General features: G+C 39.4%; 3 protein-coding genes and 1 long non-coding RNA gene across 7 annotated transcripts; 2 read left to right on the top strand and 2 right to left on the bottom strand.

Moving 5' to 3' along the window:
- Positions 1-279: 279 nt before the first annotated feature.
- On the bottom strand, positions 280-50,691 carry LOC114013728 (uncharacterized). The gene is made up of 3 exons (XR_003556874.2): positions 50,281-50,691; positions 26,801-26,906; positions 280-2,049 (listed from the first exon to the last, which is right to left on the bottom strand). It is a non-coding gene; the product is annotated as an uncharacterized LOC114013728 (long non-coding RNA).
- A 246-nt stretch (positions 50,692-50,937) lies between these two features.
- Positions 50,938-139,913, top strand: PPP2R5C (protein phosphatase 2 regulatory subunit B'gamma). Of its 4 annotated transcripts, XM_055796397.1 has the most exons (16): positions 50,938-51,069; positions 52,673-52,738; positions 67,907-68,066; positions 106,204-106,403; positions 114,793-114,903; positions 115,505-115,597; positions 115,694-115,824; positions 118,173-118,232; positions 121,130-121,238; positions 123,397-123,450; positions 126,000-126,170; positions 127,260-127,387; positions 128,928-129,029; positions 131,228-131,300; positions 133,612-133,728; positions 136,970-139,913. In XM_055796397.1, the coding sequence occupies exons 1-16, from the start codon at positions 51,043-51,045 to the stop codon at positions 137,099-137,101; spliced, it is 1,734 nt and encodes a 577-aa protein (XP_055652372.1). In that variant the 5' UTR covers positions 50,938-51,042; the 3' UTR covers positions 137,102-139,913. The 4 variants fall into 4 exon arrangements, with proteins under 4 accessions (XP_055652372.1, XP_027650515.1, XP_055652386.1 ...); XM_055796411.1 differs by lacking the exons at positions 50,938-51,069; positions 52,673-52,738 and adding an exon at positions 55,404-55,422; XM_027794714.2 differs by lacking the exons at positions 50,938-51,069; positions 67,907-68,066 and having other exon boundaries at positions 52,717-52,738.
- Positions 139,914-144,488: 4,575 nt separating this feature from the next.
- On the top strand, positions 144,489-190,574 carry DYNC1H1 (dynein cytoplasmic 1 heavy chain 1). The gene is made up of 78 exons (XM_055795344.1): positions 144,489-144,841; positions 147,470-147,557; positions 148,118-148,291; positions 148,511-148,766; positions 149,662-149,848; positions 150,027-150,298; positions 150,436-150,663; positions 151,146-152,222; positions 152,510-152,689; positions 153,302-153,451; positions 153,703-153,849; positions 153,997-154,137; positions 154,278-154,454; positions 154,563-154,673; positions 154,756-154,875; positions 155,092-155,331; positions 155,849-156,004; positions 156,367-156,480; positions 156,888-156,998; positions 157,079-157,288; positions 157,688-157,834; positions 158,057-158,223; positions 158,901-159,074; positions 159,823-159,988; positions 160,071-160,259; positions 160,344-160,538; positions 161,835-162,117; positions 162,394-162,494; positions 164,026-164,185; positions 164,477-164,720; positions 164,902-165,085; positions 165,562-165,774; positions 165,955-166,193; positions 166,302-166,458; positions 166,856-167,083; positions 167,385-167,615; positions 167,744-167,884; positions 168,140-168,373; positions 168,956-169,162; positions 169,254-169,375; positions 169,757-169,922; positions 170,148-170,311; positions 170,603-170,732; positions 171,513-171,646; positions 171,912-172,026; positions 172,152-172,313; positions 172,390-172,604; positions 172,691-172,895; positions 173,035-173,208; positions 173,309-173,428; positions 173,582-173,702; positions 174,320-174,515; positions 175,165-175,282; positions 176,171-176,386; positions 176,939-177,151; positions 177,323-177,450; positions 177,872-178,025; positions 178,819-178,965; positions 179,047-179,197; positions 179,403-179,656; positions 179,828-179,962; positions 180,054-180,148; positions 180,241-180,415; positions 181,826-181,901; positions 183,339-183,499; positions 183,771-183,882; positions 183,960-184,020; positions 184,405-184,528; positions 184,862-184,975; positions 185,252-185,422; positions 185,632-185,849; positions 186,033-186,136; positions 186,542-186,753; positions 187,612-187,765; positions 188,566-188,708; positions 189,098-189,266; positions 189,615-189,742; positions 190,190-190,574. The coding sequence occupies exons 1-78, from the start codon at positions 144,568-144,570 to the stop codon at positions 190,316-190,318; spliced, it is 13,959 nt and encodes a 4,652-aa protein (XP_055651319.1). The 5' UTR covers positions 144,489-144,567; the 3' UTR covers positions 190,319-190,574.
- A 15,444-nt stretch (positions 190,575-206,018) lies between these two features.
- HSP90AA1 (heat shock protein 90 alpha family class A member 1) lies at positions 206,019-213,892 on the bottom strand. Its single transcript, XM_005242960.4, has 11 exons — positions 213,735-213,892; positions 212,035-212,193; positions 211,569-211,935; positions 210,915-211,048; positions 210,160-210,468; positions 209,321-209,486; positions 208,847-209,037; positions 208,565-208,712; positions 207,578-207,846; positions 206,938-207,271; positions 206,019-206,767 (listed from the first exon to the last, which is right to left on the bottom strand). Exons 2-11 carry the CDS (start codon positions 212,191-212,193, stop codon positions 206,658-206,660), a joined length of 2,187 nt encoding a protein of 728 aa, XP_005243017.1. The 5' UTR covers positions 213,735-213,892; the 3' UTR covers positions 206,019-206,657.
- Between the last annotated feature and the right edge of the window lie 18,278 nt (positions 213,893-232,170).

Consider the following 232,170-nt stretch of genomic DNA (forward strand, 5'->3'; position numbering starts at 1 on the left):
TGAGAGCAAATTAGTTGCACTAATCCTGTAACGGATAAATATTTCTCAATTCACTGCTTTGGGAAACAACAGAATTGGTAGATCATAAGCCCAGGAAAGCTGGACAAATTTTTTGTCAAAGGTTTTATCCACCCAAGTGTCAGTTCAGCCTGGCTAAAATCCATGTGCCATCCACCTGAAAACTGCAAAATTATTCCAACAAGAATTCATTAAAACATAAAAACATTAAAAGCAAAACCTAAAAAAATCTATATTCATATTTTCATAATAGACCACCTTTTTAATTTGTTTCATTTCTAAATATAACTAGATTTGATTTTCCAGAAAAAATACATAAAACAAAAAATGAAAAGTTTCATTTTCCCTTTTGGCCAACTCAAAAATCTATGTTTTCCTGTTATACAAGTGAAATGAAATATACATCATTCAAATTCCCTGCTCTGTAGTCCTTCTTCCTGTTCACGAATCGTTCATGAACTGGTTATGACCTGTTAATCTATTCTTTATCCACACACTTCATCGATCAAATTACATGAACAAATTTCAGCCAAGAACATATCAACTAATTGTTCACTTAGGGTATTTATGTAACTGTGATATATGACCATCACCTGTATGAATGGTGTCATATTTGGTCCCCTGCTGGATATATGATTTACTTTTTTTTTCAGAGAGGAATTGCCAAATATAAAGTCATGACATAGATGTGAATTTTCAGATGAATACTCATTAAATGTTTAAAAGATATACAAATCTAGACAGCAGTATTATCCACCTTTAAGCCATCAACGTATTTTCAGTGCTTTGAACCAATGTTTTATTTAATCATATGCACAAACTATAGAAATAGTTTATAGGAGGCACTAGATAATAAGAATGCTCTTAAAAAGTAATAATTAAAAAAAGCCTATATTTCTGTATTTAGGCTTCCAGTATAAACAATATATTTTTCCCCTGTAACTAATCATGAAAATTCAGTCACACCTCGGCTGCCAGATAGTTAGGACACTCACCTAAAGGAGAAGGTTCTGGTACAAGCCCAACCCATGCTCATGGATCTGAACCTGAAATTTCCATATCCCTGCCAATGTCACAGCCTGTGAAATACACAAACCACTTCCTTGGAACTTTAGGGGAACAGGTATGGATCAGCACTTGTGGGGGATGGTGAGAGAAAGACTGCTCACTCTTCTAGCAAAGGTACTTATTTAGTACATAAAACAGGTAGGTTACAGTATCAAGCAAAATATTGGGTCCATGCCATGTGAGGCTACTATTTAATTCCAGGTAGTTAATTCTCCTTTTAGTTTTTGACCAGAAAGACTTTTCTGACTTGAGAAACCTTCTTAGCCAATATATTCCCTTATAAAATTGCTCAATTTACCAGAAATTTACTCCTCCACCCCAAAAAAAGTTTGACTTGAAAGTTTCAGGCCAGGTCTAGGATGCAACTTTTGGAGTCACATATAACTGCCTTCACTGTCTGATTGGTTGACCTGTTTACAGATCTTCCCCTGCTGTGCATATGACCAAGCATTTTGTAGGCAGGCATGCTGGCCAATAAAATCTCAAAAAGCAATGAAACATTCCCATCAGTGCAAGCAACGGTTCTCAGTATAAATAATTGTCTTGTCATCTCTCCCCAGGCTCATTCTCTTTCCTTTCTTTCTCGCTCGCCTGCATTTCCTCAGAGATGTTCTTTCTCTGTCAACATAGCCTCGTGTTACTTCTCTGCAGCTCTGCTGCCCTCCGTTCTAAAATCTGGCATTACAGTGAAACTTCCAAGAATTCCATTCTCTGAAGCATTATGAGTCACACTGTAGTCTTCAGCAATATTTTTAAAACACCAATGTTTTTTTAATCACTCTTGAGACCCACAGAAGAAAGTAAGGATATTATCTTGCTAACTTACAGTCGTGGTTGTTTTTTCTATTGCCACCCACACTCTCTCATCTTTCTCCAGATACTCTGCTCCAGTCTTTCAATAACGCAGGCATATGGTATTCAAGTATGCCAGAGTCTGACTTCAAGTTTTAGTCATTTTTCTTCCTGTAAAAAGGATGGAGGGACATTAAGCTTATGACCGTTTGAGAGCTTTCTTTACGTAAGAGTTTTATTAGGGTTTATACTTTAATAAATGAAGTATATACTATACCATAAAACTAACAGATACATCAGGTCTGAGCTGTAATTCATCGTATCTGCATACTAGCAATGCCATGTGTCTGGCATGTTGGAGGCAGCACAGAATTCACTGGTGCAAACAGTGAACATAGGAAGGAGAGAATTCCTGCCTGCTCCTTGCAGTCACTTCCAAAAAAGTCTTTTAACAGAGGAGCTGGTTATCTTTAGTAGCTGTAGCTCTAAATACTGTCCCTGATAATAAAAATATAAATCTTTATTCTACTATTTGAAAAGCTTTCCATTTTAACAAGAAAAAAAGAAACATTAGTAAGCTATGGTGAAGTTATCACTTCATTTTCATTGTATGTTTCAATGCTTTCTCCTTTTTCTTGTGCATAACGGATGAGGCAGCTTGTATTACAAAAGAATTATTTGCAGCTTAGGACAGAAGTTCCACAAATTGCTGTTATCTGCTCTGCAGATGCTCATGTGACACTCCGAATAAATATACCTGAAGGTAAGCACATAACACTGGACAACAGGCGTTCAGTAAAGAAGATTCCTTAAGACCACAGTTATCTGAGCTTCTGTAGAGATCAGCTTCTTGCATGAAGCATTCAAGGATGACTGGCTGCCCCATGATAGTCTTTAAAAAAAGCTGCCAGGAAATAAGAGGATGAGGAGACCTAGATTTCAAATTACCAGCTGATCATATGAGGAAAGTACATTCTTGGGTCTCAAAAGCTACTGAAAAATGGTCAGTGAGCTTGTCTGTGCAAGAGATGGTTGAGAGAACTGTGAAAATAAACACATCATTGAGAAATGGAGGTAGGATGAGTGAGATTTGCTTAAGAAAAGGCGAGAAGAGTGTTAAGTGAAATAGAAAAGAATCTATATTAAATAGTATTAATGCAGTAAGCCAGGAAGCTATGAGTGATCAGGACTCCTGAAGAATCAAAGTTAGGTGAGGGATTTTATACACACACATGCACATGTTTATTTGTCTACATAAAATAAACCACAATCATACTGAAACTGCGTATTTTACATCCAGCTCATACAGGGCTTTTCTGTCACATGGCCTCATACCCAGGAATGTGGAAAAGCGATAAACTTGCCTTCACAAAAGTAGGATTTTGTTCCTACTTTATGTATCTTTAAGAAATCTTGGCCATTTTTTTAACTTGATTGTACCAGTCCTAAGCTTTTGAAGGATGCTATAACTACCAGGCCAAGCTGTTTAAAAATTGCTTTACTCACTGTGTGTTTTTTAAGGTTAAAAAGAAAAATACCATTTTCTAGGAAACAGGGGCAAAATATTCACACAGTTGCCTAATGTTAAGATTTTCAATCCATATTTAGTCTCCCTAGTGTCAGTAAAATTGTTATACCTCAGTGACAGATATCCACAAATCTCACTGAATGGCTATGAGATACAACCCGGCTAAAGATCAAACTATCTATAAACGCATTACCATTATAGATGCAGGAGCCTACTTAAATACAGACATCCAGTTTTGAACATTTGTCATAAGACTATAGCAGTGATGGGCTAAGATCTTCGGTAACTGCTGATGTCATTGATCAGCTGCAGAGATTTCAATTTTTCACTGAAGCTATCATTACCAAAAAAGCACCTCTTTAAGCCCCTTCTGTTTCAGTCTTTTGCACTACTTCTAAGAAAAAGAATATCATCATCTCCTCCGAACCTCCATCACTGTGATTTCATGCCTCGGACAGAACAGGATGCAACGCACACTACAAACAACCTCTGGTCTGGGCAGCACACGTCAGGCTTAGCAAAGAGAACGTCATCAGTCAAAGATCAATAGCTAAAATTTCCAGATTACTCTGAATCATTCTCCTGAGTGGCCTTTGTACTACCTCTTACTGGCTTTTCAGGAATAATTAGAAACAGGTGGCAGTTGCACTATTTCTGTAAGTTTAAAGCAAGCTGAAAATCAGAATTGAGTTGCTACATTTTCAACAGCAGAAAATGTCAACAGCACAGGCAATTTTCATCTGAATTCACACACGCTTTTTGCAGTGCTTCACAGAAAGAAAATCCAATTGACACAACAGCGAAATCCAGCATGTACAAAGTATGAAGCTCTGAAAATTAAGACTACTGTAAAATTTAGAAACACAGGATCCTGATGTGAATGTGTGTCTCTAAAACAGACTCTTCTATTACAGATCTTAGATTTGTATATGCCAGACATGGCTGAATGAAAGCCAAAGCCTAGATTAATCCACTTCCTATAAAAGTTGCCTAAATATGTATCTGAAAATGAAAACACAAAAAAATATTTATCAGAGAGCTCATAAAGAAAATAATACTTAATCAGTCACAAGTCAGTAACCAGTTAGCACACGTTCAGGAACTGACTCACCTTGAAGGATTTTTTGTTTTGTTTTTCTCTTGCACGAAATATACTTTCAGAATTCATTTTTTCTTTATAACCATTCTTTAATGAACTCCACAATGTTAACTATTTACTTACAAAAATAAGTGTTATTTTGTTCACTCTTACCTTCTTTTTCTATAAAGTGTCCCCTCAACATCATTTATGAAAAAAAGCAAAGTAATATGTCGGGTATTTAAAGGGTAAGCATCCAAATAATTTAGAAGAAAAAGACTACATATTTTAAGAAACCTATCCTAGCACAGCAATAAGATGGGAGTTACAGCTGTGGCACAGATTTTAACTGAGGAAGAATCAATGCAGATTTGCAGATGGAAGTCACGCCTCAAAAAATGTATTAGCCTTGTCTAAAGGTGGGTAAAGATGACCTGGTAACTGCAGTGTTGCAAATCTATACTTGGATACTTGGGTGCATACGACTTGGATTTCCATAAAGCTTTGGGAAAATTGACAGGTCTTTAAAAGAGTGAAGCTACCATGGCACAAGAGGAACAGTCCTCTTGTGCATTATTAGCTTTTTCCAAGTTTGGAAAGACTAACAGCCAGTTGTCAGAAGGGAGGAAGGTTACTTGCAAGGCATTACAAGGTCTCTGCTGGAATCTGTGATGTTCACCATACTTGTGAGTAATCTCAAATACAGAGTAAATAGAAACTTTATACATCCTGCTGATGATATGGAATTACTCAGGACAGTCAAAACTAAAGCTGTTTGAGGAAAGGTATAGAAGCAACTCACAGTACCAAATGAGTAGCTGGTAAGGTGACAGATGAAATTAAATGCCACTTCTAAGTTTGGAAAAAAGATGTGTACACATTTTTGCACATAATGGCTGCCTGATGCAACTCTGGGCAACAAAGTCTACAGAGAGTTTAATGATTTAATGAAACAATTTCTTTTAATTAATTCACACCAGTGATTCAGAGTATTCCTGATAGTGCCTTTTAATTTCATTAAAAGTTGGTGGCATTTAGACTACCACAGTATTTTTTATAATTCCATTTGGGGATTGGTCTTCTCTGTCTTTACAAGTGTTTAATAAACACAAAATATTTCTCCTAACACTCTATGAGGTCAATACACTATATAACTCTCCTCTCACAAGGGATGGAAACCGAGGTATTTCAGTTAAATGATTTGCACAAAGTGCTAAAAATGTGTTGAGCAACTCTCTGCTAGAAAACTGTCATTTCCATTGAATCTTTTCCTAAAAGAAATGAAATTTAATTTAAGCTTTTCTTGACAAAGTGGAAAACTTTGTCAAGTAGATATATTTCAACCAGACGTTTCTGGAAAAGAAAGGTTCCAATTTTCACATTACAATTTTAGCCAAACACTACAATCAAATGACCCAAAGATGTATTAATTTGAATCTTTTTTCCTGAAGATGTTCAACAATTTCTCTTTTTGTTCCCACTTGGGATGATTTTCTTTTACAAAGCCTCTATTTTTTTGAGAAAGAGAAATGAAAGAGTTCATTCCCTTACTAGATCTGTTTATCCATTACATGCCATGAGTTGACAACACCACAAGAACTACCTCTGAGGAATTTTTACATCTTCTGCATAGAAACATCTGTCTAGTAGCATCTCTTCATAGATTAAACTTTCTGGGTACAGAGTAGGTCCCTGATGATTAACATTCCCTGAACCATCCTGTGAGAGGTTTGTATGCATGCAGGGAATACCAAAACAAAATGGAAGTGTCCTGCCCCAGACTGAAACTGCCCCTAGGCTTAAACTAAAGATTATTCTGGAAGATAAGGAAAAATACTGCAAAAAATTACCTAATTGTAATAGAGGAGTTGATATAAATTTTAAAGTCTGTGATAGCAACAGCACTGAACTATGATCTGAAATGATAGGCTTCACCTGCTTAGTCAATCTGTAACACTACATAAAGCCCAACTAAGGCTCTATGCGTATTAATACATTGCATTAGGTAACTGCTTGTGCCTTTTTAGATTTCTTCAGCTGCTGGTCTTTACCCTTGCAGACTTTCTGTTAAGTATGAAATCAAAATGTGTTAAAATAACCCCATGCACCAATAAATGCTGGGAGACGACCAACTGGAAAGCGGTTCTGCAGAAAAGAACCTGGAATCCTGGTGGACACCAAGCTGAACATAAGCCAGTGATATGCCCTTGCTTTGAAGAAGCCCAAAGTCATCCTGAGCTACATTAGGAGGAATGTTGTGAGTAGGTTGAGGAATGTGATCCTTCCCCTCTACTCAGCACTGGTAAAGCCACACCTGGAGCACTGTGTCCAGTTCCAGGCTCCCCAGTACAAGCGAGATGCACAACTATTGGTAAAAGTCCAGCAAAGGGCCACTGAAATGACTGACTAAAGTACTTCACATGAGGAAAAGCTGAGAGAGCTCGGACTGTGTAGCCTGGAGAAGGGGTATGTCCTTAGTGTATATAAATACCTGAAGGGATGGTGTACAGAAGATGGAGCCAGACTCTTTTCAGTGGTGCCCAGTGACAGGACAAAAACCATGGGGGTTTCCATCTGAACATCAGGAAACACTTCTCAGTGTGAGAGTACCAGAGCACTGGTACAGGTTGCCCAGGGAGCTTGTGGAGTGTCCATCTGTGGAGATATTTAAAAGCCCTCTGGACTTGGTCCTGGGCAACCAGCTCCAGTGGCCCTGCTTGAGCAGGGGGGTTGGACCTCCAGAGGTCCCCTCCAACCCCAAGCATTCTGTGATGTGCGATTCTGTGAAATATTACTCAAATTGATACAAGATTAAGGAGAGAGAATGAAAGAATAGAGGAATAATAATAATAATAATAAAGAAAATAGTCTTTAACAAGAAAACTAAGGAAAAGATGCCTGAGCAACTAGAGCAGCAGAATCTTTCTGGTACATTTATTTATAACAAGTACTTAATAAAACAGCTAGGAAAAAATATAAACCAGAAGGAGGGCATATGCATCCCCAGATCACAAAGGAATTAGCTAGTTAATTTATGAGCCACAGACAATTAAATTGGTATGCCAGAAGGAGCAGGTACTGAGAAATGGAAAGGGAAATATGGATTAACACTTTTCCTATGGAAGTCCAGGGAATTCTAGCACTTACTTTCCAGTATCTCTTTCTTCTCCTTCCAGAAAAATAATTGAATAAATGCTATTATAAAAAAATGTATGAACACAGAGAGGGGCCAAGAGCATAACTGCTAGGACGGAAGGTACCTCTGGAGTTCAACTACTCCAGCTTCTGCCTCAAAGTAGGGTCAGCGGTGAGATTTGACCAACTTATCATATGCAGTTTGGTCTTGAAAACCTTCAAGGACTGCACAACTTCTCTGAGCAATCTGTTCCAGTGTTTGACCGCCTTCACTATAAAAAAAAGCTCTTCCTTACACCCAGTCTGAACTTGTCTTGTTTCAGCTTCTGCCTGTTATCTCTTGTTCTCCCACCACACAACATGGTGAATAGCCTGGTTCCATTCTCTTGGTGACCTCCTACTACAAAGGTGCCCAAAAGCCATTATCTTCTTCACATTGAACAAGCCTCAGCTTCTCCTACTACAGCAAATCCTTCATCGCCCAATCATCTTGGTGGCCCTCTGCTAAACACACTCCAGTTTTAAATTTAGATGATGAATCCTCACTTCAGAGATACTCATACTCTAGTGGTGAATAGCCCTTACAGGTACCAACTTGGTTGAATAGTTGGAATCCTTCATCTTAGTGAACTGGTATATAAAAGACACAATTTGAAAAGATCTCCCTATTCAGGAATGACTATAAAGCTTTTCTTAACTTTTATTGAGACCAAAGTCCCACTTAAACAATTAAATTTAAAAATCTACTTGCATTTCTTAAGAGGGATAGACTCAAGCACATGTTAAAGTGCTTTTCTGAATCTAACCTGTAACTGGACTTTATGCCTGATTACAGTGCCTTTCAAAACTTTACCCACAAATTATTCATATTTTCCTAAACACTGACAAAACCTTATGAACTGCAAAGTAATTAAAAGACAAAAGGTAATGGAAGAACATATATCAAGTCTGGAAAGAGGTGGTAGCAGACACAACAGAGTTCATTCAGTATTACTTAAGATTTCCATAAGCTATCCATGGTGATAGATAAACAGCACTTATATTTGTAAATTATACTGTACCATTATGAATGGTAGTGAAAAGAGTGAAATACAATGCAAAGGAGTTTGAAAATATCATGTCATGGAAGCCAATACTGCTTGCCTTGCTTATACATAATTCCCATTAAAACAGTAAGGTGTGCAGAATTTGGCTCCTGGATATAGGAAATAAAGGAACAAATCCAAAGCCTGCTGAAGTCAATAGGAGACATTCTTCTGACCTCAATGGGCTTTGGATATCACCCAAAATGAGATTCATTCTGGAAAAACGCAAGCTGAAGGAAATAATCATTCAAAAAGTATCTGGGAGAGAGATGTTTGGAAAACCTGGAAATCAAAGAATACCTAGGAGACTTTGTGTAACAGATGATACATGACAAGAGCTTATGAACGCTGTTACAAGATTGCAGCTTTTCTAAAAGCTTATTAGTCTAGAAATTAAAACAGAAAGTAGAAAGAGAAGAAAACAACCCATTCCATCCAGTTAGGGAGCAGAAGTCACAGGGATATCATATCACAGTGCAGGCAGGTTGTTTGTATGGAATTTACAATGTGACAAGCATCAAGTAAAAACACAACACTAAAGGTAATCATTCTGTTTGAGAAAACACTAATTTCTCAGCTCTTCTCCCAGATACAAGTCTGCTAGTATCTGCCAAGATGAAATGCACAAATGGTTTGCATATAGAAACTTATGGTCAGATTTCAATACGAGGCAAGTGTTACATTTGTGATTTGGTCCCCTTCTCATTTTAGTGGTGAAGGTCAGCAGGGCCTTTTAAGATTCCATCTTTCCCTCTCTACAGGAATATCTTGTGCTAAACCAAGGATTTCCTTCTTCCTCTTTAGTGGAAGGATGCTCACTTTCATTCTCCTATATACCTTGCTGCTGTCAGATGGAGAAAATTTCTAAGAATATACATATACCTCAGTAAAATGAAGGTCTGATCTTATTCTCAAGATCAAATGGAGTCAGCATGCATGCTATAAATTCTCAAGCTACCTATCCTCAGCAGTTATTTCCCTACAACCTTATTGCGGAGAGCTGGATAAGGACATCCGTAAGCACGTGCTATGTATCAGGAGAACAACATAAACAAATGATAAAGGTAGTTTCCCCCCATCTAGGCTTCTGCCCACAAACTGTCTCCATTTATGCAGTGAAAGAAGCCAAGAATGGTTTGCATAAAGAATAGACTGATTGTACTGAAAAGCTATGGCAGCCTAATCCACCTACTGCAGTTCAGAACGACTTGGTCCTTCTCTGTTTTCACTCCTGTTGCTGCTGAGGAGAGGAAAACTTTATTTCTCACCAAAAAAAAAAAAAACCCAAAACACCCAACCCCCTAAAACCCCAAACTCCAACACCAGCCAGGTGGCTCAACAAATAAGATTCAGCAGGCTTTGCAATTTCCTGTTTCATTGGTCCAGACCACCTCTATATATTTTTTGCTTGTAAGACATAGATAAGAAAAGGGAGAAGACAAGCAGACATCCCTGAATAAATGTCTTGGAATATATAATTGTAATATGATTACAATAAAAATAATAAAGCTCTACTTCATTGTAGAATGTCTTTAGGTTTGTACACAGTAGATTATGTGCTATTTAGTACCTTTATTTCTGTTAAAATCTTTCTATTCTTAGACTTTAAAACAAGAATAATTATTTTTTTTGGAATTCTACAGCTGACCCTTCACAGAAAATGTTGGAAAACATTTTATTTCAAAACATTCATGCTTATGCTTCATATATTTTTTGGACCACTTCACATTAAAAGTTCATTGGCTTTTGCTAGAAAATCATGCCCCAACATGACCGTAATTCTTTCAGTGGGCTCAATCCTGTGAAATCCTGAGCACTAACTTCTACTGACAAATTCTTAGGTTTTCTCTGGATCTGATCTTTTGTGACATCACAAAAATGTCAGTGGAATGAAGTCACAAATAAAGGATTAATTCACATGGGTAGGAAGAAAAAGGAGCACATGGATTTTAAAACATGAAGATTGTAAAGAAATTCCTCAACAATACAAATGGGAAAAGAGAAATTATGGATAACATGACACACGAGAACATTTCTCAGTAGTCTGCTTTGCAAAATCTTTTTATAAAACTTCAGGAGGTTTTCTTAGAAAGTAGACCCCTATGCATATACTCTAAATTCTCCTTGATTTTATAACACTGATATTGGAAAAATCACATCTCTTGCCTGAGAGCTCTAGTTTCAATTAATGATGTTAAGCATTTTTTTTCAGATACACAGAGAGTGACAGGATTATAGACCACCGAATTGTTGGTATTTTAAGAATCTGACAGGCTCAGCACCATGTGCCATTCTAGCCTCTCTGTGTATCCTTTGTGGTTAAAACTCTTAAGCACTTTAAATTCTTTTGGTCGGTATTTTTTTCCTTTTAGGGCAGACAACTAGAAGCACATTCCAAGTAACCATTTATGGTGTACAGAAAATTATAAGATACTAAAATCACCTCTTTGAAGGTGTTTCCAGGCTTTGGATAGTAAAACAAATATTTATAAAAAAACCCAAAGTTGTTGTTTTAAATCTAGAATATAATTATCTATGTTCCAATTCAAATGAAAGACAGTAACAGCACAAAGACACAGCAAAATAATATATGTCAAAGCCTAGAGCCTTTACTTGGACAAATTCCCCGTCAAGCTTTGGTGGCATCTTTGCCTGATGAAATATGGCTGAGCCAGACCTGAAATAAGCAAAAATTTAACAAACCACACTAGTTGAATCAGCTATGAAGCAACAAATTAAATATTAAATTTTTTTTGTCTGAAAAATAATGACAATTTTGTGAATTATCAATACAAAAGTAGAGGTCCACTAAAGCAGGAGTCCTCAGACTCATTTATCCAGATACAATAGAGGACCAAAAAGATGTTTGAAGAAGCAGATGACTTTCCAGAATGTTTGATACAGATTGGAAGAAATATGCGAACAAATTTTTCAAATCATCAAGCTCTGGCAAACAAAACTGACTGTAGCTTTGCATAACTCCATTTACAAATGGCTCAGTCCTCTCACGTTTCTTCTTTTCCAGTGAATAAGACAAAACTGTGGACTGGTCCTGTGCAGGAGCAATATCTTGGTGCTGGGGAAGAAGTCAGCATTCCTGTGCTGCAACAAGGGAATGGGCCAGCAAGCAGGTTCCTTGGAGACCAACATCTCATTAAGAACTGGTGGACATGTAGCCCAGCAAACTGTCCCACTCCACAGTCCACTGCACTAGGAAGCAGGGGACGAGAGTTGCTGTCAGCCACCTGCAGCTGGTATATCAGGTCATGGAGTAGGAGAAAGATTCTGGCACTGTGCTAGAAAAGTATGTAAGACATGTCCCTATCTGTGGGGGTGCATCGATGCAGGAGCCAAATCTATGAGTCTCACACTCAGTGCACAAAAACTTAACAGCTCAGATGGATGGGTAAATTCTGTATCAGTGTTGCATGGGATGAAAGCTTTGCAGTTCTGCAGAGGAATCTGGTTCTGCTCTGTACCATCTGTGCACCAATTGTGTGGATTGTTTGTTGAGCTTTGTTTGTTTGTTATTTTTCATTCGGGAAAGACATAGAAGTCAGTAAAAAGAATGCACTTCAGGTCAGTTTAACTCCTGAGCTATTCTTCTTTGCCCTCGGCACTGTTGATTATAGGTTCACATTTCTTACAAGAGTTAAAAAGAAGATTCATACCTAAATACTATGTTCTGCAATTTATTTAGTTTCAAAGATGACAATTTAATTTCAAAGTTTGTTCACATTACTGAGGGAAGTGGAGAAAATCTGAAAATACAAAACCCATAAGATTCAAGGTCTGATGTTAGATCCTTGCAGCTGACAGTGTGTTTGTATGTGCATGTAAGACACACACAATCTGTTTGAAACCTAATGACCATGTGATGGTAAATACCTGGCAGATCCAGACCTTGAAGTAGATGCTCCCATTAGGTTTATGCTAATACTGCTAAGACCATGTGTTTGTTTGCATGTATTCTTACAATATGCGTACAAATTAGACTGAACAGTTCTTAGCAACAAGTAAAAGCAACAAAAAGTTTATACATACATTAAACATTTCTATAAATATGTGCATTCTATGCACATCTAATAAACACATTTCAGACAATTTAAAATCTTCATGTCCACAGGCCCTCTAAAAATGCTGTGGCACACACAGGGAGAAATCTGAGGCCACTAAAAATTAGGTGAGCCTTGCTTAATCAGGGCTCTTCAGACTACAGAAACCCAGAGAGGCACCCAAGAGAACCCTCGAGAAAAACTAAGACTATAATGACATCAAGGTGGAAAAAAGGCATTGCTCCTATCTGCTTCTTCAGAAGCTTCCCTTGACTTACAGGGAACACAGCACCTTATGCTCTCAGTCAACAAAAAGCAGCAGTGGAAGAGATCGACTAAGAATTGCATAAACATTGGTAAATGTCTTACAGGAATGTTTTTTAAAATCTTGATGTTCTTTTTTGGCTTCTGGGGTTTTGGCAGGAACTCCAGTCTCTAGGCCCATTTCTGTGTACACACTTTAATGATGGGCTTGATTAAGAGACAGTAATTCCCTGGAGGTTTAGCTATCTTATTGACACGTAAATGAGTACAATGCCAAAATCAAATGGTTATGTCCCAAACCAATGGGAAATCACAGATGCAAAGCCATGATGGATTCTTCATTTTTCAGGCTTCATGTATTTCTACTGTTTTCCACTGTATATAAGCTTTATAATCTCACCAACACCCAACCTGGCCTTGCAAGAGCCTACCTTCTGCCAAACAACAAGCAGTAGCAAAAATGTCAGCCTACATCTGCCCATGAGGGAATTACATAGGGGTCCAGTTATATTCGTCCCAGTAACTCTGCCTGCCAAGTGAGCCAGTGTCCCTCAAATGAGGATTTAAAGAAGAACACAGATGCTGGCTCTGGGATAAGCTAAGACAGACTGCTAAGGAAAATACTAGACAATGAACTGCATTACAGGCTAGTTCAGGAGTCAACCCCAAAGGAAAATAAGGCAATGATTTTATAAAAATGAACTTGCTGTTCTCCAAACTTCTCTTACACGGACTCCAAATTTCCAGTCAGGTCAATATAATTTGCAGGCACATAAGACATATATATATCTCAGGACAGAACTTTATATTTAAGGCTCACCTTATCTCGATGAAGTACAACCATTTCTGGGATGACACTTGGAACTGTTTAATAGTGATAGGGCATAAAATGAAGCTAGCCAGCAAAGCCGAATGTGGGCAAAGCAGCCTGCTTAGCACTTATAAAAAGTACTTGGGAATCATTACTGATCACAAATTCTGTATCTCTTTAAGATTTCTTAAAGACACCAAAAAATATATTCAGGCATAGAACCAAAGCATCCTCTATACTAAACCAATGGCACTGAATTGAGACTAATTGACCATTTTCGCCTTCCTCTCCCTGGCAGGCTCAAGGAGAAGAACCCTCTCCTACGGCTCTGCATTCCCAAGACAATTCAGTCTCCTGAAGCCTTTTCTCTTGCAGGAGAAAGTGGAGATGCTCCACAGCCTGCAGCGCTACCATATATTCTTTCACTGGAATAAGAAATGTTTCCAGATCAACAACTTAAGAAGCCAATGGAGCATCTGTGTGCCAACATTAAAGTCTCTTTTCATCTGTGAGAATTCCACGCTTTCTAAAAGCCTTGCCTTCTCATAGGAAGATGGCCAAAATCTCACAAAGATAAGAGTTTATAGCAGAAATCTAAAAGTTTTGATCACTACTTACTTTATTTCTGCTTTTGAATATATCTCACTCTACATGTGTACGTTATTCTGTATGTTTTAATTTATACTTTATTATTTTCTTTGGTTTGACTTCCATTTGATTTTCAGTTCATTATGAAATTGTGAATATTTTATTTTTCATCCTTTTTTAATGTTGTGGTTGTTCTCATTAGTATTTAGTGACTTTCCCCTTCACTTGTTCTTTTGTGTTTCCTTAAGGCAACAAGCCACTCCTGTGGTGCTGCATGGGGATGGGAGAAGTTGCCAGCAATTCAGGTTTGTAAAATGCAGCTCTAGGTGGTATTTCGACATTCTACATACAGTGGTACATTTTGTCCAAAGAGGTAATTGTGAGGTCTTAATTTGCCTCAATTACTTATATATATTATACGCATAGATATTTCTCACATAACAAGATAATATAGCAAGTACTTATGCATATTATACAAGTGAATATGAGTACATACATAAAATTTTCCAATATTCCAAGTAGCACAACAAATTCTTAAACAGCTTGGTACTTGCAAACACTATTACATGAAAAGAACAAAATGTAGTTGTCAGTCAATTAAAACCATTCATGTACAAGGAACGTATTTTTGGTTTATTGATTTTTTTTACTTAATTCTTAAAAGATTTTTAGGCTATGATATCTAGTATTTCTCACGTAATAATAACATTTTCATTAAATCTATATGAAATCTGATCATTCATTTGCTGCATTAGAAACCTAACAGTGTAATAATCTTAAAGAACCACAGTGACATGAACTAGATACAGAAAGCCCTCACAGTCCATTATTATGACAAACTAGAAAACCCCAAACCCAAATACTGAAACTGAGAAATATAAATTTTGTTGGTTTTAGAGTAAGTGTGATGCAAACCCCACTGACACCTTTTGGAAAACAAATGAGCTTCACAACTTTCACAGAAGGTCATCAAACTGAGAATCTAGTACAGCAGAGAAAAAAGCTGAAAAACAATATAAATTGTGTAACAGTTACTGATGGTTCAATGAATCTTTGAATATTGTGTTCAACTCATCTTCAAAAGATGTTTAGCTGAAAGAGAAAAGTGTCAAACACAGGTAATGAAAATGTGGTTAAAGGCACAATATGACCCTATTATAAGAAGAGACTGAAATGAGTAAGTGTTAATAAGACCCAGGCAACAGATAATCAAATTTTGGCAGTAAGTGCCAAGAACGGTTATGTCTGCAGTGTTGTTTCACAGCAAAGAAACACAAAGGAAGCCTCGTGTTTCTGATCACTACTGCAAATGTAACAAAGAAAGAAAATCTAGCGGAAAAGGACCTTGGGATATTGGTCGATATCAGCTCAATGTGCCCAGGTGGCCAAAAAAGGTAAGTGGCATCCTGGCTTGTATCAGAAACAGTGTGGCCAGCAGGACAAGGTAATGGATCATCCCCCTACAGTTGGCACTGGTGAGGCCGCACCTGGAATCCCAACTTCAGTTTTGGGCCCCTCGCTACAAGAAAGACACTGAGGGGCTGGAGCATGTCCAGGGAAGGGCAACAAAGCTGGTGAAGGGTCTGGAGCACAGGTCTTACAAGAAGGAGCTGAGGGAACTGGGCTTGTTTAGCCTGGAGAACAGGAGGCTGAGAGAGGACTTTATCACTCTCTACAGCTGCCTGAAAGGAGGTTGTAGTGAGATGGGTGTCATTCTCCTCTCCCAAGTAACAACCAATAGGACAATATGAAATGGCCTCAAGTTGCTCCAAGTCAGGCTTAGATTGGATATTAGGAAAAATTTCTTCATCAAAAGAGTTATCAAGCTCTGGCACAGGCTGCTGAGGGAAGTGTTGAGTCACCAACCTGGAGGTATTTAAAAGACGTGTAGATGTGGTGCTTTAGGACATGGTTTAGTGGTGGGCTTGGCAGTGCTGGTTTAATGGTTGGACTTGATCCTAAAGGCCTTTTCCAAACTAAACGATTCTATGATTCTATGAAAATGGAGGGGCTCAGTCATAGCCTTCAACAGCCTGACAAAGTAAACAAGAAGGCGTTTGATTTTCAGCCAATAAAGACAAAGTGAAAAATGAAAGTGGGAAAGCTCTGGGTAGAGCTTTTTTTGGGTAGAGGAAGACAGACAGATGTGCATGATATTGCATAATATCTTATTGCTTTAGAACAATAAATATGATTGGAGAAAATTGAAGTATTTTTGAAAAAACTAAAAAATTAGAAAGTATTAGTCCTTCAGACGTGCTGAAGATGTTTAGACAAGGTACAGAGAATTTTGGAACAATGGAAATTCAATTGGAAAAGTACACTTTACATTATCAATGCCGTTTCCTCTGGAACCTGAACTCAACTATGGGATTAACTTTCCAAATCCATTACTGGACTACCTAGGATAGACTCTCCAAGAAGAGGCTACCAGAGACCCCCGATGGTTGAGAAAGTCAGCAAGACAGAGATATGAAATATTTCTGGAATTAAGCCCTTGCACTTGCTGTGCCAAGAACAGGATTTAAAACAGCAAAATAATAAATTCTGCATGTGTTTTATCACATTTCACAAGATCTTAATTCATTTTTGCCACAGATGTTTGGGAAAAGTCATTGCACTTTCCACTATGGCCATCACACAGCTTCCTCAAATCAGTTTCAAAGTTAGCCCTCACACTGCTTCTGCATATGCATCAATGATCTGTGTTTCCTCCAACTCTGGAAGTGGATATGGCAGTCACATCGCTACATACAAATTATACTTGTCCTGAAATCGGAAGTTAAGGCAACCAGCAGCGGTTTGATGCTGGAAAGACAGCTTTTCTAAAATAATCGCCATTTAAGGGCCATTCAGAGGCAGAAGTCAACAGTCCCTAGCCCAACAAGACTGCACCAAACTGTACAATAGGAAAGACACACAGACCTTTCACATTCAGCCTACTGCTATCTGTCTGTTTGTCCTTCTCATTCTAGATTTCCTGCCTGCTTTTTTCCCCTTAAGCAGGTATTTAATGATGTCTTTGATATCCATTACTAGTAGAAAGGTGGCAATATGATTGTTTATTGTTAAAAGCTAGCAGCAATCATTTTCCATTGTTTCAGAAAAACTATGGGCTGTAGGTAATTGTGTTATTAAATTATTGATACACTGTTTGACACCATGACAGATCATTGACTGCAAATACTCTCAGACTTTTTGTCTCCCAGGCAAGGATGAAACTTAACACGTTACTTCATGTCCAAATTGAAAGGTAGAAAACTAAAAGATGCAGACTGAATGGAGAACTACTGCAAGGCTCTCTTACGTTCTCCACAGTGTTCAGTATCATATCAATTAAAACATGCTTATCAAGATATTTTCTGTATCTTTTCACTAAGTGGATGTAACCGTATGCTCTATGAGATGACCTAAGAAAGCAGGACCTCCTAAATAATAAGGAAAGCCAAACTGAAGGAGTTATGGAAAGAAATCACTTAAATAAGCAATATTCACCACTTAAGAATCTAGAGAAAGGACTAGAAATGGTGACCATCCGAAGTCCTACAACTGTACAGGAAAAAGCAGTTCAAAATAATTTTAGAAAGATTTTACAGTGACATGTATTTATCTTTCACATACTGATCATAGTGACAAACAAGCGTAAGACAAGAAACAAAGCCAATTTTAAGAAAAAAAATATAATCATTTTGCTATTCAAGCCATGGATCTGGTAACAGATGGAAACTGAACATCTTTAAGACTGTTCTTACCATAATGACTACTTGGAGAATTTACTAACTACAATTATAGCCACAATTAGCACTTTTTAAGGACATACATGCATAAAGCACTGAGACAGATCTAACACCAAAAAACCCACCACCAACAACAACAACAAAAAACAAAGAAAGGTTTTCTGGTGCTTACCAGTTGGCTTATCAGACTTCACAACTGGAATCTGATTTGTCTTTTTCACCACTTCCCCAGATTACCCCAGGGTCCTGGCTTCCAGAAAATGGATTTGTCTTTGTGATTTTTAGTGACACCTGCAGTTCTCTAAGAAAAATGCAGTGAGAAGGGTTTTTTCCCATGGTGCAACGCCAGTATAATGCCCTCTATCTCATCTATCCGCCACTAATGAGACACTGGGCATAACTAAAAGGCACAAAATGAGATTTTTCCAGTGGCTGTTGGATCAGCCCACTGGGGGCCATTCCCAGGTAGCATACCTGGGACTTAGACCAACTCAGAGCGCTCTTTTACTATCAGAGAACAGAACTTTCTTCCCTTTACCTTATGGCAGCCCCCCAATACATCCCAGTTGCAGCTCAAGGTCTACCTCTTCATCGGCACAGGTGATACCTCCTAAGTACAGGCTTTTTTCTAGCCTGCAATACCAGAGACAGAATACTAGCACTATTTAGCTACTCACTTACCAATACACTGTGCAAATCATGATGTCACTTGTTATAGCTCTTTCTCATAGAATTTCATACTATGTCATTAGTAGACATATATTTTAGCGATTGTTAAACATCATCTGGAGAAGAGTTATTGATCCACAAAGTAGCGACTGGATGCCTCTTAAAAAGAACTTCTGACATCAACAGGTTGTAATGGCGTTGCTACCTATAATAAACAATTATTGTTTATTTAAAGAGCTTCTCAGAAACTGTGAGAAGGCTCATTGCTATTTATCCCAATGCATGGAAGTTAGCCTGCAGCTGGAATGGAAATAGGGACTAACATTTCCAATGAACAAAACCTCCAACTTTTAGCCAAATTTTAATTGAAGCTACATAGCAAATAAAACCTTTTGGGTTTTATTATTTTCTAGGGAAAACCAAACTCTGAAAACAAAACAGTATCAATGAATTTTGGATTATTTTTATACCACAAGTCTAAATGCCCTGGTTTCAGAAATGATATATAAAAAAGTATTTAGAAAGCCTTGAGCAAATAAAGAAAAGCCAAACTTTTTTTCTGAAAATACTGAGGTGAATATTGATGTATTTTTCCAATGTGAAGATATTTACCTGTTAGCAATCTGATATTCCCAACTCCATCTTCTCGTGAGCATAGACTAATTCTTAAAATTAATCATTATGATTTTCATTCCACAGTTTTAAACTGAGTACCAGTATGTTCTGAAGGCTTTATTGCCTCTTAGAATTTCACATTCCCAATTAATCATTAAACAATCACTTTTCATTATGTACACTGTTTCCCCCTTGGAGTGATGTTTATTTTTAATAGACAATGGTCCGATAAATATTCTGGAATAGATAAACTGTTTATCACTACAACTCATAGACTTGTCTAGTAATGAAGAAATACTGCTATTCTGTAATTCAGTAAAAGGAAAAGATAAGGCACCCAAACATGCAATTATTGTCCTTTTTGTTTACAAGACACACATACTAAAATTTATTCAGCAAAGCGGTCTGGAATCAATAATTCTTCTGAGGATTAGACTTCTAGGGAAGTGTTGTACAGAAGCCTCTTCCGTAATTCATACTGACACCTTACTAAATCCTAGCTAAATACTCTGGATCAAGACCATAGTTGCAGCATTCAATAAACAAGGATTGTCTGGAAACAACACCCTTACAATATTTAGATTCCCAGAAAATAAAAAAACTAGTGAGTTTAAAGTTTGCATAAAGCTTGAGACCATGGTGAAATCAAAATGCAAGTCAGTGGATATGCAGCAAAGTTGTGGAGGCTTAGATGGGAACTTACATGCATGTCTTAGCACTGCCTAGGGCAGAGACATTATACAGAGATCCCATTACGTTTAAAAGACAAGATCATGTGCCTTGAAGAAGGGTTTTCTGAGGGTTAATGGTAGTGTCATCATACAGAATACTGCCATTAGGCACTACCATCTATCTCTTTCAGTAATAAATTAACTCTGATAAAAGACCATCTTTTCATTCCGAAATACTGGTTGACTTCCTCTCTCGAGTACTTGTACTGCTAGATGTGTCCAAGCCAGAATGCCTAGCTCACCACCTGTTTCAACAATCTCCTTCCATAGGCAGATACTCCACCAGAAAACTGAATACGGAATGTAGAAAATAGAGGGATCCCATATCTATTGCATGGTCCCTGACTGGGATTAAACATAAATCAGGGACCTAAAACACATTATCAAGGCTTACAATCTTCAAAGACTGTGGAGGCACAGACCATCTAACATTAGTAATTAGTAAAACACTGTTCCCTTTGCAACAGAAGACTCATGGCAAACAGAACTGGTCTAAGAATTCTTAAGACACTGCAGCAGAATTTAATTCTGGAAATAAAAATTAAGGAATGATTAGAACGCAAATTTTCAATGAGTATCGCATGTCTTAAAGGCAGTGCTCTGTAGCTATGAAAACCACCACTGTTGAACAGGTAATGCAATAGAATGGGAACTTACATCTGCCACATGAACAGTCTGGAGTGATGTGATGTGTGAGAACCCACCTGGCCTCCATTAAAAAGAGAAAAGTATAAAAGTAAAAAGTATAAAAAGTATAAAAGAGAAAAGAGTAAAACAAGAACACAGAGAAACAACCTGTCGAGCTGTTTGAATCTATGTCTAGAAAACCAAACCAAATAGTTCAGCAACTAGCACTGCAATGATGTTGAGAAATAAGCAAGCCCACTTAGACTGATGAGAAAGGGGGTTGATCCCTGTTAGCCAGTTCAAGAAGCAGACACCTTTGGAGTAAAACACATACATACCACTGCGTACTGACATTGATAGTTTAGACTCTCTGGCATGAGCTCTTCTTTTAATGATCAGACAAAAACGTATTTTCTCACCATTCCTTCTAGCAGAATAGTTTAGATCCCTGAGTAGCAAACAAATGACACTCCTCCTGCCAGGGATAGCTGAAGAGATTTTAAACATCAAGGAGGAGATTTCAGGAAGTTGGACCATGCAGGCAGGACAATGTCAATAGTGCTGATGGTAGCCAGTGTAGCCTTAACAGTCTAAAAGATGCAAGAAGCAAAGCCACCAGGTCAGAAACAGTCAGGAAGCAGTAGTGAATGAGCCAACATGGATACAATCCTACTGTGCTCTGTGGATGTTGCCAAAGCTGATACAGCTCCCCAGCAGATTGATGCTGTAGGATAGAAGCACTGTGTGAACATCCAGCATTCTCTCCATAGACTTTACAGAGTAAATCACTAGGACATGCAACATCCCTGGTGCTACGGTGAACACATCACCCATACGATTAGCCTATGTACCTACCCGAATGGCCCAAGAAATTTTGGCTCTGGTGGCACGCTCAGGGGAAAATGAAAAAGCAAAAGCCTTCTTCATTAATCTGAGAAGAAAACTTTGGAGTCTAGCTGCTTTTTGCACAGTGTTTGCATTTTGAACAACCAGCAAATAGAATGCCCCTGAGAAACTTGGCCCTAATTGAGAAAATCAAGGTATCCTGCATATAGGCTTGACCATGGGACATAACCTTCACATGTTCTGCACAACTGAAATGAGGCTTTGGACTAAATCCTCAATGCAGGAGAAGTAAAAGACAACATATTAACTGCAAAACATCTGCAAAGCATTCCCTTTCAATAAAAGAAATTCCTTATATGCCATATGCTGTGTAGCAAGGAAAGGAGCAACAGCGCATCTCCACTAATATTGCAAAGACAAAACTTTGTATCTTGAATGCCTGGGCCATAGCAAACCCATTGCAACAGCAAACATAGACCTATTTCAAAAACTTGTGGTTCAGGGACAGGTATTGGTTAAGACCAGAAGGCATATCTAGGACTTAGCTTTTTAGCTTTTTTTCCCCAGCAACAATAACCTTTGAGGTAAAGAGTACAGCCTCTAAAAGGTTGATCAGGCAGTAAATGGAAACAGCAGTGCTAAATATGAGAGGCATTTTGGGGGAGCCTCTTTCTCCAAATAAGTAAAGATTTAAGTCTGCAGGTGCCAGACTTAGAGGGGAGAACAGAAAACAGGAGACTGTTCCTCATCAAAGAGATTATTGGATAATAGGGAAATACCAGGAGAAAAGCATAAACTACTGCAGCTGATTCCTTTCCCCACAAGGTAAACTGCATGTCTGTTCTTTCTGTAAGCCACAACCAACATGCCATGCCTAAAATATTATATATTATAAAATAAAATTATAAATTCATATTATTTATAATTATATATTTATTATAAAATTATATATTTATTATAAAATAAAATTCAAAGGAATGACACACATTTCTCTCTGGCTGCACATTAATATCGTCCTTAAAACTGTGCAATGTCAGTATATATTAGGAATTCAGCACTTAAATAGTACTGAAAATATAAATAGTGCCAGAGTTCTTATCTCTGTACTCGATCACACAAAGCCCACCCCAGATAACTTTTTATCTTTCAGTGTGTCCAGCTGCACATTGGGATTCAAGGTCCTGCTCCTTATAACCAAGCTTAATGCAGAAACTCTTATTAATTTCAATAATGCAGGATCTAATCCTACATGTAACACTAGCAAGAGACTGTCATATTTTCAGGCAGATCTTTAGTCAAAAGATCATTTGCTTAAGGACAATATTTTTGCAAAAATCCTGTGTGAACATAATAAAGGGGTTAAGCAGAAAGATATTAAATCAAAACACTTATCAGTTCTTCCTGCTTGTATCCCTATTCATATCATAACACCTCAAAAAATAGTGAATTACTTAAACAGTTGCAGCTGGTACAAAATGCATTTGGAATAACCATGAAGTTCTACAGTTTCATCAGCAGCATGCTTTGATTTAAACAAAGGATAGCTCAAATTCTATTCATCTCTTCCTTCCTCAGATAAGTGCTTTCTACCTTTTGTGAAAACAATTAGCAACATGACAAAGTAGGAAATTAAACAGTTTGGGATTTAACAAAGGATTGGAAAAAGCATAAACTGCATTTGATCTGACAAAAAAAGTAGAATGATCAACTGACTGAGCGTCTACATGAAGTTAAAAGTTTGATGAACACTAATTGGCTTAATTACTTCAATTAAGACTAACAGCACATGGAGAGAATAGGAGGAAGTATTATTGGTGATAAAAATTAGTCAGGACAGTAAAATCTAAAACTTACTGCTAGCATTTGCGGCACTGAGCAACAGGAAATAAAATTCATTAACTACAAAGACAGTATCTCTGACTCTGGAATTTCCTGAACTACAAACTGCTGGAGCTGACGAGAATATTCTAACAAAGTAACAATACATGATTGCCCTGTTCTAATGTTCTTTTTTCAACAGCATTTTATTTTATCTAGTGCTGGAGAGAGGAAACGGGCCTACAGTAACCTTTGGTCAAACCTAATATAATTATTCTAATGTTCTTAAAATGGATGATGGGTGCATAAAATCAATAAAGGCAGCATAAAACATAAGGGGAAAACAGGTAAAAAGATTATATCAACTATTATCATAATGAGAGGTGGTCTTGGAGTCATTACGGATGATTCTTTGAAAACAGCAGTACAATATGCAAGAGGATTCAAAACAGCAAGCAACATAAACTACTAGGAAAGAGACAGAAATAATTCTGAGACAATATAAACCTACCATGTTCCCAACATCTACAAAGTATGCAGTTCTGACATTCCATCTCAGAAAAAAACCTACCCTATAAAACTATAATTTTAGTTTCTAAAAAACTACAGCTTCTATGAAACTATAGGAGTTTCAAAGAGAAAAAGAAGTATGGAACAGCTTCACAAAAGAGAAACAAAACACACCAAGATGCCTCACTTAAACAAAAAACACCCAGAAGACTGAAAGCAAAAGATGACTAATGCCGATGTTGAGATGATTAACACCATTAATGAAATTAAGACAGGCAACAGAGAATAATAATCTGTTATTTTTTAGTCTGCAAATGATAAGCCTCACCAAACAAAATTCTCACATAGCAGGTGAGAGGTGGCAATATTAAGTTAGATGGACCTTTGGCCTCATTTTATGTGGCCGATCTTACATTCTAAATTACATGAAGTAAATATGGTCAAGAACTTATATGTAAATATTCATATCAAAATAATATAAATACAGTGGATGTTCACTATTCTTATAATTATTTTTATCCATTTTATGGAAAGAGCTACTAAAAGTTGAAGCATATTAGCAGTTAGAGTTCAGCAAAAGACCAGCCACAGCAGTTTCCTGTAAAATTCTTACACCTTCTTTTGAAAGCACAAATGTATTGGCAATTTTCAGAAACAGGATACAGAACCAGATGGAATTCTTATATTCAGATGAACATGAAGTGCAAGTCTTTGAAGTTCTGATTTTTCAAGATTTCTGAATAATTTTCATTTCACAGAGCCACATATTCCAGGTAATACATTTATGAGGTCTTGTTTATTTTTCTGTATTGTCCATGTTTCTCAAATCTATTTCCCAGGAATATTTCTTTTAAAATGTACTACTTGTCATGTCCCAATACCCAAGCATACCCATGTTTTATTTTTTTTTTAAATTCCAGAAAGACTTAGGCACACTGAGTAAACAGATTTAATAAGCTGAACTCAATCGTGACTTCTCCAGTTACATTTTTTGGCAGAAAATGCCTTTCTGAGTTTCTATTTCAGTAAGATTCACTTAATACAACCAAAGCTGAGTAGGCTTTGATCCACAATTACAAAGTTAAAATATATGGAGAAAGAATAATGCTGGGAAAATGCTCTCTTGGCAAATAAAAGTTGGAGGAGATTAATCCCACCAATTTCCCACCTTTAATGAGTTCAAATCTTGCCATCGTTAATAATACTGAAATAGTTATTAACATTTATTTAAATATAATTAGAGAAGGTCTTTGGACCTGCCAGTAGGATAGGAAGCTATTGGAACTTTTATCACATGAGCAAGATCAAAACCAAAGCAGCTATACTCTTTTTTTTCTTTTGCATTAAGTAACTTCATAGCCCAAGCATCTGACTATCGTCTTGACTTAAAGTACCTGGCTATAACCCAAAGACAGGTTCAAGTAAGGTTCTTTGATTCCACACACATGCACATACACACATTCTTTCAACCCACCCTCCTTGCATGCAGAAATCAACAGGAGTTAAAGGCAGCCAGCGCCACAAAACATGTTCAGCACTTTGCAGGATGTGGCCCTTTATCCTTATTTGCCCCCATGTACTTGCTTAGTTCTCTTTTTGACAGTTCTACTAATAATGTTCCTCTGCAACAAAAAATACTGTCCAAAAACCACGGACGCCTACTATCATCTTTCCTTGAAGTGTTATACAGTCTATATCCCCAAGTTACTAAATGTAGTTTCTACATTCTATATCATCAATTTTCAAAATTAAGATAATTCTGAAAAATAGGACAATAAAATTTTCACTAAAATGTGCACGATTGGAAACTTATTCAGTAAATAAAGTCTTAATTTTTCCTTGAGATATTATTCTATTGTAGTCTGTAAGATCTCTACTTAAAATGTGGAGCAGAGTTTACCCTTGTCATCCAGCTCCCCTGACTTTGTTCAGACTGGAAAACTGTCCAAACTGAAAACTTTCTGCCTGTATTTTTAGATTCCCATTCAACACAAATGACAGCATTAGATCGATGGGAAAACAGGAATGATATACAGCTAGATCTTGTTCTGACACTTAGGATGCATGTCTATATCCAGAAGTCCACGGATACCATAGTAGAACACAACAGTTTACATACAGCGGTTCTATAAATTTAGTGGTAATGAGGACTTAGAAAATTCATGATCCTTCTGGACTTCATTTATGGATCATCAAATAAACTATTAAAATTTACTGAAAATCGGCCATTAGTGCCTGAAAGCTGCATTCCTAAATGCATGTTTAGATTCCAAAATAAAAGTAACTTGAACTTTTTGGAAGACAGTCAGCAATTTGTTTGATTGTGAGTCTATAAGGATGTTTAGGAACCACATTTTAGCACCTAGGCTTGAAAATATTAGTTCAAATATTTTGGAGTTTATATTCTTTAGAGATCATACTGCATTTAACTATCTAAACATTTAGCTTATTATTTCCTTAAAATGTCTGTTATTAAAGTAGTAATCAATAAATTTCCCATACAGTTTTAGAGTGAGTCGGGGTGGAAGATTATCCAATTGGAATCTGTATTGTGGAAACAGCAGTGCAGAAGTATTTTTCATTACTGGCTTGTTAACCAGAAAATTCCTAATTCCAAGGAGCCAAGTAAAAGGAAGAAAAAGTCTTCCTCATTTTCAAAGACATAGGCTGTTTAAAACTTTTGATTTTTTTACTGTTTACATGAGTATAATCACTTTGTGTTTTGTTTCCAAGTAAATGAAATAGGTATTGAGATTTCACATCTTTCTACAAGTCCATTAGCGGCTACGGAAAGAAAGCAGTCAACGAGACAGGTAAGAACACACCTACTGTATTATTTGCCACTCAGGTTAACACATCCCCACTTCTTTAACAGATCTTCCATGCAGTGTTTGACAGTCACATCTCCTTTGCAGGCCTCTGGTTAGTCATCTATAAAAGAGATATAATATTCTTGTCAGAATATTCAGGTGTTTATTAATATTTGTTAAGTGCTTACACATTCTTAGATTATTGGCACTAAATAAATAAAAAATACTGCATATAACTTGCAGACACCTTATTTAACAAGTTTCATGAGGTAGTTTGTTAGCTGTCATGGTTTAACCCCAAATAGATTTTCAGTGAGAAAATTAAAACATTACCCACATATCAACATAGAAATGGAACATTTTAACAAGCCCATACTATTGGTATTTGCACTATAACCTATAACTAGTGCTTCATTAGTATTAATGCATTCATAAATCAGGATGTATTTTTATATTAACTTGTCAGAAAAAGTTATAATGTGTGCACCAAATTATACTTTACAGAAGTGGGATGATACTACAGTATTCCAGTACATTGTATTAAATGCACTCTAGAATAGGAACTAAAATAGATGAGTTGCAATATCCTGTATAAGCACTACCTTCCCAAAAATTTCTCTTTTGTACTACAACAACATTTTCTATTTTTAAGTACATTTTAAGACCTAGAATTCTACAATCTGTTTAAAAAGACTTAAAAGACAGATACTATTTATGATCATTATAGATCTTTGGAACTAACAATACCTTTGAGGCAAACAGTAAGCCTAAATGGTCTAATGGTTCTTTTTAATCAACAAATTAATGTTCTTATCCTACGTAGGAACTGCATTTTAACATACTCCACAGCTCATTCCTTCCAATAAATCAGTGATACGAATCCTAAAAATGCTGAGCACTCTCTTCTCAAATTTTATATTGTTGCACTATTTCTGATCTCAAAACATGCTACTGATCCAACTCAATAAAAAAGCACTTTTTAATATACACCACACAAAAAAAGAGTCGCATATCTGTCAACCAGATTTACAGCATTTAAATAGAACCAGTTTCCAAACAAAAGGCTATTTTCATACTCAAACACAAAAAAAAATATCTGAAAGCAATCACAAGAAAATAAAAATAAAATTACTTAGATCTGGAACAAAACCCATAGTGTACATAAGTCATAGGAACACATACCCAGAATACATAAGGTTATTAGGTGGCTCGATTTTAAAAGCAGATATTATATAATCCATAGAACTTCCCTCACTCTTGATGCCACTCAGTTTTCAGAATTCTTCTTGTGACATGAAATAAATTTTTGTGTTTCAGTGAAATCAGTAAGGAATTCAAGCAATGAAGAGACAATTGAGAGGTAAAAACCACCCTATGCATTTACATAATCTTCAAATTATATTAAACTGATTAAAACTAATAAAATTTTTAAGCAGTTAAATAAATATTAAGGGAAGTTAAAATATCAATATTCACAGGAAAAACAGATGTTGTAACTAATAATCCAAAAAACACCCAATTCTTCATTTGCTGACTAGTTGTATGTATTCAAAATTCACAAAGATAAAACAAGGAAAGAAAGGGTAACGAAAGCACAGTAAGGACCAGAGCTTGGACTGCTTATTCAGGTGTTTTATTCTGCTGATGAAACTGAATGGAACAGATATTCCATTCTTACAGTTACTGTAAGACACTTTGGGGGTCACATTTTGTGGTCCAGTCTTCTCTTGCTACATTGCTTGAACATCAAAAAAAGACTGGATACTTCTCTCTAGATAGAATTCCTTGATCACAAAAATCACTCCCATCTGTCTGGGGTCTAATATAACCAATTCCTACAGTCTAAGTTAGTAACTAGATGATCTTTAAGGTCCCTTCCAACTCAAACCATTCTATAATTCTATAAACTGGGAAGCAAGCACAGAACATGGACAAAACAATTCCAGCTGGTGGACTGCCTTATGTGGATCGTAACTAGAGTGAGGAGTTCGAGTGGTACCCTTTCTGTAATGTTGCAAGGGCTGGTGTAAAATTGAATTTAGAATCTGAAAGTTCTAAGTATCTCCGTACTGGTCCTTTGCTACAAGAATTACTGCATTATTACATGTTGTGAATCATGGTTTTAATGGTTTTATCATGCAATTCTTACACAGGCAGTGATTACAAATACATTTGGTTATTTACAGTATTAAAACCCAGATGCCTAAAATCCTCCCCTTGGTCCCTACCCAGGCATCCCCTACTATATTGCTGATTCACAATTCCAATGTTGTTTTTGTGCAACTCTCACATGCATTAGTAAATAAAAGTAAATCATGCTGTTTCTGTAAGTAACAGGAGAACTGTTCTACAAATCTCAGTGTTTTGGGGGAATTACTTGATAAATCTGTTAATGCTAATGAGAATTCTGCAAGAATGGCCACATCAGGAACTAGTCAGGAATATGGAAAAAGCAGAGTACTGTGACTAATATTGTTAATGCTTCTTTACACAAGATTACGGAGTCACATTCTCAAATCCTGAGGGGAATTTGGCTTAGTAGCTCACCCTCTGATACTTTTAAAGAACAGAATTTAAGGTGCTAAAAACATTTATTTGGCAAGAAAATTGTCTAAGACACTTCTGAGGGTAAAATAATTTCACAGTGGGTGGGTCTAGGCATAGGAAACACTTTGGAAGGTAATGAAGAAACTGAGGAGTGTTGTGATTAACAGACAGAATGACATTAGTGCCATGTTCTTAATTCCTTAAAAGAAATACGGTTAGTAATAAACTCACTGCATGATACGTTTCTCAAAGTACATACTTAACTTATTTCTTTTGAGTAGCAAATTCCTTAGAAAAGTGATGTTATAAACAATAGACAATTAATGAAACAATGGTTAGATTGTAGAATCCTGTGGGGTTTTTTTAAATCTCATTAAAAAATACTAGTAGCAATGAGTTTGTTCTAACTAATTTAATTAAACAAGCAAACACATACCATATAAGATTATTACTTAGTTAAATATTTTTGAAAGTACAACATTTGACTAACATTGCTAATTCCTCTATACACGTTTATATTCTCAAGCCGTAAAGAAGAATGTAGAATTTAATTATTGTTTTTTGAAGATATGTCAATGAAGAATAGGTATTCTGTCCTGAAGAGAACAGGGACTGACGTAATTACTCAGAAAATTTAACAATTAATATTATGTTACACTATTATAAAACTACAGCACTATTTGGTTTACTCAAAATGCGTATTATTCTTAATACGTATTATTCTTAAAGCACTTAGTCTTGTCACACTCTGTTACAGGTATTTTTTGTAGCACTCTTTCCCAGGAGAGAGCTGCTTAAAAGCAGTAAAAGGCACTCACTGGAAAAGCTGTGTGACTCCTCTCCCTGATAGTATTTTTGTTACACAATATTTTGACCAAAACATTTCTAACTCTTTTAATTTGGGGGGTAAAGGGGTAGGGGGGGGGGGGTGGGGGGGGGAGGGCTGAGGGTGTATTTATTAGAGAAAGCCAGGAAAGGAATGTGGACCTAGAAATCATGTCACTTGCAACTTGAAGAAACAACTCCCCCCTCATTTCTAAAGGTTCTCAATTTAAAACATAAAGCATGAAATTTAATAGCAAATGGCTCCAAGAGCCAGATTATGAATGATTTTCTTTTTTCATGATTGTGAGTACTTACTCTTACATAGACCCAATTAAATGTATTTAATTAAATAAAAAATTAGATATTTTTTTTATTTAAGTGGCCATGTTCTGTTCTTCTGTTCTACTTGGTAACAAACTAGTGGATTTGTCATTTCATACTACTGACAATATGCAATATTATTAAAAAAACGAAAAATAGGGACATAGCTTCTTTTTCAGTATCACCAGTCGACTTCTCTTTTCCTGATACAAGGTTTGAAAACTTTTCACCAGAATATATCAGCCTGTACTGTATGTCTGTGTTGAATCCAAGGAGGAGCTATCCCTTTCACAAGTCAAATTCTAATTTATATTATATGTAGGGACATATTGCAAAGTGAAAATATTTTGTGGTATTTTTTCCTTGCAAATTACATGAACGTGTACATTGAAAACAGTTTCATTTTAAAAAATCATAGCAAATGGATCAATATGAAAAATATACCATCATATAAAATACAGTATTTAGTTATAAAATTTCTTCTCTCTAGCTTTTCTTAGTACACAAATTTTATTCTAACTTTGTATTATAGGAAATCACAAGGTTCTCTTATTCCAGAAAGGTTAATCAGCTGACAAGGAGTTTAACTCATCAGAGGATTCTGCTCTATATATTCTACACTATAAAGACTACTTTATAGCTATACTTCACTGTACTTTACTTTTTAAAATTTTTAAGGCTCTTATGCATCCTATTCAACTCAAATATTTTCTCAGCACATGCTTGTATGATCTGTCTGTTCAATTTATATTAAAAAGTAATTCTTAATACCTTCCAGGTATTTAGCTCGGACAGTAATACCCGTTAAGAGCGAGCTGATACTGCAAGTTTTGCATCAAATCAAACATGACAGTAACTGAAATCAGTGAAGACAGATTTTCAGATTTGTTGTCATAGCTCTGACACATCCAGTTGGTCTGCTTTCTCTAACTTAAGATGTCAGGGCCCTTTTTAAGAGTGATTGCTTCCAGATGTATGGGATAGTGTCAGCAGGGAGAAAGAGAAGGCATACTTCCCACCGGCATAAGTGAAATTGTAGTGAAAAAGCAGCCTCCACATATCAAAGTCAATCTCTTCAATATATTTGTTTCTTCTGCCCCCTGTTACATACTGAATTTTTCTTTCTTATGTTTTCAGTCAACTACCAGAAAAAGAGAGACGTTTTGCCTGTGCCATTTTTTAGCCAATGCAATAGCCTTATTCAGGGCAAGAAGACACCCTTATTCACGCTGAAGAACACCTGCCCTAGTGAACTGCATTCACTGGCCATTCAAACCTCGGTAACAAACACTGCCAATAAAATTGCCAGATGGTGTTTTCCATAGTTAGCCAATATGCAATGTAAACTTCTAGCTATATTAACATATAATTGATTCAAGAAGCACCGTGCTATGATCTGCCATTTTTTGTCGATAGCGATGTGAACTGGAGTTAAACTCATGAATCAGAAGCAAACATCCATAACTTAGAAGCCCCTGCATAACATCTTCCAAGTGTAATAACATCTAAACTCTTCACATGACATTTTTAAAATAACACAGCTCATTGCATACTTACATCTGACCCTTAGGGGGGCACTGCTTATACTACTAATAGTTTTTATTGACACTTTAAAAATAGCTGTTGTCTTATTCAAGAGAATTGTTTCTTGACTAATTATCGTTCTTTGGCTACAATTACGTTGTTGCAAATTTCATGTTTTCACATTGCAGTTTTCCACCACAGTTTATATCATTATAGCAAACCCTGCTCGAGGGGATTGTGGAACAAAGACCACAAGACAATGGCTTTTCACTGTGCACATCAACTGTCCAGATCAAGTATCTCTTTTGGTCCAAGCGCAGACCTCAGAGGAAAAAAAATGTAACACAAGTATTTTGCAGTATAAATCGAATGTTAGGAAAAAGAATACTGCATTTTTATGGTTTTACTTTTGATTTTGGTTTTTAAGGACAATTCACATGAAAATTAAGAAAATATTTACCTTGAATTCTTGTACAGATATCAGAAAAATAACTTCGCACAAAAGCAACAAATGTACTTGTGAATTAAAATAAGTTTAAAAATTAAAATTAATTTTATTAATCTATGGTATGTACCAACATCAATATAACCTCTTGTCCTGGTTTCAGCTGGGATAAGGTTAATTTTCTTCTTAGTAGCTGGTGCAGTGCTGTGTTTTGGATTTAGTGTGAGAACAACGTTGATGGCACAATGATGGGTTTGGCTGTTGCTGGGTAGTGTTTGTACTAATTTAAAGACTTTTTCGTTTTCCAGGCCCTGCCAGTGAGAAGGCTGGAAGGGCACGAGCAATTGGGAGGGGACACAGCCAGGGCAGCTGATGTGAACTAGCCAAAGGGATATTCCATACCATATGGTATCATGCTCAGCATATAAGCTGGGGAAAGAAGAAGGAAGGGAGAGAGGATATTCGGTGTTATGGCATTTGTCTTCCCACGTAACCGTTACGTGTGATGGAGCCCAGCTTTCCTGGAGATGGCTGAATACCTGCCTGACCATGGGAAGTGGTGAATGAATTCCTTGCTTTGCTTTGCTTGCGTGAGCAGCTTTTGCTTTACCTATTAAACCATCCTTATCTCAACCCACCAGTTCTCTCACTTTCACTCTTCCAATCTTCTCCCCCATCCCACTGAGGGGGGAGCGAGCAAGCAGCTGCGTAGTGCTTGGTTGCTGGCCAGGGTTAAACCATGTCACTTCTTTAGTATCCACTGGCTGTATTTTTGGTGCATTAAGTGGTAACGTTCAAAAGGTGCAATCCCATTTCCTAAAACATACTTGCTAACTGTCTGGGTATGAAGAAGGGAAATGAAAGCATTGTTAAGCTAGCTATGCAGTCCTCTAACTGCACCTGACACATGTGAGCTGGCTGTATGCCAAATGGTCTTTGAAGGTAAAATCAGAACAATAGAGCATCAACACGTTCATTCTCATCTGTTCTGCTCATCACTTGCAGAAATCACTCCATACAAAAAGCTAAAGATGTGTCTTTAACTGGGTCTTCTGTTTCCTGCTTCCACTTTACCTTGGATTTATATGGGGCATGCATGAATGGGAAGCATCATAACCTCTTTATTCCCAAAACACATCATGAAATATTTAGTTAGAATTTTTCCAAAACATGTCAGAATATTAAAAGAACAAACAAACAAACAAAAAACCAAAACCAAAAGAACACCAAAACAGATGAGCCTCACAGGATTTTTTACACAGGTGGTTAAATTTTCAAACTTCCAAAGCAGGAAGTTTTTTAGAGGACGAGTGAGAAACCATGTAATTTTTTGTAACATCTGTCTTCACAGTAAGCAAATACACCTTCAATGTAGACTAGCCTTTTTAGTGGATAAGTTTGAAAAACTGATGTATTGAAATGTCAGAGTTTATTTTCTTACACAAAATCTTGCCTTTCCTTATTTTCTCTTAAGCTATAAACTGGATTTTTAAAATTTCAAACTGAAAAAAGACATGAAGGATATTTTATGTGCTTGTGGATACCAGTGTCTAGAAACACTGTCACCATAAGGGTTAGATTTTAATGCCAGAGTTCAATAGTAGGCTAAAAACCAATTAGTGATCCTACCATGTTAAACGACATACCTATGAAAAACCTACCATATACAGATATAAAACTACATGTACAGAATACAGCTACATATGTTTGACAGTCTGGAAAATCACAAGAAATCATATATATATTCTGTTTTATAGTCACATAAAATATACATAGTGCAGCTGATGCTGGTGGGTGAAGCTTATATTATCACAACATTGTATGCAGCATTTGGTTAATTATTCCTTGTTATGTTATGTAAAACAAAACTGAATTTAGAAATAATAACGTGGCCAACATACCTTCTTTTCAACACACATTGACCAATTCACACTGATGTAGGTTGAGACTTGTGTTAACACATACTGCCACTAGAGGGCAGTGTTGTCATATTACTGTGCACCCACATTAAGTACATGAAATTACTGTAAAGTTCAAGTTCCTTATTTTCTAAAGCGAGGGGGGGGAAAGGGAAAAAAAGGAAGAAGAAAAAAAGAAAAAGAACATTTGTAGCTCAGTTAAGGATTTTTTTCCTGACAAACTCTGAAGCCTTTCTAAAATTAAAAATTAGAGATAAAAATCACATGGCATAATTGCTTATTAGCTTGTATTTAGTAACTATTTAATACGCTATTTGTTTTCAAGCAAGCAAAATGAATTTAACTCAGGCAGAGTGTGCTACCCGGGAATCTCTTGGAAGGAGACAGCCCTTGTGCAGTGGTCTGACACGCAGCAGATAACTGAATTTTATTGTAGTTGTGCTGGAAACATGATTTATTTCTGAGATGTCTGTGAAATGTGATGCAGATCATGGCAACCTAAGCTGGTCTACTTGTTGCTACATCTCTGCTCTCTCATCCTGCATTCTCCCTTGCTCTGTACTGATCCTTTCAGCACATGCTTTAGTGAATTTTCTGGCATTTTAGCTCTCTAAACTGACTCGCTGTGATCAAACAGGTAGCGCTCAGAACAGACAAAGTGCAAGAATACACTGCCCTGGCAATGTGTAGCACCAAAGCTGTTTCAAATAAAACTGTTTTGTAATCAGAGTCTAGAAAAAGTGCTTCTCTGTTTAAAAAATCCATAAATTTCTGCTGTAGTTAATATAGTTAATTAATAAACAGATGGAAACAATTCATTTTTTATTTAATTTAAAATGTATTACAGAAATATCGACTCCAAAAGCAGATATAGATCCTTCTGACAGGTGTCATATATTAAAAAGGGCTCTTGAAGAAGCCTACCTCTCAGAAGATGCAACATACGTCTGCATGAAATGTCTGTGGGATTCTGTGCTGTTCAAAGTGTCTTTGTTTTGATTGGTTTAGAAAGTTCCCACTTTGTTGCAGTATTAAAATAATTTCATTTGCTCGATGCAAAGTGAGGCTATTGGCGAGGATTAGAGGTATCAGACTTGAAAACTGACTGACAGTCTACTGAGGACTAGGAACCAGATCAGGCCAAGCTCAGGTATACTCACTTATGGCAAATGGCAATAACAGGGAATACGAAATTTACTCCTGTAATACGTTGCTTACACCTTCACTTGGACAAAGCAGAGATAAACCAGATGAAGCCTTCAATTAAAACATGCAGACCAAACTTAGAAAAAAAACTTGCAGAAGTTTGAGGACTATGCTGTGTCAAATAAAAAGTCATAGCAAGTTGCTGTCATCAGGAATAAGAAAGGAGGAGAAACTGTCCCAGCCATCCCCTGCAGCTCTGCCTGATGCAATACAGCTGTAAATTTCTCCATGTTCAGAGTAAGAATTCTAATTTCTAGAAAAAAATAAAAATCTAAATTTAGTCTGGTGATGATGTGGGCATTCATTTTCAATAGAAGGGCAGAACATATTTTACACACTTGTTTTCAGCAACTGACATCTACAGTGGATCACAGTCAATTCATTTAGACCTATGCTTGACACACTGAACATTATACTGTTCAGAACTAGAGGGCATTTTTCCTTAATGTCTATTATGTGTTCACCATACATGTTTATATTACTAACATGACAATAATTAGCGTGTGTACTTACTCGGTTATTTTGTTTTGCTTTCATTTAAAAAGTCAATAGGTTTAGCAATTGTCAGTATTCATAGAAAAGCTCCAGAAGAAAAGAAGAAAACTAAAAGTGGCTTAGAAAATGAGACCTACGAGAGAGATGAATAATCTGAAAGAGTACAGGACTTGATAATTCTTTTGATACACGAAAGGTAGTTACTAAAAGATGATCATCTACTGCTCAATGTATCCACTAGAAGAAGGACTGGAAGAAGCACAGGAGATACTAATTAAATCTTACAATGAGAAGAATTAGAACATACATTATAGTAATTCTTCAGTGGATGAGAAGCCAAGCTACAGACCTACTAGGAAGACTGTAAAACCTTCTTTACCAAAGGTTTTTCCAGTAAATTTAAATGTGCTTGTCAGATTATTTAGGAAAGAAAAATAAATATGACAAGAGCTATAGGTTATCCTGGATTATCTCTTCATGCATACTTCACCTTTCCCTATATATTTATAATCCTTTTATGATCCTAAACTGGTGCGAGACAAAAATCTCTACTCATTTACAATCTTACTAAAATCAGTAAAAACTGGGAAAATGGTATTGCATCAAACAGGTTCACTTGTGTTATTAGTAATAATAATATGACATTTTTAGGAAAAGGGATCTGAACTAGGTATATACAAAAGCTATCAATAATTAAGAAAAAATCTGTCACCTTTCTCGGATTTTTCTTCTAGTTACAAACAGATACACTTAGCACACTTCCCCTATGCTTTGGTGCACAGATCACCACGTAAATGATCCATGTGTAAATAATTCTCTTATCTCTCCTTAACTATCAGTTCATCAATAACATCAGGCAACACTCAACCTTGGGAACTCTCGTAACAATTTCTGAAAATTTGTTCACAGCACTGAAAGCAGTCACTAGAAAAAATAACTAGTAGTTACTAAAAAAAAAGATCAAATTCTCCAGCTTTGCCACACCACAACTGAAGCATTACATGAGTCTTCCAAATACAGTGATTTAAATTCAGTTGGGTTTATAACTGTCTTAAACTTCATTAGGTCACCTTATTTTAAAATGAAGTGAATCTGAGTAATTTTGAACCCAGCAAATTCCAACAACATTGTACAGGGATTTTTCCTTGTGAACTCCTTCTTTATGCCTTAGGTTTGCGGAGATAAAATCACCTTACTGTCATTGTTTTTGTAAAAGCATCTTACTCTTGTTTTAGTAGATTTTTGCAGCATGTTAAGAATAGTTTACTGTTTGCAGATGATATTTAAGCAATAAAATTCTGCATATGATCTCTACACACTAAAGAAATCCATAAAATCTATCAGATCTTCTATACTATGAATTGTTTCATTCAGATAAGGCTTTTTTTTCCTATGACTGTTGAAACTTGTTCTAAGTTGTATTTCTCATTTTCTTACAAATTTCATTTTCTTTGAAACCTTTATATGCAATTAAATAGCTGTTGTAATATCAGAACATGTGCCCTGGATGGTACAATTAAATCACTGTTATTATTATTACTGCATAATATTATTATATCTGCACTAACAAGATACTTGGCTGAAGGCATAATTGTACAGGCACGTTCAGTTTTGGTTTTAAATGTACATTATTAAGCAACTGTGAATAGATAACTATTGGCAGATGATCTTTACAGAAATGGCCAACAGCTTTCATAAAAAGAAGTAAAAATACATTGTCAACAGAGACATTAAACTCTGATCTATGAAATATTTTAATTAGCATTGAGGCTTTTTTTTTCCTTTTTTTTCTTTCTGTCTTTTTTTTTGTGTGAGGAGACCTGAAACTGATTTCAGGTTCTGAAGCACGACTACCCACATATTAACCAGGTGTATGAGTTGAATTTTTCTTACAATTTAATCAGCAAGTTGAAGAGGTATTAAGAAAAGCAAGAATGCAAATTATTTTGTCCTGTATTTCACCTTTCAGTCTCACCTTTGTGATACTGCTATGAAACGTACTCCAATTGCCAGCAACTATGGAGGACCTGGATTTTTAATGTCAGGGCTGCAACTAGCTTTCCTAATTCAGACACTCTTCACATAACGTAAGGAATAAAACCAAGAACGTTTCATATCCTAGCTTATTCCCCACCTCATCCATAATACAAAGGGCATGTCTGAGACTGAGATTGGCTTCAGGATTTACTTAAACCACTAAGTCAGTCAGGATAGTGTAAAAAACCTTTCTGAATGAGCTAGTTCTGTTGGTAAAAGTGCTACAGTAGATGTAGCAATACTGATACTGATAAAAATGAGACACAGTTTGACTCGCTTGGAGATTTACAATAAATATCACTACAAAAAAATCCCCTCCTAAACCAGTTTAAGATCCATCTGTACCTGTTTATCGGTACAAACTCTTTAAAGTTTCTTACAGAAGGATGAATACTAGAACATACAAGGCCTTGATGCTGGTCCTGGTCCTGAAGGTCAGAAAAAAAAGAAAAAAAAAAAAAAAAAAAGAGCAGTCACACCATCAGGGAGGCCAGTCTGCAGCAAATCCTTAGAGATTCTGTAATTCATACTGTCAGCTACCTATCAGGTTGGTTGCCATAGCTATAGCTCCTCGGTCCCTGCGTACTGCAGTAATACAATCTTGAAGCCACAAAGGCATGAAAACTGTGGAGATCTGTACCAGAGATAAACAGCCAAGCCTTTGGGTGTTTTGGCCAGCCATACTATCTTATATTTAAAAAAAAAATTAAAACCATAAATTAAAAAGAACTTTTATTTTGCAAATGCCTTGGATCAAGGACTGCATGCCATTTTCTCCCAGGTTCATAATTATTTTCCCAGTGTATACAAACTTCCCATTCTAAGGAAAAAAAAAAGATCAGTACTTCGAAAGAGTGAGACTTTCAGAGACAGTAAGAACTTAACAGTAAAAACTGTCTTGTTTTGTCTGCAGGCTTTAATTCAGACCACTTTTCAGGACATATTGTTCAGTAATTTAAAAAAACCCCAAACATCTCCCCTAAATGATAAGACTGTAAATTATGGGTTTGAATGGCTTAAGTTCTAATGCAATAATTTTACTGTGCCTGGTGGAACTGTTAATCAAAAATGTTAAAACACTGTCCAAACCAAACAAAATTCTCTAAATATTTTTGGCCATTTTTCTGGCATTGACATTTCCACTGATATTGATAGAGCTGCACCAATTTATAGCAGCATTCAGCTCCCCTAAACCCAAAACAGTATCTCACTCATTTCATAGTATTAAGTGATTTATATTATCAGCTACATTAGTGTCATTGTGTTAGTTGTAATAAATTATGATAGAAGCTACTTTTTTTGCTCAAACTCCCTCTTTTGTAATAGTATTTTGAAGCAGTGATACAATATATTAATGTAGTATAGATTCTTAAGCATGCAACCTCATACCTATGGATCAATTTGAATGTCACATCACACATTTTACTTCTTTTTATTCCCTAAACCAGAAAATACCAAGCAATTTGCCATGGCTACTAAGGAGATGTTAGAGCTCAGAAGCTAGATAATGTTGAGATAGCTCATGCTGGAAGAACTAATAGCAACATAAAAGCCAGAGCACAATCAATGAATACATTATTAACGATGTTTTCTTCTCAAATCAGCAGATGGACACTGAAAGGCTCAAGTGACTGGTAATGGGATACACTGCTTTTCATCTGAAAGCATCTCTCCAGATCTGCCTCATGGTGATCGTAACTATTTGACAGGTATTCAATAGCCAATATGTAATAACAGGTTTAGTCTAGCTTTTCTTGTGCAATCTGGTTAACAAAGTTGGCATGCTGTTTTCAAACTCAGAATTGAGTAGGCCAGAAGACTTGGTTATCCTTTCATGTCTAAAGGTTCAGCCCTTCAAAACAAGTTTGAAACCCAGATGCAAGTGGGACAATGGATTTACTACCCATATTACATTTGTTCAGTGGTTGGTTTCCATCGGTGTCTATTAGGTATTTTTATAATGACTAAATTAACTTTTAAACAAAAAAAACCCAACAAAAACCAAAAAACAAAGAGAAGAGAATCAACCTGAGATGAAAGGAAAAAACAATGTAACGAGACAGACTATTGCTTTCACAAAGCTCGGCATGAAGGACGTGTTCACGCAAGAAACAAGAATTTTCAGTAGTGATACAAAGTATCTGTATTGTCAAAAAAGCATTAATAAATTGATAAAAATCAAGTGATTGTAACTCCCTTTTGCAGGGAGCCTAGAGAAGGCTGGCAGCTACTTTTTGCAATAAAACTTGCCATGTTCAGTGGTCTCCATGAGAATTTAATTTATTATAGGGTTTTTTCATGTTTACTGAACAGAATCACACTTACGTTTTCATGGAACCCAACTGAAATTAGTAGGGTTTCAAACCAGACCCAAAGGCTGCCTATATCACCTGGAATCTGACAGAAAAATTGGTCATAATATAGAAGCATTTTTCCTTTCAAAAGAAAAAAACTATCAGGGTATATTTGGACAAAGCCTAGCAATACTCATCTGAGAAATAATTAATCAGTTGTTTTCAAACATAAGGTCAGCATCATATGAAAGTGTTTTTAATGAGATTTTTTTGGAAAATGTATTAGGCATGAAAGGGAATGTATGTGGAAAAGAGCTGAAGACATTTAGCTCTAGGTCATTGAGCTGTTGAATCAGAATTGTTATAAATACAACTATCTTATTTCCTTGGTATCCATGGACATTATCTTCAAGTCTAACTTCTCTCAGCTCAGTGAAGAACATGCAGACAGATCTTAAAGACAGGATTCAACCCTTTAGGTTAGATATGGCTGAACATGTAACAAATCTCTATCATTTTATACCTATACAATCCCATTACAATCATACTTCAATAGAATGACTGGAACTTTGTATTTAATATTTGTAATCACTGTTCTTAGAATCACAGCCAAGATTGCCTCCCTCTTTATTCTAGGCATTGTAGAGACAAATTGCAGTGAAGATAGACAAGAGATATAAAAGATATGAAAAAGAAACAGAAACACAGAGACTAACTTGCCAAAATCACACTGCAAATCAGTGGTCAAATTAAGAATAGAATCCAGATCTTCCAAACTCCTGTCCTTTGCTGAGTTCACACAGTGTTCCCCTGGGCTTTTTCTAAGATATTTTTGTTAGCCATCAGTGTTTATCAGTAGCAATTAATGTTAGACTATAAAAAGACCTTTTAAACACAAAGCAAACAAACTTACCACTTCTCAAAAATCTACTTCCTCTGTAACATTTACAGAACAACCAAAAAGTTGGCTCAGAGACTCTTGAATGTACCTGCTGTACCACACATATTCAAGGTTTACTCAAGCCAACAACAGCCTGTTAGGTAGCTGTATACAGCATACCAGCTTCTGCAGCAAACAGCACGCAGGAACGCAATGGTCAACATCATAAATGATCAACCTCAAATGACACTAGGACCCAGATACAGCTGAGCAGCCTGGAAATGTACAGTCAAAGCTTGAATGACTACTGAGCCTTTGCATCTCATAAGTAATGTATACATAGTGAATCTTCTTTTTAATCATACAGCTTTTGATCATTTTCCTCTCATTCTGGCTTCAAGCCTACAACTTACACATTTAGCTGATCTAGCATTTAATTGAATAATACTATTTATGAAGCATACTGTTAGGGAAGTATATAGCAAAACCAGACCTTTCTGTGAAAAGGACATTTCCTTACCAGCATTTCACATACAATGCCATGATACTTCAGTCCAGAGTTAAAACCTCTGGCTGGTTCCATAATACAAGTAAATTAAAAAAAAAATAATCAAAACCAAACACCAGTCTTAAAAGATTAGCTATTAGCTCATCTCGTTTGTAACATTTTAGATAAATATTAAAATGCCTTAAGATATTTAGCAGAACTAAACTTCAAATTTAACTTAGTAAAGTAAGTTGCAAAAATCCACTTAACTTGGGGTGAGGAGTAGGATTTCTACATAAATATATGTAAAGAATCTTTTATTTATATATCTTGCATAGAAGCATTGAATGGTTTGCATGGGAAGGGACATTTAAAGTTCACCTAGTCCCCCTGCATTACGCAGGGACATTTTCAACTAGATCAGGTTGCTCAGAGCCCCTTCCAACCTGACCTTGAATGTTTCCAGGGATGGGGAAATACATACCTTGTCTCATTTATTTACATACTTTATTTACCTTATTATCGTTATCCTCTTTACATATATGAAAGAGGCCTTAAAGTGCCATGGAGATTATGGACAGGCAGTTGCCAATCTGCTTCTTTTATATGCTAATAACAGAGATTTTCCATTTCAATGTATAATGAAAAGCAGTTAACTTTAGATCAAATGTCTGCTAATTTTTTCTCTGAAACAAAAATAAAGGAGTCCAGGAAGTAATCTGGGCATTTATTCTATAGATTAAACAACACAAGATAGGCAAAAGGCTGCCCACAAAATTATCTTGGCACCCCCTGTGAAAGGAAGGGAAAAACAGCTCTCACAATTGATTCCTTAATCAATGTTACATGTATATGGAATATTTCTCTAAACAGCCAAGAAAAGTATGAACAGAGAGTCTTCTGATAAAATTGGAAAGAAACACGTAGGATAGCAATAAAAGCAAAAGCAGAGGCATACAGCATGCTGAAGACACGAACCGTTTTGTGGAAATTAAAATCTGTAAGAACAGCTGTGAGTAATCAGCTCTGCTCACGTCAATAAATGGCATTTTCATGGATAGGAAAAAACTGTGGACAGCAGAAGAAGAGCATAAAGTTAAAAAAACCCTGAACCTCTTTTCGAAAGGAATGTATCAAGTATAACAATTATGCATCATGCTTCTGCGGAAGGCATGCAGGCAAAAAATCTGTGTCAAAGGCCTTGGGTTTTGACTTCCTAGTAATTGTCTTCCCATGTTATTTTCTCTCAGTACTTTTATTCACCTGCCTGGTGTTCAAAAAAAATCCTAATATGCCTAAGAAATGATATAATGAAATGATACACAACTCATACCTATGCAGAATTTTTTAAATAAATACTGAATGCAAGATGCAGACAAAGTTAACTTTGGGGCAAAGTCTGTACAGGCATACCAGACAGTTAGTACACAGCATGATATAAATACAGATGGAAGAGAAATCTGTAGTTAAGTTTGCCTAACACTTCCTATTATAAGGTTCTAGTTTGAAATGCTTATAAACTTTGCCAATGTTTAATTGCTCAGTCTAAATTCTTTTGGGGTATCTGTTTTTTTTAAAACCTTCAGTAAAAATGGAGCTGACACCTTCTAAAATGTGACTAAACAAAAATATTCTGGTTTGCTGAAGTTGACAAATTCTTATGACTCTTATGTTGAAAAACTCAACCTAGAATGATGGCCTCGGGATTTTTGCCATCCAGTAGAATCTACAGCTGAATTACAGACCAAGGCTCCCAAGATAACACATAAGGAGATTCTGAGTGCATCTATACCATCAGTTTGAATCATCACCTGTTTTGCTCCAAAGCCCTCTTCATTAGCATTCACTCTGTCTGCGCATGCTTGATTATTCCTTTGAAGCAAAATAACAAGGCTTCCTCTCAGACAAAACCTAGAAGCCATTCAGTAGCTAGATAAAGCTAGATAGCTCTAGGAAATGGTTTGAGTACAAAGTCTCCCTCCACTTGGTCCAATCCTCCAACATCATCCTTGCAAGCCTTTTACCTAGCATGCCCCTGTAACATGCCTCTCTGGTAACATGTCATAGCAGCAGATAAAAGAAGCAGATAAAAAAAACAATGCTTGCATCATACTGCTTATCTTGGACAAACAAAAAAAGGGTATTCATTACTAAAGAATTGTTTAAAATTGTTCAGATGTCTCCTGTGCAAAGATAGACTTCAAGGTGGCAGAGCAAGTCAGTGTGGCAGAGGATTCCAGACTATCACAGCTCTTGAAGAAAGGGGAACCCTGACTGCAGGAAACACCCTGACCACCGAAAGAGACGTGGTAGGGCAGCTTGATGCTGAGGGATTGCAGTAGAGTCCCAGGCAACGATAACTAAAACCAAACTTTATCCATCTTAAGGTACACAGTAAGAACCGGCACGATCACTGGGTGAGCACAGCAGAGGAGTGGTATTTGTGCTGCGTATGTACAAGGCTGAGGAAAGGCCTGCAGAAGACTATGAGGTCGCTCTGAACACCGCACAGTATAGACGCAGGCAGGCAGCCCTCGGGCGAGCATGTCAAAAGCTGTGTTGATGGAAGCTACTCCTTACGTTCTGACCAGGAAGCAGGGATTGCTCCTGAAGCAGATCAGAAATCCAGTGGATGCATCATCTGAGAAGGTGGCCACTTCCTAGCATACTCGGAAGCAGATCCTCACGCATCTACAAACTTATGGTACTTGCAGGGTTAAGTCCTGAGTATGCCTTCCGAGTATGTCTTTCAACTCTTCCCACACTGAGATAAAAATACATAGCTATATTAGCTATGACAAATCCTAAAAAAGGCAGAAAAAAGTATGAAGTGTTGAAAGAGAAAATCTTGTATGGCATCAACAGGAGGTACAGTTAATTGGATCTCTTCATTCGTTCTATAAATACCAACTTAAGTAAGATAAAAATGAAAATGTAGGAGACTTAGCTGCAGTCACCTTTTTGTTACTAGTCTCACTCATCTGATACAAAATTAATCTTCCCTTTGGTATCATGTGGGAAGAAGGAATGGTAGTATGTGAATAGGAACATTGCACTTAATGCAGCAAAAACTGTAATCAACAAAGACTGCTAAAAATTGCACCAAAACACACCGTAATAACACTCAAATTGGATACAAAAGAGAGGTGAACAATCAAAAATAAACTTGTCCCTTATACCCTCTGAATACTGGGCACATCCAATACATTTTAAACAGATTATAATATTATATTTTAAAGTCTCTCTCATTGTAAATACGAAAAGTAAGCCCACAAAAAACAGTGGAAACATAAAAACAGACATCCTAATTTCACATATGTTACCAGCAGAGTTGCACCTCTTTGAGTTTATTTTCCTGGAAAGATTCAACTATATGACATGCAGGAAAATCTTGCTTTTTTGATCTTTTTATTTGTTTCACTGAGGCAGAAGAAGATCAAGTGATTTGCACAAAATGTTTTAATGTTATTATTTTTGTAATTCCCATCTCTATGGAATTTGGGTACCAGCACACAAGTGCATTTTGATAGGAACTGGCATTCCAGATAAAACAAATGGCTCATCTGGCTTAATAGCCTGTCTTTTACTTTGACCATCATTTGAATTCCTACGTGTAGGTCATTTTAATACTTAATAAGCACTGTGCAAACTCTGGCCACAAACATGTAAAATGTTTTAGCTATCATTAGATGTTATTAGATATTTTTGTTATATATTATTTGTCCAGAACATTATTGAATATCAGTAATGATGCCTGTTATGGTTTAACTCCAGTAGGCAGCTAAGAACCACACAGCTGCTCACTCACCCCCAGTGGGATAGTGGAGAGAACTGAAAAGGTAAAACTGTGAAATTTCATAGGTTCAGATAATGACAGTTTAATAATAATTTAAAAAAAAACAAACCATCAAACAATGCCCAGCCAGTCCCCAAGCAATGGCAGCCCTCACCACCCTCGCCACCCCTCTATCCAGTTTTATTGCTGAGCATGACATCACGTGGTATGGAATACCCCTTTGGTCCATTGGGGTCAGCTGTCCCAGATATCTCCCATCTCAGCTTCTTGTGCACCCCCAACCTACTTGCTGACGGGTTAGCGTGAGGAGCAGAAAATGCCTTGAGGTTGTGTAAACACTGCTCAACAATAACTAAGACATCCTTGTTATTAACATTGTTTTCATCACAAATCCAAAACATAGCTAGCCCCATACAAGCTACTATGAGGAAATGTAACTCTATCCCAGTCAAAACCAGTACAACGCCTCAGTAACATTGTGTGAGTTCTCCATGCTCATCATTTCTGTTTTTCATGCTCATTTTGAAATTAAGCTGGCCCAAACCGAAATCCAGAATCAATGTGCTAATGAATATGGACAGTAGCTACTGACAACATCTAATACTGGGCCAGTTACCAGTCATATGTGAAAACATTTCCAACTGGTCCAGGGGCTCCATTTAAGCTCTGGCTTGAGCACCCAAACCTGGCCTGCTTTGTCAGAGTTATATCTGTATCCAGCCCAGTCTCCTTCCAGCATGACTTCCTGACTGAGCTTCGTAAATGGTCCTCAGGCATACATGGGAGGTAGTCTTGTCTCTAGCTCTGGTCTCCTGGATGAACCTTACACCTATGTTATAAGTAGTCCTCTCTTTGGGCTTGTCTCCTGTAAGCCTGGACTTGCATTATGGATAGTCTTGTCTCTATTCTGGTCTTCGGCCCTGTCTCCTGTTGTTCCTGATTGGACTTCTTGGACGGACCCCTGACTTGTTATCCTGCCTTGTCTCAGACTCGTGACTATCACCATGCTGACCCCACTGGGATGGCACCCTGCCCAGAAAGGCCCTGCCTTTGCTGCAGCCACTCTCCACTCCCAGTTCTTTCTCTCTTATGGAGCAGCTCCACTCTTGCTGCTCCCCAATAGAAGACTCATAAGTAAGCTGACATCTGGCTTTGCCGATAAGCCTGTAGGAGCTTACTGAAAAGGGGACGTAACATGAGCTTTCAGTACTTACCTGAAGGAAGGAGAGTCCTGAATTTTTAACAGAAGTGAAAACTCCTAAAAACATTTTCTATAATGCTATAATTGCCTAAATAACTGATGTTATTCGCTAAATTAAAAATAAAATCTTATCAATTTTTTAAACTTAAGAGGCAAGAAAGAATGAAAAGGTTGAAGAACAGACAAAAATGAAACATCTGTATTTCAATGCAATGCTTTCACATAGTCACTGAAAATTCTTAAAGCTGAGATTTAGATACTACAGCTAGAAGGTATCCAATACTGACACTACTACATGTATGTATGATTGTGGTTCTGAACGCGTACCTCTGGGTCTGTGTTAAGTGATGCCAATAATCACCATTTGTAACTTTGTGGTCACACACAGGGCTGAAATATCATGTTGTTTACATGCACGTAAGTTCTAAAATTTGACATGTTACTCATCACTTCAAAAGAGTCTGAATTAAATACAGTTTTGAATAAAATTTTTTGTAACCTTTACAACACAGCAGATCATGACAGCAGGGTGTCCAGCACGCAGGGATATTAAAAGAACTGAGGAAAATTAAAGCCTTACAATTTAGCTTGAGAACAGCCCAAGAATTCTTTAATGTAATTCAGGATAGGCAGAATAAATCCATGGTAGCGGAGAAGGTCTCTGAAAGATGTTTAAGGTTTTTTGTGAAGTTGAATATACTGGCTTTGCAGCTTTTGATGCTAGGTTGCATAGAAGCAGAGTCTATTGCAGGGGCTGATGAAGCAGTTTATTCCCTCAGTTTCTTCAGACATAATCCGGCAGTTTCACTAATCCTGACAGGAAAGTTACCTTAACTAGTAGTTTGGCATGCACAAGCATGGGAAAAATTCTTAAATCTCAACCCATCTATTCCAGTCTCTTTACTGCCAGTGGTGCTTCAGTTTTCAGTTCTCTCTTTACATCTGACACAAGAGTGCCAGAAAACAGAAGAGATCTGCTTCAGTCAATAAAAAGTGTTTTGAGAAACAGCCTGCCAATGTTTGACAATTATGTATGATGATGACAGTTCACTGGCTTCTCAAACCTTGTCCACAAGCACAGTTGCACAGCTTCACTTGAGCCAAGTTAACAGCTTGCTAGCAAAAGGTCTCATTGTCTTCCCTGCTCAGTTAGCTTTCTGCTATTTTCACAAGTTAAACAAGCATATCACCTAATTAAACTAGAGAGAGTGCATGGAAAGCAGTAAAATCATACAGCTGGGGATGGAAGACGTTATCCCTATCACAGTGACTGTGATCTATTCAATAAATTCAGGCCAGAGTGTGACTGCTCAACCACTGTTTAAAGGGATTTAAAAAAAAGAGAAAAAAAAGAATATTCAATACAGCTGGAAAGGACTAACTGTAAATATTCCCTTTTCAGTGGCACAGTGGACATGTGGCCCAGTTTCAAGCTATTAAATATTATCCAAGCGTTTTACACAAGACTTGAAATTATTTGGTGATCCAACTTTTGCAAGTTTAGACAATTTAATCAATACAGTAAAAACCCGCAAATTGGTAGCTATGCTACATGCATTAGTTTTTGCTATTTTAATTACAGAGATAGCCTAATCAGCCTGAATCTGTTCTGGTTTTTGAAATCATCTAGTTTGCATGAGACATGTTCATATGTTAATGCAAATATTAATATAGTCCTATTCATGCTCATATTACATCACCTTATTTACATAATCCTACTCTGTAGCAGTATAATTAGGCTCTCAGTGACATACCACTGTAGCAAAAATAAGATTTCGTCTTAGCACCGCATGAAGATGGAAGTCAGTTGTCTTATTCTCATATTTTGTGAAGACACTAGAGTATACAGATGGAACTATTTTTCTTGCAAATCACCTCCACCCACTGATTATTTCATATAATACAGCAGGCCTTGAGAAACACAATTGCTTTCTGTTACTGGTGAATAAGACTCCCCAGCAAGTGAGGTGAGGGGGAGTCAAGTTTTCGCAAGAGTTTCTACATCTGTGGTCACAAAGAAAACCTCCTAAATGTTAACTGAGTCAGTGCCATCTTTTGAATGTGTATTCGGTCTGACATATTGATTCAATGTTTCCCAACCAACAGCAAAATAAGGACAGACAATTTTCACTGCTGCTATTCAGATGTACTTGGGTAACGATGCTGACAGAGTTTTTCCATTATTTGGAAAAACTACGAGCACTAGCAAGCACAAAGGAGGCCAAGAGCCAATGAGAAACTCATTAAGCTGCTTAAACTGATCTAAATCTAGGCTGTTGAGGTCACATCCCGCCCCCGCCACATATTTCCACCCCCTTCCTTCAGCCAATGCTAGTGTTTACAGAAGCAGGTGGTGGTGCGCCAGTTCAAGGGAAAAAAAAAAACCCACCAAACAACACATCACTTTGGGTGGAGAGTTTTCAACCTGATCAATTCTGTGAACTGGTTTATGGAGCTGCACAGTATCAGCACCAGTGCAGAGGAGGGAGATAGGAGCATAACGGCTGGGAATTAAAAGTAGTTTAAGTTTCTATGAAACCGAAACGTACCAAAGAACTGGAAGCCCTCATTTAGCCTCAGCTGTACAAACCCCTTCATACACAGATCAAACTCCAGACTACAGATGGAAGTGACTTCTTTGCCTTACTGTCTCTTATATTGTTCAAAATCTGTATTTTTCTGTTGGTCAGAAGTCTCGTTTATTAGTAGTAACTCATTCATGACTGGCTCAGAAGCACGATGGTGATAACTGTACTTTGTTTCTAAATCCTCAAACCAGAGAAGATTAGGGAAAGGATAAGAGACAGACATAATTTGTTTTCTAGCACTTAAGAAGCAGGAAAGCAAGAGGACTAAAGCAAGAGGAAGCAGCTCTCCATAGTCAGTAGTCTTCTTTGCAGTGCCTGGAAAAGGGAAAGTTTCTGTCATTTCACCACAGCAAAAGCAAAGTGTTCAAATATAATGGATGTAAGCTGATGTTAGATACCATCACATGAGACACAAGTGGTTATTAGAAATCCCAGTTCCTAAAAATGAGAGCACAGCTGCCTGCTCATGCTGGTTTTGATAAACTTGGATAAGGAAGTAAGATCAGTTTCACTTTTATGCTCGTATTTTTCAGGCTGGAATTTTTTCTGTCCTTTAGTAGCACAGCACAATTATGACTTGAAAAGAATGTCCAACTTAAATTTTAAATGCTTTATGTCTTGGCATTATTATAATTATTAGTATCCCCGTGCTTTTTCCTCAGCTAACAGCAATTTGGGGCTTAATCTGGCCATGTTTGTAAATTTTCCAGGAGAAGTATATGCACCTTACTCCTTTTCCCCCTCAAGAGGATTGTTCCGATTTTTGCATTCTGGCTTTGAAAGATTAAAAAGCGATTTGTTTGGGAAAAAAAATAACCTCTGCTATAGGTGGGCATTGTGAAAAAAAGCGCACCTGCACCCAGGCTTTTAAAAATAAACAAGGAATAAAGATACTGCTATAAAACCAGGCTGCAACTACGCAAAGCTCACCTTTTCCTTATCCATATACTGCAAGCATATATTGAAGTCCTCAAACTGATGATGGCCACACCGGATTTGTACGAGAGGGCCAGCATGCTTCAGCTATGCCCTTGCACGGGTTTATTTTTTTTCTTCCTTAAAACACTTGCCGCTCTCCAGCGACCGTCTCCCGGACCCCGCCCGGCGGTCCAACCTTTCCCTGCATCCCCAGCGGCGGAGCCCGTCCCCTTCACTCGGGAGCGGGCTCCGGGAGGCAGCTCAGGCTCGGGGGACTGCAGGGGCGGCCGCTTCCTACGGGGCGCCACGCGGCTGAGGGAGATGCCGCCGGAGGCCCGGCGCGCTGTAGGGATCTCCACGCGCCCCGCCGCTTGCCCTCAGCGAGGCGGCGGGCTCGGGCTGCGGGGGCGGAACAGCTCAGCCCGCCAGGCCCACCTCGAGGCGTGGCTGGCGCCGCGGGGCCCGCCCCACAGCCCGGGCGGAGCGGGAGGAGCCCCGAGCCGAGCCGGGCCGGGCCGCGCCGGGCCGGGCCCCACCGACGGCCGCCGCCGCTTGGCAGCGTCGGAGGCGGGAACCCGCCGCGCGCCCCGCCTACGAGGTGACGCTACGAGAACTGCGGTTCACGTGACACGGGCGGCCAATGGGGCGGCAGCGGTTGCATGACGTCGGGGTGGGGGGAGGGCTGAGGCCGTTGCCGCGGACGGGAGAGCGGCAGTTGGGGGCGGGCGCAGCGCCGAGCGGGGCCGCCGGGGGTTGCGCCTCCGCGGCGCGGCCATGCCGAATAAAAACAAGAAGGAGAAAGTGAGTCGGTGGGGTGGGTGCGGGGGGGGTCGGGCCCCGCGGGGAGGCTGTGGGGTGCGGGCCCTGCGGGGAGGAGGGGCTTGGGGTAGAGCGCGGGGGGCGGCAGCGGCGAGCGGAGCACGGGGGTGGCGGAGCGCTCCCCGCCGCTGGTGAGAGCTGGGCGAGAGACAGTTCCCTCCCCTTGTTGCTGCGTGCCGGCCCCCCGCCTTCCCCCGGGAGCGGGGCGCTGGGGAAGGGGCAGCTCCCGGTGTGGCCTAGTCCGGGGGTGCCGTGGGGGCGGGGGGCGGTCCTGGTATCGTCTCGCCGAGCCTCGGGGGCCGCCCTGCCGAAGCGGCGACGCGGAGCCCGCGGCGGGCGGGCACGGAGTTGGGGGCAGCCGGTGGGGGGAGGCCGCGGTTTCGGGGTGCGGGGGTGTGCTGGTGGGAGGGGATGGGGCGCGTTGCCTCTGCCGTGCCTGGCGGGAGGGTGAGGGGTGTGTGGGGGGGTGTCTTGCTCGGGGGGCGTGTTTTTTATGGCGGCAGGGCTGTGGGGTGCTAGCCCCCGCAGCTGCCTGCCCTGTCCCCGTCCCGGGACGGTCCACCGTTGCGTGGCAGCGGCTGCCTTGGGATTTGTGCCTGGGGGATCGCCACAGGCGCTGGGGGAGCGCTCGTCGCCACCCCAAACCTTTTCACCCCCTTTTCCCCGCAGCGGGGGAGGATTCCGCTCTGGCCCCGCTTTGCGTCAGTTTTTCCCGGCGCTGCCGGGAGCGGTTTACCTGGCAGCCGCGCGGGGGGCTTGCACAAGTGGCAGTCGCAGAAAACTTCTGAATTCAACAGCAAGTTACCTGGGGTGGCTTTGTGTTGTGTGACAGGCCGTTAGCCCTGTGACTGGAAGTCAGGAACGGTGAGGTATACGGTCTGCCTCGTCCGGACCTTTTTTTTTTTATTTTTTTTAGCAACTTCTTGTCTTGTCAACATCGTTTTAAAAAATGAGATGTAGGGAGGTTGGGTGTTGTGGTCTGTGAGGGATTGTTTGTTTTAACTTTTCCTCAATATCCTTGCTACCTTTGATACTAAAACACTGAGACTTTTCTGAGAATATCGAATTGTAACATGCAATGAGTGAAGGCTACAATAACTGGGAGGGAGAAATTTGAGTTGCGTGCCTGAGTCTAATACTGGATCTTTTAGCCCTTAGAACAGAAAAAATAATGAAGTGTAGAATAGGTGCTGCACTGATCCTAGTTTCAGACCTAAAACAAATGTAAATATTCCTGAAGCTAAAAACCAGAGACAGTAAGGGTGAGTTCTTAGACATGGTTCGGATCACTTGCATTCTTTGTCTGCTGCCAGCTTACCTACATGAAAACTTATCTTTATGTGCTTTATGGGTGAATTTTGATGCATAAATAAAATTCTAGAAACTTTCTGCAGATAAAAACAGTTTAAAACAGTGTTGTAGAGACTGTTAGTTCGGTATTAAGATCTTCCAATAAAACAGTATCGGTTTTTTGTATCATCAAATTTAATATTCTTAGCGTCTGAAAACCCCTAATTTCTTGACATGAAAAATCTATCTAGATGTCCTTTTCAAAATAACTGAGACTGCGAACTTTTTTTTTAAGGAACCTGCAAAATCAGTCAAGAGTGGGAAAAGTGGCAAAGATGGGCAAGATAACCAAGAGCATGAGGTAAATATTACTAAAATATGCAGCCTTTTCCAGGCAAATCTGTCATCACATCTGAAGAGTGATTTTAAGTGTTTCTAGGTTGTTAAAATTTTGACATGACAGGTGGCTTTGCGGGAAAGTGGTTGTGGAACTACTGCCCTGCTATTTGACAAAAAGTGGTTTTAAGACTGAAGAGAAAATGCTTGCTACAGCCTTAAATACTCATCTGTTTCCTTTTTGGTTATAAGGCATACATTGATCTTATTTTCTAGTCTTGTTGTGAGGGATTTTGGGGCTTGTCTTTTAGTTGCTCATTGCAGTTTTCGTCATTCTTTGTAATTGCCAGAGCTCTCCTCTCTCAAACTGTTGATGCTGGTATGTCAGTTAAGCGTTGGTAGCCTGTTATACTGTCAGGAGACCTTAGGCTTAATCAAAGGCCGCCAGTTGTTTTGCTGGCTGATTTCTTTTTACAGGTATACAATGGAGTGTTCCATTTTTGAGTGATTAATCTGTTGTTGATGCTGGTTTTTGTTTTTTCCTTTTACATTACTCTCTGTTTTGCCCACCAGCAAGGTGCACTGACTTGAAAGGAGTTGATTAAACCATTAATCACTCCACTTCCCACATTAATTCAGAAACTCAATTAATAATTTGCTTCATTTGGGAAACCACTGTTTAGGTGGATTGTAAAATTTCCTTTAAAGTTTTCATACCAGTCTGAGTGTAAAATGCTGCACTGAAAAGCTTAGTATTTCAGTCTTGGTAATGAAAGATAATGTTTGAGAACAAAATAGTCACCCAGCTTTACCATTTTCCTTCCCTGAAATGACTGTTGGGGGCAGGTGGGTGGGAATATTTAGCGTAGTCTTTCTGATGCACTTCAGTGAGTTCTCATTTATTTGTTTTGCAGAAAGATGTACACTCTCTCAGAAATTAGTAAGTTTATTAAACTACCTGTAGAAGTATTTTGGCAAATTCAGATAAGAGTGCGATTTGAGTTTTGGTGGAGGGAACCTAGCTACTAGGAAAGCTCATAGAAAGAAAGAAATGTATCAGTGTAGGTGTTTATAATGGTGTAAATAGATGTACTTTATTGTGATACATCCTGTCTTTACAGTAATCGCTGTGATGCTAAACAGAGTATTACTACTCGGCTATAATTTTATTTCCTGTGCAATTGCAAGGCTCGTCACTATCAGCATCTTTGCTGTACGTTTATTGACTGCTTATTTTCTCAGGCTTCTGAATGACTAGTTGCTGAGGCCAGAACTGATTTTCTTATTCCTCCTCAGTACTTCAGGATAGAGTGTAAAGCCCCTGTAGTTAATTAGTGGAGAGCTTAAATCTTAACTGAAAATGTGTATGCAGTTTTGTTATCTCTTTCTGTGTTTGCTGAGCTAGCCTTTTTTTTTTGAACTTAAAATGTGAGCGATGAATCTCAGTAGAAGAACATGTTGTAGTGTTTGTGCATTTCTTTTTCGATTGTCCTTCCAGGTAGAATTTCCAATGAAAAGTACAGTTTACTTACCAGTGATACTTAAATCATATGTGAGTAGGGACAGAATGGGGAAGGGATTGGAAATGTGACTGGTACATATATGCCTGCCATTCCCAGTGGGCATTATTTAGTCTCCATACAATTTTGAGCACCTCGGTGCTTGACTCATTAACTTAATTAATTGAGTAATTGCACACAAATAGTAGTGTAGGCTTGCATTTTAGTGTGGCTGGCTGTAATCATGATGTATGTTAGCTGGTGCTTATGTGAGCAGAAAGGCTATTTCTTAAATAGTGAAGATCAGTAAGTGTAGAATAATTCTGGAACACACTGTTAATATGTTTTTAGGATATTTTTTTTCCTTTGAAGGTTTTCCTCATCTTTCCTTGTACATGTATGTTAACATGGCTTTTTAAAAAAAATCTTCTACACTATGAGTAGATTTGGAAATATGCTGGTTCTTTTCTTTTTTTTTTCCCCTCAAAATGCATGTAATGCATATGCATTTAATGCAAATGGCAGCTTGTAAAGACTAGAAGGTGTCTGCTATTCAAAGAACAGGGACAACACAAGCAGCATCATCCCACAAATACTTTATTTATAGACACTTTTATAGCACTTAACTAAATTCATGATACCTTGGACTTCTATAGATAAAGTACAACAGATCTTAATATTTACAAAAATGAACAAGTGTTTTCCTGTCTTGTAGTCAGGGAAATGAGATTTCAGTTAAGTGAAGCTGTACAGCAAGTTTGAAAAGGGATTGAATGATTTTCAGTATGCAGAGTCAGGACGCCTGTGCTGAAAGGGGGTGAAAATGACTTAAGCTGATGCCTGTCTCTGTTTGAAAATTGCAGGAGTAGCCTATAAGCATGTACAGAATTACTAAATAGTATCTGCAGTACACAGATGACCTAGTGAAGTAAATGTATCATAATTCAAAAATCAAAGAATCCCATTGTAGTTGTGTTTGAAAGCAAGCTCCATTGTGCCTGTTTTCCTGTCTCCAGCATTCCCACCAAGCAGATGTTTAAGGGGAAGAATACAAGATGATAATTGTTACCTGTGCCTTGGTTACTTGATACTATACCAAAAGAACTGTGCAATGTATGAAGCAACAAGGACCTCTTATTTGCTGCATGGTCAGTAGCTGATACTCAAGAAGAGGGATTCAGAAACAGTAGATGTATGGTCTTCCATCCTGGTATGCTTTTTTTTTTATAAACCAGTGTGTAGCTTAGAAGGTTGCTTTGCTGAAGTGTTGTCTAAAATTGTTTTTGTATTATTAATTATTTGACTTTTTTATACTGTAATGTTTAGATTTTTTTTCCCCAAGCCCTGCTTAATCTCTAGGTGAGAGGACTTCAATTACTTTCATTGTCCTCTGTTTCAATGTTCTGATAGAGGTACCAGAAGTGCACATATGTATGAGGTGAAGACACCTTGTCATTCTGAACCCTAATGCAATTATTCCAGTTTCCAGTTGCATGTATTTTTTGCTTCCTAAACAACTAAGAGCTAATATGATTAATATTAGATAGTTCCCATCTAACTTTAGTTTGTAACCTGTTAGTAAGCATTAACGCATTGGACTAAATAGTTGCCAGAACAGTTGAATCTATTCCTTTAAGTATAACCTCCTACTTCACTAATTAGTCCAGGATTCTAGTGTCTTCAGTTTGTGAACGAAGGCTTATCTATTGTGTGTTGTCCTTCCTCTGTGTAGGAGTAGTATCTTTACTCTGGTAAAATACTTGGGGGTGGTGGGGGTCGATGATTACTGGTGCCCAAAACCTTTACACATAACAAAATAAGATGTCCAGGTGTGGGGATTGCCTATGCCAACACTTGGAAACTTGGGGACATACTCCCTGTGACCTGGCTTTGGTAATTTTGCAGAAGTTACTTGCCTCCTCACAGATAAGCTTTGTTATAGGGTTCTGTTTTGTCACAGAGGTCTGGAGGTCTCGTTTGGAATTAAGGCAGTAGTAACACGGTCAGTCTAATTTCTTTAGAAAGAGGTAGCTTGGTAACAGTTAATGATTGTTGAGAAACATTACCTTTATCTCTAGCAAAAACCTAACACTTCTAAAAATTAAAGTACAGTATTTTAATAGTAGTTTTCAAGTCAGTCACAGGGAAGGAAGTTAAAATTCTAACCCTATATACTCTCATTTCTGTATGTTTTCCCTGTGGGGAAGGTATGTGCTAAAACTTCTACTTTTCACCGGTCTCTGAAATGGTCTAGGAGCCCTTGGACAATTAATTCACTGTTGTGGTTCACCTGGGGGTTGGAAGGGTCAGAAGTAGCTGCCTTCATGCGACGGAGTAGTTGTTGGTGACTGGAAGTGATAGCATCCTCTAGGTCTAGCTGGACTGGTTTAAGAAGGCATGAAACTTCTAAATCTAAATTCTATTCGTTTTGAATCTAGATGCTGAGTAGTCTGTAGATGGGAAAGACTACTTCTGTTATTTAAGAAAGTAATGGCTTCGTGAGTTTCAACAAATAAGAACAGAAATCATAACTCTTTCTTCAAGTTGTTCTGCCATGCAGAATAGCAAATGAAAGACTAATGTGGGTTGAAGAGTGTGTGTGTTTTTGTCTGTTATCTCACTGTTTCCATGTGATGCCCTGGTTGATTCTTTCTACTTTAAAGGTGTGGGCTTTTTAATGCAGACAAATCAAAATGTAACAAAATGCAAACTGCATTAGCCAGTTTTCTTGCTGTGCAAGAAACTGCTTGATTTATTGGTAGCACGTGTTGCTAAGTTGGACTAGAATCACTGTTGAAACCAATTTTTTTAAAAATCTTAAGATTTGTTAAGCCCTGACCCATGCTTCTGTCCTGCAGCCATCGCTTTTCAGTAGGTTTATTAAACACTGGTAAGAGCTTCCAGTGCAGCAATTTTGTCAGGCTTTGTTTGCTTTTAACTTCTGTAATTTCCTATTTCCAGTTTTTATTGACATCTTGCCTTTTTGTTTTAGGGAATTGGAATTTCCTTCTGCATCCAAAGCAAATACACCTTAACACTGAATAGGGAAAGAGGTTACCTTAACACTGCTTTTCTTCCCTGCTTTGTGAAGCCTTTTTTATTTCAAAGTTGATTTCTTAAGCTGTTCAGCATAGTGTTGATATTTTTTTGGGCATGGTAATGAAGTTACAGAAATCTCTTTAATAGACTCTTTTAAATGCTTCAGCAAAAGTAGGGATTTTCATCTCTGTGGAAGAACCTTGAGAGTTGGCTATCCAGTTTTCTGTGATCACCTTTCCAGTATTAGTTAGCACATTAGGCTCAGTATTCTCATTACTACTTCGATTCCTGGTTACATATGCACGTATGACCAACATGCTCCTTAAAAATCATAAATTAAATGGGTAGTATAAGTGATGTTGATGGATTTGTGTGGGTTTCCTTTAAGAGATCATATGTAGAAGTATCCTAATGTTAAAACTAGGCATAGACAAAATCGAGTATTTTTTGTGTTAACAGGCTCCTGTAATCAGTAGCAAGTTATTTAGAAAGTTGACTCCATATTTTCTATGTACTGTTACTTATTTTTCTCATGTTCCCTTTTTGCGTCTTTTTTAAAATCACAATGCTGTTTAAGGTGCTATACCAAGTTATTGGTAACTCTGCAAAACAAATGTACCTGATCTGGTTTTGAAGGTGGTGTGTGGAGGTTGTTACACAGTGTCTAGCTTGTGACTAGATTTTTCAGCTTCACAATATTTAAAGTTATACTCAAAAGGCTTAGCACAGGTAAGTATTACTTGGACAACTCCTTAGGGACTATAGCAGAGGAGGGGAGAACACCTTTCCAAAAGTTCCGGGGTTGTTTTCCCCAGCTTGTTCACATGCATTAGGATTAGAACTGCCCCTAAATTATTTCTGGAAAAACCTTCTTGCTACAGAACATTCTTACAGTCAGCTGAGATTATCCTGTTTTAATTGTTTAGCATGCTAATTTGTACCTGCATGTGATTCAGTGTATATGTGTTTATTGTCACTTGTATAAAGCAGCTGCCATTTAAGCTCTTCTTTTCCGTTATTATTGTTTGACAGGCAATCTCTTTCACTTGGTGGCACAGCATTTTTTAATGCATTGAGTTCAGCATCTTTGAGGTTATAAGATTCTTTTGTGTTTGTTGTTCTTCATAGAAGCAGATGTCTTTTACAAAGTTATGTTTTAGCATAGCTCAGATTTCTCTCTTAATTGACACCTCAAGTTAGGTATTAATTTATTTATAAAACAGTGTTTTAAGGGTTTTGGTAGTACTCCCTACCATACTGTCAGTTTGTTGCCAGTTATATAGCCATCGAGATCAGGAATGGCTGATATCCTGCAATAAAGCATCCCCAAACTCCCAAGTTTTCAGTGGGCCAGACCAATAAGCTATGTTTGTCTGGTGTATACGGTGCAAAACAAACCTAGCTGTACCCCAGCTGTTTCTTCAGTATGTGTTCAGTAATATGTTCCAGCTAGACTGACAGCTGGAGTAGCCAGTCTTTTTCATGAGTCACCCCCATGCATTAGATAAAATTGGTTTGGAAATAGGTGGGTTTTCATTTGGAAGAAGAGATACTAGTGTTATGAAAGAGGTTTGAAATCCTGAACTACTAGTCCTCTCAAGTTTGAATTGCAGAAGGGCTATAAATGGATAGTGCTGGACCTTGTGTTTTCTGAGGCTTTCTAGGGCTACTAGTTTGGGATTTTACTTACAGCATTAGCGAAGCAGGACTTTAAACCAAAACTATATATAAAATCAGAATGGATTTTCTCTTGTATCAGCTGTGTAAATAGTCTGTGGGCTTTGGTTTTGGGTTTTTTGTTTGTCATTAAACCGGTGTACCAACTTTTCTAAAAAATATAATTGAAAAACTAATTTTTGTTCATGGCTTCCAATTTTCATTTTCTTTCCTAGAAAGATTTTTTAATGGGTTGACAGAACCACCAGAAAATGCTTAAGTGTAGCAAGTGAATATACCCTTAGTACTAAGTAAGGTGCTCTTTGCTGACTAGAAAGATGTACTGTGTGTTACTCGTAAAGCAGCTATGCAGAGTTGCTTTTTTTGCTTTTAACTTCTGTAACTTATTTCCAATTTTTGACATCTTGCCTGTCTTTGTTTTTGGGGAATTAGAATTTCTTTCTGCATCTGAAGCAAATATACCTTAATACGGAATAGTGAAAGATGTTACTTTAACAGTGCTTGTTATGTAATTTTAATATTATGCCTTTAAAGCTAATAGAATTGCTTAAAGAAGTCTACCAAACACTGCTATATACAAGTATTTTGCTACCTAAAAGGAGATGCTTCTGAAAACAGGATCCTGTGCCCTCCTAGCTCTTACAGGAGGCTGACAACTACTGGTATAACACGTGTGAGGACTTTGGTTTGTCAGTTTTTTCCGGTACTTGCTATCATCTGCTTCTAATCATGCTTTTAAATTCTGAATCCTTTTAGAATGGAAATGCAGCAATGAAAGCAAAGGCTGTTCTAATCCAAAGGAGCAAAGTGGCCCACAAAAATTGGTGTCAGCAGATGGGAAAGGATGTCTTCAGTTTACATCCTTTGTTTCAAATTGTTTCTCTTAAGTGTTTTGGGTTTTTTTTGTAAGAGTTATGCCTACAGCTCCTTAAACTTTGAGAGGACTCAGGTGTTCATTAATGTGTGTGTAATACAGAATTATTAATATAGTTATCCCATAGAGAATACAAACAGAAAAACTAGGTAGCTGTTGAATCCCACCCATATGTTTGCAGACTTTACAAACATTAAATCTTGGGGGCAGGGTTCCCCTCAATTTCATTTGAAGCTAGAATAAATTTGTAGTTCTACAGGTGGGTTGGTAGGCTTTGCTTTTTTTTTTCCTGGATTACCTGCACCTCAACAGGCTTTGGGGTACAACTTTAAAAAGTAAAATAAAAAAAAAGGAAAAAATCTTGCCCTGTTCTTGAATATACTTCTTAAAAGACGGCTACCAAGTGTTACCATTTGCTACACCTTTATAGTGCCTATAATTTAACATGGTTCCTCATCACTGCTCAGTTTAGCAGTCTAAAGTATTGAAAAGTAAACTTTCTAGTGGCATGTAAAATAAAAGCATAATAAGAGCCAAAGATGAAATGATTTGGTATAGCACTAAAGAAGTGGTCAAGGTTGTTATATGACTGAAATGCCTCGGAACCTTGTCATGGTCTGTAACTGTCTCATATAGCATCTAATACAAATACCAAATCGGTGGGCAGGGGATGGAGCAAAAAAAATTCAATATGAGTATGTGAAGTGAGAAACTATTAGGAGTGGATCAGGGAGCACAAGAATACAAACATCATTGGTAGAGCTACATGTACAGTAGCCTTAGCTTCTCGTAGCTTTATATAATTAAAATGTACAGTAGAGTGGGGCTTAAAGCAAATGAGTTTGTATGTGTTTTCCTTCAAATGTGGGAACCTTATATATATATGTGTGTGTGTGTATATATAGGGTGTGTAGAAGATTGAGAAGTAAAAAGATGCACAAAAGTAGTTTTTGTTGTTTTTTTTTTTAAAGTAAAAGGGTGGTTCAGGTTGATCAGAGAGAAATTGCAAAGGAAAATAAAGAACTGAAGTAATTTAAGCCAGGCCATCATTTATTCAGATTCTCTGTCTCTGTATTTATATAAATGTCTTGAAATAATACTTAGAACATTACCTCATTTTAGTCATACTTCATTAGCTAACTGATGGTTGCAGGTAACAAAACAAAGTACCAGGTGCTCACTGATGGTGTTCCAGCAAATGCAAAACATGATGCACTTATGAAAACACTTATGGTCTGAGCCTGGGGACCCTTGTCTCCTTTGCCAGTACTCTACAGCCTCAGGCTGCAGATCTGATATGTCACTGAGAGGAATCAAATGTCTATTTGTTCCTGGAGTAAACTAGTTAAAAATAAGTTTTACAAGGAGCAAATGGAAACGAAGCCTTATGCTGCTGATATTTAACTATAAATGTAAAATTACAGTGCAAGAATATCAAGGATGCAGTAAACTGAGTCGAGACATCTTTGGCAGTTGTCAGGGTTGGTTTGATGTGTTGCAAGTCAAGTGTGTTGCACAAAGCTGTGATGATACAATTCTTTAGAAGATAAAATTTGAGCCCTGTGTGTAAGCAGCTAACAGGAAATACAGGCAATGCTTTGTGCTGTGAAAAATAAAAGCCAGCAAGAAAGGTGGGAGAGCTTCTAGCAAGGTGTAGATCAGTCTTCTAAAATGGTCTATGACTGTGTACCTTGCCATGGGCACCCCTCCACAGTGAAGAGGGACAGATGACCTTTGCTGCTCATAGGGAACTTTCCAGTCACTGATGCAATTCAACAAACTGTTTTCTCTGACAAAACACAAATGGAACTCCGTAGTCAGACATCAAGAATAGCCAGCAGTAGCATTGATGTATGTAAATGCAAAACCACAGTTGCTAAACAAGTACTGCAACACAAATCAGTGAGTGCTAATTACAGTATGCTAAAACATATAAACGTTGTCTTCACCACCCTATCAAAAAGTTAATCTTTTTGTTTATCATTATAACAACATGGATCCTCAAAGCTTTAGGATGCAGCTCTTGCTGTCTTAGCAAATAAAAACATCGTAAGTTATGCTGAGACTACCACTGGACTATCCAACTGTATCTCAACCACTGAGACAATCTAATGATAATAAACATATCTGCTAGAAAGGCAGCTGCAAAGATAATTCTACCAGACCAATCAGGGTATAACTCTGGCAAATGATTTTGCTGAGGAGAAACAATAGAAATCTAAACTGCAGTCTGTGAGAAACCAACCAAAACTTTCAGCACCATAAGCTGCATCTCCAGAGACTCCTCCATATGTTTTCTGTCCAGACAAGATTGTGGTGGTGAAACTAGTGAACAATAAAGGCACAGCAGCAAGAATCTGCAACAGAGTAAAAACCTCAGAAAGTTTGCCATCCAAAATGGTACCCAGCAAGCATGTTGCTTCCCTGCTTTTTTTAACTCAGTTGTTTATGGATCGATGCCCCTTTTTACATGTTCAGATGATTAAGAATCCATATATAGTTTACACAGAGTCTGCAGATTGAAAATACTGGCATTAAAGATCGTAGCTAGTTGTTCCATAGCAACTATGTACCGGCGATTGGTCACTACTTGCATGAGCTAGAACTACTGCAGACTGTCTGGATAGCTCTGTTGGGCCATATTTTTAATACCATAATAAGAGTTTATCCTGATGATGTCCTGTTGGAAGGCATGTTGGACTGGTGGTGTTAACAACACAGTGTTGAAATGAGCTGACAAGTATTGCTCTCCTGGTAGCATGCTCTCTTGAACACTGCCTTGGTCCCAAGCTGCTAATCTAACACTACCAGCCCACCATCTGCAGGTATGCTGTGGATATATTTACCACATTGATGGCTACTGGGACACATGCCAGGTATGATCTGTCCCAGTTCCCACCCCCAAACCAGTAAATTAAGATCTGCAAAGGAGAGAACTGTGTGGCAGAGTTCAAGATTCCTGGAGTGTTCAGAGATTTTCATGCTACTTTGAAGTTCCTGCAGAGGGAAAAAACCTGCATGGAAGGCTCTTAACTGTTCTCCACCCATCTGGACTCCTTGATCTTTGATTTCAGTTCTCAAAAGATTAAATTAAGTTCAACTTCTCAGCCTAATTACATTGATTATGTATTAGGCCTCAACCTCTTAGCCAAATTATTTTGATTACATACTGGGCCCTCATATGGTTTTGAAAAAGAAGTTGTAAATGGCCCTTTCATGTTTTTTCGTGTTCTTTGTTTAGTTTCAGTAAGTTATTTCAGTTTCATTGTAAGTATATTTTAGATACAGTCCAGAATGCTTTCGTAGCCCGTTCTGAGGCTGCCTTGGCAAGAAATGAGCTCTTCTGAGTGCTATAGATCAGATCTGTTTAGCTTCATGAAAAATATGTCTGTGGATGCTACTTACTGTACCAAAAGGAAATGAAAGGATTAATTCTTCATTAATATAAGCATTCTTCCTCTTTTCTCAGATTCAGACTAATTATTCTCATAAAGTGTTCTGTGCTTTTCACTCTGTATACCTGCATTTCACAGGGAGTGTTAATCATATGTTAATTGGTACAAGTTTCACCTATCGAGATTTTGTAGTCTAGAATTTTTATCAAGGTTCTGGCTGGAGTGTGGCTTGCTGCTGCCATCCTGGGGTGGTGTACACACCGATACAAACTTGAATTCAGTGGTGATACTCAGTAGAGGGAAGAAAATAGCAGATTAGTGTGAGACTCATCTGTGTCAGGGAACGCCACATGGGTGCTGCTTGGCACTGTGTTTTCTTCAGGCAGAGGATCTCTCTGCTTTGTGCTTAGGAGATGGTCTGATTTTTGTCACTAGTAAGACACCCAGGGTTTTTAAGTCTTGAATGACAGATGCATCCAGGTGCTTTTGTTGTCATCTTCAAATCCTCACCCTGCTCTGACCAGTTTATCTTATAAAGCAGTATGAAAACTTGCAGCATTGTTATAGGCTTGGCTTGGCTAGGCTCTAGATTTTGTGGAGCAAAGGCTTTGTGTGCTTTGCTCTAATTCAGTTATTAGGGAGTATGCCTTAAAAGGTGAGGTCAGACAGAGTTCTTCTGGTTGCCAATTCTTGGTCAAGGAAGCTTGAATGCCAGTTTTTTGAGGGACTGTCAGAAAGGGAAGAACAGGGTGGACGCTCCTTCCAGATCCCAGTGTTCTCTCTGTCTTATGTCTTAGATGGCTGGCTGAAAGTAAAAGTTACGTAGGCTGATGACGGTCAGTTTAATTGGCTGTAACTGTGGATGTGTTTGGTCTACTCCTGTCTTTCCCTTGTCACAAACTTAGTGTTGTGCTCAGATTGATACTTGCCTGTGTACGAGTCAGGGGGATGAAGGATCCAACTTTGCTCAAAACAGTGATGTTAAGACAAGGAATGCTCCATATCCTGCTTGATGTAGGAGGACTCGAGGGAAGAAGGGATGCAAGGATTATGTGTCTTGAACTGTCATGACTAGCAAGAAACTTCCTTCTTTCTTCCCTGTTTTTCTTGAATTAATTTTAAGCTTATTCAAGGAAAATAAGCTCTATTTTTTCAATTGTTAAAAGCAGAAGCTAAAGTTGGAATCACACGGTTCCCAATAGTCTTAGATGTTCATAAAAGTATGTAAAGCTCTAGCTTTTAAAAATCAAATTGATCAAAAATCCTGAGTGTTGTGCTTTAATTATGATCTGAAGAAATACATTCCAATCTGACATTTTTTCAGAGTAATTTGTATGCATTTTTAGGGCTTTATCAGCACTTTTGGAATTGAATGTACCTGAGTATATAAACATTTGGGTAGGTCAAAACTGTTTTCCAGAACAATGGGAAGGATAGATATTCCCATTTTAGTTGTAGGAGGAGAATTGATAAATTGTATCTGTAGTTTGATTGTTCTGGTGTCAGATAAGTTGAATTGTTCACCGATGTAGCAGAACGTCCATCAGTTATTCTCAGGAGTTGTAGTTTCTGACAATGTTTGATTTGTCACTCGGAAGAAGCAGCCAAGCTTGGCTCTTTGATCTGAATTAATGAGCACTGTACCTTCATACAAAGTTAAATCTGTTAACTTGAAGTCTTTAGCAAATGAATACATGGAATTGTTAGACTGTATTTTTCTTTTTAGAGGGGTGGTTAAAATTGCTGAGCTGTGTGGTTCAAGTTGACTTAACTCATTTTCTCCAGGTGCCCTTCTATCCAGTGGCTGGTTGTCTGCGAGCTCTGGAGGCCAGTTCTCTTGTGGTAGCATCATAGTGCCACTTGCAGAGGTCATTGGGTACAGCTGTCTAGCACAGCATTCAGATAATAATGAACTGGAAACTGTTTTGGCAGCTTTCAGGTATGTGCTGCCTGAGTGACTGGAGCATGACTGAAAAGCAGGGATGATAATGGTTGATGGTAGAAAGGAGGAGGAAATACATTGGATAAATTGGCTGGTGATTCAGTGCTAGAATTGCACTGGAGTCATTGCTGCTGGATGGGAGGTTGCCATAGCAACAAAAAATGCTTGCTTTCAACATTTCTAATTAGAAATGTGACCCATCCTCTTAAATAACCACTTTTGGCTAATTTTAGAATTTATCTGCGATTTAGAATACTTGGCTCCCTGAGGTCTGTGTTACCTTAGGATATGTAGTGTGCGCATGTGTGCAGGCACATGCGAGCACTTGTTAATTCGAAACTGAGAATTTGTTTGGGAATAGAGGAAACAGGAAAGCAGTTTTTCCTGTTCCAAGTAATGAACAAAAAACAGGTGGCAGTGGAAGATAGCCAGTTCAGAAAAACACCATTAGGCTGAAGCTCAGTATTTAAAGTACAGAATCTTGTGCAGTAATAGTGTTTGTAATGATCTTAATTAGCTTTTATTGTTTAATGCATAGTAAGTCATTGCTTCCTAATTTTTAGTGCTGTTTTCTTTCTGCTTAGTCTATTCATATTTTTATTTTGAAAATTGTTTGCTTGTTTTTTAACTCAAATTAATGGATAGTGTTTACCTTGCAGATAACTGTATTTCAGCAAAAAGATTGTTAAGCATTTAGTGTTTGGGATTAAAAAGTGAAATAGTCTGAAAAATGCAATGTAATAGTTATTACTTGTACATAAATGCTTTTAATTTGCCTGATGTATGCTATTTTTACTGAAACAAGTTCTAGACTATTTTGGTAACTTAAGACTTCCAGTGTTCAGTGTGTTTTCTCTCCTTCTATAAGGCTGTAAGGGATTTTGCTATTGTAATATTTAATTTATAACATGGTCATGTTAAATGTCTTTAATGAAAATTAAATGTTGCTTTCAGTCATACCTTTGATATATTATACACACAGTACTTAATATAACACAATTGTTAATCTGTTCTTGAACCATATAAATTTTTCTCCTAGTTATGTTACTAGAACATAATTTGAGTAAAATTACTGTCTTAGACTCTAGAAGTAGATAAATTTATGTACGGTAACATCTCTGTGTGCTGAATGTGTATACTCCCAGACCATGCAGAAATTGTTGATGAATAAGCTATTCTGGAAACTTTTTTGGAACATGGGGAAAAGTGGTTTCTGTTATTTTAGCCATATCCCTATGAAAATGCCATTGATATTATTTCATGCAGGAATGAACGCTGCTTTCATATCTGCTGTAATTAACAAAATTCTAACTAAATCCATTCAAACTGCCAAAGTAGCAGCATTGCCACTTGATTTCCTTTGTGAATCCCATTCCCTTCTTTTTCCTATTTGTTATCAAGTGGGCGCTTTCAAATTGGAGACTATAGTCTTTCTTGAAAAGTGCCAAGGTGTATTTTCAGATGTGTGTTCTTTAGTGTAAAATAGTTTGCAAATTTGAAAGGCTTCTACAGCAAATTAAGGTCCTGTAAAATGAATTGCAGTACTTGCAGTAAGATTTCCTGCTCAGCTGTTCCTGTATTTTTAGTGTAGGTCACTCCTAGATGTTTTATCGTTCTCATAAAGAATGTAGTGAAATTATTCATATTTAAAAAGTTAACCATTGCCTACTTTAAACCTGCTTTTCCTACTTCAAAAAAGGAATGAGAAAGGCAGCATCACAAGTTCTGACAGGCTTCTGTTAATGATGCATTTTACTCAGCTTGAGAGCAGAGAGCACTGTCAAGTATAGTCTGGGAAATAACAGCAACTGGAAACCTATAGGTGGGAACTGTTTGTCTGGTTTTGTGTTACAAAGTTTATGTACAGTGCCAATCAAATAAGGATTATTGCAGTAAAAGCAACTTGCTCTGAGTAGGCAGTGCACTGCGACAAGTCTTGATGGTGCACAGATCTTTTTGATGCACGGTGCAATTGCTCACCTCCCTCTGACCGATGCCCAGCCAGCCCCTGTGCAGGGATCAGTGGGCCCTGGCCGATTCCTTCCAGTTTAGATACGGAGCATGAAGGTTTATGGTGTGGAATACTCCTTTGGCTAGTTCAGGTCAGCTGCCCCCTCCCAATTTCTTGTGCCCCTCCATCCCTTCTCACTGGCAAGGCCTGAGAAACTGAGAAGTCTTTGACTTAGTATAAACATTACCTAGCAACAACTAAATGAAGAAAATTAACTCTATCCCAGCTGGATCAGATGATGTTTTAGAAGCTGCTGAAGCTACTACAGTAATAAGACTTGCTTCTTTAACTTTGTATCGAAGCCTGAATGCCCTAGCTAAGCTCAGGGCTCCAGCAGCGAGGCACAGTACAAATAGGTCGTGAAAGGTTTATCCTTTGTAAATAGACAAGGTTGGTGATCCCTTTGAAGCTGAAGTTAGACAGCCCAGATACCTTGGAGACCTACACTTCTCAGGAAAAAGGTGAGAGTAGCTAAGGAACTACATTATTTCAAAACTTCTTTTCATTTGGCTGGTAACTTCAAATAAATGGGCTAGTGCATGTAACAGGGTGATCTATTCCCATCTATGAGGGCTGTCGTACAGCAATAAACACGGGAAAGATGAACAGAAGAATAGATAACTATGCATTCAGAGGATGACTAATAGAGTAATTTGTTTAAAAGCTTATTTTGCTTCATTTCTGTAACAAAAATAATTTCTTAGAAGATTTTCTAAGTTAAGCTGCAATTAACTGCTGTAATTTCTTTTTAAACAGGTGTCAAACAAAAAATCAAATAGCACTCCTCCTCCAGCACAACTATCTAAAATAAAAGTACCAGCACCACAGACAGTACTGAAGAAGGAAAAGCGGCAGAGTTCTTCAAAGTTTAATGTTAGCAATAACAGGGAGCTTCAAAAACTGCCAGCTTTAAAAGGTATGTCTTTCTAAATCAGAATGCTCTTGGGGGGATCATGGGCATGAGACAGAGAAACATCTTAACTATCATACTACTTGCATCTGTACAGCATGCATTATATATCAAGTATACACGTGTGCAAACTTGCGCATACTTGCATGCTTGAACACACTGGATTTTTATTATTTCTTTTCTTTCAGTCCCTATATATGGACTTGCAGTGTGTTGCCTTCTTGGCCATCAGTATAAGAAATATCTATGTCTCTTCAGCCCGGATTTTTTTTATGTGAAAGTATGTTCACTCATCTCACATAAAAGCAGAATATTTGGGCACTCTATGCAAAATATTAGTCATCTGTCCTCAGTGCAGCATGCTCAGACTGTATTTTGTTTGTACTAAAATCGCTTGGCATTCTGAGAAGACATGGTCTATTGCTATTTACTGGTCTTGTTTTCCTGAGCATGGGTCAAGCGGAGTGGCATCTTTTTAGTGAATATGAATATTTCCTTTGTCAATTTTAAGGCTTTGATCTTTTAGAATTGTATTTACAGCCAACTGTGATGAAAAGATGATAATATATGTGTGTTCTCTTACTAACACAGCTTTTATCATCTTTATTTTAGCTACTGTCTGTTGTGTAATACGTACTTGTGTAAGTGTGCTTATGGTAGCTTGTAGTAGTGTTAGGGTAGAATTTACCATGTGTGGTCAGATGTACTGATCAGTTGCTGATTAGTTGCTTATGAGTAACTGATTTGCTCTGAAGGTTTATTTAAAAAAAAAAGCTGTTTTGAAGTGTGATGCATACTGCTTTCTAATGTTCAAAGGTGGCAGTGAAAGCCTAACAGGTTGCTGAAATATCGAGTAGTATTGCTGTAGGCAATGTGAAAATGTCAAGGAATAAGACTTTTTTTCCTCTAGTCAGTGTTTTCTTGATATACTGCATCAGTATTTTTTGAAAATAAAAAACTGAGCTTCTCAGCCAATTTTAACTATACTGCTTTTCATACAAGTCAAATTAGACTGCAATGTTCTTCTCTTCAGAGGTACCATTTAAGAAAATATTGTCTATCATGTTCGTATAGAAGTCTATATACAAGGTGCTGCTTAAAGTTTAGTGTATTTCAATCTTTTTTACTAAATTTGGAACTAAGACTATGTAGCACCACAGATTACTCATAAATATGTCCTATCTTTTAAACTGACATAGTAGGTTCATGCACAAGCTGTCACGTCCAGGGTCTGACATAAGCAAATGACACTGAATTAAAGTAGTGATTATTCTTTTTTATAAAGTCATGCATACAGCATCATTTAACCTTTTGTTTAAAGACTCCGCTACAAAGAAAAACATTTGTTACTTGGTTTAGAACCTTTGCTTTGTCCTGTTTTAAATACTGTGTTTCTGGTAGTGCCTGGGATTGTCAGCTCAGGGAGACTAGAACTGAGCATGCAGTTAAAAGCAGAGTGAATGGTGAGCTGGAAATGACAAAAATTCTTGCAGGTGGGACAAGGGGAAAGTAATCAGTCTTACAGTGGATTCTCTTTCCACCTTGGCTCCATTTCAGTTTGAACTAGTAGGCCAGTGAAGGGCAGGAGAGAGCCTGCTTGGACTTGGCAGGGTGTGTGTGTGTGGTGGTGTGGTATACAAAAAAAAAAAAAGGTTGAGTCTTAAAAACTGTATAAGCTATGTTCTGAGTGCATTTTAGCATTTTTGATGCAACACACCTAGATGTGCAGAAATGGTAGAAGTATTGTGCGTATGCATTATACTTGCTTTTCAGTCTGTGGTCACACCCCCACTCTCAAGTGAAACAAAAGAAAAGATCTTGAGCTTATCTCTGGTGGATGTCTGATGGTGTACCTGTGTCCCCAGGCTGTCGAGGACCAAACTTTGTTATGAAACACTAGTGCAATTGCTGATTTAGTGATGAGTAGTAATTACTGTCTTCATGAATAAAGCTATGTCCAGTCTCATGGATTATAGCAGGTGTCTGTATAATTGCTGTGCTCACTCCACAAGCTCAGTCATGATTTAATTCCTACTTATTAGGGTTGATGAGGATGCTATTGGCCAGTACTCCTAATGTGTACGTAGATATGTGACTTGATATGTGTTCAGTGGGTCAAGTGAAGCTGGGAAACTTAATTTTTTGACAGGTTTAAGTGTGTTTTGTAATGTCTGTGTCTGGACAGGAGTTAAATGGACTGGCAGGCTATAATTTAAAGGACTGAGTTTAAGGCAGCTTTAGCTTCCATGAAGAGATGGGAAGAATGTAGTACTCTTTCAGGTTAGCTGTGTTTAATCCGCTCTCAAACTCAAACCAGTTACTTGTAACAGGTGGCTGTATTTCTGTGGCTACAGTACCTGGGAAACCTTTCTACTATCTGTAGTAGACCAAGAGATGTGCATTTTCTTCATAAATGTTGGATTGACTACTGCATACTGTGATACTTTTACCTGAGATTGTATTTTAAGCAGAGCATGTAGAATGGGGTTGTTCTTGCATACTTTAAGGTCTGTGAGAGCTTGTAACTGGTAAACTCTAAATGGCCTGCAGTATTGTGGAGATAACCACCTTCCTTCTGTGCCATGGGGCTGGAGCTGAGGTCAGTGGATCACTTGAAATAGTGGGAAGGGAAAGGAGGAGCTGCCAAAGTGCGTTTTCATCAAGGCTTCTTATTTAGGAAATACTTTTTGGTCTTCAAGCATGTTGTGAACTTTCTCTTGGGCATTGCACAGAAGTGCTGACAATAGGCTTCTGGAAATACCAGCCTATTTGCCCTGGTGACTGGTATTAGTGTGGTATGATTTATATTCATTGGAGCAGTTTGATTAGCATTGTACACCCTTAGTTTATTTGGGAAATGGAGAAGCAGGATAGCTCAGAACTCAAAAAAAAAAAAAAAAAAAAAAAAGAATGAGTTAAGAGGCTCTAAGAATAGAGGTGAACATCGAAAAGAAGTCTCTGATATAATTGGCTTGTGGAGCACTGAGATCTATGTATTAGTAAAGCTGCAAACCAGCAAAGCTCTCTGCAGCGCAGTGCGGTGCAGCCTGATACAGTTTGGGTACAATAGGTAGCTTGTCTGCCCACAGATAACCCAGAAGTATCTCTGGAGAAGCACCTTCAGAACTGTGTCAAACATTTTGAAAAGATCTTGCCTATTTTCACAGAAAAAAAAAATTCTATGCCAACAAACTTGTGTTGTGTTAATTTCTGCTTATCCAGTTCTCCCTGTTAGTTAACACTTGCAGTACAGTACTTCAGTTACAGAAAGCTGATGGTTTTTTCCTTCCCAGTTGTTTATTGGGAAAAAATTACTTATTTGCCTTAAAGTATGTTTTGCTCTATTATGATTTGAAAACTTGCAGATTAATGCTTTGGTTATCTATATCAAATATAAATGACAAAGGGTTTTTCAGCCTTCAGAAACATATGAATTTCTTCATTCTTCCTTTCTGAAGAAAACAGTTTGTAATGTTGAGATGTCTTGAAATTATTTAAAAATTTAAGAATGTGTTCTGTTTGAAAGTGTCCAATATGAATATTTATTAAACTGTACAAAAAGTATTGTATCCAAGCTTATATGTACCTGACCATTGACACACTGAAGTATTTTGTGTCTATACAACCACCCCCTTCCACTTAATGCAGGAAGCTTGAATTCCTTGTAACGTTATAGATAGATTTTTTTCATGGTTAATCAGCGAATAATTCCACAGTGTCAATGATTTAGTTGTGTGCTGATATTTATTTCTGGTGATGCTAATGGGTGATCTTTAGTTCTTGAGTCTAGGTTACTTCTATGAACTTCTGACACCCAAATACATTACATACTGGAAAAAGCTCTAGAGCCTGAATGTGATATATATGTGCTACTCATCTAGTCGCATTTGTTCAGTTTTGAGAGGAAACTTTTGAGAGTGTAATGATATGTTATGAATTGCATGCTTGTTGCTTGTGTGCTTGACAGCTGCAGTAATACATTTTTCACTTCGGTTTCTATGGAGTTAGTATACAAAGACTGTCATACAGATCGAATTTCTAAAATTTGAAACAAAAAAAATCACTTGGGTTTAATGCTGACGGAAAGGAAGGATATATATATATTCTCTTACTATTTTGGGGGTATTTGCATTTATTTCTGTATCTAGCTGCGTTTTTTTACCCTTCTCTTACATGCATATTAAAAAAACTTGACAACACAAACATTTGTAAATTCAATAAGCTTAGCTTGCTATCTAAACCATTAGGAGATCAGACTTGATGTTTTCTGAATTTTGCCTGCAATGTTTAAGTTATTTTTAATTAAAAAATAAAACTCTGGTTTTCTTCTCTGATTTTACTGAGACTATAGTTGTCCCTTACCATGTGAGAATAGTGGGTGTCAGCATCTTCAGAATAAGGTTGCTACAGTGATGGACTTGCTGAGTAATTGACCAAGATCAAAAAGAAAAAAAGAAACAAAAAAAATAGAACAGCCAGCAGTGTGGCATTTCATAACTGGTTAACTAGTAACCCAAACATTAATGTGTTTTGCTTCTATTCAGGACTATTAATACAGAAAAGTGAAAGAGGCTTACTGATTCAAAGATGTGCATGTTATTAAAAATGAGAATTTATATTACTAAGAATTTATCATTTTAGTAATACTTCCATTACAGGTTGATGGTTTGTTTTTTTCCTATGGTACAATCTTGCTAAGTATGTATTTCTAAGATGCTCCCTTGTCCATTCTGTACACTTAGTTTATATGCTACAAGGGATTTTTAAGAGTACAAACAGGTGAGTGTACTTGGATTTGTACACAATATTTTGCAAAGATAATGCAGATTTCGGTAAACTGTGTAAACATGCAGCATTTGGAGAAAACAGTTGTAGAAGATGGTGAGATTTTTAAGGATGTGGTCTGAATCCCTCCAGTATGTAAGAATGTTGCACTGAGAATTCTTTACAATATGCAGATGCTCTGACTGGGATAAAAGGTGTTGTGCACTGGCAAATATAATTGTCACAAATATTACTTTAACCTGCAAGTAATACTCATTAAAAGATAACTTTCTCTGTCAATCGGAGAATAACAAATTTGAAAAAATAAAAAGTCAGTTCTCCTTAATATTCTGAAGTGTTGCAAAATTTCCCAATGAACATTAGTCATGCATATGTAAATTTGAGCATGATTCAAAAATATGCCTTTTGGCAGCATTTCTGTATGATTTTTAAAGCTGGATAGAGTCCTTTTTATAGTCTTAAAGAGGATTCCTATCATGACAAGTGTCATGGTTTTGTTCATGGATTTGGGAATGGGTTTTGGGGTTGGTTTTTTTTTTTTTTAGATAAGTGAACATTGTTTTATATAATCTTAAAGTGGTGATTGAAATTCAGCTTTTATTTTCAGGTATGGTTTCAAATCTATTTACAGAGTTACTGTTTACCTCTTGGAGTTGGACTTTTGATCTTGAAAATGCGGATACAATCTTCTTCCAAAGTTACGTATCAAGATAGGAAGAAATGAGCTACATTGACAGATCTGGATATACAAACTCTTAATGCTGAGAAGTGTAGGATATGGAATACAGTGCTGTTCTCTTAATGTAGAATAACTGCATGTGATATCATTAAACGGATTCTGGTATTTAGTTGTTGAAGATCTTGCTGTGCATGTTGATCAGTCCTGGTTTTGACCTTCTGGTAGAGATGTCTGTTTCTGACATAGCATGATTTCAACATTAAAAATACTATCAGTCATATCTATTTAAAAAAAAAAAAGTCGGGGGGGGGAAGGAATAATGAACACGGCAAGGCATAAGGGTGCTGTTTTTCTGAGCACATTTCATGCAGACCGCATGGTTTCTTATTTCTTGTCTCTTTTTTTGGTTTGTTTCCCCACACACACCCCCAAGCAGAGACTTTAGAGCTATGCCAAATTCTGAGTCTGTTCTGTGCAAGAGAACGTCAGGGTAGTGTCTCAACTTGTCTGTCTGTGATACAGGACTCTGATAGGAAGGCAAGCGTTATTAAAGCTTTCCTAATGTTTTTAAGTCATAAATGGCTGTCTAGGAGATAGCTCTGTTTTTGTAGTCTGTACAATGTTAAAGTCTGATGAATCAAGATTGCAGAAGAGGTGATTCTTTAAGATTCTGATACTTAAACAACTGAACCAAATTTTCATTGATAAAACTGTTGTAACCGTGAGGAAGGAAGAGAAAGTGAGAATTTCTCAAGAGATCAGAAATGTATGGTGGTTGTGTGTTTCAGCTGTAGAGTACAGATAAGTAAGCAAAATTGGTATAAAGACAAATTAAGAGGCAATCAAGTATTGTTCTCTGTGCTGCAGAGAAATTTAGCAATCTATACTGTTAAATTTCCACAAATTCATTATTAGGGTAAGGTCAAACTTAAGCAGAGTTACCTGTTCATTTAAAACTATTGTCTGTTTTCATGATCCAAAAGGCACTGACTGGATATATGCAATATAATTGAATTTATGAGAATCATAGCAATAATGGACTATGGGGTTTTGAGGAGCACTTTTCTTAGGAGCTGTTGAGACTGGAGGTCTCAATACTTAATGTCACTTTCATCACAGAAACCTACTGGTGCCAGTTGCAAATTAGGTAGAGAACAAAGGTGTGGTACTTTGGCCTTTCCAGTTGAATGATGCTTCTTGTGTGTGTGCCTGGCAATTAAGGAGTTTTGTCCAGCTGCAAGGTGGTAGCACCACTGTTTAGCTACAAGTATTTTATGCAAAGTAAGATGGCAGATTAAACAAGATAATGCTAATAGAAAAGATAATTTGCCCTAATACGTAATGCATTTAAAAGGCAAAACACTGGGGCAAAGCAAATTCATTCTCCTGCAAAACAGCAAGGAATACAGTTTTGTGAAACAGATGATGCTCTTCTGCCTTGTACACACACTAGATTAGCACTCAGCATACTGAGTTAGTTCATCGTTCTGGTCCTCGCTGTGTTCATGCCTTTGTATTATTTTTGGCAGCTCAATATTGTATTGAATTTATTGAAACAAAAAGTCCATAATGGAAAATACTGCAGAAGCTCACTCTTTCCTCTGTCAGGGTGGGTATGGTTAGGTGTCAGTGATTATATGTATTGTATCATGTGAAAGAACTGTAGAGACTTCTTGTCATGTTAATTTAGTAACTTTGTCTTTGAACTTCTGTCTTAAAAACATGACCATAGTGTTGCATAAACAAACTTTCCTGGGTTTTTTGTATTTTCTTCTAAATGCTTAGAAGAATTACTAAAATGTGTGGTAAGCATATACATTTCTTAAAGCACAAACTGACAATTGATTGGTGTTCATACAGGAAAATATGATCTATCAAATGAGTAAATATTTCATTATTTAATGATTATGAAATCATTAATTTAAAAAACATTTAGCAATTATCCAGTCTGAATTACTACATTACAGTTTAAAGATTAAGAAACATGATAGTAAGTGTGTAACTACCAAAAAAAGATTATAGAGGAGAATACATTGCTTGTGTGTGATTTTTATTTTTTTTTGTTGTTGTTGTTTTGCAGGTTTTTGTTAGCTAGCTTTACATGAAATCATAGGCTTGGATTAATGAGCTATTTTTCATTTCAACTGCCCTATCAAACACCTACTCATTAGTCAGCAGCTGAAAGTGTTAGAAGAATGCTCTACATCTGTCACTGGCAGCATTTCCTACCAAACTTGTTTCTACTGAAGCTTGGATAGAATCCATAAAAATAGGATTCAAAATGTAGTATTGTCTTTTTTTCTAGAGTCTAACCTGTCTCTGAATTCAGAGTTTAGATCTCTCTTGAAACATCTTTTATTATGCCCTTATTTACAAAAAGAACATTTTGTTCCATTGCACAGGTCTTCATTATAATCAGACCCAGACATTTTTGCTGCTACACTGAACTTTTCCCTTCGTAAGACCTCTACTGATCAAACATTGAATGCAATATTTATACATGTAAATATAAGTCAGTGTTTGCTGGATAACTAGCATGCTCTCAAGGTTTCACTCAAACATAATGTTTTTAAGCTTTGTTTATTGAAAATGGCATGTGTGATCTACCTAATAAGGCTGCAGAAAGGAGTGAGTTTGTTGGCATATGTGTTAGCTTTTATACTGCACTTGATTAAAATAGTGTGCCAATACCTGAAAAGAGGTTCTGCAGTCTGGCCTGGGAAATAAGTTTTTGTACTAGATGCAGTTCTTAAAATATATGGCTTTCTGAACTCAACAGACATCTACTGATTTCCCTCCCCATCCCCCACTTACAAAACCTTTTGGGTGTACAATATTGGCTGAAGGAAAACTTGGCACTGTTGTCTGTGTGCTACAGTGACCATGCAAATATTAGGAAATTCAGATACAGACTGTGGTGGGTTGAACTTGGCTGGATGTCAGGTACCCACCCAGCTGCTCTATCACTGCTTTCCTCAGCAGAACAGTGAGGGGAGAAAGTAAAATGAAAAAACCCACTTGTGGGTCGAGATAAAGGTAGTTTGATAAAGCAATATCAAAGGTTGCATGCATGGAAGCAATGGAAAACAAAAGATGTTATTCTCTACTTCCTGTTAGCAGGCCAGTTCCTGGGAAGCAGGGCTTCAGTATGTGTAGCGGTTGCTCTGGAATACAAACATCATTAATAACAAATGTCCCCTGCCCCTTCCTCCCCCTTTCTCTTGGCTTTTATAGCTTAGCAGATGTCATATGGTATGGAATATCCCTTTGGTCACTTAAGGTCAGCTGTCCAGGCTATGTCCACCATGAAGGGGTTTTGTTTGGGCAGGACCAGGACAGTTAGCAGATCCTCTGGTATTAACTAGCCAAGTGGCTTCTGCTAAATTACTATCCCAGTGCTTCCATGCCCCATTGCCTAACGCTCTCAACATAGTCTTTAACAGTTTGTTACACCTCTCAATCTTTCCAGGGGGTTGTGGGTGATGGGGAATGTGATACATTCATTCAATGCCATGTTTCATTGCTGAGGAGTTTATAAGATTATTTCTGATGAGTCCCATTGTCCGATTCAATTTGATCTGGGGTACCATGTTGCCACAAAATTTGTCTTTCAAGGCTTAAGATGTGTTCCAGGCAGTGGCGTGGCTTACAGGGTATGTTTGTAGCCACCCAATAGCTGCTTCCACCATGGTGAGTATATAGCACTTGCCTTGGCGTGTTCGTGGCAGTGGTCCAATATAGTCAATTTGCCAGGCCTCACCGTATCAAAAAACCAGCCACCGCCCTCTGTTCCAGGGAGATTCCACTTGTGTGGCTGGCTTGATTGCAGCACATTTCACATTCATGAGTGACCCGTGTGATGGTGTTCATGGTCAGGTCCACCCTTTGATCATGAACACATCTGTATGTAGCATCTCTCCCTAGAAGTCCCAATGTTTTGTGGGCCTGTCAAGCTACAAATAGCTGTTTGTTTTAATGTTCTTCAGTGGCACAGCTTTTGGGCATATGAGCATCTACATGATATATCTTTAGAGCCGCGTCTTTTACCTGGGCAGGGATTTCTTGCCACAGCGCATCAGCCCAGATAGGTTTACCCCTGCACTGCCAGTTGGTGGTCTGCCATTATTGTAGCCATCCTCATAGGGCATTAACCAGGGGTCAGTACAGAGATGGAGTACTAGCCACTTTTCTCATCCAGCAATCTCTAGGCCTAGTTGGATGGCTTCCACTTCTGCAAACTGACTTGACTCCTCTTCTCCTTCAGTGGCCTCAGTGACTTGTCATGTGGGACTGTACAGAGCACCTTTCCACTTCCAATGGTTTCCTACCCCATGACAGGATCCATCAGTAAACAAAGTATAATGCCTTTCATTGTCTGATAACTCATTATATGGTGGTGCCTCTTGGGCTTCAGCCACCCCCTCAGGCAATGCTCCAAAATCTCTGCTTTCTGACCAGTCCATGATCTCTTCCAAGATTCCTGGGCAGCTGGATTTCCCCAGTCAAGCTTGTTGAATGATAATGCCACCCACTTACTCCATGTAACGCTGGTTGCGTGATGTGTAGAGGGGATGTTTCCTTTGAACATCCAGTGTAACACAGGCAATCGTGGTGCCAAAAGGAGCTGTGCTTCTGTACCAACAACTTCTGAAGTGGCTCCAACCCCCTCATATGCTGCTAGTATCTCTTTTTTTGGTTGGGGTGTAGTGGGCTTCTGATCCTCAGTACCCCCAGCTCCAAACCCTAATGTCAACCTCAGGTTTCTCCTGATGTTTTCTGCCAGAGGCTCCAGGTAAGACCATGCTCCCCAGATGCAGTGTAGAGTACATTTTGCACAGCTGGTCCTGTCACCTGGGAGGTGATTTCAGTTCTACATCTGGGAGAGTGTTCGTTACTGCCTTGTGTCTCTACAGCCACTATGCTGACAGCCTTCTTGGGTGACCCCTTCTTTAACAGCTGTCTTCCCTCTCAGTTCTCCTAAGTGGGCTTCCAGCTTAAAGGTGGGTTCACCATCCCATTTCCTCATGTCCTCGCCCTGGACATGCAGGAAGAACTGGAGTGCACCACACAGCATGTGCCTGGGGCTGCCTGCCTTTCCCTCTGGGCCAGGAGAGGACTGATTTCTTGGAGTGTCCCTGACAGCCAAGGTGCTGACCAGTAGGGATGAGGAAGTACAGAGATTTTCTTCAGAGTTTTGGAGCCAAGAAGACACTTTCTCCACAGTTGGTTTATCTGTATTCGGGCAATACATCACTGCCAAGCTGTTAGAATATGGTATTGGGACACTTTGAATCACCGTCCTCCACATGGCTCTTGCATGCAGAACATCCTCTGGATCTTTGGAGAGTGTTCTTGTCCACTGTTTCTTTTTCACTACTGGGGCAATTACTGTAGTTGTTGTCTGTGTCCCTATCTCAGCCACGGTGTCCTCAGATGCAGTTTGGGTCCCTGCTGAGGCTGAGAGTTCTGAGTACTGAGGACGCAGGGCTTCAGTATGGTAGCAGTTGCTCCGGAAAACAAACGTCATAAATAACAAATGCCCGCTCTTCCTCCTCCTCTCTCTTAGCTTTTATAGCTGAGCACATGTCATATGGTGTGGAACATCCCTTGGGCGACTGTGGGTCGGCTGTCGTGACTATGTCCCCTCCCAAGATCTGGCCCACCCCCACCCAGCCTACCGGTGAGGGGGGAATGTTGGAGAGACAGCCTTGGTGCTGTGTGAGCACTGCTCAGCAGTAGCCAGAACACTGGTGTGTTGTCACCACCTTTCTAGCTACCAAGCACAGCACTAGCAGGGTTGCTATGGGGCTCTGCCAGACCCAATACAGAGACCATTTCAGTCACAGGCAGGTATTTGCCAATTCTACATTTAATCATTTTTTCCTGTACTGAAAGGGGAGTAAATATTATCAATTTCTCAGCTTGGAAGGTAGAATGCTATCTTTTGCCATGCTTCAGTCATAGGAATTCTTTAAGGAAGCCAAATGATAGTCCATACCAGTTTCATTCATCCAGGTGAGGATTTTTTTCTCACCTGTGTATTTTTTTTGATAGCTAGATGTTAACATAGTGCTTATTGCCTCTGTGTCCTTGAATTTTCTCTTGGCTGTCCTTTGAAATTGAGTTGGAACTTTGTAGGAGAAGTCCAGTATCCTTCCTGTTGCTGTGATTTCTCCTCCAAATGTGTAGCATCCAGTGTCTTTTCTCCCCTAAAACAAAGTTACTGTCTTTGAGTAACTCGCTGTTCAGGGTTGTGAAGAGACCCTTGTTTTCTGTAGCCTGACATTGTTTATGAGAATGGTGCTTGGACTATAATTGGAGGTGCAAAATTGCATTGGTCCTAGCAGGAAAAGCAAATAGTGTTTTATTCCCGTACCTTTTTTGGGCAGCTGTCTGGTAAACCAGATAATAGACTCAGCATAGCTCAAACTCATCCTTTTCCCTTCTTATTTTAACTCCGCTCAGTTTCCTAATCTGGTTCAACCGTGCAGCTGCACAAGCCCTCATACAGCGATTTCAGATGGTTGCACCTCAGAGAGGTTGAGAGGTGTGCCTCAGAAGAGGTGGGATTGCAGCAGTAGCTCATACAGACTTAGCTTACCTTAGGCTGCTGTGGAACACAATAAGTTAACGGAAAACCAGTCTGACAGTAAAGTAAGTGGCTTTCTGTTGGATTACTGAACTAAACCAACTGAGCTGTGGGTCTGATGACCACTGAAGCAGATGAGAGCAAAATAAAGTAGGAGGGGACTGTAGGAAGGGAACTGAAGCAGCCTGTAACTAGGCTGGTTTAGGTTGCTGAGGGATAGCAACTTCAGCAGCTGTGGAATTATGCCTTTAGTTACCTTTAGAGTTGAGACTAAATAGCTCCCTCCTCCCGCAATCCAAAAATGAAAACTCCTCATAAAGTCTGAGAGGTAACTAACTTGATCCAAGGTGTCTTCATGGAAACAGAAGTTCATCCAGTTTTAATTACCATATGTTGTTGATTCTGTTGCTATCAGAATAGCAGCTACTTCAGAATGGAAATAAAGGCAGACTTTGGGCAGGGAAATTTGTTGTTGGGGTGCTGCAGTGTGTTGGTTGTTTTTTAAATGACAACCAAATGGATTGATGTTTTGAAAGACATACTACACAGCCTCCCAGTATAAAGAGAATTCACTAGCTATAGTGCTTGATCCTAAATGTAACACATTTCATTATATCCTAAGAACTTTATAGGATTTTCCTTCATTCCCATCATCAGGAAGTTAGAAATTATTACCAGGGTTCATCAGGAAACCTGTAATAGCTACAGCTTTGCTATACTGTCAATACATTTTTTTCATTTATTTAATTCTAAAAAATGGGTAGCCAAAGTTAGTATGTTTTTTGATTCTCTTGCAACAGAAGCATCTTCATAAATTTGTTCAAGTAAAGTCTTCCTCCCCTCCTCCCATTGATATTCATTATCTCCGTTCCACTTGCACTAATATTCTTTCCTTCCCCATTAGTAAGTCAATTCCTAACTCAGTTTTCTTTGCGCTGCCCCCCTCCCCCCCAAGTTGCTCAAAATAATTCACTTTAAGTAAATATTTTCCTTTGGTGGCAAATCAAGTATCTTAAGGCTAAAACAAAGGAAGGGTATACAAACCTCCTGATCAGAATGTATGTCTCAATCTGTATGACTGGCGAGAAGATACCAGATTTGATTAATGAGCTAAAGGTCTTACAAAGATTGATTTCTTCAGTTCCGCTAGTATCCTGTCAAAAGCACACCAGAAATATACTGAATTAAACCACTTTCATGGTAGTTTACCAAGTAGTGGCCTCAGATCTAACAGTCCTGCAAAGAGGAAGAAATGTGAACAGGGTAATGTCTATCTTGCAAGAGAAAACTTTACGTGAATGTGACTTAGTGTTCTGCCAATACTACCGCTAGTGCTGCAAATAGCACGTTTACTCTCTTTAGGTAAGAACAGTGTAGGGGGGGTTGACTCTTAAGCCATGACCTAAAATTTGCTAATGAACCTCCAGCTATTCAAGTCATGCTTATGTATAAAATAGGAAATGGCACTGTAACTAAAGTGATGCTCCTTTTTTTGTTCTGTTGTGTTCCAGTACAGTATTTAAGTTGTATGCCATTGGACCAGCAGTCTGCATAGCCATTTTAATCTTTCAGGGAGTTTCAAAGAGACAGCAGCAGTTGACCATAAAAGCAAAGGCACAAGGAGAGACAGAGCAGCTGCCTCTTAAAGATGTGGTTACCAAATAAACTACAATTTTAAACCTAACTTGTGCCACTTCATACTGCATCTTATAACTATAGAACAGCCTAATTGTAATTTAAATGGGGAAAAGAAACAGATTTTGCTTACAAAATTCTGCATATGAAAATATTGCAAGAAAAGTCTCAGTTCTTTAGTTTTCTCCTTAATTGATCAAGATATTGTAGAAAACTTTGAGGTCAGTTTTGGTTTTGTTTTTTAATCCAGTTTTGTTAAAGGCATATCTCTATGCTAGCTTTTTGTTTTATAAGACCAAAACTCCATACTAACTTAAAGACTTTTTTTGGGAGTACACCTCTGTTTTTGCCTGGACTGGAAGAACAAATTTCTTTAACTTTTTTCCTAAGACTACAGAGGTTCAAAAAGGCATCAGAAGCTGATGTAATCCATTTTGATGTTCTCAAAAGCAGGATCCAGCTACATTTGTATCATTCATGATGTTTGGCCATTTTTTAAATTACTAGAAAGTCTGCAGTCTCCTACTTAGTTTCACTATGCTTATTGTGAGAGGATTTGATTGAGTATCTAACCTGATCTTCCTTGATGTAGGAGGAATTTCCTGGGCGTAGTGAATGTAGAAAAACTAATGCACTCCATCTCCATAATCATGCTTTAAAAGACTTGGTCAGTTTAGGCCTTTCTAGCAAAAAAACCAACAAAACCCACCCCAACCAAACCAACCAACCAAAGAAAAGCCACCAACAACCCACACCATACCAAACAGAGCAGCTGTATTTTTTAAACTAAGTAATGTTTTCTAGATTGGTCATCATTGCACTTTCTCGCCAGGTTTACATCCTTCTTCAACTGTGACATCCAGGAGGCACTACTTCAAGTTAGGCCTTGTGAATCAGTAAATCCAATTGATTTTATCATGTGCCTTACGGGTAATATTCTTCTTTTTTTATATTCCAGTTAGTCTTTTTCCTTCTTCAAATTCAGTAATATTTAGTACAGCTCTAACTCACTTTTGATAGTGTAGTATTTTATGTAGTGGCATATAATTTTTCCAACCAGGTATGCATATCCCCTGTAATTTTTGTTCCACGTTTTCATTGCCTTATGTAACTTACCTAATTGAAAAGTCTCTTCCTCTTTTTTTGATTTACTCCTCCTTTGGAAAGATCTAAGTTAAGATAGCATTGTAAAACAAGTAATTAAATATTTAAAGGTGACATACAAGTGCAAATAGCATTTGGGGAAAAGCACAGATTTGGAGATAGTGGAAATATAACGTTGCTTGTTTCTTAGAGCATCGTTCCCGGAGTTGCAGTCCCTGGGAGACAAAACAGTCCTTCAAACAGCCTGTTGTAAAAACAGACACGCAGGTCTCAGGTGATGAGGAAGAGGTTGCTTGCAGTTTTGTTCCAAATACCTGAAGTAATTTAACTAAAAAGAGTATAGAAATTGTTGTAAATACCTTAAGTAATTTAACTAAAGTTTAGAAATGGTTGTACTCTGAATTTCTGGGGTTATGCAGCAAAATTTTTTTCAGATGCCTATATATTGGTTCTTAGTGCTGCAGTATCTTAGTTTTTAATAATTAAAAAAAAGTTATTTGTAATTACTAGAAATTTCTAGAAAGGAAACTCAGAGTTCTGCATTATCCAAGTTTTACAGCAATCAAGGTAAACTTGAGATAGGTATGTTTCTGGAATGAAAGAAATACTTGGGATGAGCATGAAACATGAGGGTTTTCATCTCCTGAGTGTCCTATGTCTATATTTTTATTCATAATGTGTTAGCAACCAGTCATAAAACAGCTCATGGGAATGCTTATGAGGTTTTATGTTTATAAATCACTAAGAATAATAGTAATTAAAGGACCTGTACCTTACTATGAACTACCTTTCATTACAGCTCTTGAAAGCTGAAGTTGTGGCTGTTGCCCTCAGTGCTGTGGGGGCTAAGTCCCGGTGGGTATTCCTGGCAGCCTTAGGGAAGGAGGGAGTAAAGAGTGAGTAGTAAGTGCTGGAAGGAGGCAGGAGCAGAATGCGTGCGCTCCTGCGAGCAGGTGCGTACTGGATATTGGGGGGGGGGCGGTACTAGAGCAGCGGTGAGGATCATCCTGGTTTGAAGCAAACAAACAGGCGCAACAGCCCAGTCACCTGCGGAGGCTGCGGCTGCTGCTTCCCCGCTGCGCCGGGCCGGGGGCGCGGGGGGGGGGCGCGGGCGCGGTGACAGCCCGCAGCAGCCCCCGCTCATTTGCGGCCTCCTCGGTGTCATTTGAAGTTGCTGCCGTTAGCCAATGGGGCGCCTCCCCGCCCGCTGACATCACAGACCAGCCAGTTCCCTCCAGCTGCAGAGCGCTTCAGTTTCTGTCTTTTTTTAAACTAAAATGGAGGCCGGTCCCTTGCCTTAAGGCACACACCGCCGTGCCTGCCGGAGCCTAGATGTTGACATGTAACAGAGCCGGCAGCAGGATGGTGGTTGACGCAGCCAATTCCAACGGGCCGTTCCAGCCCGTGGCCCTTTTGCATATTAGAGGTGAGTTATTGTGCGTGCGGGAGCGCGGCGCGACCCTGCGACCCGCTCGGAAATGGCCATTGTGGGGCCGGGGCCGGTGGGGCCCGGCCGCGGCGGGGGGCAAACCCGCTCCTGTTCATTGCGTTCGGGGAAGGCTGAAGGATCCGTCGGGGCGTTTGCGTACACAGTTAAAAGCAGGTTTTGCTGCTTTCAGCCGTAACTCTCCCATCCCCCTTTCAAGCTGTGCTGATGTCAAAGGATGTGAAGTCACTACCCAGAAAGGTATTGAGTGGGGGGGAGGGAAGAGCCAAGTTATCACTGTACAGTTTATATAGAATAAGGGCAAACGGTTGGTGCGCTTCAAAGCCTTTTTTTGTGCGAATCGTTCAGATAGAGCTCCTTCCAAACCCGCTGCAGCGCGTAAAATAATTGCAAGTGTTGTTGGGGGAGGAAGGGGGGGGGGGGGAAGAGACGTGACATTTATTGTGAAAATATCCTTTATGTATTCAGAAAGCATTTCCTAGCAGAGATGCGGTTCGGCTTTAACAAGCAAGCTCTTATGTGCCTGTCGCTTTGTGCAGTTCTGAATGTTTAAATTTCTTCACAGAATGCATTCTTTCGGGTTGATAGAATTAGTGCATTGAAAATCCACGTTTTATATAATTCATTGGAAAAATACATGTTGGTATGACACTTTTGCATAATACTAAGCGTCTATCTCCTGTATTTTTGCAGTTTGTAAGATTTTGAATTGCTGTATGGGGGTTTTGTGTATATTTTTGGCTAGCTGTTAACCAACAAAAGCTTTTTCGAGGGTTTTTTTTGCATCTATTTAAGGTGGTTTTGGTTTAGAACTTCTTACAAGAGCAGAACATACATCAGATGGGATCAGCACACCTTGAACAATGGCATTTATATGCAAGAAACACAGCTGATACTGTTCTTAAGTACCTTTGCTTCTCAGTTTTCACTGGTATAGGCTACATGTTAGTAGTGAAAAGAGTATATTTTTTTATTAATATTCCATACACTGAAACAAATTTTGCTTTGGAAGTTAAAAAAAAAAAAACCCCAACTGTTAAGAAGCTTGCTGCCTTAAGCAGTAGCACTGGTCTTCATCACGAAAGAAATCACGATTTCTCTTTACCTTTTAAAAGAGCCATATCCTTCTCTGTCTGAAGTGGGACTGGATGTATTCTAGAAGACTCTAATTTTGGTCTGGGGGGGGGGGAATGCAGTAACATTCCCTTGAGTTAGAATAAGGGACTGTGCTTGTTGTCAAGGGAATATAAATGCATCTGCCTGACCTGTAGACAGGCCTTTGCTTTTCACTCCAGAGAAATTACCTTAATTCTCTGATAGGTGCAGCCTTTTGGAAGGGGAGAAGCACCATCTTTTCAAGGTGCACATTAGGAAAACAAACCAAGGTTGAATCAGAATGATGAAATGTAATGATGAGCCTTAATAATCCTTTGTCTCAATACAATAAAAAGGTTTTTGTGAATTTATTATCCCTGTTGTTGCTCCAATCAAATACATAATTGTGGAAACAACAGATTTTAAGAAATTGTTCTGATATTGACTTTCCTTCAGTTTCCTTGAATTTGACTTGAATTCTTGGTGCACTGGATAGTACAGTAGAGGTTAAGGAGTTTTGTGGTTTGTTTTGGTTTGGGGGTTGGGAGTATTTTGTTTGTGTGGGTTTTTTCTGGTTTGTTTGTGGTGGTGGTTTTTTTTTTTTAATGGATGATGGGGGTGGACTTTCTTGTAAGCAGTTAAGGAATAACTGGGGAGATTGCTTTGCATTTTTCAGGTGGTAGGAAGTAAGATATGACCCTGGTGTTGTAGCCCAAGGGAGTTTCTTGACACTGGGAGATGAAAGGCATCTCTTCTATACATACATACATACATACACACAGAAGTTGCATTGGTTTTTTTGTGTGTACCTTATCTCACTAGCTGCTCTGATGCTACCAGTGCTGATCCTCCTCTAAAATAAAGCCTGTCCAGAACAATACATCCAAAATTAATAACAGTAAAAATTAACTGTTAACTTTGAAGCCTAATGACACATTTTTACTGTTTGTCTCAAAATCCATGCTGTTTTTACAGTTGTCCTTTTACATCATTTGTTGCAGTATAGGATTAACTTTATAGAAGTACGCCTCTTTGCAGCTGTAAGAGCTAAAACTTCAATGTCAATGTCAAAAGCAGGGGAGTGGGGGCACAAGCCCCTCAGTTGTTTCTGGTAGATCTAGTTTGTTGTAATAAAGAAGATACTGCTTTATCACCAATTTCATATAATCTTTAATGTAAAATTTTGAGATGGTGTATTGTATTTTATTTTACCCTTATATTGTAGCTACCATATTTTACCTTAATCTTATTTTTAAAAAATATCTGTGAAGCCTTGTGGACTGCACTATCAGGATTGTGAAAATAAAAATTACAGTCTTCCTTTTAAAGTTCATTCTAAAGCACTTTCTGTACCTAGATCATATGGAGCATGTAATATTTGCAGAATAAAAAAGAGAACTTCTGATCTGGCATGGGACGGGAGCTTGCGCCCCTTCCTTTTGCCCCTCCAAGAACTGCAGACAGCTCTTATTGTCTGGGCTACTTGCAGCTTTGCCAAAACAACATAGTTAGAAAAATAGATGCAGATGGTTTTTAAAAATGATGTTATGAGTCTTATGAATAGGAGATTAGGGTGTCAGAATTTTATTGACTGCTGTTGCTGACGCTGGTATCTGCACCATCACCTATAAGGAGGAGCAGTATTTATCAGTAAGGGATAAGGTGGTGTCAGGGCCACAAATACCCTGTTCTCCAGCAGTTCATTTGGCTGACAGTACTCAAGGTCATCATGGATATGGTCCACCCATGTAATCTTGAGTCAGACTGCTGTGGAAACAGCTGTGAGAAGTCTTATCAGGGTTTCCCTTTTGCTCAGGAGTTGTCTTTAAGCTCAGGCTCTAGCTTGGCCTTGACCATTGCCTCAGCTGGGTTGCAACTATGTGGTTGTGCAGCCGCGTATCTCGCTGATGTGGATCCTGATGTTTTGACTACCTGGCTTGGTGTGCCTCTTCACTGTAGAATTGTTCAGCAGCCACTGGACTGTTGACTGACCCTGATCACAGAGAGTACACCTGTTCTCCGTTCATTTGTTCAGGTACTGTGAGACTATGCCCTTTGTCACAACTGCTGGCAGTTGTTCAAGACCAATGTGTAGAAATCAGGTCTGCAGAAGATGACTTTGGACCCGTTGCTGGAAAATACCAAGCACCAAAAGATCATAATCCGCACTGAATGCAAGTGGCATGGAGCCATTGCTCTATGTTATTTGCTTATGCTGAAAGCACTGCCTCAGTCAGAGTGTTTGGCCTGCTGGGGTGATGAGCCCTTGGTCATTCCACCTGCAACAGGCTTTCCAGGCGATCTGAGTTATGCTGCCGCTGCATTTGACCTTTTTCTAGAATACGAAGATGGTACATAATGGTCAGTTGAACTGCTTGTCACTGGTTATGGTGAACTGAAAACTTACCTTGTATTGGAATGATCCAAAGCTTCCAAGAAAACTACAATTTCAGTTTGAGCAGCTGGTATGGTCATGGAGTAACTAATGTGGTTTATGATCCTTGATAGAGACTTGAGCTTGTAGCTGACTGTGGAATAAATGACGTGGCCAAAGCGACTGGTCGTGGGATATCTGCATGGAGAGCTCCTTTTAGGATCTGCATGCATAGACAGGTCACTAACTGTGAAGATGACATTAGGACAGCACAGACAAGAGGATTATTAGTTATTAAGAATTTAACATTTTTATAAAAAGGAGGAAGCAGAGCTGGATGGTGTTTTCAAGATACATCTTTCTCCTTATGGAGTCCTTCTGGCAGCAAACCCCCTAGGGTGATGGAAGTGCACTCAAGTCCCTGACAGGAGGATCCATGTAGATGAGGCCTGGGGGAAAGCACTGGGATCTTTTGATTTCGATCTCAGCACTTCAAGCAAAGAAAGCAGCTGTAAGAGCACCCTGGATTAGGACAAATAGTAAACATCGGTCACTAGACTTGGGTTACCAGTTCATATTTACTGTTTTGAGTTGTCTTGTTGAAAACTGTAGTACAGAGAGCCATTAGCGGCAGAAAATCAATGTAATTAACTCCGTAGGCAGATTATAGATGTTTATTCGGGGGGGGGGGGGGGGCGGGGGCGGGGAACGGGACAGGCAGACGTTTTTCATCAGGAATACAGTTCAATGCTATAAGAAATATCTCTTAATGCTGTCTTACCAGTACATACCAGTAGTCCCAAATACTAGTGTTTTTATGAACTCAAGGCGCAGATATTTGAACAAAATATAGGTAAAACTTTGCTCTGATCTACTGATGCAGAATTAGCAGAATATAGAAGTTACTTTATTGCTGACTGGCTGGGGACTGGTAATGCCTGTTCATGCTTTTCAAAAATTATTTTCAAGATGTTTTGCAAGACATACTGAAAGTTGTGTGGGGAAGGAGGGTGAGAACACCCTGATACTGCATTAACTCAAACTGATGCTTCCTGTGGGCCATAACCTCTTTGAAATGCCTCATTGTCCACCCTCCTCCTCTGCCTTCCAGAGCAGCAATTTTTTTTTGACAGATTGGACTTTGTCATTATTTAAGTTCCTTTATGTGAAATATGCTTTGACTTTTTTCAAAGATGCGAATGATGTTAGCTTTGTCCATTCTTTCTATGTGTTCCTCGTATGTATTAATCTTAAGTGAGGGGATTGTGGAAGGTAGTTCATATTCAGTCTTCACATAGGCCTTTTCTACGGGGCTAAAAATACCACTGGTCATGTTTTTGTGATGTAATATCTGACAATAGATAGAAATTTGCATACTTGTTGAAGCATGCTGAAAGATCATTGTTCTGTTGGGTTGGGTACTAACGCAGCATCAAGCACCTGTCTGTGGTGTTTCCCCTGAGCTCAGGCCACATTTGATCTGGAGCAGAAAGGTTTGCCTGACCACCGTTGTACTGGGTCTGGCAGAGCCCCATAGCAACCCTGCTAGTGCTGTGCTTGGTAGCTAGAAAGGTGGTGGGTGACAACACACCAGTGTTCTGGCTACTGCTGAGCAGTGCTCACACAGCACCAAGGCTGTCTCTCCAACATTCCCCCCTCACCGGTAGGCTGGGTGGGGGGTGGGCCAGATCTTGGGAGGGGACATAGTCACGACAGCCGACCCACAGTCGCCCAAGGGATGTTCCACACCATATGACATGTGCTCAGCTATAAAAGCTAAGAGAGAGGAGGAGGAAGAGCGGGCATTTGTTATTTATGACGTTTGTTTTCCAGAGCAACTGCTACCATACTGAAGCCCTGCGTCCCAGGAAGTGGCCAAACGTTGCCTGCTGCTGGGAAGAGGAGAAAAACATCTTTTGATTTCCATTGCTTCCATGCACATGACTTTTGTTATTACTTTATTAAACTGCCTTTATCTTGACCCACAAGTGGGGTTTTTTTCATTGTATTTTCTTCCCTTCCTGTTCTGCCGAGGCAGGGAGTGATAGAGCAGCTTGGTGGGTACCTGGTATCTAGCCAAGGTCAATCCACCACAACCATGAACTACTGTCAGGCTCTTAAAGCAGCCAAGTGATATCTAGCTATTGCAAGATGCTTTTCCACTTACTTTTATATTTTCATACTTTACTATGAAAGGTCAAGGCCCTTTTGACAATGTGTAAACATAGGAAACAACTTTTAAGTGAGCTGCATATTGTGTTTAAATCTGAAGTACGCAATTTATTTCTTAAAGGAGAAAAGTTCTTTTTTGTTTTAGAAAGAACCCAGCATGTGTTTCTTTTTTCTTGAAGCATAGTTGACCTGAAGATACTTTTGTCTAACCATACTTAAAATCAAGAAGGCTGTTGCTTTGGAGGAATTGTTTCGAAGCTACAATAAAAAACACCAACAAAATTATCCATTTTGTAATTAAATGGGAAGCAGAGGCCAAACCCTCACGCTTCAGAAGGAAGCAGAACAGTAGCCATTAATCTCATGATGTAGAAAAGGAGGCTGAAAGAGCTGAGTTTGCTTGGCCTGAGGAGGAGAAGGCTAAGGGGATAGCTTGTCCTCAACTAGTTGGTGGGAGGATATAGAGAACAGGCTTCTCAGAGGTCCACAGTGATTGTGTGAGAAAAAAACAATACAAGTTACAATACAGTAGATTGCAACTGTATACAAGGAGGAGAACATTTCACTATAGGAGTGGTTAAACACTGAACAAGATTCCAAAAGGGCCTGTGAAATCTCTGTGCTTGGAGAAACTTTAAACTTGACTGGACAATGCCATGAGCAGCTGGGTTTGTTTAGCTCACCCTGCATTGAGTGGGGGGTTAGACTAGCAGAAATGGTCTCTTGTTGGTGAAATAGGAAAAAAAATAGTTTTCTGTGGTTCTGTAATTTTGTTGCATGTTGGACCAAAAAGTGACTGGCTTTACCGTCACTTAAAATACTACAATATCGATGTTAACATAGCCTTTTAAATTCAAACAGCAATACTCTTATTGTAAACTATCCCACCACTACCCCCCCCCCCCCCCCCCTTTTTTTTTTTTCCTGCTTTGGTCATTAAGGCAGACTTCTTAATACGTTTGGTGCTAGCATGCCTATTAGGAGTTACTTACTTGAGTTAACTCTCAGTTTATGGTGGTATGGTGTTTTAAATGATTTTTACGTGGTTTTGCGAACAGTTAAAGATGAACAACTGGAACTGCATGCAAGATTAAAAAAACGGCACACTAAAAGGGTGTTTCGTTCATTTCTTAATAATCTGTTAGGAGTCAGCAGTAGTATAAAAAGATTGTGGCATGTTTTTTTATAGAACATCTGCAACTCTAGAATAAGCTAGAACTTATGAATGTACAGTCAGGTATTTCACCCACATTTCTTGACGTTTACGAGCTTTTGTAAAAAATCTAATATGTTGAATTTATTTGCTCAGTATCATATTTTAACAAGCTTTAAACAGACAATGAATACAGCATTAACAAACCTTACTGTTCCTTTTCTGTGGTGTTTATAACATAAATTGTTCAATGGTATAATTTCTACCACAGAGCCTTACAACATGTTTCTGGTAATCTTCCTGCATTATAAAGACATAATGTTAAAAGTCAAGAATCCAGAGATAATTGCCATTTTTCAACTTTCTAATACTTTCCAAGAACCTGATAAATATAAAGCATAATATCCCTTACACGTGCTCAGTTTGCCTTTTTGGGGGTATTAATGTTTTTTGTCATCTGAAGCTGGCCTATACTGATTATGAAAGCATACTTAAAAATCTCAAAGTCACCTTTCATGTTACTGTGTTTTTGCTGTCAGTGTGTACTGCAGTAGGAAATTAGTCATCCTTCTGTTTTCTGTGTAATGATAATTTTCACCTTCACACACCTCTTGCATTTTACACGTAAGTGGGTATTTTGAAGGATTATGACCTTAACTGGTCTGAGCATGTATGTTTATTTAAATATTAATTTCCTTTAATATATTTACATTCAGTAAACATTTAAGGTATAGAGACTCTGTTGTGAGAAGTGAGTAAAATCTTCCTAGGAAGAAAGTTGTATGGAATACACCTCTTAATCATTTTCTTCAGAGGTGCTTCCATGACAGAGATAAATTGTGCTAGTTCTTTTTCAGTGAATTTAAATTAAAAAAATTACAGTAACTTGTAAAATTACATGTTTGTTTTTACTTTTGTGGAAATATTCCAGTGCAAAAGACCTTCCAACGTTTTTTTTACCCCTGCTAATCCAATAAATGGGATTTCCCATGGCCAGCACATATCATCTGTCCTGCTTGTGGGTCGTAGTTGTTGTTGGCTTTGGATCAAATGGATAAACCTCAGCTAGAGATTTAAAGGAGATAAAAATGCTTGTTCTTCCCTTTTCTCCCATATGAGCCAATTATAATTTGATAATCTGAAGAGGTGAGAACCCGCTGCATGTTTGGGCTGATACCTGTGCCTTCTACGAAGCTACTCAGACACTGTTGGTACTCAACCTGACTCCTGGAGCTCATAGTTATCAATCTTGCCAAAAGTTTCCTGTATCCTCATAGCAAGTTCTCGGTCACTGATGCTCATGAATATCACTTAACCAGTTGTACACCGGATCATTAGCTTTGAAAGTCACCCACTGTTCCTCCCAAGTATTGCCTCAAAAAGGAGAAACAGGACCATCTTCCTCAAGAACAAGTAGCAGTTCTATTCTTAATGAACCTAGGCCCCTCATATCTATAGGATTATGAAGTCTTTACTGAAGAGTTTCATCAATTAGTATTAGATAGTCCTCTGACAATTCAGATGATTGATACTGGTACAGGTGTGTTATTGTATTGGCTGTTGTATAGTTTTGCTAGATTTTTTGGAAGGGCATCCAGGCATAGCCACAGTACATAGCTACACACACAGACTGATGGTTTTTTACTGGTATATACTGAAGCAACTCAAGGGGAGTGTGTTCTAATACTTAGAGCAGATTTGAAGTAGGTTGCTTAGTTGTCGCTCCTGCTGCGTTTAACATGGTAACACGTTCATTAACTCTTCACTTACTGTGCATCACTTTATGTTGGAGGATGTACTTTACCTTGTTGCTGCTTTTACTCTGTTCTGTCATTCCTCTTACTTCATTTTATTGAGTTGTTTTTACTTTTGTATAGATCCTTTGCCCATGTGAAAAGTGTATGTATAACTTCTGCTGGAAACAATTAGGGTGTTAAGTGTTCACACTGCACTTGAAATCTCTCAAGGGTATGACTGTAAAAATATCTCCGGAGGGGACTTTCTGTTGAGCTGAAAATTCCATGAAATTATAGGAAGGTAGTCAGCTGGAATTTTTAAGTTACATTTACTGACTTTATGGTGTAATTTGCATGCTCTTTCAAGGAAGCAAAATTATATCGGTGTAAATCATCTGGTTTGTGATTAATCTCAAAATATTTTTTAGCAACAAAATTCAGCATATCTGTTTTGGAGGAAAATTTCTATTTCTTTTCAAAGCTTTTAATAATTAACTGAAACTTCTGTAGAGTCAGCTAATTCTCTCCATATGCTGTCAAATACTGTTAGCTACTGAAACTGCATTGTAAACCACACAGATCAAGTGAGCACCAGCAATATTTAATAGATACGGGAATATTTGCATCACATACAGAGATGTTCCTCTGATGGAGGTGGTTTTATGTTCTAATCTTTTTGCCGGAGGTGAACACCCTATACCAGTGAAAGTACAGTCTTGTCAGCGTAGCAGAGCTGGTGCTTGGCTTCTGCCCGAATTCTTGTCTCTCATGACTAAAGTGAGTTAAATGATGCTCTGAGTGCATGATATTTTAAAGCCACATCCGCACCTCTTTTAACTAATTCCACTTAATACACCTACAAATCATGCAGTACCATTTCTACTATAACTTGCCATGTAAGTTTTCTTTTTCAAAATGCAGTTAAAATTAGGGGTGGGTTCTGACTCTGGATTATTAGCCATCGTGGAAGTTTTATGTCAACTTCTATAATTGTTCTTACTACTGGTAATGATCTGTATTTTGTGAAGTAAATATTTTCTTGAAGTTACACAAAGAAAAAGTGATACATGAAATGTAAAGAAGTAAAAAATTATTCATTTGGGACTTTTCTAGTTGTAGCAGTCTACTAATTTGAAAACACTTTTTGAGGAGTTTTATGGAAGGTTTCTAATTTGCATTTTTGGATCAAAGCTACCAGCTGTGTGACTTCACACAGCCTCTGGAACCAAATTCTCATATTGCTTTTGTATTCAAAGTGAAAGCATAATAATGTCAGTGATGTTTCAAAGGTGTCCTATGTTTACTCAAGCCATGTTGGAGAGGGAACTTGAACAAAATTGATCAAAGCCTGAAATCCCATTGTTTACAGAAAAAGTATATAGTCTGTTCTTTGGGTGTAGTAAATTTTCCTTCAAAAATATTTTCCAAACTATTTACTAGTCTTAACATTAGAATCTTTCTTCTTACCTATTCCCAGAATATTTTTATATCTTTTCTCATTACATCTAACCTTCTATATAAAGTATCTTAAAAGCCAAATATTTATGCACAGGGGTTTTTTGAGGACTGTTTGTTAAAGCTATATCCATGCTGTAAAAACTGTGTTGTTCTTGTCCCTGTAGGAAATTAAGATCTTACTGACCTTTGAATCAGAACAAACACATCCTCCATAAAGTGAAATTTTGAGCATGTACTTCACTGTAACTTTTCTCACTCCCTCTTACTTGGAAATCCAATATTCATTAATGTAGCTTAAGGGATAAAGAATAATAAAGCTTATTTTTAAATGGAGGAAATTAAAATAAATTGCTTTCATTACACCTCTTCTGTGTAAAAATAAAATTGTAAATAAAATAATATTTTGGGAAATATGCTGGCAGTGAGATGTCTAAACCTGTCCAGGGGTTCTGGACACATGAAGTAGTGGGTCAGTCTGAGATTCATAGCTAATAGTGCCAAGCAACTTGTTTGTGCCCTGTAAATTTACAGATTTGTTGGAAGTTCCAGTCTAATTCTACATAACTAAATTCTCCAGTCTTTCTGCAGTGTGAAAGGGCTGGAAATTTGGTGCAAATTCTCAGCAGAATGTCAGCTTTTCTGGCAGATAAGAAATAGGCTCTGTTAGACACCCTTGTTAATGGGTACAGTTCTTACTAGAATTCATTTGTGAGACTGAAGATTAGTTTGACCAGAGACTGAAGACATCTGTTTTGAGGAAATGTACATGTTTTCAGACAAATATGATATGAGGAAAACAATGTGGGATTGTACAGGAGTGATTTTTGAGTTAAATGGGAAGTGATTAAGCATTTCATTCCTGTTTTATCTTTGATCTTTGTGAAATATGATTATGTTGAAAGCACAGATTTTGGTACATTTTGAAACAGGCATAGTTGGCTTTCAGCAAGGAAAGCTTTGACTCAAATATATTAGAAAGGTAATTTTTATTCCGTATCAGGGAATTGCTGTTCATTGCTGTTAGCATTTTAAGTAATTGTTGTCAGCATTTGACATGGCCAGCATTGGCTGCTAAGGGAAGTTACTGAGCTAGCTCTAAAATGTTTCTTCTTTCTGAAACATTGTTGCTGTTGTGCTTGACCATTTCTTTTATCTGTGTGGCATCACACCAGGCGTGTAAATTTCACAGGCATACAGGGGACTAGTTAAATACTGCTTATGCTAAAAAATGAGGATGACTATGCACTGCATTGGAAAGTAGGGTTTTTCAGGGAATACAAAAAATACTCCAACTCCAACCCCACCCCCAGAAAACAAGCAAGCAAAGAAAAAAACCCAAACCACAGGGGATGGGACTTACTGTCTGTTTAAAATTTATTAAGAAATTGCTCTCAAAAAAACACAAAAAAGTCATGTTGGTATTTGGTGATACTTTTGCATATCTTATAATGGAAGTTTTAATGCTGTGTGGGGATTTGGGATGACTTTAATTGTTGATCAGTTTTTCAGGACCTTAGTTTGCATCTCAGCTCAGTTAACCTATGCTGTTAAAGCTGTTCCTTTTGAACAGACTTTTCAGAAGGCTTACCCTATTCCCCATCTTATTTCTAATTTTGAAGAGTGGAGAATATAGTAAGCTGATTCAGTGTTGTCACCAAGGAAAAGTTATGGAAGTTTTTGTTAATTTAAAAATACATGTTAGCTTCAGGCAAGCTGGAAAGTGCATGCAGTTGTGCTTCTTACTTAACCAGAGTTCTTGCATGAGGGCTGGGCTTTTGGTTTCGGTTGCATTAGGGTGTGAAATGTGTAAGTTTGACTGTAGAAAACCATGGGGGAGCTTTTCTTCATGCGTTCTAATCTATTGTGTCATCTCGTTCTAAGCCAACACGTGACCCCGCATTCTTCAATGAATTCTTGTGATATCTGTTAATAATTATACAAAATGTCATAATTAAATTCACCTATTCTGTCATTCAGAAGCATCCGCTAGAAAGCAAGCAGTAAGCCCCAGGGTTTAGCGTACGTACAGGGAGTGAGGAGATGAGGAAGCAGGCTGATACGCTCTGGGGAAGTAACCAAGTTATTCTGGCAGTTGATTGTTCCTTGAGTTATATTTATTGTAGGTGTGTGACAGGTAACATTGATTGGCAAATTACATAGATTCCTGAGCAGTGTCTGAGTCAAATTACAGGCTGGTGCGTGGAGTTTGGGTATATTTCAGGAAATGGCACTTCTGCTTACAGCAGATGGTTAGGCTGGGTTAGCTGATACTTCGACCAAGCGTCCAGAGTGGCAGTTTATTCAGTGGGCCATGAGTTTCATCAGTTTACTTAATAGAAATCTTCTGCATTACACCATGCACTTGAATTATGTTCTGTAATGTAACTGAAGTCTGGTCTTACCACAGTAGTGCTTAATTTTTTTAGAGGCTGTTATATATATTTAAAAACAATTTTAAAGTTTTCAAGTGCAATTGAAGATGTTGTATAATAAGTTTGGGGTTATGCCATGAGAATGGTTTCAAGTACACTATAACAGCTAGAAAATTGAGGATTTTTCTCATAGGTTTCTAGTAAGTGCTTCATGTTTTAAAATGAGCTTTTCTGTCATATTAACTGTTAGTATGCCAGAAAGCACTACTGAGAGTAGTTTGTTTGGTTTCTCTCTTCCCTTGTTAAGACAGTTTTTTCTTCCATTGTCTATTTGATTATCCTCCCTGTCATTTTTCTCCCTAATTTTCAGGTGGGATTTTTATTTCATTAGCTTAAGCCCATTTCAGCTTGTTTCACTTGTCATTTCCTGTATGAGCATTTCTGTTTTCCTCTTTATGGTACATTGCCTTTAAAGTATTTATACAGTTATCACTTACTCTTCACTTTCTATTTTTAAACATTTTAATATAGTCTAAACCCCCTTACTTAAATATTATTACAAATATGTTCTCAAGGTTTTTTAAAATTCCATATGGCTTCTAAGAAAATAGTTGACTTCTAGTAAAACTCTTCATAAAGCAGGAGCTTAGGTGCCAGTGTGGTGTCAGTCCACTTGTGAAAAATCATTAGATAATTAAATGCACAGATTTTTCACTGTTGATCTACTTTCACCATCATCAGATTTAAGATCTCTACCTGGAAAAGATATTATTGGAAGTAATTTTGGTGCTTCAGGTTGTTCGGTGTGTAAAAATTATGTCAAATAGTATAAAATGACGGTAGTCTTTTTTTCCTACTTCATTACCAGTCAGTCCTTAAAATCTCCCATCTTAAATCTTTGACAGTTTAATGTCATTACTTAGTTTCTCTATCCTCAAAACCACCGTGTAATCTCGTAGTTAGGAGATAGCTGCCACTGGCAATAGCCTTCAGCACTGGGTTCCCCAAGGACTGCAGCTTTCAGAGGGGATTAGTGTGGTGAAGCACCTGTTTTGACCTTCACTTCAGGGCTGACAAAACATGTGCTTCTCATTTTTCAGGCTCTCAAGCTGTGTTTTTGGGGGATGGTGTCTATTTTGCCCGCACCACCACCCCCCCCCCCCCCAGTTTAATTTGTCTGATAATGGCTTGTTTGATTCTAACAGCCCTTATTTTAACATTAAATGGAAGAATTATTGCTTTAAGTCTCATAATCCAATGAAAAGCTGCTCATATGAAAATTTAGGCAAGAGATTTCTTTATGTAGAAACTGAAAATGTTTAATATTGTGTACCTTTCTACTTAATTTCTACCTGCCTCTCCCCTCTCCCCCTTCTGTATCATGATTAAGATTGATTTCATATATAAGCTGTCATAAGTGAAATAACTTGTTTATCTTGTTTAGGGCTTTATGCAGACTGCAGATCAGCGTAGAAGCAATATCAGTGCTATTGCTTTATTGAAAATGCAAAGGTTGAATGTTCACTAGTAACCAGGGTTTGTTTGCTGGAAATAAGACTTCTTTAAATAAGACCACTGTAGTAATTGAATGTCTAAAAATTTGAACTACTTGAAAATGAAAAAAATACAGCTTGCTTTTGAATTTTAGGTAGAAAATGTGCCATGTGTGATTTTAGCATCGTTATTTTCTACCAATGTATGGGAAAGTAGTTCTCATATTTTGGGTGCCTGTTTTTTTAGGTGCATTACTGAATGTGAAACAGCGGGAGTTTGGAAAAGTGCAGTTTTCTCCAAATGCAGGGAAATGAAAAGCAGCTTTTATTTCCAATAACAACTTTGTTATCTGAAGAACAGCCAAAAGGTATTCCTGGCAGCAGCTCAGTTCCTTGAAAGCAGAGGAGTGGATATAGCCTGTAATGACAGCTGATTCTCATTTTCCCCTCTCCTGAATACCTGGACTGCTACTGAGCATCATGGTGCTGCACAAAAGCAGCTGATGCAGACAGGGTCACACTTTCATTCTGCTGTACAAGTACTGTTTGAGATGGGGAGCTTCCCCTACACATACAGCCACCATGCTTAGCTCAGCTTCTCACTGGCCTTGAACAAGACAACTTGACTATGATAATAGCTGATAGGAATAGCGAGTGTGTTCTGAAGTTCAGAGGAGCTATAAAATATTTTTAACAAATCGAGAGTTGATTGGGAATAGTGAGCTTTGTTGTTGTAGCTCAGACTGAAAGTCTGTCTAATCTTTACTGTCCTGTTTCTGACAGGACAGGAAATGTGTTAAGTATTTTTTTTTTAAAAAAAAAAAGGCTATTGAGAACTTCTCTGTAGGAGTGTTTACAGGTATAATACATGGTAATTAGAGAAGGATCTTATAACCTAGAGCTCATTCTTTTATTTTTATGTTGCTTACATGTGCATCCCTTTATCTTCAATAGTGAGATAAAGAGCAGAAGTTTGTTCTTGTTCTGTGCCACTTAAAATGTTTATATATCATGCTCTCTTGAGTCTAATACAAGCACTCTGTTTTTCCATGAGTGTTCCTGTGGCTTTGGTCGCTGTGGTCATTTTTCTTGTTTAAGTGCTTCTGTTGGCAAAGAAATGCTTCTACAGGATAAATGATGTTCCAAATAAAACAATATAAACAGCAGCATGTTTTATGTACTTGCTAGTCCACGGTATGCATACAACAACATCATGCCTGCTTTGAGGTATCTGCAGCCAAACTCCCACTCCCAGGGTTTCTAGTTACAGTATAAAATATTGCATGTTGTATGTAGTTATAGTACTTCCTTCTATTCCTCAGGCTTATTTTTAACTGCTGCTAGAAATAATAGCTTTAATTAAACTTTTCCATGTGTGAATTGGAAGGTGGTTTTTTTCCCTGTGACACTGCCCTATTTCCAATATCATGTATTAGGATAGAATACTGTTAACTGGGGGAGTGGCATATCTAATGTTAATTATTATCATCATGATTTCAATAAAATCAGTGAAAATTCTGTTTCTCAAGTAATAGAAATGCAATAAAAATTAAGTTCTGTAACCCAGAAAAATATTCCTTGCTTTGGATTAGGATAGTAATGTAACAATTTCAAAATAAGGTAAATATTTTAAAGGGAATTTTATCAAATGCTAGATGGGATTTTGTAATATTCTTTCTAGTTTTCTGTGACTGTTTTATGTCCCCCTCTTTTTAGGGACTTGATCACTAGTTCTGGAAAAAGTGCTAATTCTGGTAAATGCATGTTTCAACAGATTATGTCCTTTTTCCCCATGCCTTGCAATCCCTCTACCTTCATGTCTGACAATTTCCATTTCTCTCACTCAAGATCTTGAACTCTGCTCATTCTTTGAAAAACTGCTGCCATGGTACTGTCACCTGAAATGTCTAAGAAAGCATTGCAAGATACTGAACTCCCATTGTTCAAGTACAAGTATATAGTGCAAATTACAAAGCTTCACTAAAGCTCTAATGCTGCTTGCTTCTCTGATGGACACCAAATTTGAAATACACCAATACTTGCTTTTGCCAGCAGCAGAATGGAATGTGTTAACAATATGCTTGATGGTATGTTCTGGGTAGCACCCTAGTTAACAGTTCAATGTTGGTTTTCCTTTCTATTTATCATTAAAAACCCTAGCTCTTCAGTAGGTCTGCAGACACATTTTATAAGCTGTATCATCTGCTTGCAAGCAGAAATTGCTGTACACGCTTGGACATCTGCTCTTACACCCGTGTCCTACAGAAGCAGTTACTTTTAGCACGTGGGTTTTAGTTAGTCTTTTTTTCTATGACATTTGTTTTGCACATGCTTTTCCTTTGTGGGGTGGTCTGTGTATTCTTTGACTTAAGCCTCCGTGTGTCTTTCTGTATGGAAAAATCTAGCTGCCCGTTTAAAAGGAGAGGAACTTTTTACTGAGGTGTGTGTACATAGTCTCATTGGTAGCTATGGGTATCTGGTAGTTTTAAAGAAAAAAGCTGTTTTTCTTGTGAAATGGGAAGCTATCAGGTGAGCAAAACTGGAACCCCTGAGCCTTTACATATGAGCAAGAAAGTGCTCACAGAACTGAGATGAATTTTATCTTCTGTATGTATTTTCTGCAAATTATCAACCATATTTCTTGTTTTCTGTTTTCAAAATGATGTGATGTAATGAGTTCTACTGACCACAAATCGCGTTTTGTGGTAGAAATTATATCAACTTCTTCCTGTCAGAACAGGACCTAAAAACTTTACACTTCAAGCTCTGTTTCAGTTCCAGTCTACTAGAAAACAGCTGTTTTGTGTGACATCTTTGGGTCACCTACTTACCCTGCCTTGCCTTTTGTCCTCCATTCAGCAACTATTGAATTACATTGTTGTCATAGAAAAATGAGCTTCTGTAGAAAAGATGGGGGATGGATCAATCATCAATGCCCAGTGGTGACCAATTACACTACAAAACTAAAAATCTAACTTTTAGATTTGAAGGAACATAAAAAATGTTATCTGGAGAACAGCAAGTTCTCTACAGTCCTACAAGGCAAAAATATACATGTATCATACCGTATTGAGTGTATGTTTAGGCACTTAAAAACTGAACTTCAGTGTTCTCTAGTTTATTTTTACTTTTTCTACTTCTCATCATCTTAAACCAGGCAAGATTTGTTTTAATATGAAGACGGGAAAAATCTTGATTTGTTAGAATATAGCTATGTTTTAATTCGTTAGCTATGCTGTACCTTAACAAAAATACGGTGGTTGCTCAGCGTGCTGTAGTCTGTTTGTAGCTCCTGGGTGCAGAATGAAGCCACATCCTGGCTGAGAAGCAAGCAAGGATGGAGGGAGGGCAGTTGCCACTGCAGACTGTTCATTTGCAGTGAGTCATTTACCTTTAACTTGCAGTAAGAACAGCTGAGGACAAACCTGAAGCTTCCAAGGAGCTCGTTTTCATACAAAGTTGAAAAAACTTTAGCTTTTACAACTAACCATCTGTGTTCTGCTGAGGCAGCTGGTAGCTGAGTACCTGGTCTTTCCCCGGTTGTTTCAAACTGAGATATGGACTGAAAGTGCTGCCTTTGACAGTGTGAGATACTCATATAGTTAATTTAGGAGTAAAAGCACAGATGGTATAAATTATACAGTGGAAAGAAACATACCCCATACTCATCAGCAAGCTTATGTGGTAAGGCCACAGTCAAAGATGATGATGAAGATTTTAAAATTAATAGCTACTTCTGTATCGGTACTGTTAAAATAGAAGGGGTAAAGCTTGCATCTCTGTAGGCCGTTCACTTAAGTTGATCTAACAGTTATACTGGGATTGGAAGGAAAAAAACTGAACAAGACGAAAAGCTAATCCCTCAGGCCCAGAGGCTTACCTTGTTCTCATGGTACCTCATTTCTTTTGATACTTTTTCTAGTGTATTTTTCTATCTTACAAAAAGGACAGTAGGATAAATAATGCAGAATTAGGCATAAAACAATGTTTGTGTAAATCTGTGTCAGAAATAGCTGGACATTCAATCCAAATGTAAGACTGAAATTCTCTGTGATTCTGAAAAACTGTGCTCCTGTTCCAGTAGAAGACCAGAAATAGTACTCGTTTGAAGTATGGCTACTGGTAGGGATAAGTGTTTGGACTGAATAAAGAATCTTAAAAAGTAGCACTATTATAATCTTAGGAACAGATTCTGTGAAAATGATGTAAATAGTGGCTAGCAAATAGGGGTGTGTGGTGGGGTGGTGCATGGGTTTTGTGTTTTGATATGATCGGAGAGGTTGCTTGGTTTGGTTTAAAAAAAAATAAATAAATTGCTCGATGACAGCTCTGACTGTCAGTTTGTGAATAATTGTAAGGAGTAGCTTCTGAATAACCGTGGCCTTCCCATGGTCACTGGGGAATGGAGCACCGGAGCTGCTCAATGATGGAAACTTTTACCTAACGGCACTCTCTTCAGATATGCCAGTTAACTTCAGCAATTTGGAAGTAAGGGATTATCGCTTCATTGAAGCGGAAGGTGATGCAGTTGCCATGCAGTTAACTAAAAGAACGTAACCAGACGGTCCTTGGCATGTGGCTGAAGATCAGTGTGACTTCTTGGGGCATCTTGGAGTTACTCTGCAGGTGTGCATGTGTTCCCGGCACAAAAGTTACAGTCTACTCAAGTCAGCTTCTTAGCCACCTTCTGTCATACTGAAATCATCCTTTCAAACCTTAAAAGTAGGGATGATCTTGATTTGATGGCAAGTACTCCAGACAAGTACCACAAGAGGTACTTTTTTTTTTTGAGGTCCGAACACTTGAAAGCTGTTGATGAACACTCCTAAAGGGGAGAAAAAAGCCAAACAGAGAAAACACGAAGTTCCTTAGAAATAGTGAGGTTCTCAGTCTGTATAAAGAGCATCTCTGCTAGAATAACAAGGATGACTGAGGTACTTAAAATAGTTAAGCCACTTGAGAATAAATGGTGAGGGAGGTGGCTTGCCTTGTTGAGGGTGTTTCTTGACCCTCTTAGTTGTCAGTCTTTAACTTCCGAGATTAGTAGTGATTACAGGTTTAATGCTTCCTCTCCTTTCAGGTTAATGTACTGCAAATCGCTGTAATTGTTTGTCCATTACCTGTACGATTATAGTTTCTATTTAGGCTTTGGATTTTGTGGAGTATACCTTCATAGCACGGTATCCCTAAGTGAAATTGTGTTGTTACACTTGAGGTTGAACCACTTTTGTTTTTACAGTTAATTGGGAAAAGTTATCACTCCAACCACTACGTACATCTGAGACTTTTTACATTCAGGTGATAGATTTGGCTGGCTTTCAGTATACAAACTACTGGGTTAAATATTATTTTTCCGGAAGAAATTATTCATTGCTATAGTTTTTAATCCAAATAGACAAAAGTATGCAGTTCAGATAAAAAATCTGTGCAGCTTAAAGTACCTTCAATTTATTTACCACACTGAGCGAGTTATTTTGGTTTCTTTGCCAGAAGGTTGTTGTTCTGTTTAGGGACACATGTCTGAGCACCTTCTTTCTAGTTTTCAAAGTCTTCACTATCCTAGGTGTCTTGGTGACACTGAAGTCTGTAACTAGTTATGGGTTTTTTCATGTATGCTACATTGTTATTCTGTATGTTCTTCAGAGCTATTATTTTACAGGATTTTTTTCTGGGATTAACCTTTAAAGCAATTCAATGTACGTAACTTAAAACTGCTGCTATTTTCTTTATTTTTTAACCAAATATGTCCTCTAGGTTTATTATAACAAAAGTACTTTTGAAAACAACTTATCTTGGGGAGGGAGGAGCTACTGCAGCTTTTGTTATCTCAAGGAGAAGTTTGTCAAGCACTTAAAGGAGAAAAACTTACTGTATTTAACTAATCAACTGGATTGCAGATATTTGTTAGTGATTCAGTTTTGAGATTGTACATGCATATGTTAGGCTGTGTATGCTTGTATTCAGTAGTACCACCTGAAATACTTTGATGGTGGCACTTGCTGCTTGTGTTTAAGAAAATGTTAGCATTTTATGATACTCTGAGGAAAAAGAGAAGTCATCAACTGGAATAAGTGGGAGTAAACTGCGGAACTATTTACAAATGCAGTCTAGCCTTATTCTTTTTTAACATGCTATTAATATCCTAGCAGTTCATACCTATTGTAAAAAAAGTCATTATGCAGAAATATAAAATGTGTTATGGTGTTAATTAATGTAAATTAACATAGACTTTCTGTGGTGTGTCCACATTTCTTGTCTTAAGCTTAGTGCTGTAATCCATGGCTATTTTAATTGGATGCGCATTTTTGCTGCCAAAATATGGTACTGCTTTCTTTACCTCTGGGCAGTTACTTTCGTATTTCCTAAGTATAGAAAGTTAAAGTCCTGATCCTGCAAGTTCTTGCTGTGTTGTATAATGATCTGTAATTTCACATACATTAGTCATCTTAACTGCTCATGGGGTTACTAAAGCAAAAAACAAAGCACATGTGGAATTTTGTGACATTGAGGCTAAAGCTTTGTAGAATTAAAAAGGTGTAACTGTTGAAATGTTAGCCATAGGAGGTATTTTAATTTGTCAACATATGACTGTTTATAAACAGCAGTCTAGTGTTAGTCTTTCTTAACTGTAATGTGAAGTTAAACTTCTGCCTCTATATTTGGACTTGGTGATTTAGGCTTACTTTAGTTTCAAATTATAATTGGGTTTATGTTGATGTGAGTATATTTATAATTTTTTGAAGGTTCATTATTTTGAAAAATACTGATGGCAAAAGTAATGCTGGCTTACTGATTCTGTGTATGAAGTTTCAACTGTGCAGTGTTAATTTTGCTTTACATAAAAGTGCTAAATAATTACAGAGGATCAGTAGGGAGGATTAAGGTGTAAAGCGCAGGAAAACTGGGAGGTAAAGACTTTTTCGTTTATAACCCTAGGTGTCCTTGTCAAACAATAAAAATACCACTGCACGGAGACCATGTGAGGCGAGGCAGCCTTTGTCTCAAAACGTTAAGTGCCTATATAACAATGATACAGGCCGTGAATTACAGAGTGTTACCGAAAGAGTACAAATATTATTCTCTCTCTCTCTCTCTCTCTTTTTTTCACAATTCTTAGTGAAGATGAGGGAGTCTGGTCTCAGGATATCTGAAGTCTGTGAAATATTTTTGGTAGATACCACTGAGGAGAGAAATCAAAATAGTTTCTTAACAGCTACATTTGAGTGATGATTCAACAATGAGTAAATATCAAACCAAGTATTTGCTTCATTTGTATTAAAGTAAATTTTTTTTCATACCTATCTTGGTGAATAAGCATGATCTTTTCTAGAAGCCCAGTGCTGTTTAATTTTGAAGTGCTGGCCACAGCTAACCGAACAGGCTTCTGCAAGTGCTTAAATAAATTGATAATGCAAGTCTAATTCTTGTACACATGAAACAAGCATTCAAAATAGTGTTACAAATTGACTAAATAGGTGAAGATATTAAGTGCATAGTCTTCAGTTTCTTTAAATATTTCTTGTGTCGATGAAGTCTGAAAAAAAATCTTGTGTACTTTTTCTGTGCCTAGATGTGCTTACTGCAACCTGTTGCGTTGTGTTGTAGGAGGCGCTTGATATAAGAATGGAAGGACTTTGTGAGGTGGCAGCTCAAAGATTTAAAAAGTCACTGTGGCTTAAATCTAATGCTGAAACTGAACATCCACCCATTTATCTCTAATATTAAAAACGGAGTATTTCTGCAAATGTGGTATAATATTATTTACATAAACTGAGCTGTTTGGGGAATTCCTTGAGACATTTTTTCAAGTATCTATTTCAGGCAACAGCAGGTATGCATCACTGTTGTAATGGTGTTAAATCATCCTGTTATGTACAGTGTATTTAACAGGGGTTCATACTCTGGACCATTTTATTCCTGAAAGTTTGAAGATACAGAAAGTTTGCTTGTAGTCTGAAACACTGCTGTGCCTGTGTCCCTGGAAGTAAAAATGTGGAGAAGAGTAAAGTCCGCTACAATGTAACTTATAACCAATTATTTTCACTTTTCAGATGTTCCTCCTGCTGATCAAGAAAAACTTTTTATCCAGAAGTTACGACAATGTTGTGTACTTTTTGACTTTGTTTCTGATCCACTAAGTGACCTAAAGTGGAAGGAAGTAAAACGCGCAGCTTTAAGTGAAATGGTAGAATATATCACACACAATCGCAATGTGATTACAGAGCCTATTTACCCTGAAGTAGTACATATGGTAAGTGACCTAAAAATGAGAACTATTTGGATGTATTTTTTTAATTCCCAGTTGCTTCTTCAGCTGTATCAGTTTATCTTCAGAAATCTTACTGAAATCTTCAATAAAAGATCAACTACGTTTGCACATCTGCAAAATGGTAATATAACAGTGCTTTTAAATCCCATTGCCAGTGTTGTTTCCTTTGTAAGAAAGAAACTACGCACATATATGAAGCAGAAGTAAATTGTGGTTTAAGTTGATGAAAATGAAATCTTGTATTAAAAAAAAAGGACTGCTTTTTTTCCCCCACAAATATTTTTTGGGATAGGTGTTTATAAAAGTAGGGAGGAAAGTTAGATGCATCTGGCTGTTAAGGAAACTATGTAGATGGCAAAACGGAACATTTGAAAAAAATGTAGAAGATTAGAATTAAGGATCATCTGTGCAAGCTTGACACTTAATCTTGTATAATCCTGTTCAGTACCAGCAATTTATTATATTCTGTATTCAGAGATGAAAATGAGACTCAGACTATCTGGTACGCAGGATGGCAGGTGATGGTTCTGCTGGAACAAGTTATACGAACTGTTCAGAACTGCATTTCCTCCCCTTCTCGCTATCCAGATCCTAGCTGGCTAGACCTACTTTATTTTTCTGTCATGCTTAAGTCCACTCCAGAGGAGGAGGCCATGAAAGTACAGGAGAGTCTTTCAGCTCTTGTGGTAACTAGACACCAGTCAGTTGCCTGGAAGGTAGCATTTGGGTTGGGGTCTGTAGCTGTTGTCTGCGACACACTGAGAACAGAAAGCACCTTTTGAAATTCTCCGACTACTAATCTGTCCTGGTTTCGGCTGGGATAGAGATAACTTTCTTCTTAGTAGCTGGTACAAGGCTGTGTTTTGTATTTAGTTTGAGAATAATGTTGATAACACACTGATGTTCCAGTTGGTTTAGCTTTAAATCAGGACTTCTCAAGTTTCCCATGCCATGCTGGTGATCAGGTACACAAGAAACTGGGGAGGAGCACAGCCAGGACAGCTGACCCAAACTAGCCAAAGGGATGTTCCATACCATCGGATGTCATGCTTGGTATCTAAACTGGGGGAGCTGGCCGGGGCCTGCCGATCACTGCTCGGGGACTGGCTGGGGGTCGGTCAGCAGGGGGTGAGCAGTTGTATTGTGCATCACTTGTTGGTTTTTTTTTTCCTTTGGGTTTTATTCCTATCTCCCTTTCTCTCCTTTTTATTATTATTATTATTATTGTTATTTTTTATTTTATTTCAGTTATTAAATTGTTTTTATCTCATCCCTTGAGTTCTACCTTTTTCCCCAATTCTCCTCCCCATCCCGCTGCAGGTGACAGGGAGGGGAGGGAGTGAGCGGCTGTGTGGTGCTTGGTTGCCATCTGGGGTCAAACTGCGACATAAGTTTATAATAAACTCTTGACCATGTGTGACACAATGGTTTTTCCTGAGATTTTTTAGCTTGGGGTGAATTTTCAGGAGGATGACAAAACAGTGCATCTCTAACAGAAACATGACTTTAGTCAGATTTTTGAGGTCCGCAATCAGAGACTTTGAAGCTTCTTCAAAGATTTTAAGGATTTACGGTATGAAAGATGTTGCTTATTCTGATGACTGCTTGTTACCTAAATCAGCCATAAGTGTTTACTGATACAGAAGTTACTTTCATGAGAACTTCTGAGCATATGAGGATTACATATAACTCTAGAAGTCAAAGATGTACGCGAAGCATTGAGGGTGGTTAATGAGGAGATGTGGGATCATGGCTTTTCCCATGTCTTGAGAGTTTATTTATGTCTGTGTTTTGCTAATTGATTACTTTGTTTTGGGATACTTGACAGTGATGAAAGGGAGCTTATAAAAGAGAATAAGCTTGCTGAGATGTTATTTAGGCAAAATGGAGTTCATGGTGATTTCTTGAACATCTATGTCAGACATTATTGTTTGCTCCATGTAAGAAGGCTTAATTGCCCATAATTTCATAATTTTTGCATTATGTGCCTGTGTTATCTTCCTTCATCAAACAGTTATGGCCAGAATACATTTGGCTGAAGTGAATATATATTTTCTTTGCTTTCAGATGCAACTGGTGGTGATAAAGTCTGCACTTCAGTCAGTTTAATAAATCTTGGTGCAGAATTTGGCTGCTATATTAATGGCCAGTGTTGCCGGGAGCACAGAGCATCTGTTTGATAATTCTTTCAGTGAGTTTGAAGTGCTTTTTATGTGCAAGTTTCGAAAGAGCACACAGTTTCCTTGCACGGGACTTGCACAGCACTGCAATAGACAGTGTCAGTAAAAGCACCTGGACTAGTATTTTGAGGTTAAATTCAGTTAGCACCTTTTTTAGGCTGCTTTTATAGAACAATTTTCTTTTGGTCTTCACTTCTGAAACTACTGTATTTCTCCTGCAGTAGTATTTTCAGCTTCTTTCATGCAGGCATGTATGTGTAGTTTGAGGTGTATTTCTGCTAAGTTCTAGCAGTAGATTTGAGTTGATTGTGTGGATTTTAAGGAAGATAAATCTAATGCCTTGGTAGTTTAAGTTTTTTCCAAGAGACGTTCACATGTTGTGTGCTGCTACTACCACTGAATTATATTAATAAGGAATAGTGATTTCAGTAAAACTATGAGAGTGATCAAGAAATATTCAGATTTGAGAGTGGTTCTTGGACTGGAAAGCTTGTGGAGTTGGTAGTTGGCATAGGAATTAGGACTTTATGGTGCCATTCTGTTCATCTTAATTTGAAGGTTATTTATTTATGAGTATATATGTATATACATGCATATCTGTGTGTGTGTATGTTTCTCTAATTTTTGTTTCAGTTTGTTACCATATTATTTAGGGGAATGAATTTCAGAAGTTATGTCTTTAATAATAATAAATTGTCTCTCTGACAAGAGAAGCATCTACTTTACTGCCTTGTTCTTCTTTATTCTTTATAATTTCAGTGCTTCTGTCTTGTCCATCCACCCTACCTTCACTCTTCTCTGTTTTGCTTCAAGGGTCCTGGGCTAATATATAGTAAGGTCTTGTCTTTAAGCTATATATTCATGTAGTGGCTTAGTTCAATTATTTAATGTTAAGCATAAGTGTCATTTTCAAAAGATAGGAGAGAAATTAAATTTCTAAAATGGATTTAATATTGTTCTCCAGAATGGATGCAAGAGTTTCTTCCCTTTCTTCTTCAAAGAGCCAACTGACATGTTCTTCAAGTTCTTTTTACATTTCTAAGCAAAGATGTGGTGGGAAAGGAAATGTTGTTATTAAACACTTGAATAACAAGTTCCATTTCTCAGGTACAGTATAGTAAGGTTGTATTGATTAGCTTTAGAGCAGGAGTTTGCCTCTTCTCAAAACTATGATGTGTAGTCAGATATCTGAGCAGATCTTGTAAATGATAAATTTAGGGTTTTTTTGTTAAAATCTGTTAGATTCTTATTTAGAATACAATACATGCATTTTTTTTTTTTTAAACTTGGCTTTTGATGAAAACAGATTTGTGAGAATGTTCTGTTGTGCACTAGTTTGTCAGAAGCACAGACAGTTAGGATGTTTGTTTTGTAGAACTTTGTGAGAATCGCTAGCTATGTAGAATACAGACCCAGATTAATGCTGCTTTCTACCTCAGGGAAGGATGGGCAATATCTGGATTGTGTCTCTTTTAAGAGGGACTGTGAAAGTGAACATTAATGCAGATACTCACTTCCCCAGCTAGCCAGCCAGAGGGTGTTGGGGGGGACTGAGTAGGCTAGGGCAGTACTGGATGTGGAGGTCCAGGGTTGTAGTGTTCTGAGAAAGGAGGAGATCAAAAGCATGTATAAATATGGCTTGGTTATTTCTGTAGCTCCCAGAATAATTTCCTTAGTGGTGGTGGTGATGATGAAGTACTTGTGAATGGTAACTTAACATTTTTGTGAAGAGCATAGGCTAATACTAGTTTTAAAAATTGATAATTTATAGGAACAGTTCTGATTCTATTCAGCAACTGAAGCAGTTTTCACTGCAACTTTTCATGCATTATGAAAATTAAATTACATCCTCAGTTATACCCATTGGAGGTTGAATATTTTTTTTGTGGGGTTTGCAGATGTGGATTTTTTCTTTGTTGTTTAAGTCTGATCTTTGGCCTAGAGTAAGAGAACGTTACTGTGAATAGAAGTGTAGTACTTGTGGCTTTATTTAGCTATTAAGATGGCTTTATTCACATGAATATTGAAGGCACAGACTTCTGGATTATATAGCCTGTCACTCAGAGCTGTTCTTACTTCACTCAGGCTGCTCACCAGAAGGGAGGAGAAAATGTGTAATGGTATCTCTGATGCTTACTTGCTTGAAAGTGTTCTCCGGTGTTATACAAAATGGGCCGCTAGAAAAATGGGGTGCAAAACTATACAGCAAACACACCTGTGAAGCAATAAAAATGCAGGTTGATTGACTTCCCTTTTTTCCCCATCCTCCTAAGTTATGTCCTTTGGAGTCACCTATTGTTAGTGCTGATAGCAGAGGGAGAATTTCGGCACACTAGCCCAGTTCTCGTAAAGGCTCAAATTTCATAAATTGAGGGGGACTTGGGTTTTGTTGCGGGGCAGGAAGAGCTGAGCGGAGGTGTGTAAGTTACGCTGTGTTTATTTAGTACTTCTGTGGGAAATGGGCCTTAGAGGAAATTAGGCTTTGCAGATTGTTTTGTCTGTTTGGTCAGAAGACTGAGAAGTTAGGAAAAAGATTAGCCATTGGGCAGAAGGGCGAAGGTCTCACTGGTATTAATTCATTGTAAATTTTCCTGAATCTCGGTGACTTGAGAGTGTAAAGTTCGTGCCTTCACTGAAAGAGAAGCTTGATTTGAGCAGGTTTTTATGTTGGTCAAGGATATGAAACAGAAAACAGATCAAATCAGGTTTCATTGGTTCCATTGCTAGTTGGAACAAGTTATTCTGATTTTGGGGTTTAACTCTTTCCATCTAATATTCTCAAAATAAAAATTGTAAAACATTGTACCTAACGCCTTACATGACCTGGCTTTTCTTCTTTGTAGTGAGACCCTGAGACTTTTTCACTTATAAAAAGTTGATTGTTCTTCCATTTGCTTAACAACTCTAGCTTAAGCCTAGTCTTCCTGGGTTTCTTTTCTTGGAAGACGACTGATCATTGTAAATTTTCACAGTATTTTTGTAAACAAAGGTTGGAGGTGGTTAGTAGCTCCATGTCAGTGCTTTTAAAAAGGGGAACATAAAGATATCTCAGCTTTACTTCTAATTCTCTGAAATAGTGATTACTCTGATATGCCAGTCTTGGTCTGGATCAGTCCTACGTCTCAGTTGCTGAAATGAAGGAGTATTATAAAGAAAAATAGAGCATCAGGATGACTTTTCCTTCATGGGAATATGATGTAAGTCTTGCAGTTTTGTCTGATGCAGTTTGATACTGCCTCCCACTGTCCGCTCTGCCATCTGTCAGATGTGAGATGGCAGGACCGCACATACATATGCTGCTTAGCCTTGCCAGTTAATAGGTAATTCACAGCAGTATTTTAAATTGTGAATGGAGGTGTTAATGAGAAAACATCAGTATGTGAAGAGGGGAACATGGCATTGTGTTGCTTTTCCCAGAATCCCACCAAAGATGGTAGAATGCATTCCTCCACAAAGTAGCTTTAAACCAAGACAATCTTTCAGAGCTTTTGAGTAATCTTCATGTGATCAACAAGAAAGCTTTGATGCTATTAAAAAAATAAACCATACAAAACCAAAACCAACCAAAAAAAAATCCCAAACCCAAATGAACTAAACAGGTGAAAAAAAGCCTCAGTAAAACATGAGAAAAGAATAAAAATATGTATGGCACGTGATGGAATTTGAACACAATAAAGACTGAAATTGTGGCATAAAGAATAGATTTTAAATGTGATATTGGAGTAGACCTTGCATTCTGAATAGCTACAGTATAAGTAAATGCAAACTTATAGGGTTTATTGTACACTTGTTGAAAGTAGGAATTTCCAGCTGTTGAAATAAGTAAAATGTTCTTTTGCATCCTCAAATAGGACATTCAGTTCAGTGCAGGTTCTGGTGGAGTAATCTTTTTTTCTTTTCTTTTTTTACCTAGCTGGTCCTGGAGATGCCCTGTACTGGCATGTTTGTTGAGCCAAGTATTGGCTTTCTTAAAAAGGCTCTATAAATGTTTCTCCTGCTCCTAGTGGTGTAGCCTTTTGCAAAGAATTTTCTTTTTCTTGGCAAATCAGCTGCTCTGCCCTGTAGTCTCTTACTTTGCCAGACTTAGGAAATGTATTCTAATTTTTTTCCCCTAAATACTTGCAAAAAGATGCCTCCAATCTGTTACAGCAATAAAGCGTCAATAACAGTGTATACATTAACTCTTGGTACTTGTGGTACATATTTAGGATGGAATGAATGTATGTATTTCTTACACTGAAGTTGCATGCAGGCAGCTGCAGCTGATTTGATAAGTCAGTTTTGTTCAGGATGTAGCTCTCCATTCAGCGTGAGCATCATTCTCATTGTGAGCAAACATTTACCAAAATTTACTTTAAGATAGCTTAGTATTCTTATAAAGCACAATATAGTATGTGTATTTGAAAGCAGAATTTACTTTAGTATTCTAGGAGGGAATAGACTCAAAGAAAATTCCTTTTTGAAGCCTAATATACTCACGGTCGTTATGAAGGGTTAGGACAGTACACTGCTGTGGTTTTATTTTGGCAGTCTTCTCGTCATTTTTGCAATGCGTTCAAGATGCTGAGAGACCGAGGCATTTATCTCAAAGGATCATTTTGAAGTAGTGGAGGCAGTTTGGGACCATATACTAATTTGAATTGATTCTTTTTGTTTGGTTTTGGTTTTATTCTGTACAAAAATAAGTTAAAGCTGCTTGGTACTGGTTTGATAATGAGTAAGCAACAAAACAGAACAAGAAAGTCTCTATTGGGTGCACTTACGTGGCTAAATAGATTATGGTTTTCTACTTAGCAATTTGGTTGTCTCCTACCAATGTCTGTTTATGTAATACTCAAGATTACAATTGGAATTGAGGAATTAGTCTCTCTTCAGTACTGACAGCCATAGCTGTATCGCGTATACAGATAAAGGCTTTCTCAGATTTTCTTACTGGTGTGCACAGAAACATCCCTCCAACTTGCTCTGTAAAGTTTTGATCGTTAACTCCTCAGGGTTTGAGAACAACAGTTTGAATCACTAGCTGCTGTTCCTTTCTTACATAAAAAGCCAGCTGGATTTGCTAGCTGTCATAACAGGTGGAAAATTTAGGATACTGCATACTTTTTAGATCTTTGCACCATTTTAGGTAAGATTACTCTTGAGAATGTGTGCTAAATTTATCCCAAAAATCATTAAGGTTGTCTTTTTTGGCCAACTTTTTACTTTGCATTTGTGATTATATTCGTTGTGTAAATTGATATAAATGTCATTATTTCTGATTTTATTTTTTTAAAAAAAAAAAGCTGCATGCATTTCGTGATGAGGCGGTTTTGCCTAGAACAGGACCTCATACAAAAGGTTTCTGTCCCTGGCACAAGTAATGTTTTTTTTCTTTGTTAGGGACTTCGAAACTCTCCTCACATTAAAGGGGTTTGTGAAGAGTAGTCTTTGGTTCATACATAGTATGAATGTGCATCTCGATAAGCACTTGGAAACGCAAAAATAACTTATCTGTCTATATAGCAACAACTTGAAAAGCAATTAATCTTTGTAGTCTGCTCCACTTTTGTGAGGATGCTAAACAATCTTCAGGGAGTTGCGAATTCAGGTGAAGTGAAAGATTAAAACATTAGGATGTGCACTTCTCCCCCCTTCAGTGCTCCTGTGAAGTCAGGTAGATGGACATGGTTTAAGAGAAACACCACTGAGGGCAGCAGGGGAGGAATCTGTTTTTGAAGCGTTTCTGTGTGTGTATACCCATGGTGTGAAATGAAACTGTAACATTTTACAGAGAAGAACAGCTGTGGGTAATCTTTGTTTTACATCTCTGCTTCTGATTTCCACTTTTGCAGGTTGTTGCAGGGCCTTGTAAAGTGTATATATAAAAAATGTTTGTGTAAACATTTCATATACATTTGCTTGGGCTTTTAAAATGTATGTGTAAAGACATTGGACCAATATCCTCATAGAACATGTCCTGACGGTAGGTTTGTGCTTTAAAGAGTACTGCATGGAAAAGTGTTCTCCAAGTTAGAAATCTTTAAAGAGGAATGGATGTACCACATGGTTTAAAATGCTGTGTTATATAGCTTGTATTTTTGCAAATATTAAAATAGTTCATGTAAAGAATTCACAGTCAAAACCATCTTTGAAGTCTTTTTTTGATCATGGACTTGTTTCAGAGTTCTTAAAGGCACATGTGATTTCAGTTTGCAGTTAATATGTTTCGAACATTACCACCATCTTCCAATCCAACGGGAGCAGAATTTGATCCAGAGGAAGATGAACCAACCTTAGAAGCTGCATGGCCTCACCTACAGGTATTTAATAAAGGCTAGGACATCATAGTCTAACAGAACTTTGACACTGAAGTCTTTGTTCATTGACTCAAAATTGTTTAGGTTATGTATTTATCTCAAGTCAAGTACATATCTCTACTGTATTTTAAATACATTTATTGAATTCAAACTGATAACACTCCTTTTAAAAATTTGGTTTCGTAGAAGTTAAAGGCTCATTGTTCCTTGCAATACAGGTGTAACTGCTGCAATTTTAAATGTGCTTCCATTTGTCACTGTGAATGCTTTGAGGTGACTCAGGCACAGCCCTAGCTTTCACAGGTACCATGACAGAGACCAGAGAATTTTCAAAACTCGTACTTCTGGGCATGATGAATATTAGATTACTGTATGTCATTTGAGTAAAATCTAGTGATGGAGCTCAGCAGAATTTCAGTGGTTTAAAGAACCTTAAGTTATTGTACTTTGTCAAGAGAGCAAGAGCAAAGCTTTTACTGTGTGGTATATAAATAAAAACATAGTGCAGTTCTGAGCAACTAATTGGTACTTTTGGTAATGTGCTGCTGATAAAATGGTTCCTTGTTTAAAAGACTAATACTATTTTTTGTTGTGTTTTTTTCAGCTTGTTTATGAATTTTTCTTAAGGTTTTTAGAATCTCCAGATTTTCAACCTAATATAGCCAAGAAATACATTGATCAGAAGTTTGTATTACAGGTGAGGTAAAACAGAATTTTTAACTTAAAGCTCTAAATTATTTTTACTGTGCATTAGATTCAAGTAAAGTACATCTCATCTTTTCCCTCTTTGCAGCTTTTAGAGCTCTTTGACAGTGAAGATCCTCGTGAAAGAGACTTTCTTAAAACAACTCTTCACAGAATATATGGGAAATTCTTGGGCCTAAGAGCTTACATCCGGAAACAAATCAATAATATATTTTATAGGTATGGTGCATGTGGTCAGGTATACAACTAAAAATACTCCAAGAGACTGCTAGTAATTTTTTAAATTCTTAGTAAACTTATACCAAATATTGCCACATCTAACAATATTTAATACCTGTCTGAGAAATTTAAATTAGGGTAGTCTTGCACACAGCATAAATAGGCAGCTGAAATTTGAGTTAGTATGTGATTCAGTGAGTGGTTTGGTATCTTTGTGAGGCCTTTTTTCTTACTGAATAATACTATTTGTATTACAGCATGACTTAAAATGTAGTTCTTCATAATGCAGAAGTTGGGCTCAAATCAAATGACTGAGAGATCTGGAATTTGCTTGAAGGAAGGTATTTCCTTCCTTTCCTCAGAACTGAGATTTAAAGCTCATGAAATACTCTTTTAACTACAGTAGAATGTACTATGGTATTTTCCCTGATACAGAACTAAGATGAGAAATTAATCCATCATATTACCAAAGGTCTTGAAGTGGTTTTTTACTGCTATTATGTCAAAGGTGAATGCAAGATTATGGTGCCTTTTTTTTTTCTTCAGTATTTTAGTTTTGGTATGCTTCTCTTTTCTACAAATAATTATGTTTTGTATCAGTTTTACACTCCTTCCATCGTGCTTCCCTTTTTCTCTACCACTGTGGTTTTCATCCTAGAATTGATGTATGATGCTACCCCTTTAAGAAAGTAGCAAAACACTGCCACGTACACTGTGCCATCTCATGAATGGCACCCAGCAGTACCAGCTGTAGAGGGAGCTTATCTTCCTTGTCTGTGCTAATGAGTAAGCCTTTAGAAGAGATACAGAGGGGCTACTTTAAAAAAATATGTAAGCCTTCACTGCCTTACAGACAGCTTGCTCTTGACGTAGGAAAAATACAGGTCTATCTTTCAAACAAAGATGTAATTTGTTTTCCCCACGCATAGATTGATTAATTCCAAAATGCATAATTTTGTAAACTACCTGAAACGGATGATACAACAACATCAGAGTGTATTGTAATGCACTTCTGAACAGTGTTTTTATTTGCCACTTTTTGCACTTTTGTTCTGGTGCAGTGCTTTTGAAAAACTAAGAAATGTATATGGGGCATTATATGATTTGGACTGTAGAGGCTACCTTTCTCTACCAAGTTGTAGGGGGAAGAAAATTAATCAGAAAACCTGACTTAGCTGTATAATATTTAGGAGCTAACAGTTTAGTTTACATTTTGATGTGAAATTTTTAGTGTTCCTGCAATACAGAGCACCAGGGAGGAAAGTTGTTTCAACTTCTGTCTTGAATTAGTGGATAGTGCATTATAAGCTCTTACAGTATGTGTAGAATTTTTCAAAATACTTCCTTTTCTTATACTTCTACTTGCAAGTCATCACTTTGTTACTGTGCTTACCTAATAAATTTGTGGTTTTGTCTTTTAGTTGCTGACCAGAATTGCATTAATTCTGTCCTAATAGTGCATTAATCTTACTTTTCCTAATGTAAAATACATATTTTTTGAATTATCAAACCTTTGTGTTTCTGTTAATTCAGTCCAAAGCTTTTTCTATCATTATCTTTAGTTTTACTTGGAATTGTCCTGAAATATATGGAAAGGGTCTTTAAAGGAGAAAAAAAAAAGTCACATCAAATATTCTGGATTAAAAGTAGCTGTTTATATGTCTGCCCCTGACAGAATCTTGAATAAAAAATATTTTTTTAATGGGTGGAATTATTTTCTCCTAAGTGTCAATTTTTATAACTATTCACAAAATACCTGAAGTTTTGCATAAGAATGTTCTCAATAACTTTACACTCAGGCAATTAGGAAGAAGGGTGGAAAGGTGATTGCCTAGTAAATTAAATTGCTCTATCAAAAGAAAATTCAGGAAGATTTGTCTTCCTCTGTTTATTACAGAGCCTTTTGTATGCACAGAAGTCTGTAATGCCAGAGAGATTTTTCGATCCATGAGTAGTAACTGAACACCTTGTGCTTGCATGTGCTGTAGAAGGTTTAGTCATGACATTTAATTATGCCAGATGCTCTTGCATTATTTTAATATTTAAAGTGTTGTTTGCTCTATTCAGCTTTGCATTATTAAAATGACATGGAATATAAGTATTGGAAAAAGCTCGAGTGCATGCTGCTTTGTTAACTGTGGGAGGAAAGAGCAAGCATGAAGGTTGAAAGCAACTTGATGTGCTATTGATTTATGTTTCTACAACATTTCTTTTCCACTATGTATTGTTTTCTTTTTACTGAGTGACCAAAACCTGGGAGGTCAAGGCTACCTGTAATGTTATATGGGGATCTTGGTGTTAGATTTGTACCTCTCTTCAGCAGTAACTGAGTAACACTTTTTATTTAGGTTTATTTATGAAACAGAACATCACAATGGCATAGCAGAATTACTGGAAATACTGGGAAGGTAAGCTATAGGTTTTGTTTAATTAAACTTGCTTAGTCTTCAGAGTACACTTAAAAAAATAGAGTTGGGGATTACAGATTGCTTTGAAACGTGATTAAAATAACTCCGTGTCATGTCAAAGCTGTAATGAAGAGAGTAAGTTTTGTTTAAGATTGTAGAAACACAGTGAAAACTTGAACCTTGTGGCAGGATTTTGGGATGTGCCAATTTTTTAATTCTTATTTTTAAAGTCTTATTTTCTACCTTAGGGTTCTCGTATTTCATATCAGTTAAAAAGTAAGTACAGATAACATGAGTTGAAGTTTTAAGTTTATTAAAAAATTCTTCTAACATCACGAAATGCATAGCAAGTATAAAGAAAGGAAGCACAGGTTATGAAACTTCAGAAACCTTTTGTTAATCCCATTATTTTGCAAACTTCAGTGATGCATCTGAAAGCCTTTGAAACTAAAATTTTACAATTTAAAGCTGGTAGCCTCATTAAAACTAGAGTAGTCTTTTTATATTCTGATTTCTCTAATCCATGTGCAAGCTTTGGGATTTTTATACATTAATACACTTTAAAAGCTAAGTTAGGTTTACTTTATGGTGTTTCCATATCTTTGCACGTAAAAATACCAGGTCAGTGAGAGCAGGTTGCTTAGGCTTGTCTGTGGTCAGGCTTTGGATATCTCCAAGGATGGAGACCCCACAATGTCTCTGGGCAACGAGTTTCCACATTGACCACACTCACAATAGAAGGGTTTTTTTCTTATGTTTGAATGAAGTTTCCTGTGTTGCAATTTGTGCCCGTTGCTTCTTGCCCTTTGACTGGGCACCACTGAGAAGAGTCTGACTCTCTTCTTCATGCCAGTTCTTCAGGTATTTGTCCACATGGGTAAGATCCCCCTGAACCTTCTCCAGGCTAAACAGCTTTCTCAGCCTTTCTTTGTACGTCAGATGCTCCAGCCCTTTCTTTATCTTCCTGGCACTTTGCTGGACTCCCTCCAGTGTGTCCACATCCTTCTTGTCCTGGGGAGCCCAGAACTGGACCCAGCACTCCACATGTGTCTCACCAGGGCTGAGCAGAGGTGAAGCATCGCCTCCCTCAACCTACTGACAACACTGTTCCTAATTCAGCCCGGAATAGTGTTGAAACTGGAAAAATGTTTTAAAATTTTCTAGATCTACGTGTCTGTCCAGAACAGTTCTTTAATTTTCAATGAAATGTTCAATTATGAAAGGAGTTACATATCCATTATAACTTCAACATACTATAATCAAGCAATACTCATCAAGATATACTGAAGACTGCATAAAGCTTAGATACTAGAATACCAAGCTAAATCTACAAAACTGTTACTTAAAGTCACCGGCTCTTTCATTCTTGGTTTTCTTAGATTAGCTTTAAGTGTACAAATATAAAAGATAAGTTTGGGTTTTTTTTCCCTCAGGCTTCCAAATCAAAATTTCCAGTAGCTAAATGAGGCTTCCAAACTGTAACTGTTCTGTATTGGTTGTTCTTCCAGTCCATTAAGGAGTTTCACACGGCATGCTGTTGACAGAGAGCTTCTTAGGAGTAACAGTTTTCAGTTGGGTTCCTGGATTTTGACTTGTCAGAAGTAAAGAGGAATGGAATTTCCTGCTAAAGTACTGGATTTCATTCTTTTCCTTTTCTAAATGCTGTACAGCACTGTACATATGAACACTTACAGTAGGAACTACTAATGAGGTTACGTTTTTTTTCTGACAAACATCTCTTGACAGGATTGCAGAATTTTTTCCCACTCAATCAAGGCCAAACTTGCCCTATAATTCTGCTCCTTTTTGTGCTTAACCCTTAAAACATCTTGGAGAAACTTTTTGGGTTTTTTGAATGAAATTAAAAGATATCTGTTGAGCATGTGGAAGTTGTGGAAAGAACACTATAGAAATGTTAATGTAGAAATGGGGATTTGATATTATGCACCGAAAGACTTAACGAGGAATAGCCTCATATCCTCAAAATACTTCTACAGTCATTACTAATAGAAATTATTTTAAGCATATTTTAGCAAGGGTGAACAAGTGTTATTTAGTAAGCTTAAATTCTGGGTCATCATCTGATTTCTGAGCTCTGAAATATATGAAACTTTGAACTTTTTAATGTGTATGGGGTTTTTTAAGGTAGGTTTGTTAGGTTCCTTTTGCCTGGGTACCTTCTGTTCTTGTGGGTGAAGAGAAAAACATTAGAATAAATAAAACAGGATTTAAAATAGTAAGTAGGCAGTTGGGTTCTGGAAGTTTTAACTGATGTTAATGCTAGCAAAGTGAGGGAATGCAAACTGCTGTTCTAGTAGTGTGTTCTTAGGTAAAGGTGCTGTTGACCCAGTACTGAGCCACATGTGCACTCACCTGTAACTGGGATGTCATGTGCTGGAGTGCTGTTTTGTTACATGCTAGGGTCTTGCAGAAATAGTAACATTGTAGTAAAAGGCATGTTTTCACTTGTCTGCTGTGCTGGATTTCTCTCTTCCACATCCAGTCTTTGGTTCGTTCTTTAATACCATGAAGAAACTGGGAGAAGCATGTATTAAAAGCTCTGAGGACAGTGAATAGTTCATAGTGAATGGAATCCGAAGTGTCGGTATAGTCATATATGTTGCTTGAAAGAAGAACTTAGGACCAGCGAAAGATTTGGGTGAGGGATGGGCTGAGGTTGATTTGACTATTTTGTTAATTTTTAATCTTTAGAGAACTGGATCAAAAATTAAATAGTCTCTGGTGCATCCTTAATTTGTAAATTTTTGTGTTGAATCATGTTCTCCAGGAGATTGGGGAAAAAAACAGTGCTGAAAATAAAGATTTTGGTATATCCTATACAGTTGTGCAGATTTTGTATAATTACGGGTTTTTCTTTTTAAATCTTTCCATGGCAGCATAATTAATGGATTTGCCTTACCATTAAAAGAAGAGCACAAAATATTCCTATTGAAGGTTTTGTTACCATTGCACAAAGTGAAATCACTCAGTGTCTACCATCCACAGGTAGGTTTTGTTTGGTACTTTTCATACTAGTGTTAAAGGAAGTTTGTCTTGAGAGGTCAAAGGGACTCTGGTTGCTCCGATGTGGGTTCTGTTATAAGCTTCATTTCCCCTGCTAACTGACATTGGGGAAACTGCTTAATATATGTGCGTATAATGCTTCATTTGTTGAGGGGGGAAAAATAATTTGAAAATAAATGTGTGTGTGCATAAATAAATATTTTTTTAAAGCACTCTGTATTGTTTATAGATGAAACATGTGAAGTAGTTTGTTAATGTGAGACTTCATGATATTTATCCGCACAAAGCATTTTTTGTTTATCTTGTTCTTGTCTGTAATGTTTAGATACACAAAAATTGCAGAAAATTATGGTCTTAATGAATGTTGTCTATAAACAGTTTTTCTAAACTACATGGAGAATATCAGCTGAATTCAGTTTCTTAAAACTGTTGATGTTTTGAAAGGAATTGAGCATTTACTAGGACATCATTATTCAATTCAGTAGATCTTTTTTAGAGTATGGTACTTTTAAACCAGCTGTATCTTTTCTCTGCTGACTTTAGTTGCATTCAGAATTCCTAGAGGAGTGGGAAATAATGCAATATTGGAGAAAATACAGTATTATTGTGATGTGCTGAAATTTTCTCTGAGGTTGTTACACAGCTTTGCTTTTTAATTTGTAAGTTTTTCTACGTAAGTTCAAGTACTCCCAGATTTTCAGTAGCATTTCTTCAAATAATAACAACTTGTGTTAAGAGCACCATTTGTATAATTACAGTTCTCTACCACTGTACCAGCTACTAGGAAGAATATCAGCTCTATCCCACCTGAAATGAGGACAGATGCTTATAAGCATTTGATTTGGATCTTGCCTGCTGGGACTCATAACAGTTCCTGTTGAAGCTGTAGGCTAGAGTTGCTCCCATTTCAGAAGATTTATTTTTTTTTCTAATGTTATAAACATAATCAGATTGTGGCTAATCAGACCTTTCTTATAATCTCAATTAGTGCAGACATCTGTGATTGCCACCTTTTGATTGCCACCTTTTCTTCCTACCTACCTGAGACAGGTTGCTCTATTTCCTTAATTCACAAACTAATTCTCCAAAACCTTTAGGTGATTTACATTCCTCATTACTATCAGTAAAAAGAAGATCGTGACATAGGGATGCCTCTCATGTCCTGCTGAATAAAATAGGAAAGCACTTCAAGTGAACTTAGTGTGTGAAACAGCAGAGTAAAACCACAACAATTCAGATTGAAGCAGTGGCAGATATTCAGAAGGATTTGCTGCCAAATCTAGATATACATGAAGAAAGCTAGTTTCTATATTCAATTCAAATTTGCTTTAGAACAGTGAAGAACACTAGGTGTAAGTCTGTGTACATTCCTCAGATTACCTGGGGACATTTTTGGTAGCAATCATCAAAAACAAGAGAGGAATTGGGCTCATCAGCTGAACTTCCCTAAATGGAGAGACATCGGAAAAATAGTTAAACAGGTCATGAGGTGTGCAGTGATCCTCCCACTTTAGGACTATGGGCCTGTCGAGTGGAGGGAATGTAATAGTTCATGTTTTAGACAGACTGTCTCATTCTCAGAAATGGTAAATACCGTAATTCAGCCTCGGCTTGCGTCAGCTTTGCACGGATGCGCTTAGGTATCCTGAGTTCTCATATATAGAAAATCCTAAGACTTAAAACTGTTGGATGCATTCATAACTAACTTAGGTTATGAAACAGAAAATACTTATTAAATCAGCATGGGACACCAAAATGTTAATGTTTATTTTTTGTTTATATGATGTTAATATGATTTGTTTATAATGATGTTAAAATTATTTTTAATTCTGTATTTGAAAAGATGAAGTATGCTGAAATGCAAAGTACTAGGTCTAAAAATAAAACATCAAATTATGTGTTTGTCTATATTATAACCCAGAAAAAGGTGGGGACAGACTTGCAAAGGTTGGAAAAAATTGGTAAAGCGTATTTACCCTTTTGTTGTTTTAAATTGTCTGCCATATAATTTTTGTACAATCACAGAAAAACTGTTGTGTTTTTATTTGAATTAAGTAATGTTCTCCACTTGTGCTAGTGATTTCAAAGTGTGTTCAGTTTCACAGTGAGCATTAATAAAAATCTTTTTCTTTTACTGTAGCTGGCATACTGTGTAGTTCAGTTTTTAGAAAAGGACAGCACGCTTACAGAACCAGTAAGTTTATTGTGTTATTATTATGTGTTTTGGAATATTAATATCCCTTTCATCTGTAGACTGTTTAAGGAGGTTTTGGGAACAAAGTATTTATATATAATTGTTAGGAAGAGTCAAATGTTTAACCATTTTGATGTATCAAATTCAGTTTATCCAAGAGTTTTTGGAATGTCCAAAATTAATTAAAACGTTAAGAATATACCTCTTACAGACAGACCAGAGCTTATTCTGCTTATTTTGTTCTGCCTGACTGGATATGAGATGGTTGATCCAGAAGCAGTTTAGTCAGAAATTAGCTTGCCTGAACTGTGCTCTGTTCAGAGACTGATCTTATGATGGAACACAGATTTCTGGCAGACAGAGCTACCTACTGATGCAAGGCTTTTGAGTCAGATCCTGTTCTTGTCTACCAAGTTTGGACCACAGACAAAACCAGACCTTGATCTGGCTGCACATAATTGTACAGATGAATGCTTTTAATTATCCTCAATAGTATATAGCGGTTTGCCTCATTACACCCAATATTAAGTAGGTAAAAACTAATATGTTTAATCACTAAGTAAATTGCTACTAACAAAAGTGCACATTATTAGATTATAACTGTTTGTGTTGTAAAATGGAAACTGGAATTCTTGGAAATGGAAAGAAAGTAAGTATGCAGCTGAGCAAGAACTCTCTTCCACTTGGAGCTTTTAATACTTGTTAAAATATCAAATCTCAGACGTTCTGTCATTTGTGCTATATGAGATCTTGAAATCTTAGCTTTCTTTCAGACATCAGCTATGTCACATATTTCCTAGTACAAATCTGAACTAATATGCATCCAGCTCTGCTTCCCTTTTTGATCCCAAATTAGTACATGATTACAACATTCTTTAAAAACTTAGCACATGCATCACTGAAGTACTATGTTCCCCTTCAAAAATTCTGGTCATTGCAAAATAAAATGCTTTGTTTCCCCTTATAATTGTCATATGAGACTTTCTGACATCTTATTAAAAAAATCTGTGTAAATCTCCCAAGGCTTCATTGAGGACACAGTGTCGTCTTTCATGATTAAATAATACATACATGAAAGATGCACTGATTTCTTACTGCATTGTCTTGTCAACATGCAATATTAAATATTGCATATACTTTTTAAAGATAAAAAGCTGGACTTCTGAAATGGAGGACATTTTTATAGAAAACAAAAAGACTGCTTTTTTTCATATATGAGAGAGAAAAATTATTCTCTGAGAGAAAGGCTAGTGGTCTGTTTTAACTTAAACTACACAAAAAGACAAATACAAACTTTTATCTTAAAGAGTTTTTTCAGGGAGTCTGTACTGTTTTGTCGTTGGTTTTTTGTTTTGTTTTTTCTCCAGTTCTTAATCTAAGATTAGACAGACGCTGTCATATTTTTGGTTTTTATGTGGCTTTTGAATCTTTAATGATGAAAAAAAGCATTTATAAATTTATATGTTCAAGGTTGTATTCATTTCTCATCAAAAATACCTACATTTAAGATTGAATGCTATGGTAGTAATTTTTAAGTATTTAACATGTTTTAAATGTCATGAAGGAAAATGTCTTCCTATTTGAATACTGTTTGGCACCAAATTGCCACAGATGGAAAACAGTTTTTATATTTTTTTTTTTAAAAAATCTTACACTGTGGTTTTAAAACTGACATCTTTGGGGAAAAAATCATCATCCTTTCATAACAAAAACATTTGTGTCTACTCGCATTTTCCTTAAATCAGAATTGCTAACAGCACAAGAGTTGTTACTCCTTCAATATAACATTGTGCATTTTTGAAGATTCTTGAATAAATTATGATATAATTGGTAACTCCACTAATAAATATAATGTCTGGATATATTTAACTGCTAGACTAGTATCACTTTTCAGAGTTAAATTCTTCAACTTATATATTCAGTAGATGAGATTTTCATGGATCCCACCCCCAACCCCACCTCTGCCCCCCCATCTTTCGAGCATTCATGGTTTGCTAGGCAAAAACTGCTTCAGCAAGCGAGGTAAATGATAATCATGAATAAAGTTAAGGCTGTGAAAATAGTAATACAGTCAATTAAATAAAACTCACTGTTTAAGAGCAGCATGCTTAGAATAGTTGGTTACCTGTCAATTTGAGTATTTAGAGCAAATTTCTTTTTTAAATATGATATAAAATTTCTTGAGCTTTGGAGTATGCCTCCAAGAAATTAGAGATTGAAAGCTGTGACCACTGAAGTAGCAGATAGTATAGTAGGAAATTTGCACTTTGATCATGTTAAGTTAGATGTCAGGTTACTTTCTGTAGTCTTCTGATTGTTATTTTTGAATATGTCTTTTACGTGTATGACTTTGTTTTCTGAAGAAGTGTTTTTAGACCTACTAGCAGTTATTTCTGTGACAATGAACCATATCTGATCACTGCTGTCACATGGGAAAAGAAATCTGAGTTTTGTGTTCTGTTTAAAATACCAGAGTTCTTAATGACTTACAATTTAATGCAAAGTAAAGTCAAATTATCATGAAGATTATGTTCACTTTGTCTCTACAGGTTGTAATGGCACTGCTGAAATACTGGCCAAAGACTCACAGTCCAAAAGAAGTCATGTTTTTAAATGAACTAGAAGAAATTTTAGATGTTATTGAACCATCTGAATTTGTAAAAGTTATGGAGCCTCTTTTCAGACAGCTAGCCAAATGCGTGTCCAGTCCACACTTTCAGGTCTGTACTTACTGAATGTACGCTAATACGAGGATTTTTATAAAGCAGACTTGTTAATGTTAAAGACATGCTATTACTCACCATGATGAATTGTATTTGTTGCACAAAAAAAAGTCCTCAATTCTGTGTCAAATGTTAGGGAACCAAATGTTAGCTTTATTGTTTCTTTTAAGAATGCTGTACATGTATCCGTATTGGGTGATTGACTTCAGCGTTATGCTTAACATAAAAGCTTAAAAGCTTCCTGTTCTCAGAAGTACCTGAACTCTTTTGGTACGTAATGTTTCCATTCACTGATTGTAACAGAGTTCTACAAATACTCTTTTCTTTGGGAGAACGTTTTGCTTGAATTTCAGCGTTGATAGGTTACAGTTTGAATCATGTCCCTATCAAAGAAAAATTTTTCCATATCTCTCTCAGTCAGCTCCATGACTGCCATTTGCACTAGAAAAATTCCAAACCTAGAGCTGAAACTTTTCTTACCTTACTGATGAGGCCACACCTTGAATACTGTGTTCAGTTTTGAGCCCCTCTGTACAAGAGGGACACAGAGGTGCTGGAGCGTGTCCAGGGAAGGGCAACGAGGCTGGTGAAAGGCCCAGAGCACAAGTCCTGTGAGGAGCAGCTGAGGAACTGGGGGTGTTTAGCCTGGAGAGGAGGAGGCTCAGGGGGGACCTTATTGCTCTCTGCAACTACGTGGAAGGAGGTAGTAGACAGGTGAGGTTTGGTTCCTTCTCCCAAGTAACAAGCAATAGAACAAGAGGAAACAGTGTGAAGTTGGGTCAGGGGGAATTTAGATGGAATATCAGCAAACATTTCTTCACTGAAAGGGTGGTCAAGCACTGACACAGGCTATCCAGGGAAGTGCTGGAATCACTGTTCATGGAAATGTTTAAAAGACATGTAGATACAATGCTTAGGGAAATGGTTTAGTGATGGACTTGACAGTGCTGGGGTAATGGTTGGACTTGATGTAAGGGTCTTTTCCAACCTAAGTGATTCTATGATTCTGTATTTGACAAACATTTCAATTATTTGCTCTTTAAGAGATTTTCTGAATAAGTGTTTTCTTTTTTCATGTCATCTTAGGTTGCAGAGCGAGCATTATACTACTGGAATAATGAATATATTATGAGTTTAATTAGTGATAATGCAGCAAAGATTTTACCCATCATGTTTCCATCCTTGTACCGGAATTCAAAGACGCATTGGAACAAGTAAGAAACGCTTCTACAAATAAAATTCTGCTACTTCACTTACGTCTAGTTTTAGGCTTAAAAGTGGCTCACATCTTTGATTGCTAGTTACAACAATTTGTTGAGCTGTTTATTCTGTGACATTAAAGTTGCTGGGTAAGGAGTGTCAAAATTTGTAGGAAATACTAAGAATTGAAGGAGATAGTTGTTCCTTTTTTCATTAAACAAGCAGCAGTGTTTTAGTGCATCTAATCCATGATTTTTTATTAATATGAAGCAAATTTGGCATTTATCGTAGTTCAGATACTTCTAAAGACTTAACTTTGATTTCTGATCTTTAACCTCTTTGCTGATTTCCTTTTCTTCTACATTCTAGTGAATATGCTGTAGATGAGGTCATTTTTTTCCTTTCCGTTTTTCCTCCCATTTATTGTTTTCTCTTCTTTCTCCATTGACTGTTTTCACTTTTTTTTCCCCCAATAACTTAGTACTTATGCATGGAAACAGTCCTGGTCAGCTCCTTTCTGTGGCTGTTCCATTGTAAAGTGCCTCTTTGTTTGAGCAGTTGTGCAACTGCTGGGAAAGTGAAAGTATCAACAGTCTAGCACTGGCCATGAATTGAGGACTGATGGGTTGCCCAAGCATGAGTAATCAATCTGCCACTAAACACAGGAAAAGAAATGGAGGTTAAAGTGATTGGTTACTGTCACTGGGTGTAAACAGTAACAAATAATGTACTCAGTAATAAAATTCTGTTTCAGTGGTGCAATTGTACATAGTAAATGTGGATTGCTGTTGGTGGTTTTGTCTGGCTTTCAAGGCCATGCATTCATTTTATTCTGAGTAGAAGTCATGCTACCCAGTACAGCTGCACTCTTACTTGTAACTCACACGTACGATACGAAGTAATTGTATAACTGATTGCATATTGGATTTAATGATCAGCAATAGATTATAGTCTGGAACTGTAAATTATTTTGTAAAAGTTCTTCATAAAGCAGATTAATTTTTCTTTAACTTTTCTGATGCTTTCCACTTCACTTTTCTAACACTTTTCTAGAGTCCTGGCATAATTGTGTTGAAGTGAGTGTTGTTGCTGTGTGGCAGTTTTCAGAATGAATGGTCTTTCCTAGGCTCCTTTTAATCACTAACTATTTTTTTTTTTTTTCCTGAATCTGTCAGTTGCCAGTAAGGTACTTATCTCAAGATCTTCAATGTCATCTTGCATTTTCTCTAGTAACCCTAGTTTGGTTAGTGTCAGCTACTAAATTTCAAAACTAGTCCTGTATTGATACACATTAAAAATGAAGTTCAAACATCAAAAGTGTAAGTGACAAGTAGTACTATAGAATAAAAAAACTGCATTCAAATTTGGTAATTTTAGTACTTGTATTAGCCCTTTTGAGGGTAAACTGAAACTTCCACTAAATAGTTTTGTTTCCACTTATTCTGAAATGATGTAATTTTCCAGTTATGTAGGCTATTGGCTACTGTTGACCAGAAAAAAATAGATTTCAAAGTTTAAAGTACTCTGAGTTTCAACCAGAAGTTTTACTTATAGGACAATACATGGCTTGATATACAATGCTCTGAAACTCTTCATGGAGATGAACCAAAAACTGTTCGATGACTGCACACAGCAATTTAAAGCAGAAAAACTGAAGTAAGTTTTCATGTCAGTGTGTCTGTCTGTTCTTGAATAATTTGTTCAGAGTGCTTTAGCTCTGAAAAACTACTGTGTCTTTAGTGGGAAGTTGCCCATTGGATTATAGTACAGCAGTCTCAAAATCAAATTGGTGAAACTTCTTGTTATATATGAACTGTAAAATCTCAAGAATAGGATGCTTTATGTAGTTTTTGACCTAATACTACAGAGGGTCACCAGCTTCCTAAAAATTAATTTTTTTCAGAGGGACACTGCTGATCGTGGAGGCCAGTATAAAAGATTCGCTAAACAGTTTAGTTTACATCCTGTTTATTTTAGCATGCTTTGTTTACCCAGTGTTATTTTCTTTCATGTTGTCACTTAGTTCTTCCCAAAACTTTCCCAGTATTTTTCAGCATTGCATTATGTGTTAGCACATATGCGTGTTTTTCTAAAAATTACCAAAAATAAAGTTGTTACTTGATTGTAATACAGGGGCATTTGTACTTCATTTGTTGGAAGAATCCCGCTGAGTTTAGTATATTCTTGCATAGGCCGGTGAACACAGCAGGGATTTGGAATTTTTCTGAATTCCAGATTTTTCTGGTTTGTTCCCAAAAACGCAGATCATAGTCACTTATATTCTGTTCCTCTATTTTTTATAATACTATCATTTTATAGTGTTAAAATATTTTTATAAATAAAATTTTTTGAATATTCATATTCTAAATATACTAAAGGGAGATTGAGAAGTCAAAAGTATTAATGACTTGGCTCTCATTTTACGGGCTGGCGAGCATAATTAGAAAGTGGGTACTGAAAATAACCTGGATCTGAATTTAGTTTTAATTTCAAAGTGAACAGGGATTCCTTCAAGTAGTGGTTCAAATTACACACCTGTTTTGAACCAGCATACTGGAAGTAGTACACATTCTTAATGTAGATGAATTTGTACAAGTTTTGAAGTTCCTTAATATAGTTTAAGTAGAAATGATCTTGTAGTATAATGAATTTTAAATATGTGTGTTCATAGATAACAAAATGTGAACATTGGCTTTTTAAAAAAAGACTATGTAAATTTGTTTTGCCTCATAGCAAATAAGTAGAATCCCTTTTAAATGGGAAAGCAACCTTTTCTTCTGTATTTTGGGGTTAGGGGGGTGGGCAGCGGCATTTTGAGTGTGAACTAAGGCAGGCAGGGTGCTGAGTGACATAATAAGAAAACAACAAAAAAAAAAATCCACCACCACACAAGAACTTAAAAGGGGCTGGTTAGAGTTCTTCATTTAATAGAGAGTTGGAGGAAAATTGTGTATTGCTTGAATATAACTTTTTTTTTTTACATTTGAATCATCTGCTCTTTGCAGTGAAGCCTGACAGCTTTTTTAGCACTTTTAAGCTCAAAGCCCTTTGAAATTCTACCACCTTTCAAAGACAGCTGTTCACTCTAGTCTCTACATTAAGTTATTTATCTGTTAGAAAGGAAGGAGAAAACCCCTCGACTTTAACATTTTGTATACATTAGACATAAAGAAACAAACCTTTCCTACTTAAATTTAAAAAAAAAAAAAACAACCCCCAAAGAAACCCCGAAAAAAACCCCAACCAAAACAAACCAGACCAAACCATCCTGTGTAATCCCTCTTGGCTTGTGACTCCCTTGAATGAGTGTGTGTTTATTGGTACTTCCCCATTGGTGTCCAATTCAAAATGTCTCTGGGCTCTTTACTTTAAACTTTACCCAAAGCCATTGGACAGGCAGTAAGAATCTAAGTATCTCTGCCCTTTTTCTATGGTCAGATACTAGTTTCTTATATTTCAATATAGAATTCAAATATTGTAAAGTGAAAACACAAACACATTTTCAACATAGATCAAGACTTCTTTGTTTTAATTTTAATCCTTTTAATAATGTACAGTATTAAAGATAAACTGGTATCAGCTAGTTTGTTGCTTTCATGAGAAAACATGGGTTTTTTCCCTTTTAATGTTGCTTTGTGATCATGGGATATTGATATGATGCAAATTATCCTGTCAACAGTAAGTGATATTTTGGGCAGTAGGCTGAAAGCCATAGCTAAATAATTTATTCTGTTGAATTCTTACCAGAAGAATATATTCATGTTTTTAAAAAGTATACAAGTTGTGATGCAAGATTCACCAAGTTGCTTTTGCCATTTTTGCTTCTAAGTGGTGGGTTTGGTTTTTTTTTCCAGAGAGAAGCTAAAATCGAAGGAACGGGAAGAAGCATGGGTTAAAATAGAAAATCTAGCCAAATCAAATCCCCAGGTATTTAGAAAAGATTAACATGTTCCTGTTTAAATACTTTAGTTTTGTTAAGTGTAAGTGGGGAAAACAGGTCTGACTGATCATGGAAATAAAGCAATTTCACTAATTGTATTATGAAAGACATGCAATAAAAGTACTTTTAAAATTTGTAACCTTTCTCTTGTGCAAGTAATTATTTTTTAAAAGAAGGTTTTCTGAAAAGTATGATATGAAGTACTTTTTCCTTTTCTTACAATAGGAGATATACTCTATTGCGGTTTGAAAAGTTATTGTGCAAAATTACGGAAAATACAGAGATGCCATAATTGGTTTATCTTGAAAAGCTGTTTTGCAAACAATATATTACAAAAGAGATCGTTCTGTAAACTATTGAGTTATGACTGGTTAGTTTTCCTCTGTGTCAAATGGATTAAAGTAATCTTGTATGTTCTTGTCTGCTGCATTTATTCTCATACTTGCATTGGTCCAGTCTTCCGGTGAACCTGCACCTCAGGTTCTTACTAAAAAGGAAAACATCCTGTCAGGCATTACTTGATGTAACTGAAATTTTGATAAAGAAACAAAGGTCCTTTAGACTATTCATTGTATTTTGAAATTATGGGAGGAGGGGATGGTTTGGCTTGGGCTCCCACCCCCTATTTAATTTGCTTGGCAAATGCTGCCCATTTTCCTTTCTCTCAATTATACTGATTGCTGCTACGGGGGAAAAAAAACCCCAAGCGTTTCAATTGCTTTGCAGCCAGAATTTTACTATACTGCAGCAAGAAACTTTCTATACTGTAACTTTCCAACATCATCTAGCTGAGTTTAAAGTGTTGGAAGAGGGAGTAATGGTACTCTGTAAACAGAAGTGGAACACTTTATGATCTCAGTGCTCTTTTAAAACAGAAAGTATGGGGTCATCTTTTCTAAGGAGGAGGAATTTTTTTTCTCTTTGGTGGCATTTGTTAGGGAACATTTAGTCAACTACTCAAAATTTGTTAAAGAAAATGGCAATCGACAACAGGTCAGTTTAATTGAAAAAGAATCATTCATACAAGCAGCAATGGACTTTCAGTGACAAAACATTCCTCTGATTAGATAAGCCATACAAAAAAAAGCCTTGCTTGAAGAGCACTTGATATACACGGTCATTTGCTATCACAAAGTGGTGAACTATTGCGTGGCTGGCTAAATAAGAGGATTGAGTTGTAGCAGTAAAAAACAGTTCTACAGTGTAAATTTACCCTTTTCTTCCCAAGTAATTTTTTGTAACTGCTTATGTTCTCTGAAACTGGTTAACACAATGTGTATGCAGTATGTTCTGCATAGTATGCTTGAAGAGAGCTAGTAATTGGAAGCAATTTAAAATAATTTGAACGCTGAGTGCTTCACTTAATTGATATAAGGATATAAATGCTTATAGCACTCTTTATAATGGATTTTCAAGGTGGGTTTTTTTTTTCCCCTGGAATTTCTATTAACTTTTAATTTGTCTAATAACTGACAATTCTTGTTGTTCAAAGCTGTTCCTGACTCTGCATGACACAGAAATCCATTTTAAGATTTTGGATCATTATAATTACATTCATTAGATCTTTTCTGTCACTTTTTTCTATTTTGTCTCATCTGCATTAAGTTACTGGTACACTCAGATACTAAATTATAAGGAAAAATGGATGAAAAAGTGTGTGTTTATTTGTAAATGAATTTTGATTTCAAGACCACGTACACCTCATCTGAATTAAAATAGAATTCAAAATAGAGATTGCTGTACAGTAAGCTTTAGAGACTACACGGCTGTTTTTACAAGATCATTTTTTTTAATTTCTGAAAGACTTTTATAGCTGTTTTACTTTCTCAAGACAGAAAAGTGTAATATTTTGGTTTTAAAATACTCTAAATGTACATTAACCATATTTGGCCTTTTAACAGTATATATTCTCTTGCAACACAAAATTACACCAGAAAGTAAAATTACTGTGTTTCAGTTGCTACACTGTTCACAAATTATGACACAATGTATTGATAAGGTTTCAGATAAATGAGTGCCATAGTAGACATTCAGTACTGGCAAAATCTGAATATTTTAAAATTCAGTCTCAGATAATCAAAGCATATTTTATGTATTCTGACTGTATTTTTCAAAAGGACGTTTCTTACAAGTGAAATTTGAGTTCCATTTTTAAATGTATTAATTGGTGCCTGGAAGCATAAGGTATTTGAAGCTAAGCTCAAATGATTAATCATACCATTCAAATGCTCAAATACACGCTTAATATTTAGGTATTACTACTACGAATGATTATTTTAACACTTTGCGTTTTATTAGTACCCAACGTACAGTGACACGAGTTTGCTGAACAGTCCTGTTGCAATGGAAACAGATGGGCCTTTAATTGAAGATTTGCAGATGTTGAAAAAGACAGTGAAAGAAGAGGCTTGTCAGGTAAAGCCATATGAAGAGTAAAAGGAAAAAAAAAAGTAATTCATAATTTAGAGTACTTTAAATGACTTAATCATAGACATAAACTTGGGTTGTATTTTCAGCCCTGTAACCCTGTATCACAGAGTAATAAACTTAATTAGAGCTGCTACTTTTAAGTGGTACTTTAGCAGCCAGGAATAAAGTGTTATATTTCTGGTGTCTTCTCTTTTGAAATTTATTCTATAGAAACTAATTTTCTTTTCACTTGGAAATAGCTTTTTTTGTCACAGTGGGAACAATGAACATTCTTTAAGGACAGTTAAAAATATGGCTATTATCTACCACATCATGTTCTATTCTCTATATAACAGTTTAGGTTTTTTCATAAGGAAAACTTGTATAAAATATAGTCAAAGTCTAGTAATGACATTTTTGTTTGCTTGTTATTCAGAGCCTTCTTAGTGGCTAAAGCTACTATTTTTTGAAAAAAATGTGTAAAGTGTGCATTTGTCTTGCCCACTCAAGAGTCTTCTTCCTCAGTCTACCCTCTGTCACAGTCCACTACCTGCTACAGGGCAAGGAGTCTTAAGGTCATTCCAGTCTTTTCATCTTTAGCTAATGCTTTGTAATTTTCAGGTGTTTTTTAATTTAACTTCAGTTAAGTGAAACTAGCATCCTGACATTCAAAGTTGAGATTTAAACTTGGAGCTCATGGAAGATGGAGAGGTGCCAGAGAGCACTGCAGTATCACTAAGATGTCTGGTAGCAATATCAATAATATGAATATCTCTAAATCCAGCAATGTTTAAGACCAGAGAAATTATCTGGAGCTGGAAAAACTGGTTGAGATCAAAGATAGTCAGTTAATTTGAACCAATGTATCAGACAAGAAATTTGATAAAAATAAGCATAAGGTCAACCTAACCTACATTACTTTCTTAAAATTCCAGGGTCATCATTCTGCAAGATTATATTTTATTTATTACTTGTTCTATGGCATTTTGGATGAAGGTCGAAATCAAAAGAAATTCTGGAATGCCACCAAGATATGCTCAGTGATTGCTGTTTTTTAAACACTTATCTCTGGAATGGAACCCTGTGCATTACACACAAATCTTGGTGGCTGAATTACACCCTGTCCAGGGCAATGAATGAGGGTAGCGTTCCCCTGAACGGGAATGCTAGTTAGAGCTGGTCAGTGAGGAGTACTGGGTTTATTGAAGTTTCTAAACCTCTGCCTTTCTTCAAACTTTGGGTTACTTAGCCAGGCCCAGGTAAATGGGGAGAGTTGCCTCCTTTCACTAGCTCCAGAACCTAGAACCAGTTCCTAGTGGATAAAGGTACAAGATAATTGATACTTGATACATATGAGATAATTAGCAAAAAAGCATACTGCTTAATCTTAAAGTTGTGTTGATGGTAGCGTCCATCTTTTACTATGCTATTTTCTAGCACATAACCATTTTCTCAAGACTTAGGAGACTTTGGTTCACTCTCCATCCTGGCCAGAGAGAAATAAAACTAATACCTCCCAACTCTGAGTGCTCTAACATCAGTTCCAGAAGAAGAGCAGCCGAAGTATGACTATATACTAGTATTCGGGGCAGGCAGTTAAGAAAAAAGTTCCCAGTCCAAGCTGCTGCAAGTGTTTGGGGATTTCAGCCAGTATTACACAGTGCAAACAGTAACGGCAACCCAAACTAAAACCAAGGAGCCTACCGAGGTCTGACCTTCTTTTCTACAAAGAATTCAAGAGCTATGGTGTTGGGGCTATATATAGCTTATTTGATAGTGTTCCAGCTGGAAAACGAGTGCATCGCACTCCTATGGATTAACTTAATTTCTGCCACCCCTCCCCAGTTTTTAGATAGGGGTGGGGATTAAAAAATTGTGCTAATGGAAAATAAACAAATTGTAAACTAAATAAAATCCTGCAACTTGTGTTGGAACTGTTCAAGCATTCCTTAGCTATCTCTCCCAAGTGCATGCTTTCCCACTTTTCCTTGCTAAAAAAGTATGCAAGAAGTAAGTGAGATTATTAGAAGGATTATAAGGCTGTTTTTCGAAGACAGAGATCCTGTCCTAGCAGAGCTTATAGATTGGTTTGAAGCAGGAATTCTTATTAGAAAAACATAGAGAAATCTGTGAGAAGTATAAAGCTTGCAAGGGGATTGATAAATCTGGGTCACAAGGCAGGAAAAGGATTGATTGATTACGTATTAAGGTATTGCAGAAGGAAAGCCAGGTAGCATTCTTGCATCAGTCTTTGAGTGGATGCTGGAGAGACAGTTATATATCCCTTGCTAAGTACCATCGAAAATTGATGGTAAAAGAAGAGGTCTTACAGTTAGCGGTTTGGGGGGAAAAAAAAAAAAAAGCCAAATCAAAAGGACAGCTTATTTTCTTTTTAAATAAAACTTCAGAAGTGAACTATGTCAAGTTATCTATAGTTTCAGTGAAAACTCTGGTTTATCCCAGAGGTTAGCAATGTAGCAGGGTGTTCATACTGGAGAGGTGGTGGAATGACTGAGGAAAGTAGACCAGGAATTTTTTTCTGTACCAGACTATGTCAGTGATTATAGTGAATAGTCTTTGCTACAATAAAATTTGACGACCATAACTTGCTAACTTTTTGAACATGCTAGTAAATCAATGGCTAAGTAAAAGCCAATGAATTTTTCTAAGGACTTTTTTATAGAAGAACATGAATAAACATAATTAATCTAACAGGCAAATTACAGTAGGTGAGACAGACATGGGAACTATATAAAAACACCCTTATGTAGTTAGTTCAGAGGTATTTTGATAGGAATACAGTCTTTTTTTGAGAGGGCATTGATAAAAATAACAGCAGAACCTTAAATTTTCAGGTATGTGACTCATGCAGGTAATTAGAAGCACAGAGAAACTTTAAAATCATTTCTCTTGCATGTAGAGGCATACAAAATGAAAAATAAGTGAGAAGATAGAAGATAATTTTATTTTTAAAAATCGTATCAAGTGATAATCATGATAGTAATGTCATGATTGCCAATAGGTTAGAATTTCTTAGTTGTTTCTAATTTTTCCTCTTAGCAAAAAAAATGGTTTCCAGACTTGAACTGGGTAGCTGGTGGGTTAAAAAGAGGAGAAATTTATAAACTTTTTCCCCATAGGTTTTTAATTTATTTTCCCATAAGTGAACATAGTGATGTGCAAGAAGTATTTTTAAATAATTGTTTATTAATTAATATTTTTGGCCAACTTTGTTCTATTATTTCAGGCACAGAAAGATCAGAAAAAAGATCGTCCTCTTGTGCGACGCAAGTCAGAACTGCCTCAGGATATCTATACCATGAAAGCCTTGGAATCACATTGCAGAGCTGATGAATTAATATCACATGACGGGCAATAAACTATTGCAGTGAAATATTATTTTGGAGGAACAGTTTTTTGGTGGGTTTTTTGTTTGGTTTTTTTTTCTGGACTCAGTTCTACAGTAGAACTTACTTTTTTGTGCCATACCAATCAGTTACCACAAAGTCAAAGCTTTCTTCAACCCAGTTCTGTAGGCAATAACTTAATAGAGTATGCAGCTCAAGATCAGTAGTTCAAACAATGGTAAATTACCTAATTCCATATGCAGAATATTGGGTTGACTATAATCAAGTGGACACAATTTCCTGGAGGTGTTATCATAGTACCAGCTGGCTGATAACATGCAGGTTTCATAGTCATATTTGAGAAAAGCATTTTGTGAACTCTTTCCATCTAAATAAATGAGTGACCAATAGTTGGTACTAATGATAAATGTGTGTTTTCAAAAGTAAAAGTATTTAAAATTTAAATATTAAACTTTTTCTAAGATTTCTCAACTTTACAGTTGTTTCCACATTATTGCTCTCTTGTAATATACCAGCAGTTTTGAAAATACAGTTATTCTTTCGTATTACAAAACATGGCTTACAACCTGGTAACTTTCATGACAATCCTTAATCATCATTCCTTTCTAAGAATTCTGTAAATTTATTTCTCCTTTACTTAGGATAAAGATACATGTCTATATATACCATGTCCTAATACTTTATGTATATTTAAAGCCATATTTTCCAGTCTTTAGTGTATAATACAGCACCAGTATTCCAGATACAAACTGGTAGAAGAATTTTTCCTAAAATAAAAATTTGTTTACTATGACTGGGAATAGACTGAATATAAAACTTCATTTTCAGTTTTTTCAAGTCAGTAAAATAATCTTTCACTGTTTTCTCCCTTATCTGAGCTTTTAATACTCAGCATTTTTCTTGGGCTCTAGGAGTTCAATATTCTGTGGCAGATAATATGCGTGATTTCAGTTGCATCAGTTTTTATCTGAGAAATGAACATAACCTTTCAGGAAAGACAACATCACAAGCTTATTAAAATAGGAAAAAGAACAGATCCTTGAATTCCATTCTGCTTCTTTTGAAATGAGTCTAAGAGCTGAGGAGATAGTGACCATAATTTTACCGTGAAAATATTTTTTGTTGTTGTTGTAAAGAGCACATGTGCTGCAAATACACCTCACAAGTGAACTGAAAATGCATCTGAGTTGCTGAATATCTTCAAATGCTGCTATATATTCCACAAGATTACTTGCATGTAATGAGCTTTTTGTTGTAGATGGAAAAGCACGGGAGGAAAATCTCTTTTCAAATATAGTGCTTTGTCTTCAATATTTGATTTCTCTCAGGGTGGCCAGTATTTTGACTTACTTATCCTGCTTACAAGCTGTTTGAAATGTGTTCTGCTATTCTAAATGGGTGATTAGTTTCTTTCGTCTCTGGCAGTAACATGATATAACTTAATGTTTAATGTCTTGATGCATAAAAGAGATAAAAATGTGGCTTCTTTAAAAATAGTTTTGTTTTACTTTTTAAGGAAGTAAAACGCCTCCTGCATCCATTAAAAAAAAAAAAAATGGCGCAAAGCAGACATTCGTAGTAACCTTGTGCAGATGTAGTGCCTGCTGTTTGTTGGTTGCATTTAACATTCAATTTCTGATACTGTTACGTTGTCTGTTGGAAGAAAATTGTGGGTGGTGAATATTGGCTTACAACAACTAAATTTAAAGACCAACCCAACCTTTAAGTGGAATGTCCACTGTGTCTGAAAACATTTCCTGTAAAACTTGAAAAAGAATATGCTTTACCATTAGGATAAACTATATTAAAACAGTTTAAAGATGCCTTCTCCTTTTGAGGGAAAAAGGGTGCTTTTTTAATTGTGTAAAGCAATGTCTATGTATTTTGATATACCATTGTTTGAACTTCCATCTTTAGCTGGTAGATTATCAGTTACCTTTGATTTTGGGTGTTCAGTATGTTTGTGCAAGAGGTTGCTGAAAGGAATTATGTTACCCAAGGAAAAAAAAGAACTGTATATCAATGTTTGATTGATTGTGTGATGCTCAACGTATAAGAACATCTTTCCCTGTCTAGATTTTATTTCTGTTCTTTATTGAAGATAAACATTCACCAAAAAGGGAAATATTGCAGTATTTTTTAAAGGCTTAAAGTTCACCATAAAGTCATCTTTGAAGTTTTGGGCAACTGAACATTTGCTTAGGCAATATTCCAAAATCTTTCACCACTAATGGTTTAGCATGTTTATTGTCAATATTTATATACTACTTATAATCCTGTACTAAACCATTCTAAAACTAATACATCCAAAATAAAAAGAAAAATTGAAGAATTTTGGTGACTGTTGTTCTTCATAAAGTTCTGTCTGACACCTTCCCCTGTTTTCCAAAATTACACCTGTATATCAGGAATGTCAAAAGTAATATTACAAGTGTCTTTTTAGTGTGGCTTTAGTATGGCTTCATTTTAATATTGTACATACATTGTACCTTGTTTTATGGTAATAAGTAATAAAAATGTAGACTTCATATTTTGTACAGAATTGTCCTATGTACAGAATAAAAAGTTCCTAGAAACAGCAAAAATAGGTAAGTGGCACAATTATTTTTCATTAGACAATATCTGTAACATTATGCGTTAGTGGAATGTTAAGTTCAAATGTACCTACATATTTTTTAACATTTTGTAATTCAATTTTTTGTTCTGGCATTGTTTCTGAAGAACTTCATACACCTGCCATTTAATATGCTTTTATCTAATTTTAAGACTTTAGGGAAAAAAAATGGTGTATTATATGGACAAATAAAGAACATGTGAATTTTACTTGCTCATCATGAAACTAAATTTAGCACAGGGCATTTGGGGGTGTGTTCAGATTGCCATTGTTGGCAGAATCCTCTGTACAAATTACAATAATACCATAAATTTCACAAAAGCAAAAAAAAATAGAAAGGCCATTAGTAAAAAAAGCAGGAATAATGGATATTCAGTAAAAAAGCAGAACACTTTTAGAACAAGTGTCAGTACTGAAAGGAATCTGATAAATCTCCAATCTACAAATATGAAAGGCGCACCTTTCATACCATAATATTTTCCCCTGTAACACTTCTATATTGTCAGGCTTCAAGCAAAGTAGCCATAAAATCAAGGATTATAGTGTGGTAGGTGATGGTATGCGGTCAGGTGGCAAGGGTGTAGGAAAAAAGTCTTCAGTAGGAATTGTCAGCCTTCTGGAATCCATTAAAGTCTTCAAACAGACTGAGGAAATTAACTCACATAAAGCTGAGTTTCAGTAAGTGGTGGGTTTTGGGGGGGGGGGCGGGGGTGATGGGGGGGGGGTTGGAGTGCTGTTGTAAGCCTGTGGTCAGTATCTGACTACTGATGAGTTAGAAATGTAAGATTTGAGGTATAAATCAAGCCTTTGCATGCTGAAAGAAATAGTTTTCTACATGAGCTCAGAAGTAAACTCGTCACATGAGCTCCTAAGCTGAATTGTGAATCAAAAAGTAGATATTGGAACAACTGAGGGTTCAGTCATACAGTTTACAAAATCGGGGTCAAATGCCTCTCAAAATACGATGATTTAAAGTACTGACAGTAGTGATATTTTTCTACATAATCCCTTGCAGAGTTGCAAGCGTGTTCAGGAAGTGAACTTTAATCCTTTCTTTTTAAGGTTATTAAGCTCAGGAGCTTTGACCAGCAACTTTTTTTGGCATTGCTTGCTTGATTTGGCTTTTTCTAAGTGGAAAGGAAAGTGCTAGTGTAGCACAAGTATGCTTGTGTTTGGAAGTTTGTTGGTGTGCTGTACGGAAACTACTTTAGTACAAGTGTACGTAAAGGGGAGAGCTATGATTCCAGGTTATTCCGAGCATTGTTCTGGATGCCATTATGGACCACCCACCTAAAAGTGGAGCATTTCTGCTCCTTGAGTCTTGTCCTTACTGTGCACAACAATTGTGGAGACTCTGACTGCATGTAGCTAATTAAGAAATTGCCATTCTAATTACTATATCACCATCTCTCTGGATTATGGTTTCTTTTATATGGTGAGACTTGGCTTGGGCTGTCTTTACCTTATGAAACAAAACTTTGATGTAGTTAAAAATTTTGTATGAAAAATTTCCCAAGGGAAGATCTACGGTGGAGCTAAAGAAGATAATACATTATTCCTTCCTCACATAATTGAAGAGCAGCATGACTGCAGCTGGCTTTCTCAGAACCCAGTCATACTGGGACTGCATTCGCTCCCGCACAGGTGGAGGACTGCACACACAAAACATGAAGTTTCATAAGCATCAGCCCTGTGGTGTTGAGAGAGGGCCTCCACTGTTCTGAGAAGGGTATTCACAATTGCCCCAAGCTATTTTAGGCTTTTTTGTGATCCAAAGGACCACAGTAAGGGGGTTCATGCAAGTGTAAAACCCTTGCCATAGTAATTTCTCTAGTACTCTGGCTGCAGAATTAGAGATGCAAGAGGATTAAAGATGGGAAAACAAGTGATTTGCTCTGATTTTTGCTTGTTTGGGTTATTTGCTTTGGTTTTGGTCTCAAATACTTGCAAATCACTGTTAAATATAGGAAAAAGACAATCTTTGTTTCTGTTTGTTTTTTAATGAAGTTGTTTCTTTTATAACTTATGCAAAAGGTTTTCTGTCTACATATGTTGTATGGCATTTGCCAGGAGCAAATCTTTTCTGTCTTGACAAGTGCTAGTTCTTACTCTGATTCGCTGAAGTACTCATTTTTAGTTAAATTATAGGGGAAATGTGTCATACTGGCAATCTTGTCTTTTGGATGGCTGATTTCAGTGGCTTCTCACATACTTATGAGAAGGGCCAGGTCCTCTGTGTATCCAAAAAAAGGACATTCATAGTTAACTAGAGGTAGATCAAGGCAAATGATTTTTCACCATGATTGAGCAAGCTAAAGCCTTTTCTCTCCGTAGTCTTCAACTGAACATGAGAACTGCAAAAAGCTAGTCTGTCTTGTCTTTGCTTTGATTTCCTTTAACTTAATTTACATCTTCCCCTCCCTTTGGCTCAGTAGGTGAGGTGGAAGTGGTTAAAGGAATACAGTGTCTTATCTCCATTGGCTTTTAGTTGCAGGTAGCCTAGCATTTAAACATCAGAATCCTAGACGTACTCTTTATACCATAGTGTATTGTTGCACATGGAATATTTCTGTTTTTAAAACCTACAGTAACATGAGACTTGGGGGGTTTGTGACCTTACTTTCTCTGCAATTCAGCAGCAGTGGTATAGAAATAATTACTTGAATTCATATTTGCTCTCTCTCCTGCTTTCTTCTCCTTACTTTCCTTGCTCATAGTTTTTTTCCTGGCAGCCATTTTACAGTAATAAATGCTGTATCTTGCTTTGTAAGCTACGCAGATTCTGTGACACTTTGGTGCAGCAGATGACAGCTGTTTAGAAGAATGATCATGCTAGCACATGGAACCACAGCTTGAGCTAATCTCCTAAGAGAATCTGAGTTACACTCAAGGCATATCTAGGTTGCTTAAGAGCATTATCAGTGCTTTTAATGAGCATCCTGAGGGCTAGGGTGTTCATTTAACCTGTGGGGTTTGGGGTGCTTGGCCTATACAGACACACTGCATGGATGTAAGTAGATAATTCTCCCTCCATTGGAAAGCAGTCGGGCAGGACCAGGTATGGGGTAGCCTTTGTGGAATTCAGACAGCCTAGCAAAGGTAGCGCTTTTGGTTTTTTCATATGAAATGTAATCCTAAAATACAATTTGCGTGTAGAAGAATGATAGTGTGTGAGCAAACTACACTTCGGGGAAAAAATAGGTGAGGGTTGTATTAAACACTGCCTCAGTAACTATATTCTGTATGTATAATAGAGGAGTATCTACCACTATTTTTCTTCATTAAAAAAAAATAATTTGCCTTTCCAACAAGGCTAGGATGGGAGTGAAATGGTTTTGATCAGTTTTCTATGAACAATCTTGATCAGTTCTGGTGCTTGTGGTTGAAACCTGGTTGCTGAACAGACAAGGTTTGAGATTTGTATTACTTAAGAAATCAGTGTGTTTTTTTCAAAGTTAAACCAGACTCCTAAACCCCTTAGGAACCTGCTTAAGCATAAGCATGCTTTTTTCCTAGTAGAAACAGGGGCTGGGCTATATGGCTGGGCTTTCTGGATTCCTGGTATCGTAGCTGGACAAACACACTTCAGTGCCAAGTTACGTGTGCGTAGTGGCTTACAGGTCAGGGCTTCCTTGTCAGGCAGGGTGTCCTACCCCAGCATCCTCGTGTCTTGTGCAGCGCATCTCTGAACAGACCCTGGGCCTGAGGGTCTCTGTGCGTTTGCCTGCGTATCCATCTGAGGAAACGGATGTGGGGTTCAGAGGCAGTTCTGTATGGTTCGGTTGCTTGTTTCTATTTTTAGGGAGACAACTCCTTTTCCACCTTCATATGAACAAAAACTGGAGTTTTCAGTCTGTGGGTCACCTTAGCAGCAGCAGGGTACTTCTTGGGAGTCAGTGGAGTTGCTCTGGAACTTCCCTGCCGCCTCCCCTCTCCCAGAAACATCCAAATACCAGCCAGGACCAGGGGGAGGGAGGGGACCAGCGTGGCCAAGGGGGAACGGAGTCGCCATCTCGGCAGCAGTGAGCTAAACCGAGAGCTGAGATCAAACGCATACACTGGGATATAGCAGGCACATATGTGGCATCTATGAAAGATCTAAAGATTTTTTAAAAAGAAAGATTTTGAAGGAAAAATCTGCTGCTCGGCACTGTGCTTTCAGTCCCTTCTGTGTGCTTTATGTCCTAGGCTTTTGGGAAACGGTCTCACAGAAGACTGGGATTAATGGTTCGGGTGCTGGATTCATCGAAGTAAACAGGGGCGCGAGCGGGATGAGCTGGGTGTACACAGGGTGTACAAAGCACTCACGGCAAAAGGGGGGGGGGGGCGGTTGCCCTTCCCGGAGAAGCTGTGTCATCAGCCCCTGATGGTGATGAGGGAGCAGGCCTGCTGCTTTCTTTCTGAAGGGCAAAATGTCATTTGTGCTACCTGTTCTTATGGCTTCTGGCTTTATTTTTCACACGGAATACGCATTTTTCTTCTTTGGACGAGTGAGGCCCTGCAGTGGCAGGACAGGCCTCGCCTGGGCTGTGCTGCCAGGCCGCAGGGGGCAGCGACGCGGGGGCGGTTTGTCCCTCTCTCTCCCTGCTCAGCCCCCAGGAGCTCAGCCGCCGCGCTCGCCTCCCGCCAGCGATCGCAGGAACAAGCCCCCTGCTACACGCGGGCGGGCGGGGCCGCCGCGGCCGCATTGCGGGGCTGCCGGGCGGCGGGCAGGGCCGGCGCGGGAGCCGCCCCCGGGGCGGGGTGGGGCGGGGCCGCCCTTCCCAGGCTGCCCGGTGGGGCGCGGCGCCGCTCGCAGCGCGGCGGGCGGGCCAGTGCCGGGGCGGGCGGAGCGCGGCACGCCTGCTGCGGTCCCTGCTCGGTATGTCCGACTCCGGCGGCGGCGGCGGGGGCGGCGGCCCCGGCGGCGAGGAAGGCGGCATGGAGGTGTCGGGCTCGGCGGTGCAGAACGTGGCCGACGTGTCGGTGCTGCAGAAGCACCTGCGCAAGCTGGTGCCGCTGCTGCTGGAGGACGGCGGCGAAGCGCCGGCGGTGCTGGAGGCGGCGCTGGAGGAGAAGGGCGCCGTGGAGCATATGCGCAAGTTCCTCTCCGACCCGCAGGTCCACACGGTGCTGGTGGAGCGCTCCACCCTCAAAGGTGAGGCCGGCGCCGGGCGGCGGCCGCGCTACCAAGATGGCGGCGGTGCCCGCCGCGAGCCGCCGCCCTGCCGGGGGTGGGAGGGGCCGCCGCGCTCCCCCGCCCGGCCGAGGGGCTGCGGGGCCCCCGCCTCACGCACGGCCCCGCTCGGGGGGCGCCGGCCCGCCGCGCTGCGGCGCGGCCCGGGGCTGGCACTGCGCGGGCGGGCGCTCCGAGGGGCGCGCTCTTAGGCGAGGGCGGCGGCCGCGAGGGCCCGCATCAGCGGGCGGCCCCGCATGGCCCGGCGGGCCCGGTGCGCGTTGTCCGGCGGGCGGGGGCTCCGTGCGCCGCCAGTGTAGCCGCGCCGTCAGGGGGCTGCAGGCGCTCCCTGCGGCGGCTCCGTTCTGCTGCGGAAATGGCCGCCTTGGCAAGGCCGGCAGCCGGCCTGGAACACAACAAACTTAAAGAAAACACCCAAAACCCTGGAGAAAATTAAAAAAAAACCAAACGCAAAACCCAGCGGAATAGGCCGGTAAAAGGCGTTGCGCTACGGCCAGTTAGCGAGGCTGCAAAGGGCGTAACTGCGGGCGTAGGCCCTGCGGCGGCTGTGTTGGGTGTGCGGGGCCTGGTGGCCACGGCGCTCGGAAACCTCAAACGCTGCGTGAAATACTGCGGCAAAACTGGCACCGGCCTGGAAAAACATCTCTGCTACTTACCTGCCGCTGTCACCCAGTCTGTCCGTTTCGAAAATGGCTTTATACTGCCAAGAAATCCCTTGCTGAACAGGCACTTGCTGTCACGGGATCCAGCCTAACGGACAATAATAAAATATATCTAGATTTCATTAATAACAGACTCTTATTATAAAACAAGACCTGCAGCTTGTATATGGCTATGTGCCTGCCGGTCTGAGCTTGCAAAATTTTAATAAACCTCTGGATCTCTGCCCCCGGTGCACTGTTGGTTCGGTGCCGGTGGATGTACATCAGGTGTTGCTCCCATCACCTCATACAGCATTATTTAACACGGCAGCAGCCCCAGGGTAAGGTACGGGACATGCCCTGCAGTTGCTGTACACTGAGGGGGACATGAAGAAGGTTCTTCCGCTCGCTGTCTATTCACTGTGAACTTAAAGTGTTGCTTAAAATACCCCTTTGCTGATCTTACGCTTATTTCCACTGATTATTCTCCTTCCTCTTCCAAAGCATGAGACATCTTTTTTTGCAGGGATATCAGTAGAATTTCCTGGGGGGGGGGGGGGAAACCCCAACAATCTGTGTGAATTCATGCTTCAGCGTTTAACAAAAATTAAAGAAAATCCATTGGATGCTAATGGGTTGTGGAGATGATTTCTAAATTTCCTTTTTGTCAGTCTCATGAGGTCGGATGGCCTTTGTTCGGGTTGGAAGTAATGAAGGATAGTGGTGATCAGTTAGCTCCAGGCTTGTCACATAGATATTGTTATATGCGTATGGTTAAAAATGAATTGAGATACTTACTACATGTTCTAGAAGCCGAGTACAATTTACTATTGGCAGAAGGGATTTCCATCAATGTCTTTTGGTTTAATAGCAGTCATTTGGGAAAAAATTAATTGAGATACATACTACATGTTCTAAAAGCCGAGTACTAATTTACTATCAGCAGAAGGGATTTCCATCAATGTCTTCGTTTAATAGCAGTTATTTGGGAAGAGTGGATTTTCTGATTGACAACCGGTCTTCAGACTTAACAGATTCAGATCCTCCAGCAGCAATGGAGATGCAGTTTTCTCTGACACTATTAAAAACAATTTGTGCATGGACTAGATGGTATGAAGTAAATTGTTGATTACAAATACAATAAAACGGAAGCTATATTTCTGAGTAACAAAAACTGCTATGTGGTGTCATTCTAGCTAAGCCTGCCAACAGCTTTCCTATGGGTTCCTGTGGTGTCTAGTGCAGTGTTTTGTGATCAGACTTACAGTGCTCGGGATCACAAACGTCACACCCTAAGGTTGTGTCTTCTATGAAGCACCAAATGAAATGAATGAGAGTCCACTGTAATGTGCCCAGTCAGTGTGTCCCCCAGCAGGGAGTAACCTGCACAGAATCACTGCATTGCAGCACAACTGCCTGCATCCCCAGCAATTACATCATCTGTGATACATTGGCTGGAGTGATGCCTGAGTACTTCCCACGGCTTGAGTTTTTGTTTTGTCGGAAGATTTTTTTGTCCAGAGATGTAATTTCCAAATCACTTCCAAAGAAAAAGTCTGAAAATAAACAAAGCAAACTTTAAAAGAAAACAGCTTTAGCAGCTGCCTAAAGGTCTCACTGAAGTGTAGTTATCCTGGCAGCATATCTCTACAGGTCGATGTGCATTCTGTATTGCAGAAGGTTTGGCTTTCAGAATGTGAATTATAATTTGCTTGTTGTAATGTTTTATCATTTTTTATAGCAACCTAGAAAAGTTCGTGGAGTTTTGATAAAAAACAGTGAACCCACTCTCAATCTGAATCTGGGGGATATTACAAAGCTAAATTTAACTTCATTCAGTTAATTAAGGTTGGTGTAGAAATTAAAAGTTAGAAAATAGCCTGATAATAACAGAAGATGGTTAAGAGAGTGGAAAAAGAAAATTTATTACGTGGCATATTTCTTGCAGAGGACGTGGGAGATGAAGGAGAAGAGGAAAAAGAGTTCATTTCCTACAGTATCAGCACTGACATTCATTATGGAATAAAATCTAACAGGTGAGTTAGTAAAATAGATCTTGACATTTCTGCCCTATGGATGCAAAACCTACACAAGCAGATTTACCTACTTTACCTACAAATTTACCTCCGTTTTACCTAGTGCTTCATGCAGTGTTTTTATTCAGGTGGAGTAATAGCTTGTCAAGGTGGACCTCTGATAAAACAAGGGTGTGTCACGAGGCTGAGGCAAATGGATTTAGGATTTTAGCTCTGAAATGTGACATACACAACTTGGGTTTGATAATCATTGGTCATGTCTGACTCGTAAATATTTATCACCTTAATACGTATTTGACTGAAGCTGCATCAGATGTGTGCCTCTTAAGTGTGCCCATATTGCAGAGTCCTTTTTGATAGCAAAGTTTGATTACTGAAGTGTGAAGATGTATTTATGGGAAGACTTGTGTTCAGGTCTCTTAGAAGAAAGATTATGAAGTGTGATGGTGCAGGTTAGCATTTGACTTCTGTGAGCTAAACCTGCAGTCAGATTAAAGCTGTTCTAACTGTCGCTTCAGTTCCCAGACGTTGAGTGGGTAACCCTTTTCTCTGTTCTGCAGCCTGGCATTCATTAAGCGTACACCAGTGATTGATGCTGACAAACCAGTGTCTTCCCAGCTGAGGGTGCTCACTCTCAGTGAAGATTCTCCATATGAAACACTGCACTCTTTCATTAGCAATGCTGTTGCTCCATTTTTCAAGTCCTACATCAGAGAATCTGGCAAAGCAGACAGGTAATGCTGTATAAATGCTGCACTTCAAGCTAATGAATTTAAGTGTTTAATGAAAAATATAACAGTGACTGTTCAAAGCAAGTCATGTGGAATTGTTTTAAGTACACAGTTGCATATGATGCTGTTGCTGACTATGGGGAAGTAGTTCAGGTGGCTTTGAATGTGTTGTGTATGGTTTTTGATTTGGCTTCTTACGTGAAAACATCTGTGCTTTTTCAGGGATGGAGATAAGATGGCTCCTTCAGTTGAGAAAAAGATTGCAGAACTTGAAATGGGCCTCTTGCATCTGCAGCAGAATATTGAAATTCCAGAGATCAGCCTGCCAATTCATGCAACCATTACTAATGTTGCCAAGCAGTGTTACGAGCGTGGAGAAAAACCAAAGGTTACAGATTTTGGTGAGAAGGCTGAGGATCCGTTATTCCTGAATCAGCTACAGTCTGGTGTCAACCGCTGGATTAGAGAAATACAAAAGGTAAAAGAAAGAAGAAAACCAACCACCAAGTGGTAGACTATGTGATAAGAACTTCTGTGTAGTACTGTGTGTCTTCCTCACAGTTTTAACTGTTAGGACAGTGCTCTGTGCAGGCTACTCTGAAGAATTGAGACCAGTTTTCTGAGTCACCAGAGATGCTAGTCTAAATTAGACTAACTATAGGCTAAACTAAGCCTAATGTAGAGGCCAGTCTAAATTGTTTTACAAGTAGCTGAGAGCATGACTATTTTATCTCTATTGTAATAGACTCAAGTAACTGGCAGTAACATGGTGAATTTTTTAACTATTCTTCAAATCTTTACAGCAGGTTGAGAGAAACGGGACTTGTTCATTTGTTTTGTCAGTTCCTCAGGTGCATCCACAACCACTTCAGTACAGTTGCTCCAGTCCTGTCTTGTACTCCTGCCTGTTTTCAAAAGAACTCTGCTGTTCTGCAGTTACTCAGAAATAGCATCTCAGATACTATTATGACTTTTTTTCCTCCATGGGCACAGTAAACACCTACTGCTCATGGAACAGTGGTGGCTTTTCTTACTCCAGAGCATAAAACGTTGGTTTCCTTGCTTGGCTCATCTGTCATTAACCAGACTGCAGGTAGTGAGCAAGAAAATGGACCAATAACCTTTTTAGACTATGCTGAAGATGTTACATGAGGGTCCTAAAACCAACTTTGAGGACCACTGGAATTAAATTTTGACTCTTGTTGCACTGCAGTTCCTACACTTGTCACAGAATGAGTGCCAAAACTGTTTGAGGTTGGCTTATTAAAACCTAGATGTTATGTTTTTCAATTACACTTAGTAACAGAATGAGTTTTTACAGTTGGAGTATTTAAATTAAATGCTTTTCCTCCATCCTCACTCTTACTTTTAAGGTGACCAAATTAGATCGAGATCCTGCATCAGGCACTGCGTTACAGGAGATAAGCTTCTGGTTAAATTTGGAACGGGCTCTGTATCGCATTCAGGAAAAACGTGAAAGCCCAGAAGTTCTTCTGACTCTGGATATTCTAAAACATGGCAAACGTTTTCATGCAACTGTCAGCTTCGATACAGACACAGGTAAAATGTCTCTTCAATAAAATTTTTCACAAGTGTCCTACAGAAGTTGAGCTGTTACAAAACTTGAACATTGTGGTACAAAGGAGAATGCTGTTCAGAGTAATCTTGGTCTAGTTAAGCTACGGATTTGATTAATGAAATGGAAAGTGATATTCAAAATCTTTTCTATTACATTTAGGTCTAAAACAGGCTCTGGAAACCGTGAATGACTATAATCCACTGATGAAAGACTTTCCACTGAATGATTTGCTGTCTGCTACTGAGCTGGACAAAATAAGGCAGGCCCTTGTTGCAATATTTACCCATTTGAGAAAAATCAGAAACACAAAATACCCAATCCAGAGGGCATTGCGTTTAGTGGAGGCTATTTCAAGAGATCTGAGCTCTCAGCTTCTTAAAGTGTTGGGAACCAGAAAACTGATGCATGTTGCCTATGAAGAATTTGAAAAGGTATGTTCATGGTTTTGCAACGCTGGTGGCTGTATTTTTGCATTGTGGCACTGGGAGCTGTATTTTTGCATTGAATAGTGACTTTCAGGAAGCATTTAATTTGGGAGCTAAAGTTCCTGTTCTAAAACTCTCTTCAGGTAATGGTTGCGTGCTTTGAAGTATTCCAAACCTGGGATGATGAGTATGAGAAGCTACAAGTTCTGCTGAGAGATATTGTGAAAAGAAAAAGGGAAGAGAACCTGAAGATGGTGTGGCGTATCAATCCTGCTCATAGGAAACTCCAAGGTCGCCTTGATCAGATGAGGAAATTCAGGCGTCAGCATGAGCAGCTGAGGGCAGTTATTGTGAGAGTCTTGCGACCTCAGGTACTGCTCTTGGTCATCATCACACAGAAAATCTGTGTGGCTTCTTCAAGAGTGTTCACTGTTGCTTTAAAAAGTTACTGACACAAAACTAATGTTACATTTGGATTTGCTGTCTGATTACAAAGTCAGTCTAGTTTTGAACCCTCGCCAATAGGTTTAGCTTCTGTTCTGACGTACATGACCTATTGCATGACCATGCTCATGTGAGTAGACACAGCAAGTCCAGACATAACATGGAGATTAATAAGCATGTAAATACTCGAGCTTGGCTAAACCACAATGGAAGATGAGATTATGCTGCACAGTAGTGGAAGTTTGTGAAGTAACTGTTGCCCCATTCCTAGTAGAAACTTAAATCTGAAACACGACTGAAAGTTTGTTAAGGATTTGGTACTAATTCGTAGGGGGTTTTGCAATGTTTGTTAGAACAGTAGCTGTTTGTCGGTAGATTTTGAACTTGCTAAACTGTGATTCTAATGCAGGTAACTGCTGTTGCCCAGCAAAATCAAGGAGAGGTACCTGAACCACAGGATATGAAAGTAGCAGAAGTCCTTTTTGATGCTGCTGATGCTAATGCGATTGAAGAAGTCAATCTTGCTTATGAGAATGTTAAGGAAGTAGATGGATTAGATGTTTCCAAAGAAGGTACAGAAGCCTGGGAGGCAGCAATGAAACGATATGATGAAAGAATTGATAGAGTTGAAACACGAATAACTGCCCGTTTGAGAGACCAGCTTGGTACAGCAAAGAACGCCAATGAAATGTTCAGAATCTTCTCTCGGTTTAATGCCTTGTTTGTCAGACCTCACATTCGCGGTGCCATTCGTGAATACCAAACGCAATTGATCCAGCGTGTAAAAGATGATATTGAGTCTCTTCATGACAAATTTAAAGTACAATACCCACAAAGTCAAGCTTGTAAAATGAGTCATGTCCGTGACTTGCCTCCTGTGTCTGGGTCTATAATTTGGGCAAAACAGATTGACAGACAGCTCACCGCTTACATGAAGCGGGTTGAGGATGTCCTTGGCAAAGGCTGGGAGAACCATGTAGAAGGTCAGAAGCTAAAGCAGGATGGAGATAGCTTTCGCATGAAGCTCAATACTCAGGAGATCTTTGATGACTGGGCAAGAAAAGTTCAGCAACGCAACCTTGGTGTGTCTGGTCGGATTTTCACCATTGAAAGCACTCGTGTTAGAGGTCGAACTGGAAACGTCCTGAAACTGAAAGTCAACTTCCTCCCAGAAATAATTACACTTTCAAAAGAAGTTCGGAACCTGAAGTGGCTTGGTTTCCGTGTTCCACTAGCAATTGTCAACAAAGCTCACCAAGCAAACCAGCTCTATCCATTTGCTATTTCTCTCATTGAAAGTGTCCGTACATATGAACGAACATGTGAGAAAGTAGAAGAGCGCAATACTATCTCACTTCTGGTTGCTGGCTTGAAGAAAGAGGTGCAGGCTTTGATTGCAGAAGGAATTGCACTTGTGTGGGAATCATACAAACTTGATCCATACGTACAGCGCTTAGCCGAGACGGTCTTCAGTTTCCAGGAAAAGGTTTGTTTTATCTTAAAAATTCTGCAAAATTGTTACATTTATGCTTCAGTAATGTGTGGTTAACCAAAAGTGGAATTGGATAGCAGATGCCTTGTTCTGTAGCTCTTTGGTGAAGTAGCTGATGGAGTTGACACAAATTGGCCAGCCAAATAGATCTGTTGGTACTATTAAAATTGATAGACTTGATGCATTTGAAGAAAGAGAAATGACTAAACATACTGTGTAATTATGGTTGCCTCTGTCTAACCTGTCAAACTAAACATCTCATCTTTCCTAAACCATTTTAGGTGGATGATCTGCTCATTATCGAAGAGAAAATAGACCTGGAAGTGAGATCATTAGAAACATGCATGTATGATCACAAGACTTTCTCCGAAATCTTGAACAGGGTTCAGAAAGCTGTGGATGACTTAAATCTTCATTCATATTCAAATTTGCCAATCTGGGTCAATAAGTTGGATATGGAGGTAGGTTTGAGACCAAGGAGTAGTATGTATTTAGAGGAAACGTTTTAGTTGGGTGCAAAATGTCTTTTGATTATACGCTTCTTAATCACCAGGGAGAATTCTGTCCCCATTCTCTGAAAAATTTAGTGTTTTCTGTATGCAGAAGATTCAAGACCTGATTGTCTTTAGCTGTTGACTTTTGGGATCAATTAATTCAAGGGGAGTTTTGTCTTTTAAAGAAAATAGTTTGCTGTAGATTGACTGCCTAGAAAGGTGCTGGGGACTGAGGTAGATAAAGGGTGGTGCAAATTTGCTATGCTGGTAGCAAAGACTTACTGCCTTCATATTGTTTGGTTCTGCCTATTGAGATAAGTGTCAGGTTATTGGCTAGGCCAACTTCAAAGCAGTTAAAAAATGTTTTAATTCCATTGAAGTCCATGGGGACAGGAGCAGCTTTGAATTGATACTCAGTTTAAATTTATCAAAACTCCTAAACCTCTTCAAATAATTGCTAAAAGTGCACTTGGTTTTTTGAGGCCTCGTAGTTTTCCTGGTATCAGAGTATTTCGGTAGCAGAGATCTTTATGCAGTGAATATGCAGCTTTTTCCTCTAATGTGGCTTGCTTTCTTTAGATTGAAAGAATCCTGGGTGTTCGTTTGCAAGCTGGGTTGAGGGCCTGGACCCAAGTTCTTCTTGGACAAGCAGATGACAAAGCGGAAGTTGACATGGATACAGATGCTCCTCAAGTGAGCCATAAGCCTGGTGGCGAACCCAAGATCAAAGTAAGTTTTGTTATGGGGTTATTTTGTTGGGTTTTTTCATTATTGTCAATTACTTAACGCAAGAATTACACCTGGCACTTTACATGGGAGATAAGTATTTCTTCTGCATCTGGTTTTGGAGGAATACTTGCCTTGCCCCATTTAAGTGCGCATTTGTTCCTCAAAACTGTGTGCTTCTTCCTGAAGTCCAAAATTGTTTACATGCAGTAGTGTCTGCCAGTAAAACTGGAGTATGTTTACTTTTTCTGCAGAACATTGTGCATGAACTAAGAATAACTAATCAGGTGATATACTTGAATCCGCCAATTGAAGAGTGTAGATACAAACTTTATCAAGAAATGTTTTCTTGGAAGATGGTAATCCTGTCACTACCAAGAATTCAAAGTCAGAGATACCAGGTAAGTATAAAGAAGCTGTATCTAAGTCTGAGCAATCATTTTCACTTTGCAATTAATTGTGCTTGATTATCTTAGCGTGTTCCTCTAGGAATTAGTCTGAGTGCCCTAGAAATTAATGTGTATCACATGTATAATTGTGGTTATTAGGTCGGAGTGCATTATGAGCTGTCTGAGGAAGAGAAATTCTATCGTAATGCTTTGACAAGGATGCCAGATGGCCCCGCTGCTCTGGAGGAGTCATACTCTGCTGTCATGGGAATTGTGACTGAAGTGGAACAGTATGTCAAGGTAGGAGGCTGACACCACGTGATGCTACAACTAAAATGAATGTGGGCTTTTCTCCCAGTTTTCAGGGGGTTGGGGGGATGCATGTCTCTTGGAATGTACTGGAGAAATTCTGAACACTGTTTGTGAAATACCCCAATTAGGTTTGGCTGCAGTACCAGTGTCTGTGGGATATGCAGGCTGAAAACATATACAACCGACTTGGAGAAGACCTGAATAAGTGGCAAGCCCTTTTGGTTCAGATAAGAAAGGCAAGAGGAACGTTTGACAATGCAGAAACCAGAAAGGAATTTGGACCTGTTGTCATAGACTATGGCAAGGTAAGAAATTGTAATTACTGTTTGTGGTAGATGTGTTAAATTTCAGAATTCGGTGTATAACAGAAAATAGGAGGGCTGACAGATAACTATTATGTAACTTAATTATAGGTACAATCAAAGGTGAACTTGAAGTATGACTCCTGGCACAAGGAGGTGCTCAGCAAATTTGGCCAAATGCTTGGTCAGAATATGACAGAGTTTCATTCACAAATTTCAAAGGTAAGACCAGTCCAAATTCCAGTTTTTCACTTTCAGATCAACTGTTTTAGACTTCTAAAACATCAATTTGTGCCCCAAACAGTCCCGTCAAGAACTGGAGCAGCATTCAGTGGACACTGCCAGCACATCAGATGCAGTGACATTCATCACATACGTGCAGTCCTTGAAACGTAAAATCAAGCAGTTTGAAAAACAAGTTGAGGTATGTTGTCTTGTTAAGGTTTCTTCTGGAAATGTCAGGCTTAGCTCTTAAAATGCAGCTTCATGGTATTCAAGTTCTCCTGAGAGCAGACTTGAACTTCATATCCTGAGGAATCCTGTGAACTTTATAGTGAGTGCTTGTTAAAATATTTTGAGTATTTCGCCCTGCAACGTAAGTAGTTTCGTCTTTTTAACTTACAACTGCTGTCTCTTGTAGCTTTATCGCAATGGTCAGCGCTTGCTTGAGAAGCAAAGGTTCCAGTTTCCATCCTCTTGGCTGTATATTGACAACATTGAAGGAGAATGGGGTGCCTTTAATGACATAATGCGTAGAAAGGATTCTGCCATTCAACAACAAGTAGCAAATTTGCAGATGAAGATAGTTCAAGAGGATCGTGCAGTGGAGAGTCGAACAACCGACTTGCTAACAGACTGGGAGAAAACAAAGCCAGTAACAGTAAGCAGTGATGATTAATACTCATTCAGCAGACGAGGTAGATTCTCTGCATTCAATAAGTAGTAGGCAGTTTATTTTTATGCCGCTTTGCAGTTTTTAATTTTAGATGATGGTAAAAGTCTTTTTGAGGGTTCTATAATAACTTGGCAGTGTGTTGATGGGGGGCAGTGGCAGAGGGAAATTTACCTTTAAAATATAGGCCCCTTAAGTGCAGAATGCAAGATTGCTTAAGTTACTTTGGCTGAAACGAGGGACATACATGTAGGAGGATTCAGAAGCAAGCTGCTTTTTTGCCCTTCCACCCCCACTCCCCGCCAAGTGCTATTTAATAAAGCTAAAAATTGCACATAAAAGTGGGATGAGATTTATAATGGATTAGTATGTAGCCTTATTGCTAGCAAACTGGAAATGGAAGAATAATGAGACAAATCAACAGTGGGTGTTTAGTACTTGCTTTTAATTTGGCTTCAGCTTGATTGTAGGAATTTTAGATTGATGTATCCCATGCAAACTTTAGGGAAACCTGCGTCCAGAAGAGGCTCTTCAAGCTCTTACCATTTATGAAGGAAAATTCGGTAGGCTGAAGGATGATCGTGAGAAGTGTGCAAAGGCCAAGGAAGCTCTGGAATTAACAGATACAGGACTACTCAGTGGCAGTGAAGAGCGTGTCCAGGTACAAACTGCTCACACAACTTCTTGTCAGTTTCAGATAAAAATATTTTAGTTCCATCTCTCTCCCTTAAGAGGGTGACTTGTAGCCCTGCAGTGTACTAGTGTCACAACATAATTTCCACAGTTGTTCAGTTCTAGCCTTAAGAGATTGTCTGTGATCTCCTCCTTGACTGTCTTGTGAAGCTGTTACGTGGCCTGAGATGCAAAAATCTCTTCTGGGTCACTTGCTATTGTAGTTGTGTTGAATTGGCAAACTATCTAGAGGTTTTTGACACCTTAAGTATTCTGTGTAACTCCCCCGCTTTAATGACTTTGAAGAAGTGAGGAATAACTGCTGATGTTTGATAACATTCTTTACTATAGGTGGCCCTTGAAGAGTTGCAGGATCTCAAAGGCGTCTGGTCTGAACTCTCTAAGGTTTGGGAACAGATTGATCAAATGAAAGAGCAACCCTGGGTTTCAGTACAGCCTCGCAAGGTACTTCACTTCTCTATACATAAACAATGTAACTACGGCAAGTATGTGCAGATGAGGAACTAGACCCCTTGAGATAGACCTGCTGGATTGTCATGTTCCAGATAGTTTTCAGTGTGCAATTATCTTTCTCAGTATCTTGTGAGCATGTTTCTTCTCATGCTAAGCTAAGAAAAATTCACAGGGTTTGTCACAACTTAAGTAATTTTTCAGGAGATGTATGCAGTTCCAGTAGTTTTGAAATGGAGATCGGACTGCCTCACACAAATGCATACAACACTAAAAGAGCTGTACTGTTGATAATACCTTGTTTGTGAGAGATTTCTTTAAAAGTAGTCAACTTTAAACTGGTACAACTGTGTGCACAGCACTTGCAGAGAAAGATTTCATTACTTCTGTGTTACTGACAGCTTCGACAAAACTTGGATGGCCTACTGAACCAACTGAAAAACTTCCCTGCCCGCTTGCGACAGTATGCCTCCTATGAGTATGTTCAGAGACTTTTGAAGGGCTACATGAAGGTAAGTTATACTAACTTTTAAAATGCATGTATTTGGTAGTTCAGGTTGAAGGATCTAATTGGCTTTCTTGTCTTCTATAGATAAACATGTTAGTTATTGAACTGAAATCCGAGGCACTTAAAGATCGTCACTGGAAACAACTGATGAAAAGACTTCACGTTAACTGGGTTGTCTCAGAATTGACGCTCGGTCAGATCTGGGATGTTGATTTACAGAGAAATGAAGCAATCGTCAAAGATGTACTGCTCGTGGCTCAGGGAGAGATGGCTCTGGAAGAGTTCTTGAAACAGGCTAGTATCAGCTTTTGTTTGTATGCTCATAATAACATATCAAAGGCTTGCTGTTGGGTGGCTGACACTTGTGTAGTAAATTTGTCAGTCTAAGCTGTTGCTACGTGTGCTGAGACTCCAAGGCATGCTGTTTTGGGGAACAGCTTAAAGCTGTGTAAGCTTCCTCTGATGCAACTTGGATAATTTGGGAAAAGCAGTCCTTGATAATGACTTGAAAAGACACCACCTTATTGTAAGTTTTACCTAACTGCATCATGTTCTCGATATTTTTAACAAAAGCCTGAACATAAACCTGGATTACTTGGGTACAAAAAGTAAAATCTGATTACTGTAATACTACTTTGAAACTATGTTGGAGCAGAAATTATTGATGTCGTACCTTAAACGTTTTTTTCTTAGATAAGAGAAGTGTGGAACACTTATGAACTGGATTTGGTCAATTACCAGAACAAATGTCGTTTAATTCGTGGATGGGATGACCTTTTCAACAAAGTAAAAGAGCACATTAACAGCGTCTCGGCTATGAAGCTGTCACCATACTATAAGGTAAAACGGAGAACAAAGCTAAAGAATCTTCATTTAATTTCACCCTCCCTTCTTATTTAGTTTAGATACCTACCAGCAGGGACTGTATTCACTGTTTAAGTTGACAGACAATTACTTGTGGGTGCATCCTTTGCAACTCTTAAAGAACTGTTTTCGCGAATAATTAGCAGTCAGGCTCCTGATACTATTAAAATGAATATTAACGCAACATTTAAACTTCAGGTGTTTGAGGAAGATGCCCTTAGCTGGGAAGATAAGCTGAACCGTATCATGGCACTCTTTGATGTCTGGATAGATGTCCAAAGGCGATGGGTCTACCTGGAGGGTATCTTTACTGGTAGTGCAGACATCAAGCACTTGCTGCCTGTGGAGACCCAGCGGTTCCAGAGGTAACTTTTTAATTGCCTTGTTCTTTTCTTGCCCCTCATGGGGCACTGTGTGAGCAGGCCTGCAACTTGATGACTTCCATGTGGCACTCTCTAAGCTGAAATGCTAACTGTATTCTTACCTCGTCCGGCTGGATTACAGCCCTGCTGTAGGTGTAAGTTCATCAAGCAAACAAATATGGCAAGAGGTGCACGTAGGCAACTATGGCAGAAAAAGGCTGGTGTGAAATTTTTAGAAGGTGATTGGGATTCACATGGTTTTTCTTATTAGTTCCAGTCAACTATCTCAAGGATTTTTCTGGCATTGTGGCTGCAACAAGCAGACTGATTCCTGTTGCCACAGCCTTTAGTCTCACCTTTCAAATGTAATTTTCTTCCTCTGCTTTAAGTTGCTCTGGTCATCCTTATTCATTCCACACACTTCCAGTCAGGTCAAAGAATGAGACGTGTGCATCTCTTCAGGGGTGGAATTCATTGATCAAATGTTGCAAAGAAGTTAGGTTATGTTGTTGTGGACTTGAGGTAGGTGAAGAGCTATTTTGAGGAATTTAGCCTTGTGTTCCCTAGGGCAACCACAACAATTAGAGAGGCAGTGGTCATTTAGAGACAAGTAACTGTGGTGTTCCTGCAGGTCTGTGGTTACTGAGTTTGCACTATGTACTGTGTTATTTTACTTGCAGCATCAGCACTGAATTTTTGGCGCTCATGAAGAAGGTGTCCAAATCTCCGCTTGTGATGGACGTTCTTAACATTCAAGGTGTGCAGAGGTCATTAGAGAGACTGGCAGACTTGCTTGGGAAGATACAGAAGGCACTGGGAGAATACTTGGAAAGGGAGAGGTCCTCTTTCCCTCGGTAAGAAGTTTACTTTAATTGACTCTTGAAGTAAAGTAGTTTGCTGTTTCTGTGCAGGAAATGGTGTACTGTTTTGTAAAGCCCCTGCCAGTTTTTGTGTACTGCACATATGTAAGATGTTACAAACATTTAAATTTGTGTTGTCTAAATACAGAATTCAGTTATTAGCTAATTCTCAGGAAGTGGGACTAAAACTTCCCTTACTTGCTCATCTGTGGCTGGTTTTAGGATTCATACACTGCTTAAGGAACCACTAGCTGATTTCTGTAAACTTACAGGTTCTATTTGGAACAGCTCAATTCTGGCACTGGATTGAAGGATAGTGTCTAAACTGTCACAATCCAGTCTTCAAGGCATTGTTTCTGACTTACCTGTAGTCCTCAACTAGTTTGTCACTTCACATGAGAGAGAAAGGGTGAGGGAGGTACTGAGTGGGAGTTCTTTCTCCCTGCCTTAATAGACTTAATTCAATCCCAGGCTCTACTGTGGGTATTTCAGGGATGGGTAGGGGAAGAAAATAATCCATAGTACAGAGCATGTGTACGCTTTGTGTGGTACAGAACCATGTGAACTGAGGCTTAATCCTAGAAATTAAGTATAACTTCAGCAAATTGATGGTTTGTGTGTTCTTGCAGCGTTGGGGAAACGAGTGTTAGTTACTCCCATATAGTGACCATCTTTGAAGCATAAATAAATTAAAAGTGATAGTTGGAGTTCTGATATAGATCTAATTTTATGTAATTATTAGGTTTTATTTTGTTGGTGATGAAGACTTGCTTGAAATCATTGGAAACAGCAAAAATGTTGCTAAGCTGCAGAAACACTTCAAGAAGATGTTTGCTGGTGTTTCTAGCATTATTCTCAATGAAGATAATTCTGTAGTTCTTGGGATATCCTCACGTGAAGGAGAGGAGGTACAGCTGCAGTGTTTCTTTCTTCTTAAATAAAGTTCTGAAAATAAGTGAACATGGGCTGATTTAAACCTAATACTTGCAGGTGCTGTTCAAAACACCTGTCTCCATCACGGAACACCCCAAGATCAATGAGTGGCTCACTCTTGTTGAAAAAGAAATGAGAGTCACCCTTGCTAAATTGCTTGCAGAATCTGTTACTGAAGTAGAAATCTTTGGAAAAGCAACTTCAATTGACCCAGCAGTCTACATCTCTTGGATTGACAAGTACCAGGTATCATTAGGGAACACTTAAGCATGCCGCAGCTTGGTTACTTCTGTGAGGAAAAACTGTCTGACAAGGATTTTTCTTACACAGGCTCAGCTTGTTGTCCTGTCAGCCCAGATTGCGTGGTCTGAGAATGTTGAGTCGGCCCTCAATGGTATGGGTGGAGTTGGAGACAACAGTCCTCTCCATTCTGTGCTGGCTAATGTTGAGGTCACACTCAATGTCCTGGCAGACTCTGTGCTCATGGAGCAGCCACCTCTTCGCAGAAGGAAACTGGAGCATTTGGTAAGTAAAACTTCCTTTCCTCTTCTTGGTTTGCAGGTGAGGATTTTTGAAGTTTAACGGTGATGTGATTTAACCCCAGCCAGCAACCAAGCACCACACAGCCGCTTGGTCACTCCCCCTGTGGTGGGATGGGGGAGAGAATCAGAAGAGTAAAAGTGAGAAAACTCGTGGGTTAAGATAGAGACAGTTTAATAGGTAAAGCAAAAGCTGCACACATAAGCAAAGCAAAACAAGGAGTTTACTCATTACTTCCCATGGGCAGGCAGCTCAGCCATCTCCAGGAAAGCTGGGCTCCATCACATGTAACAGTTACTTGGGAAAACAAACGCCATAACGCCAAATGTCCCCCCCTTCCTTCTTCTTCCCCCAGCTTATATATACCAGCCTGATGTCATATGGTATGGAATATCCCTTTGGCTAGTTCAGGTCAGCTGCCCTGGCTGTGTCCCCTCCCAACTTCTTGTGCCTCTCCAGCCTGCTTACTGGCAGTGCCTGAGAAGGTGAAAAGCCCTTGACCTAGAATAAACTTTACCTAGCAGCAACTGAAAAGATCAGTGTATTACAGGTGTCAACATTGTTCTCGCACCAAATCCAAAACACAGCACTGCACTAGCTACTAAGAAGAAAATGCACTCCATTCCAGCCAAAACCAGGCCAAATGAAAAGACTTATTTTTCCTCTAGGAAAAAGTTACATGCAATTTAAGCAACTACATCAAGCCCTGATTCTGTAGGTGGTGATAGTTTTTCACTCTAGTTAGCTTAGTGCATGGTAGCATATTATAGGCTAGCTTACTGAATTGATCTTCAGACTAGCTCTTCCAAATACAGACATTACTGACCTTCATTCAAATGTAAAATACTTCATTAAGCTGCTCGTTATTGTAATTATTATATGCTTTTGTTTGTAGATAAGGATTGGGTGGGGTGACTTAAAATCATCCCGGGTTACTTCTCTTGATTTTCAGAGGGAAATACCTGGTCTGTGTTAGGAGTACTTGTCTTCGTAGTTTCTGGCAAGTAAAATACCTAGTTCAGCGGTGTAATGGATTTACAGAGTAAATGGCCCAGAGTGCTTCACTGAAAGCTAGGGAAGTCCTTAACAAGAGCAGTCAACATTGTTCATTTTGTTTCTGTAGCAACAGATTTTAAGGCAGAGACTGTTGGTAGGTCATGATTTTGAAGTGGTAGCAGTTCACAGTGATAATCTGGGAAGCTGTAGGATTCCTAGTTTTATTAGCAGTGGCTTAGCAGTGGCTTGTATTGCTGGGGTCAAAAGAGTTACTTTGTTCTCCAGATCACTGAGTTGGTGCACCAGAGAGATGTTACAAGATCACTGATCAAAAGCAAGATCGACAACTCCAAATCCTTTGAGTGGCTCAGCCAAATGCGGTTCTACTTTGACCCAAAACAGACAGATGTGTTGCAACAGCTCTCCATTCAGATGGCAAATGCCAAATTCAACTATGGTTTTGAGTACCTAGGTGTTCAAGATAAGCTAGTACAGACTCCTCTTACTGACCGCTGTTACCTGACAATGACACAAGCCCTGGAGGCAAGACTTGGAGGATCACCATTTGGTAAGTTTGTACTGTAGTACAGTAAAAACTTGAGACAAGTGTATAAACTCTTACGTATTAGAGAGAACAGCTTTATATGTAAACAGGCAGAACACTTACAGCTAAGATACTGAAGAACAAAACAGCCTTCTGGGGGAAGTTAAGACAGTTTTAGGTTTCACTGAACCCTCTTGTTGGGGACCATCAGAATCATCATGCTGGCAGGTTACATGAGTAGGCAGTGGTACCTCCTCAGATGGTAAATACTGAAGCGTGTCTGTCTCACTTCAAAAATAGGTCCTGCTGGTACTGGTAAAACGGAATCTGTTAAGGCTCTTGGACATCAGCTTGGTCGCTTTGTGTTGGTTTTCAACTGCGATGAAACATTTGACTTCCAGGTAAGCTGTTTGAGTTAAAAAATTTAGTCCTTACTAACAAGCAATAGGAATCTCTTCAGAACTCTGAGACAACCAGCAGTGTTTATGGTCAAGATGACTGTCTGTAAGTCTTAACTGAGCCAGTATCTATAGGTCATATAAACACTCTGTAGCCAAAAATGCCTAAAGCAAAAGTGTGGAAGAGCACTGGGGGGGGAGGGGTTCTGTTTTTTTAGAACAGGTAATTCTATAGCAGCAAACGGAGGGAAAGGAAGTGCAGGGCAGGGGCTTAAGACTGTCTGACTTAGGAAAGGAACTTAAACTGCTCAGTTTGCATTGATAGTACTGATTTACTGGAGAACAAATGAGAGTGTGAGACTAACACAAATTATCCTTTGCGACAGAACTGGAGTTTGCCTCAGCGTGTGAAAGATTCTTCTAAACTAAGAAAGCTTACCCAGATATTTCAAAATTAATGGCATCTTCAAACTGAGAACCAGATGAAATGCTTCTGTAAACTCTTAACACAGCAAACATGTCAAAATAAAAACCTAAGTCAGGTGTATATATAAAAAATAATGTAAAACCTGGACAAGGAATCATGATACTTAATGGACTCTGCCAGGTTGCCCATTGTTTTGGGTTTTTTTCTGTACAGCTGTATTTCAGTCAGACCAGGAGTCCATTTGATCAGCCCTAAGGCCAAAGCCTGTAGTGGTGACCGGTAAGAAAATAGCTAGGGAGTAGTAAGGTTGCAGATGGTGTATGATACTCCTTCCTTGCCCCCAGTCCCCTTCCTGCCTCTGATAGTTGTGAGGATCAAGAGATTCCAAGCTGAAACGGGTTACTCTGTTCATGTTCCAGTGAATCTTCCTCTGGGTACTCATTTTTCCCCTTAAATCCATATGCACACTTGCTTCTATAGCATTCTTTACCAAAGAGTTCTGCTGCATTACTATGCATTTTATGAAGGAGCATCTTCTTTTGTCTTTTTTAACGACTCCTTACTTCTTGTAGTGGAAAAGACAGTGAACAGTTGATTCCTATTTATCCTAAACCAGTGGCTTTTAGGCCTCCATCACGTTTCTTCATGTCGCCTTTGCAGAATCCTACCTTAAAGGTTGTTCCTTCTGGTGGAAGCCTCATCATACTGTGGCCATCCAATTTGTTCTTCTGAAATGTTTTGTGATCCTAGTATCCTCCTTGTGATGAAGGACTAGAACTGCACTTGGTATTAATAGTATCAGCAAATAAAACATCATGCAGTGGACTTACCTTGACTGTTTTGTGAATACATGGCAGTACAGTATGTAGTAATAGGAAGCTGTGATCATTTTTGTGATTTTGTGATTCTGTGAAGCAGTGAACATCTGAAAGTCAGTTAGAACCCTTTTATAACTCTTACAGTACTATAAAGGTGGTAACCTGCATGTAAATGTAGCTCCTTCCTGCTTTGAATGCACTGTATGAAGTGCTCCGTTCTGCTGTCTTTGCCTATGCACAGGCAAGAATGATCATGCAGCTTCAGTGAATTTTCCCCCTGTGTGTGCAGGCAATGGGACGCATCTTTGTGGGACTTTGCCAAGTAGGTGCGTGGGGCTGCTTTGATGAGTTCAACAGACTGGAGGAGCGTATGCTCTCTGCTGTGTCACAGCAAGTTCAGTGCATCCAGGAAGCCTTGCGAGAGCATTCCAACCCCAACTATGACAAGAGTATGTAACTGTTTGTTCCTAATAGTGTTGTACAGCATCTCTAATGTCCTTCATGCTGTTTTGTTGCTCAGTTATATTTCTCCCAAACAATACAAGGAAGAAGCCATTTTCTATCAAAATGTAAAACCTTGAAGTGACTTTCAGCTAGTAGAAATATGTATGAGTGAGTTGCAGTACTAGAGGGTCTGTTGTCCGTTGCTGTAGGAGACTAAAACAGAAGAAAGTATGCCTTCTGTTCTCAGGGCGATTGATTGCTGGCTCAGTTGTAACTAAATGCATTCTCTTTTTCAGCTGCAACACCTATTACTTGTGAGCTGCTGAACAAACAAGTCAAAGTGAGCCCTGACATGGCTATCTTCATCACCATGAATCCTGGCTATGCAGGCAGATCAAATCTGCCTGACAATTTGAAGAAATTGTTCCGTAGCTTGGCAATGACAAAACCAGACCGTCAGTTGATTGCCCAGGTCATGTTGTACTCCCAAGGTTTCCGTACAGCTGAAGTGCTTGCCAATAAGATAGTACCATTCTTCAAGTGAGTAACAAGTTTGGCTCCAGTCAGTAAAAATAGAGCTTATTGTTCAAAGCTGTAATGCTCTGTGCAACTCACTAAGCATGTTGTGCAGCAATCATTTCAAGTAAATAGTGGCATTTACTGAGTGTTGTGTTGGTCCCTATAGAGAATCAAATTGTGTTTTGTCTCTTTTGCTTCTTAGGCTTTGTGATGAACAGCTGTCCTCCCAAAGTCACTATGACTTTGGCTTGAGAGCACTGAAGAGTGTGCTGGTTAGTGCAGGTAATGTGAAGAGGGAGAGGATTCAGAAGATAAAGCGGGAGAAAGAAGAGCGTGGTGAAGTTGTTGATGAGGGAGAAATTGCTGAGAACTTACCAGAACAAGAGGTAATGTGTTTGTGAACTCTGCTGTGGTAAAGTACAGGATGTATACTAAACAAAGCAAATGACCCTACAGTGTTTACTTTGCTTGCATGGCTTCCCACTAAATGGTAATGTTACAAAAGGTAGGAATTTGGTACCTTAGAAGCACCAAGTTGAGCATGTCTTAGGAGTCCTGAATCATAGTGAAAGACTTGTTCTTATGAAGTAGTACATTCATAACACTCATTTGCTGCTCAGTTCCTCGGCATTTAATACTCAAAGTGTGGTGAAGAGACGTAAGAAACTACAGTTGTATAAACTGAAAATCAATAGGAGATCATTGTGTGGTTTCGAAGTTGAAACCCCACTAATGATTCTTTATACCAAGACCACCCTGGTCTTGTGCTTTCTCAGTATTTACTGAAGTATTCCGTGTCAGATGCGGTCAGTAAAGCAAACTTAGGAAAAAAAGCTTAACCAAAACGTGACTTTCTCTGCAGATCCTGATCCAAAGCGTGTGTGAAACTATGGTACCAAAACTGGTTGCAGAAGACATTCCATTGCTGTTCAGTCTCCTTTCTGATGTATTCCCTGGAGTACAGTATCATCGTGGGGAGATGACAGCCTTGCGAGAGGAGCTTAAGAAAGTGTGTCAGGAAATGTACCTTACCTATGGTGATGGAGAAGAAGTTGGTGGCATGTGGGTTGAAAAGGTAAAATATAAAACTGAAAATGTGGAATTGAAGTTCATGCATAAGACTAAACTTCCTTTTTTGTTATGAAAGGGTAGAAAGCTTTTTTCTCTTTTCTTTCTCTGAAGTGAGCACCACATAGAAGCTTAAATTGACTGCTGAAGTTAAGACTTAATTGGTACATCATTTCTTCTGTGACAGGTTCTTCAGCTGTATCAGATTACACAGATAAATCATGGATTGATGATGGTTGGTCCCTCTGGAAGTGGAAAGAGTATGGCTTGGAGAGTACTTCTGAAAGCCCTTGAACGGCTGGAGGGTGTGGAAGGTGTTGCTCATATTATAGATCCAAAAGCAATCAGCAAAGATCACCTTTATGGTACTTTGGATCCAAACACCAGAGAATGGACAGATGGCCTGTTTACGCATGTCCTGAGAAAGTGAGTCTTAAATAGTGCAAATGAGAAGTAGACAGTACATTAGTGCCATTAATAATTTGGCCTTACCAAGTCTTTGTTCTCCACTGAAATAAATATTTTCTTTAATAGAATCATAGACAATGTGAGAGGTGAACTGCAAAAACGTCAGTGGATAATCTTTGATGGTGATGTAGACCCTGAATGGGTTGAGAACTTGAACTCTGTTTTGGATGACAACAAACTGCTGACTCTGCCAAATGGAGAACGTCTCAGCCTTCCACCAAATGTAATGTTACTTCTTTTACATGTTTACTTGCTGTCCTATAAATTTGTTGCTTTTACCTTAAAACATACTAGTGCTGTCCCTCTTTCTCATTACAAGTAGAGTAATGCTCATCTCAGGTAGGGGTTTGCTGGAGTTAAGAGCTTTTGCGAAAACAGACATTTCACATTATACTTTGACCCTGTAAGACAAACTTTATGGTTTATGTAAAAGTCTGCGGTAACAGTTAATAGTGATGAACTTACCTTAGGATAGTTAAATGCTGCTGTTCACTATTCGGAAGCTAAATACAAGTTAATTTATTTTTAAAGGTTTTGGGGGGATAGTTTTTTGTTTTGTTTTGCTTTTGTTTGGGGGGATTTTACTTCAAACTATTTTATTTTAAATCTCTACTCTTCAGGTGCGCATCATGTTTGAGGTACAGGATCTGAAATATGCCACTTTGGCTACTGTGTCAAGGTGTGGCATGGTCTGGTTCAGTGAGGATGTTCTCAGTACAGACATGATATTCAATAACTTCCTGGCTAGACTGAGAAGCATTCCTCTGGATGAAGGTGAGGAGGAAGCTCAGCGAAGGCGAAAGGGCAAAGAAGATGAAGGAGAAGAAGCAGCATCCCCAATGTTGCAGGTATAACTTAGATTACATTATGTAATGTAGTAATGATGTAGTAAGAATGCTCATATCGGAAGTAGTATGGAGTACTTAACATCTATGGCAGCCTGTCATGGAAAAACTGACCACCTATTTACATTTTTTTTTCTTTTATAACTATGTTGTAGAACCTTACAACCATTTTTATAACCAATAACCATGATTAGAAGAATATTAAAATATGAGGCACTTCAAACCTTAAACAAAATTTATTTCCTGCTGCCTGGTAATCAAATGAGAAGCAAGTGCTTTGAACAGTGTTTGTCTCCCCCAACAGATTCAGAGAGATGCTGCAACAATAATGCAGCCGTATTTCACATCTAACGGCCTGGTAACTAAAGCACTTGAACATGCTTTCAAGTTGGAGCATATTATGGATCTCACCCGCTTGCGCTGTCTTGGTTCTCTGTTCTCCATGTTGCATCAAGCTTGCCGCAACGTAGCCCAGTACAATGCCAATCATCCAGACTTTCCAATGCAGATAGATCAACTAGAGCGTTACATCCAGGTAAATACAAAATGCTGCTAAGTGACTGCAGTGTTTGATGTGTCACTGCAGCCAGCTGGGTTTTATTTATTGTTAAGTTGTGATCCATTACTCGCAAAACCAAGAGCTGCTTTCGCTGCTTCTTACAGAGGTACCTGGTCTATGCAATACTCTGGTCTCTTTCTGGAGACAGTCGTTTGAAAATGAGAGCAGAGCTGGGAGAATACATCAGGAGAATCACCACTGTGCCACTGCCGACTGCACCCAACATACCTATAATTGACTACGAGGTAAACCTTTCTTATGCTAGAAGAGTTGCACCCTTGTGTCCTTAGAAGCTTGCTTTACATTTTGGAGATGAGACTGGAAAATAAAATGCTAGACTTATCTTAAATTCTATAGCTTCACAGTTCAGTGAACAAGCTGCCTGTTTAAATAAACAAATCAAATTTGATGCCACAAACTATTCTGTGGTTTAAAAAAAAAATTTAACTGAGGTTGAGCTGTATTCCTGTTCTGAATTGATCTTGGTTTTGCGCTCCTAGGTGTCCATTACAGGTGAATGGGTGCCATGGCAATCCAAGGTTCCTCAAATTGAGGTTGAAACACACAAAGTCGCAGCTCCTGATGTTGTAGTACCAACCCTAGATACGGTTCGCCATGAAGCACTGCTGTATACTTGGTTGGCAGAACACAAACCTCTAGTACTGTGTGGCCCACCAGGTTCTGGAAAGACCATGACCCTCTTCAGTGCTCTCAGAGCTCTGCCTGACATGGAGGTACACAAGAGAGTGTGTGTGTATGTGTGCACGTGCGCATGTGTGAATTAGGGAATAGTAACAAGTCTCTAATATCCATAAAGATTAAAGCAGTCTTGATTTAGCATGGAAATGATATGCTAGCCAGAATTCAGTGATACTCCACCTCAGTCAGTCATGTGTATACATAGCAAAAAAAAAAAATTACATTGAGCAGCATCTAAATTTGTGTCTCAAGATCCTTAATCTAAAAGCTGTTTCTTGCCTTTGTCACTTCAGTAATACAGGAGGATTCCTCTACTTAGTATTTTAAAATCTGTGGTAATATTTAAGCTCTCATCTTTCAGTGTATTTAGGTGGAGTAACACTTAACGTGAAGCTGTGATGTTCTAAGTACAAGGTTGGGCAGGAGGCGCTGCTGCATGGTAAATGGAGAACCTGCAGCTGGCAGCAAACAGTATACAGACAGTAACCTGAAATACAGATGGTATATGTACTTACACTGTGGAAAGCCAAACTTACCTGTTTTCAAGACTCTTGATGTGTGCTCTTTTCAAGCCTCAATATATTTAAGCTATTTCTTTTCACTGTTGTCTTTTTAAGGTGGTTGGACTCAACTTTTCTAGTGCTACCACTCCAGAGCTGCTCTTGAAAACTTTTGATCACTACTGTGAGTACAGGCGTACACCTAATGGAGTGGTGCTGGCTCCTGTGCAGTTAGGGAAGTGGCTGGTGCTATTCTGCGATGAAATCAACTTGCCAGATATGGATAAGTATGGCACACAGAGAGTCATATCCTTCATTAGACAGGTTTGTTTTTCTTTGTAATCAACTATATTGTAACAGTTATTTTCAGAGAAATACAGTGTCCCACTGATACTTCCCCCCTCCCCCCCCCCAGATGGTGGAACATGGAGGTTTCTATCGTACATCAGACCAGACGTGGGTGAAGCTGGAGAGAATTCAGTTTGTTGGCGCATGTAATCCACCTACTGATCCTGGAAGAAAACCTCTTTCACATAGGTAATGTATCTACTAAACTCCTGTACAGCAACAGAATAGGGGTCAAAATTGAAGCATTGACTGTGTAACCTGTTCTTAATACACTTGTTTAACACCAGCTGTGCTGAAATGGTGTTCCTTGCTTTTGAACTAACTGCTAGTTGGTTCTTACCCTGACAGCCAGCCAGGGGACTCACTGTTACACTTCTTGAATAACCTGTCTGAAATGCTGTGGGTACTTCAGAATGCTTTTTAGTCCAAGTCGCTAAGGAGCAATCAAACCAGCTGCAGTTACTGCCGATAATTTTGAATCAAGCAGTTATTTAATTTTGGCAAAAGACAGTGAAAGTAATACAGACTGTAATTTGACTTTCTGTACTGTGTAATATGCTAATCTTTCAGATTTTTACGACATGTTCCTGTGGTTTATGTGGACTATCCTGGACCAGCTTCACTTACTCAGATATATGGAACATTCAATCGTGCCATGCTAAGGCTGATCCCATCGCTTCGCACGTATGCAGAACCTCTCACTGCTGCTATGGTAGAGTTCTACACGATGTCTCAGGTAACTTATTAAATACAACCCCAAGCTAATTAGAAGTCTTCCTTTTATGCTGGATCATTTAAGAGACATTGTTTGACTTTCACATAAATGACACATATACAAGAACTTGCATTCTGGCAAAAGCCACTGAATGACGCTAGCAAAGTAGTATCTTGCAGTGCTGAGGCCTGCAAAAAGTACGGTGCAACTTTGGAATTAAGTAACTAACTAAGTTTAAATTTTTAGGAGAGATTCACTCAAGACACCCAGCCACACTACATCTATTCACCTCGTGAAATGACTCGATGGGTGAGAGGTATATTTGAAGCATTAAGACCGCTAGAAACTTTACCAGTTGAAGGCCTTATCAGGATTTGGGCCCATGAAGCCTTACGTCTCTTCCAAGACAGGTAAAATAAACGTGAGATGGAGAGGGGAAAAAGAAAATTAAAAAAAAGAAAGGGTTCAAAATTAATTTTCCCCACTCCTTGCCAACTTTCATTAGAAGACCAAACTGAAGTGTGCATTATGTTAAATAGCTGGAATACAAATGAGAATATTTCCCTTCGCTCTAACTTGATACTGTTGGGAGTAGTATCTGTGCAAAGCAGAAACATACTTTAGTCATAGCACTGCCATGTGATGTGATTACATCCTCCCATTTCAGAGGGTTGTAGTTACTGACTTGTTTCTTTATCCAGACTTGTAGAAGATGAGGAGAGACGCTGGACTGATGAGAACATTGATATGGTTGCTCTGAAACACTTCCCCAATATTGACAAAGAAAAAGCTATGAGCAGACCTATCTTATACAGCAACTGGCTGTCAAAGGTAAATAATTAAAAAAAAAAATAAAAATTAAGCAAACTACTTAAGGGAGCAACTGAGTGATGCAGCTCTTATAACTATATTAACATGATAATTGGTGCTCATCACTTCGTTAAACTGATCTCCAAGAAGTTCTCACTATGATTATCTGAAGTGAACTCTACCACAAACTTAATAGCTGTTACGCCAGGGATGCCATTGCAAGATCTACCACAGTACATAAAGGCAGTATTAAATAATATTTCTGAAGAACACTGTAACAGTCCCAGAAAGTTGCTGACAGTTACTGCTTATGGAATCTCTTGGATAAGGCGTTGACCCTTCAACAATACTAGTATTCTACATTTTGTGGTGGACTCTTTTTTGCAATCTGAAGTGATCCTGCTGGGCAACCCATAGAAATCCTGCAGGGTCAAGTCAGAAGTCCATGTAGCCTGCTACCCATCTTTATGTCCAAAGGCAAGTGGCTAGAAAAGGCTGTTTAAAATACATCAGCGGGGGTGGGGGGGGGGGTGGGGGGAGTAAGTCTGTCATTTGGCTGTGACTGGCGTCACTGACTCATCCTATGGTAGGTTCAATAGATAGTGTTTAAACCCCATGCTGCAATCTGTGGAACTCTAGGCTGTGGACATCTTCCTGTGTGAGTTAAATTGAGTACAGCATTCTTAAGCTTTTGTAGAGGATTGCTACTTTAAGTATTCTAATAGTTCTGCTTTCATCTACTCATAAACTGATCCCTAAGAAAAATTCCCTTAGTCTTAAATTCCATGCTGGTTCTTCTAGGATTATATTCCAGTGGATCAAGAAGAATTAAGAGACTATGTGAAAGCTAGGCTTAAAGTCTTTTATGAAGAAGAACTTGATGTACCACTTGTTCTGTTCAATGAAGTCTTGGATCATGTGTTAAGAATTGACCGGTAAGTTCAGACTTCAGTTACTGCTTGTATAAATAGTATTTAGAGACTTTTTTCTAAAACAGAGTAGCCTGAATACAGGGTAAGTCAGGATGGAGTGTGACCCCATTGCTGTCCATAGATGATGTACTGCTGGCCTTCAGCTAGCAGGGTTCTGTCTGGAAAGGTGTGTCAGTTTTGGTACCAATTTGAAAGTTTAGGTGTTCAAGGAAGAGCCTCAGTAAGTTGCTGACACTTGTCAAACATACTTGGTTATGTTCTTTTCCAGAATCTTCCGTCAGCCACAGGGCCACTTGCTGCTTATTGGAGTCAGTGGAGCAGGGAAAACAACCCTTTCAAGATTTGTTGCCTGGATGAATGGCTTGAGTGTCTACCAAATTAAGGTTGGTGTGCTAGTTTACCTTTTAAAAGCCTGTTAGTCAAAACTCACACTTGTTAAATATCAACCCCTAAAAAAACCCATTAAAGCTAAACTGAAACGTTCATAACAAATGTTAAATCTTACTAGGTTCACAGAAAATATACAGGTGAAGATTTTGATGAAGACCTTAGGACAGTATTGAGACGTTCTGGCTGTAAAAATGAAAAAATAGCTTTTATAATGGATGAGTCAAATGTGTTGGATTCTGGTTTCCTGGAGAGAATGAACACTCTCCTAGCCAATGGAGAGGTAAGAAGATTTTAAGTAAATACTTTAAGCACCTTTTTACAATTATAAGCTACAACAAAACTATGTTTTGAATTAGGTTCCTGGTCTATTTGAAGGAGATGAATATGCTACCCTCATGACTCAATGTAAAGAAGGAGCACAGAAAGAAGGTTTAATGTTAGATTCACATGAGGAACTCTACAAATGGTTCACCAGCCAAGTTATTCGCAATCTCCATGTTGTGTTCACTATGAATCCATCTTCTGAGGGCCTGAAGGACAGGGCAGCTACCTCTCCTGCGCTCTTCAACAGGTAATCGCTGTATATTCAAGCACGTGTTACAAGTACTGTTAAAACAGTAATCTTTGGGAAGCATTGACAAATGCTTTGTATTTCAGATGTGTTTTGAACTGGTTTGGAGACTGGTCAACTGAGGCATTGTACCAAGTGGGCAAAGAGTTCACAAGTAAAATGGATCTTGAGAAACCAAATTATATTGTGCCCGATTACATGCCAGTTGTGTATGATAAGCTACCACAACCACCGTCACACAGGGAAGCTATTGTTAATAGTTGTGTGTTCGTTCATCAGACTCTTCATCAGGTATGTTGCTATTACACTGCTTAACTTACATTGATCTCTAGGTCACAGCATCGTGCACCAGTTTCCTAAAAACTATGATCTTTGGCATCCAAGTACATGTAAAAACAATGCATAATCTACAACTTCTTCTTCCCTAAAGGCTAATGCTCGTCTGGCAAAACGAGGAGGCAGAACCATGGCAATCACACCTCGCCACTATTTGGACTTCATCAATCATTATGCCAACTTGTTCAATGAGAAACGAAGTGAATTGGAGGAACAGCAAATGCATTTGAATGTTGGTCTTAGAAAAATCAAAGAAACCGTTGATCAGGTACATACCTTTAAAACTTCACCCTTTATAAGGCTGAAGTGGTTAAATAGATCTCCATGCCTAATATAAGTACTCTCTCTCATCTTACAATCTGTCTTAGGTGGAAGAATTGAGGCGTGACCTAAGAATAAAGAGTCAGGAACTGGAGGTGAAGAATGCAGCAGCCAACGACAAGTTAAAAAAGATGGTGAAAGATCAGCAGGAAGCTGAGAAGAAAAAGGTAAAAATCTTTGTTAATCTCTGTGCATAGTAAATTCCTCCCCCCCCCCCCCCCCCCCAAAAAAAAAAACCCAAACAACAGAGCCTGCAGAACAAGTACTGGAAGAAGTTCCTGCTTCTGAAAAGCAGTATTTTGTTTGAAATTTCCTTCTAGGTCATGAGCCAGGAGATTCAGGAACAGCTGCACAAGCAGCAGGAGGTCATTGCAGACAAGCAGATGAGTGTAAAAGAAGATCTGGACAAGGTGGAGCCTGCTGTCATTGAAGCTCAGAATGGTATGTTAGCACCTGAAGAGATCACACTGTGGGCTTGGATCTAAAACTGAAGTCTATGAGAGAATGTCTTCTGTTGTAGTCCAAGCTGGTACTGTCTAACGAAGGGGCATGCATAGCGTGGAGCTGAACAGTGCTGAGGAAATACCTGGTCCCTGAGTTGTGCCTTTGTGCTGTTTGTAGTACTGACCTGATACTTGATACTCCTTTTATGGCTTGTGGCTTTGTTTCTGGCAGAACAGCTCTAGTTAGTTATTCAGCTTGTATTCATAAAAAGTCATAATCAGAGAGACCACTGATGCCTTATCGCTGCACAGACAGCATACAATCAAGCTGTCCATTTGTTAAACTGGATAGAGGAATTACTGCTTTAAGTGAATCACTTTAGGCAGCAGCAGAAGTTGCCTGTGGCCAGCTGGCAAGTTGAGTGTTCACAGAGAGAAGCCTGTCTTGTGTAGCAGTGGTTTGAATGTTACCCACTGGTATCCGCTTCTCTAGTAACCTCAGATTCTTTTTGAGAATCTTGAAGCATTTTCACAAATCCAGGATACTTTAATGGGCTTTGCTAACTGTTTGTTTTCTTCCCAATCAACGCTCATCATCTTCCTGGCAATGGCTAGCTGTGAAGTCAATAAAGAAACAGCACCTGGTAGAGGTCCGTTCTATGGCTAATCCACCTGCAGCAGTTAAGCTAGCACTGGAGTCCATCTGCCTACTACTAGGTGAAAGTACAACTGACTGGAAACAAATACGTTCCATCATCATGAGAGAGAACTTCATTCCAACCATTGTTAACTTCTCTGCTGAGGAAATCAGGTAAAGTGCAAGTGTAATTTATTTATATGACTAAAGTATTTACAAAGATATGGATGGTCTTAATTGGACTTTACTCTGTGTGATTGCTTTGATAGCACTTGACTTTGAGACTAAATTATTCCTGCATGTAGTGGATGTGTAGGTGGTACAGGAAATGTACTGCTGAAGCAAAGGTGTGTCATGCAAACTGGGGCAAAACAGCTGCTGTTGAGTAACTTCAAGGTGTGGTTGCAAAGCAGTGTGTTGCTGTCCAAATCCACATTACTAATTGAAAGTAGTTTTGTAGCAACAGCAGACCAGCTTGCTGATGGCTTTATCCAGGCTGACTTCCTAGCTGGCTTTTAATCTGAGCCAGACGGTCAAGCTAAAGACACCCGAATTCCCTTCCAACTCCAAATTTTTCTGAACAGAGTTAAGCAGTTTGTGAGTGACTAATCTTAAAATATTGTTAAATGCCTTTTATCACCTGTAAGCTGTAATTTCTGAAACAGCATCTTGAACTAATTAAAACATACCAGCTACCAGTCAGCAAAACTACTAGTAAATGTTCATGTCAGCTGTGGGAGGCAGGCCAGATAAAGGGATGCTGAACACCTGTGTGCTGTCATACAGTGTACTCATGCTATCTCTAAAAACATTTCCCTTGCAGTGATGCTATCCGGGAGAAGATGAAGAAAAATTACCTGTCAAATCCAAGTTACAACTATGAAATTGTAAACAGAGCATCGCTGGCCTGTGGACCTATGGTGAAATGGGCAATTGCACAGGTAAAGTCAGTAGTGCAGGGAAGCAAATCCAAGGTGGAAAGACTGATCCTGAAGGCGTATACAGTGTCTAAAGGCTCTGAATTTGCCTCTATACAACTAAATATTGGAAGATATTTTGCTTCAGAGAAATGGGTAGATGTTTCAGATGAATGCTTCTGGGCTCTGTAGTACTGTGCTAGAAAACTAATGGCCAGTTGTGCTGAGAAACTTCAGGTTTACAGTAAACAACAGCAGATCCTTTCTGTATGTAGTGTCATTCTGCAGGACAATACAGTTCTCAAGTGGAAAATGCCATCCTCTTAATAGAGGTTGCCTAAGTTTTGTCTTGCCTTAGTGGAGTATGCTCACAGGCAGCTCTGTCAGAGTCTTCTAGGTGGACTTCTAAATACTTGACTAGTTTCCTAAAGGAATGCTTGGCTTGTTAAAAGTGGGCCTGCTATGAATGGCCCAATGGGGAGAGACTGTTTAGCTTCGGTCTTGCCAGGCCCCATCCTAATTGTTGTGTTGCTTAGCTATAATCAGTTCTTTACTAATAAAGGTAGATTAGCACGATACTGACACGGACACCCCCAGTCAAGTATTTATGCAGAACAGTGCTGTACACTACTTAAATGTGGTCTCAACCTTTCAGGTGACTGCCTGTAAATCTACAGAGCAGTAAAAGGTTCTTGCAAAAAGCAATTACTTATGTGTCTGTGCTTGGTTTAAACTAGAGCCTTAAGGATTGATAAACAATCCTAAGCTTTTGTTAAGTAGCTATTAATTCTTACACAGGTTACAAGTACCTAAGTTTAATAAGCTGCAGTTGGTAGTATACAACTGAATGCTGTGGTTCTTGTTAATACATGTCACTTCAGAAAGTATAAAGGGCCTATTTGCTGTTTACAGCTGAACTATGCTGATATGTTGAAAAGAGTGGAACCTCTACGCAATGAACTGCAGAAGCTGGAGGATGATGCCAAAGACAACCAACAGAAAGCCAATGAAGTGGAGCAGATGATTCGTGATCTTGAAGCCAGTATTGCCCGTTACAAAGAAGAATATGCGGTACTGATTTCGGAGGCTCAAGCTATTAAGGCAGACTTGGCTGCTGTAGAAGCAAAAGTAAGACTTTTATATATCAATAATTCTCCGTTCTTTTGGCAGTCAGAAATTGAACCATTCCTCAAACTTGTGAGTGTGGACTTGGTTGCTTCCCTGTGGTGCGTTTGAGCTGTTTTGTCTCTGGATGTCAGGAAGCTTCTTAAGCTAATGAAACCTGACTAGAGTTAGAAATACCAACTCATGTTGCTAGTTGATTAACAAGACGGTTAAGATAAGGCTTAAAATAAGTAGAAAACCTTTGGAAACAGATACGGATGTGGTGTAACTGTAGTGTCTTAACTGGACTTCTTTTGGAAGGTGGGAGGGCAGTGGGGGAAGAATTTCCCTATATACTTGATCTAATCATTAGCATGTCGCTATGATGCTAGTACTTAGCACTTCTGAGTTCATCAAGATAACAGTTAAAAACAGCATAAGAAGCTAACACTGAAGTGGAGAAACACAAAATTAGCTTTTAAGTTTAACTTGGGCCTTGAGTCAATATTTAAGTGTCCTGAGAGACTTGTAATACTACAACAATTCATCTAAAGAGTCTACACCACTTATTTCTAGGTAAACCGTAGCACAGCTCTTCTAAAGAGCCTGTCTGCTGAACGGGAAAGATGGGAGAAGACAAGTGAAACTTTCAAGAACCAGATGTCCACTATTGCAGGAGATTGCTTACTTTCAGGAGCTTTTATTGCCTATGCTGGCTACTTTGATCAGCAGATGCGTCAGAATCTGTTCACTACGTGGTCTCACCATTTGCAGCAAGCAAATATCCAGGTAAAGATACAGTCGTGCTAAGTTAACTGTAAAACAGTTTACTGCAACAGTTAAAAAAGCTGTAAGATTGTCAAGTAAAGAATGGAGCTATTGGAAAAGAATACCTTGTAGAGCTGCATTTACACTAAATGTCTTCCGGTCAAATACTAACCATGTGTGTACTTCTTGCAGTTCCGTACAGATATTGCAAGGACAGAGTACCTTTCCAATGCAGACGAGCGGCTTCGTTGGCAAGCAAGTTCTCTACCTGCAGACGACCTGTGCACTGAGAACGCCATCATGCTCAAGCGGTTTAATAGGTAATTCATTCTAAGGTGTAGAATTCTAAAGCAGCATTCTCACAGCAGGCAGGATTTTGCACCTGTCAAAGAATCACAGTAACTCTTCCAAAGCACTGTTTTGCTGTTGTGAGAACTTCTGATGTTTGTAAAAGCTTCTCAACCATGTGTAAACGTAAAGGCTCACTCATCTTTGCTTGTCATTTTTGTCACGCCTAGCTGTTAAGATAAATTGGCTTAAACTGAAGCTATTTTGTTGCCCAAACGCAGACTTACCTTTCAAAACCCTGAACTGAAATAAGTCTTTGAACCTGGCCAACTTATTCCTTCGGTGTGTAAGCTTTATAGTTGCGACTAACAGTGCAACCTAAGTTCATAAAACTGCTTAGAGGCTGTCTGCAGTCAAAAGCCAAGTAATGAAAGAGTTTTATTACTGACTTAGGTATCCATTGATCATCGATCCCTCTGGGCAAGCTACAGAGTTTATCATGAATGAATATAAAGACCGTAAGATAACTCGTACTAGTTTCTTGGATGACGCTTTCAGAAAGAACTTGGAAAGTGCCTTGAGATTTGGTAACCCACTTCTCGTCCAGGTCAGTTGCATGATCAAGTAGGAACTTCACAATTCTTGAATTCTGCCCTGTGTACTAGAAAAGTTTGCAGTTGTTCTGTTAGTAAGGTGCAAACAACTTTATTTTTGAACCACAACTTAACAAGTAAACTAATAGAGTGAGGTCTTAGTCCTGAAAAGAATATGATTAGTGAGATACACAATCAAAAGAAGGTATTTCCTTTGTCCACCATTTCAAGATCTAATGCTTTTATTTTGAAATGGTCTTTCTTTACTTCTACTCTACAAAACAACTTGCAACTTGTCTGGTTTTTTTATTTCCATAAGCTATTTCTAGTCATAGGTAATAGCACCTAATATGGCTAGTTATCTAGAATTAAATCTACTCTGAGTAGCAGTAGGAAGTGTCAGTAATACAGAGAAACAGGCAACTGTAGCAATGGTTGACTTTCACTTGAGATGGATATATCTTTTTGTTTCTTAGTATAGAAATGGCAAAACTGAAGGATTAGCTCACAGATGAGAACAGTAACTGCTAGTGCTGCTTAGAATAGGGTTAATTATGCACTAGAACTAACACAATTATGACCATTAGTAATACTCCCCTTCTCAGATTTTGTACAGTAATGGCCTGAACTCTGTGTTTGTGTAGCTCAACTACAAATCTAAAGTGGAAATACCTTCTGAGTGTGATCCGTATTCTAAACCAACTGCAAATTGATTTCTTACCAGAGCTTTAAGCCCCAGCTGGATCAGGTTTTTTAGCTTGAGACACTTGAAAGCAACAGAATCTCCTAACACCTCTCTGCTTCTAGGATGTGGAGAGCTATGACCCAGTTCTGAATCCTGTTCTGAATCGTGAAGTCCGGAGGACTGGAGGCAGAGTTCTCATTACTCTGGGAGACCAAGATATTGATTTGTCACCATCCTTCGTTATCTTCCTCTCCACCAGAGATCCAACAGTAAGTAAAACAAAAGGCTGTCTTGTTTGTAGAAGTGGTGTGTCAGAGAGCTGAGAGAGTTTTTCATGTTTCCTGTGGTAGGTTGAATTCCCACCGGACCTCTGCTCTCGTGTTACATTTGTGAACTTTACAGTAACTCGCAGCAGCTTACAGAGCCAGTGTCTGAATGAAGTCCTGAAAGCTGAAAGACCAGATGTTGACGAGAAACGCTCAGACCTCCTCAAGCTTCAGGGTATGTTTACCAAAATCAAAGTAACTTCCTCCTGTTTTAAAAGAATACAGTGGTATTACTGTAGCTGTAGAAATAGTCAGTGAAATATCTTTACAGTTAATATTCTTGCCTTTTCAGGATGTCCAATGGCAAAGTATACATGTCATATAATTCTTAAAAACAAACACATTATACAGTATGTAACCTAATTTTTCTTTTTATTAAGGTGAATTTCAGTTGCGCTTGCGTCAGTTAGAAAAATCCCTACTACAGGCGCTTAATGAAGTGAAGGGACGTATCCTGGATGATGACACCATCATTACTACTCTTGAGAACCTGAAGAAGGAAGCAGCAGAGGTCACCAGAAAAGTCGAAGAGACTGATATTGTCATGCAAGAAGTGGAGACTGTTTCTCAGCAGTACTTGCCTCTTTCTACAGCATGCAGCAGTATCTACTTTACTATGGAGTCCCTGAAACAGGTAGGATGAGTTTTTCTTCCTACCAGAAGTTTCATTTATTTACTGTTCAAAGCTAAATAGACGCTGCCTAATTCCAGCCCTAGATGCCATATTGCAGTTTGGTAGGCCTGAGCCCTTGACTATCAAACAGCGGGACTCTAGAGAGAAAAAACAAACTCTTTTGTCTTTCAGATACATTTCCTGTACCAATACTCTCTCCAGTTTTTCTTGGACATCTATCACAATGTCTTGTATGAGAACCCAAATCTGAAGGGAATTACAGACCATACTCATCGTCTCTCAATCATCACAAAGGATCTCTTTCAGGTTCAGTTTTTTAATGTAATTTTTTAATCATTTTTGAAGGGTAAAAGTTCAAGACCTCTTACGCTTACTAACTTCACTGTTTTGTTGGTAGGTGGCTTTCAACAGAGTGGCACGTGGCATGCTGCATCAAGATCATATAACGTTTGCTATGCTGTTGGCCAGGATTAAACTGAAAGGCACTATTGGGTAAACATCTGTTTACTTGCTTCACTTTAATTAAAAATGGGAGGGATGTCTTGAAGGCACCAGCTAAAGTAGTCTTTTCCTTTTAACTTTAGGGAGCCTACATATGATGCAGAATTCCAGCACTTCTTGAGAGGGAAAGAGATTGTTCTGAACACTGCATCTCTCCCAAAAATCAATGGCTTGACTGTAGAGCAAACTGAAGCAATGATGAGGTTGAGCTGCCTTCCTGCATTTAAGGACCTTGTTTCAAAAGTTCAAGCTGATGAGGTAAATGTTGGCTAGGGTTTGTTTCTGCGCTAAACTCGCCCGGTTAAGCTTTTTAGGTGTCTGCTTTAAGAGCTTCATGCTTACAGTAAGGTCTCCTAGTATGAGGAGGGGAAGCCTTACAGATTAACTAGTTGTAGTTGTTGTGGAAATGAATGTTCTTTCTTCATTTGTAGTCCAGCTATGAAACTTTGAGTTGTAAATACCAACATTTTTCATCACTCAGCCTTGGAAGCAGCTTCTTTCGTTGGACTTTTTGGTCAGCTTTGTTTCCTGTGGTAGCAGAAAGTCTGTTACTGCCTGTCTGTATCATTGCGTGGGATAGCTATGCAGTAGAGAAGGAGCAGCCCTAGCCATACATAACATCATTATGGTGGGCTCTTGGACATTGCTATTTGGAATAAACTTGGATAGTTCTCAGCTGCTAAATACTTTGCTCCTTCTCACGCCCGAAGTATTGCAAAAACTGTATGTTCCAAAATATGTCCGTATCTTAAATAGTACCTGTTTTGTTGCCCTGCCTGGTTTTTCTAGTAAAAGTTGAATTCTCTTTGCTACATCTAATTTTCCTCACTCTTCAGCGTCAGGTAAAATAACATATAGCTCTGGCTGGGACTTTATGGTAGAGATCTGTAGAATCAGGGGTACTGGAGGCAATGCAGAATTAGGGGGTATCAGTGAAGTGTTTGGACACATGTAAAGAAAGCATAATAAACAAAGCATAACTTGAGGTTTACATGTGGGCTTTTGTTCAAAAGAAACAAGAACAGAACATAGAGGGGAAAAAAAGAAAAGTCAAGAACTTACTAAATGTGCTGGTCAAATTGTAGCCTTGCTCAGGGGTCAAACCATTTATATATGAACCACTCAAGCCACACATATCTAGAAGCCTTGGAAAAAACCAACGTTGAATGCTGGACGATATTTGGAGCTAAGCTTAACATTATACTTTATTTCATTAATATGAATAGCATTTCTGTTTAACAGTGTTAGCCTGGTTTTATTTCTCAAGACTTATTCTTAGATGGAAGCTCAAATGCTTCATCTAATACTCAGTCTAAATTTTTATTCTGTAGATAGAGAATAAGATAGGAGCTTAAGATTTTTGCCATTTAGTGAACTTGTGCATTTCATTGTTTAAATATTTAGCTGCTACTTAGAATTTTTTAAAGATTTGTTTGCAAATCCAAGGCTAGTAGAGCTTGGACTGTACCAAGTTCAGCCCTTAGATTTGTTAGTTTCCTACTGAAAGCTGGCATGTAGCTGAACACTTCTGCAGTACATTAAATTCTGGATTTGAAGGGCTGAGATCTAATATCTCTGTTGCGTCATGAACAGGACCTGCACTTTGCAGCAGATTTTTGACGCCATTGAAACTCCATTTCAGGTTTTTTGCATTTTCTTTCAATATAGCAATTCTGTATCTGGCTGGATAGCAGTTCACCAGAGCAGACTGTACCATACCTTTGGACTGAAGAAAAACCTGCAAGTAAGTTAAGTTGTGCTATTATCCACACCAATCCTACTTTACTAATCATAAGTAGAATTACAATGGTTTTAAAGCAATTCTAAAGTAGAACTTTAACTTGGACCTTGATGACTGGGAAAATCACAAAGTTGGGATTGGGGAAGAACCTCAAGTCTGGTGGTTTGTTCAGGTTTTATGTTTTGAAAAGGAAAAAAAAACCAACCCCACAATCAAAAACCAACAAACTTCTGTAAGCAATAGTTACTACACCTAGTTCCTGCACCTTAACCTGTGATCTGGTCTTCCACTGAAGATTACATGTATTCCTACAATCTCATTAAATTACATAATAGTTTGGATTAACCTTAGTCAATGCAAATCTGGAGGAGCTCAATACTCCTGAGTTCCAAGACACAGATTTTCTGAGGACAGGACTGGTCTACTGGAATGCTTCCTCCTGCAGTTTTATCTGAGCATGAAGTCTTGATTCATGCTGCATTAGTTGTTAGTGCTAATTTGTTAAGAGTTAGAACTTATGGTAACTGTTGCCCTTCAGTTCCTCCCCTGTCTTTGAAAGGTAAACATTAGGAAGCATTTGCCATCTGTGATCGTTCAGGGCTTATTCCTGTAGGTGGTTTTCTAAATTAAGGATTCTAAGCTTGTATTTACTAGCTACCGTAAAGCTGCTTGACCATTACCTGAAGCAACTCTAGGTTATCTGTCCTATCATAGAATCACAGACTGTCTCAAGTTGGAAGGGACCCATACTGATCATGAAGTTCAACTCCCTACTCCCTGCAGGACTACCTAGAACTTTACCCTCTTACTAAAAGAGCATCGTGCAGATGCTCCTTGAATTGACAGGCTTGGTGCTGTCACCACTGCCCTGTGGAGCCTGTTCCAGTGACTGACCACCCTCTCAGTGAAGAACTTTTTCCTCATGTCCGATCGGAACTTCCCCTGACGCAGCTTCATCCCATTCCCTTGTGTCCTATCCATGCCAGACAAGTATATAATACTTTGAAGTCTAGCAGAACGACCGATTATTGAATGAGTGAGAAAATGTGGAGAGATCTGTTGTCCCTGGAAGTTAAAATCACCTCTTGGCAATACTTAAAGACTGTAGATTTTTTTAAACCAGTAGCATTTCAGTAGAATCCAAAAGCATCATGTCAAAGTATGCTTTTAAAGGGCTCATAACATGACCAATTGAGCAGGTAAAGAAAATGTCACAGAACTTACCAACTGGAGATGGTGAGTTTCTTTTGACTGTCAAAGTGAAGACAGAATATAAGCATTCCATTAAAACGTTGCAACAGATCTTTCAAAGGGATGATTAACTTCCTAAATAACTAGTCCTGAGAACAAGGTGGGAAAAGTTGAATGGAGACTGAAAGAGAGGACGGTGTTGAGGGTGGTTTTCCTACCTGTCCATCTAATCCTGTTTCCTCTTTTCAGGTCCTATTGGACAGGCCATTCATCGCTTGCTTCTGATCCAGGCCTTCCGGCCAGATCGTTTGTTGGCAATGGCACATACCTTTGTTTCAACAAATCTTGGAGAATCTTTCATGTCCATTATGGAGCAGCCTTTAGATCTGACACACATCGTAGATACAGAGGTAACCTGCTTGTTTTTGAAAGGCTAAAGTCCTGAGGTGATGCATAGTGCCACCTTGGTGAGTTCCATAGCAAGTAAAGCTATCCACCAGGACGTTTCTTCCCCTTACCCTTCTTGCCATGATAGGAGGAGTGGATTTTCCCATTTGTTAACATAAAACTAAAAGTAGCATGATGTCTTCAGCTGGCTAGAGGGAAGAAAGACTGAGCTTACTGCGTTCTCATATTCCTGTAGTGACTGATTGGTATCCTTTTAAACTCCTTGGACAACAGGTGAAACCTAATACCCCTGTGCTGATGTGTTCAGTGCCTGGTTATGACGCCAGTGGTCATGTTGAAGACCTTGCAGCCGAGCAGAATACACAGATTACTTCTATTGCTATTGGTAAGAACATACCTTCTTTCGTCACAGAAGCATAAATGTTTAGCAGGAAGAGCTTTAGCAACTCTCCTGTCTTTTAGGTTCTGCTGAAGGGTTTAACCAAGCAGATAAAGCAATAAACACAGCAGTGAAATCTGGAAGGTAAGTTCTGTCTCCCTTTTAGCTAGAATACTGCCTAGCAGAAAGGTGAAGGGGGGGAGGTAACCTATTGGCTATATAGATAAAACTGTGAGTAAAAAAAAATAATTGGGACTATCTTCTGAACTAAAATTGTAGTAACTTCAGCACAGCTGTTTACAACTTCTGTCTGATTTAAGTATTTTCAAGAAAAACAGGTTATATCTGCAAAAGAGGAAAGTTAGCCCATTTACAGTACTAACTGTAACTGATTCTATGTAGAAGACAGGTTTAAAAGAGGAAGATCTGTAGTATTGATAAGATGACTTGTTACTCTTTGTGGTGATTATAGCCAGGATCCATAAGCTGTACACTAAAAAGCACTTGTTCTGTTTCAAAACTTCACAGATGGGTGATGCTGAAGAACGTTCACCTGGCTCCTGGCTGGCTTATGCAGCTAGAAAAGAAGCTACATTCCCTGCAGCCCCATGCTTGCTTCAGACTCTTCCTTACCATGGAGATTAATCCGAAGGTAACGCTGATTGGAAATCTGATTCTCTTGGTAGAGTAACCAGCTTGCAGAGCCAAGAGTGCTACCTGGGGAAGGTTTTCTCCTGACTACTTTTCTGCGGTAAAGAAAAAGGAGAATACATGCCTGTCACGGTAGTTAATAGCCTTGGTTTCTGATAACTTCAGCGTAGCTGGAAATTTCATACCGTTCCTTTTGCTGCTTCCCCTACCCTCCAAAAGAAAGGTTGTGTGTGCTCACAATGAGGTTTTAAAGCTATTGCAAACTGTGCCCTTAGAGGGATTTAATTTGGTGAAGGCTAAAGGAGCTGGGTTTGAATTTATTGCTCTTTTCTAGGTACCAGTGAATTTGCTGCGTGCTGGCCGTATCTTTGTGTTTGAACCTCCTCCTGGCGTAAAGGCAAATATGCTGAGGACTTTCAGTAGCATTCCAGTTTCTAGAATGTGCAAGGTAAGGCTGTGGTTTATGTAGATGAAAGAAAATGGAAGAATGTGTTCATTAAAATACTACCTTAAATGATAAAAGCTCAGCTTCTAAGATGTATGTAGAATTCTTTTTTTCTTACGGAAGTAAAGTAGTACTTGCTGCTTCTGTTGGTAGAACATACTCAGTTTGGGTAGCAATCTAGCATTAAACCTGATACTTTCTAGCCTTTTTGGCAGGCTTTGATTGCGGTAAGTTCACTGGAGTAACAGTTGAATATTTTTTTTCCTCTCCTCTTCCTAGTCTCCCAATGAGCGTGCTCGTTTGTATTTCCTCCTTGCCTGGTTCCATGCCATTATCCAAGAGCGCTTGCGCTACGCTCCGTTGGGTTGGTCCAAGAAGTATGAATTTGGAGAATCTGATCTGAGATCTGCTTGTGACACAGTAGATACATGGTTGGATGATACAGCAAAGGCAAGTAGTGTTGTGTACTTAGGTATAGGTAATACGTAATTACTTAAGATCTTCAGTAAAACAGTCTGTTCTGGAAACATTTAGTAAATTAAATGAGTAGGCACAAATAACCTGATGGCAATTTAACTTAGTTCTTGAATTTGATTCCTCAATCAGCAGCGATGTGAAAAGGATTGTTTCCTGCTAATTACATTGTATGTTATTTATAGGGTCGCCAAAACATTTCACCTGACAAAATCCCCTGGTCAGCACTGAAGACACTGATGGCACAGTCTATCTATGGAGGTCGTATTGATAATGAATTTGATCAGCGTTTGTTAAACACTTTCTTGGAACGTCTGTTCACTACTTTAAGTTTTGATAGTGAATTCAAACTGGCTTGCAAAGTTGATGGGCACAAAGATATTCAGATGCCAGATGGAATCAGGTATAATTTTTTCCTTATCCTGATCTCTATGTACAGCTTCTCTTCTTTTAAATTTAAAAAAGAACCCTAACCTGTATCTCTGTGCTGGAATTTAGCTGCGTAAACATTTGTCTCGGGCAAAGAATTACATTGCCATTCTACTAGAGGAAGCCTTCTAATGACTATTAAAATTCTGACTTGCAGGCGTGAAGAATTTGTCCAGTGGGTTGAGATGCTACCAGATACACAAACGCCGTCATGGCTGGGCCTGCCAAATAATGCAGAGAAGGTTCTTCTCACTACACAGGGTAAAACCAGAACTTTAACAGTGTCTAGCATAGATTACCAGGCCACCATTTTAACTAAAAAGCAGAAAAGAAATACAAATCCTGCTTAAGAGTTAATGGCTTTCTCCTCCTCCCTCAACATAGTTGCTTTAACTTCTGCGAAGTAAGACAGTTGAATAATCCAAAAACTGATGGGAAGCTTGTGAATTAAGGAAAGTTACATTCAGCTTTCCAGAGTTCAAGCTCTCATCTTGATTCTGGAAAGCTTTATTGTCAGCTCCAGAGCCACCTACAGCTAGGCAGCTCTGAATCTTAGGTCTAGACTCCAGGTTAGGGAAAAAGAAAAGTCCTAGTTCTTGCATGTAGTAGGATGTTTTCATCTTGATGCTACTGCTTCTCTGACTAACAGCCTATCTTCTGGTTTAGGCATAGATATGATCAGTAAAATGCTGAAAATGCAGATGCTAGAGGATGAGGATGATCTAGCTTATGCAGAAACTGAGAAGAAGACAAGAACTGATTCCACATCAGATGGTCGCCCGGCCTGGATGAGAACACTGCATACCACAGCCTCTAACTGGCTTCATCTTATCCCACAAACTCTAAACCATCTGAAGCGGACTGTGGAAAACATTAAGGTAAGAACTAATTGTTATCTAATGTGGGCACACAAAGTGCATAAGCTGGGGTGCATTGGAGCAAGTGCATTGTGATTTGCAATTACTAATTTAACTGTTGGGGAGGGACAGTGGAACCTGTGTCAGTACTGACTGCGACTGCCGTAGCTATGTAACGCCCCGCTGGGTTGCTTGAAATGGTCTTAAGTTGGCTTATGTCTTCTGGGGCTTATTTGAAGAAATACAATGGCAAACTGTTTATCATCAAGGGTACCAGTTCTGAAGCTTCTCTGTGAGCAAGAAACAAGTGCTTCCTGTCGTACTTGTAGCACTTGACTGCTACTTGTGGTAGTGCCTTTACAGCCTGTGTGCATTAATTACTACTAAAGTTTAGAGGCGGTCGGTGAGGGGGATAGGGCAGCAGTTTCTGCTGACCGGGAACAGAAAGTGCAAGGGCTGGAGGAAACTTTCGAGATCTGGACAGTAGTACCCTAAATGCCAACTGGGGAATAAGCTCCCCGACTGAATGCGGTCATGAGTGCCTAACTGCTTCTGAAGACTTTCCCTGGGATAGTAGGTGAGAACCTTTTGTTGCTGATGGAAAGAAATCCAGAGTTGATTGGAAGGAGTGCAGCAGGCAGTCTGCATTAATTGTTCAACTGAGACTTCCACTTCCTTGCTTCTCCAAGGGAGAGGAGATTGTTGGTTGTAAAACACTCTCCACAGTTGCTTTCTGCACCATAGACTGCATCTTCGCGTTTGATGCTTGTAGTCACAGTGTCGCTGGTCAGTCCATCCAGGATTTTGGGGTTGCTTTTTGTGGCAGTTTTCCAGCAAGAACTTTGATCTGCAACTTACTTTCGATGTTTTGACAATCAGGATCCTTTGTTCCGATTTTTTGAGAGAGAGGTGAAGATGGGAGCTAAGCTGCTCCAGGATGTTCGTCAGGACCTTGCAGATGTGGTTCAAGTGTGCGAAGGAAAAAAGAAACAAACCAATTATTTGCGTACACTTATAAATGAACTGGTGAAAGGTATGGCAATTCAAATTAGCATCTCCCGGTGCTCTCTTTGCCTCTTGCACTCTGTAACTTAGAAGCTATTATGCTCAGCAGCTTAGAAAAAAAAATGCAGGAAAATTGGGATAGACTTTACTGTTTGACACAAGCAATACTTCTGAGTCAAGCATAACATTCCAGTTGGTTTGGGATTTCAGGCTGAGGTAGCTAATATTAGGCTTTTTTTGTACAGTTTATATCAGCAGCTTAATTTCTAAGCTGAAATCTTATTAAATTCTTTCAGTTTCTGAATTGTGACGGAGCAGTTATTTACACCACAAAGCGAGTAATACTGCTGCTGTGAAATCTCGTAGAAAATATTCAGGTTCTGTAAACTTCTGTTTCAAGATTCTACATAAATGTGGAATTTTCACAGACATCCCGCTTCTAGTAATACGTGAAGATCTGCCGTCTGCTTTGAACAAAAGCCTTTCCTGAAACAGATATTTGAGCTCTTCAGGTTTTTGCTGAAGAGCTCAAATCTTCATGAAAACTTGGAAGATCAGTTACTGCAGTACATAGCTGTGTGTAACTGAAGTTGCTGTTGAGGGGTTTCTGTAACTGGAAGGCATTTTAAATAAAAAAGTAGACCTGGAGGCCATCTGCTTTGTAATCTTTGAAAGTGCTTTTACTTACAAAGGAGACTTTTTAAGACGGAGGCTGATATCCTGGTCCAGGTCTAAAATGGATATTGCGAGAAAAAGTTAAGTGTCAAAATTGCATGTAATTCCAGCTTGTATGCAAACAAAACTTAATTCTAATCACATTTTTCATAGGTATTTTGCCTCGTAGCTGGTCTCATTACACAGTGCCAGCTGGTATGACTGTTATTCAGTGGGTGTCTGACTTCAGTGAGCGCATTAAACAGCTGCAGAGTATTTCCCAAGCTGCTGCTTCTGGTGGAGCAAAAGAACTAAAGGTATCTCATGCCATCTTCTTTTAGAGGTTATCAGTGGACCTGTGTAACTACTTCATGGAGTCTTCACATCAAGGCTTCTGAATAATTCCTCGGGAAAACAACTTCAGTCAATGTTCTCTGAAATGTGCTTGGAAATTCTGTTGAGTATCTCGTGATCTCAAGGTGGAGAGGCTTAGCGGGCTAACCATTCACACAGGTTAAAGGGAAACAGTATTTCAGAGTAACAGAAGACGTAGCCTTAGAGCAAAAAGCCATTTAGCAGTTACAGTGTTTCAGTAGAAGCAGGAAAATTCTAATGTAAATAGATTGCTGAAGTAAAAACATTGATAATTATTAATTAATACTGCGGCTTGATTTATTTATTTTAAAAATTTCCCCCCCTCAAATAGAACATCCACGTGTGCCTTGGCGGCCTCTTTGTACCAGAGGCGTATATTACTGCTACAAGACAGTATGTTGCCCAAGCAAACAGTTGGTCTCTCGAAGAACTTTGTCTTGAGGTCAACGTTACAACTACACAGAACGCAGTACTGGATGCATGCAGTTTCGGAGTCACAGGTAAACTTACTGAACACACTCTCCTACAGAAGGGGTTCTTGCTCTAAAACGTTCTCAGAAGCTTTTGATATTAAATAGGCTATATCAAGTGAAAAAGACGGTATCATTGCAAAAGTTAAACAACTTCAGGAAGCGTGTATTAAAGATTAGCTTGATTAGTTAGTAGGGAAGTACTTCCAATGCTAGTAGATCTCCAGACTCGGCTCGGTATCTATTTAAGCAGTGTTGCATAGTTGATACGCTACAACCTCTTTGTTTTGCTGTATGAAATACCTCTCATTTAGTGGACTTAGCCCATAAATGGTACATGAAAGCTCATCGAACTCTAAATTGTGTTTCAATTTACAGGCCTGAAGCTTCAGGGAGCTACATGCAGTAACAACAAGCTGTCACTTTCAAATGCTATTTCAACTGTACTGCCCATTACACAGCTTCGCTGGATCAAGCAAACAAATGCTGATAAAAAAGCAAATGTTGTAAGTATTGATACAGATAATTTTACACAAATAACTCTCATAATTAGGTAGACCTAGCATTTTTTTTCCTGAAGCTTTACAGATGCTTTTATCTAGCACCATAAATCAAATTGTTCTTTTCTTATATTCTCAGTGCCAGTTAGTACCTAAATTCCAGGCTAGCAGCAAACAGCACTAGTGCTGACTAGGTCTTTCCTTTGTAGTTAGGTAAGGAGAGGCATCCAAAAGTACTAATGTTGTTTAGACCAAAACTTGAATTTATACCTATAACTAAGGCTGTGCTTCAGGTAAATTTTAAGCCTTTTTTTTTTTTCCTCATATTCCGAGTATTGAGTTATCTGAGACTAAATTCCCATCTCTTAAACACCTTAATATATATATTATGGAAACGCCTTACACTCTTCAGCTACCTTACATAATTTTTTCTATATTTGTGTTTTTCCCCAGGTTACTTTACCAGTTTATCTGAACTTCACTCGTGCTGATCTGATTTTCACAGTTGACTTCGAAATAGCTACCAAGGAAGACCCCCGTAGCTTCTATGAACGTGGTGTTGCAGTCCTCTGCACCGAGTGAAAAGTTTTGTTCTGACTGGTTAATACTGTAGTAATTGTCAGTCTTCTATGTAGTATTCACCTGTACTTTTGTAACCCGGTTAGGTTAGGTTGTCAGATGGATTTGTGTTAAGTTGACTAGAAAGAAAGGGGGCAGTGCATCGGAAAGCTGATAGGCTACATTTCTTCAGCAGAAAATTGGATGAGATTCTTAGATGGTTAGTGGTAGGTGTGATATCTGATGGATCATGTTACATGAAATAAAACCTATAGCAAGACTTCTGACTGTTTCTGGAAATATAATTCTTACAGTGATAATGGCTTTTTGGTCTGGAAAAACGGTACCCATGATCTTTACAGAGAATAACAAGCAATAAGTTAGTATTCAGACATATTGTTAACCTTACACAGCTCAAGCAGCAGCCCATTCAGCTAACCTCCAGTAACAGGGACCTTGCAATGTAAAAGTCTTCAGTAAGACACAAAGCCTGACACTATCTGATGCTATTGCATGAATTATTTGCAGTGAACTGGCTCTTGCTTTTAAGTAACCTGTGTTTAGACAGCTGTTGCGATACATTCAGAAGCGAGCGTCTTCCTGGAAGCTTAAGCCCAGGAGGATAGTATTAAATGCTTAAACAAGACATTACAGTATTATTTCAGAGACTCGTATGTGACTAACTGTTACCAAATTAGGGGAGCTGGGAGTTCCTGCTAGTTGCTTGGGTTGCTGTAATGGTTTGGGTATTCGCTTGCTTTCTCTTGAGCCTAAATTCACTGGGGTAAGCGTTTCTACCCTTCTGACCATCCTGTCGGAAGTGTCCTCTGTAACAGAGACCAAGTGTTCAAAGATGCATACGAATAAGACAGGTGCTCAGCCTTTCAATTGCAAAACAAATCTCAGGAGCTTGCTCCTTCCTTCCAGTGATCTCTCCTATGAACACAGTGACTTTCTGAACCTGCATCAACTCTTAACTCATTTTTTCCTGTGGCAAGTGGTTCTACAGCACAGGCACATGTAGGAAGAAAAATTATCATCTCTGCCTACCTTACATACTTGTTTCAGCTGATGCCTACTAGGTTACTAAAACAGAGAATTCTTGCTGTCTCCATACTGTTTTCTATAGCTAATCTCTGCAGGTTGAACTGTCCTGGCTGGTTTTATTACCTTATGAAGAATGAATCCCAGACCTGTGCATCATGTAATCTTTCTCAGCTGCTTGTGGTTCACATACCCAGTTCTGAGGAACTGAGTCCGCTCAGTTTAATGCAGTTCAGTTGGTTGTAGCCAAACCTGCAAGATACTCACCTCACACCTGCTTCCCTCCTCTGGCGCAGTAGAGTAGGTCGGACATGAAGCACCAAACACTGACATGAAGCAGGTGGGAGGTAAGCTATAGCTATCAAAAACTAATTGAAACCACACAGTCGTTCTTCCTTCCCTCCTCAACAGACCCTTGTAATGCTTGTTTTGAAATCACACTGAAACTGAGCAGGTGCCTCCTTGTACTAGATACAGGAGTTAGGCTGGTGCTTCAGGAGGCCCTAGGCACCAAAGGAGCGCCCAGGTGTAAAGTGCTGTGATTCTGTGGACATACCCTAGCTAGTTTTCACTTAAAGTTCACATAAAATACCCCCTGCATTTGTAACAGGCTTGAGCTACTTTTGCTTAAAGCTTGTTCAGTTCAGGTACCATCTGCAAAAAAAATCTCTACCATTCTTCAGAAACGTTTGTCCAACGATTTATTCATACCTCAGATTAAGTTGCACGGAGTTTCTTTCTTCTTAGTTTTTCACTAGCAGCCTCTGGAATGGGAATCCCTTGTTTTCTTTTAATTAGGGGCTGTTTGGCCATTGTGCCATCGCAGTCAGCTGCTAGTATGGATTGTGGAGCACCGTCACTTGGGCTTGCAAGGAGATCTGCGGAGGGTGAAGGGTTAATACCGGTCCGTGAGGAGCAGTCAGGTGTCAGCCACATGGGGGTACCTGCTTCTGGGGCTCTAGGCAGTTCAGATGATTGCAACAGGCCTATGGGGAAATCCTTCTCTTGGCTAGGGAGTCCCAGGGGTGCTGGACAGTCGTTTACTGCCTGAATTTTGCTGACACTTGTTTCTGGGCAGAGCCAGTCTGGAGGTTTCGGGGTGGACTCTCCATCTTCTGAAGTATCAGCATCCTCCAAAGCCACTGCTCCTGGGGTACTGTTCACCCATGGTGCGACTTTTCTACTATTTAAGGAATTCAAGCTACAGTCGGAATGAATGGATGCATCTTCTGAATCACCATCATAAGGATCTAAAAACTAAAATAAAGGTCTCTAAATGTGGCAGATGCTCATTTTTCCATTTTAAAAAAGCCAACGTACAGTAGACTTCAAAACCACTTTCAACATCAGTCACAGACTTCCTATAGGTATTTTTGGTTTTCCACACATTCCCACCTAATATTTTAATTTCTGGGTGCTGCACTGAGAACAAGGCTGCTGCATCACAGCCACACTTACTTCCAGTCCCCTGCGGTCCCTTGCTTTCTTGAGTCCTCCAGCAAGTGGGCTAGGCACAACCTATTTAAGAGAGGTTGGTTAACATAGGTTTATAAAGCACCATCCTATGAACTATTGCTCAAAGTAAAACCAGAGTAGCTAAAAATCTTAAGAGGAAGCCAGATTGTCCCCTTTGTTAAAAGATAGTGTATTTCAGTCCAATTTTTAAAGTCAGCCTAAAATAGAAGGACTTAGGAGAGCTATGGCAAGTCTTACTACACTTAAAACATCACTATAAAGAGAACAATTAGTAATTTTATACCTTACTACCAGAAAAGTAAACCAAATTGGCATTTAGCTAATAGACAAGCTACAGAGTTTAAAGAGCTTCCCTCCAACACAGGGTCCTTTTTGTTCTTTTTACACAGGGATGATCTGAAATTATTCCTTACTAGCTGGATTACGAATCTGCTGTCCTTTGGAGAGTTCTGTAACACAAACCAAGTCCTTTTGGTCAGTCTCAGTATTGCTGTTGTAACACTGAGGTTTACAGGCTTCTTTTCCCCATGTGGTTAAACATGGACTTGTCCAAACCTGGACAAAGAACTTTCTGCATGAATTTGCCCTTGAGAACCACATCATTCAGAAGCAGTGCTTTTAGTCTGGGTCTATTAAAAAGAAAAAAAAAACAAAACAAAAAAAACCCCCAAAAAACCAACAAACAAACAGTGCCCTGTAGAGAGACTGCCTTTTAAAAGCAAACCACAGGTACAAAGCACTCACACAAAGGGGAAAAAAGGGTCCGTGCAAGGAAAGTGCTCCTTTTGAAAGAGCCAGCACAGCTGCTTGGAGAACAAGCTCCCAGTCCTTGCTGTGCCTGCTTTCAGTGGGGAAGAGGGGGAGTCTGAGCACAGCTGAGGCAAAATAGAGCTGAGCAAATCTGGACTTCCCACCCCAGAAACCTAAGGCTTTAGCAGAGGAACTGAAGTCCAAGCCCATCTGCAATTCCTGTGCTAGTTCAAGGACACAGAGACACCCCCACAAAGCCAGCAGGTAGTGCTGGGCAGTGAAGAAAAGCAGCTTCTGCTTCTCCTAAGTCCCGAGCTGGCACCTGCCTCAACACCCTCGGGGAAAGCAACCAGCTCCTCATCCAGGCTGGCACCTTTGCAAGCCCCTCTTCCACCCAGCCCAGCCAGACAGCTGGACTTCCAGCCTTGTTTCTCCCAGGAGAACATGGACAACTCCACTTTCCCCTGTGCTTTCTGGAAGGTAAAGTGGCTTCTGTAAGCCAGCGATCCACATGGACTAACAGCAAGCATCAGTTCTGAAGACTTTTACCTAGAAATTTAGTTCTCCACTCCAGAATCGGGTCTTTTTTCATCAACATTAAACACACTGGTTTGACACAACAAAGTTCAGGAAGTTACCCATATTCATAACTGCCACAGCAACAGAGATGCTCTCTTAATCTCACCCAAAACAGACAGTCAGAAGGCAGAGGGTCTCCACCCAGAGCTGTAGAAATCCCACCAGACCGGGAGCTGCTGAACATTAACCACCAGGAGCAACCCAGTTCAGCTTTAAGCACTCCTTAGCAGGGAAGCGCTTATGCTACATTTGCCTACCTGAAACGCTGACACTTTCCTGCCTCAGCCTCCCAGAATCAATTTCGCTAAAATTAATCACAGTTGTAAGGAAGAGCCTGATGGGTAGAACGGTGCTGGGTTTGGCGTTGTTGGGGGGGGTTCTGCTGTTCCTTTTAGGGTCACAAAACAAACAACCCCAGGTACCGCACTTTGGGACCTCCCTCTGCTAAGGCTGCAGGAGGAGTTGGTTGCCCATCAGGGAATCCCATCACCATCAAAACACTTCAAAGAGCTGGTCCTTACCTCCACGCTGGATTCAGACTCGGACTCTGTGCTTGACTCCACCACGCACTTCTGCTGCAGGGGAGGAAGGGAAAGAAATGCTACTCAAAGTAGACATAACCACAGCTTTGGGCTGAAGCTGAAGTTCTAGTGCAAACTGTAGATGCTGCGTTTCTCCAAAGCTTTCCCCTCTGAAGCCAGCTTGTCCTTCCAAATATCCCACACTTGTGCTGGTGGGTTGTGCAAGCAAGACATAAGGGAAAAATGGAAGTGTCCTGCCCCCCCAAAAATACAATGGGAAGCTATCCAGAACATGCCTTGTGTTTGCTAGGAACAGTTTGTGTTTGCAAATAACTTCAGGAAATGTGTTTTTTGATTTGCACTGAGGTTCTATTTGCTTCTTTGCCTTTGGTGGGCCTCTGTCTCAGAAACGTAACTGCAGATAAATAATTAAAACTACATTCTCATTTTTTCTGAAGCTCTTACTACAGAGACCTTACACAAACAAGCAGCTCCCCCCCCCTCGCCCTTATTCCCCAGGTGGTAGCACAGAAGTGGAATAGCTTCCTCCCTCCCTTTTTGTTCCTTTGCAGGTGACACCATTTGAATTAATTCATCCTCACCTGTTCTTCATACACTCTAGCATGTACATTCATATACCTTCTAGCAGACCTAGCTGCCCTATCAGGCTAATTGCAAAGCAACTAACACTTTTTAAATTGTATTTCAACAGGGAGATAGAAAAGCAGCAATTAGAAAAAAAAAAGTTACCATGTATTTATGTGCCAGTCTTTCTACGTAGCCTGGGATTTTAACAGAATCCTTCATCTCCTGAGCATCTACTGAAACAGGCAGAGGGTAGGAGAGCACATTAGAGGAAATCTTCTTGTAGATAAATTGCCCGGACATAGTAACTCCCTTTATGCTAGAAAGGTTGTTCAATCCTTTACAAAGTCTGTGTTAAGTTCTCAAACAAGCAGTTTCTGTTTAAAAAACAAACAGGAAAAAGCCACTGGCCTCTACCGTAACGATGACCTGATTCACTGGCCCTTCACACAGTGTTATAAAAATTTAATTTTTTTTAGAAAAGAAGCTTATACTCTGTAAAGTGGAATTTTTTTTCATTTCCCCTTTTTTTGTTAAAGGCACTACAAGTTTTCTGACTCTTCAGACAGGTATTTCTACTCAGGACACCAAACCATACCAGAGAGGGACAAATGCAAAGCCATGCTGAGAATCAACCCTCCATCCCAGCCCTCCCACCTGGGTATTCAGTGTGTGTATCCCCCCATCCAGGATTCTGCTGCAGGTTCTGCCTTCAGCCCCCTACCCTCCATGGGCTGCCCAGCCCCACGCCTCTTCCTCCGCTGCTGCCTCTTCTCAGCTGTGGCCATCCTGCTCCCAGCTGCGGCCATCCTGCTCCCGGCACCTTCACCTGCCTCCAGCTTTATAGCTCTGGCCCCGGCCGCCCCGCCCCCACCCCAGCTCCCTCAGCCTGCGGGTTGCACCCGTTTGAAAAAGATGGGAGTGAAACAAGGCAAAAAAGGGAGTAAAGTCCTCCTGCGACAGCACTTGGGGCCACCGCTGGAGGCTCCAGGTGGCCCTTCACAGCGCGCTCAGCAGAGCCAGCTGCATGGAGGTCTACAGCAGAAATGCACACGGAACAGCACGGCAGCTTGAGCCCTCCAGGCATCACATTTCTCTAGGTGTGATGTGTGTATATATATATATGGAGAGAGCACACGTACACACAGACACGCACACCCATCTACAGCTGAGCCTGCCAGGCCTGACGCGATGCTCCCCCTCTGCTCCCACAGATTTATGTCCTGGAGCCCTGTGTCATTCACGCGACTTTCAGGCTGGCAGAAGATATCAGTAGTCAGAGGGACACCCACCCCTCCCCTCCAGAGGCAGCCGGGCTACTCGGAGACGTTTCCTCCCGCCACGTGCTGCAGCAGGTGACCTCCCGTCTGCTGGACAGATGGATGCAGCTGGACACACAACGCTTTCTGAGCATCTCTCTTAATCACTTACAATCCATCAGGTGTGATGTGGAGGGCTTAGATACCACCACCCTTACTGGCCATCACTCACTGAGAAAAGGAACAACAACAGTTTTGCTATTTTTAAATACCAAGTATAGTAATTTTTTTTCAGATTTACCAGAGAACTAAGAATCAGGCCCATTTTTCACAAAGACACAGATCCGATTTGACCCTTTAAAGGCCATCCATTCCCTTTCTTCTCCTTTTTATAGGGAAATGAGGAACTAATCCTTTTTACTTTTTCAGATCGAGTCCTGTCCTTCCCATTATTTCCTTCCTATCCGGCTTTCTTAATCCTCCCACGCAACACAGAAGGTACTATATTTTTAGATTAATTTTAAAATACTTATAAAAGCCTTAGTAAAACAAGCATCTCACTTTGAAGCCAGCAGTGGGTTGTTGCTCTGAAAAGGCACCAGGAACAAGTCCCTGGGGAGGTGACAGCGAGAGCAGCTGCACTGGGAGCAGCTCAGACTCCACAAGCCTTCCACCCCATTTCTGTCTCCAGCTAAGCTGGGCCCTATCCCATACACCTCTTTTCTTCCCAGACACCTCCTTTTCCATCTCCTGACCTTCTTTACCCATGCCAGCACCATCTGATGGTTCTTCCCCCTTCTCTGGATTCTCCAGCCACTTTCAAAGCAGAGCACAGCAGCCAAAAACGTCCCACACACCCCCAAGGTGGGAGCTGAGAAGCACTGTGTGGTGCCTGCAGAGCCACCTGAGCTGAATGAGCACCTACAATCATCATCCTTAATCCACACAGGTGGCCTGGGGTACTTGCTCCCACAAGAGCCTGTCCACCGGTAGCTACTGATGCTTTATGGGCAACAGCTGTGAGTAAGCAGGCCCCAGCGCCTGGGGCTCAAGAGGACTGCTGGTCTGTGAGGGATTGCAGATGGAACTGTGACGGTGACGTGGAGGCCAGGCCATGGTGTGCATGAGGAACCCACCGCCAACACCTGGCTGTAAGGGGCCGGGCAGTAGAGCTATGGGAAGGTGACAGATTTCCAAGGAAGGTTTTGGGATTCTGCTTTTTAAAGCACACACGCAATGCTGTCACCAAGCCGGGGCGGCTTTCAGCTGTACCTGCTTGGTGCAGTATGTCCAAGGAGGGTGGCCAGAGGGTTTCAGAGGCACAGAAATGCCTGCTGGAGCCGTTCGTTGCTGTACTGCTGCTCGGTGCTTTGGCTGCCCTTGTCACCTTGGGAAAAGCACTTGATGTTGCACAGACCCTGCGCCAGCCCCAGGTAGCTCTGATTTCCCCCGAGCCCAGGCTTTCTGGCCAGCTGGGAATTCAGGTAACACGCTTCTCTTGTTCCCAACGGTGTCATTGCTCCTTGTCCCCCACTGCTTCACAGGGTGCCCTCGGAGGCCAGCACCGTGGAAACCTCTCTCAGCAGATCAGTTCAGCCTCGCTGTTTTAACTTCCATCTAATAAATGACAATTGCATCTCTCTCATTCCTTAAAAAACTAATCCCCCCGCCATTTGAAATACCATTGACTTCTACATACAGAGACCAAATGTACTGGATTGTCTGCTGTGAAATGTGCTAGAGGAAAAAAATGTAAAAATCTCATTTGTCCAAGATGAAAAAACCCCTTAAAGCTCTGGGGCTGGGGCAGCAGAGCCAGCACTACAGCTGAAGCAGAGGCTGCCTGAGGTTGCATGTCCATCAGGGAAGGGCTATGTCTCACCTTCTGCCCGCAGAACAGCCAGGATTGCCGTCTTCGGGAGCAGATTTAGGTGGCAGTTTATGTTGAATTATTAATTGATAATCTCGAATATCTCCCATTAGTCAATGGAAATGATTATCATTTAGCTGCAGATTGCATCTGCGAGCCGTGAACAGCGAACTGATTCACAGCGAACCGTATCTGAGTCACAGATATCTTGTTCCAGCCAAACCTCCCACCATAAGAAATGCAAAGGGTAGGGGACAAACTGGGGCTTTTGGCTTTCCAAGTGCAACTCTGCAGCCTCCTGGGTGCTTCAGCTGGGGTTTGGGGGCTGAAACCAAAGCAATCAGGCAAATAATACTTTTTCTGCACGGGAACAGAAGGTGGTGAACTTTTAGGAAAAAAACCCCAAAACTGAATGAACTCCCAGTCTCTGAAGGTCAAGATGAAGCAAGATGAGCCTTTTTAATTAAAGTCACAGCCCTTCCATAACAGTTTTCCACCCTGCCCAAAGAGCCCAGTTGACACCTCCTAGTGCTTTTTTCTCCCTTTACTCTCAGACCAGCATCACCCTGCCTCCGGACAGCCCCCACGCATCCCAGGGGCTCTGTGGCTGTCGGCACTCATCTGCTCCTGCTGCTGATCCGCTTCCAGCTGCCAGCCAAAGACAAGAAAGGTTATTCTCAGGGTACCTACAGGCAGGATCAGAATGAGCAGAGATCTTTCTATTAATTTTGGCAGAGGGCTTGGCAGAAGCACACACGTCTTACTACGAGTTGTCTTTGGGGGGCAGTGCCTATCTCTAAATGTTAATTCTCAAATACTGTTGGAGTTGCTGTTTGGCAATGAAGCCCAACACCAGTATTGCTTGTGCTATTTAGATATTAGGAGTTGCGTCTTTCACACATAAAACGTTTTTGTTTTTTTTTTAAATGCAAGGTGGGACTGTATCGTGGTAAAAGGGGTTTTACTTCATTTGTAATAGGGAGCAATCCAAACAAGACACCTAATCCAAATTAAGTTCATCAGATGAAGCCAGTGCAGATCAGAGAATGAAGATCTGCAGCTGGTTGGCCATATGGCCAACCCACCACCAGACAGTGATCAAGAACATTTCAGTCAAGCCTGAGAGCACTGTGGGAAGTTGGAAACAAGAGGCTGCAGAAACTGCAAGGTCTCTCTCACACTGTGTGTTTTTGCCTATGACCAGTGTAGGAAACCTTATAGACTCCACTTCCTATTAAAATCAAGTTGTGAGCAAAGACAGTAAAAGCACAGTTTACAGCTGCTTTGCAGAACAGAAATTGGCTTTTATCATTTACTTCATATATATTTGTACATACAGTGCAGTATATGACTGGAGGTACGGCCAAAGTACAACTGCTGCTGCAGTCTCCTCATTCCCACAGTTTGCCTCAAAAAGTGCTACTGCACCTAGTATTGCCAATATATGGCTGTTAATTCTTCACAAAAAGAAGAAGAGAGAGGGCAGCCTTTGAATTCCTGTACTCATGGCTGTTTCCACATAATAACATCCCACCCTTACCTTCGTGAAGTCTTCTCCCTGCGATGCACGACAGAAGGGTGTGGGAGACAAATGTCCTTGGTGCCTCCAGTCTGTGAGTACAGAAGTGCTATATTCAGAGGCAGCTGTTCTGAATGTTCCCCAGGAAACATATCCGAAATACTGGGTATTACATGGTACAGAAACCATAAGGAGTTGTGAAGATCCTCAGTTTTCTCTCGCATGTAAGGAACAGCATCACCTGGAGACCTGAACTGGAGGTTAGAAAACAGCAGCTTCAGTTCTTGACTTTGTGTCTTGATGCATGGAATCATAGACCCTGGAAAAAGCCCTTTTTAAACCTTGTTTCCCCATTTGCAAAACGTAGCTGCCATGTCCGTTTTCTTCGCCCTGCTTTTGCAACATCACAGCTGGCCAGGGAAGAAAGGTACTGCGTTTTCTCAAAAAATCCCCAGCAAACCCCCAAACTTCTCACTGTAGCAGAGTATTAATAGCCCAGGAAGCCATGCTGGCATTTAGAGAGGCTGGACCGTTGCTGTTTTACTTCCAAGTTTGTTCATGAATACTGAAGAGTCACCCATAGATTTCTTTGACAGGCGATGCTGTTCTGAAGATGAAGTATTTTATAGTGATGTCCCTGGGGCAGCCACACCCCCTCTTTTGAGGCTGTAAAAGTAAGGCATTTTGGCTGCCTCTGTTCCCTCAGCCACTTCTTTGGGTACAAGACTGGGATCTTGTAATTAGGACACTGAGGAGGCCAGGAAGGTGATCGGAGTGTGAATATATGCAGCCTCCCTTTCTTAAAACCCCGGTTATACGTGACTAACACGATGATTGTTTTTTTCTTTTTTTCTTTTGAATGGCCTCTGTACGCTCCTTCTCTTAGCTCAGTTCCACCACGAATTGCATCACCTGAAGGAAGCAGCCTGTGAAGTGGAACTGAAGGCTGACACACACCATCCCACCTACCCGATAAGCCACCGTCTGGCTGCTGGGCTGATTTCTCAGTGCGCTCTGCAGGCTTGGGAATGAAGATGCTGCATACAGACATATTTGCATAACTTACAGTAGCAAAATAAAAAATGCCTCTCCTCTCAGGGCACTGTCAAATGCCAGATACCTTTTATGACCACATGGGCAGCACACCACGGGACCAAAGGGTGTAATTCCTAATTCCTTAATGCTTCGTTTTCAGATCTGCCTCGCATACATAAGCTCTGACCAAAATTAATATATACACTTCCAGAAAACGACTAAAATAATCTATTGTACCAAACTGATAAAATGCAGCAAATGCACTTAAGTTATTAACTCCAGAAGGGATTAGCATGGCAAACTCTCCAGCTCATCCACTGAAGAACCTGAAGAAAGCGAGCCATGGTCAGCACACTGTAAAGGTACAGCCTCACTCAAATGCTTCAGGAACAAGCTGGGAGAGAAGGCAACAAGAACGTCCCAGTCATACTTCAACATGTCACCTACTGCATTATTCTTAATTAAAAAAAAAGAAAGAAAGAAAGAAAGAAAAAAAAACCCACAGTATTTCCCTATCTAGCTGTACCTGTGCTTTTGTTTCCCTGGAAAAAACCCAGACATCTGAAGGAGGGGGTGGCTCTTCCCCAAAGCCTTGTCTCCCCAACCCCATCAACCAGCACTTCTTTTAAGATTCTAACAGAAACAGCAATAATTGGGACAGTGAGATGGACTTTGTCCTCCTCAATCATCTAAAACTGATAAGGCCTTTTGTTGCAGTTGCCTAGATTCAGCATGGATCTACCACGGGATTTCATGAAGTAAGCAAGACCCAGCCCTATCTGTAACAATGGGTTTGAAGTTTTAATTCTACTACACAATTTAAACCACTGGACAAAGGAACCTTAGAATAACTTCAGACATTTCACAGTACATTAATGACAGGACCAAGTATTGTAGATGATGATGATGACGACGATATTACTATTACTACAACTACTACTATTACTATTGTTACTATTATTGGTGTTAGTGTTAGTATAGCAGCAGCCATACCTACTTCAGGGCACACAAAGGGATTTTTCCCTTAATTTTTCACCAGCACATTCTAGAATTGGAAATGTTTGCTTCTTGTTCACACACGTCACCACTCTGGTAGCGGAGCAGCTGTAATAAGAGTTCTCCAGAAATCCCACAGATCTATAAGGCTCAGTACTCATGGGTGAAGGGCATTCAAGCATCCGGGGCCATTCAAACTCTGCAGTAGTTCTAGATTTCCAAGACAGTTCATATGATTCCAATAATTTTAATGGAAAAGCAGCTGTCTCCTTTCCAGTTACTTCCATTGGTGTTTGAAAACCATTTTCTGGCTCCATGTAAGTATCACTGTGGGACTCTGTAACTGGCAGGGCCGTTTCCAGGTGTAAGAGTAAGTTGTGGAACTTCTAAATGGAAAACATCTCCCAATTCTACTGCCTCCAGCACACTGTGCATCAGTCGAGGATCAACTCCTTTCTGATGCTTACTGCTAGCAAAACTCATACCACGATCTGCGTGACGTGGTGCATCTCCTGAGCAACCACCATAAGCAAATAACAACTAAAATACAATTACTCCAAATGAGCGAGGCACGTTCTGTGCTGCCAGGTCCGTTTCCCACCGAAGGAATCGCTGAGATGCAGCTGGGTGGGAGGTTTCCCAGACTTCCAGCGTGCAAAACTGCCTCCCACAGGGGCCAGCAAAAGCAAAGCAGGAATGCTGGACAACATTTTAGCAAGCAAGAGCACAAGCCGCAGTAGCACTTTGCAGGAGAGACTATCACAGTTAGCATTTCAGAAATCTCTACGCATCTCTTGATGTAACTTCTACTTTGCAACAGAAGCCTGTTAACAGCTTTTGAAAGTACTGCTTCAGGAAAAACTAGTGGAACAGTACCTGAAAAGGCCTCTCCTCAGGGGAAAAATGAGGTTTTTTTGCTTTAGGAGCTATTATGGACTATGTTTTTTTCCAGTATAGATGGGCAACTCAACAAGTATCATTTACAATCAGTCATAAATAGGTAAGAAAAAACCGACGTAGTTAAATATACTTGGAAACAAGTGTATTTTAAAGCACTAATAATTAAATGCTTGGTTAATGGTTTGAATCAGGAGAACGCTGTGCAGTGTAAAGCCAAACACCCTCTGCCCTGCACCCTCCTCCTCCTCGCCCTGTGAAACAGCACCTTGATAGGAAAGAATGCGTGTCTCCATGTCCTCTTCCCACCGCTGCTGCTAAGGATACTGGATGCTCCTCCGATACATCCGGTCCTCCTTGCACCAGCCACACTTCAGATGGGTGTGTTACTCACCAGTTCTTTTTTTAGCCTTATTTTTTTAAAAAATACAGTGTTTTATACAATTTCCTAGAACAAAACCAAGTCTTTGTCTGAGATTACTTCTAATTGTCCAGTGTGACTTATTCAGATGTTTCCTAGGTAAAGTTTGTTTTGTTGAAAATAAGGAACAATCAAGCGAGATCACTACATAATGAAGCACCACAAACATACAAACAGATTTGAAATTAAAGTTACTCTTTCTTTAGGGTGCCCTCACTATTAAGCAAATACTGATTAATCAATGCACAGGCAGAACCATCTGACCTATTTGCCAAGGCTTCTACTGCCAAATTAAGACCTCCAGAAACAAACCAAGAACATGAATGAACAGACACTTCATAGCTGTAAATGAATGCAAAATGCATGAAAAAACTCCTCATGGGCAAGACACATCCTTGGCCACGAATGCTATAGCGTTTATGTACAGGGGCTACGAGTACCACGTTCTAGATGCATTTGTGTTTCACAAAAAAATGCAGTCGCCCCCCCCGCCCCCCCCCATTCATCACAGCACAGAAATTACCAGTGTTATTTTTTTTCTGCTCCTTTCCTCGTCATATTTGGAAATCCATCAGGTTCAATTGACTGTTGCCATTTCTAGGACAATGAAAGCTATTTTTCCCTTTCTGCTGCCATCCAAACTTTATTAGACTGTGTGGCACGCAGTGGTGGGAGCCTTTCATTAGAGCAACGGAGGCACCAGCACGTTAGCTCCCAAGTTTCAAAAATCCAAACCAAACACAGAATAGGCTTCCTCTCCAGAGAAAGCAGTAGAATCAAGTACCTCCATATTCAGGATCCTAATGCCTTAACCCCGGTCTGATTGCAAAAGACGACCATCAACAGGAAAAATTTTCTGATGAGCTTTAACGAAACCTCTGATCATCAGCAGCGTAAGCTCTAAACCGGGAGGGCAAGGAGAGCGTACCCCCGAGCTGTGCCACGTTGTTGTCATCACTTGGAATTCCAAGTGGACAGTTCCACTGTCCTGCAGCTCAAATAAGGAGAAACTTATTTTAGGATCAGTTCCCAACCCTTTGCTGAACTTTGTTGTGTTTCTTACTTAGAAGAATGACCTTGTAAGCCCCGAGCAGTATGGCACCATGGGCCTCTTGGCAGGGACACAGAGCCCTGAAAAGAAGTTATTAGTGCACCCAGCCTTTCCCAAAGGCCACCGCGGTGCTCTGCAACACTTTTACCTACTGTCCAAAGGCTCTGAACTGCTACAACAGGTAGCCGAGCAAGAGAACTTGCGGGAACAGTGTTCTTACTACCTCAACAAAAAGCCAGCACACCAGCACAGCATCACCAACGTAAGACAGAAGCATTTACCTTCTGGCCACCGCTTTGTTCATGCACACCAACTGCCAGTCAGTACCGACATATTTGAACTGTGCAACTCCCGTCACGAGCTGGAAGCCTGCGTCCCTTTCGATGTCATCCTCACTACCACGGTGACGTTCATTGCTATGGTACAGGGTAATGGGACATGAAGACATCGCACGCTAGTCCTGCTGCCGGGAGCGGAACGAGCAAGAGCAACGCTGAAGTTCATCTTGCCCAGCCCCTGAGCTGTGGTGCAGAGAGAACTACATCTCTCCCCTCACTGCCCGAGTAAATTATTTCCACGTTTTGCCATTGCTTTACCTCACCTCGCTCCCTGCTTTCACCAACACGGTAAGCACTCATCTCTTCTGCCATCCTTAATTTGAACTGCTTTTGGACATCCAAGGACATGGAACGGCAGGTGGGGAAGACAAGCGCCCCACACGCGCTGAGCCAGGACTCCGAGCTATGTGTAGGTGCCGTGAGGCAATTCCTCTAGGCCACCGGGAGCTGGAACAGGCTGACAAACTCCAGGTACCTAACAGCGCGTGTGAAGCGCTGGGAGCTGTAGGAGGTTGTTTTTTGAACAGCATGTTTCCTTACTTGAAGGTGAGACGCTGACTGACCAAGGACAAGTAGCATCCATTTTCAGTTACTGCTGGATCTCCCTGCTGAGGCTGGGTAACCCGGTTAACACAACCCCAGTCACCAGTGTTGGCTCCCAGGAAGACATTGCCCAGGATGCAAAGAGCCCATCTCACACAGAGCCAAAGCATTTTTACCACGAGGTGGGTGCTACAAACCCAGAGCTAGTACATCTCTTTAACACCATGTAGTAAATTATACCCACTTTGTAAGTCTTGTTCAATTAACATACGCAAGTTACTTTACCTTGGAAAACCACTCAAATTGTGTTATGGAAAGAAAATTAAGACTCGACGAAAGCACAGTACAGGATGCCCAACTTGCCTTTACCCCCTCACTCCTCCCCGACATGTTCATTAAACTCAGGCTTGCTGCAAGTACCAGGCAGGCGTTTTAACTGTCCCCAAGTCACTGCAGGCCATCTCATTGGCACCAGGTGCCCAGCAGGCAGTGGAAGTTGCTGACCTTGGCTACTAACTCTCCCTTTACTAGTCCTTCGAAGATCAAGCCCAAGGAACACCGAACACAGGACAGCCCAGCAGCCCCCTGACCGCCTGGTGAGGTAGTGCTGACCACCCAACTTCACATGCAAGACTCAGTACAGCACGATGCATCAGGCTGGCACCTGAAGTTGTCTTTTCTGCTTTTATGTGGTACTAGTTTGGAGCAACATGGCAAAAAACATGCAGTGCTGCAGATTTACTGGGCCAGCAGCTAGTACTCATGATCCAAAGCGGCAACTGATACGAAGAGGACAGCAGGTTTTGTTCCCAGCGTTAACAGACAAGTCAGCAGCACAACTCATTCTTAACACTTTTATTCTTACAGTTCTAGGTTTGAACTGTACATGCAGAGTTGCATAAGTCACAATAGAGATTTACAGTGGATTCTATTCTATGGTAGAGTGCAATCCAGAATCCTTAAACAGTATAAAAAACAACTTTAAACATCAAGACCTTGTTAGGAGCAAAAGGGTTAAAGCTTCCCCAAGTATTTCAGCTCTCCTAGATACCTAGTTACTAGGTACTGTATGTTAGATATATTTAGAGTTGAAGAGCTGTGTAACACTAAACAAAACTTGAACATCCTGGTATCATACCGTCTTTGTTACTTCTTTCCCACATCTCTGGCAATTAAGAATAAGTCAAAAACCCTGCCACCTGCAACCAGCTAATACAGACAAAAATAACTACTCCTTACTTGCCTGTTTAGGGTTGTACAGTGTTAAAGAAAGTATTCCCTCAATGGCATTTGTATCTCACATCAGCTGAAAAAGCAATGTAACAAAAATAAAGGTATAACATCTTTGAAAATAAATATAAAGAGGGAATGCAGACAAAGTGTCAAGATTTTTTTTTTTGGCAGGTAACATTCATAATATACAAAATATAACTTATTCGTATTAGCCAAGGAAACATTCATGAGTTCCTGTAAACTGTTTTAATCCACCTCCTCCATGCGTGATGTGTCATCATCTCCCTCAAGAGGCGGCATCTCTTCAGTAACTGCTGGACTACCTTCTTCTGCAGCAGCATCATCTTCATCAATGCCTGTACAGGAAACACGTGCACCGTTACTCAAACTTTTATCCCCTCTAGCCCTTCAACTGATCTGAGGGAACCTCCTTCCACAAGTATAAAGTAGCACACAGATCCACACCCTCCGAGGGCATGGAACCACACCCAGGCTTTTAGGGGAGACAGGACAGTTTCTGACTTACCCAGGCCAAGTTTGATCATTCTGTAAATGCGGTTGGCATGTGTCTGAGGGTCTTCTAAACTGAAGCCAGAGGACAGGAGTGCCGTCTCATACAGCAAGATGACAAGATCCTTCACAGACTTGTCATTCTTATCAGCCTCTGCCTTCTGCCTCAGTGTTTCAATGATGGAATGATCAGGATTAATCTCCAGATGCTTCTTTGCTGCCATGTATCCCATTGTGGAGTTGTCTCTTAAAGCCTGCGCTTTCATGATCCTCTCCATATTGGCAGTCCAGCCATATGTGCTTGTTACAATACAGCACGGAGAAGTAACTAAACGATTGGACACAACCACCTAGAAAACCAAATACAGAGCCCTAGGTTTGTCATTTGATTTACAGTTCCGTGATTTAACCAAGGTTCAACTTCAAAATGGTGCTACATGGCATGCAAGACGTGAGACTCATTAGCCAGAGCTGAAGAATCCACAATACCAACCTGACTAAAACCCAAAATCATACCTTGTATCTATTAAAGCCCTGTCTTGCAGAGAACTGCTCTTTCAGAAAAGGTAACTTTTACAGACACTGCTATCTGACCCTTCTCTGCAGCAAATTCCAGATCATTAAGCCCGTTACACTTAAGAGTGTACTACTATTACCTTTTCTACTTTCTTTTCAAGGATGTCTTTCATTATTTTGCAAAGGTTTTCGAATTTCGCTTTCTTCTCTTCCTGTTTCTTCTTCTCTTCCTCATCTTCTGGAAGCTCCAAACCCTCTTTTGTTACAGAAACCAGGGTCTTGCCTTCAAATTCCTTCAGCTGCTGCACACAGTACTCATCAATAGGCTCAATCATGTAGATCACTTCCAGCCCATGTTTACGAAGACGCTCCACAAAAGCAGAGTTGGCCACCTGATCCTTTGTTTCACCTGCAAGAAACAAGAATGCCACAGTTCTTGTTCGAGCCTCAGACCTGTAGTGTGGCAGATAACTCATTTTCTGAAAAGCCTATGCAGCACTTCCATTAAAAAAAAAAAACAACCACAAGAGGGGCACACAACAGGTGTGACAGGCTACTGCAAAGCTTAGGCTGGCCAGAAGACTCCAGTGTTTCAAACTGACACCACAGCTTGTTTAATACACTTCAGTGGTTTCAAAGCCTATTTACATTTCCTGGAATGCCAAGCAAGAAATGCTCACCATTGTTCCTGCCAAGGAAGAAACCAGACCAGGGAAGCCCTACACAGCATTTACCTTTTGAGAAAAAGCCTTGGTATCTGATGCCCAAATAGTAAACCTAGTCTGAGCACTGGCTCTTGAATTCAGATACTCCTGGTCAAATTTATCAGCTCAAGCCTGAACAAAGCTACCCTGAAGACACCTCCAAAACTGAAGCCTAATTTCTGGGCTCACAGTGAAAATAAATAGTGCGTAAGCTGGCTGCACAAGGGGCACCATTACCTGTAGCTGGTTGTGCTGTCCTCATGGGACACAGTCCCTCAGTAAGGAACCACAGCAAGCCTGACAAGGCACGTCCTACACTATGTGGTCACCCCAATGTAGTTCTGAATTCACCAGGAAAACTGCTATTTTCCATTTTCTACAGATGTACCTGCTTTTACAGAAAATCTGTGTTGCCCAACTCACCAGTAATGTAGTAGACATGTTTCTGGTTTTCCTTCATTCGAGTGCAATAGTCCTTCAGAGAAACCATCTCATCACCAGATGCAGATGTATAGTATCTCAGCAATTCCGAGAGCTTCTTGCGGTTCTGAGAGTCTTCATGTATACCAAGCTACAGGAGTACAAGAGCACAAGTAGAAACTATGTGATTCCTTTACATCTAAAATTATGGTAATTTGGTATTTCAGACTTAAAAAACCTTAATAGTTCTACTATCAGTATTATTAAACTAGAAACACCACAAACCTTGATGTTCTTTGAGAACTGCTCATAGAACTTTTTGTAGTTCTCCTTGTCTTCAGCCAACTCAGTGAAAAGTTCTAAGCACTTCTTCACCAAGTTCTTCCGGATCACTTTCAGGATTTTGCTCTGCTGCAGCATTTCACGAGAAATATTCAGAGGTAAGTCCTCAGAGTCTACCACACCTCTCATGAAATCTAGAGGATGACACAGGGCAAGAATTAGCTTTGCACATCTCAAAGGAAACCATAACCCATCACCACCCAAGGAACTTCACCCTTTCAAAATCATGAATTTGTTTCTACAGAATTCTCTAGACCACACAAACTAAGCAGTACTTTGAACTGCTCAGATGCTTCCTGATCAGCTCTGTTTTAAGCTCAAGTCTTCCCCCCCCCCCAACCATATGCAGGGAAACAAAAGTTGCGAACTTATCCTGTTCAACGTTTTGGGAAACATTTTCCTCAAATATATACTTACTCAGATATTCAGGGATCAGTTCCTCACAGTTGTCCATGATGAAAACTCTGCGTACATAGAGCTTAATGTTATTTTTCTTCTTCCTGTTTTCAAACAGATCAAAGGGTGCACGCCGGGGGACGAAGAGGAGAGCTCTGAATTCCAACTGCCCTTCCACAGAGAAGTGCTGCAAACAAGCAAGGTAAGTTTTGATCAATTGGGACAGCTCTCACTTCAGTACTGTTTAGCAGTTCTTGAAATGCAGAAAGCAGACAGTAAACTACTTGAGATTTCAGGAAAAACACAGTAGGAAAGTCACTGGTCAAGAACAAGGCTTTCCCCTTGCCAGATGGATCAAAGTTTTATGCAGTTGTTACCACACAAGCAGGCCAATTCAGAAGACTTACTTCAGTTCTCTACACTATACACGCTAAGCTTCAGGAAGCATGTGTATTTACATCACTTCCCAGTGTGACACAAAAGGACAATTGCATTTCACCATCCTGTTTATCTCTAGTCTAGGCCTTTTCAAGACTAAGCTACAAACCCAAATAACTCAATTTGCATTTAGCTGAAATTTTTGAGAACTAAGCTACAAACTGGGAAAGCATGTGGACACACTTTCACGTAGTGCAGATTTTGTTAATATTATGAACACAGCCTTCATAGTAATCAGAGTAACTGTAGCACAAGTGCCACCCTCACACAGTGAAGTGTTGATGAAACAGCATCACCGCAAGTAGTAAGAACTTAAAGAGAATTAAGATCTGGGACAACAGATCAGAGTTCAGCAGCATGTTTAGCAACCTTCCAGCTTCAGTGCCAAGTGCAATTGTGCCTGCAGACACACAAGAACTTACTTTGACAGCCAAGTGATCCTCCCAGTCATTAGTTAGACTCTTGTAGAATTCCCCATACTCTTCATTGGTTATGTCATCTGGATTCCTGGTCCAAATGGGCTTGGTCTTGTTGAGCTCTTCCTGATCAATGTACTTCTCCTTGATCTTCTTCTTCTTCTTCTTGTCTCCATCCTTCTTTTCTTCTTCTTCATCAGAACCAACATCCTCAATCTCTGGTTTATCTTCTGTCTTTTCCTCCTTCTCTTCTTTTTCCTCTTCCTTTTCCTCAGCCTCATCATCACTCACCTCCTTATCACGTTCCTTCTCCACCTACAGAAGAAACCCGTAAGTTTTACCAGTAACAGCCAGGAAGTACTCCCTCTGGTCTCACAAAGCCAGAAACTACATCAACACATCAAGTTTGCCTTCTAGACTCAGCTAATGCAAGTGTTTTGTTCCCATGTGCTCATGTGGTAGTCCATAGTTACATTACACTGAATTACCAGGAATGGATAGCTATAAATAACCATAGTTAATTTTCTCGGTGGTTTGGAGACAGAAACTACTAGCTTGGAAAAACCATTTTTTCCCCCCTTATCTCCCAAAATAAGATTTCTCAACATAAGTTGGAAACATAGCTATTAAATACAAGAGCTACATCCACAGAACATCTGTTACAATTTTAATTAGCAAAATACATATCAACTGCTTTCTTAAAAAACTTCAAAAACTCAAGTTAAGGTGGTAGTGTTTAGTATTTTGAGCAAGGTACGTACAAAGAGTGTAATAGGATAGCCAATGAACTGAGAATGCTTCTTCACAATCTCCTTGATTCTCCGTTCTTCAAGGTATTCAGTTTGATCTTCTTTGAGATGCAGGATGACTTTTGTTCCACGGCCCAAAGGTTCACCTAGAACAGAGTTTACGCATTTTACTTGCACAGCAGCAGACTACACTTCGACGCAGTTCTCCAATAGTCCTTCAAAAAGGCACTGTTCCATCAGGAATATTTTTACCACAGGGAAAATGTAAGCTTCCATGTGCAGAAACAGCCCCGTCCACACACTTCAACAAGCTCAATGTACCCAGCATGTATTTCAGTTAATGAGATTTTCACTCATTAGTCTGTTGGTATGTTCTCTTTCAAGTTTCTCTACACAGAGTAATTGAAGGAGTCTACAGAAGTATTTGTATGTATAAGCTTTGCAAGCTTAGTCTTAATTACAATGCACCATCTACTCTGGCATTCCTTTATCATGTTATCAAGTTATCTAACTGGAAGAGAACAGCTGTGCTTGTGCTTGATCCAACCCATTACTAGTACAACCCATTTCATCTGTCGTTTTTTGCTTTTTTCAATGTACAGACTAGGCACCTGTATGCCAGTAATCTTTAGAAAGCATACCTGAGTGTAAACATTTAATACTCACCATTATCAAGTCTGACAGTGAAAGATCCTCCAGCTGATGACTCCCAAGCATACTGCTCATCGTCATTGTGCTTGGTGATCACCGTCACTTTTTCTGCAACTAGGTAGGCAGAATAAAAGCCAACACCAAACTGACCAATCATGGATATATCAGCCCCTGCCTGCAGTGCTTCCATAAAAGCCTTGGTACCAGACTTGGCAATAGTACCAAGGTTGTTGACCAGGTCAGCTTTGGTCATCCCTATGCCTGTATCCACAATGGTCAGAGTGCGATCATGCTTGTTTGGAATTAGGTTAATTTTCAGCTCTTTGCCAGAATCCAGCTTGCTTGGGTCAGTCAAGCTCTCATATCTTATCTTGTCCAGAGCCTGCAAGAGAAGAGGCAGACTTTTAACATTACCCTACTATTCCTAAAGAATTCCATAGTCCTAATAGATGCAAACCAGGGTATGAGTTAAGGTACATACATCTGATGAGTTGGAGATCAGCTCCCTCAGAAAGATTTCCTTGTTGGAGTAGAAAGTGTTGATGATCAGAGACATCAACTGAGCAATCTCAGCCTGGAAGGCAAAGGTCTCCACCTCCTCCTCCATTGGTTGGTCTTGAGTTTGCACAGCTTCTGGCATCTGTAAAGAGAGGGAGTTGAAACCCGTCAAGAACAGCTTGGTGCACATATCCTTTTGTGACAATAGCACTCTGATAACGTGGCTTCCAATACACTAACTACACCACAGGAACACAAAAGAAACTTGCCCCCAGATCTCATTTCCTACCAGTAACAATGCAGGAATTTTGCAGAAGTTAAATACAACATTTTAACTACAAAGCCTGCTTTACATTCGCTTTGGTTTGCACAATTTAGGGAGACAGAACTTTTGCTCTCTCCTCCACTGATCTACCATTTAATGTACGGCTTAACTTCCCCCTCATCACAAACTAAGCACACATTACGAAGAGGAAAATTAAACCGAGAACTCAGCCTTGCGTTTGAGAGGTTAGCTGCAGGACAAATAGATTCTCACACCGGTGTGTGCCCATCTGGCCCACTTCCCTTTTCTCACATCCACCTCTCATTTTGCTCGCACAATTAGTATTCGGAGATGTAGCCACGATCCACAACTAGAATTTATGTACCAATACGGTCCAGCCGAGCTCGTCACTCTGGCCTACGGAGAGTTATCAAGAGTCCGACCGGCCACCTGCTGCGCAAGCATCCTCTGCCCGCGCCACAGCTCAGCAACTACAAATTCGACTCGAAAGGAAAGCCCTCCACGAGCCCACTTTAATCGCTACATATAACTAGTGGAAACCAAGTGCAACACTCTAGTGCTTAACTACGAAACTAACAAAGGAAAAAATAACCAAATAAGCCAACCGGCCACCAGCCGTGCCCCGGCGAGCGATCCCGGAGAGCCTCCCAGTGCGAGCAGCCTGCCGCGCGCCGCCGCGCAGCGCCCCCTGCAGGCTGCCGCCGGAACCATGAAAGATTCTAGAAACTGCCAGAGCCTTCCCCGACCGCCCCCCCCCCCCTCCACCCACTCCCTGTCAGCACCAGCCCCGCGCTGCGCGCACCCCCCGCGGCGGGCAGAGCGCAGTGCCGCGCAGCCCCTTCCCCCACTCCCGCCCCACGCCCGCCTCAGCCGCGACCCCTCCATCTTAGGCTTCCACGCCGGCCGGCCGCCCCCTCACCCCGAGCACGGCTCGCTCGCCGCCCATCCCCCCGCGCCTGCCCCTCCGCAGCGAGGCGGGCTCAGGTCACCCCCCTCTTGCGCCCCTCTGAAGGGGTAGGCTACTCCTCCACAAAAAACAGCCCTCCCTGCCCGCCACCTACGCCCCCCTCCCCCACCTCTGCTACCTAAAGAACCCGCTCTCCCAGGAGCTGCCCGCCGGTGTTGCCCTCGCCCTCCCCCCCCCCCCTTATTTCCGAGACAAAAATAAACTGGATACACGGGCTTGGGCACCTCGCCGCCTTTCAGCCGTACCCGAACTTCAATACCTAGCACCCCTCCGAGCCCCCTTCGCTTTTAACAGGGGCCGCAAGAGCAAGGAGACAAACCACGTCCCGCACCACCCCCCACCGCAGCGGGGATACGGGAGCAGAGCGCTCCCGCCGATCCGCCACCCCTCGGGGGTCTCCAGCCGCCGCCGCACCGCCCGCGCTGCTCACCTTTGCGGGGGAATAAGCTCCTGGTCTCCTCGCTGAAGCGGAAAGCGGGCTCTACCCACACAGCCAAACCTTCACTAGTGCGCACTCCCCGCCGCCCGCTTGGCTTATATACGCCCGGCGCCGCCTCCTTCCAGAACCATCGGGAACCTTCACTGACAGGCACGGGGGAGGGGGCGGCACGGTGGGGGGGGGGCGCGGGGGAACGGGGCGGAGACTCCCGGCCGCGCTCCGAGGGGGCGGGGCCGAGCCGCTCGCAGCCAATGGTAGCCGGCCGCGAAAGGCGCCCGTCAGAGCGCGAGTCCTGCACAGGCGCTGTCCGCCGCCTCCACGGGCGGGGGGGCTCTGCGCATGAGCCGGCGGCTGAATGAGCGCGCGCTCCCTGTTTGTCCAACCGCCGGCTCGGCCGGGCGGGGGGGGGGGGGGGGGCGGGCGCAGGCGGGAGGCGGGCGCGCGGGCTGGCGGGTGGGCGCGCGCGGCGCTGAGGGGGCGGGGCCCGGGGGGCCTTGTGCAAGCGGCGGGTGACGTATTCCGCCGCCCTGCGCCTCAGAACGTCCTAGAAGCGAGGGGGGGGGGAGGGGGGGGAAGGGTGACCGCCCCGACCCCCCCGACCCCCCTGTCCCACCGCCCCAACCCACCCCCCTCAGTCCCTCTGCGCTGTTGAGAAGGGCCTGGAAGGCGCCGGGCTCCTCCCGCCGGGAGAAGGGCCTGGAGCCGGGGTGCGGGCCGGCAGCCGCCTGTACCCGCTTGGCAACCGCGGCGGCCCGGCTGTGCCCGCCCGGCCGCGGCCCCGGGCGCGGGTCCCCCCGGGCGGCTGCGCGGGTGCCTGCGGCGCCGCTTCCCCCTCAGGCCGCGGCTGCGGAGGGCTGGGCGCCGCGTCCCTGCCCTGCTGGCCGGGCAGGGCCCGTCTGCTCCAGCAGGGTGAATCACAGCTCAAGGATGCTGTGTTAAAGCGTTTTGCCTAATGGGGGGGAAAACAAAATCGCTTCTAGAAGGCGAGCGTCAGTTGCAAGCTGAACAAACCGTGCTGCTCAGTCCATAGAATCAAGGGTTCAAATCCGAGAAACTCGGAAGACCTGAAGAGCAATGCAGTTACTGAAGGATTTAAGTGCTAATAGTAGGGACGAGACGGATGCCACTGCTGTCGAGTTTGTTAGCAGCCTGACACCCACTGGGACGCTCAGCCTGGACATAGCCTTTGCTGTGGGAAGCCTCAGTAGATGTTCAAAGGGCACAGCTACAGACGTCTTTATACATACATTTACACATCTTGCATAAAGGCTTTGATAAGTATTCATCTCGTTACACCCAGTAGCTCTGTGATTACAGCATTTAGCATGGAGGTTATTTTTATATCCTGAACGACGTGATTGGGAGCAGGGAGTTAAAGGCAGGTCTTCCATATCTCCGGAGGATGATCTGCATCACATGTGTTCCAGAGCAGGCTTCTAAAACTTTCTCTTGGAGCTGCTCCACTTTTGGGATATAAATACCAAGTGAAGCTACATGTTACAACTGTACACTGATACAAGCATGAATCTAGACAATCTCCCTGCTCTAAAGAATAGCTATTTATTCATTTGAGGAACAAAAAGGATGTTGTTTCTGTGGCAAAAATTCATCCCAGATGCAACTTCTTGGCATTTTCTGTTGGCTCTTAGATGTACCCCAGACTGCTGTCTAGTTCAGCATTCAACTGCCTTTTGGGAATTTAATTTTTATATGCCTAACCTGCCCTTTTCCCAGTTAAGCATCCTTAAATTACACCATGTAGCGTGCTCATGAATTGGATATTACAATACTGAGATCCATTAATTAATTTAACCAAAGATCTTGATGCTGAATGTAACATTCTTAGCATCTGTTATTCTGTAGTTTGACCTAGACAAGCAAATATGATTGAATTGGGGTCTACAGGCTTGATTTTGTTGCAGCATTATGTCTTCAGGGAGTTTTCCAGTACTTATTATCTCACAAGAAGATACATTAAGTATGCGTGTAAGACACCATGTAGGACACATGAAGGAATTAAAATTACAGCTTGTTTCATTGCAGTTTCTGCAGTACCGGGATCAGTATCTGCATTAATGCAATGATTTATAGGACTCTGCCCTTCTAAATAGTGGTGTTACAGCTCTGACCCAAGCAGTTGGCCAAAATACAGGGTCCTGTGGGTTATTTTAATTAGAAGGAAAAATTAATTGTGGTGTCAAAAATAACGTAAGAGGGTGTATAGATGAGCTGCTGCTCAGCACACAGGAGAAATCCGAACTGTAAGAGCGAGATTATTTGCTCTCAGTTCTAAGCCACTGAAAAAGCTGGATTTCAGCCAACGCTCAGCCTAGAAAGTTCCACGTTTATGTCTGGGTCACCTTTTTGGGGCTTGCTCTGGCTGGTTGTTTTCTGTACCTTGAGTCTGGTTTTGTGGTGCTTCTCAATGCATTTCTTTTCCTTTTTTGTCAAACACATATGCTTCTATAAAATAATGTGCACCAAAATCCTTTCTTGAGTATGACACTTTCTTTGCATAGTGACTATGATTTCAGTTGTCTGACAGCTGCTTTGGTTGTCTGCTTCCACAGAGCAGCTTAGTGGCTTTTGATCACTATTCTAATAAAGCGTGGCAGTTATACCCAAGCACAACGATGTAACTTTCATGTTTTTCTTAGATAAAAATAGTCCTAGTATATACTATAAATTCTATAGGACATGCATTTCAGGCTGAAACCCTCGATTCCATTAACTGAAATGTTTTCTAACATTTGAGTCAAAATAACTTCTGTATTTTAAAGAACTGCTAATCTATTACAATATGTGGAAATCGGTCCAAGCATTTTTTTCTGTAACATCCTACTAAAATTATTCATATCCTCTCCTTTTGAGATTTCCAGAATTTTAAGAGTGCCACTTGTATTGAAATACTCAAGAAGTTGTTTTTAAAAAATCTTTTCCTTTGTAATCTCTTGATTAATATGGATTCAGTCATTCAGACTTAGGGACATATGTAACTTTAAGCATGTGAAGACCTATGGAAGGTTTTGCATATGTCTGCAGGTCGTGTAAGATCATGCATCTTTATACTGTCTAATGTAGCAGTCATATGATCCTGTTTCTCTTTTGTGATCGTGTTACTCAGCTTTGAAAAGCAGTCTTCAAAAGCGGACTGGTTTCTTTTGTCAAGATTATTTGACAAGTGCACTAGGAGAAAGTGTTCTCATACCAAACCATCTGAAGTTTTCCCAGCTCTGCTTAACCCAAGTTCCTGTGTGCTTGGGTGAAACATGCTTCATGACTTCTGAATAATTGATACTCTTTTTGTTCTGTTCTGCAGTGAGGGCTAATGAAGATAGGCACTGTGTTCCTATGGTTACTCTATTTTAGCTGATCCCAGTTTTGTGTTGCTTCAGTTTTAGGCTAAAAAGACTGCTTCCAGATGTGGTTTCTGTCAGAGCTAATAGTGGGGACAAATCTGAGCAAAACAGTTCCCTTTTTCAACCAAGAGTTTAACATACTTTCATGTTTTATCAGATAGTTCTATTAATGGGGGAAATGCTGAAACCTGATATTTCCAAGTACCACATTTGCACACACTCATTCTCGCCCGTATCTCCTAGAAGTCCCTGACCGGTCTTCTCATTGTCCCAAGCCCATGTGTCCTGCATCTGCCGTCCTTTAATGCTCTGCCTGGGCGAGTAGCAGCATGTACTACACCTGTACTCAGGGAAGAGCTTGCCATTACCTCCTAGCTGCTAGGCCAGCCAGACGGGGAGGATAAGGCTGGATTCTCCCTGCCTCTTCCTTCAAAAGAGGCAAAAAAGCACATTTCTCTGCCTCCCACCCATGGGTTTTTGCAGACCTTATTATCTCTGTGATCTCTGTTCTTTTGTTACCTTTGATTGAATTGGTTAAATAGTCAAAATTATTAAGGGAGGGACTGATGGACAACAACCGTGTTATTGCTTGTGCTTCATTTCCTTAGGAAACTAGACTAAAAACAGTCTTTCATCTTGTAGGCAATGTCTGAGGGATGGCTACATGGGATTTCATTTTTTCTGATTATACAGTATTAAAGTAAATAACATGGGGCAACTGTGGTTATTCAGTAAGATTTACTACTTCAAACATTACTGTAAATGCAAAGGTAAAAAACCCCAACAACCACAATCCTCAACTCTAATTCAAAATTCAAAACCCAGTGTCCTGGTTTTGGCTGGGATAATAGTTATTTTTATTTCTCAGTAGCTGGTACAAGGCTGTGTTTTGAATTTGGTATGAGAACAATGTTGATAACACACTGATGTTTTTAGTTGTTGCTAAGTCATGTTTATACTGAGTCAAGGACTATTTGGTTTCTTAGCCCCTGCCAGCGAGAGGGCTGAAGGGGCACAAGAAACTGGGGGTCGGGGACTGGCTGGGCATCAGTCAGCAGGGGGTGAGCATTGTGCATCACTTGTTTTTTCCCTTTCCTTTGGATTTTATTCCTCTCCCCTTCTCTTTCCTTTTCATTATTGTTTATTTTATTTCAATGATTGAATTGTTTTTAACTCATGCCTCGAGTCTTACCTTTTTCCCCGATTCTCCTCCCCGACCTGCTGCAGGGCAGGCTGGGGAGTGAGCGAGTGGCTGCGTGGCGCTTAGTTGCCAACTGGGGTTAAATCACAACACCCAGGCAGGCAGTCGATTTCTCGTCAGAATCTGAGCAACTTTTGCTTTCAGGAAATTCAGATTTTAATCGAATGTTGAAGAACCTGGTCTTTAACCAGAAACTGTTCCATACCAACAACACGTGCTAGGAAGCTACATACATTGCTGCACTTAACTGCATGGGCCTCAGTCTTGCATTTGTTCATTTCCTAAGGATTAGTCCCATACTTGTTCCTCATATACATTTGCATCAAAATAGTCTTTAATTACACAATTTCATAGAACTCCTTGCTGTATGAAAGTTACAAAATTAAAAAATAACAAAGTAAAAGTTGGCTGGAAGAAAGTTATTTCATGTTCAAAGCATTGAAATAACATCCAGGAAAACTGGGTTTTATTCTCATTTCCAAAAAAGGCTGCTTCTGTAGTGCTGAATAAGGCTTTTCTTTATTTTTATAAGCCACAAAGAAATGAAATGACATTTGCATAGAGAATTCTAGTTCCAGCATTTAAATAACTTTTGAGTGCTTGGTGTTGTAGCCTTAATGCTTTTACAACATTGCTTTCAAATTAATTCTGTTTGAGTTCTGACACAGTTTTGTCATGTTGTTATCTCAGTGCTTCAGGGTTTACTTGAGGGAAGCAAACAGCAGCAAGTGAAATTACCTAAACAGTTGATTTCAGATGACTAACATAAGTAGAAAGATGTGGTGGTATGTGTCTAGTTTTCTTTAACACATGGAATTATGCATGCAAAATCTGTGGTCATAGTGAAATGTAAAGCTGGCTAGCTTCATGCTTTCTTAAAACTGTTCCTCAGGCTGTCTTGTTGCCTACTTTCTCATGTCTTACTGGAAGACAAAGCGATCATAAGATTCATAAGATCTTTAGGTCACAAAAAAAGTGATTCATACTAGAAATAGGATCGATAGACACTTAGAAGGAGTATTTTTGCAGTGAAAAGGTACTTCAGAGGCAGAGAAACTAATCTCCTAAAATGTAGTTTTACTTTTGAACTGTAGGTGACAGCAATAATTGTATGGACCATGGGCAGCATGTCTGCATTTTTTGTAAAAGTGTATGGTTCTTGAAGTATGTGTAAGGGAGTCTGGTAACTGCCAGTCATCTCTCTCAAAAGGAATTCTCAAGGGACTTAAATCGTTGAACAAGATTATATTTGTTACAGCAAAACTCAACAATTCCAGTACTAACAAATGTCAGTTATAATTTATAATAAAAGCTCAGCTGCATAGAAAGGCTGAGAGAATGAGCACGGAAAGGCTTGGATTCATGGAGTGTTAGCAAGGCCCCAGAATAATTTTTAATCTTATCATAAATTACTTTATATGCTGTTTATTACAATGTTAATGGATTCAGTTAAGTTTGTAACTACAATTTGGTATTTTAAATTGGTCCTCATCTTATATTCCCTTGTGACTGCTACAAGGGATACTGTCTTTATAGTTTTATACTTTATATCTTGATTTACTCTTTCCCAGAATAAATGCATAATTATGCACTTCTTAGCTGAAATTATATGTACAATGCAAGAATTATATCTATGCAAACTTAGTGACACAGGACACTTCACCTTCCACAGAGTTACTAGTATCTGGTTCTGCTGTTTGCTTTGAGAGCATTTGTCCTGATTTCAGCTGGGATAGATTTAGTTTTCTTCTTAGCAGGTAGTGCAGTGCTGTTGTTTTAGATTTGGTGTAAAAACGATGTTGATGGCACACTGATGTTTTTGGTTGTTGCTGAGTAGTGTTTGTACTGGGTCAGGGACTTTTTGGTTTCTCAGGCCTTGCCAGCAGGAGGGCTGGAAGGACACGGTAGACTGGGGGGGACACAGCCAGGACAGCTGACCCAAACCAGCCAAAGGGATATTCCATACCATGGGACGACATGCTGAGTATATAAACTGGGGGGGTTGGCTGGGACCAGCTGATCATTGCTCAGGGACTGGCTGGGCATCAGTCGGTTGGTGGTGAGCAGTTGTATTGTGTGTCACTAGTTTTCTTTTCTCCCTTTCTTTTGGATTTCATTTCTCTCCCCCCTCCTTTTCATTATAACTGTTATTGTTATCATTACTGTTGTTCTTTTGTTTTAATTTTATTTCAATTATTGAATTGTTCTTATCTCAAACCTTGAGTTTTACATTCCTTTCTGATTCTCCTCCCCATCTCTGGGTGGGAGGGGAGTGAGTGAGCAGCTACGTGGTAGTTGCCACCCCAGCAGTTACTGGTTGGGGTTAAACCATGATAGCATTGCAAGAGGACGGCAGTACCTGTTTGCTGAAATGTGTGCTGTCTTTGTCTAGCACGGGTCCAAAAAAATGGTACACACAGTTATTTGGTTTGGAGAATGACAGTAGAATGTCATGCCCAGCAGAAGCCCCTTAAATCAGGAATAGTTACATAAAAACGTTAGCTTTGGAGGAACAATAATAGGTATGGTGGCAGCTGTAACTTTTATTATCCATAGGTAAGAGCTTTTTTCCATTCATAGGCATAAGTTTCAATAAATCCTAATTCAGAAGGAGAAGAAAACTGGAGAAAAAGCTTTTCCAGAGAGCAGGAGTTTCAACTAAAAAGTTCCCAGGCAAACAAAATCCTAGACTATAAAAAATATAGTAATGGTAAAGTTGCATCACTAGAAAAATAACTTAATAGAGCCTCAGCATCAACGAGTGTGGAAATAAACCTAGTAGTTTTTTCCTTGTACATGTTCAAGTTCTAAGAATTGGATTCAGTATAACAGTGAAGGTTGCAAGTTTAGTACACGTAACGGCTAAATGCTGTTGTGTATTTACTAGCAGGTATGGGTATGTGTACAGCATCTACAAACCTTCTTTTGTGTGCATGTTAGCTTTGGTGACAAAACAATCCTTCAAGCCATCTCCAAAACAGTAGAACTGAAGATTCCTAAATTAAATGTAAATTAATTAAAACTAGGAAGCTATATACTATTGGAAATTATGTCACAAAGCATGTATTCTATACTTCACTAACATTCTTGATGCAATATTATTTGTTTTTCAAATTACTGAACACAGATGCTGCTTTAGAGTTGAGTTCAATAATTAGGACATAACAGAAAAGTTGATAGAGGTAATACATTTTGGATTAATTTTAAATAGACACATGAAATATAAGTTCTAGTCTTGGATTTTAAGTAGGTAAGCAGATACTGAGGGAAGTAGTTCCTGCAGTCATCTGTACTGGAAAGATCACATATTTTTGGATAAAGACAATTTTATATAGATAAGATATTACTTTATATAAAGATGACATCTTTGGGATCAAATTGTTCTTGTGCCTTCAGAAAAAGTAAGAAGAGAAATTGTTGGAAAGGCCTTCATACTTCAGGGACATTTCCAAAGCATCTACTTCTTAATAAGCACAGTTTCTAGAGGCAAAGAAAAAACCTTCAAAGAAAGGTTTGCCTTAGAAATCAGAGGATTTAGGGAAAGAGTGAGAACAATCTGATGTGGAGATCACTTACACTTTCAGATTTAGTTGTGAATGGTATTGTAGTTGTTTAAAGAGTTGAGAAAGTAGGTTTACTAAGCTGGAATCAGGGTAAACTAGGTTAAAAAAATCAATCACATTTTTATTCAGGATACTGAGCACGCAATAACCTCAACCATCCCACTTCTAAGAGGGCACAGAAATGGGAGGAATTGAAGAATCTTTCATAGCTTCTGCTTGAATTGGTGCAGAAAAGACTCTGATAAACAAGAAAACATTTGCAGTGAGGATTTTTAGTTAATTATTAAGCTTGAATTACAGCTCAGAACTAGCTCTGATTTACCTTGGAACTGAGCAGTAAAAAAGGAGCAGTGTGAGAAAGAGCTGTAAGAAGCCTTGGACGAGGGTTTCCCATCCTAGCTAAGCCTGGCCCCTTGGCCCTGATCCTTGCCGGAGCTGTGCTGTGGCTGTGCCGGAGTTCAGCCTTGTACTTTGCTGAGCCCAGCCTTGCCTCGCTGGCCTGACTCCTTGGCTTGTCCTTGGCCCTACCTCATTATTACAGATTTGTGTGGCAACCATTGAGCTTTTGGGTGAAACATCACCGGACCACTTCTCCCCTTCTTGTTCAGGCACTGTGGGCTTATTACCCTTGTCAGTATGCTCACTGCCCCCTGCCTGCCTTGGTTTTACCCTTGGCTCCCGGCTCACACTCCCTTGTGGAGCAACCTGCTGTTTTACACCCTGGTAGTCCACTCTGTCCTTGAAAGAGGTGTCCAGGTAGAACACCTCATATTCTGGAATATTGCTTACAAAACTGATGGTCAAGGAAAACTCTGAAGAATTTTATTGTTACACTTTTTCTGGTCGCCTTTGTAATTCTCTGCTGTAGTATCTGTGAAAAAAAAGTAATATTTCAAGTCAGCTATTCAGAAGTCAGTAGACACTGGACTATACTACTGTGGTGCAGTGCTCCCCCCAGCCCCCATCCTGCCCTGACAACGAACGACTGTGTTCAGCTCAAAGGGGAGGTGGGAGTTTGACTTGAGCAGCGTGTCTATCTCATGAAACAGATAATGGATGTGGTCTAACAAGCAAACCAACCGGGTGACACTCAGGGTGACGCAGGGGCCTCACAGCCTGGTGGTGCTTCAGGGAAGGCCAGGAAAACCCCCACAGATCTGTAACTATACATCTGCATCTGTACTGAATCCCCCTTGCTCCGCACTGATCCATCGGGCCAAACTGACCTTCCTGAATTGGCACCTTGTTAAGGGCTAACTGGCACACAATAATTGACTTAGTCCCACATCGCCACAAGTATAAAATCTGGCATTTTAGAATCTTTTTTTTTTTTCCCCTCTGAGGATGAGAACTCTAACTACAGGATGGGTTGACGGACCTGGACCTGTCTCCTCCCCAAGCAGGGATGCCTCTTTGGTAAGATGTGCTCCTCTGACTGTATCTGATGTTAGCCCAGGGCAATATTACTAACAAAAGTGCTGTGCTCTTAACTTGAGCTCAGTTTTTGCAGTAAGTATATTTATCAATGGCAATTCTAAACTTGTTATATCTGTAGCCTTAATAAATCATCTCATTTTTCAACTTTGTGAAACTGTTTCAGTGAAACAGGCAAATGTTGACTCTCGGTGAAAGTCCTTAAACTGGGCTCTGACAGGCAAACATTAACTCTGATGAGTGGCTGTACATATAATCCTTTAGACTTAAAGCCGTTGACCAAGTCTGAGACTAGGATTAGATCTAGCTGCACCTAGACACCTCTCTGAGAAGGAGTCTGGAGAGCAAAGGGATCCTTTGCAAACCTCATGACCCAGCTGGAGGGCTGTGTCCTCACTCCCACAGCCACTTTTGAGACTCTTAGCGCGACAGCTGAGTCTGCTACACGCCTGGAAGTTTCACATTTCATCATGAGGCATGTTTCAGCAAGGATTTTAGAAGTTGTAGGAATTTAAAAAATCTGCAAGTTCAGGTTCCACATTTTTCAGGAAGGTAGATTATTAGCATTTAAAATAGATGTCCATGAAGTTGATTCTTTCTAGCATTTCAAACACAGGATATAGTCTTTACTTCGGCACTCTGTACTTGTAAGAAAATGGCAAGAAATTAATTTAAATCTGTCCATATGTTCTGGGTAGACTCTTTAGTACATGGCTGATAGACTTTTATTTTTATTTTATTTCATATTTCAGATGGTACTTTCATTTTATTAGAGAGATGCTGTTAAGGAAAAAAACAAGGTACTAAAATTATGGAGTACCTTCAGATAGTCAACAAATTAAGACTTTACAACTGTCTGTGATGAACACTCTTCTTAGGCACAGTTTAACATTATTTTCCTGCTGTGTCAGACAGATCAATAGATTTATTTCCTGTGAAAAAACGGGAGAGCTCCAAATCCCGGCTTCCCCTCCTCAAACGAATGCTGAAAAAAAATAGTAGCAATAAGGTAATTCTGATTGAAGCTGACTTAGAGTAATCAAGAGCTGTACAAGTCCTTGATGAATTGTATACAAATCTGTGTGTAGGCTACAGTAACCAGGCATAGTGAATTAGAAGGAAAGTCGGTTTTCATCTCTTTCAAAGAGGTGCTTCCTCCCGTACTGAGGCAAATCTCCTGAAGTAACTTGGCTGTTTATACTGAAATCCTGCTTTGCAGTCAGCTGAGCTGAGGGTATTCTCAGCCAGCTAATATGGATGTCAGTATAATGCAGCTGCTCTACATTATGAAAGTAGGACAGACTAGAGTTACTAGAAGTCACCAGGTTGCTTCTTAATCAGTGATGCTGGTTAATACTTGCCAGGAGGTATTTCTTCTGCCTTTTTTCTCTTGTCATTGACAGAATGAAATAAGAGAGGAAAAACCCTCCAAACTGGCTCTTTCAGCTGGGTGGGAGTCACACTGACTCCCGTGATTGATAAACTTAAAACTGTGTCAGATGCTGACAGCCCAGCATTTCTGCATCTATTGCAGAATATATTTTATATACATTTATATGCATATACAATATATATGCGTTATAGATAATATGCATAAGTAATACACATTTATTTGGATTAGGTATGTCTGGAATAGTGAAAGTACTTTTATTTTGTCAAATACTAGTTATTTTTTAAATGTCTAGTGTTTAAAAGTGGCAAGTTCACTCTAACCAGAAAAGATCTTTGTTATAAATAAAACTATAAAAACCTGATGACAGGACACATATTTTGTGTCTTGTTCTTGCTGTCTTTGCAGTAGAGCTACAAAGCTAAGTTGCAGGAAGGAGCAGTCAAGGATTGGGATAGTAAAAGAAGAGATTTTTCAGCTTTTCCTCCTCAGGGCATAGCTGCTCCTTCTAATGATTTATGTAAGATTGTGTTTCCTCAGACGATTTATTCAAAATCAAATATCTCTCTTACTTATAGTACTGTAGAACCGTTCCAAGTCTTTTTCATCTGACAGAAACACAGTTCTGAACTTACACCAATATAACTGTGATGACTTGGCTTCCTTCTCTTTAGTTGTCTGAGACAGAAAATTATAGTGAGCCATTCTTTTTTCTACGAACCTCTGCATTCACATTTCTGTTATATTTAATTTGTGTGTTATTTCCATCTCGATTGACTTCCCTGCATGTCACTGCTGTTTTAAGAGTAAATGTCATTACAGGTCATACGAGAAGTATTTCCAACTCAGCTTTGCAGTTCTGTAGAATTCATTCATGAGATAATACTGATACACCTGGCATTCAAACGTCCTTTCTAAATTGCCCTCTGCTCATCTGTTCTCAGTTTTGGAACTAGAGCCATAATAATTCTGGCTTAAAAGCCAGAATTACTAATTAGTCAGTGCCAACCAGACCTCTTTCAGAAGCATATCTAAATACGTCAGGAGATTTCTCTGGCCCCAAATGTACAACTTCAGGATATATCAGTATAAAATACACATTCATTTTATTGTCTTGCCTGCATAATTAGTATCTTTAGCTACAAACACATATTTTCATTGTCAAGTAGTCTAGATTTTAACAAAAGCATGAACTGTGTCTTACTGTATTCGCTAACATAAACGTTGGCTTTGTAAGACATCCTCTGGATGGGTCAATGAGAAGCTCAGCATCTAGATTTGACTGATATGTCATATAACTCGACCTTAAACAGATCACTAGGAAAACAAACAGAGAAATTGTCCCACAACATCATGTACAGTCCTTCTTGTAAATGTTAATGCTAGCAGTACAAACCAGCTAGTTAATGTTGTACTAGTAGCATCTGGCAATGATTCAAGGACATTAGGTATGCAACTAGTGTTTCAAACATGTACTATTAGCATCTCAAACAAGGCATTTAAAAGAGTATATAATTGGATAGCTGATGAATTGAGAATGCTTCTTCACAATTTCTTTGATTTGCCTTTCTTCGAAATACTTTCTTTGTTCTTCCTTCAGATTTAGGATAATCTTTGTTCTACTGTCATGGGATTTCCCTTGAATGAAATCTGAGAGTTTTAGTGGCAGCACAAATGGCCAAATAGCAATCTTTTCCTGAAATTAAGAGTTAATATAATTGTAATAAGAAATTGTTAATCATCACTGATTCGCTGATAACAAGGAACTGTTGTTTTATACCTATTCTGTGCTCCAACAAATGTGAAAACTATAGCAACTGTACCATTTCGATGTCTATTTTCCCCAACGTTCAAAACCCTCATGAAGCATAGCAGTACACAGCAACATATGAACTGCCAAAGGGAGTTCATAGTGCAGAAATTCATGGCTTGACCTTTTTCTTTAAATGTTACACATACTAAAAATTAAATTCAGCAGTGATGCTGCATTGTGTGACTTCATCTTCATTCTCTTGCTATACAAAGTTCAGTCAATGGTTATTACGCAGCCAGGGCAAATTTGCTGGTAAAGTTAGAAACACCATTATAGCAGATTGTGCACCTGTTCTGCAGTGTGTTCACTTGACATTAGCCAACCACAAGGCAGAGAACAGAAAATTCTGTTGATGAACATTTATCATTATCAACGACAGCAAGAGAGCCTTGAATTGATGGTGACATACATACTGCCTGTCTCTTTGCTTTATGAGCATGGTCCCATTTGCAATCAGGTAGGCAGAGAAGAAGCTGACCCCAAACTGGAGACACCAGCGCAAGCAATATTTCTATAGAAGCTCCACTGCTGGACCTCACAGTAGGAACAGGGTCAGTTTTGGTCATCTTGTGCCTGAATCCATGATGGTCAGAGTGCAATTATGCTTGTCGGGTCAGTTATTCCCAGGATCCAGCTTGTTTTGATCAGTCATGGCCTCCAGTCTGATTTTGTCCAGAGACCACAACAGAAGGCTTGAGCATTCCCAGGATATACTTAAGAATTTAGGCAGTGTTTTACTGGCTGCGTCTAACAGCTAGATTACTTGCAACCAATGAAGTGCAAACCCTCAGAAAGGTTTTTGAGCTGGAATAGCAAGTGTTGATGAGCAACTATTTCAGCCTGGAAGGAAGGCGTCTTCTCTTCATCCATGGGCTGATCTTCAGTTTGCACAGATTTGGTGTTAATAAGGATAAATAGATCTGAAACCCTACTGCATGTATATTTACGCGTACACACACACACACAGGACTGGGGCATATGGCTTTTTAAACTGAGTGAAAAAATACAAATAATTTTGGATATATATCTTGAGAGCAAAGGACAGAAAAATAAAATTATTGTCTCAGGTGTAGCATTAATACTCCAGTATATATTTTGGATTTTTACTTCTTTCTGATTTCTAATATCTTGCTTAAGATGAAGATCGCGTAGGATGAATAATGGTTTGATAAAGAGGAAATTAGTAGGCTTTTTAATGTACTCATGTTAGATTGTATTACAAAGCAAGGAAAGTCATCACAAGATTTGATTTATTATCACTAATTAATTTCCCATTTATATTCTGGAATATCCCATTGAATTTTGCAGTTAATGACAAAATAACAAAGACTGGAGATTCTCACCCTCCTTTAACTGCAACAGCTACCTGCATAGGTAATTATTTAATTTTAAGAATAAGCTTGACATTTCTCTGGGAGGGTGAGAGATACTAGCTTAGTTGGTATAATGATGAGACTGATATGGACTTGCACATACTCCATTCAAGTCAGAATAATCTTGCAAGAAAACACATTTTATAGAAGGGACATGTTGTAGTGTAAAGTCCCTCCTTCTGTTGATTATTTAATAGTAAACCAAATCTGAAACCACCTGAAGATATAGAGTGCCTATTTAAGCTATGCTCTTATTTAAGTTATGCTTAAACAGCCCCCTTTATTCACCTGTTTTGACTATGACAAGACTACAAGAGCCTTGTCTCTTGCTATGAGCTGTTTTTATTTTGCCCACAGTTCTCTCCTGTCACAGCTGTGGGAGGCAGAGAAGACAAGAAACAGAATAAATTATAATTCAACTAGAAAGATTATGACAAGATTATGTTGGAATTTCCCAATGGGAAGGGATGGCAAGAAACACGCTGTAGCCACATTTCAGCTTACCTTAGAGCAACTAATCTTCATAAGCCAAGTCTGGCAGTAAAAGAATCAGTCATCACTCATCTTTCTGCAGAATTTACTCTATGTAGGTAACCTTCAAACACACTTCTTAAAAAAATCAGCCCATCACTTGGTTTAGACATGCAGCAGAAGAAGAAGAATAGAGAGAAACTGAACAAGATTCCTTAGGCAAACAGCAAGTCAAGACAGGTGCTGAGAGTGCATTATTCTGACCTAGCGTGTATCAAAGGCTGTCTGGGTTTGCTAACCCATATATTAGAGGCAAGCAGCCTCCTCCTTTGTTGTTTAGAAACTATGATCCTGATCCTGCACTTTGAAAGAGCTTTTATCATAATTTGTTCTTACAGAAGGCAAGTAAAATGCTACCTACTCAAAACAGTGTTGACATATTGATATTGCACAAATATAAATGCTAATGTTAAGTGTAAACATACAGAATCACAGAGTGAGGTTGGAAGGAACCTCTGGAGGTCATCTCATCCAACCCTCTACTCAAGCAGGGCCACCTCGAGTTGTCCGTGGCTATGTCCACTAACAGCTGCTCTGAAATGAACTTACTGATGGGTGACACCCCTTGCAATTACACAAAGTGGACCACATCCCTCTGTCAGAAAGAATCTTAAACTTTCTGCAGGAGCAGCTGATTCCGCCCCATCACACGTGGCCACAGCTCAAACAGCACTGAAGAACAGAAATGGAAGCTATCTCTATTTGTGAATGGAGGGGTGGCTAAAGGGCATTAATGGACTGTTCGTGTTTCTGAATGCAAATGGAGATAGTAGCACACTAATTTGTAAGATTAATCCATTAAATCAAACGAGAAGCTTAAGAAATATGTTAATAATATAGTAACAAGGATTCCTCCTTGTGCTCATGCTATTGCTACAGTGGGCAAAGGGAGGAGTGTGGGTCTCTGTGTATGCCCTACTACTCACCTAAGAGCTGGGACGTGAGAGTTCAGCGTGGTCTGTGTAGTTTGCAATGCTGTTAGAAATCACCAGATGGGGCTAATACAGCAAACATAAATACTGTCTATAGAAGTCATACTGAACAAATACGTGTAGATAGGTAGACAGAGCAATACATATTTGTATATTTGCCATAGGAGGCTTTTGGGTATTATTTATTTTAAATTAACCCCATCAGTGAGTCCCTTATTTATAATAGATACTTTGTTTCAGTGTCTATGAAATATGCTTTATATAAAACAATTTGGAGATGGTCATTCTGGCTGTGGAACTGAAATTATGACACTGATGGAGAATCTCCTCCTATGACTGGACCGAAAGCAGACAGCTGTTCTTCTTCTGAAGCTCTCTGCAACATGTTTGAGATAATACTGCCTCATGTGATGAGAAAGATGATGAGGGAATGTAGAATGTGCTAACAAATTTTCAGTCCCTCTTTGAGAAATAGACCAAAGCAACAGAGAAGGATCTCACCATTAGTTAGGTGGATGACCTGGGGGAGACTGAGGAACCTAGGATAAATTGAAGACATCCATGCACATAACTCTCTTAAGTGCAGAATGTTCAGAGACTCTTGATGCTTGTTACCCTTTAGAACTTACTCACTTCTTGTTTCAGGCTGGTAATGCTTCCCTTTCCTTGGCTGTGAAAGTCTGTTCTTTCCAAGGACACCTTTCTGAGCTTTCCTTATTTCCTGTTCTGCTTAGGGAGTCTTAAATCACACAACGGCAGTGACTTTTCTTGCATGCATGGCTGTTAACTAACTGGTGCTCACACCAAATACAGGTTGCTTGGCTGACCTGCAACACCTACCAATAACCATGTATTATCATAACACAATAGCCACAAGCTTCGCAATGAAAACCAGCTGAACACAATACCTGATTCTGATGGAAGAGGAAATAATCTTGAAGCATTTAGGTACTGAATCTTTTGTTGCTTAAGTTGCAAACACAATAGTCTATTGCAGATTGCAGTTTAGGAGTATTCTTGGCCTTGATGGCACTACGGTCTCACACTGCAGCACTGATAAGCATCACTCTCTAGAAATTCCAGTTTTGTAAGAAACTCAGTCATTGCTGCTGGCCAACACTCAGACCTTACTTATTCACAGGTTTCTCTTTCCTCAGATGGATTAGAGCAGTACCTTATGTATGGATAAGATAACTTTGGTATTGAGGGAGTTTTGAGAAGTACATAATGCCATATAACATCTTAGAAACACAAGCTATTTGCAGGCATATCAAACCAATCTCTCTGGCTTTCCGTAGAATTTAAATTAAATTCATTATCTCAGTCTTATCTTCAGAGAACATAATTTCCAGGACAGCTATGGTTCCAAGATAAGGACTGTTGACAAGAACAGCATGTTTCACTCTGGAGGTAAGACAGTCTGTTCAGGAGACATCTTACAGAGAGCTGACTGCAAACAGCAAAATAAAGTCTTCCAAAGACACAACAAGGGTTCACTGTCATCCAATCCCAACTGCAAAGCAGATTTATTTTATCTTGCCTTCTTCAATCCAAATGTTTTTAAAAATATCCATTTATTTTTAAGTAATACCCCCCCAACTATGAAAACAAAGTGTTTTGCAATGATACAATAATTATTCACTTTAAAGAAAACAGGAGAGAATTTTAAAAACAGAGGTCGTTACAAATAGTTAACATGACATGGCCTTGGGAAAAGGAATAGACACCGTAAATATGTCAAGGTAAAAAATAACAAGATAAGCTCAAAGAGAACCAAATGGTTAATGAGACCAAACAGAAAATTACTTGAATTATGTCCTAATTAGCATGCTAGAAGATCCACCCTCAAGCAAAGAAAGCCCCCTACTAACAAAACCTCCTCCCCACAGAACACGCAAGGGGAAAAGGCAGAATGCTGTACCTTTAAATGGACACAAGGCTCTTAAGAGCCAGTGAGAATTAAGTGTGACTAAACCTAATTGTAAACAATTGTTCAAAGTGTATAAAATGTTTTACCATGCCTTAAGAGGTGCACTAGCTTTGTGGATTACCACCTAGCACCCAGCTCTGCACAGGCATGCAATAAACAAGTATCTCCACTCTGCATGGATGGACTGTTGCACACCGAGTGAAGAACCCAGTTTTGTGATAACAGTAGTACATATCACAATGCATTACCTCATGTATTTAGTGTTAAATGTATGTAGGGGTTAAGAAGAGATTCTTAATGCAAATAAGGAGCTATGAAGCTATGCCATGAAAATTACTTTCTCACGATGAAAGCAAGTTAGACATACTTAAAGTCCATGTAAGTAATTTGAAACATATTTCCAACACTGTAACTTTTGTTCTCCCCATAGTAAATGGAATTTGCATGCCATTCTCACCAGCATCAATCTTTTGACTAGTTCAGATGTGTTGCTTACATATCCCTTTATGTCTGTAAGTATTTCACACACATTCATCATTCATAATTTGTTAATATTTGACACACTGCAGAGCTTTTGACTCTTTGGACTTGTTAGCCAGTCACATGCTAAATGCCTAAATTGGTTTTGGCATCAGAAGTCCAAGCAAGACATGACAGACCTGCTATAGTTGGCAGACACTGCAGAGAGTCTCCTCATTCCTGCATCATAATCTGCAGGCAGTGCATGAGAATAGATACTATTTGCATGATGGAATATGGGTGTAGTCACCATCCTCCTTTTTTTTTTTTTTTTTTTAGGCTCAGAAAAGCTGGTGAAAACATCCCTAATATCAGTTGTTGCACTTTTCAGGAAGTAACAGATGGCATTCATATTCAAGCATAGAGAAGTTTTGTTGACAAC

Source organism: Falco peregrinus, chromosome 1 (assembly GCF_023634155.1).
Source record: "Falco peregrinus isolate bFalPer1 chromosome 1, bFalPer1.pri, whole genome shotgun sequence".
NCBI lineage: Eukaryota > Metazoa > Chordata > Aves > Falconiformes > Falconidae > Falco > Falco peregrinus.

Excerpts from the sequence above, each read along its gene's own strand:
- PPP2R5C (XM_055796397.1), top strand. The coding sequence starts at position 51,043 with ATGCCGAATAAAAACAAGAAGGAGAAA. Across the intron at positions 115,825-118,172 it reads ATCAATAATATATTTTATAG|GTTTATTTATGAAACAGAAC; the intron begins GTATGGTGCATG and ends CTTTTTATTTAG. Across the intron at positions 129,030-131,227 it reads TTTAAAGCAGAAAAACTGAA|AGAGAAGCTAAAATCGAAGG; the intron begins GTAAGTTTTCAT and ends TTTTTTTTCCAG.
- DYNC1H1 (XM_055795344.1), top strand. The coding sequence starts at position 144,568 with ATGTCCGACTCCGGCGGCGGCGGCGGGGGCGGCGGCCCCGGCGGCGAG. Across the intron at positions 148,292-148,510 it reads GAATCTGGCAAAGCAGACAG|GGATGGAGATAAGATGGCTC; the intron begins GTAATGCTGTAT and ends GTGCTTTTTCAG. Across the intron at positions 154,455-154,562 it reads TTGTCATAGACTATGGCAAG|GTACAATCAAAGGTGAACTT; the intron begins GTAAGAAATTGT and ends ACTTAATTATAG.
- HSP90AA1 (XM_005242960.4), bottom strand. The coding sequence starts at position 212,193 with ATGCCAGAAGCTGTGCAAACTCAAGACCAACCAATGGAGGAGGAGGTG. Across the intron at positions 211,049-211,568 it reads CACTGTCAGACTTGATAATG|GTGAACCTTTGGGCCGTGGA; the intron begins GTGAGTATTAAA and ends ACTCTGTTCTAG. Across the intron at positions 208,713-208,846 it reads AGTTCTCAAAGAACATCAAG|CTTGGTATACATGAAGACTC; the intron begins GTTTGTGGTGTT and ends GTACTCCTGTAG.